At 32.5% G+C, this 288,358-nt stretch overlaps 14 protein-coding genes and 3 non-coding genes across 26 annotated transcripts in view; 9 read left to right on the plus strand and 8 right to left on the minus strand.

Moving 5' to 3' along the window:
- The first annotated feature begins 349 nt into the window (after nucleotides 1-349).
- LOC144845736 (aspartate aminotransferase-like) lies at nucleotides 350-139,058 on the plus strand. Of its 3 annotated transcripts, none has more exons than XR_013612584.1 (13): nucleotides 350-474; nucleotides 2,946-3,176; nucleotides 4,161-4,298; nucleotides 4,682-4,809; nucleotides 5,753-5,819; nucleotides 6,388-6,427; nucleotides 6,641-6,797; nucleotides 7,316-7,429; nucleotides 8,516-8,598; nucleotides 10,508-10,661; nucleotides 11,350-11,523; nucleotides 12,789-13,453; nucleotides 13,652-13,970. XR_013612584.1 is itself a non-coding variant. In XM_078703178.1 (13 exons), the coding sequence occupies exons 2-12, from the start codon at nucleotides 2,948-2,950 to the stop codon at nucleotides 12,825-12,827; spliced, it is 1,323 nt and encodes a 440-aa protein (XP_078559304.1). In that variant the 5' UTR covers nucleotides 350-474; nucleotides 2,946-2,947; the 3' UTR covers nucleotides 12,828-12,829; nucleotides 139,049-139,058. The 3 variants fall into 3 exon arrangements, 2 of the variants coding, with proteins under 2 accessions (XP_078559304.1, XP_078559294.1); XM_078703178.1 differs by lacking the exon at nucleotides 13,652-13,970 and adding an exon at nucleotides 139,049-139,058 and having other exon boundaries at nucleotides 12,789-12,829; XM_078703168.1 differs by having other exon boundaries at nucleotides 12,789-13,970.
- On the plus strand, nucleotides 14,270-19,142 carry LOC144845940 (uncharacterized). Of its 3 annotated transcripts, none has more exons than XM_078703473.1 (3): nucleotides 14,270-14,406; nucleotides 18,212-18,513; nucleotides 18,895-19,142. In XM_078703473.1, the coding sequence occupies exons 2-3, from the start codon at nucleotides 18,236-18,238 to the stop codon at nucleotides 19,046-19,048; spliced, it is 432 nt and encodes a 143-aa protein (XP_078559599.1). In that variant the 5' UTR covers nucleotides 14,270-14,406; nucleotides 18,212-18,235; the 3' UTR covers nucleotides 19,049-19,142. The 3 variants fall into 3 exon arrangements, with proteins under 3 accessions (XP_078559599.1, XP_078559590.1, XP_078559607.1); XM_078703464.1 differs by lacking the exon at nucleotides 14,270-14,406 and adding an exon at nucleotides 14,992-15,288; XM_078703481.1 differs by lacking the exon at nucleotides 14,270-14,406 and adding an exon at nucleotides 14,992-15,242.
- Nucleotides 24,946-49,393, minus strand: LOC144845519 (zinc finger E-box-binding homeobox 1-like). The gene is made up of 5 exons (XM_078702913.1): nucleotides 49,278-49,393; nucleotides 32,678-32,989; nucleotides 29,408-31,804; nucleotides 28,760-28,942; nucleotides 24,946-27,640 (listed from the first exon to the last, which is right to left on the minus strand). The coding sequence occupies exons 1-5, from the start codon at nucleotides 49,333-49,335 to the stop codon at nucleotides 27,327-27,329; spliced, it is 3,264 nt and encodes a 1,087-aa protein (XP_078559039.1). The 5' UTR covers nucleotides 49,336-49,393; the 3' UTR covers nucleotides 24,946-27,326.
- Nucleotides 50,961-152,108, plus strand: LOC144845466 (uncharacterized). 3 transcript variants are annotated; one of them, XM_078702846.1, is made up of 6 exons: nucleotides 50,961-51,232; nucleotides 67,470-67,666; nucleotides 132,820-132,878; nucleotides 144,445-144,580; nucleotides 145,149-147,447; nucleotides 147,643-152,108. In XM_078702846.1, the coding sequence occupies exons 2-6, from the start codon at nucleotides 67,507-67,509 to the stop codon at nucleotides 149,804-149,806; spliced, it is 4,818 nt and encodes a 1,605-aa protein (XP_078558972.1). In that variant the 5' UTR covers nucleotides 50,961-51,232; nucleotides 67,470-67,506; the 3' UTR covers nucleotides 149,807-152,108. The 3 variants fall into 3 exon arrangements, with proteins under 3 accessions (XP_078558972.1, XP_078558980.1, XP_078558963.1); XM_078702854.1 differs by lacking the exon at nucleotides 50,961-51,232 and adding an exon at nucleotides 63,170-63,236; XM_078702837.1 differs by lacking the exons at nucleotides 50,961-51,232; nucleotides 67,470-67,666; nucleotides 132,820-132,878 and adding an exon at nucleotides 136,590-136,983.
- A 1,289-nt stretch (nucleotides 152,109-153,397) lies between these two features.
- Nucleotides 153,398-174,503, plus strand: LOC144845780 (prostatic acid phosphatase-like). Its single transcript, XM_078703217.1, has 11 exons — nucleotides 153,398-153,584; nucleotides 154,470-154,565; nucleotides 155,030-155,242; nucleotides 158,031-158,126; nucleotides 158,421-158,522; nucleotides 158,897-159,023; nucleotides 159,529-159,602; nucleotides 160,314-160,420; nucleotides 161,009-161,169; nucleotides 161,763-161,941; nucleotides 174,448-174,503. The coding sequence occupies exons 1-10, from the start codon at nucleotides 153,462-153,464 to the stop codon at nucleotides 161,909-161,911; spliced, it is 1,248 nt and encodes a 415-aa protein (XP_078559343.1). The 5' UTR covers nucleotides 153,398-153,461; the 3' UTR covers nucleotides 161,912-161,941; nucleotides 174,448-174,503.
- LOC144854299 (U5 spliceosomal RNA) lies at nucleotides 162,285-162,402 on the minus strand. Its single transcript, XR_013614560.1, has one exon. It is a non-coding gene; the product is annotated as a U5 spliceosomal RNA (small nuclear RNA).
- A 2,394-nt stretch (nucleotides 174,504-176,897) lies between the features above and the next one.
- Nucleotides 176,898-177,015, minus strand: LOC144854304 (U5 spliceosomal RNA). The gene has a single exon (XR_013614562.1). It is a non-coding gene; the product is annotated as a U5 spliceosomal RNA (small nuclear RNA).
- A 3,747-nt stretch (nucleotides 177,016-180,762) lies between these two features.
- On the plus strand, nucleotides 180,763-182,225 carry LOC144845828 (uncharacterized). The gene has a single exon (XM_078703279.1). It carries the CDS (start codon nucleotides 180,885-180,887, stop codon nucleotides 181,875-181,877), a length of 993 nt encoding a protein of 330 aa, XP_078559405.1. The 5' UTR covers nucleotides 180,763-180,884; the 3' UTR covers nucleotides 181,878-182,225.
- Nucleotides 182,226-183,156: 931 nt separating this feature from the next.
- On the minus strand, nucleotides 183,157-183,228 carry Trnaq-uug (transfer RNA glutamine (anticodon UUG)). Its single transcript has one exon. It is a non-coding gene; the product is annotated as a tRNA-Gln (tRNA).
- Nucleotides 183,229-183,536: 308 nt separating this feature from the next.
- On the plus strand, nucleotides 183,537-198,188 carry LOC144845545 (cullin-1-like). Its single transcript, XM_078702951.1, has 19 exons — nucleotides 183,537-183,614; nucleotides 184,527-184,886; nucleotides 185,982-186,147; nucleotides 186,764-186,931; nucleotides 187,056-187,106; nucleotides 187,631-187,721; nucleotides 188,518-188,681; nucleotides 189,053-189,215; nucleotides 189,830-189,960; nucleotides 190,577-190,684; nucleotides 190,981-191,136; nucleotides 191,471-191,602; nucleotides 192,267-192,458; nucleotides 192,827-193,051; nucleotides 193,292-193,339; nucleotides 193,930-193,997; nucleotides 194,314-194,419; nucleotides 194,941-195,054; nucleotides 195,714-198,188. The coding sequence occupies exons 2-19, from the start codon at nucleotides 184,738-184,740 to the stop codon at nucleotides 195,792-195,794; spliced, it is 2,313 nt and encodes a 770-aa protein (XP_078559077.1). The 5' UTR covers nucleotides 183,537-183,614; nucleotides 184,527-184,737; the 3' UTR covers nucleotides 195,795-198,188.
- Nucleotides 198,189-198,899: 711 nt separating this feature from the next.
- On the plus strand, nucleotides 198,900-216,862 carry LOC144845766 (myc box-dependent-interacting protein 1-like). Of its 2 annotated transcripts, none has more exons than XM_078703199.1 (11): nucleotides 198,900-198,996; nucleotides 203,961-204,096; nucleotides 206,217-206,311; nucleotides 207,111-207,206; nucleotides 207,562-207,663; nucleotides 208,531-208,616; nucleotides 208,879-209,031; nucleotides 210,119-210,305; nucleotides 211,840-211,971; nucleotides 212,288-212,389; nucleotides 213,374-216,862. In XM_078703199.1, the coding sequence occupies exons 1-11, from the start codon at nucleotides 198,913-198,915 to the stop codon at nucleotides 213,452-213,454; spliced, it is 1,254 nt and encodes a 417-aa protein (XP_078559325.1). In that variant the 5' UTR covers nucleotides 198,900-198,912; the 3' UTR covers nucleotides 213,455-216,862. The 2 variants fall into 2 exon arrangements, with proteins under 2 accessions (XP_078559325.1, XP_078559331.1); XM_078703205.1 differs by having other exon boundaries at nucleotides 210,119-210,296.
- A 611-nt stretch (nucleotides 216,863-217,473) lies between these two features.
- On the minus strand, nucleotides 217,474-228,191 carry LOC144845528 (kelch repeat and BTB domain-containing protein 8-like). 3 transcript variants are annotated; one of them, XM_078702938.1, is made up of 2 exons: nucleotides 228,067-228,191; nucleotides 217,474-221,284 (listed from the first exon to the last, which is right to left on the minus strand). In XM_078702938.1, exon 2 carries the CDS (start codon nucleotides 221,162-221,164, stop codon nucleotides 219,005-219,007), a length of 2,160 nt encoding a protein of 719 aa, XP_078559064.1. In that variant the 5' UTR covers nucleotides 221,165-221,284; nucleotides 228,067-228,191; the 3' UTR covers nucleotides 217,474-219,004. The 3 variants fall into 3 exon arrangements, with proteins under 3 accessions (XP_078559064.1, XP_078559048.1, XP_078559055.1); XM_078702922.1 differs by lacking the exon at nucleotides 228,067-228,191 and adding an exon at nucleotides 225,274-225,470; XM_078702929.1 differs by lacking the exon at nucleotides 228,067-228,191 and adding an exon at nucleotides 224,716-224,945.
- Nucleotides 228,192-229,246: 1,055 nt separating this feature from the next.
- On the plus strand, nucleotides 229,247-237,398 carry LOC144845789 (glycerol-3-phosphate dehydrogenase [NAD(+)], cytoplasmic-like). The gene is made up of 9 exons (XM_078703227.1): nucleotides 229,247-229,370; nucleotides 230,328-230,505; nucleotides 231,308-231,448; nucleotides 232,751-232,895; nucleotides 233,086-233,198; nucleotides 234,671-234,901; nucleotides 235,528-235,634; nucleotides 235,894-235,986; nucleotides 237,177-237,398. Exons 1-9 carry the CDS (start codon nucleotides 229,327-229,329, stop codon nucleotides 237,232-237,234), a joined length of 1,110 nt encoding a protein of 369 aa, XP_078559353.1. The 5' UTR covers nucleotides 229,247-229,326; the 3' UTR covers nucleotides 237,235-237,398.
- Nucleotides 237,399-242,239: 4,841 nt separating this feature from the next.
- LOC144849568 (ubiquitin-conjugating enzyme E2 Z-like) lies at nucleotides 242,240-248,664 on the minus strand. The gene is made up of 8 exons (XM_078706557.1): nucleotides 248,486-248,664; nucleotides 247,967-248,036; nucleotides 247,038-247,225; nucleotides 246,692-246,803; nucleotides 245,649-245,758; nucleotides 245,393-245,483; nucleotides 244,915-245,087; nucleotides 242,240-244,368 (listed from the first exon to the last, which is right to left on the minus strand). The coding sequence occupies exons 1-7, from the start codon at nucleotides 248,611-248,613 to the stop codon at nucleotides 244,929-244,931; spliced, it is 858 nt and encodes a 285-aa protein (XP_078562683.1). The 5' UTR covers nucleotides 248,614-248,664; the 3' UTR covers nucleotides 242,240-244,368; nucleotides 244,915-244,928.
- Nucleotides 248,665-260,326: 11,662 nt separating this feature from the next.
- LOC144853188 (DNA oxidative demethylase ALKBH2-like) lies at nucleotides 260,327-261,847 on the plus strand. Its single transcript, XM_078711109.1, has 3 exons — nucleotides 260,327-260,692; nucleotides 260,958-261,100; nucleotides 261,434-261,847. The coding sequence occupies exons 1-3, from the start codon at nucleotides 260,327-260,329 to the stop codon at nucleotides 261,729-261,731; spliced, it is 807 nt and encodes a 268-aa protein (XP_078567235.1). The 3' UTR covers nucleotides 261,732-261,847.
- Nucleotides 261,848-269,402: 7,555 nt separating this feature from the next.
- On the minus strand, nucleotides 269,403-270,923 carry LOC144853204 (DNA oxidative demethylase ALKBH2-like). The gene is made up of 3 exons (XM_078711110.1): nucleotides 270,558-270,923; nucleotides 270,150-270,292; nucleotides 269,403-269,816 (listed from the first exon to the last, which is right to left on the minus strand). Exons 1-3 carry the CDS (start codon nucleotides 270,921-270,923, stop codon nucleotides 269,519-269,521), a joined length of 807 nt encoding a protein of 268 aa, XP_078567236.1. The 3' UTR covers nucleotides 269,403-269,518.
- A 16,739-nt stretch (nucleotides 270,924-287,662) lies between these two features.
- Nucleotides 287,663-288,358, minus strand: part of LOC144853236 (E3 ubiquitin-protein ligase RNF31-like) — a 6,847-nt gene continuing 6,151 nt past the window's right edge. Inside the window, exons 7-9 of the mRNA XM_078711112.1 lie at nucleotides 288,353-288,358; nucleotides 288,032-288,200; nucleotides 287,663-287,692 (exon numbers count right to left, since the gene is read on the minus strand). The exon at nucleotides 288,353-288,358 is cut by the window's right edge and continues 131 nt beyond it. Coding sequence (XP_078567238.1) covers nucleotides 287,663-287,692; nucleotides 288,032-288,200; nucleotides 288,353-288,358 — 205 coding nt within the window. The remainder of the gene's footprint in view (nucleotides 287,693-288,031; nucleotides 288,201-288,352) is intronic.

The following is a 288,358-nucleotide window of genomic DNA, read 5'->3' on the forward strand; positions in this document are numbered from 1 at the left end:
AGACTAATGCTTAGACCACTGGGGCAAAAATAAATTGCAAAAACGGTCTTTCTATGCTGTGTACAGATTACAAACGTGTGCGCGCGCGTGTGTAACACAAAAAAATAGAGAATTTCGAAATGCTCAAAATGACCTGAAACGTGCATAAAGTTGATTTTTTTGCATTTTACTCGTGTGCACATAATTTTGTGTGCTACAGGTCATTTTTACTTCTACCCTTTTGCGGATAACCAACAATGCCAATACCTAGCCTTTATATAACTCCCTCCATATTTTTTTGTATTTTCTAATATATTATAGCGCCCTCTATAGTTTGAACAAATACAGAGAGAGATAGCGGCCGGGGGGCCGGGGAGAGAGAGAGTCGAGTAAACGCAAAATATATTCTTTTTGGTAAACAGCCGGCCACAGATTGCGTTAATTTAATCGGCATTATCGTCTCAAAAGTTATCTTTGTATGCCAAATACTGCAAAGTAAGTGTGTGTTTGTATGCAGCATTAGTAGACATCATACTAGCTAGGCCTGGTTTATTAGGCTATACAGTCAGTAGGCCCTATCTAGTAGGCTAGGCCTAGCCCAGTTAAGTTATGATCATGCTTGGCTTTCTTGAGGCATATAGGATGTAACCGGTCCCGATGTAACGGATAGCTAGTCAAGTCGCCCCATCGCAAAGTCGCCCTATGCCAAAGTCGCCACAACGCAAAGTCGCACTACAAGGCACCAGCTCAAGAAGGGAAAACCCCGCCGGAGTCACTCCGATTGTTACGATGATATCGGTCACGTTTAGTTTTGGTCGCGATAAACTGATGTTAGGATCTAGGTTAGCCTAGCTAGGCCGCTCTAATTCACTCTAGGTAGGGGTGTGTCGAAAGCGAAGACTTCGAAAGCGACCAAAAAGACCTTGTTTGAAAGCGAAGGCCCTACGAAATGGTAGTGTACACAAAATCCGACCAAAATCATACAAAATTGTTGATAACACATTGAATTTACAGATTCTAAAAAAAGATTTTGATTTTAATCGTTATGCTATCAAAAAACATGACTTCATCTAATTCTAGGCCTAGGCTATAAGCAATGGAGTTTAATTATGTGATATGGATTTACAAACAAACACATCGCGCTATTTGCAAGGTGACGGACACACAAGAAGGACAACCCACATAGCATTGAATTGAATGCAATATTAATTAATGTCACTTGTTCCGATAACTTTGTAGCACACGTCGCCTACAATTTAGGCCATAGCCAATTGTTTATAAGTATAGAAACATCCTGCCGCAACGTATCGTATTGACACGTGCAACAAAAGAAAATACTCTTCTATCTATTTTGCATCCCCTCTTACGATTAAGAATCATTATGCATGACGAACGTAAAGCAGAAACAGTGTTGAACACGTCTACTGCACCGTGCTTCCGTCGTCAGTTCCCACTTGTAATGACACGCAAGTTAGTTCTTAAGGCGCACTTTGCGTCGATCTAGAAACTAATTCTAGCTCTTAAAATATTTCCCGGGCCAAATTTGACAGAATATATTCAAATTATGATTTGACAAAGAGCTAAAAAGAATGAACGATAGGCATCAGCGTTCTGCAAATTTTTTTTATAAATCGATCGTTTCCTGTGACATATCATCTGTTTCACAGCTTCCATAATTCCGAATAACATTTATTCATGCCATTATATCAACGTTCAAAAAGACAAAAGCCATTCAAAACAAATATTGAAATACAAAATATTCGCTCTAAAATTACAAGTTGCCGATTTTGTTACGGTTGCAATGTGATTAGTAACGATGGTGTGTTGACGTTTAATTTATTTTTCAAGATTAAAACAGGTGTTTATTCATATCGGTATTATGTTTACCAACACTGTCAAAAGACATGTTTAATGAAGTTCCAATTCCGCCAACCACAATTGTCCTCATCAAAGTAAGAAAAAAGAAACTGACTTTTGTTTTCAAGCATTGGTTGGCCGTGGTGAATTCAAAAAGAGATACTCTATAAATCTTTATTAAGTGATGGTGATTTTTTATCGGGCTTAACGACTCTAACCCCCAACCTTCTATCTCACAGGCTTGTGGATGAGACGACTATTCAACAGTCTGCCGATTTTCAAAAAGTTGCCGACGTCCCGTTTCTAAATGTTTGCATATCCCTGCCATGAGTCTCCATTAACAAAAGAAAATAAAAAATAGTAAAAATTGAAGAAACAGGTTACCGGTTGTGTAATGACCATTTAAATATATAATTGACATTACACAAACAAATTACAGAATTATAATTAAATTAACAGGTTAACGATCCAGCAAAATGTTCAGAATACGGTGATGCCTATCGTTCGTTCTACAGTATTAGCCTTTTGTAAATCATAATTTGAATACAGTAATATTCTTGATTTTGACAATAAAAAGATATAAAACTAGAGGGTACTCCGAGAGTACAAACCTCCGCCTACTGTAAAATTCCCCTACATAAAATGTCTCCGGAAAATAAATATATTTTTTTTGCATTTTTTTTATTAGTTCTAAGTGTAAATAGGCTAAATGCACACTACAAAGTTGTGGATGAGAGTTTGGTGTAATGGTTATGTATCCAGCCTCTCACAGTTGAGATCGCTGGTTCAAGTTCCACTGAGTTTTTGTTTTTTTTATTATTTTTTTTTTCTTTTTTTTTTTGTGGACCTTGATCTTTGACCCTGACCCTTCAAAATTTAACCACAATTATATAATGAGTCATTGATCATTGTGAGAGGGGATGCAAATTAGATAGAAGAGTATTTTCTTATGTTGCGCGTCAATACGATACGTTGCGGCAGGATTTTTTTGTTTAGTGGTTCATGCGTTGGTTAATGAAATATTTATTTTCCTTTTTTCCTCTAGGCCATCCCAAATACAATTAGTAATGTGACATTTCAATATAATATTAATCAGTTTGTTAATTTAGAGATGGATTCATCACAAACAGGCGAACAGTGGCAGAACTTATTGCTACCACACCTAGCTGAGTACTCTCCTGCAACAAATCTTTCTCAAAATGAAGTCATCCGAAAACTGATTGCTGAGGGGCAGACTATTTACCATTTTGGTTTTGGTCAGTCTCCTTTTCCTGTGATGAAATCAGCTCAGAAAGCACTTGCAGAGCATACTGGAGAGAATGCATATTTACCTGTTGCAGGTATTCTAAGGAATATTTTACATAATTTAGTATAAAAATGTTAAAGTAAAAAATATTGGCTAGCTAGAAGAACCCAGGCTAGGCCTACAGTACCTCCCACCATGGAGAAATAACAACGTTAGTCCTCTAATGGTACGTAACATGATTTTGCCAAATAAAAAAAGAATAGTTTCAAACGTATCTGTGTACATGTTATAGAGACGTTATATTATGGGCACATCACATTTTTGTCACATATAGTTTGATAGTGTAGACAGAGCGGAATTTGGAGGCCTATCATGTTTTGCCTATCTCACCAACATGAAACACTTTGTACTCTGCTATTTTGATGGCTATGGTTGTAGTTAATAAATAGGAGAAATAACATAAAACAATCTGATAAATAGTAGACAAGTACAGTATTAAGTTTTTTGTTGTTATTTTATTATTGTGTATTTACCATGTTGACATAAATTTAACTAAGGATTGGGATTCCATTTACAATACAGTTTTTTTTATGAACTGTTGAACACTTTATACACTTATAGGCAGTGGACCAGACAAAATAAAAAACTTAAAGATTAGGCTAAATTGTATGAATTGAACTATATAAATAAGCTGCATTCAAGCATGAAGTACATTGTTATCAGCTAAATAATCTGATATTCATTGGTATAAATGTTATAATGTCATTGATAATAACAAGTACATCATTTTCCTTTACTTGAAATTCTCATGCTATAATTATTATGTTGATATAAAGTTTGCGGTACACCATGTATATTAGTGCTGAAAAGAACTGTTGAGTTTCTCAACAACAGTTCTTTTGAAAAAATATGCAACCAATCAGAATACAATCACTCGCTCGAGTATATTTGCTTATTACTGTATTGCTGCCACATGTCGCTCTGCATTTTGCCAGTCGCTCACATCCTGAGCGTTTAATTTATTTTTGTGTTGTTACTTTCTATCTACTTCTTATAAAGTTGTCTTGAAATTTCCTAGGTATAGCAGAGCTGTGTGCAAGCATCTGTGAATTCCATGCCAAGGAGGACAAACTAAGTCATTTTCATGCTGATGACGTCATTGTGGGACCTGGATCTAAAGAGCTTATTTTCTTGCTAATGTTGATTTTTAATGGAGGTAGGATAGGACATTAAGAACGTACATTTTCTGTGTTCAGACAATTAGGATTTATCTAATGAAACACAATCATGGTCTGGTAGTATACAGAATATAGAGAGAATTCAGCCAACTTTCTTGTACATTCCTCTTTTTAATGATAATTGATATTTAGTGATATTATCTGATATATAATATATTTTGTTTGTTTTACATAGCAAAGTTAATATACAACTTTGGTTATCCTATAAATGAATTACACACAAGGACACTTATAATCCACAAACATTACTACTCCTGAGCGCAACTCGGAGGTTATGTGTCAAGAGTTTTAGCTGCAAATGAGCCCCCAATTTGTATATAGTGTTATTATTATTTTATATAATAATATATTATATTTACAGATGTGATACTGCTATCACCAACTTGGACAACCTATAAACCTCAAATGTTATTGGCTCAGAAATCGACACATGTTATTTCTACAAGCTTTGAGAGCAACTGGAAATTAACTCCAGAGGCATTTCTACAGGTACTAGGTTATTCAGGTTAAATAATAGTCATAAAAAGACATACACGTGACATCACACGTCATATACTTAACCTGGAATTACCACCTAAGCAAACACAGCAATGTCACATGTTTTTCCACTTCAGTTTTTAGGGCATATAGTTATCTAGCTGGCTGAGTAATAAAAGGAGACTGTAGTAAAAATATCCCCCAAACAAGTCGCTAAAAATGGTGAAATTAAGATTCAAGATTAAAAAAATTGTATTAGTCAACTTTAAAATGGCATAATTAAGACAATAAAACAACAAAGAAAAATACATCAAATTGCAAATGGCAATGTTAAAATACTATTTGTATGTTAAAAAACTATTAAAAATGCAAATTGCAAAAATGCCATGGGATCTGTAAAATACTGTTAAAACGATTGCAATTTAAAATAAAAATTACAACAAAGACTAAAGAGTTATCGTCAAACGTTAGAATTGTACATATTAATGCTATTTACAACAAAGAACTTCATAGTTCTACATAGGTTGACTTTTAGGGGTCGTATTGTAATACCAGATCTATTAAAATTGTAACAATAGGATATTTCATAATATTTTCAACTTTCCTTAAGATACACTTCTCGTAAATCAGTGAACATGGTGTTAGACCTGCTTTAATGATAGACGTTGTGCAATTTTAAGTGCTAACCTTCCTATCGTTCACATACAGGAGGAGCAGTGCTGGCTGATTCATTGTGTGAATACCATATAAAAAAGCCAGCTTGATTCAATGTTTGAGTACCCAATAAAAAGTCCTGAGTGATTTAATGTTTGTATACCCAATATAAAGGCATGGTCCGATTTAAAGCAAACAAGATTTGAGGTTACACAGTAAATATGAATTGCACATTACTTATCGTAGAATAAATATTTATTTAGCAAAACATGTAATTCATAATCAAATTTTCCTTTTGCAGACTATTAAAGAAAACCAACTGGAAGACAAGAATAAATTACTTATCCTGTGTAACCCAGATAATCCAAGTTAGTATTCTTACTGAGAACAACAATTAAAAACCATGTCACACAGGTGACTTATTTCATACTCAAATTGTTACCAGTTGTACCTTATGAACCATTACAAATGTAACTACTATAGAATTATTCAGAATGAAATTTAATATAACCTACCCACCAGCATGTACTTTCAATTAGAGATGTACATTATTGAAACTTTTATCAAAACCTTGTCTAAATTTTGGTTTTGTCTATTTTGCACTCAAGTGGTTAAATTGTTAGCATTTGCATATCAGTGCCACAACCAAGCATTCTTTGCGAGTTGAAGTATTAACATGAAATTTAGTTCCAAATAAGATCTTCAGAGATTCTAGTTTGTTCCAGTTTATAAGTTTAAAACTGAAACATGTTAAATAATAAAATAATTAAATAAAATATTCAGTAATGTATTAGTAAGATACTTGTTCTCTTTATGATATATACAACCAACAAGCAAGTTTTGATGATTGAAAAGTAAATTAATTACAAGACTGAGATGGCAAAAATACAATAAAAAATATTAGATTTAATTAATTTTAGTTTTATTTATTCGCAGCTGGAACAAGTTATACAGAACAAGAATTGGAGTCTCTCAGGTAATGTTTTTATTGTAAATGAAAGCTTTTAGAGTGCAAAGTACCGACACTTAATTAACTTGGTGTTTATTCCTCAGATTTGCATACTCTGTATTACCTACATAATAAGACATGAACAACAAATAATAATAATAATAATAATATCTTTAAAACCACCACTGTTGGTCCTAGTTTGTATTCTCAACAACAACTTATTGTTTTTATAATAAACAGCAAGGTGTTCCGAGATCACAATATGATTGTTCTTAGTGATGAAATTTATGCTAAGCTGAGATTTGATGGTGGGCATGTCAGTATTGCCAAGTATTATCCAGAAGGTACGATACTCAGCAGTGGAATCTCAAAATGGGCCAGTGCTGGTGGATGGCGAGTAAGTGAACAAATACCATTTGCTATTGATTCTGAAACACATACAGAGAGTGATGGTGTAATGATAAGGCAATCAGACTAGCATGTGATAGGCATGGGTTCCAGCCTGTCTGTGCCATATTGATTGTAAGATACTTTACTCTGAATGCTTTCGTCCTGGTGGATAGGACTTAAAGTTGTGGGTCCTGTGTACATAAAGAAATTAGTATACTAATCGAAAAGAGCAGGGGATCGTCTCCCTATATTCTAATCTGGGTAGGCGCTGCACTGCTGGCTGTTATGGGTCTGCAGAGGGCATCATCCAAATTTATTTTACCTTTACTTACAGTACTAATGTGAATACTTAATAATTTAATCACAATTTGGGGACATCATAGGTGCCCAACATACACACATTTCGGAGTTGTTTTATATGAGGATTGTTTTTTAGTAGAATTAAATCAATAATGTACAGATGACATGCAAGGAAACAAATCTACTAGTTACGTTTATAAGTTGAATGACCAATTTTTCTTCTAGCTTGGATATAATATTTACCCTAAGAAGTTATCTGCCCTGAAGATAGCTGTCAAGAGTGCTGGTAGCCACACCTATTCCTGTGCGTCGGGACCAATCCAATATGCCTCTTTGATGGTAAGAATTAGTAATCCTCATCTACCACCAACTCTTAATTTTATTGTACTTTTTAATTTACCACTTGCTGAAATTGGTTTGACAGGTTATGTCTTTCATATGATACACAACCTTACTTTCATTACTATAACAGAGGAGATACATTTCCGTTAAATTGTAAAAGATTGGAACTTGAATTAAAGCTTTTGAACGTATTCATGATGTATATAATAGGTTTGTGGTCTAAAGAGGTTTGTAGTCTAAAACGCCATTCCGCAACCAGTGTTTGGGTCGCGAAAAAAAAATTGATGGGTCGCAAAAATTGTTTCCGATACTGAAACATTTTGTCAATTATACACTGATCTATATGTGAAATGTTCTCAGTTTTGTAGAATCTACAACACTGATTACATTTCACATCTACAGTTTTCCCTATGTTGACGCACGGCGAGTACCGTAGCGTACACACAATAGGGACTTTACGAAACACGACGAGAGTACCATTTCCAGACATCTAGGGGTGTCATTTAACAAAATTTGTGTTGCCACAGGGGGGGCTGTAAGCTTAAATACACAATGTTGGGTTGCGAGAATTCCCAAAATAGGATCATGGGGTCACGGTCAAAAAAGTTTGCGGAACGCTGGTCTAAAAGACCTTATGAAATAAGTCGGTAACCCATTTTTGTATGTTCATAATATGTCCCAAATTTGATGTAACTATTCCATTTACAACTATTATAATTTAGGCCTGAAATCGTATGTAAAGACTAATAATAATAATAGATTTATATATATGCAATATGTGGACAAAGTGTTACACTTTTCATCTCCCCTGGGGATATAAAGGTGCTCATTTTTATATGACGGGGACTGTCTGAAGTGAAACTAGTACACCAGAGATCTCCTACAAAAAATGTTCCACTTTTTTATAAAGCATACAGTTTATATATCTCGGCTATCCTAGCTACCACCAGAAACATATAGAGCGAGTCAAGCTCGAATCAGTGCCGATGAAGTGGCTATGATGCCCTACCTTTAAACCACTCATTGACTTGCTCTATTGTAAATGTTTCCACTTTCATAACATAATAAATTTTTCTATTTTAGATGTTCAATTTTGATGAAGAAAGTCAAAATTATGTGTTTCACTGTCGTCGGATTCTTTCTGCAGTTGCTGAATATTGTTACAGGTAACATATCTCCATTTATATAAAACATAAAATACAATCACGCTCATTTTCATAACTTAGCCCAGTGTTATTGGAGGTGGTTTGCTGCAACCCCATGTAGAGCATTTGGTTAGGCGGGACCCCAGGTGGAGGAGGTGGTGTGGTAAGATCTAAGTGGTGGAGGAGGTGGTGTGGTGTCACAATGAGAATCACAGATGAACAATTTGGATCGAAGGTCTAATGTCTGTCATATGCAACAAAAGGAGTCTTTTCAACCATAGATGAAGTGCAAAATCAGCTTTTATTCCTTCTAAGAAATATGACAATCTTTCTAAAAGCACAAACACAAAACAATACAAACACAAAAATGCTTAACTTAAAGCAAGTGGGTGACCCCCAAGTGGTCACTGTATCTAACCTTATGAACAATAACTTAGGTGTGACCGTCTCCAATACCCAGGGCACCTGTAGTAGTGTTATTGTTAATAAAACAATTTTATAACTCCGAATAATATGTTATGATGTAACTCGTCTCTTGTATTACTCTTAACAATAATTTTAATTATCCCCACAATGGGCCCACAGAGCAAGCAATAGCTTCAGTGTGGTACTTTACAATATAATTTGAGAGTTGAGAGATATTATTTGAGATAAGAGTTCCATACACGTTCAGCTGTGAGCCTTGTCGGGAGTTTCAATCCACGATACTACGCAGTCCGTCGGTTTGTAACTGAACTACAATAATACGAGCATTATGGTTTTACCAATATTTTAAAAGGCTTATACAGTTAGGTGCGTCCAATGCACACTGCGCCCTACGATAATTAAACTCTAAACACTCACTCCTAGATACCCCGCACAATTGGCTATAAAAAGTAAGTAAGTAATATCCAAGTGGAGGAGGTGGTGTGGTAATATCCAAGTGGAGGAGGTGGTGTGGTAATATCCAAGTGGAGGAGGTGGTGTGGTAAGATCCAAGTGGTGGAGATGGTGTGGTAAGATCCAATTGGAGGAGGTGGTGTGGTAAGATTGAAGTGGAGGAGGGGGTGTGGTAAGATCCAAGTGGTGGAGATGGTGTGGTAAGATCCAAGTGGTGGAGATGGTGTGGTAATATCCAAGTGGAGGAGGTGGTGTGGTATTATCCAAGTGGTGGAGGTGGTGTGGTAAAATCCAAGTGGAGGAGGTGGTGTGGTAAGATCCAAGTGGTGGAGATGGTGTGGTAAGATCCAAGTGGAGGAGGTGGTGTGGTAATATCCAAGTGGTGGAGATGGTGTGTTAATATCCAAGTGGAGGAGGTGGTGTGGTAATATCCAAGTGGAGGAGGTGGTGTGGTAAGAATAAGATCCAAGTGGAGGAGGTGGTGTGGTAAGATCCAAGTGGAGGAGGTGGTGTGGTAAGATCCAAGTGGTGAAGGTGGTGTGGTAAGTTCCAAGTGGAGGAGGTGGTGTGATAAGATCCAAGTGGAGGAGATGGTGTGGTAAGATCCAAGTGGAGGAGATGGTGTGGTAATATCCAAGATGTGGAGATGGTGTGGTAAGATCCAAGTGGTGGAGATGGTGTTGTAAGATCCAAGTGGAGGAGGTGGTGTGGTAAGATCCAAGTGGAGGAGGTGGTGTGGTAATATCCAAGTGGAGGAGGTGGTGTGGTAATATCCAAGTGGAGGAGGTGGTGTGGTAATATCCAAGTGGTGGAGGTGGTGCAGTGTTTCAGAAAATGTGTATGTGAGATTCTGTTGTGTACTTAATCACAAGATGACAGATGTGAGATTTGTTCATTGCTGTATTATTGTATTTTAGAATTGATTAAATTAGTTACATCATTTGGTTAAACATCACTAAATAATCATATGTCATATACAAAATCTAATTGATTATGGAAATTCCATGTTTAAATGTGCGTCCATTCCACAATTATTACTATTATCATTCAGAGAGTTAACAAGTGTCGGGATAAAGGTCAAGAGGTCAACTGGCGGTTACTACTTGATGCCGGACTTTGAAATCCTACGTCCTTATTTGGAAAGACGTGGAATATTTACCTGTTCGCAAATGTGTGAAGCTCTCTTTCAGGAAGCTAATGTCGCTGTATGATTGTTACATATTTTGTTTATAATACAGTATCCCCTGTTGTTGTAATCTTGAAGGCTATTTTACTTTACTATTCTGGATAATTTTTTTATAAAAAATAATGGTGTATGTATTATATATAGCCTATTTCTCTCTTTACACGTAATTCATAAATTAATAAAAACCATAAACAAACATGAATTATAGTTTCAGAAGGAGGAATGAGGAAAAACAAGATAAAACTTTTCTGATAATAATCATATTTTTACTTCATTTGAATCTTGTATGGTGAATTTTAATATGTTTTTGACACTCTAACTTTACTAATACTGAATAAATATACTACAAACAGTATTTGGTCATTTTCAAGTTAAACACAAAAAATTAACCAAAAATATAACATTATGACAGTACTTAGTGTTTGAGGAAATAAAAAGCTACTAAAATGAAGGACTTATATCAATATTTAATGTACCAATTTGTATTTTTATCAATGTTGTTAAATGTTTATTCTTATTCTTTTATTGGCAATCACAATCTACATTTCAATTCAGTAAAAAGTAAAAAAGCAAAGGCTGGAGTGATAGACAGACACAACTTTGAACTGAATCACTATAACAAGTCTATCAACCTTATAATCTTACAATAGACTTATATGTATAATTACTGTTCTCGATACTAACATTTTTGTTAAAATCCATTTCAGGTGATAAGTGCAGGTCCAGCATTTTTGCGGCCAATTGATGAACTCACTGTGCGATTCTGCTATGTGTCGTTTGACGGTGAATCCGCACTGAAAGCTAGTTCTCAAATCGATCAAAAAGATCTTCCAGAGGATTTTGTCGTCAGTAATTGTCAAAATATAGTAGATGGTGTTCAGGTCAGTATGAAGTACTTTTGAAGTATCTTTAAGATCCTTGTTTTAACGTTTAAAGCTCGTCAATCTTATATCATCCAACTTATCCATCAAATATGTTTCCAGCTTAGTTTTCCTTCTTTTATTCAGAATTTATTTAATTAACTTTTTTTCATAAATTGATACAGTCTTTACTTTTAATTCACCAAATCTCTGCATGTCCTGGATTTATTTAGGGACTAGGGTTGCGTGGTCTTCAAACTTGGTGGGTGAGTGCAGGGTGGTATAATATAATGTAATCAGGGTTAACAGCTTAATATCCCATCCAAAGGACAAGGCAATGCTTCTTGCCTAAGGCCAATTTACACAGACAAGCGGTAATTGTGAGCGGAAAACTGTGTGGCATGTCCAATTTACACAGTACGCGGAATTCGTGAGCGGTGTGGCGGAAATTAGGTGCTTGTAGGCCTCGAGGCTACATCATGTTGCAAGCACTGCTGGACTGGACTAGACTAATATGACTGACTGTCAGTAGGCCTAGAGCAGTAGCCTACTGTACCACACACAGGCTTTGGTTTTAGAGGGGCTTGTTGCCTAATAACGTCCTAAATGTATATTTTCTTTACACTAATCCTTATACAAACAATCAGTCACGTCGTAGTTGTACAGTATTTCTGAATAATAATAATAAGTTCCAAAACTAGGCCAAGCCTACTATGGTGCTCGTATTGTTATCTTGGACTTGACAGACTCATGCAAAAAAGTTGTTGCTAGATGACCTCACATCAATCATGTTGTTGATTGGCCAGAATCCACAACTACCATGTGGTATTTTCACAAAATCGGATTCCGCTCAACCGCCCGTCCGCTCCGGGTTCTGTATAAATGGTCATAATAAATAACATTGATTCTATTTTTCGTTTTCCGCTTACTGTTACCGTTTGTCTGTGTAAATTGGCCTTTAAGGATGTCTGTGGCACAGTGTGTTGGATGTTTGACTACTTATGCTTGTATCCTGAGGCAAAAAATCTCCACCTAGGTGTGCAAATGTGTACCTGGTAAGGTCAAACACAACTGCGATGAGGCTGTACCATTATGATTCAGATTACATTATGTTTTCATACATGTTTGATCCAATGACCAGGTTAATGTCAAGCGCTTAGAAGATCTGTGCATTAATCGCTATATAAGAATGACGTATTCTTACAAATTTCCCATTTCCGGCCAATTCATTGTACCATATCGATCTCGAGAAATGTTAAGGTTATTTTGTTTTAATCTTTTTACAGGCTATCAAGAAATGGGTGAATAGGCAGATGACCAACTAAGCCAATTACTGCGTTTTGTTCTACCTAAAGTATGAGACAGATAACAGCCATAGATTGTTAATTTTTACTTTTCAAAATTATATTGGAATTCAGAATAGTTTGTCAATAGTAATTCAGTAAAGCACATAATTCTGTGTACTACAACTGTAATTCATATAATTGTTTATAATGTTCTGTTTTTTACTATATAATACAATTAATACATATTTCTGTAATCTCCAAATCTTAAATGGTGCCTTTAATTCACTGTGACTTTCTCTCATTTGTTTGGGAGATACAAAAAAAAACGTATCTTTATTACTATGCCCCTTTTTGTTAACAAAAGGCAACAAATGTGTTTTTATTTTCCACATGTATCTTGGCATATGCCACGTGCCATGTTTTTAAACAAAATAAAGTACCCTTTTGAGCCGTGAAATGTGCAAAAAGTCACATTTGTACACACATGGCAGCCTCAAATCTGTAAGTTGTGTTATTCCTTCTGAAAAACCTGGGTTTCTTACTCTACAAAGTTTATCAAAAGAAAGAATGTTTTTTTTTTTTTAAGCAATATTTCCAAAACTATTCTGTTAACAGGAAAAAAGTAATCTGTCACTGGTCTTTTTATGTTTGCTGTGCTTTTTAATGTTTACCTAGGCCTTAGTATATAGTACAATATTATCTAAAATGTGTGCTTTATGTATTCGTTTGTTTATAAAAATGTTTAATAGATATATTTAAATTTAATAATGTCAATATTTCCAAAACTATTCTGTTAACAGGAAAAAAGTAATCTGTCACTGGTGGTTTTATGTTTGCTGTGCTTTTTAATGTTTACCTTTAAGACCTTAGTATATAGTACAATATTATCTAAAATGTGTGCTTTATGTATTCGTTTGTTTATAAAAATGTTTAATAGATATATTTAAAGTTAATAATGTTATTATTTATTCATATTAAGTAATTAATTAAAACCTTGTAGTACATGTTTTTTATTGGTGTTAATTTTTAAATTAACTTCAGCTCTACCTAAGAATTTAGACTCGACCCTTTTTATTTTGGACGGAGAGTAGAAAAAGGGCTGAGTGATTTTAGAATCGTTAATATTAATTATTGTACTTCTTTATATGGATATTAACAATAAATGTCATTATATATCATGAACTAATGATCTGTATTTTCCTTGTATAAATTGAGTGAACTGTATCAGTATAAGTTAGAGTTCAACAGTTTTAGTGAGGCCAGAGAAAGTGGAACATCGTACATTGTAACGATTTATTAGATCTCTTTATTGATCTATGATTTTTTAATCAAACAAATAGATTTAAGGGAAGTACATGTACCTCATAATATGTTAATGTATTGTATATTATTGAACCATGATTGATGCAGTTGCAAAAATAAATTGCAAACTATTTTATATCTCCATGGTTCAGTTCACTCATTTTTCATTTCCATTGTAATGTTAATTGTGGATCGAATAGTGTTTTGTTTACTTTAAAACTGAATTGATATATAACAGGAACATATCCATCAATGGCGATTGTTGATGTTCTTCATGTATTGTGAATGTTCTTGTTGTGTGAACCAACATAAGAAGGTATGTAACATTGTGCATTTTCTTAACCTTTTCTTTAAATGTTATTAAACTTTGTTTATTGAGGATGCCTCAAGGCAATGGCTGGCTTGCATGCTCAACATGGCACATGTGTGATTAGCCTGAGATTTTTTTTTATACTTTACAGTATTATAAAGTAGTACGAACAATTTAAGAATATGGCGCTTTACTGCATTAACTTATATTGAAATGTAACTTGTTTCAATACCACAACCACATGAATAGCAATATACTGCACACCCGTATAGGCAGAAAATAGAATTTAGAATACAGGGGCTAATTAGAGATGGTACAAGAAGTTGTATGTAGAATGGTATATTTGGCCATGTAATGTACAAAAAGTACATTGTGTTCGCCATCAAATGTGAAAAAAAAATGTGCATACAAAATGTGAAAATCTGTAAACATGCATTACTCATGTACAAACATGTGAAGAAGTTTTAGGTGATTTTAGAATGTAATTTTACTTAAAATGTACAAAATCATTTTCTTTAACATTCATATTCAGTGCAATTTATAACTTTGAATGGATAAAAAATATATTGTAGAATGTTGCACACTACTTATAAAAATTGTCTGATTTGTGATGGATTTCCCCAGGGATATATTGGGAAAATCCAATCCTTTTGGGTTTTTCTGATTGGTCCACTGTTAGATAGGGTTTGTCTGATTGGTAATGTATGAGGGGTTTTTGGGTAATCACTGGCAGGGGGAGAGTCTTGTCTGGAACTTTATTGGAAATAGATGTGGTTTTGTTTGTTCTTTCTGTGATGTGAGTGATATACATGAACTTAGGCTATTTGTAGACATTTTGACAGGTATGGTTTCTTAAATATAGTGGCATACGTTGAGAGTTAGATCTGGGTAGGTATAATTTTTGTTATGTATAAAATGTTGGGCCCCCACTCTTCCTGGAAATTGATTGTAGGCCCGAAATATAAAGTTTTAAATTAATTTGTCATAATATATAAATAAAAGCAGGATCTAAGTGCAAAGAAAATTATAGACGTTTTCATTGATTTCATTCATCATCATTCTAGACCTTTCTTACTTTTACTCCTTTCGTCTCTTAATTAAATGTACTGGTGACTCCTACTACTACTGATTTTGAAAGGGAATTCCCGGAACCGAGCAGCGAAAAACATGTGTAACTATCCGTAGTTCGACAGCAATCAGAGTGACAACGACATGTGTTACAACCGGTAATGTAGAAAACGCCAGCTAATGTCGAAACAACAGTTAATGTAGAACAATCCACCGCTAATGTACTAAAACCTCCAGCTAATGTAGAAACACCAACAGCTTATGTAGTAAATATAAATCAACACCAGTTATGTAGAAACGGTCAACAGCTTATGTAGTACGAAAATTGCCTCCCAGCTTATGTAGTTACTATCGCCAGCTAATGTAGAAAATGTTATATATTTTACAAAAATGTCTAAATCATGTACAGTACGTGCAAATGCATCGATCTTTACTTAGCTGTCAGTCTTTCCACCTCTTAATTGTAATCAAAACGACCACACAACCATCTCTTTTAAGGGACCGCTTCTCATAATCGACCACCTCTCGTAAGGGATCACCTCCTTTCATAAGGGACCGCTTCTCATAATCGACCACCTCTCGTAAGCGACCACCTCTTTTAACGACCACATCTCTCGTAAGTGACCACCTCTCGTAAGCGACCTCCTCTCTTAACGACCACACCTCTCGTCAGTGACGACTCTTTTAAAGGACCACCACCTCTATTAAGGGATTGCTTCTCATAATCGAGCGACCGCCTCTCTTAACGACCACAACTCTCATCAATGAAGACCTCTATTAAAGGACCGCTTGAATTCTCGACCACCTCTCGTATAGTAGGGGTTCTTAAAACGGTCGATGGTCACTTTTTGATAAAGGTACCAAATTTGGTAGACATGTCCTATCTATGACATGAAATAAAAAATGAAAGCGGTCCCTTAAGAGAGGTGTAGTCGTTAAGAGTGGTAGTCGTTAAGAGTGGTAGTCGATTATGAAAAGTGGTCCCTTAAGAGAGGAGGTGATCACTTCCCAGAGTTGATCGATTATGAGAAGTGGTCCTTTAATAGAGGTGGTGGTCCTTTAAAAGAGGTCGTCACTTACGATAGGTGTGGTCGTTAAGAGAGGTGATCCTATAAAAGAGTCGTCACTGACGAGAGGTGTGGTCTTTAAGAGAGGAGGTCGCTTACGAGATGTGGTCAATGATGGTGGTCGTTCAATAGAGGTGGTCACTTTCGAGAGGTCGTTGTGATGGAAGATGGTCGATTATGAGAAGCGGTCCTTTAAAAGAGAGAAAGAGGTCGTGGTTCCTAGAAAGAGGTGGTCACTTACGAGAGGTGGTCGATTATGAGAAGCGGTCCTTTAAACAGAGATGGTTGCTTACGATGTGTGGTCGTTTTAGAAAGTTGGTTAGAGGTGGAAAAACTGATAGCTAAGTAAAGATCGATGCATTTGCACATGATTTAGACATTTTTGTAAAATATATAACATTTTCTACATTAGCTGGCGATAGTAACTACATAAGCTGGGAGGCAATTTTCGTTACTACATAAGCTGTTGACCGTTTCTACATTAGCTGGTGTTGATTTTTATTTACTACATAAGCTGTTGGTGTTTCTACATTAGCTGGAGGTTTTACTACATTAGCGGTGGATTGTTCTACAACGTGCATGAGAGGGACATGCATGTTACAACCGCTAATGTAGAAAACGCCAGCTAATGTCGAAACAACCGCTAATGTAGTAAAACCTCCAGCTAATATAGAAACACCAACACCCTTATGTAGTAAATAAAAATCAACACCGGCTAATATAGAATGGTCAACAGCTAATGCAGTAACGAAAATTGCCTCCCAGCTAATGTAGTTACTATCGCCAGCTAATGACAAATATTATATATTTTACAAACCTATGTTTAAATCATGTGCAAATAAGCAAGTAAGCGACCACCTTTCTTAACGACCACAACTCTCGTTCTAGACAGAGAGGGTGGTCGTTCAATAGAGGTGGTCACTTACAAGAGGTCGTTGTTACGGGATGGTCGATTATGAGAAGCGGTCCCATAAGAGAGGCGGTGGTCCTTTAAAAGAGGTCGTCACTTACGAGAGGTGTGGTCGTTAAGAGAAGTGTCGCTTACCAGAGGTTGTCCCTTAGAGGTGGTCGTTACGGGAGGTTGTCGATTATGAGAAGCGGACTAGAACCTTAAGAGAGATGGTTGCTTACGATGTATGGTTGTTTTAGGGAGGTGGTCGCTTACGAGAGGTGGATAGATTGATTGATAAGTAAAGAGAGAGGTGGTGGTTCTTTAAAAGAGGTGGTCACTTACGAGAGGTGTGGCCGTTAAGAGAGGTGGTCGCTTACGAGAGGTGGTCGATTATGAGAAGCGGTACAGTTTTTAAAAACGAAATGAATTCATCTACAATAATACAGTCCCTCTATGTTCTAATGATTAATTTTATCGATAAACTTTGTTTTAAGGAATAGACATCATCCTTGATGGGTAAAATGTACCCGGCATCAACCACTTATAAACTAAGTAATATTATTCAGTTAGGCCTATTTAACATTGTTGATTTTTGCTCCGAAAAATATATATTTAGTTTGGGGGTGCAAGTAGGCCTAATATTTGCCTTTGATGTGTTTAATTGTTGTTAAATAAATATGTTTGGCCTACTATACGTAGAACCCACTCGATGTGTCAGCAAATGTAATATTGTTTGTAATTGTAATAATTAAATGATAATATAGTAGCCATTTTTATGTTTTAGATTGGTGGTTGATGTGTTTTTCACATGGCGAGAATAATTCGAGATTGTATGAAAAAACATGAGCTAGCTAGACAAGATGTTCAGAAAAAGTACAAAATTCAATCTGTTCACGGTCACGGTACCTATCAATGCAGAGGATGTGGGCACTCGTGGAGCAGCTATCATTCTTGTTTAACTTTGGATCTTCAGCAGCAAGGAATAGTAAGAAGATGGCGACAGAAGTGTGATAGATGTAAGAAACTTGAATCACCTTGGTTCCACCAGTATGTGTTAGAAAAGATGGTTGACTACGGAATTGGCAGGTAGGTTGGAGTAATTCTTCCAAAGTGAACATTTTAATGAAGGATTAAGCACATATTTTCATTTTAAAAATCACATAAAACAATACTTTGATCAAGGAATTTGTGACAGTGTTAAGTCTTTATTATTATATTATGTTTTGATGATTTAGACAGTTTTGTAGACTTTTTGAAATACTAAAAAACTATGGATTAGCTTCTTATACTATAGGCCTACAACTTGAATTGGAATAATACTGTAATTGAAAATTTAGAAATGTAATGTTATCGTACGGACAATCTTAATATTTATCTAAGTGAATGGTGAATACAGCCACGAATGTGAACGTATTTATTAGGACTTGCACAGATGCCGTGATAATTACTTTTTTTTTCTGATTGTAGATATTTTAAACTTGTGAATGGAACGTTAAACGGATCTGTTGCTATCAAACCTAAAGGCAAACCACCACATCGAAGTGACCTCTGTGAACGCTGTGGATTTGGAAAACGTAAATGTTGGCTACCTAGAAACAGTAGCTCTCACTCTGATCTCTAAATAATAGAGAACTCTGCCATTCAGACCACCATTGCCTCGTTAGCTTGTAGATTTTATCCACAGGCACGTAAATACTGCCATTGCAAATTAATAACATTTACATAAAGATATAGCCTATTGTCCCCCTGAAAAAAAATGTTGTTTGTTGAATGTCATTTTGATGTTCATAAGTGAAAGCATTATATTTGTTTCATTTTTTTTTTCGGAAGTCATTAGCTTGATTAAAACTGGCAAAAATGGCATATTCAAAATCTGATCTGGGGACATGTTTGTGTGCACGTGTGTATGAGCTGTATATGGATTGGTCCAAGTAAATTAAAGATGGTCGTGGGGGAGGAGGCGGGATTTGTGGTAGGAGGTCTTACTCCGTACGGAGGACTCTATCGTGGTTAGTATAAAGTTATGAGCATGTCCATTTATTACACTCTTAACTTTTTAGGTTAGGCTCTAGCTAGCTATGTCCCAAGAAGATATACTCATTAAGAAGCTTTTTCATAGCGGTAGCTATAGTAGGCCCAATCTAAGGCCGACAGTATTGTAAACTCGACCTATAATTTATAGATCCCAGCTGCTGGACCCAAAAAAACGTCTGGGAAAAGAGAGTCTATGAGGGCTCACGGTTGAACGATTTTGGATTCTCGCCCTTTGATTGGTTGACGCGAATCAACAGACTGAAGAATTTCTCACTTGTACCACCTTGAAGTCACGTTGTCTCTAGAGGGTATTCAGTTGCATGCCTACAGGTTGTTGAGGTCACACACACACAGCACATAAAGTTCAAAATTGACCATTTTTAAATGCCATTTTTTAATTAGTAGATTAAAATTTGTTGGCAAATATTACACTGTTGGAAAGGTACAAATGTCTTCTTTCAAATGCTGTTGAAAATTGATTTGTATGTATTTTTGCCATTAAAGGACATCTTTTTAATAATTAATCATAAATATATCTGAAGAAAGAACAATGATTAATTTTAAAATGTCGAGCGGCGTTTTTTGTAAGAAATATTTCTTGTTTAAATAGCGCTGATTTGACCATAGACCAATACAACACGTTGTCAGGATGGATGTTCAATAATAGACCCTGGAAATTGCCATCTTACTATTACTAATAATAGCGGTATTATACGATACGATACGTACCCTGTACTGGAATATGTTTGACTAGCGTTCAATGTCCGTAATCGAATAGGTCAAATGAGTAAAATTCTTTTATGTACCCCAATATAATCTTCTCGGAGTAGGACTGACTGCGAAAAGAAACTTCGTGAACATATAGAAGTACCTTGGAAGTTGTACAATAATGAGACTGATCAGGTGAGACCCGGTTACGTTACGTCTATGGCCTTCTTGGGGTGTTTTTGAATTTTTTCGATGCGTTTTGACGTATGAATTGCATTTTACACGTTACTTAAAAGTTTAATTTAATTTGTAAACATCACAAATTTGCACTGAAACATTAAAACTATTTACAACTTTTTATAGATGAAATTGAAAATGAATTAAATTCAGAATTCTAATTTCGAATTTTAATTCTGTTTCTTTTCATTTAAATACTTTGGTACACAATTCTTTTATCGACAAGCTCAATTTAATCAATAATTACAATAGGATACTAATTTCTATATTGAATGCAAGGTTTTTTTAAATTATTATTGTTATTGTATATTATTTATATATTTATATTATTATTTTATAGATAACTAAGCCTTTTAAACGATAAATTATTTAATATAGGCCTATACATTTTTTCATTCAAAAATGATTATATTATTGAAGAAGAATACAATTTTCATAAAGCATGTCTTTACGGTGTATGATGTTGGTTGAAATAGGCCCAATATTTACTTTTTATTTGTTTCTTTTTATTTATCTATATTGGGGCCTGGTTTATCAGTCATATATCTTTTTTCTTTTTGTATTATAAATAATTCTGCTGTAAATACAACTTGATTTCTTATACGACGATTTCTGTGTTCTATTCGTTGTTGGTTGTTGGTATAGCGCCCCCTATGGAATGATTCTATAAAACTTTCCAAAAGAGAGATAGACGTCGCAATCCATAATCTTGACTCCTTATCATTAGTTTCTCCGGAAGTTGTATTGTCCATGATTTTATATGACGATATAATCTAGAAACTGAATAGTATTGACTTCGCAAGGGTAAACTATAGTCAATAATACCTAAGTTGGGCACAACGAATTAAAGTATATACTGGTAGTTTAATGTGAAATAAAATATTATAATTCCTCAGATGGCAAACAAGTCGAAGAACATCATTTGACTGGGTTTTATCTATTATAATACTCTACCGTACGTAAGCATAGTATCAATATACCGGTATTCCGTAGAGTAGTCTGACGTGTACAAACTTACGTACGCATCTTGTCGCTTCGTGGTCGAGTCGTGGGTTGCTTCTGGTATACCGTACTATCGTTAAAAAGTAACAACTTTAAAGTGTAAGTGTAATGCACGTACATTGTTAATCAGATTCGTAATTAATTTCTGTTTACTCATTTCCCGTGTGGTCTCAGTTGGCATTTTGGATTAGATTAGCTGTGTAAACTATACTGGAATAATATGGTAATCCGCATTACTACATTAAATATAATTAATATAATATTGTGTACTAGACTAAAGTACCGTACACATTTAAAAACATAAGAAATATATAGGAAGCCTCAATGAACAATGATAATAATTTAACAATATTACGATTCAAATATCGACAGTAGGGTCTAATTATGCTACCGTCTAACAATAGGGGCGTTATGTTTATGCTTATTTTTTTTATATCTTCAACCCTATACATAAATAGTAGATATACACAATAATAACAGTCAAGAAACTCACATAGTACATTTGGGAATTGTAACAATCGAAATGTTTTAACTTTAGGAGCAAACCCAGGAGAAACCCCTATTAAAGGGATACTTTTTAAAAGTTAGTATAGGATTCCGTACTATATTTCACTTTAATTCTATATCATTATTAACATTATTAAACATGACTACTTGATAGTGGCGGGACTTCTGTTTTCTTCATCATAATTACAGTTACGTCAGCCTTTGTTCACAAAGGCTCCTCGAATAAAACAATCACAAGATGTGTTTGCTGGTGTTCTTTTCCAATAGGTGGTGAGATTTTGTATTGTTACTTCTGAAATATTAACGAATGAATTAATCTTCTCACAAGACCTATCCACCGTCAAGTCATGTGCGATCTTGCGGTCAATTTCTGTCAGCATCATTAATAGGAAATTTTAATTTTAAAATAAATTTCAAAAAGCAAATGAATAATGAAAACATGTATGAGATTTCAAAAAAAAATGTGTGAATGATATCAGGATGCTACTAAAACAAATACGTGCTCTCACTCATGACGTGTGGTAGTTGCTCAATATAATAAGTACTTAAAATCATATTAGTGGTTTGGTGAAGTATAAATGTCGCGAAATATTGTACCTATATGCAAGTGCATGAACACTAGAATGTTCAAACATATTATTGATTTTCACAAATTTGGAAGTCTGGTCACGTGGTTGCTAGTTAGTACTGGCAAAGAACATATGTAATATCTAGGTTCCTGAGCTGTCTGTGGAGAAGCTATTTATTATAACAATGTGTCGCGGGAATCAATCTGATTTTGAGTAAAAATTCCCCAACCGCGACTATAGGGGTAATTATTGGTAGGCCTATATTATCCCCTATCCTGTTGGTTCTACAAATGTTCTTAGGGGTTTCATGTGGGCGTGGTCACTTCACGGTGGTGGTGGTGGTAACACCAAAGAATAGGTTCTTTGGTAACACATCGTTTGCTCTAGTCGTTTCAATTAAACGCTTAACGCACAGGTAAGTTTATAACATAAATAATGTCACTTTGTCAGATGGGTTATTGTATAGACCTGGGCTCAGAGCTGGTAGGCATAATTTTTTTGCTCAACCTAGTCCCATCTATTCCTATACTACTGTTATAAAGAAATGGTTCAACATTGTGAAAATACACACCTCCTCCCTGTAAGAAATCTTGGTTGCAAACCTGTGATGACAACAAATTAAAAATTAATTATTAAATAATAGCATCAACATTTCAAAGACAGACCGTCCAGGAGGGCGCTAGGCAAACAAATGAGACGAACATTCATTAATATTTATTCAATTGTACGAATTTCAATTAAATTCTTGAATATTAGATTGATTTCTGTAAACATTTATGTCAAAAGAACAGACACAGTGGTGAAAGAAAGAGACGTGTTGAAAACAATGCAGTAAATATTAGCAAAATGACAAAACATTTAGAAACAAGGCCTAATATACAAATATATTTTACAAAATATTAAATCAAATGAAAGAAAGCACTGGATGTCATCGATTGTTATTGACATTTTTCTTCAGTTTGCTTGTTTTCTGTCCAGTACCAGATTTCTCAAATCTTTATTGTCAATATAAAAATAGGATTTGTGTGTGTATTGAACAGTCCACACTACAATTCTAGCACTAGGATGACCTATTCAACAAGAACATTTTTCCAATTATTTTTTCAGGGGACAATATAAAATTAAAATTAATTTTAAAACATTGTAAAGTAACTAGTTTAATATTAATTGAAAATTGAATAATTTAGCATCTAATCAAAATACAAGTGGAAGATTATTTGAATAATTTAGCATCTAATTAAGTGAGTTTGATAAAATGTTTTATAACATATTTAATACTTAATAATGCAGAAAATACCAATTTTAGTCTCATATTCATATATATTTCTTTTTCATGCATGTGATTGATTTTTGACATTTATTCACAGCAAATGTTATTTTCAATTTGTTTATTTTCTATTATGTTATGTTTGTCCAAAATAATACACAGACTCTCGCCTTTTGTTTTATACATTAGTGTGCAAACATGTCGTGGTCACTAAAAGAACACATTCAGATTAGATTGTCAAAAAAATAGAAAAAACTCATTTTTAGTGTAAGAAATAAAGGAAAAAACACTACAAGCATACACATTTGATAAAATGACAACAAAATATCGGTCAAAAACGATCAGGAAGTGTGTGGAAAGCGTTCTAGTTTTGTAAAAACCTGTCTAAACACACTAGGCATATTATTGTCTACCTACTAAAACAGTTAGTAATGACAGCCATATGCTTAGTACTGACATCAGGCCCCAACCTGTCTACCAAGCTAAATTTAGTAACCAATAACTGCTAACTTTTTTTTCTGAATATACACTGATTCTGACATGATAAAAATATGTTGACTGTGCATTAACAAAGCGAAATGGCAAATTAAATTTTCTAAAGCGTTTGCCTATTAAGTTCTTCATGGTGATGAAACTAAATGTTTGCTTGTGATCCTTACTCAGCAGCAGTGTTATTTACAGTTGTTTTAAAAGTGCAGGAATAAATAAATAACTGAATAGGATTAAGTGGAAATTTGAATGTACAATTATAGAAATAGTAAATGTTTATGAGTTGAATGGTCACCAGCCTTCCATTGCACACAATTCTGAACATTTTTACAAAAGCTGCTGTGTAATAGAATTATTGAACGGAACTTTTACCATTCAATAGTTCATAATAGAACTAATTAAACACACCTAAGTGTATTCTGCCATTTCATTGGTTAATTTTGCATTAACTCTTGAAAATATTCTGTCCCTTCAACTAGTAAAAAGTTATTATTTGTTACGGTATTATATCAGCATTGTTTCAGAAATGTGCTTCTAAAATTGAAAATAGTGGAAACGGTCACGATGTTCTAAATTATTATCTCCTTCCCCCGTCCTGAAACAAAAGCTCACTATTTAGAAGTGTCTCAGCATCCACAGTCCTAATCTTAAACATAATGTCAAAATTGAAAAATGACTTCAAAAATAAGCAAAATTGAAAACAGATAAATTTCTTTTCAAGTTTATTGAGTCATTAAAGACAGTTTAACATCAATACAAAACAAATTAAAAACATACATTACACCAATAATTAATTATATTAATAATTTGTGTTACTTTGTCCAACAAAATATACAAGTAGGCTTCTCAAATCTTTCGGACGAATTTATATAGCACACAAAACGTAAAGAACCAGTTTTGAGCTCGCTGATATTGAGTCCAATGTAGCACACTACTTTCAATCAGAGATTAATACATAAATATTCGCATTATGTTTGTTATTATATGGCATTAGTATACCAATTATTAAAGTAAAACTAAGAGTTGTTGTAATATTGACAAAACAATTTAACCAAATGTTATTAATACAATATAAACAAATATTATTAATTTAAAATAACTGTATTATAATCGATAAGTATGTAATTTAATGGAGCTGTAATATAAACTCCATGTTAGTAATTAACTTACAAAAACGTAATGAATGAATCCGTAAATTGTGTAGTATTTGATAGCTACAGTAATGCATAGTTGATCTATGTGGAAGACATTTGATAAGTTGCTTGTTGATTTAAATTTAATTAAAAGTAAAATTGAACCAACATAATTAATGTAATTGATAATATTTGCACAAAATTATGATTATTAATTTAGTTATACATAATGAGTAAATAAATGATATATAAATTGGAAATGTATTTAAAATTCAACTCCTAAATAGCCAATTGTCTGCTGCTCTTTCATTGCAAAAAGCACATTGTATAATAATACTAATTAAAATATTGTATTCTCAAAATTAATTTAATCCTTTTTTACTTAACAACACTTTGGTTTGTGAGTGTCAATTTTACAAATACTCAACACTTAAATCATCTTTGAATTTAGTGACTATTTCATATTATAAAATTGATCTTATCTCACAACCTTTACTTTGCTTTCAATACTCTACAGCAAGTGCAAGTATAAACACCCAGTCAGAAAAACAAATTTGAGATATAGAAAAACAAGCCAAAACTCCTTCAACCAAAAAGGTCATGTTTTATGACCCAGTAAACAAAATTAAAGTCACTAATTACTAGTGTTCCATAAGGTCATAACATTAGAGTTTTGTAGCTTTGTTTGTGTACGAGTCAGGTAAAAATTGCACTCATAAATGCCCGCCAGAATTTGGAAACTCGTAGAGACAGAATGGCACCAAGTAAAGACCATTCGGAGATCACAGGAAATGAATGTTTAACTCTGAAAAGGTCACGTTCGTATAAAGGAATAGTCCTCTTATTACTAACAAAATGCAATATATATTGCTTTTTATATGTGAATGTGTAATAGTTTATTAAACAAGATAAATTGCCAATTACAATGGAGCTGTTTTGTTATTGAGACAGGATTTGAGCCCAGGCCTTGGGATAACCTACCGAAGACCTGTAGAACTAAGCTAAAGTAATAACAATGAATGTGAAATATATTCACCAGTGGTTTAAAAATACATTAGCGTCTGAATATGTTATGGCTTTTAAACATGTTTCATCGGGTATAAGGTAAATAACTTTGATCTGATATCTCGGCCACAGTAGGTGTCTCCTGCGATTAATATAATGATCTCGCAAGATGGCAAAAATTGCAACTATATTTACAATAATATAAAAAGATTTTTAAAAAACATGGTATTCAACTTTAGCATGCTTTATCCTTTTTTAAGTTAATAAAATTAGCAATATTATTACATGGAATATTTATCCTTTGAAACTCAAGTCAAATATTTACAGGTTTTTGTTCAACTTTAAAACAAATTAATATAAACAAAATGCATTGCATTTAAACATTTAAAATTACTATGTACAATGAAAGGACATTAACTACAGTAAATAACATAACAATTTCAGCACTTTTAGTTACTAATGAAGTGAAAGAACATTGTGAATAACATAACTTAAAATGATAAATTAAAATAAATATTTGTTCATAATTTATAGAAAGCACACCAATATGTTCAGATGGATTTAGCTACCTTGGAAAAACAATATTTACATTCTACTTAACTCAACATTATATTTGAGATTATTAATATTATTATTATTATGATTTTTACACTTAATCAGAATATCATTTTGATTTTTTACAAAATGTATTTTCAGTTGTATACATCAGGAAGACTAGTTACTGCATATAGTTTGTTCAAAATTTTACTAATACTTTGTAATTATGATACTATAATATAATTACACATTTAATTACTGTTAACCAAAATATAGCTATTTCGGGCAAAGTATAACAGAAAAACGAGATGTTTCTATATTCTCAAAAGCCATACACCACTTCTGATCTGTTTTTGATTCGTACTAGTTTGATAATTGCCTAATTATGATAGGTGTGCTCGTTTTTATATTTTATACTTCAAGTTCATTCGTATTTGTACTTTTAACATCAGCTGTCAGGCCTTGTACATAGTCCTCTTTTGACATGATTTGTTTAATTGTAGCACCTTTTTTGCGACCAAAGCCAGCTCCTAAGTTATCCTCTCTTTTACAGTAGCTATAACGGTGGTTCATGTGCTGACTGTAAGATCCTGAATGTGAGAACTTCTTTAAACATTTATTGCACTGGTAAGGTTTCTCACCACTATGCAGACGAGAGTGTTCCATTAAATGGTGTTTGTGTTTAAACGCTTTTCCACATTCTTTGCACATGTGAGGACGTTTTCCTACAAAATAAAAAATATATTATTATTTAAGTATGAATTGAACTTCAGGCAATGATTATTACATTTATAAATCAACATCTGTTATTATCAGAATTTTTCAATCTGTTTATTAACTCTTAATTCCCCTAGTCGTTTATGTTTAAGTAACAGCGATAAGAAAGATTAAAAAACAACTGTTGACGACAAGCGGTCTTGGTCCTGCTGTGTATCTCTGTAATTTTTATCCGTGGCAAACCTTTTAGAACACTGTTAACGTGAGGAGTCAGAATACCTACGCGGGAAAGCCACCTGTTGGTTACCGTGAGCTCCCTCTCCAGTTTGTCTTGCTGTGAACATGTGCCTAAACACTTACGAGTTTCCTTTCATCACAAACTGGATCTCGAGGGAAGAGCCCAGAAGACCACCTGTTTCCTGTGGTCCAGCTGTTTTGTGGTTCTTCGGCAAAGGTCCCACGCCATTGCAATGTCATTATTGCCGGGCTATTGAAATGTCATTATTGTCATTAACTGAATGTCATTGAAGGTGAGCAACGGTCTGCTAAAAAGAAGGGTAATTTACTCACCCTTTACTACTACAGTACTAATAAATACATTTGTGGCTATTTTATATTGATTTGAGTTTCGTGTACATGGAATGATCCCATATTAGGATATATTGGGCTTAATATATCTGAACTACCGAATCCGAGTGTGAAGAGAAAAAAAAGATTTTAAATCAGATAGGATATTTGGGTAATTTTAAGACTAAAATTGTCTAAGGAGGATTTCCTGAATTTGCTGTTAACAATGCAACATTCCCGATTGTTGACTTAAAATGCGATACTAATAGGTATTCTATATCACCCCTTAATAGTGACCCCTGACCAACATATAATGGTAAAACAATTATTACTGTATTGCTAATAGTATATTTTTAGAAATTATATAGTACATTGAATATCTATATATTGAACATTTTATGTAATTAAGTTAAACCTTATAACATTTCAAAAGACAACTTGTTGTTTCATTTCAATGGACAAATTTAAGAATAGACGATTATTAAACATATTGTGGTGATGTACAAGTCAGTGGTTGACATAACTTGTGATATTGAAAGGAAAACTTGTAATTATCATACCTGAATGTTCATAAACGTGTCTCAAGAGAGAGCTATGCTTTTGAAATGTCTTCGGACATTGACTGCATGCGTACAGTCCTCCAATTACACTGCGTACAACCCGATCTCGCCTCCTCTGCTTACCAGGAGTATCATCAATGTAAATATCATCATACATGCTATCCATTCTTGATGAGTTCATGTCTATAAAAAATATTAAAATTAATGAATTAATCACTGATTAAAAAATTTAAACATGTAATTTGGATTGAATGCATTAGGAATACACTTTATTTAACTAAATCATTCCATCTGTTTGTTTTTTAGAAAAAGGAAATGCCACTAAGTTTACATTAATTAGATTCGACATAGATGTAAGGTAGAGATTATGATGGTCTATCGGCAGACTTACTGGAGTCGGTTAGTAGCCTTTGTTTCACTATTAAGAAGCATCATCAGAAAGTAATTATAGTAGGATATATTGATATTAAAGATTACAGTCAAGTCATTTGCATATGTAAAAATCACTATTAAAGCTTTGAACTTTATTATTATGTTTCTGTACAGTAGTTTGAAGTATGCTTGTTATGAAAACCCCTTTAAAATGCTTCTATTTGAATTCAATACAAAAATATAAATATTTATAAAAACCAGAAATTTAATAATTACCATGACTGTCTTCCGTGTAACTCTTAGGTGAGTGCACAGGATAAGGTGGCGAGTGGCTCAGTTCAATGGTTCCAGGTTTTCTTAGGACCGGTTCAGCTGTCATGATCTCTGGAATCTGTGGGTAGTCCATCGGTGCAACACTGATCCTTGGTCGTTTAGACTGGTACCCATTTGGTAATGGTAAATAGGCAATGTATGGTGATTCAGGGTATCTTCGTTTGTTAACTTGTGGTACTGGACTGTGTGCTTTAATAGTGTTCTCAAAATACATACTTGCTTGTGGATGGAGAGGGGGTCGCATTGGTAAACCTGAATAAAGTATGCTTCCCATTGCTGGCGAAAACAAGGATGGGTACTTGTAACGAAACATTAGGTTATTTCGGTCCATATGGTATTCTAGAGGTGGTGGAGACCGTTTAGGTACACTTAAATCAAGCGGAGCATCATTGTATATATTTGATGGTGATGATGTAACTATCGGTCTTGAATGGTAGCTTGAAGGACTTGTCTGTGGACTTGAAATCGGTGAAGTTGTTTGTATTGTCAGCGGTGTTGGACGAACTCTGGTAAGATCTACACCTCGACTTTCATCTACTTCTTGTCCAGTTGTTTGTTCTTCAGTTTGTTCTGATGGAGATGGACTGCTTTCAAACCTATCAGCTGATCCATTGATGGTAGCCTTTTCTGCATATTCAAGTCCTTTTAGTGATGGATCAGTACCATCTTTCTCTTGTTGCCAAGACTTCTCAAACCAATCAGATATGATTTTTACATTGAGGTTTAAAGCCTGAGAGATCTTGTTCAATCCATCTTCAGATGGTTGGGCTTGCAAGGCATAGAATGCCCTTAATGCTTGCTCTTGAACACTTGAGATTGCCTGAACTGCTTTTGGCTCCTCAGCTTCTTCCATTGGTTCTTCATTCTCTTCTTTCTCACTATTTTCTTCCTTATCACTCTCCATTTCAATAGTCTGATCATCGCTTAAAGCTGCCTTTTCTTCGTTTATCATGGAAACGTCTTCCACTTCTTCTATCTCTTTTTCAGTTACTTCCTTGTCATTTCTATTGTGGTGGTTAACAGGTACTAAAGCAGGGACATCATTGAGCATTTTTTGTCTACATACGTCTATGTTCATATCACAAAGGTATCGCTCATGTTGATGTTTTTCAATCGGACTGTCAAATGATTCTCCACATAACCGACAAAATTCTTTGCAATTGCTTTTAAGCGGAGGAGGTTGGTCCACACTGCTAACAGCCTCTTGAACTTCTTCATTCTTAGTACAAATGTATCTTTCATGTTGGTGCAACTCTATGGGGTTCTCAAAGAACTTGCCACAAAATTTACAAAAAACCTTTTCTAAGCTACCAGTATTATTCTTACGATGGGTTTCTAGGCAGCTGGCAACAGCTTTGGCTTCGTGAACCTTCTTTAAAGTGTAGTCAACTATGCTGTAATTGTCATCTTGAGGTGGATTAGGGGCACTGGCCGTTTTTACCAGCTTTGCAGAAACTATGGCTTTATCTTTAATTATTTCAGGAACTTGAACTTTTTCAGTTGTATTTACTTTTGGACTTATAATTTCAATATGTTCTTGAGTTGGGTTTACCGTCTTTTTTATCTTAGAAATGTCTGTATTTTGCCCTTCCTGTTGCTGCTTTGTAACAGTGGCACCAACAATTTCTAAAACTTTCTTTACTGCTTCATTTGGCGGAGATGATAGATGAAGTTGGTTTTGTTTATCAGCAAAGCTTTGATTCGGTGTTAGGCCATTTGGAGAAGGGATTTTAACATGCAATGGAGAAAAGAATGAGATATTATTTGATATTGACTGTCCATTGTTCTCTTTACCACTTCCTTCATTGCTATCTGGTAAAACATCTCCAGAAACTACTTTAACAGGAGCCGCCATTGCATCCTTTATGATAGGCGGTAAATGAACTGGAGAGCACTTTTTACTGCTGATATGTGAACTGTATGAACCAGAGTGAGAAAATCGCTTTCGGCAGATTGAGCATTCATAAGGCTTTTCTCCACTGTGAATTCTAAGGTGCTCCTTCAAGTGATGTTTATACTTAAATGCTTTACTGCACTCGCCACATTTAAATTTGCGATTTCCTGATGTATGTGTCAACATATGTCGTTGCAGTCTGTAAATGTTCACAAAAGCCTTGTTGCAAATTTCGCAAACTTGATTACGACCGGGCATGTGCGTTGCCATGTGACGTTCCAACTGAGATTTGTGCGCAAAACAATAATTGCATTTTGGACAAGAGAAACTGTTCAACCCTTTCTCGTGACGGTACTTAATATGCTCTTTAAGTGATGTTAATCTTTTGTAGGTACGATCACAATATGGGCAGTTCACTGGCTCCAAACCATTCTCGTCTTCGTCTCCTAAACACATTAAAAAGAAAATATAAAGTCAAGTTCCAAATAGTTTTAGTAGAAAAAAATACTCTCTGATCTGACATATGCAGTCAGTAGACACATTTAACAATGAATGTATGCTAATGAAGATACATTAAGAAGCTGATCTTAACCTGAACATGTGTGTAACACCTCATTTGTTTTAACACATACCTACTTAATGACCTAAAATGTGTGTGCATAATGATTATGATCACTGCATTTAAGAACACAGTCTACTTGTACACCAGTTTCGGAAACATTCAGTCAACATGTGTCAACATCCTCATTTAATTGCCAATATTTTTCTAAACCTTTAAATGTGTACATTTTAGACCATCTTCCTAACATCTGCAGGCCAAGGTTAATTTTCCAATGCAAATTGATTGTCATCTAACACATGGAACATAATGGTGAAGCGAATACCATTTTTTAGTTTTTTACTAAACGGTATTTGGTTTGTTATACAATGCAATATTATTGTATTTATGTATTACATTATAGTGTAAAACAAAAGTAAAGCTATGATTAATCCTGTTAAAAGTTTATTGACTTCACGTGTTCAAGGCAGGGTATGCATGCATTAAGTCACATGTTTGTTGTGCTCAATAAAATGAAAATAGTGCACATTAAAATTTGCAAGTTGGCATCATAATAACTGAAAACAAATTGTTTACTTATTAAATTACCATTGTTTAAATTTCACTAGATTTTTAATAAAGGTTGATTTGCCATAAGTATAACCACTTTTTTATATAATAACATCATGACATCCATGATAAAATAATATTGCAAAGTAGATGATGCTGTAGTTTAATTACGTCAAATACAATGGTTAACTAAATACTCTAAATATATTACCTTTATATTCACCACGTCTTTCCTCATCCACAGCTTCAGGATAAATAACCATAGTGTTACTTCTAGTCAAGTACTCTTCCAGATGGATTCCTGTATCTACTCCACTATCTCCGGAACCGCCACCATCTTGATTCTCATCTATATCTATTTCCTCCTCAGAACTTCCATGTTCAAAAGAGTCATCAGTACTGTTGGTATCGGATCGACTCATTGGGGAGCTAGGTGAATCTTCTACAATGGGGTCATTGGTAAGGTCAATTCCTCGATCCGATGTGCTACTGTTTGTTTCATTCTTGTCTAAAATATCATCAACTGTAATCAAATTAAAGAAAAACAATTAATAGATTTGAAGGGGTTGTTGAAACATCAACTGGTTTTTTTTAGCTACTGTACTACACAAAATGCCATTATGAAGTTCTTTGTTTGAACATTAAAAATGTCATTTGAGAACTTAATATTTCAAGGAAGTCAAAATGAAGGAAGTAAGGAAATTGCAAAGTATGCTACCTCAAGTAGGAAACTTCACAACTCAATAAGATACAAGGAAGACAATTGGATACCTACTTCAACCTAAACAATTCAACCTGAATAGGTAGATATAAGATCCAGGGGGAGGGGAGATATCCTCTGCAAGCCTCCCTGCCCCCAAGTACAAAGCTTGTTAAATTATAATTTATTCAAATCCGATATTCACATATATAAACATTCATACTTTTCAGAAAACCAGACATATTAGGCCAGCCCAATGGTGTCCAGTTAATTGAGTTAACTGATATGTTTTTATCTGAATCTGAATAACGCTTAGTGAAAACTTTTGAATTATTAAAAAAAATAACCAGTACTAAACTTTTCACTTTATGCAGTCAACTAGAGTTACTTTTTTCTTCCTTGAGAAAAATTAATAAAGTTTATTTTACTTTGGCATATTATAAATTGATAAGTATTTCCTTAACAGGATTATCGGTTTTTGAATTGGCTTTTAAATACTTTATAAGGCGGTGAATATTAAAGTAACACCACAAATAACTGACTAAGTAATTATACTGTTCACCAAGTGGTTCAATGAGGAACATATGTAGGAGAAAATATAACCCTAAATATAGCATCTTACAGGATAAATGAATCCACTTCAATCAAGATAAACACATCATTACTTTATGAAGTGAACGAATAGTGACAATTAATATGGTTTTAGCTGGCACAATTAAAATAAGGAAATAAGAGAAAAAAGAACAACATTTCCCCTTTTCTTTCTAATATCAGAACATCCTTATTTTATATCATATACCTAGTAACAGTATATATAATTAACACAATTTCAAAAATAGGATACAAAATGTTAGTGAAATATAATAAGAACATTAATTTGTTTTATACCTTGCTAAGTTGTACAATAGCAACTTTAACATTATACAACCTTATCATTATACAATACAAGTAGCAATGTGAAAGGTCTGCTAAACAAAAAGTATAAGTAAAACACTTTCCTATGTCATCATCAGTAAAGCATTGTAAATTTGAAAATATTAATTATATAATTTAACAAATAATTATTATAAATAACAAACAACCTTACCTTTTAAAAATATCTGGTCAGACAATAAAAACTTATCTATTTTTGCATACATTTTTATATCAAATGCATGCAAGCTGAAACTATTATTATGTGTTATTCCATAACGGAGGCAAGTAAGTGAATGAGATGGAGCTTGAACAGCAGAGATGACATACAAGTTACAGATTGAAAGACAAAGAATAACTAACACTCATATAGAACAAAACATGTTGTAAGAGAGCCTGAGGGATTGAGCCTGAGGAAACAAAGGAACACCTTTGATTTGGTGCCAGTCAGTCTGGCATGCTCTACCTGGGCTTTCAACACTCACAGCCTGCTTTATGATTCATTAACATAATTACCATAACACCTGATTATATTATTAAAACCCCAGGCAGGTGATACATTGGTTTATAATGGGGACATGTGGAATGGTTGGTTGAACATTGTAACAGGAGTGTTGCACACTTATTCAGTTGGTTTCTATAGAACGCGCACAAGGCAATCTGGCCACTCAGGTAAACTATACTTTACAATCAATTAGGATTGATTTATTCTCAATGGGGTTTTGTCAACATCAGCCCTCATCTGCTCAAAATTACAAAAGGCATTTCTACATCATGTAATTTAAGGGAAAAGCTAGATAACAAATCCCAATATTATAATAAAGAAAAAACATTTAATGAAAATCAATTTAATGAAAATTACAATTTATTTTTTCTAAGAGTGATTATCATGAGCAATTTGATGAGATCCTTTGTCTGTAAATCTTGTAAGGTACCTTACAGGTAATTATTCATTGATATTAGATCGGCACGCCAGTCATAAATTTGTTATTTAGCAGTTCTTTGTTAAGTTGTATTAAGTGCTAGAATAAATCTTGTACTGTAGTTGCTAACTTTGTAAAAATTATTTTTTAATTTGACTAGCTTAATAAATGTGAGGAAGATTAAGTTAAGATAATTATAATTATATAAACACTAATATTTACATAATATTATAGATCATTGTTCTCACTACTTTCTAATTTATTGTCAATTCAATAAATGTATTATATTATTGTTGAAAATGATGTTTACATTTAAAAGTGGGCCTATTTAAAATAGTTATTAATATCAAAATAAGATGTTTTTGTAATTTACAGTAACATATTTATATCTTATTAAATAACTTTTCTTTGTTATTCAAAGTTGTGGCCTGAATGCAGTACACTGTTACAGTTAATTATGTGGAGTGCATTTAGGGAAAACCTTTTATTAGACTCATTGTTCAGAGGTATCACTCACACACACACTTGGCATGCTTCTATTATTTAGAATCTTAAGTAGGTGTATGGTAGGTATAGCAGTGGTATTTTTGTGATATCATAGATAGCTAATTTAACTAAAATAGATTGTTAGTTAAACATTTCAATATAAATAGATTGTTAACATTTTTTTTTCTGATGAACTAACTTATAATATAAACCATTCAAACTCTCAGAAAAGTAATCAAATGACAAACTATGCAAATAGTCTTTAAGAAAAGCATTAATTTACTATTACCTGGTCAATTTTAATCTAGAAATTAAAAACCATTATATAATACTTACCTTATTTAAAAAATAAATAAGATTATATTTTTACCTCCAGTACATTACAAAAATTATTATTTTAAAATAAATTACTGTATAATATATTTAGCTTAAATGAATCACACATACCTGTATTACCGAAGCCCATTGTGTTAAAAATGGAAACAATTTATCCAGGAACGACTAAGATGAGTCATATATACAGGAAAAATTAACAATGAATATAATTTAGAAGTCAACTTGCTATATTAGTATAACCCAGATTATACTTTACAACACTATATTATAGAAACCTACCTTGAACCTACGAGGGACTTCCCCTTTAATGACATCATCATACACAGTATGAGGAGAGTCAGGTGATAGAGCAATGGTTGTCAGGTGTTTCTTCTTTAAATAAGGATTTAATGGATCACCCATCTCATTCACTATCATTTTTAACAACATCAAGGACAATAACACATCAGGTGACATTATTTGATTGTTATCATCACTGTCATATGATACATTTTTTTATTGTTTTAAAATACCGCATGACTTTTTCTCCAATCAAAATTGAACTTTTATTTTCAGTAAAATGGATTATTAGTTTACACATTTTACAATCTAAAGCAAACACCTTTTGGTACCTGTGCCATCTTGCTTGGAACAACTAACAACTTGAACTGATGTAACTAATGTACCAAGCAAACAAAAAAAAGAGGGTGCCCAAAAGGAAACTGGACAGCAACTGGAAGGTTGATTAAATTCATGAACATAAACACAAGTTATTTTAAGTCAGAGGAAATTTTGATAAATAACCACCTATTTCTATAATATGCAGATTAAAATCTTATTCTTCCTTTTTTGTAACTTCCTTTCTTTCATTCAGGATGAGATAACATAGGTATTGTTTTCTTGACATGGGTATATCATATGTTGTTTTTATTACTCATAGGATACAACTTTGAACTTGTAATCATACACAAATTTCGATCAGGATTTATGCTTCGTTAACTTCAATTAAAACTTTTTTTTTTTAACCCTTTACTTTTCTTATTATTATTTTTTTTGGTGAAATGTCAGAATTAACAAATTTCATTAGCAGACAATTATCTTAATGGACACTGCTTGTCAATCAACAGTTTTCTTGTTTCATAAACTATCGAAATAATATAAAGAATAGTTTATTGTGAGATATAGAAGTTATAATACCATACAGTATCCTGTGATGCAACTATTTTTAGAATTACAGTTGTTATTATTGGCAAAGATCATATATTAATATTGTTAGTACCTGGGTTCAATCTTCCCTGGTAGTACTGTATAGTAAATACTGTAGAGTACTGTAAGATAATTTGCATAGATGTTGAAGAATTTAAATGTTAATAATAGCACATGCTGTACTTTTATTCTGCTAGTGGTCATAACTGCATCCACATATGGAGGTAATATTTTTCCACAATCTACCTTAAGTCAGGAAAATGGTAGTTATGTATTTAGTAATAATGAGTTTTAAACAAGGTAGACAGATAAGTAAGGCTTACACACAGGAAAGAACAGTGGAAAAGGTATTAGGTTACAAAGATATGCCATGTCAATTGTGTAAAAACAATAAGTTCCTTATGATAAATCCCAGATGACATGAAGAAGTTTCAATGTTGGCATCCGTTCAGATTAGATATGATGCAATTCTGGTTGGGAAAAGCGAAAAACAAAGGTGTTTCACATAGACTAACAATGAAAACTTAATAAACCGTATTGAAGTACCATACAAACTAATTGAGTAAAATCAATTATAGAGACAACATGTTTGCTTAAAACAACTTTTTTTAAACTAAATATTACTGTACATCAATACAATTGATTGCAGTTGTATTGTACCTGCTTTAAAGATTGTGACCAGCAAAAAGCTTAAAATAATCCCAGTCTTAAATCAAGTTGTCAGGTAAAATTTAATATCTTGTGAAACCAGACTGTGGAAAAATTGATGTTATCAGTTACAATAAGGAGAGGACAAAAGATTGCTAATTTCCTTTGATCTAAGTACACAAAAGATCCATAAATTAACCACAAAATGGAGGTTAATAGGGACAAGATTGTTATTTCCTGTTAATTCTCCACCTGTGTGGTTTTAATCTTTATGCTTCTGTAATAATAACAAGAGAAAATTTACAAACTTGGCGCTAAATTAAAATGCTAAATTTGATCACCTCCCCCACTCTATCATGTGACACCTGTCTAAGAAATGATGTAAATGATTTAAACAGACACAACACTGCATTGAACAAAAGAAAGATTGAAATACTAATTGACGATATAAGCTAGGCACTTAATCCACTAGTAGTCCATAGGAAACCAGGTTTAGGATTTTGGAAATATACTACTTCCCTTGTAAGATTCAGGGACAATTAAGAATAGTCATTGAAGATTGTCCCTAGAGTATTCAAATAAGTCAAGTGTCTACAGTTGTAGGGAGGAGTGAAGAACTTCCCACAAATAGCATCCTTAAATACCATCTTCTCACCTATCACATTCCACTGAGACTGCATTCTCAAAACAATTCTGATTGAACAACTAAACTGCCCTGTTTCTTTTCATGCACAAACAATGTGTAGTATCCTACTTACTTTCAACCAATGAGAATGTCCCATGTGCAATTAATAGTTCTCACGCTAACTGCACAAGTTATATCAAGTAAAAGTAATGATTTTGACTCCTGTCGCTTAAACAAACTAACAAACTATTTCCACATTTTTACAAACTAAAAGAATAATCCAAAAATGTAATCATTTATATATTAAAATCAGAATTTTTTGGAAAACAATAAACAAGTGTAGAATTATAATGACATTTTTTTTAGTTTGTTTTAAATTACAATACATCAAACTCAAAGAGTGTAATTTTATTCTTCCCTGATGAAACTTATTTAACCTTTTAGTTTAATGACAAGAAAAAATGTATTACAACGTAAATGAATGCTACTGTATGTGTTATATACTCAAAAGGATTAGTTACACACTAAATTACAGTCAATGTACCATCATTTTTTAATGGGTTGGGCTTAATAACAAAGAAACAAAATAACAATGGAAGTTACAAACAAAGGAAACTTGATTACAAACAAAAAAACCTTTTTTAATCAATACATTTTGTACTAAAGGGTTAGGCCAGGAATGTTATAAACAATCCTAAAATGTAGTACCAGTATTTTTATAAGTGTTCTCTACTATATATCACTGTATATGATGTGTACAATGGGCAATTATTTAATTAAATGATTGAAGTTATTTTCTAATTCTTAATGTTAAGAAATTATAGCAATTGAGATTTAGAAATGTATAGTTACTAATAATAATTTGTTTGAGGAGGGAGTATAATAAGACAGATAATAAACAGATGGTCAATTCGTATCTTATTATATTAATGAATATGTTTCAATAATATTATATTTGTAATAGATTCTCATATAAAACCTTAGCATTTTGTTACTTTATTGTAGGAAACTGTAGTGAAATCTATTGATGATCAAAGAGGAATATATTCTGATTATGAGATCACAGATATAACATAAGTGTTCATGGAGACCATTAGACTAGACACCTAATCTAACTATCCTCCCCTATATTTTAAACAGACAACAAGTATCATGTATGTTGTCTATTACTGTATGCAAATTAGATTTACAGTTTAAGTCACATGTATGTAAATTAATAGTATACTAAAAGTTTGAGCTTTTTAAAAATTGCAATAATACACATAAAAAGAACATGAAATAAATAATTGATGCAATATAAAGTCATTAAAGGAACATCTGTACAAAAAAAAACCGCATACAAATTTCATAATTGTTACTTGTAGGTTTTGGTGTGACCTACATTTATTTACTATATTGTTTTGCTTAGTTTGAAAAACAAGGTCAAACGCTGTAACTACTAATGTTTAATGGATACATATTTGGTGTATTTCTTCATGTTGATTGAATCTTGAATCAAATCTTTCCATGAGGCCCAAGGGTGTTTTTAGCTAATTTAATTTGTTTATATCTAATTAAACTATTCATCAATCAAATTTATCATAATAATAATAGGATCAATTTAGTTGTTATTTCATACAGTGATATGTATTTAATAATAAATAATTTTGGGCTAAAAAAATGTATGTTTTTATCATAGAAACCTGCATTTGTTAAAACATTTAAACCCTTCCGACAATTGGGTTGTCTGTAAATAAGTACGTAGGATTGAGTGTCAAAAAACAAAACTAGGAAATGTTACCCAGACAATGGTTATTGCTTTAACCTATCGTATACTGTACAAAAACATTTGATACTCCTACACCGACACATCTTGAAACCGATTGTTAGCGTACTTAGGAAGTAGTTAGACTGTTACCTACTTACTATTGTTTCATATACCTAGAAATTTTGTTGAGGTAACCTAGTGAATATAGGGTCATTTCCTAGTAGAAATATTTGAAAAAAATATTTCAACAGTGTTTTTTACTGATTTTAAACAATCTTATAATTTGGTATTTGACGAACTTACAAACGCTTGTTTGCTGGCAACACTTTTTAAAACCAGCATCTAAGCCATATTTTATCATTTTATTGGCAATGTTTATGCCTTACCTAGCAGTACCTACATTTTATAGTTCTTTGTATGAAGGTAAATTCAGCTTAGAAATATAAAGTATAAAGATAGTGCCATATGTCATAAATCAGTCATAAAGTTTACTATCTTATTTGGAAAAAAATGATGGTAGGTGATCTAGGTAAAGCCGTATCACCTATTTTATCTTTGGCTTTCTTATAACTTTTTAAAATTCAAGTAAAATGTAGGCCTAAACATTAGTAATAGTAGAGTAACCATTTTATGGTACTACTGTATAAAAATGTGATATATGTCTTTTTTGTCATTTTCATACAGATCTTGTCTTACACTTAACAAAATAAAAGGTTAAGAATTGTTTATATGGATTTGATGGTAACAATAATTGAATATAATTTATACAGACCTAATTAAAGATCAAAACGTACTGTCATAAAGGCCAAATAAAGTTGAAGTTTACTTTTTATTAGTTTGATGGCAAATGTCTTATTTATTTCAGTATGCACTAAATCAAGTATGTTCTAGAATAATAATGTTACACTCAGTACTAATAAAAACAAATTATGGTAGAAAACAAGAGTATTTAACTGTTGTAGGCTATGAAGCTGAAATGGAGGAATTTACACTCAGGGAAACTAAAATATCTGCTTCCCTCTATAGAATTTCCATCATGTGTCAAGTGGTCTAATTTATTTCTGGTTATTTTGTAATTTTTGACAATTTCCTTACAATAAACTGTATTAATGCTCAAATTCTTGTTATTATTGAATTAGTAAAAAAATCAAAAGGTTACATAACAAGGGTGTCCCATAATAATGTCAAACATTGTGGCAAGAAAAGTACATTATCTTTTTATTTGGTTCTATTTTACTATTGAGTGTAATTTTATTTTAATAGAAATCCCATTTATCAATACTGTACTACAGGGTAATCTAATTAACTTTCTGTTCTATTGTTTTTTATTATGTGAAATGTTTAATATTAAAGAAATATGAATAGTGGAACCAAATATTTGTTAACTTGTAAAATGTATAGCGTAGTGTAATGTGGTCTATTTTTATACATATAGGCCTAGGCCCCTATTGTGATTTAATTTATAATTATATAATATTTAGGAAATGTATTACTAGTAAAACCTACAGCACTTACTGTACATTTTATAGTGTTCATGTGTTGTTAAACTTTTATGTTTACCGAAATATAATAATTATAAACACATATATCAAGCAATGTGTTATCATTAGGCATAGTAATAGTTTAATTAACTATCTTTAATTATTATAATTTATTTCACATTTTAATTCATTAATTAGTTTTTGCAAAAGCAGTGTACAGTAAGTAAATAAATAAAAAAAACCTTTCTACCTAGTTTAAATGAATTCAGGTGCAATATGTTAAAATTGTACTATTATTAGTTAATAGTAAAGTAATAAAATAATATTACAACAAAATAATATGAAATATAAATACCATTTTATAATAAGTAAATAAAATGTCATAATATTTAAATTTTGATTCATAAAACATATTCTCTATAAAGTCTAAGCTTGAAATAAATGGTCTGAGTTTAATTACTCACAATTGATAAAAACAAACAAGAAATTAATTAAATCAAACCAGCATCTAAAACATAATTAACATATGATTTACATATTAAATGCTACAAAAATGTTTACCTGTTGTGTATATTATGTCCATGACTTGAGCACACATCTGTACAGCACAAGCTCTGGTTGTAAAATGAACCCACACCAGGTATAACTAGTTCACAAGTCACCTCCCAAATTACGCATTGTTTATCTACAGAGCCAGTGTTACTGCAGACTCTTTTGTTTATGTCATAATAGGTGCTGTTTATTTACAACACCCTCTTTTATCTGATACCATCCTGTCTTTATAAACCACTTTATTTCCCTCCTGCCCATTAACTAAATTTATAACCAATAGAACACAATTTCTTCTTCAATTGTCATTACATGTAGTGAGTCCCAGACAAGGTGGCTAGCTAAATGCAAACATGATAATTAGTAACAGTAGTGGTAGTAAATAACCCACTACAGCATTCAAGCTGAGCGTTAACATCTGTTATATTCAATTTTTTGCATACACACCTGGTGAAATGAAACTAATGTTAACAGCTTATGAATAACATTCATAATTTTAAAAAATCATAATTTATATTTTTATAACATAACACAGTATATTATATTAAGTTATGATAAAAACATTTTTAATTGTTGAAAAAAACTCCTGTTTTATATAGTTATAATAATATAACCAGGCACTATCACTTTTAGTTTCACATAACATTGTAAGAGACATATGGTTACTGTTTATTTTAAATGTAATTTCATATTAAACAAATTAATAGTGCTTTTAAATAAGTTTTTAACCATAAAATCATAATATTCGCCATTATTATAAATCAATAATTTAAAATTTGAATTATAAATCCTATAAGGATTGTACATAAAAGTTTACCTGGATATTCAAACAAGAATTGTGACAAGCAGAGTGACAAGCGAGAGGCTAGGGACAAAATGTAAAGAAAACCTTGTTTATAATTATATACAAATTAAGAATAATCTTCTTTGCCAACTTTATGTGCCAGGTTTCCCATTAACAATACCATAATTTGGTCATATGACCTTGATTATAATGTAATTATCATACAGGAAAGTGCAAGGTAGGCTGCAATTGGAAGCCCTGTTCATATTGCTAGACAGTGAAGGGACCACCCTTTGGTCCATGGCAATTGGTTAAGGGTCCAGTATTTGAATGAATGCCTACCCAATACCCAGGTATGCAACCAGTTATATATCTGTGTGTGTGTGGTAGAGGCTATTAACTGGTGAAATGCAATCTCCCTGAGGAAATCTTGTTTCCTCTGATAAAGCACCTGACAGTGATGGAGCCTACAAACCTAGTGGTGATATTAAGTACAGATGGACGTTGGCGCCGGACTGTCTGCATGTTCAAACACCTTTTGTGCAGTGAAATGCAAGCCAGATTCCAGTACCTGTCCATAAGATGTCTAATGCTAAAGTATGTTACATGATGAGAAACAGCCTGAAACTAATGCTGACAATTGTTATTAAATCTGGAAAGGTTTTTTAAACATAATTATAGGTAATAATACAATGTAATTATAGGACGAACAAGGTAAAGCCTTTGAGGAAGAATTACACATTTTGTTTTTATAAGAACTTTGATTTTAAAATAGACAGTAAAAAATAAATAATAATGTACTGTACTGAAACAATAAACATTTAGATTAAAGAATAAATAAACAAAGTAAGATATTTTTAAAAAGTATTTTTAGATATTTATTTTTCATTAACATTGTTTTCCTCAAAAATAGAATCCTTTTTTTTATTACTGTAAACAGTTGGTAGTACACTATAAATAATTCAATTATCATACAGTACTAAAAACATATATTTACTGCAATACTCTATTGAAATTAATCTTATTATTAATACTACAAAAAAACTATTTTAATTAGCATTAATCATTATTGTAATTGAATAATTAGTCCCATTGGTTTTTTGTTGTTGCAATTCTATATTTTAAATTCAAACCACCTCAATAATGAATTAGTATAGGCCTACTGTACAACTACTGTGATTTTATTATTGCGTGAAACCTTATTAATTAATGTAAATTGTTCTTTTTTCTTAATCAAATGCATTTAGCTCCAGTTTGACAGATTTGAATATATTATATTATACATTCTTTGTGTTGATTTTTACATAAATACATTTACACTTTAATAATATGAAGAAGCTAACTAATGAACTAATCACCTATTATCATTCATGGTCAATCAAATTTTCAAATTGGCCCCAAGGCTGTTAATATAGTAAACAGCATAGCACTATGAAGAAAAATTGTTTGCCATAGTGGCTTTTAAACATGGAGAAATACTTGTAATATCTAGATTTATTTATTTGTTCTATCACCATGTAAACATTTGAGAATGAGCATACTTTTGCAAAGTCCAACTTTGAAAGAATTTAAAAAGATATGAATCGACACTGGAATAATTTAAAATCAAAATATTCTATATAATTATAGCAGTAATAAAAAACAAACAAATTGTACAGTATTTTATTACGGTAAGTTAAAAAAAAACCCCAAAACATATCCTTTTTCAACTTATTTTAAAAATGGTGTCAAATGCTATAAATATTGCTCATCTTAATTATGTCTAGATACAATTGCCAAACAATTACAAACAATACGTATAGAACTGCTTGTATTGTCTGTAGAATGCTTGGGATACACCCAGCTCACAGGGCTTTCATTATAAAATAAACAATCTATTGATTGCAATATTCTAGTTATGTAACACTTCCACCCTATCTTTCAAATTGATTCTATGTAAAAAAGTAAAAAGAAATCAAGAACTAAATTTTTTTCTAGGAATTTCCGAGACGATTATCCAAGAGATCTTGTGTAATATCTTCATTTATAAGTGTTTACTTTGTAAACATTCATTGTTACAGTTTCCATTCAACTCACCATAAAGAAAACTGTTATGTTAATTATGTATTTTTTGTGAATAAATAAAATAATGTAAGTTGAACTATGGTTGGTAGTGAAAAAAATTCCAAAACATTTTTATAAAGTAGATCTTGAATAAAAAAAAATCATTAAGTGATTTGTTGTATCAATATAATAACTAGAAATTGCAAATAAGTGCATATGTAGAACTACCATAAAATACAATACCGAATTTAACATTTAACTTAACCTCATCATGCAAAATTTATTGAAAGATTTATTAACAAAAGGCGGCAAATTTAATCTTGATAAAAGTTTCTTTAAATTTGTAAGTACAAAGCAAATCTAATTTTGGTCAAGGATATATTGATAGTGTCTGACGTAAATGCGGTTTAACTATCTACCTAAAACTAAGGTGTACTACAAAGTCAAAAAGTTCCAAACCAATTAAGATTACCATTAAAGCGTTTAGAATAGGAAGTCATTATTAAGTACGTGCTAAACAAATCATTTCATATAATCTAAATCCCTTTTATATCAACTATCATCCAGATAAATTAATCAACATATAAGACTGATGCGTCTGTTTATGCTTTTAAAAAAAAATGACAATGAGATCAAACAATAATAATCAAAAGTAAGTACTGCCTAAATTTAACATTTTTTATTTCAAACAATTTAAAAAAATCTATTGATATACGAAAAAACCCATGTACAGTATTTATCATAAAAATAATTACTGCTGTTACAGGATGATTATAGTAGTACTAGTAGTATTTGATACAGTATATTAATTAAGTACAGTACAAACAATATCAATTTATGATTAGTCTTCTGCCATCAATTAAATTTCATTAAACTAATAAAGCAGTTTTTAAAAATGATTAGATTTATGCCAAAAAATGAATTTGATGATAAGAATAAGAACAAAACAAACTTAATAAGGTAAGTTACATAAGTTAATAAATAGTTGAAATTAGAAAACACACATTTGAATATAATTTGGATTATTTGTTTATTTTATTTTAATGTAATTGACACAATGGTATCACAAGTGGACCAGAAGTGTACAGTATGAAAACAAAGGGATAAGTAGAGTACATGATAAAGTGAACAATAAACCTAATTATAAATAGCTCAGGTTATTATAAAAAACAACTTAAAAATGTTGATTTAAAAAAAAATGTTGAGCGAGAAATTGTACCTAATGACAATTTTTAATAATGAAATAGTTTACTCGATAACTTTAAGAAGCAATGGTACCTAGAAACGACTTTTTAACGCTTGTATTAATCTAAGTCAAGTATGCAACACTCAAAAATTAGTAATGATAACAGATTTGCCAAATCTAGCATTTGCAGTAATTGCAGGTTCGGTATTGTCATTTGTTCTCGCCTTGCTGACTCCAGTCAGACTAACCTGAGTGGTTCGAGTCTTAAAAAAGCTAACGATCACAGCCTTGCAGATACAGATCATCCTGCAGTATAGCTGGCACCAGTTAGATGCCTTGCTGACAGAACAACTAATAATGTTAATCGCTTCTCCTTTTTTTTTATTACGACAATTTCAGGTACTATTGGCCTGTCAGAATTATAATCCACTGAAATATGATTATAAAATAAAACACTTTTGGGGTTTTGCCTCACTGTTCTTATTACAATTTTTATATTAATTTATAGAAAATCGAATGCAACACATATTTTCCAATATTTGAAGGATAATGGATGGAAAAAATATCAAAAATTACACAGTACTGTATAATTAAAGAAATTGAATTGAATTGAATTGAATTACATTTTATATCTAGATTCAAAATTTACTTTAGTTTAAGTTTTCTTTAAAATATTTGCTTACTATTGGCTTATGAAATTTAGTTAATTGCTTTAAATAGAAAATAGTAAATACTATAGACATACTACTAATGAGGCTTACTAGAATATTTTTAGAGCGGATAAATCTAGTAAATAGTTTATGTACACAAAAATATTAAATGATAATTAATTTTTTTGTTATAAGTTTACATTAATGCAGAAAGGTAGAACACCTTTATTTACTAACAACACCTGGTGATTTATTAAACAATACAATGACATCTGGAACGAAAGCTATTCCATCTATTAACCAATACCCCTTTGTCCAATCTAATACATTTCCTATAGTTATTGCAAAACACCATGTTTGAATTCACAAACTACTAATGTTTATAAAATTACAGGAATCAGAATTTCAACAAAGAAACACACTATCACAATCAATAAATTGAAATCTTAATGATCGTCAGAAAAAGGGAATATTAAAAGATGAAAAATACTTTTTTTGTGCAATAGTTTGCCTGAAGGGTTCAACATCTTCTTTGTTTGCTCACTAAACAAAGGGTTTATTGAAGCAAGTATTGCTAACTAACAATAGCATAGGTATTATTGAAATTTTGGAGTTGAATTTCTAACTAGGCAAATATATACCTATATTAATATTACTTCACCTGGCTTTTGCACTTAAATTGGATGATGTAATTCTAAATAACAAAATTCAGATGTTCAATATTCAATCAGAAATTAAATCATAACAATAACCTATATTTTAAGTATTTCATAAACAATTTTATCAATTTTTAACTGAGATAATTATAATTTACATTGATATCAATTTCAACTTGTGCAATTTCTATATTACTGTAGTAATATTAGTAATTTAGTTTAAAAATATCATTATTATACTATCAATAACTAATATTATTATAAGTTTCTAGAAAAATTAAGATTAAGTCAGTTATAAATAATATAAATTATAATAAAGCATATTTCATCAATCATATATTGACTAATAATACAATATTTCAATATAAAAAACTGTTTACTTTAATAATTTATCTAAAAAATGTTTTTAAATAAATATTGATTTCTAAAATAGAAAGTATTTTTATATAAAAATAATAATGATAATCATTAATTAATGTTATTATTATTATTCAAACAATTATACTTTATAATTAAATATATTGAGTATTTATTACTCATTTATTTAATATTTAACTTGTAATTTAAAAAAATAATAATTTTATTCAATATTAATTATTATTATATTAATTTATTTATTGTCTAAATTATTTTGTATAAATATGCAATACAGCATACAACACATTTAATATTCAAGACATGTTTTCATTGTAAAGTCTAAAATATCACTATTTTAACCAAAAAAGTGACCAAAAGTGGATGTATGGTCCACTGAAGGTACTAATTGATAGCATAATAAAGGGAAGTGCAAAGGACATCAAATTGTCTGTATTTTGCATCACCTAGAACAAAAGAATACGAAAACTTGGCTACGAAAATAGTATGTCTCTATTCCACTTTTAAGTTGTCATTTTATTACAAAGTTGGTTTAAAAATTATTCCTAAGACTTAATCAATGTAAGTTAGTGAACAGACAAAGGAGTTTTTGATATGAACGTCTTTGTGTTTAACCTACGACACCTGCATCAAAGGTCTATGTAGCAGCTGCCGTTTGTACCTGGTCATTTTAAATATTAAATTATGGGATTAGTATGATTATTAAAATGATGATATTATTACTATTGCATTAATTAAGAATATTATGTTTTATTTACTTTTGTATTTACAGTATATACAAACATACAATATACATATATTTACTATAACAGTATTTAAAATATTGAAATAAACTAAGGGCTATATATAGATAGGGCAGGCCTGTAAAAATAAAATTAACAATGATTTAAAAATAATAATTTGTTGAATAATATTAATAATACTATATTTTTTTATAGACTAAACTGATACTGAATAAACATTTTAAATTAATTATCTGATTCTTTAGGGTGCAGTAAAAAAAAAAAACCTGATTTTAATTTTTTGAAAATACATACATATGCCTAGGTTGTATAGAGGTAGAGGACAGTTTTATGACATGATGAGTATGCATACAGTACAATAGTAGTACACTCTATGATATGATTAGAGAGGGCCTAATGAGGTTGTGGACACCCTTCTCATCAAATACATCATCGACTAATAGTAATGTAAACAGCAAGTGCGCGAAAAAAACCAATATCTTAAAACTTTATCGTTATGTTAGTGCATTTTGCATTATTCATCATAACCTTAACAAAGAACCATTGTAGACAAAATGATACCTGTTCTGAAGCTTGGCAGATGTCCTCTCTGGTTGGTAACGTCTGTCGATAAAACAAGTAATTCCTCTTTTTGTGTTCGTGTGAACACAAACGACAGAACAAGGTCCAAAGTAAATATTCGTAATTTTAATATTCGTAATTTAAAATTAAATCCAATGGCAAACCCTGCACATGCATACTAATTCCAAAGTAATAGAAATGTAATAGAAATAAAAACTCACGATTTTTTCGTTGAGGATTTGCCTGTTTTCTACGAGTATACCTAGATATCTCAGCCATAATCGATACACACGCTACGCAGCGCCAGTGAATTCCATGAATGAAGCTATCGAGTTCACTGTACACATTTTTCACACACAAATCAAGAAGCGTGTGTGGACGGCGGAAACATACGTCATTCTCTCTAACTCTTCTTGCTAGCTCTCAAAAACACGTGTGGGACTACGCTTTTGTTTATTTACGCACAATAAAATGAGTTCACCCTGAAATAGCAGCCGGCAAAGTTTCGAAATGAATACATTGTAAAAACTGTTTCACGCACAAATATGAAATTTGTATCTCAATTATAAATTGCCTGAGCAATCTGAGACGAATCATTTAGTGGTGTGTGATTATACTGCATTATAACCCCCTATTTTAAAGGGAACCTTTTTGACCAAAAACATTGGGGGTTTTGCGGGGAAAAAAATAAAAAAAATATACCGAAATGAAGACAGATCATCTGGACTCAAGAATTTTATTATGATATGCATTTTTGTGTATGCCTATTAATAACGACGTAAATGAATATAATTAGTTGGTCTTGTTTTTTTTTTTTTGAGTGGTACACTAAAATGTGGTTGAACCATCTGGCACACTAAAAAGTGTCCCTGTTTTAGGGGTGTCTCCCAAAAGAGGAGTTCTATTATATTAAACTGAATACGTCACACAAATTCGAGGTTCAACAACAACAAACATATGTTATTTATAATTTAAATTATGGGTTAATGGATAAATAATTGATGCAGTAGGTCTAATATAATCGACTTCCTAATTTATAATACGGGTTTCAAATAATATTTTTGTAGGCCTATAATAACAACATAATTATTTGATCAACAATGAATACCGTATTGTTACAATGATTAATGAACTGATCACCAGTATCATTATCACGCATTATCATCATCATCATTATCATCATCATCATCATCATCATCCACATTAAATCATCATCATCATTATCACCATCATCACCATCATCATTCCTCCTCCTCATCATCATCATCATCATCATCATCATCATCATTCACCGTCATCATCATCACCATCATCGTGACCACCATCATCACGCACCATCATTATCACCACGCATTTCTCATCATCATCACGCATCATCATTATAACCACGCATCATCATCATCATCACCATCATCATTATCACCATCATCACGTATCATCATTATCACCACGCATCATCTCATCATACAGCATTATCATCATTAATATCATGAAGCATCAATCGTCAACGAGTTGGCCGTCATCACTGTTTCCGCCACTGTTTGTTGTCTCGGGTTGTATATTGTGTAGTAGAGGCCTACTGATAAATGCCTCATCCTCTCACCGTCCCTTATCCGCTTCCTCTTAATTAACGGTTATCATTTATCATCATTATTTGTACGTATTTAGTATAGTAATTTAGTTTGAAATATAATTGAAAATGCAATTAAATTTGTGAATTCATGGACAAAGGAAAACAAAATTGTTTCATCTCTATCTTATAATTTTTGAGAAAAAAAAATTGGTTTGAAATAATATGTTTGACATCATGGTACTCAGCTCTTCATCCAAAAACCAAAATTGTAACAACAAATGATAATCTGATTCAACCACATACCTGACAGGTGGCGCTCTATTGCATGCTTTCAACAATTACTGTAATTTAACAAATAATCTAAATCTAAAATATCGTTCAACAGTATATTTTAAAAAAACTAATAGTTTAAACAATTGTAATATCTTTTGGAGTAATATAGAAAATGCGTGTATGCTTTTATTTATAATTTTTTTTATATTCAACACCTGGAATTGAACGCAAAGATATGCATAATAATGAGCAAGATGGCGGAGGTTGTGATATGGAACTAAATAATTATCGGAAGTTGGAAAATGAATGCATTTACAGATATTAATAAGGGTGAGTTTTATAAGGACATGTCGCTCCATATATAGAGTATATAATTAGGTGGTTCTAAAGTTGTATTCTTGTGTAGGAAGCAAAATATATGAAAATGTTTGGTCAGTCACACTAGCCTGATTAGAGTACATTTTGATGTGAGGCGTTTCAACGTTTATGTTGTGCTGCCACCTTGGCTGCTGATTGGCAAAATCTCGGAAACTATTATTCAGTGGCCTAGCAGTCGATCGTGTCGGTCTGGTACGACAAGATTTTTCGGCCTAATGTGTGTAGTAAAACAAGGATTATGTTTCTTTCTTAGTTATCGAAGATTGGTTTACTAATATTAATACTGGGATCAGGTGCCGTTTTCGGCCACCTCGACTTATATGGACTATACCATTATTATGATAGGGGTGTGGTGTATTATGTTTTATGTAGAGAAGGGTGTCTATTGAATGGGAAGACAATACAATTGTTCTGTTATGTAACCTACAGTAAAAACTACAAGGAACAATACAAAACATCAAAAACTAGCAATGCATGTACTTTTTATAAGGCATGTTATTATTAGGTACTGTGTTAGGGAATGCCAAGATTTTGTAACAATATTACTATATTAACTAAAGATATTTTAAATAAAACAAATTTTATAGACAAATTTAATGAAGAACCATCTACTAACTGGATAAAGCCATTTAGGAAAAATAATAAACAAGTTGATCATAACGAGTGGTTTTCGAGGCATCCGTTTTCGAAGGCCCAATGCAAAACAACGTTAACGGAATATACTATGTATAAAGGAACTCCAAACCTTGAACAATATTTGTTAGATAAAACTAATGTTAAGAGTATCAATTTAAAATTTAAAGCAAGATCAAACTCTCTAGATCTTGAGGGTCGTAGACAATCCTGATCAAATCATAACACAGGATTATGTAAGATGTGTAGTACTAACGAAAAAGAAACAGTAAACCATTTTTTATTTAAATGTCCTTCATTAAACTCTGTTAGACAATAATTAAGTATGTACTGGGATAATTTTTGTTGTATCTCAGGAATTAAAACACCATTTTATGCTAGACAATTTATTCACTGAAAATGAAACATTACGAACAATTAAAAACATTTTTAATGAAAGCATGGGGGACTAGATCTACAATTTTATCAGCATTACCTCTCTCAACTAATTGATTAATATAGTAAACAAGCTACAGACATCTCTATGAGGATGTATCTGTAAGTTTTATTTATTTATTAGGCCTATCCTGTATTTTTGTTGTTCTGTTTTTATTTTTGTAGTTATATATTGTACAATTTACGTATTATGTATTTTCATGGGTGGACATGTTGATCGTAGTTAAGAAGTTAAATACAAGGCTGTACTGCTTGAGGAAACTCGGTTCTTTGGGGTAAAGCAGGATATTTGTACTATAGAATGTTTATGTTTTACTAATCAGTGATGTTCTATTTGGGCATATTGTATATTGGGCTAGGAATATCAGTAAGGGAATGTAAAGGGGATAAAGACCGAATTGAGAAGGTGCTGGGTAGAGCGGGGAAAGTAATTGGTTTGTCTATGCAAATGCTTGACTCGTTCTACAGCGAACGGCTTGCCGATTATATTGGAAGACACCAATCATCCTCTTCATGGCGACATTATCAGCTCCGTTTTGCATTCGCTATTATAACGTTTTGATGCAAACGTTGTTCAATTAGAACATGTATTTCTACACAGAAACGTTTAAAAACGTGTTTAAAAAGTTTTAGAAAAACCAAACCTAAAAACACGCAATGTCAAACGCTGTGTTTTCTGGGAACAAAATGGTACAGATTCATTGACAAAATTATAATGTTTATTTGTTTTACTGATTACCTAATAATCAGTATGTGATAGATCTTATTAGTACTACTGTCATCTTTATTAAATGTACTACTGTGTTAATTAAATTATATTTTTTATTTGTAACTGGAATAAAAACTTTCTTTATATACTTTCTGTATCTATAAATCCGTAAAAATTATTCAATATCCACCTTAGGGAATCCACCTAATATATTAAGGAAGGATACCTAAAAATTATATAGAAATAAAGAGCCATAATATACTGTAGGCCTATTAACTTGAAAACTGAAATTAATTCTACAGCATGCAGGGCGTAGTTGTTTTCCCTTTGTTGCTGAAACATAATGCACTAAACAAAAGAACAAAAGCAGCAGTATTTTAACACATTAACACACTCAAATAATAAATGGGACACCCCTATTTTCCCATCTTTTTATAATGGTATAGTCCATACAAGTCGAGGTGGCCGAAAACGGCACCTGATCCTTAATACTGTTTGGAATAATCAATATTTCTCGCCGCAGTTTGCTTTTTTACTTTATACGCCTAGGCTAGTAGTAGAGGCCTACTAACTAGAGGCTTGTTATTGCTATGTTGGCCACCGACGGCCACACTCTTTAAACCATTATTAAACGTAGGCTACGTATGCAGACTAAGACGTTCGGGCCTAACTAGGTATTTAGGATTAATAATTGGGCCGGCTTTATATAGTCTATCAATATTAACAATTATAATTTTATTCATAAGAAAAGAGAGAAAGAAAAAACTATTGTACATTATTAATAATTATTTTATTGACAGTGAAAATGTTTGCATATATTGGAGCTGAACCATCCCCACCTAAAATCAGATCTGTCTAGTATTGCACCATTTTTACTATAATATTTAAAGGACAAAAGGTATAGGAGTATTCAATAATTTACCATGAATGCAATAAATATTTAAAAAATATTTTGTATAAGGTCCTATTATATTATTATTAAGTCAAGCTGTCTAAGATTATGTTTTTTTAAACAAAATAAATTGCTGTAGTATTGTAGATATTAAAATACTGTACATCATTTTGTTCTTATGAAATTGGCACCTTATGAGAATGTCAAATGAATTTTTCGAATGACTTGTTAAATATTTTGTTATACAATTTTTATAGTGGGATGGCACAATGGTGTAGTAAAACATTTACAAATTTTAAAAAGAACCCTTGATCTAGTTTTAGTGTAAAAATATACTGATGACATGACTGGGTAGTAAGTAGGGGTAAGTCTTGCTTGTGTGCTTATCTTCTTTTCTCTACAATATCTTAAAAAGAAAATCTTAGGCGAAGATTAATAAGGCCAAAATTATGATTATAATATTATGGATAAAAAACTTAAATTGAATGAGAGAAGATTGATTTAATAAAAGTTGACTTTGAAAAAGTAGGTGTGTTTAAATGTACTTTATACCTTAATGTTGAGTTTCATATTAATGTATTTGACATGTTTTAACGAATTTGACGTGTTTCAACAGATTTGACGTGTTTCAGCAAATTTGACATGTTTAACAAATTTAGTGCATTTTTATTCAATGGATAAAAAAAACAAAATACCTCACGCAATCAGCATTTCATTTTTTATACCAGAGGTGCGTCGCACATTCTATCATACAACTAATCAGATGTAATGTATATAACCTAAAAACAGAATTGAGATACTAAACATAGATTTGAAAAATATTTTTATCCAAAACCAACATTTTTGGAGCTTTCGTTAATTGGGAGATCAGTAGATTGGATGAAAATTCGAGAGGTTCCCGCAGAAATCGACAGGGTTTGGAACATCGTTGAATTGAGGCTAAACTTTCTAAATTACATTGTTTTTTCAACAGAACTGAATATAATGCATTTGGATACATACAACATGTTATTTGCTCCCCCTATCTGTAGTATTCCTTGTGTGCTCCGTAGCAATGGCAAGGTCAAGTATCAACAATTCAAATAGAGAACCGAATAAATTAAAAATTCATCCATCCAGCCATCCCTACAATAATTAATATGCTAAACAATAGTTCAATGAGCCAAAGCGATACAGAGCAATATTGCTGTACCTTTTAATTTGTTTTTATTACATATTTTTTATTGTTATGTTTAAGTAAATTGTACATTACTTTTGCAGCCGATTCTCGGTACTGTATCTAACGAAGTCACATAGGAATATTTGGTAATACAACATCACATGTGTTTCACATGTATCTAGTAGTAACCTAAACTTACATGATACAGCCACCACATGTGATATAAATGAGATGCTGTAAATTACAAAATATTCTTACGATACTTTAAATAGATAGTATGTGGAGATACATTTTGTAAATACAAAGTTTTTAGCCATGTAGCTCTTTTTGCAAGTTTTATACCTGAATAAATAATAATAATAAATAATGTATACAGTACAAAGGTTCATGTCTAGATTCAAAGGTAGGTAGTATCTCAAGCTCTTTTGTAACTTTATCATTAATTGTTTTCACACAGAAATAATCATTCTAACACCTTTGCAAAATTGATTGCTACAAAGCTTTGACTTTCTTAGGAACTAGGTTTGGTGTACTAGAAAGTTACAGAATGATGATAATTGATATCTGTGAAAATGCTTATTCATTGGCAAAGGACAGAGGAGGATGAGGAGGGCAGCCATTAGATTAGAAGATGATGTGACACAATTTTTTATCAAAACTACTGAAATTTATTATAACATATCCTGGATGAACCAATTGTTTCGGTAAATCTTGACAATTATCACCAGCAAATCAGATTTGATGGGGAAGGAGGGGCAATGTGAATACGTAACTAGCTATTTTTAAGTTATAGAAAATAAAAATAATATGTCCTTTAAAGGACAACTTGACCGAGGACCAAATTTTAACAATGTATTAGGGATGTACATATGATCAGAACCATCGCGAGATTAAGGATATCGCCACACATGCTCGCAGTACAGCCGTCACTGTAAATTGCTGTGATGTCACAGGTGCATCGCAAAATTTACATCATGAGTTTTCTGGCAAAGTCTGGTAAACACACTTTGTAAATAAATCGTAAAAAATATAAATGTTGATTTTTTTGTATTGTGCTCTCTGTTGGATGTGTATGATAAAAACATAAAAACAAATTTTAAAAAAAATGCGCAGATCGGTTTTGAAAGGTGAGGGGGAAAAATAAAAGATCAATTACTTTGGCTGCAGCCAAGTTAAATCTAAACAATTTTAGGTCGTTTCATTAGATTTACGAGCACATTTCAACTGTACTAAATTCGGCAGGATTGTCCTGCTTTTTGATGTTGTGTCTCGTTGTCTCGCATTCATGAACTGGCCCGCGTTTCAAATTTATTTATCATAAAAAAAAGTCAGCAAACAAAAAACTAACTTCATGTGAACCTTAGTAAATTTTCAGCTTACTGCATTAACTAACTGTTAGCATGTCTCGACTTTTAGTTGTACGATGATGCGCGTGTTTTAGAAGGGGAATTCCTGGGCTTCATCAGCAAAAACATGTACATCCGAAGGGAAGCTGAGGGAAATGTAGTCCAACCAAACTATTTAAACTATTCATACATAGTAGGCCTATACATAGCGCATTCCCAAATGCGCTATGTATGAATAGTTTTTTAAATAGTTTGGTTGAAAGTTTTATTGTACGTGGTGCCATGTGTACAACGTTTTCTTGTGATGATGTGGACTACTCTTCGTGAGTTTGAGATGACTTTTATTTATTTGATCGCAGACGCAAGTTCTCACTCGAAAATTACACAGTCAATATGAAACTCCTTGAGAACTTGTTGGATTTTATATGTTTAATAACGGGTTCACGGTAATTACACAGTCAATATCATCATCCACAGGGACATATAAGAATTACAATCAAAGCAAAGCTGGTCACACTCTTCAGGTGAATTACAAAACACAGTTTTATGTATTAGAGTGTGCATTTCAAGAATTGCAAAAAAACAATTTGGTTTTACTATGGTGATTATGATTTGTTTGTAGGCTGTTTGTTAGGTGTACCCAATAACAGTTGACCTTAGCAATGATTACATCATAAAAGGGAAATCCCCTCTAAGCTAAGGTGAATGCACTTTAAATCTACACTTCTGTGTATTGATGTTTGAAGATTGCACAATGTTTGCATATAAGAGTAAAATTTAAAAGCAAAATTAAAATGTACAGTACTTGTTGGATTTAAGTTGTTGTAAAACTGAACAATTACTATACTCATCATGTGTTGGTGTGTGGTGTATTAACTAGAATTATTAGTGGCGTCACCTGGTCTACCTTTCGCAGCCAACCAAACTGCCTGCTGGCTATGAACACTAACCACTGGCAAATGAAATCTGTCAAACACCTAGCAAGCTAATCGTTGCTAATTGAAAAGTGTGACAGCTATCCAGTGTCTGAGAGGGTGATGTTTGTAACCACAGTGAAACTAACTTTTTACCTGCTTTTTACACAGATTTCTTTCTTTTTCTATTATATTTTTCCTTGATAATAGATAAACAGTAGATAGTGAAACCATTTTCAAAATTCATTATGTTCTAATAACATTAATATATAATAAGAATTAACTTTAAATAAACCGAACATCACCAATTTTAAACACACTGCACAAAAAAAAAAAAAATCATGAATAAACTTGTAAAATAAACTAATTGGTTTAACAATTTTTCTGTAAATTGCGTGTTTCAAAAAAATTCACTTTGAAATGCGGGACCATCTTGCACAATGTCAGCCGGTTCGTAACATGATATTGATAGATGTAGTTGTATAGTTACAACTATAGATAGTTGTACAGTACATGTAACATTTTTTTGGCTGCAAACTACTACTTTTGATGAGCTGAAGATTTTAAAGTAATAGTCATACACGAGTCACGATATTATATTTAGCTTGAAATCTAATGTGATTTTGTTATTCTTTTTGATGATCAAGCATAGTATCCTGGATAGATGGCATTCCATTAGAGGTACAGTAGGTACCCTCTTATCTCCATCAAACAGTCATTTTAACCAAGGACATTTTGTACATTTTCCATGTTACCCGTTACTGGTACTGGTACTGGTTCAAATAACCGTCTCACAGAGACATCTGGTAGCCATTGACTTAAAGTTGGCATTTGGATGTGTTACTTTTAAATGTAGGCCTACAGTATGAGAGTGACTACTACCAAATTACACAGTCACAAAACAACTTATAAACAGTTCATATATACAGTTAAAACATTGCTGGGAATTATAAATTTCTGTTGAAGCAGGCTCTAATGAAGTTGCATCTAGTAAGTTGACTTTGTTGTACAACTCTATCAAGTATTGATGGTATCTTCCGACCTCTTCGTTTACTTTGGGTTGTGTGAAAAGTAAGAATTTTTGTAGGATCTTCATTTTCTTTTCTAATTACATGTCCGATCCAGTTGAATTGTTGCTTGTAGACATATTCTTCTAGCGGTTGACAGCCAGTAATTTTGTAGAGATCGTCATTATCAATAACGTAACGCCAGTCTATATAGTTTTCATCTGTTTCTTCATCTGAGGATATGTCTACATGGTTTGGTGGGCAGACTCTTTGAAAGCCATTCACTAGCATTCTTCTTAGGAAGGTTTTGTATGTTGTGCTAAGTTTGGACATTTCACTTCCTGTTGCCCTCCAAGCATGGCAACCATAGGTGAGTCTACTCCTAACTAGACCATTAAGAAACATCATTCTTGTTTGTAAGTGGATCGTTCTGTTGGTAAGCAATGCTCTATTCTCTGCAAATGCTCCTTTGGCTGAATTGATTCTGTATTTTACTTCTTGATCTCCAATATGAACATCATTGTAGGTAGCCCATACACCAAGGTATCTAAAGTGTGTTACGTTGTTAATGTGTACGCCGCCAATTTGTATGATGCATCTTGGGTATTCTTCAACTTCCTCTTTCCAGTTCCATATAATGGTTTCTGTTTTGGGGGCACTAATTCTTAGACCAAATTCCAGACAAACTTTATTCAAGATGTTCACAATGGTTTGCAGTTCTTCTTGTGACCAGGAGCTTACAGCAAAGTCATCAGCATAGCCACTTTCAAAGTCGTCATAGATGCCCCTTGATGGTGCTTTACGTCTTTGAGCACGATTTGTAGCTTCAATAGGAATTAGGTATTGTATCATTAGGCCATCCAAACTAGCATCTTTACAGCGTTGTTTGAACACTCTAATAACGTAATCAAAATATTGGTTAAACATGCTGGTACTCTCAATACCACCCTGTCGCACCCCAGAAGATGTTTCGAACTTATCATCACTCGGATCGTCGTCAGCAAGGTATGCTTTCGTTGAGCTGTACAGTGATTGTATAATGTCAATCATAGTAGTAGACTGGTTTAAGTGAAACCTATTACGAACGCTTAGGAAAAGAAGATTACGATTCACATGGTCGAATGCTGCTGTTAAATCGATGAAGCATGTATAGAGTTTGCGATTTGAGCGATACGCAATTTCCTGGATCTGCTTGATTACATATATAGCATCATTGCACCCTCTGTTGGACCTGAATCCAAACTGTGTGCGTAGAAGTTGACTTTCATAAAAGATGGAAAAACGTGAAAGAATGATAACCATAAGTATCTTTGAAAATGTAGACCCAATCGATATTCCTCTATACATTGATGGATCAAGTGGACTGCCTTTTTTTTTCCAAATGGTTGTTAATTTGGACAGTCCCCAATCACTTGGTACTTCTTTCGTTCTCCAAATTTCCTCAAACAGTCTATGTACATGGTCGACGAATACTGGGTTCTCTGTGGCGACTTGCAACATTTCAGAAGCGACATCTAGGGTAGCTTTGCGACCTTTTAGATGTCCGATTGCATCAATAATTTCTTTCTTGGACGGAGGTTCATTGTCTATCTCAAATTCTGGTTGTCTCAGGTTGATAATATATTCTGGAGGTGTGCAAATTTCATCTGGGATTTTAAGGCTAGATTGGTCTGGATTAAAGTGATCTTTAAAGTGTTCACGTAATCCAGGACATTTTATAGGCTTTGGTGCTTTGAGACCTTTCAAAGGAAGGGTAAATCAGTTGCAGTTGCAGTGCCTATTTTTGTTAATTTTCAAAATGTCTTAATTAAAAGTATATCTCTGTTTCCTTATTAGATTAATTGAAAAGATTAAAATTGTTTTGTTTATTTTGTAAAAAATGTGAGAAATATTAAATTAAGTTTTTTTGTATGGTCATTGAATGACTTAACAAACATTTGTTAATTGGCATGTTTGCAGTAATACTGTATATAATATACAATATTGTGTAGCTCTGTATTAAAAAAATGTATTTATAATTACTATAGACCTGGGGATAGATTTGTAGAACATTTACGTTCCATTCATCTTAATACACCCGGTCTTCCTGTGGCAGAACATTTTCATGATAACCATAATATTAATGATATACGGGTTACTGGCATAAACCAATGCAACTCATCCGAACGTGACCGTAGACGACTAGAAGAATGTATAATTTTTCAACTTGGAACTATCAAACCCAAATGGACTTATTATGTATCATTTAAGTACTATCTTGTCTGACATGAGTTATTATTATGTAATACCTTTTGTTTGTCAATGTTATTGTCAATTTGTTATTTGCTTGTTCATTGTTACGCCCATTATAGACTCTTTTGTTTTCTATGTACCCTTTCTTTATATGTATTCGTCTTTTACCAATATTCTATCAGTACCTGATATGACCTATGGTCGAAAGTACTAGTAGTAAGTACAATAAATATTTGAAGCAGAAACAATAACTTTGTTTTATTTTTATACATGATCCTGCCTATGCAGCACCTATTTCCTGATATATATAGACCTATCTGACTGGTCTAATTGTGAGATCTTGTTCCTCAGACTCTCATTCTAAACGAGGTAGTGTGCGAGTAGATCGTTTGGGATTAGTTTGAGTGAGGTACGTAAAATGACCAGTCGAATACATTATTTGTTTGCTCCCATGACAAGAGAGGTTCGACCCATACAACAGTTTACCAAGTACCGTAGTTACTTTAAGTATGAATATAACTTAAAATCCACATAATAATGTAATATGATGATACCACAATTACAGTACAATACTGTAATATGATACCACAATTATAGTACAATACTGTAATATGATACCACAATTACAGTACAATACTGTAATATGATACCACAATTACAGTACAATACTGTAATATGATAACACAATTACAGTACAATACTGTAATATGATAACACAATTACAGTACAATACTGTAATATGATAACACAATTACAGTACAATACTGTAATATGATACCACAATTACAGTACAATACTGTAATATGATAACACAATTACAGTACAATACTGTAATATGATAACACAATTACAGTACAATACTGTAATACTGTATATTATGATACTGCAACCACGGTAACGGGACGATTCGGCCCTGAGACGATTCGGCCCAGGACGATTCGGCCCTGGGACGATTCGGCCCGGGACTATTCGGCCCGGGACGATTCGGCCCTGAGACGATTCGGCACACTTACATTTATCGGCTTTGATAAGCATTTATAAGCATAAAATAAGCTTTTTTCCCCAAACTTTATTTTCAGAGAGACTATGGGGTAGCACTACTAGGGATAAAGATGCAATAAAGCAAACATTTTGAAAACATTGTCGAAAATAATCATTTTTTAGTCACGCGAACGATGTAAACAAGTTACGCCCTCTGTTGGCCGCTTGGCGAATGCACGAAATAAACAAGGTTTTCGAAGTAATAAATTGAATATAAAATTACGTTTTTTTAGTAATTTATTATATATATTATATCAACTTTGTCAATATCAATAAAATACGGATTGTTAAACACCTTTAAAAACTTGATAAATAAAAAAAAAATGAATATGAATTTGGTCTAAAGTGAGACGTTTCGGCCCACAAAGTGGGATGTTTCGGCCCAAAAGTGGGCCGAATCGTCCCACCAAAAGTGGGCCGAATAGTCCCGGGCCGAATCGTCTCAGGGCCGAATCGTCCCTGAACCCAATCACAACAAGTAAGAAATACATTCATTATTAAGTGTTTCTCAGTATTTCTCAATAGGGAGCTTTTGCAATGAAGGGTATGGTCATTAACAGAGTGTGACTGTTATTTCCAGACACAAGCGACGACTGTCGGCCCCAGCCTAGACATAGTCCGTAGATCTTGTAACATGCAGGCTTGGTGTATTTGAGAAATTTCTGTGTTAGCCATGCTAGGTCTTAGGCTTACCACTTGCAAACGCTTCGTACTGGCCATTTTTTATTTGTTGAAAAATACAGTTCCGATAATGAATGAGACAGTATAACATTACTAGGCTTGTACGCATGCGCAGATTAATATTTTGTATAAATTACCATTTCCTTTCGTCTACCGTCCCCTTCCATCTATTGTCCTGATGTGAAAGTGTTTCATAGCCTACAACAATTACTATTTTAAAAAATAAAGACAATTTAGTTTAGTTCACAAGTTACTGAAAAATATTTCCTGGTGTTTGATAAAAAAAATAATCATTTATTTAAAAAAAAATCAAACTTGATTATTATTATTATTGAACAAAATGATTGTATTGTAACTTTATTGCTGCTTTTCATCAAACTTTACTATTTGTTTTCAATTGGAAATGTTTGTTTATATTGTTTTATTTGTTGCTACCTGGAGTGGTGGGCAAAACGTTTTGTCATCTTTTTTTATCTCTTGACTTAATGGAATGTTTGCCTAATGGGCATTAGACTACCTGGCACCAGGTTGGTCAGCTTCTCACCTTACTATACATAGGTGTGTGTGGTTCCTATTAAAGGAACAGGTGAGTTAAGGAGGGAGGTCCCTTGTTTGATGTAAGAGCATTTGACATGAGCAATGAATAATTAAGCTTGTAATGCTGAGATCATGTCTTATGAGGCAGCTGTGAAATATGTTGAGTTATTGTGTCTAGACCTGTTGGCGCCACCACTTTAAGCCATGGTATAGGTGCTCTTATAAATGTACTAGTTGGTTCATAAAGGGCCTGCCTTAGCAGGGGTTGGTGCCAGGATTCTGCTGTTATGTTTTTCCATTGCAGGTTAGCACAGGTATACAGACAGATCTAGTTGATTTATTAACCAATGAATAAACAGAATGTAGTCAGGTATGTCATAAGATACAACACACCTTTGAAATGACATTTAAATAATTTCAATGATCATTTACACCTGAGGCACATTCCACAGTTTTTGAATAAAATTACATAGCAAGAGTATCAACAAATTGTGTAATATCTCAAGGGTAGTACTGTATATCTGTACATTTATAACAAGGGTAATATGGAACACCCGTAATTGCTACGGAAATTTGGCCCAATAGAGAGATACGGAAATGGAGATTAATACTATGGAATGCATTTTACGCAAATTATGATTTATATTAATAGTGGGAAATCAAGGACCCACACGCCACAAAAAGCTTCCTTCCATATGCTTTTCTGTGGTACAAGTTTCATAACACAGTATGGTTACCTTTCATTAATTCATGGAGCAAACTACACATTTATTAATCGGGAAATCATTCTGTGCTCGAAATAACTGAAAAAAAAACTACTGAAATTATATTTACTACGGAATTTTATTTTGATTAAAGTTGAAAGAAAAGTTGAGAACTCTTGTTATATTCACCTACAGTCATCATCGTCATCATCATCATCTGTCATCATCATCGTTGTTGTCGTCATCTTTCATCACCTTCATCATTAGTCATCTTTTATTAAAGTCTTGATTTTCTCCCTCTTCCAATGAGTTAGTGAATGTTCCATACTGGTTCTACCATCTCTTCACTTCTTCCTGTTTTGTGCATCATGTTCCCGATTTTCATGCATCACTTCTTTACCATACCATGTATCTTTCCAAGTCATAGTACTATTTTGATTTTTCTTAGAAAATTTACCGGAGGATAGTTAGGAATCATTTAGTAACGTTGAGGGAGAATTCAATTCAAGATATCCTTGTTTGTTTCCACCAATTTGCTGAAAATTTGTTTGATATAATGCAACTAAAAGGTCAAGGTAGAACTTTTATATTTTTGAATAAAAGTAGTTTGCATTTAGAAACTTTTTAAAACTGAAGGGTGTCAACAGAAATTTGTTGAAGCACTTTGATAATCATGAACTTGTAAAGTGGTAATATCCTGATGTTCCCTCTGGGTATTCTGGGACATTGATGACATTGGGGTAAACACAAGAGAAAGATGACAAAAGGCAACATTGTTCAATTTAGTATAATGTCGATATTAATGTTATTGCTTTCATAATCATTTACATACAGTTCTACTAATTTAAAAAATAATTTTTATAATCTAAAAATAACTTTTTCATTTTTTCCGTTTATTAACTAATATTTTTACTACCTGAAACGATTTAATGCAGTTTGGCGAAATAGCGAAGGACATGCTAAAATAAATCATAATGTTTTTTCAATATGTTGAGTTATTGTATTATTCAAGCTTAAATTATCATGTTTTATTAGCTAAATCTGATATTAAATGGTGAATTTATTAATAACAAATTACAATAATTTTAAAAGCTTGAATAGGGATAATATTTTTATATATTTTTAACTTTTAATTAATGTTAATGATTTTTAATTGAACTTCATTCAAATGATAAGATGCAATGAAAGAAGAAGTCAAACCAACCGACTGGAAACAAGGAACATACAGTAGCAAGTATATGTCAGAGGAACGAAGGCGATTAAACAGGATTAAGAAATTCAATCTTTGAACTAAAAATATCATTTGTGTATTGAATGAAATGAACAGTCAGTCTTTCAACAAAGATGTAGATGAAACATTCTACAAGTTGTTTTTTTTGGTTGATTATGCCATCTGTAGCTTCGCACCAAATTAAAAATGTGTAGTACTGTATTGAGTGTCACTGAGTAAACCCCTATTGGTTTTAGATCTCATCAATTAAATAAGTTTGAACTAGAACTATAGAATATATCTGGCAAGACCTGTTCAAATCATCTACACATTTGTTCTACCTAGACCTATATTCTATTAAATTAAAAATGTTGTAATGATTTATTTCTCTTGATGATTACTTGCTGTAATTTTCCAGTTCATTTCACCCAGTCATTTCCACAATTCCTTATTCTATCAATTTCTTCTGGTATCATCCTTCATAAACACTGCCCACTTGGAGAAGAGTATTACTGTATGTGCAGCAATACAGGCTAGAATATAACATTATATTTTCACTGTATGCATTTTTGTATAAAATAAAACCTGAAATGTGTGTATAAACAACATTTTTTACCATATTGTAGTTTGGAAAATGTCTTGCAGGATATTTTTACCCTAGTGACTGCCCATAACTGCATATTTGTCTGTCAATGTTTTACACCTGACAGAAGGTAGGCTCTCATCTGATCTCAATTTAAAGTGAGAGTGCTGGACAGATTGGCGCCAGCCAGGTATCTGTAGTACAAGCCAGCTTACCTTCAGGTCAATGTTTTATTACAGTAATACATGACCAATAAACAAGCTTAATGGCTCATCCATCAAATCGCACATTTATCATTCTCTAGAGTGTTGATACCTACTGACAAATGCAAAATAAATACTCTACTTCAATTCAAGCACCTATTGCTATTTATTTATTTTATAATACAATACTTAATAGTTCAACAATTAAAAGTGGTTTTCATAGAGCCCGTTTATACTGCAAAAAATCAGTCATTATATATACGATATTTGTTGCCAAATGTTTTAAAATTAATTTTTGATTCTCACGATATATGAAATAAATTATACATGATCAATCTGATGAGTTATTTTTGGCTGTTCCAGAATATGGTCATTTTCATTCATTAATAATTAATACTGATAATTGGTCCAATTCTTACAACCTATCTTGAATAGTTATATCAAGGATTACATCATCTGTAACCTTCTCCCTGTGGAGGTTAAACATTGGATTATGTATCCTGTGCGCAAAGTCATTGTAACTATGATTTTGAAAAGTACTTGGAGACATAAAGACTGAGAATAAATTGTGTACAGACAAATTTTCTAAGGACAAAATGTCAGGGGATGCATTTATTGAAGACAAATTTCTAGGTACAGACCTTCTGAGAATGCATTTTTTGAATGGAATTAGGATATCATGGGAATCTTGTACTTTCTTGTGCTGAATTTGTTTTTTTGTTGTTTCGTGATTTATTAATTAGACTTAAATGATTTTTAATATGGGTGTTGCCTGAATTTTTAATTTAAACAATATTAATCATACTGTAGTTACCAAATGCGTGACAGACTCTATCATTTGGTTGGTCGGTGGGGGTGGGGTTTTGTTGGACAATGTGGGACGTCTATGACCCCCTGTAGGTTTTTTTTAGAGTGTTTATTGACAATACCAGGTCTCACCATCATTTAGGACCGGTCGGTTGTGTACTGTGACAGCCATAGATGTGTGATGATATGACCACCGCGACAATGTAGGCCTACATATTTTTATGATTGATGTGTGTGATGATACGGTTTACTGCAAATAACATGCAAGACACATAATGGGAAGAAAATGGGGCACACACATTGTGTTTATGGGATTAGTTGTTTTCTTTTTACCTCCAATTTCTTCACCATGCATGGCCCAATGACGTTCCTCGCAATCAGATATTTGCGATAAACCTTTATAATGAACACTCGCATAACTGTGTATACTTTTATTAAGCCAATTAATTTGAATGGCCACACATAAACTTGTGGTAAATGCGTGACCAATGTGTGAGGATGCATGTGTTTGTGCAAAATGCGTGTTTCAATACAAATCACTCTGATGCGAGATGATCCTTGGTAACTATGAGATATTTAAAGTTGATATTTTTACTTACAAAAGGTGGCTGCTACACATAAAAAACAATTTAACTGATTTAAAGGACAAACTTAAAAAGAGGATAATGTATGTTATATTGTATAACCCATTATCATTTGTTAAACCATGCACTATTTGATTTATTTTTGCTTACTTGAAGAGTAAAGAATAAAACAAAATTTGACCTTCACTAAATAATTTTTATATATCGTCCCTCTTAAAAAATGGTTTTTGTTGAATAGTTTAATGTTATAAATTATTCACTTTCAATATTATATTGGAAAACAAATTAGTTACTTAATAAGGCCAGTTTAAATTATATATTTTTAATAGTGAAAAATGATATTAACAAAACCTTCATAAAGTTATAAATTTTATTCCTTATTTTTCATGTTTATCATATCTTTAAATGGTTAGTAGGCCTAACAGAACAAAATTTAACATTAAATTGAGAAATTAATTGAAATTGTTATAATTTATATTATTATATAATTTAATTTATTTTATTCTTATTAGATTTTATAATTTAAAGACTATGTGCCTGTGAAATAAAATGGAAAAACAAGAAAATCAACCAAATTCTGATGCTGGAGTAGAAATAGACACGAATAAGACGACTCATTATGGCTTACGACGCAAAAAAGTAAAGAAAGCATTTGAAGATAAGATGGCATCTCCGAGTAAGGACTCATCTTCCGGAGAATACAACCAAGGTATGATATATCTCAATAATTGGACGATTCCCCTTGAAACCTGCATGAAAAACATCATAATATAGGCCTACTTGAGAGTGAGCCGTTTTACACAGAAGAATATACTTTACTAGTACAGGGTTCTAATGTTTCAACAAAACAGGTTCGTATGATACTGTCAACTGTCCAAAAACTGGACTGTTGGGCTAATCTAAAGTATTCTTGTTTTGAATGCATTTGAAACAGTAAAAAGAATTAGTTTGGGATACTTTTTTTTTTGGAAGAGTTTCCAATTTTCACAGAATCTGGTTTCAGGGTGACTTTTGTAATATTATTAACAAAACTTTTAGCTTTACAGGGATCGATTAGCACTAGTCCTGTGTACAATAATAACAAATGATGAGGGCTAGCTCACTACTGCTTCATGTTGCCCACTGGTGTACGTGGTGAAAAGTAATACAGTATACAGTAATCAAACACATTTTGTTACCAGCACTAATGAAAGCTCACACTTTATGTTACAAAAAACTGGTGCTAATTCTAAATATTGGTAACAGCATAAAAATACTTGGTTAAAATAAAAAAGTTCGCTTTATAACAGTGATATTATGCCATAAACATTTGGTTTAATATACTTTTTATTGTCGTCTTCATTTCTTGTCATCATTAAAGGGAAATTTAACTACCGTGTTCAAAGTTATAAATGTATCAAATGTATAATTCATAAAGCTGAATGTGTGTGGGTAAAAGATTATTGTCCTTAAATTTTCCCCAAATGTCTCTTCATAACTTGAGCACTTGTTCTTGCTTTAAGTGTGTTTACTTCAAACTGGAAGGCATCCATGTGCTTAAGTTTCCTGCTTAGTCCCTTTGGGAGCTTCCATTCCCATTACCTATCAGTGCATTAAGTAAGAAAGAGACAGCGTATGATGCGTGCATCCGTAGATAAGCCTGGCACTTAATATCACCCTCTTTATAGGTGATTGAGTACCTGGTGTTGGGATGTAGTAATTGTATCTATTCAGTAATAAGTAAAATGTGAATGGCAGCTGAATCGTTGGCTGCTCCAGGGGGAATAATGATGTTAGCACAAGATAATACCAATTGACCATGAGTGAATGTAAAGTCATGGGGGATAGAGTATACTCCAGGGGTGTCCGGTGACGATTTACCCCCTTATTATCAAGGTTGGAAAATTATTGAAACTTAACCAAACATTTATCTGCGAATTCAAAGTATATCTAAATAATAAATCTAGCTTATTTCCTATGGTGGTACGAGGTTTCTTAAATGCTTTCATGCAATCACACGTACCATTCTGTCAGACCCTGTTTTTATCACTGATGAGAAAAACTGTTTAAAATCAAAGATTTAATTATAATGTCATATTCAAGGTATTGCAAACTATTTGTCGCCCGTGTTTCCTTTTCTGTACAAATCTGTAGATTGTTGATAATGTGCATATTAATTTCCAAAAAAATTCTGACAGCTTTCATGGTTTTAAGCCAGGATATTAAAAATGTTTACTTTAACTTGACTGCTTAAAAATTGCAACCGGTAATCCAATCAACCAATCATTTACTTCCAATATTTTTCAATAAGAAAGTTTCTAAATATTTTAGTTCACATTATAGGCCTACAGTATGTGTCAAATTAATAATTTTAATTGACTTTCATTATTTTGATAGAATGTTACTGTTCACAAATCACATCTTTTGTGAATTTAAAAAACTTTATTCCCAGCCCTTTTGTTCAAATCATATACTCTGTCCAAGGTTATTTACAGCTCCATAATGAACAAATCTTTTCATCATATTTAGTATAACATCACGCTAAAATGCCTTGAAAACTAGGCAGAAGCAGGTTGCCGTTACGTTAGTACACTGTAGCTAGGCCTAGCCAACGAGGTGACGATATGTACAATATGTGTGGTGAGGCATTTATGTTCGGTGTATAAGACGCACCCTTAATTTAGAGGTCAAATTTGCGTGTCAAAAGTGCGTCTTATAGACCGAAATATACGGTAATCGATCGCTTGTGTCTGTCTGTTTGTTTGTTAGCAGGATTACTCAAAAAGTTATTGCAAGATCTTTACCAAAATGAATACAGATAGATATGTGGTCAAGGACCACTCCATTAAATTTTGGAGGCAATCCGGACCAGGGTCCCAATTCTGGACCACTTTTAGTGTTATTTTCAGACCTGCTAGTGTTAAAAGATAGAGAATTTTCAAAAGCTGGCGAAAAGTCTTAAAGTAACAATTAAACTGAAATTTCATTTTCTCAAGAACTACTTGTCCAAAAAATCATTTTTGTACAAGAGGCAAGAGTTATAATTTGTGATTTGTAATTTTAAAATATAATTTGATTTAATGTACAGGTTTTTTGATACGAGTAGTTTTTTAAAAACCTATTTCTTTTCAAATTCACCCGTTTGTTTTTGGCGTTGCTGTCCTATTGTTAGTTAACTGAAACTGTTGTTTGTCGAAAGGCTAGTTACATAACCATTGCATCAAACTCACATACACAGGGTTGTATTGTAGTGAAATTAGACTAATCGCACACAGCATTAAGACACAAAATTTTTTTTTGGTGAAATATTACGAATTTTACAGAGAGTTCAGTTTGAAATTTATTTAGTTCATCAATTGGTTATTATATTTACTTGTGGCAGTTAGAAGCCCTTATATGTGTGTGATTAGTTCTATAATTGGTGATCAACACATTGTTTAATGTGTGCTGATAAAAACAGACAAAGGTCTAAATCTTCTTTTTATAATATTGACTTATTGTTGCTATTCTTAAAATAATTATATCCCACTAAATGAATTATTAAAATTTGAACAGGTGCTATAATTGCCCTTACTTTAAATCATTTACCAGTTATCAATATAAATACTTTTAGATGCATACCCTATAATTTTTTAAATCCAGAAAATGCAGATAAAGTGAGTGTGCCTTGTTTAACAATGGATGAGAGGTAAGGAGAATAAAGTTGTTTATTAAAGTGAAATGATTTTACCATATCACTGTTAATGAGACCCACTGTGTGTGAATATTCTGATACCAGTTGTGTTGTTGTTGCGCCACTTGAGTGAAATCTTGAACAAAGAAATTGACGTTCTTTGTTTCAATATTTATGTGACCTATTCCAAAAATGTAGAACAGAAGTTGAATATTTTATTTATGATTGTGTTTATTGAATGTTCCATATTTTATTAATAGATAATTTACAAATAATTATGAGATGTTGCAGAAAATTTATGAAGATCAAGGTACCGGTAGTCAAGCAGCAGTATCTTCGTTTTTGTAGCACTAAAATGATTTACATTTTTTAGATTTTGTAACATATAGCTACGAAAGTTGCATCGAGGAAGGGTTAGTGTTACCTGAAGTTTCTGCAAATTACTGGCTATTTTACTTTATTGTTTTGATTAATAACTTTTTGCTTATTTTATTCGAAAAAAAAAACTTGGCAACACTCTAGGCCTATAATAATACCTGTCACAATATATTTCAACAGTTATTTTTAGTCTACTCGTACTCTTTTTGAAACCAAAATAACGTCCGATCATTGGTTGATTTGAAATCCATATTTACATACCGCCCGTCTCATATAGCCAAATATGGTATGATAACCTATGTCATTCTTATCGGATGTTTGCGCTCTGCAAAGCGATTTCTATACGTGTATCACAAGTATGTATTTTCAGACAAAAATCGAAACGTTGACTGGTGGACTAACATAAAAAAGAAAATAAATACAGAATTTGGCCAAGTCTAGTACAGTAGTCACAAACTGTTGGAAGTTCTGACAAAGTAATTAGTGCAAATCCTTACTACGAACTTTGTGTGCGTAATGACTGAAATGGTTCTGGTATAGTACTTTTACCAGAATTCTTTTCCACTATAAAACAATACAATTACTCAATAATCAGCATTAGGGTTTTATAAACAATTTTGTAACTTGGGACTTTTCTTTTTTTTATTACGTAATATATCCAAAATTAAATTGGAAAAGTAGAACTTATTCTTTCTTTTGTAATCAAGAATTTACTATTTCCTTGTCTTATTCAATTACATCGAAATTGGTTAATATTCAATCAATCAATTCAACTTTATTTCAGACAAACTGTCCATATGAAACATATAAATACAATAAAAAATAATACAAAGCATTTTGTGACAACCGTCATGGAGAGAGGACTAATAATTATTTGTTGACATATAGTGCCTCTTAAAATACATGTGGATTATGTTTTGGGATTTATTGGATGTAGACTGTAGACATTATTATATTATTGATTACTATAGTTTACAAAACTATTGTGAGGGAAACCAACTGATAGCCTATGGACTAAATGGTCCAAACAAAAATGAACCAATCTTATATGGTTAAACGTCAATGTTCTCAAATGGATTGCTGTCTCGATCGCAATGAATCAGTTTCTGTTGCATGGATTTGAATGAGCTGAATTTGACCTAAGCTTGACCATCAGCAGTGCTAAATAATGTTAACTTGGTCAATTTTAATTTAGTAAGAATTAAGCATTTATTTAGGATTTTCAATAGGAACAGACTCGCAAATTTGTGATTGCAAAGATGTGAATGAAAAGAAAAAAAACCCATTATCTAAACTCCATGTAACAAGTTTGTTGAGTCACGCGCCATCTCGTTCCTACCTTTCTGACTTTTCAATACTTTTAGTTGGAAATGTTGTTTAATTTTAAAGTTTCTATATGACAGATGAATCCGTATTCGTTGAGGAAGTACAAAATGTCAAAATTGATTAGTGTTAAGAAAGATGTGAACAGTGTTGTAGAGTAATATGAGGAAGGCAATGTTTATTTAATAATTATGCAAAAGGAAATATCATTCCAACCAAAATTATGACCTGAAAATCAGTTTGACTTAACGTGTGCTCTAAATTCGAAATTTTCTGTGAGCAGTGTTTTCCTTTTTTTTGTTTGAATTGTGTCAGAGGCTTATTTTATTAGAACACCCATTCGAGCATTTTAACTCTCCGGTATAATTTTCTAAATTGTGTAAAAATGTTAATTATTGATATAAATTATAAATTTATCACATGATATGTGGGGATGGTTCCTCTAGATGGTGCTGTAGCGGACTATTCCATCGATAGGTAGGGCCGTACCATTAAGAATTCTGTGCGTATTTCCCCCCATTTGTTTGGAAAGTGCTGATGTCAGTTTTTCAGGTAAAGGCATAGACTACCAGTTTCTGGTTTTTGTAATTATTTTCTTATTTTATGTACTGTTGCGTCATATTCTACCCATAATAGGATAAAACAATTTGATATTGTACAGTAAGTTATGAGCATTGCGGTCGAATGCAGGAAACGCCTACAAAACAGAAGTATTGTTGTTGATCACATATCACAATGTATCAGACAGGTTGGGAATTTTTAGCCTGAACGGATATGAATAAGCTTTGGAATACATACCAGCCACCTGTTAGTGTTAACTATAACCATTGATGGTTTTTCCCAAGTTGATAACAAACAATCTGTTGTCTCAGTAAAGCAGACCCAATATAGGTATGGTATATGCCGAACGGCGATGGCACTATCGTTTGTATGTGAATTACATGCATGTCAATTTCCACGTATCTGGCATGAGGCTCGCGCTTTTTGGCCCATCCTATAATCATGTACCGAAAATCTCATGCTTTTTCACCTTTTCTCATTTTTTAAAAAAAACTATTTAAAAACATTTTAACATTTTTGTTTCTCATGCCTTGAATGATCTTAGACCAAAACAACATAAAAAAAATCAACTTTTTGGGAGTTGTAAATGAATTAGAGATGATTCAGACATGGATTGCTTCGTCCCAATTTAGGGCCAAAAAATAATTGGGGCCGGTGGTTGGGAGGGGAGGGACTTGGCAAGGTCATAATTGGAAAATCTCAAGCCAGCAGCAACCTCAAACTTAACATGTAAGAAATTACTTATCTGGTCTCATTTCATATTTACTTTAATATTACCAAGTCCAATTAATTAAAATTTTACATTAGGCCTATTCCTTGGTGACCATTTGCAGGGAGGTTGCTAACAAAAATGCCAAAGGTAATGCCAGGATAGTTTTAGGTGAACTCACCCACTTGAGGGCAGCACAACTAATGTACATCTATGTGTTTGCAATACAATATAATTCACAATTAAATTGACAATACATATTTAAATGGAAATGACCAAATGAAATACCATTTGTACTTTTTATTCTATTCCTGGTATCTTTATTTCAACATCTGTATATAAAAAACAAATGGAATAGGCAAATAAAAGTCCAAATCCAAAAGGCCGAATTAAGGATTTTTTTTACAAAAGGCTTTAACATCAATGCAATATACTAGTGAATAAAAATTAAATTTGTTTTTTTATGTCTTTAGGCGCATGGTCAAGGATTAATTGTATAGTAAATCATAGATATGGTGGCAATCCCCCTGACACAGGGCTATTTGGGTAACCCCTACTCACCTCGATTGATGAACTGCGATTTTTGAAGTGCACATGTGTACACTGGACCTATTCCCAATAAATCTGAGAAGACTTGTTCCAACACCATCACTAGGTGCGAGTCGGCATCGAACCCATGCCGATATTGTTGGCTCTTTAGTTACGGTAACTTAAAGTCCCATTCCCTACGTTTTTTAGATCTAATTTTCGGTCACAAATTACATTTAATGTAAAAATAAATACTATATGGTCCTATTGCGATAACTTTTTTTTGTCTTTGAACGGTTAAAAGTGTGAAAAATAAGTTGATTCGAATAATTTTAGCGGCCCGCTATAAATCCCAACATACATTGCTCGTGGATTGATATTTTAGTTTTTCTTCTGTGATTCACCTACTTTCGATCGATCGTGAAGGCCAAAATAAATGAAAGAATCGTAACTTTTCAGTGAAAATACCGGGTTTCCCCCAATCTGTATTAAGGATTCTGGCAAAAACAGAAAGACAATTAATGCAGCAACTAGACAATGTCTGGCTAGGCCTAATAGCTAGCGTACGATGTTCGTACGTTACTGTTGTTTACCAGCTAGGTCTAAAAAACCAAGCCTAGCTAGGCTAGGCCTAAAGACAGTAGGCCTACACGAGAGGACATTCACTGCGAGCTACTAGGTAGTGCATTGTTTCTCTTTTTTTTGATAAATTACCATAAATCATACATCTAAAACAAGGAATGACCTGATTTAATGTTTTTAAAATATAAAATATATATTATTTTTACAAAATGTCAACAATTGTAGGGAATGGGTCTTTGACTACTCAAACATTTGACTCACACACACACTCACTTTATAAAAGAAATTGTAAAAAAAGTCAAAAGTATATTACACATCATACAATATAAATGAAGCAGAAGCTATTGTCGAAGGCAACAGAAACGATTGGCAATGAGAAATATAGATGGCTGCAGTCGCTTGCTCAAGTTAGCGTTTACCGACCGAAGAAGATATGATTACAAGCGCGTGTATGCATGCGTTACATGCGCTACGCACGTAATTGTTTTGCCATATGATGATTTATGCCCTGAAATTTATGAGTACCAAATTTTATTTAATTGTGATTCATGCTTGTGAAGATATGATTACAAACGTGATTTCGTTAAATCGTGCGTAGACCGCGTAATTTTTGATTGCGGACTGTGAAAACATAACCACATCGATTCCTGGCCATAAGGAATATACTGTGAAAAATTGACCTAGCTAGATGAAACGGATATCAAGATAAGGCCATATACAAGTTAGTTACCGACCGACCGACAGACATAGTGAGTCTAGCGACTAAAAAGTAGTGAAAGTTGTGTACCTATTATTATTAAAAATGAAATTTGTTATTAGTAATAGTATTATTTAAATATACTTGAATTTGTTCACACATAATTATAAGGTCAATGTTTGACCTAAATAACCTTACATACCTTCATTTTGATAGTTACTGATGAATTCTGTAATTGGCAATATTGTTAATCACTTTATTTATACCCATCATATTGTTAAATAATTATTCAAATGTCATTCTGTGATTCAGCAATTGTAAGAATGTACAGTTTACTGTTAAACGATTTAAATGATTACACAACTCGTACGCAACTTCCGTAAACGTAAAAGAAATAAGAAAAAGACATTTCTGCTTATCATCTACCTTCATGACAGAAAATTACTAAGTATAGTAATGAAATTGTAAGTGAATCAAATCAAATCTAGATGTGTGTGGAATTTAGAAACAAGCTACTAATTCAATTTCAATTTTGTAATGAAATTTGATATTGTAAAAATCGCTGCATCTGTTTAGCAGCAAATCGTACTATTTAAAATAAAGATTACTCATACAAGAGCATATTTATTTATATTTTTTGTTCACTTTTACTACCTGATTCATTGGAGTCTTAAATTGTATAGATTTCAAATATTCAATATGTATTCCCAAGATTTTATTTTGAACAAATCTCAAAACACACATAACCATTACTTTTTGAAATATTTGATTTCAAAACTTCCTACAATTGTGAAAGAGAAGATGATGCAAATGATTAGTGAGCCCCAAAGGTAGTCATTTCTGCAGTGACAGTTTGCTGCATTTGTTGGGTTCAAGATTTAACTTTTTAGGTTAAAGGTTTATAGCTTTTTCTTAGTCAAAAGATTGGTAATTTGTTTGGGAGTGTAGTAAATTTTCATAAAATTTGTAATTAAAATTGTAGTTCCTTTTCGATTTGAAACAAAAAGAGGTAAATGGAGATGTGCAAACTTGTGCTTATTTCCTATATTTCTTCATTCTCAACTCGGATGTACAGTATCTGCTTACGAGAGGAGCTTGTCTGCTTAGAGAGATGTCTCTTTGCTTATGTACAAAGTTTATAATGTGTTTACTTACAAGTTACAAGAGGTGTCTGCTTGTATTAAAAAAGGCATCTTTCTTACTAGGAGAGGTATCTGTCTGTTTACGATAGTTATCTGTCTGCTTATGAGAGGTGTCTGTCTGCTTATGAGAGGTGTCTGTCTGCTTATGAGAGGTGTCTGTCTGCTTATGAGAGGTGACTGCTTAGGAGAGGTGTCGGTCTGCTAAGGAGAGTGTCTGTCTGCTTATGAGAGATGTCTGTCTGCCTATGAGAGGTGTCTGTTTGCTTTCAAGAGATGTCTGTCTGCTTATGAGAGGTGTCTGCTTATGAGAGGTGACTGCTTAGGAGAGTGTCTGTCTTTTTATGAGAAGTGTCGGTCTGCTAAGGAGAGGTGTCGGTCTGCTAAGGAGAGTGTCTGTCTGCTTATGAGAGGTGTCTGTCTGCCTATGAGAGGTGTCTGTTTGCTTACAAGAGATGTTCGTCTGCTTACGAGAGGTGTCTGTCTGCTTTTATGAGAGGTGTCTGTCTACTTATGAGAGGTGTCTGTCTGCTTATGAGAGGTGTCTGTCTGCTTTCGAAACGTGTGTCTGCTTTCGAGACGTGTATATGTGCTTTACAAGGGGTGTCTCTGCTTATAAGAGATGTCTGTCTGCTTATGAGAGGTATCTGTCTGCTTATAAGAGATGTCTGTCTGCTTATGAGAGGTATCTGTCTGCTTATGAGAGGTATCTGTCTGCTTATGAGAGGTTTTTGTCTGCTTACAAGAGGTGTCTGTGTGCTTACAAGAGGTGTGTGTCTACTTTATGAGAGATGTCTGTCTACTTAAATAAGCAGACACTTCTAATATTAGAAGTGTCTGTCTGTTTTCGAGAAGTGTGCTTATGAGAGGTGTCGGTCTGCTTATGAGAGGTGTCGGTCTGGTAATGAGAGGTGTCTATCTGCTTATGAGAGGTGTTTGTCTACTTATGAAAGGTGTTTGTCTAGGTGAGAGATGTCTAGTCTGCTTTCGAGAGGTGTATGTCTGCTTTACAAGGGTGTCTCTACTTACAAGAAGTGTCTTGTCTGCTTACGAGAAGTGTCTTGTCTGTTTTCAAGAGGTGCCTTTTCCGCTTACGAAAAGTGTCTTGTCTGTTTACGAGATGTGTCTTGTCTGTTTACGAGATGTGTCTTGTCTACAATTACGAGATGTGTCTTGTCTACAATTGTTTGTCTGCTTACACAAGGTGTGTGTCTACTTTATGAGAGGTGTGTGTTTGTTTATGAGAGATGTCTGTCTGCTTACGAGAGGTGTCTGTCTGCTTACGAGAGGTGTCTGTCTGCTTACGAGAGGTGTCTGTCTGCTTACAAGAGGTGTGTGTCTACTTTATGAGAGGTGTGTGTCTGCTTATGAGAGTTGTCTGTCTGCTTATGAGAGTTGTCTGTCTGCTTATGAGAGTTGTATGTCTGCTTATGAGAGATGTCTGTCTGCTTAGGAGAGATGTCTGTCTGCTTAGGAGAGATGCCTGTCTTATTTGTGGTGTCTGCCTTTATTTACATAACCCCCACCCCCTTGAGATTATTCCACTACTGAAGCTTAAGATTATTCCCTTTCCTCCCTCAGGTTAACTTTTCCCTCCCCAGATTAAGATTATTCCCCTCCCTAAGTTAAGATTATTCCACTAACCAAGGTTAACATTATTCCTCTCCCCAGGTTTAGATTATTCCACTAATCAAGGTTAAGATTATTCCCCTCCTCAGGTTAAGATTATTCCCTTTCCTCCCTCAGGTAAGCATTCCCCTCCCCAGGTTAACATGATTTCCCTGCCCAGGTTAAGGTTATTTCCTTCCTCAGGTTAAGATTATTCTCTTTCCCTCCCCAGGTTAAGATTATTTCCCTCCCCAGGTTAAGATTATTCCCCTCCCCAGGTTAAGATTATTGCCATTCTCTCACCCAGGTTTTCATTCGAATCATAGAATGAATTGAGTAAAAAAGTAATAAGTTGAGTTTAAACAATTTATTTAAAAGAAGATTCATATTTTATTATGTATTTTTACACAATAAATATTGCTTTTTATCACAAACAAATAAAATGTGTTTACTAGTCCCTTGAAATTGGCAATTCAATTTTTGATCGCAGAGTTCGAAGTTGAATTCATCTGAGAATCAACCAGAGCATCTCCAACATTTATAATTTCTGTCCTGAGTATTCACAATCCCTTTATCTGTCATTACTATAGGTATACACCTGTTGAATACGATAACAATTTTGATGTTTTTTTTTGTATGATAATCTTGATACAAAGACTGCGTGCAAAGTGAGTATTTGTAGGTTTATGACATTAGTTTAGGGTATGCATTAGTTTGCCGTCTAGGTGGCGCCAGTCTGGTAATTGCTTGGATGAAGTTGATAATATTGTACATTCACTCACCTGTTTCAATCCTTGTCCATAATTCTCATGTAATTACCCAATTGGCAGTTGCCTACAAAAGTACAGATCTACTGTATGTTCGTGTGCCAGGGAACTTCTATTCTTAAACTTCTTTTATGTTGTAGATAGTGGTTCAGAATTACTTTATTCAACTTGTACCTGATAAATATTTGATGGTTAGTATTTTTAGTTTCCTTAGTCTAATATTTGTGTATTAAACAAATATTATATTCCAAGGATTGTTTAGGAATACAAATTTGATTCAGAACTAAATTTAATTTTCTTTTAAAAACAACTACACATTTATAAATTAGATGATTAATGAGTTTATAGATTAAAATAATTCTTAGTTGTGGGTTTGTCATTTTTGTGTCTAGACTCAAAGAAATACCTTAGATTCAATTAAATAGCAGGAAATTACTTGCGTAAACTTCACAAGTTTTTTACATGCTTTTAATTTCAAATGCGTCAACGTTTTTTTTTCTGTTCATGATAAAAAACACCATGTGTAAAATGTTTAAATTTGCCAAAGAAAGAAGTTGTAAAACTAAAAAATAAAAAGGGAAATCAACGAGAGCTAGATAAGCTTAATAAAAGTGCTTTTGGAGAATGTAGCAGATTTCCTATTTTTTGGTATTTTCATATAACATTTTGAGAAAGTTATGTTTTCTCTTCATTGCCCTATGTCATGTGTCCATCTTTGTTTTTATCTTAATTATTTGTCATTTAAATTAGAATAAACACTATACATTTATTTCTTCAGTGAAGTTTAAAGTTGAATTTTAAATTCTGGAAAAAGAATTTGTTTTTATGTTTTATGACTTTATATATTGAACATTCATTCATACATGTTTCATTTATAAAGAATGTTTTAAAATATAATTCAATTCAATCAATTCAATTTCTTGATAACATTTATTAGCTTGTTAATAAACTAAATCCAAGATATTCAAACCCTAACAATTATACTAATCTCTATTTGAATACATTTGATATTGAAAGTATTTTCATGCCAAATAACTGCCAACATTTTAAACATGAAAAGAAAAAAAGGTTTGTGGAGATTACTAAAAATTGCCCACTTTCTACTAACTTTTAAACATAGGATGTAGTCTACATAAAAATGAAATCATCAAATTTAAAGGATGTTCTTTGGAACCTAATTAGTGTACCATCTTTTGAAAAAGCCCCAAGGGCCGAAACTTGAAAGCTTACGAGAGGAAAGAGTTGGCGACTGAATGGCTAGCTTGATCTTGTCCCTCTTTTCGTACACTACAAGTTTTTAGCATTAAGACTATTGGCCTATCGGTTCTGAAAGTGGGTTACACTAATCCAAGTGTTTGTCACACTTCTCAACGATTCAAAGATTATTACCGGAACATCCTTGTCAATTCTGTCAGACAATTAAGTTTGATGTAGGTAATTATGTTTATAAATAATGGATGATGAAAATCATTGTTTCTGTGTTTAAGATTTTTCTCATTACATCTTGAAACTCTGAACTGCTTATCTTTTGAACTGATTTAATTAAAAAAGAAAATTGATATAGAGATTGCTTAAAATTTAGTTTTTGAGATAAAACATTATAATTTATTATATTGACGAAAGAAAATGTTGAACATTAAAATGTATTATGTTAACAATAACAGGATAAAGCAATAAAGTTGTATTTATTGATAATTTAAAAAAAAAAGATTAGGTTCATTAATAAAGATTATCCATTTAAACCTGTACTGTTCATCAATATGGATTTACTGTACACCATAAACCATTCACAACTAATGTTATATGAAGTTACTGTAGTATTATCATTATGTTTTATCATTGCATTAAATAAGAACATTTCTTTAATTTGGCAGTTCAACCATCAGAATATTTTTATTGAATTTTTTAATACATCAAATGACGAGCAGCGTTTTTTACAAGAAATATTTCTTGATTATTTAACTAACCACTGGACTAGCACCATCATTTAGACTGGGTAAATCAAATATAATTATTTTTTCTTCTGCTAGCTATACGGACAACCTGGTACAGTAGGATGCAGTTGAATGATATTCCTTGTTTAAGCTAGTATTGCTAGAAAAATCTGCTTTTGAAAAAAAAAAATTGACTTATCTCCTGCACTGTAAGTAATATATTATATCTATAATATAGTAGCACTAAGCTAAAAGTTGTTCCTCTAACTCCTCTTAAACCGCAAGTCCGATATTAATGCCGTTCGACCTGGGGCACCTTTAATTTAATTCACCTTTTATGCATTAGTCTATATTAGAACAGAACATTTGTACGAAAAAGGTGTTTTTTAGACCAATTTCTTTGCAACTACCGAACCCTGAGATCGGTAATTTTAGTTCCCTAAATCGATTCGAGCATGCAAAACACAATAACAATTAAAGAGCGGCACTGGCAGCAGGTCATCGTCGCTTGAGTGGGATGATTCGGCCCAGGTGACAGGACGATCCGGCCCACTTTTAGGCCGATATAATCCCGGTAGGGTTTTATGATATGAAATATTGTAAAGTACACTATGCTAACATTATGTTTTGCTGCTGCATTACGTTTTATGTCATTTATTTTCAAGGGGTGTAGGCCTACAAGTACAAGGAGGTACAAACAAGGAGGATGAAGTTGCAATCATATTTACTTCTTTCTAATTAGGCCTACACCACCAGAAAACATACATTGTTGTTCATCTTAAAGACAAACCACCATTCTTACCACCACAAATAAAGACATTCACAACCAGATTTAACTAAGTCACTGTTCTTCAGTCGGAAATGATATTAACATACTTTTGAAGCTTTTACAAAACATGACAATTTACCAGACAAAACTATGAAATGCAGGATTATGTCCAATACCAAACATGAGGAGGGAAAAAACTGACATAATAATATTGATCAATAAAATAATAAACGTCTATTATTTTAATATATTTACACAAACAATACAAGAACAAGATACAGATGTATATTACAAATTATTATGTTAACAAGATTCTGTTTTTTTTTTGTGACTGCATGTTTCGCAAACATTCATTTTACAGTGAGCACTACTATTATTTGCGATGACTCTGTACATTTGTATTTAAAATTGCTTGCTTTTAGAATTAAAACAAAATAGACACACATTTATCTTTATCTTCCTTCTAATACAAATACAATGTACCTCTCGGCACTATACTGTACATCCATTTATAGATTTGTGTATACTGGATTGTACTATATTACTCTATTATTTGATTCCGAACCTAGCAATCATTATAAGAGGATACCTGCTAGTATATATATATATAATTGGATCTGCCTATTGGGAGAGGTTATTAGGGGTGCGGACATGAAATGTATAATTTACCGTAGTTATTCTTTTAACTAGAAACTTAAGAAAATTGGAATCCCCTCTTCATACCCAAGGTTACCCCAGTGTGGAGGCTAACCATGTTCAGCCTGAATTTATCCTCTACTGTTTTCCAGTACAAATATGAAAATATGCAGAAAACCATTAACTTGAAGTCCCATCTGCAGGACAAGACATTGGCAGTAAATCATCTTGCCTAATGACAAAAACAAGTTGGGAATTCTTCAGTCCAAGGCCCTGTTTCTGCTGCCAGTGCCAAATAAAAAAATACTGTATTTTATCCACAAATTTGGTGGGGAAAATACGGTATACAAAATACGGTATTTTTTTTATGAGCGCCGTTTCCGCTGCCGAAAAAATACCGTATATATACGGTAATAAAAAAATACCGTATTAAATACGGTATTTTTTGAATACCGTATATACTTAGGTATTTTGTGGATAAAATATGGTATTTCAAATTTATACCATATTTTCTGTAACCATTTCTGCTGCCAATAAAAAATACCATATTTTTTTTACCTGCGACATGAGATCAACATCGTGTTTTTATTTTCTGTCGCTGTCAGCTGTTTTACACACGTGTATAGATATATTCGGCGAAAATGTGGAGCGAAGACGTTATGGTTACTATATAAATCTGTGTGGGGAGGGAGGGGAAGCTAAAATGTCCGGCCAACTAAAAGGTAATAAAAGGGACAACCACATTTATAAAGACATTCTAAAAAAAAAAAACCAGGAGTATGGAATAGACTTCCTTGTCTCCAAAGCAAGTAAACTCAGCTGAAGAGCCGGCGAAAGCAGTACAACATTGCAAAAGACAATCACTTGTTGAGGGAACGAATTACTTGTCCCCATTACGTTGTTTTGGCCCGGATATTGGGAGGGCCATAGCTGTGCTCTCACAACATCTCTATCACTAGGGCTAGGCTGTTGCAAGTGAGGCGTAAAACTTCCTTTATTGTGACTTTTAATTATCGACCAAATAAATGAATGGCAATTTGGGTAAAAAGGATGTATATTAACACGACCACCCAAGAAGTATTGTTAGCAGAAATGGGGTATTAAAAATACGGTATAAAAAATACGGTCTAAAAAATACCATATTTTATACCGTATTTTGAATAGTTGCAGCAGAAAAAGGCCCCAATTCTTTTCCATTCCATAATCATAATTTGATGAGACGACCTCAAGTTTTTCACGAAAATATGTACATTACGTAAATATATATACTAAAATGTGATATGTTTACCATATGCTAACCTTTAATTTACAATTAAATATTTGAGAAGTATTTAACAAAATTGATAAAATCTATTTATCTGAAATGAACAGTTTTCCTGGCCTTGTTGCTTATTTTGTTTTTCAATTCAAATTATTTAAAGGGCTTTAGTAACTGTATTATTTCAAAAATGCACTAATTACAAATTAAAGATGACAGTTTCATGGACTTTAAGAGAGTATGGAAGTTGGTTTTTCACAATTCTTAAAAATAGCATTGTACCCGTCTACAAGTGATATATACCCTTGGAAGTTAGAGCATGGAGGTATATGGTTATAGTTTACAATTCATTAACCCATCTCATTATGACTAAAATAATTAGTAACAAAATTGTTATGTTACTACACTACTTCTAATACCACTTCTTAACTATAAATCGTGTCTATACCAAATTTAGGATAGAAAATTCAAGTCGTTCATACAGTACATTGACAGACGATGAAGTTTTTTAAACACATAAAATAAAGTTTGATTTTCATAGTATACAAAATACTGTGAATGTAATTATCGACTTTAGTATTATTTAGGCCTAGGGATGCCTACAGCTCCAACTTTTAAAAAAGGTTTGTTTTACGACATATTTTGAGCAGGCATATTTTTGCACTTAGATTTATAAGTTAATGGTGGGTTTATACCTGAGTGACTCAATTTGGTTGGAAAATGGTCAAAAGTAGATGGTCCGTTTATACTTAAGTCAATATTGCACTGTACTTGTGTAGGCAATTCATGTTGGTAGGACCGTACAATTATAATTATATTTCTAAACAATTTTTCCAGAAATTGCATCCCATTTCAAGGTATAGAATATGCAAACTTGTGTTTGAATTTTAATTCATCATTCGGTTTAAAAGCATTTGGGCAGATTTTTTATACCCGAGCATTACTACACTAAAGATGATTGACTGATACAATAAGTACATTGTAGTAATGCATAGTTCATGTTAACATGGTTCAAATCTATAGCCAGTCATATGTTAGCTTCCTTAATTTATAATTACTGTATCACCAATATCTCCTATAACCCACATAATTACTAAAAACTGTTGATTGATCTTTTATTGCATTTGATGTTTTAAACTGTCTATTGATTGATGGTTCTGTGTATAAGCATCTCTGCATAATTTCATTAAGATGTTGAAAGCGTTGTGTAGACTAACTACGCCCAGAATCTAAACCGTAAAATTGATGCCTTTCATCTTTCTCCAATACTACAGAATGAAATTAAGCAGGATCTTTTTCCCTAGGATGTACTGGGTTCTTTTACAATTTACAGAGTAGTGAAACATATATCCCAGACTTAATACAACACTGGTCAAACATTCAAAGGGAAAGTGTACAGTAGCATTGCTATGGTCTACCAAGAGATGTTGGTTTATGTTGCAGTTAACAATGTTAAAGCCTGGACTGGACCTACGTTTTTTCGACCTATTTTAAGGTCACACACTACATTTTATGTAAAAATAAATACTATAGGACCTACGATAATTTTGTCGTCTTTATTTAAACGGTTAAAAATGTGAAAAATAATTTGATTTTAATAATTTAAGTGGCCCGCTATAAATACCAGAATGCATCGTGCATGGATTGATATTTTCTTATTATTATGTACCCGTACTTTTGACTGATCGTAAAATGGTAAACAAATAAAAGAACTGTAACTTTTCTGCGAAAATACCAGGTCTTCCCCAATTTGTATTAATTGATTCTACCAAAAAAGGAAAGACAATTAATTCAGCAACGTAACAACCTATGTCCCTACATTACCGCTCTTTACCAGCTAGGCCTACAAAACTGACCATCCACGAGAGGACATTCGATGTGAGCTACTTACTGTAGGTAATTTCTCTCTTTTTATCATAATTAACCATAAAGCGTACATTTAAGACAAGAAATGACCTGGTTATAATGTTTTAAAGTAATATACTGTACAGTATTATGCATTATTTTTACAAAACGTCAACAATTGTAAATAGTGTCTTTAAATAAAGTATACATGCATAAAGAAATCAATAATAAGTACACTTTTCTATTTCTTTTCTACTGTTACATTTTTTTCAGTAAAATTATGATTGTCAAATTTATCTACAATCTTTGCATTTTGCTTTGTCATTATGGTTACACCACTATTATATAACTCGTTTATCTTTGGCAGTTAGAATAAACGATGGTCAATTATAGCATTATGCTTTAATTATATTGTTGTATGAGGTACAGGTAGATATGCAGCCAAATAAGTACCGCTAATCTACACTAGTCCCCACATATATCCCCACCCACCATATTTCAATGGCAAACCCATAAAATTAGTGGCAAACAGCACCTTTTTGTTGTTGGAAACCTTTTTTCCTAGTGTCCTTCATCCCCACCAACATTAAAAACCTGGATCAGCGCCCTTGCTTGATTTTGAGGCTCTTAGTCTTACTGTAGGTAGGCCTGGAGAAGATGAATCGTGTAAGATCTTTAACGTAGGCCAATCTTCCTCTGGTAGGCTTAGAAAGGTTGACCTAGTTTGATAATGATCATGTTTAATGCTGATAATACAAAGTGAATGTCTGCATTTTATTGTAAACTGTTTTGCTTTTTTATATTTAGAAACAATCTAAGAAGGAAACAAATGTCCATCTCAGGAGACATTTGAAACAGAAGTACTAAACAGAAAAAAAAAGTACTGTTCATGTACCCAGGCCTGTTTTTCTGCCAGAAATGCTGTGCGACATGTCATATTTTTCTTACTTTTTATACGAGTCAAAGGTCCTGTTAGTTGACAGTTTTAGTTTTATCTTCTTTTTGAATCTTGAATGTTTTTGATCACCCTTGGACTGCGTTATAGCGGCCCCAAGGAAGTTACCAAGGCCTGGTAAAAGGTAGTTGCGTGTGAGTGGGACAGGCTCCTGCAGGAAAAGCCTTCAATGGTTGTCAGAAGTATTTGAAGACAAGCTGAACCTATAGCCTTGAGTTACAGTACTATCATATCTCTCCCAGCCCTCAATATAGTTGGACACAGAATCATAACCTTACCCCCATCCATTTTTAAAGTGTCAGAATTAATTAAATACAACCTACTTATATATGTATGCTTTTTTACTGTATACATTTTTCATTAAATTTATATTTAACAATGTGGAAATTATCAAGATGAAATGACTTCTTATAAAAAATGCTATATTCTATGTTTAGTATTTGTGTAAGTGTAAAGTACATGTTATAGAAAAACCAATTTCATCGTTAACATTAATTGTATGCAATTGTGCCATTAATTGTAAATGTAATTGCCAATCTCATGAATTTATTGTTTTGGAATTACAGTACCGCTAACAACCAATTTGAATTGTGTGGTTCCAATTGCGTTGTAATTTGGAATCGCAGGTTTTAATGCGCTATGTTTTGTTGGAGACAACTGACTCTGTTCTTTCTGTCAGTATGGACTAGGTAATCGCTTATGACTCCTAACACATTCATAATGATTCATAACCAGGGGAACGATAACCACGAGGGATAAACGTGCCAGTAAAACACAGCAACCTGTCTCCATTTGATTTTTTAAAGGTACTATTAAATTATCAGACATGTTGCTAGTCAGTCCTCTTCAAAGTCCAGTTATTAAAGCATGTCAACTATATAGACATATCAAACAGTTATTTCCAGCGGACATTAAATTTATCTCTGAAAATATCTGTGAAATATAAAATGATGAAGCTGTGAGATCGCCGATTCAGCGTTTGTACACATTTAAGAAAACATTCTGTCGTCATTATAATGCGTTCACATTTGTGTAATCTGTTGATAAAATTGACAAATTTCACTGATTCATTTTTCAAATACTAAATTATTTTTATGTTTTTTAGAATTTCGTTCCATTCATTTTTACTGTTTCACAATAATTTACTATATTTACATGCCTAGCTATACCAGCTACTATGAATTTAAATTCATTTCATTCATGTAGAATTTTCACATTAGATGTTGCGCACGCAACATATGCTGCTCACATAAAAACAAATCATGGAATGCCTTGGGCTTAGAGACCAGGCGTACCTAGGCATGTTTAAACCTTCATATTGGGTGATAAATAGCATACAGATTGGGATGAACAATTCTTATTGTGGGGCTTAATTAAAAACACGTTTAAATTTACCTTTTTGAAAAAAAATTCCTTTTATGTCTCAATACTGTACCCTTCGGTTAACGTTTTTCATTGAAACTATTTTTCAGAAATAAGATTCTCGATGCACATAACTAAATTTTTGTGTAATACACGCTCACATCAATTTTTTCAAAGTGGGCGGAGCTTGCACGTTGCATGTTGGGAAATAGCGTTAACGTTTACATGCTCGTTTGAAGGCTCCCTGACAATGTTATAACAGTTTAACACTATGGCCAAACTCCTTATTCAAGGGACACAACTACACCAACAGTTTGGTCCTGAAAGTGTCGCCTTAGTTGGAGTTTTACTATATTTAAGTTTATGCATATAGCTTAGATGTTTTTTTTTTCTATATTTATCCATCACCTTGTTGCTTGCTAAGTGAATAGTTTGAGATGGGTTTAAGGTTGTGGGGTTTAAAAGTGAATAGCATTGGCTGCCTCTCTACTTTGCCCTTTTAATCATATAAAAATGATAATTGACATTTATCAGAAGAAACAAATATTAAAGCCTTAATCCTGAGAAATGACACATTTCTAAGAAATGGATGATTAAATGGATGATTAAATGAATGAAGTTTGTTGGCACTAGTTGTAGCATGCTCAAATATAATCCCATGCTTGATTATTACCCCACTCCCTAATATTTCAGAACCAAGATTTTAGTAAATCCATTGTTTATGCAATCCAAGTATAACCCACCTCTTAGTTTTGGTTTAATTTTGTATACTGTAGTGTATTTCTGTAAATTAATCAGGACAGTAAATTAAAAAGTAGACTATACTAAGCTTTTACAAGTACAAGATAGTGCAGTGCTCCCTAGTAAAAGAGTAGTGATGTCACCAATATGGTTTACTCTTGGATGTTTTTTTTTCTATATTTATCCATCACCTTGCTCCTTGCTAATTTGATCTACTTTAACAAAATGTTTGAATGATGACAAGGTGATAATTTGTGTGATTTCTAACACCTGATAAGTTTATCGATTTCGGGGATCTTCAAATTTCTGTCGGGAAATGACAAGCATATATTGTTGAATTTGTCTTCTTCCTCATCATGTGACTCATTTGGAGCAATCACGTGTCATGTTAAAGAATATAAACTTACCTCTTTAGATTTGCCATCCTCAATTGGTTAATTGAAACTGATATCGACCACTTGTAAAAATTGTAAATGACTTAATCAAATCATGTAATTGATAGCGCTTGTTAACGATAATGACTACCCCTTTTCCTGTATACACAAATATATTTTATAATTTATGCACATTTTTGTATAATATAAATTTACATGCATAGGGAAAAATATAAAAAAAATATTTTTTACTTGTTTATTATTATTCTTTTTCTTTGTTATTAAATCAGGTGTAAAAAGTGAGACTTCTGTATAATTTATTTAAAAGGTTTATGAAAATCTTCATAGGCTCTGATTTTTAGTCGAATGGAAACGCGACTCTACAGCTCACTATGTTGGTCGTTTGATCAGTCGGTCGATCAGTTGGTCGGTAAACACTAACTCAAATTTGAGCAAACGACTGCAGCCATGTATATGGCCTTGTTATTAAAAAATGTTATGCATATTTTGTGTTGTCTTATTTGTGTACAATTTATAGCACATGAATGTACAGTGCTTTACATTATTTATTATTTAATGTTTATTCTTTTTCGCACCAAAAATGTGTATGAAGTAAAAGAAATATTTCTTGTTTATTATAGACAGTTACCTAAAAAAGTTAGCCTGTATGAGATTAATACATGTGTGTATATCAGATAACTTTTAAAGGATAAAAAGAGTAAATGACAGGTTTATAGGTTTAATAAAATCTCCCCATAGGCCCAGTAATAGCACTCTGGGAACTTACTTAAATGTCATTTAAAATTGACAACATAAAGTGAAGGAATGTCCTAAATGGAATGATTACATTGTGTCCTACTTAAAGTATGTTCTCTTACAGTGTTTGCTTGTGGTCATTAAACATTAAGTTTAATTTGTATCATCATCATCTTCTGTAGTAATCTCAGAGATCTATACTAATTTAATATGGTATTATTGACGAATGGTTTCCATGGCTAACTTGTTCGTACTTTACCGCTGCTTACCAGCTAGACCTACAAAACTAAGCCTGAACAGGCCTGAGCTAGCTACTTAGGTAGTACGTTTTTCTCTTTTTATCAAAATTAACCATAGAACATAATTTAATACAAGGAATGATTTGGTTTTACAAATGAAATATCACATGAAAAGTATATATATATATTTTTATTATTATTTCATATGCATCCAATAGCGAGCACAAATTCGCCAATTGGACCTTGATTGGAAGGCAAGCAGGTTAACCACCAAGCTACATCTCCACTACAACATTTAAATAAAAGTTGAAAATTGATAATTTATGGTTGCAAAAGATGTTACAAGATTACACAGATATTCAGTAAGGTGAAGGCTATTAATGATAGAGGTAATTGTAGTGCATAGCTTTGGTACAAATTTTGTAAAAAGGAGTTTGCAAACTTGAAAAACTACCTTGAACAGGTTTAATTGAACTACTGAAAAATCAGTCGGTTAAACTAAAAGAAGAGAATTTAGGAAGTGGCGTACAGTTATTACAGTTATTAAAGGATGTGTTGATGAGTGTGAGAGTGTACATTATTAGTCATCAGATTAAAAAAAAAGTTGAAGATGTCCCAAATACCACCATCCAGTAACTATGGGTTGATTTCTACTGCAAAATAATCATCTAAGCTTGTGCTCCCAAAAAACCCTGTTTAATCCAGTGGTCTCAACTAAAATGTCATTATTTATAATGCTCAGGTGGTCAAATGGTCAAGATGCTATGTACGTTGACTCAAAATCAATGAAGGTCATTCAAATATCCAGTTGAATTTATTCACACTATTTAACCGGTTATATTTTTCACAACAGAAGCGGGTCTTGATCTACCCATTTTCCACTACAATATGAATAACTAGAGTTTTTATTTTGATTGTTATTTTGATTTGTTTTATTTGCATGAGGGCCCATGAGTCTCTGAGGCTGTGATTGGTTGTGCCAAGAACAGAACGATCTGTACTTTGTGGCACACAGAATAAAAAGTATAGTATAGAAATAACACTCATTGTCTAACCCATTACCAATGGCTGTGGAACCATGGATTTAAAATGACTCTTTATACCACTTTCTGTCTTTCCCTCTTATTATCCCCTAAAATATTGTGTCTTGCGACATTACGCTTTCAAATATTTTTCCATTTTTTTTGTAAGGGTAGTTTTTGAGGTAAATATTTATGTGTTTCGATCTTTCAATTGGTCTTTTTGTTTTCTTTCTTGATTGAGTTTTTAATGATGTATTGTCTTGTAATCATACTGTACACCCTTAGTTTTTATTCTTTAATCTTAATTATGAATGGTATGTCAGGGAAAAGTTTAGCAATAATTGCTAAACAAACTGAATTTTACTCTGAAGTTTTGTCTCGTATTTGTGTTATACAATGTTATAATGTGTAGCAGTAAGGTAGATTTGTATAGCTTGGTGAAATTATTCTGTATGTACATGTTTCTCTGTTTCTGTTACCATCTATGACCATTCTTGCTTAAAGTACAATAAATTTTCTTCACATCAATTCTCGCTATTATTTCAAGATCTTTTGAACAAACATGTTTTTACTGGTTTGGAAAGTAAGTGTCGATTTGTCCATAATCATGTACACATTTATGGAAATGTTGGAAATAGAATACTAATACATACAACAACTTTGATAATTTTTAAGGTGGAGTTCAAACAGTCCATGGCTAAGTAGGTCAATCTTTACTGAGTCAAGTTGGCAAGGGAGATGAATTATGGAAAACTACTGGGAAAGCCATTCAATCCCAATGGATACAGCATGATATTTTGCTATTGAAATTGTAGCTATTACTATTGTAAATTGCAAAGATGTCTTCAAACAATTTCATTAGTTTTCTAAATCTGCTTTGTTACTTTAGTGTATGTTCAATATTTCCAAGTCTCCTGAAAATTGTGGGAATCTTCTCATGTTGTGGAGTTGTATTGATTGATAATTTGCCAAACTTGGATTCTCTAAACACTGACAATTTTTATGTGTCTTGACACTTGATAGAAAAGTTTTTAAATTAAAGATTGTTTATATTTCATGAATGGTATCATTGGAAACGGTTTATTGAATGTTGGCTAATCGTTACGTTACCGGTACCTTTACACCTACGTCTAAATATAAGATGATTCAAGATAATTTTTGTCATTCAAAATTGTCATTTTTAATTTCTAATCATGCACCTACAAACTAATTTATAGGTCCATGTTCTAATCATGTACTATACAAAATATAATTACAGGATATGATAAATAACCATCATTTTGCAGTTCAACATGGTCAATCAAAACATTCAGTATTGACAACATCCCACCTCAGTTTTAATTACTTCCACGTCTTGTACTTTACTTTCATTACACACACAAACTTTGTGCTTTACTCCAACAATCACAGAAAAAAAATCTATTGCCTTGCTTTAATTCGTAAGTTGAAGCAAGTTGGCGAGCCATATAAAGTTGTTCCCACGCTACCGACACGACGGGTTCACATATAGTATATCACCTCATCTGCGGTGTGAAAGATCTGACCAACGTGTTCGATGGTCATGGGAATTGTGAAAAGTCGCAATCAATAAATGAGTTGTTCTTTAATATTAATGCACTAAATCCACTGGGTCTTGAGATCCTTATAAAAAGGATATGGGCTTCAGATGTGATTTAATGTTATTGAATAGTTGGGATATTACTACAGTTATTTGGCATTTTTTTAAGTTTGTAGAGAGAGGAAAAAGAGGGGAGGGATTATTATTTCTCTTGTTACTAACATTTTTACTGAGATTTATAGATATAAAGCAATCTAGGTTTATGAAAGTTTTCGAATTAGACTTTAATAAATATAAGAATGTACAATGCATTATCTAAAGTTTAACTGTTAAATATTGAATTTTCCCGATGACCAATGATTAAAAAACAAAATTAAATGTTGACATTGAATTAGTGGCTCCGAGTATAAACCCACCCTGAGATTAAAACCTACCGTACCATTTTTTATTGAAGATGGTCTATGTGGTTATATGGGGACTACCTATATTTTGTTTATATACGGCGAAAGATGATGATTTTTAATCTAATAATGAGCTAATATATCATTTGATTCAGTATGAAATAATTACATTACATACCACTAAATATTCTATATAATATTTACAAATAACACTTAAAGATGTAAATACATCTTGAGGTAGCTAGGTTCAATGACTCGACTCCATGCATGTTGATGATTTGCCAGTGTTGATTTAAGTTCCATTGGGATTCGACTGTGTACGTATTCCGCAGGGAAAGGAAATTAGCTTTAGACACAAGAGAGAAGGGGAAAATAATACAAGTGGATAGTTCTCATCCGCAGTACATAGAAGTAAGCCATCTGTTGACTGTTGTGTGTCCGCTTGGTTCCTTAGATAGCCAGTTACGTTTAATGACTCATATTGTAAAGTTAATTTCTGTTGAGATCTGTGTTTGCTATAAAAACACCGTCTTCCTTTACAAGTATGTTTTAAGTGATACCATAGATAAAGACTAAAATATTTTCTTGAAGGTACAAGTTTTCTCATCTATAAAATCATAATTAAACATGAATGTATAGTTAATTTAATAACATTGAATCAAACTATTTTCCTGTTTATTTCATTTCAATATTTTTTTCCCATGCTCTATTTAGAAATTGTTTAAATGTTATGCATTTAAACAAATTCATATTATTAATATTAAGTTTTAAGTCCCACTTTATTAATCTATTTTTCATATGGCGATAATATAGGTATAAGAATATCCATCTACAAAACGGAAAAAAAATTAAATTTCATATGCTAGGTGTATATATAAGTTTGGACAAAAGAAGATCAAAATAGAAGTCAAAATAGGAATATAAATTCTCAACCAGGGTAATACAAAACGACTTTTATTATTTAAAATAAAAATGTTAACTGCCAATCATGTGACAATCAAGTGAGAATATACAGCATAAGTTTGATTGATGGATAACAGCATAATTGATTAGTGTCAGTTATCAGTTAATTAGTTAATAATTAGTTAATTAATAGACAAATTATGTGAATTGGTATGGAGCACCTTCTGCTGAGAATTCACCAACTTGGTACAACTTTTTTCTGTTGAGTGTTTTCTACACATGGTCTTTTGGGAGAGTAGGTCTCAATTACCTTATTCCTGTAGGAAATAGAACCTTCTATACCCACTTATAGATGGCTCGGCATCAGTCTTTCTGGCTACAGAGGTTTAAGCATAACATCGGACAAATCACAATCTCGTTTGCTTTCCGTTATCTTGATTTTAAAAAAAAGATCCTTTTCGTCATGCATCTTTCATTTAATTTAATACATTTTTTGTTAGGTTTTTTGGGCTATTTGTGTACGAGTATCATTACTAAAGTGAAACTATATATTGTAATGCATTTTGAAATGTTATTTTGTTTTTGACTTTTTCCTGTTTGGTTGGTTGTTGGATTTTTAATGTATTTCTATATAATTTTGATCTATTGCAATAAAAATCAGCACCACTAGTAGTATACAAAAGTAAAATTGGTTTATGTTTATTATATTTTCATGCGTTTACTAAAAGATTGACTGTTCTTTTCAACATGATGTAGCAGAGTTCAGCGAATCTTTCAATGGAGAAAATAAAAATATCATTATCAACCAAATTACAGTCAAATTATTCACTAAATTAACAAATCATTTCTAAGTGGTATTATGTTCTTGATCGACAATTATGCTCGTACCTGTTTTTTTCATTATTGCATTCATTCCATCATTTTTCCATCTGTTCCGTCATCCATTTCTGAATGTTCCTACTGGTCATTTTGCTTTTTACAATATTTGAATATGGCAATACAGTACTTTGGTACATCATACTTATCATATTACCAGTGTTTTGGGGATGTTCTTAATTACATTCAAAGATAATAATATTTATGTCAATTGACAGATAGTGTCGCAGACAACTTAGTATGATTCGTGAGGTTTGCTAGCATTGTACAGTATGCCTTGTAAAATGATCTTTAAATTAATGCTGAACTTGTACCCAAGTTTTTTCATGAAAATTGAGTACAAGTATGGGAAGGGATTATGCCAGAACTATTTACCAACATCTGTACAGGACTTGCTGTACCTCTACTTGAATAAAATCTGTTCATATAAATATTTTTCCTGTTCTTATTGATGACTGACAGGTTCCTAGCCACAGTATTAACAGAAAACCAAAATGTTCTGCCCATGTTGTCATTGTCCACCAATGATGTGCTGATGTGTGGCTTAATTGACACTATAGCTACTGAATTTCAACCTACTTTAACTAGATGCATTTTGTTACATTCCCAAAATAAGACATCATTTGCACATCGTTTGTGGTAAAATGTAAACAGAAACATGTAGAGTGTACAAAAATCTAAAAAGTAATAAAATGTTCTATTGGCAATATATTAATTTAATTTGTTTGTTTTGTTATATATTTAGGCATCCTAGAAAAATGTAAGAAAAAAATGTTAGTGTACAAAATTATAAATTATTTGTTGACAACTTGGATCTATTTTTTAAACTGAATCTAAAATGAAAAGCACATTAAAATTGACGGAATTGGGAAACACACATTACGAGTGAAAACATAAGAATTAATTGAACAAGTATGTTCTTAAGTATTTTTCATTAGCACTCATTTTCAGTAATTCACTAATCTTCGAATAACAAGCAAAATTCATACATTTGAATTATTCTAATTTAATCTATGGTGACATAATCAAATCGACCAGTTGGGGTATGTTGATATTTGTCTTGTAGGATTAGGCAAGATGTTATGCAGATCCTAGGTAGGCGTCCGTTCACCTTGAAAAGTCATGTGATATAAAATATAAAGAGGAATACATGTCGGAAGAAGCTAAATTTTAAGACCTGTTGTAGCCCTCTGTGGGGATTCAGCTACCTGTAAGAAGGAGGGAAATGACAGTATGTTCTTTGAATTGCGGTTTGCAAGCAGAGCCCTGACACTAGGAAATGTTAACAGATATCAATACATATTTTTTAACATGTTTTCAGATGATGCATCAATTTGAGGCCAAAGGGTAAAAAAGATTGTGAGTTTTCAATGAAGAACTACATTTACATTTAGGCCTATGAAATTCATTTTTAATTTTAATTCTTTTTGTTAACTAACCAATAAAAATAATGGATTGTCTATTTTTACCCCGAGGTATTTAACATGCAAGGGTGGATTGATGGGGACTCAATTTCCAAAAATTACAATGCAAAAGATCTGACATTAAGGTTTAGTTCAGCATTTTTACACTAAAAAATCCAAAGCAACATAATCGGGAAATTTTCTGGACATTATCTGATGTATTTATATTTTAGTCCTTAGGACGTTTCCTCTCCCACAAACTTGTGTTCAGAGAGTGAAATTTCCGGTGAAGTTTTGTATGTATTTTCAGTAATATTATTTTTCCTTTACTATATGAAAGTCATAAAAAATAAATCAATTTGTGGAAAATTATTAAATGGGTGATTGGATCTTTTGTGGGTTGAATACATAATTGTTGTAAAGTGTTTCATAATTAATCATTTCTATAGTATTATATATTATGAATTATGAATATGAAAATTAAGTATTTTTAACATTGTTATTATTATAAGCTGATTCACTCGGAATGATATTGAGCGAAACATTTTCAACACATCTAATTAATCATATCCTTTCGTTCGTGCGAATGATGAGGGCGAGGGGGAAAATGCTTAATAGCAGGGGGAAAATGTCATGAATTGCAGAAAGCAAGTGAAGGTTAATATAACGTTGAGTGTGATTTAATTATGAAGATGCCGTCAACTTTACGTAATAATTCATTTGTATATCATGAAGGTTGTTAATTAAACTGTTGATAAACCATCACTGGTTTCTTTATAACTAGTATAAACCAATTTAATTATAGTTTGAAGTATCAAAATTGATATGAACGTAGCTACCTGTATAATGTTTACATGTACAAAAAATCACTGCCTTGAATGTTAAAAAGTGGCCTTTTCTTGTGTTTATTTTACTGGCAATCAAAAAATGTTTTTCCATTCATTTCTGACATACTTATACCACCATACCTGTTGATATGGATTGTTGTGTCTCGACCAAACAACATAGGCTAAGTAACTATAAAACTAAACACAGGATATAGAATATAAAAGTATGAAAAGTCATGAGGCAATAAATAGCTTTAAGGAAAAATATAAAGAGATAAATAAAAGAAATCTAAAAGGTTTTCACCATAGAACTATTAGGACCATCTATGCTTCCTTTGATCAAAATAACATTTTCACATGTCCAGTCAATGACGACATGATTAGTAAGAGCAATAATATCGTGACAATACAACAACTTAATTGTTCATTTGATTAGATTTTTTAAAATATCATTTTTATCGAAGACATCATAAATGGTTATTCTATAATTCTAGAATAAAAACTTTTCAAACTTCTTTTGTTACATGCAAGAAAAATGTAATTTTATAAATTTATCGTCAATCGGTATCGTCGTAGTATAAACAGGCCTTTACCCAATATCATCAGAAGATTTGATCATTGTTCGCACTTGGATATTTTCACGCAGTTAGTTTTACCGTAATTTTACCAAAACGTAACCATGGGGAAAACAAGAATAGAATCTGTTATTTCTTATGACCATTTACACAAAATGCGGTTTTTCCGCTTACTTTTATAGCTCGTTTGTGTAAATTAGCCTATTGGTATTTCCAAAATGCAACAGCATGCCCTGGCTCTCTTAAATAAATTAAACTGCACATATGTATTTTAAGTATTGGGTAAACCTTTTACTTTGAGAAACTTGTTTAAAACTGACACTTTAACCAAGTATCAATAAAAGCTGAATTTTAGAGAAAACAAAAATGATGAAATTTTGAGTTCTATTTTTATTTAAATCAAACAAGTTTTATACTTCATCAATATATTTATGCCATCATCCAAGGCGGTATAGGTCTCCGATCATAACTTTTCCTAAACGTGAACAACTGGTTTTTTATATGTAATACATGTATTCTTAAACTTAACAAATAATACGCAACTGTTGCAAAGGTACGATGTCAAACAGTTTATAGAATGATGACATCACCCGTTAATATTAAGGTTAAGGTCTTCAACTTTTTAGGCCTACTATTTATTTTTTATTTAGTGTTTTTACTCATGACTGCCAATAGCTAATTGTTATTATATATTAAAACCAATAACATTTCTGTATTCTGTATAAAAAACTTTTGCTACATTTTGTATTGGATTCTAGAACATATTTTTATGATTTCAATATAAAATTTAATGACAAAAAGAGAGATCGACGTTTCGGTACCATCATAGAACCATTTTCAAGATCAAGTGAATACAAAACAATAATAATTATGTGCACTAAGCACCAAAGTTGGTGACAGGAAATGCTAATTGAGGGCTAATTAAGTAATTAGCTCCTCCTACTGAGTTAGATAAACAATTTAGCTTTGATGGAATCCGATTGTTTATTGAGTGTAGGTTTTATCTCTTTGATCCACAACATCTCCTTAATTAGGCAATCAAACTTATTGTTACATTTAGATAAGACTCTAAAGTATTCCGAGATATCACCAGTTATGCCATGTTGTTTTAGGTGATCGCCTATAATATTTTTGTTATGTTCATTAATGCGTTTGTAAAGGTGTCGGCAAGTGTAACCGACATAGTTTGTATCACACAAACCACATTGAAATTTGTACACAACGCATTGTGAATTAATGATTCTGGGTTTCATTTCTTTAGGTTTTAAGGTGTCACCTATCTTACGACTAGTAAATACTGGTAAAATATCATTTTCAATCTTCGCACTAAGTTGTTTAAGTTGTTTAGTAACCGTGTTACAACAAGTTTGATCCTTGTACGGTAGTACAATCCTAATAGGCTGGGGAGATTCATCAGTTAGCATATCTTCATTAGTATTACTAGGAGTCACACAAGTATTAATGGATTGGTTGAAAGCCTTAACAATATTACTAATAAGATCTAAAGGATAATTCAACTTTTGAAAAATCTTTGTTACATTATCAACCTCTGATAGGAAAATGTCATGCGTAGATGACAATTTGTAGGCCCTATTAAGCATTGTGTGAATTAGATTACGTTTATGTTTGATATCCACATGGCTATCATAATGTAATAATAAGCCTTTATTAGTAGATTTCTTATATACTTTGGTTTCAAGAGATATATCGTTTTTTGAGATAGTCATACCTAAAAAATTTATTGAGTTATCTCTAGCAATTTCCATTGTAAAATCAACGGCATCGTGTGAATTGTTCAAAGTGTTCAAAAAATTCTGTGCTGAAACCTGGCTTGGCATGAATACGATTGTGTCATCAACGTAGCGACGATAGAACTGCGGCATTTTCCCTGTTGCTTGTAAGGTATCTTCAATGTAACACATTTGCCATCAGTGGTCCAAGCGGTGAACCCATGGCTACGCCATCAACCTGCTCGTATAGATCACCATCATATTGGAAAAGTTGATTTTTGGTCGCAATTGTAAGTAGGTCCTTAAGACCTTGTTTATCGATAGATAAACCGTGTTCAGAGTTAAACCAGTCATCTTTAAAGGCCTTATGAACAAGAATGTTAATGGTCTCATCAAGTGGAACATTGGTGAATAGAGAAACTACGTCGTAAGAGACCAGAACATCATCTGAACCAATTTCAGTAGAACGTAACTCTTTAGCAAAATCAAAAATGTCTGGTATAGAGTATTCGTTGCTGGCTAATGGTTTTAGCTTCTCATCTAACCATTGTGCTAATTTAAAATTGTAAGTGCCAGTGGCTGAGAGTATTGGCCTAATAGATAGATTTTCTTTGTGCGTCTTGGGAAGACCATACAGATGGGCTAACCTCGAGCCTTGTGATGTTAGTGTAGATGCTACTTCCTTCGGTAGTATATTACGAACAATATTAGATAGTTGCTTCTCCTTTTCTAAGAGAGGATGGAAATGCTTAATTGGTCTACCTCTAGACTTAGGTTGTGTCTTACTTACGGGTATAAACTTAGATGTGTTGTTTATAGACGATTGTCTAAGAAGTTGGTCATAATGATGTTTATCCATGATAACGACTCCGGAACCTTTGTCAGGTTTAGTAATGACAATGTCATCCCTTTTCTTCAATTGTCCCAATGCTCTTTTCAGGGACCTAGGTGGAGATTGGTCCTTGCGTTCGATGTAGTTTAGAGCAATCGACTTTAAAGTTGCTGATGTGAGCTCCTTCATATCCTCATTATTTAGTTTCTTCTCGACACGCCAGTAAGCCTTTTCAAAGTTGGCTAAAATTTCCCTACGTTGTGATTGATGTGGTAAGGCGAACTGTAAGCCACGACTAAGAACCAGTTTTTGGAAGAAGGAAAGCTGGTACGAAGATAAGTTGGTAATGTGTTCGTCTATGTCTCGATCCTTGTATAATAGGCGTGCGATCTTCTTGGAGTGATTCCGCAGTTCATAAAAATTCATATTTTTATGAATTTATTTTATAGGTATTTTTATTTAAGGCAAAAAAAGACAAATATCTTTTGAAAACATGTTGAGCTACCGGTAGTTACATAAAAATTCTTATGTTTTAGTACATATATCAAATGACTGTGATCATGATAATTATACCCCCTCCCCCAATTTGTTTTGCTTTACTATCATTCCTTTAATAAAATAGCAAATAGTAAAACAAGTCTTGATGCTCCAAATTTAATGAGGGAGAGATGTAAAAATAATTGTTTAAAAAAAATCCTAAAACTGAGAAATAATAATCTATCGTCTTCATCATTTTAATATCTCCATAAACAAAGGTCATTTTTTGCAGGCTATATAATCTCTGCATCAGAAACAACCCTCTAATACTTTACTTTCTTGAATAGTAAAATTATCTTAAACTACTTGTATCATGTGATTTTATAGTGAAAGTTTCACATTACCTTGTGACGTTTATATTAACATACCTCGACATTGTAGTAAAACATTTAATTTTTTTTTTATAACTCAAAGGAATTACTTAAAAGCAAACAGATTTATAGTAAATTTTTGTGATTTTTTGAATAATTACTTTACTATGTTTATTTCCACTATTTGGTTATCCGCAACTTAGAAGTTGCGGATAACCCTTGTGATTGTAAATATCTTTTTGGTTATCCGCACTTGGCGGATAACCCCTTGTTATTGTCAGGATCTTTTTTTTTTTTTTTTTTTTTTTTCTTTCTTATTCTTCTTTCTTTCCCAGAATTTTGTTGCGCGTGTATCTCTAAATCTTCTCAACATAACAGTGTATAACTTTATCAAAAGATTGACCTCTATCTGAAGATGTCGTAATAAGGTTTTCAGTCCCGTGCGAGTTGCGCAGCGTAAGTTACGCGCAATTTTATGAATTTCGCGTATTTAACATAGGTTAAAAACCAAAAGTCATTTTGTATTGACACTTGGTGAAAATTTAAGTCATATTAAGGGCAAACTTTCTATGGATTAAAAATTGCATGTCTCACACAAAGTTACGCGCGCACGCGCGTTTAAAATTTCAAAATGCGAAAAATCAATTTCTAATCAACTTTCTATGCGTTTCATGTCATTTTGAGCATGTACAAAATTCCCACGCGCGCGCAATTTTTTACGCGTGCGGTGCGCACGTAGCGTTAAAACATGCTTTTTTCGCGTGATTTATGTTTTTCCAGCCATTTCTAATAATTTTACCAACTTTTAAACAATTTCGACTTAAAATCACGTCATACGAGCACGTGGAATTAGATAATTTACGCGCGTTTTTGATGAAAAAGTTCAAAAATTCGTCAAAATTATGCCTTTTTTTAAACAGTCATAGATTCTAAACTACATGGTTAATTTTATTTTTTATTACATATTCTGAAAGTAGATGAGTTGTAGATATCGAATCATGCATCGATATGGCTAACCCGACATTTTGACGTCATTATATGGCCACTCGAATATAAAATAGAGGATTTTTGTCTCTTACGTCATAGCTCATCACATTTAATAGAGCGCATCTCCACTTATCGGTATTCCATTTCCCGTTATTTTTTTATATTGTCTAGGTCAATCAATTACCTTTCGCATGATTTACCATTTTTAAAATTTTGATGACCTCATCATGTTCAAAAGCGTCAATAACTTTGGTCACTTTTTTCATCTATTCTGCACTGAATGTAGTACGTATACAATATAGTGTTATTGGTTATCCGCACTTGGCGGATAACCCCTTGTTATTGTCAGGATCTTTTTTTTTTTTTTTTTTTTTTTTTTTTTTCTATGTTCTTCTTTCTTTCCACGAATTTTGTTGGTCGCATATCTCTAATTCTGGCCAACATAAGATTGTATAACTTTGTCATAAGATTGACCTAAAGCTGTAGATGTGCAGCCAAGCTTTTCGACGATTTCGGAGTTGCGCAGCGTAAGTTACGCGCGATTTTATGAATTTCAATGATTGATCATAAAATAAAAACCAAAAGTTATTTTGTATTGAAACTTGGTGAAAATTTAAGTCATATCAAGCGCAAACTTTCTATGGATTAAAAATGGCAGCTTGCGCAAAAAGTTACGCGCGCACGCGCGTTTAAAATTTCAAAATGCGAAAAATCAACTTCTAATCAATTTTCTACGCGTTTCATGTGATTTTGAGCATTTCAAAAATTCCCACGCATGCGCATTTTTTTACGCGCACGTGCGCACGTAGCGCAAAAACATTATTTTTTTGCTTGATTTTTGTTTTTCCTGTCTTTTTTAGTAAATTTACCAACTTTCAAACAATTTCGACTTAAAATCACGTCACACGAGCACGTAGAATTGAAAAATTTGAGAGCGTTTTTGATGAAAAAGTTAAAAAATTCGTGAAAATTATGCCTTTTTTAAAAAAGTCATAGATTCTAAACTACGTTGTGAACTTTTTTAAAATTACAGATTTTGGAAGTAGATGAGTTGTAGATATCGAATCATGCATGAATATGGCTAACCGGCGTTTGCGCTGCGGATAACCTAACTCGTACGTAGTGACGAGTTCAAATCTAGTTCTTAATATTTCTGTATTCTGTAGACATGACACAAAATAGAGAGCACACTAAAATTGTTCCAATGGCATAATCGTTTTTCTGTGCTCAATATTCTAACGTATGACGTGCACGTGCAGTTTGCGTGGCGGATAACCCGAATTCGTCAAAGTGACGAGTTCAAATCTAGTTGGTTATCCGCACTTTGCGGATAACCCCTTGTTATTGTCAGGATCTTTTTTTTTTTTTTTTTTTTTTTTTGGTTATCCGCACTTGGCGGATAACCCCTTGTTATTGTCAGGATCTTTTTTTTTTTTTTTTCTTTCTTATTCTTCTTTCTTTCCCAGAATTTTGTTGCGCGTGTATCTCTAAATCTTCTTAACATAACAGTGTATAACTTTATCAAAAGATTGACCTCTATCTGAAGATGTCGTAATAAGGTTTTCAGTCCTGTGCGAGTTGCGCAGCGTAAGTTACGCGCAATTTTATGAATTTCGCGTATTTAACATAGGTTAAAAACCAAAAGTCATTTTGTATTGACACTTGGTGAAAATTTAAGTCATATTAAGGGCAAACTTTCTATGGATTAAAAATTGGACGTCTCACACAAAGTTACGCGCGCACGCGCGTTTAAAATTTCAAAATGCAAAAAATCAATTTCTAATCAACTTTCTATGCGTTTCATGTCATTTTGAGCATGTAAAAAATTCCCACGCGTGCGCAAATTTTTACGCGCGCGGTGCGCACGTAGCGTTAAAACATGCTTTTTTCGCGTGATTTATGTTTTTCCAGCCATTTCTAATAATTTTACCAACTTTTAAACAATTTCGACTTAAAATCACGTCATACAAGCACGTGGAATTAGATAATTTACGCGCGTTTTTGATGAAAAAGTTCAAAAATTCGTCAAAATTATGCCTTTTTTTAAACAGTCATAGATTCTAAACTACATGGTTAATTTTATTTTTTATTACATATTCTGAAAGTAGATGAGTTGTAGATATCGAATCATGCATCGATATGGCTAACCCGACATTTTGACGTCATTGTATGGCCACTCGAATATAAAATAGAGGATTTTTGTCTCTTACGTCATAGCTCATCACATTTAATAGAGCGCATCTCCACTTATCGGTATTCCATTTCCCGTTATTTTTTTATATTGTCTAGGTCAATCAATTACCTTTCGCATGATTTACCATTTTTAAAATTTCGATGACCTCATCATGTTCAAAAGCGTCAATAACTTTGGTCACTTTTTTTCATCTATTCTGCACTGAATGTAGTACGTATACAATATAGTGTTATGCTTAATATTTCTGTATTCTGTAGACGTGACACAAAATAGAGAGCACACTAAAATTGTTCCAATGGCATAATCGTTTTTTCTGTGCACAATATTCTAACCTATGACGTGCAGTTTGCGTGGCGGATAACCCGAATTCGTCAAAGTGACGAGTTCAAATCTAGTTGGTTATCCGCACTTTGGCGGATAACCCCTTGTTATTGTCAGGATCTTTTTTTTTTTTTTTTTCTTTTTTTTCTTTTTTCTTCTTTCTTTCCCAGAATTTTGTTGCGCGTGTATCTCAAAATCTTCTTAACATAACATTGTATAACTTTATCAGAAGATTGACCTCTATCTGAAGATGTCGTAATAAGGTTTTCGGTCCAGTCCGAGTTGCGCAGCGTAAGTTACGCGCGATTTTATGAATTTCAATGATTGATCATAGATTAAAAACCAAAAGTAATTTTGTATTGACACTTGGTGAAAATTTAAGTCATATCATGCGCAAACTTTCTATGGATTAAAAATGGCAGGTTGCGCAGAAAGTTACGCGCGCACGCGCGTTTAAAATTTCAAAATGCAAAAAATCAACTTCTAATCAACTTTCTACGCGTTTCATGTCATTTTGAGCATTTCAAAAATTTCCACACGTGCGCAATTTTTTTACGCGCGCGTGCGTACGTAGCGCAAAAACATCATTTTTTTGCTTGATTTTTGTTTTTCCTGTCTTTTTTTAGTAGATTTACTAACTTTCAAACAATTTCGACTTAAAATCACGTCATACGAGCACGTAGAATTAAAAAATTTGCGCGCGTTTTTGATGAAAAAGTTCAAAAATTCGTGAAAATTATGCCTTTTTTAAAAAAGTCATAGATTATAAACTACGTGGTGAACTTTTTTTAAATTACAGATTCTGGAAGTAGATGAGTTGTAGATATCAAATCATCCATGAATATGGCTAACCGGACATTGTGACGTCATTGTATGGCCACTCGAATATAAAATATAGGATTTTTGTTTCTTTCGTCATAGCGCATCATATTTAATAGAGCGCATCTCTACTTATCCGTATTCCATTTCCACCATTTCTTTATATTATCTAGGTCAATCAATTATCTTTCACATGATTTACCATTTTTAAAATTGTGATGGCGTCATCATGGTCAAAAGCGTCATTAACTTTGGTCACTTAGTTTCACCTATTCTGAACTGTATGTAGTACGTATACAGTACATAGTGTTATACCGTATATATTTAGACGTGACACAAAATAGAGAGCGCACTAACATTTTTTCATTGGCATAATCGTTTTTCTGCACGCAATATTCTACGTATGACGTGCACGTGGCTTTTGCGCTGCGGATAACCTAACTCGTCCGTAGTGACGAGTTCAAATCTAGTTTTCTTTCTTATTCTTCTTTCTTTCCCAGAATTTTGTTGCGCGTGTATCTCTAAATCTTCTCAACATAACATTGTATAACTTAATCAGAAGATTGACCTCTATCTGAAGATGTCGTAATAAGGTTTTCGGTCCCGTCAGAGTTACGCAGCGTAAGTTACGCGCGATTTTATGAATTTCGCGTACTTAATTTAGAGAAAAAACCATTAAACTATTTAAATTGAAACTTGGCAAAAGTTTAATTTATATCATGCGCTAACTTTCTATGGAGAGAAAATGGCATGTTTTACAGAAAGTTACGCGCGCACGCGCGTTTAAAATTTTAAAATGCGAAAAATCAATTTCTAATCAACTTTCTATGCGTTTCATGTCATTTTGAGCATGCCAAAAATTCCCACGCGCGCGCATATTTGTATGCGCACGTGCGCACATAGCGTTAGAAACATACTTTTTTTGCGTGAGTTATGTTTTTCCAGCCTTTTCTAGTAATTTTACCAACTTTTAAACAATTTCGACTCAAAATCACGTCATACGAGCACGTGGAATTGGATAATTTGCGCGAGTTTTTGATGAAAATGTTCAAAAATTTGTGAAAATTATGCCTTTTTTTAAACAGTCATAGATTCTAAACTACAAGGTAAATTTTATTGTTTATTACATATTCTGAAAGTAGATGAGTTGTAGATATCGAATCATGCATTGATATGGCTAACCCAATATTGTGACGTCATCGTATGGCCACTCGAATATAAAATAGAGGATTTTTGTCTCTTTCGTCATAGCTCATCACATTTAATAGAGCGCATCTCCACTTATCCGTATTTCATTTTCCCCCATGTTTTTATATTGTCTAGGTCAATCAATTATCTTTCGCATGATTTACCATTTTTAAATTTGTTGTGACGTCATCATGTCCAAAAGCGTCAATAACTTTGGTCACTTATTTTCACCTATTCTGCACTGTATGTAGTACGTATACAGTATAGTGTTATACCGTATATACTTAGACGTGACACAAAATAGAGAGCGCACTAACATTTTTTCAATGGCATAATCGTTTTTCTGCGCGCAATATTCTAACGTATGACGTGCACGTGGCGTTTGCGCTGCGGATAACCTAACTCGTCCGTAGTGACGAGTTCAAATCTAGTTTTTTTTCATCTTCTTTGTTCTTCTTTCTTTCCCGGAATTTTGTTGCATGCATATCTCTCATCCTTGTCAACATAACATTGTATAACTTTGTCAAAAGATTGACCTGTAGCTGTAGATGTGCAAGAAACTTCGTTATATGACGTTAGAGTCGCGCAGCGTAAGTTACGCGCAATTTTATGAATTTCAATGATTGATCATAGATTATAAACCAAAAGTCATTTTGTATTGACACTTGGTGAAAATTTAAGTCATATCATGGGAAAACTTTCTATGGATTAAAAATAGCATGTTTCACAAGAAGTTACGCGCGCACGCGCATTTAAAATTTCAAAATGCGCAAAATTAATTTCTAATCAACTTTCTACGCTGATCATGACATTTTGAACATGTCAAAAATTCCCACGCGCGCGAAAAAAATTACGCGTAAGGTGCGCACGGAGCATGAAAATCATGTGTTTTTTTCTTGAATTATGATTTTACAGCCTTTCTTAGTCATTTTAAAAAAGATTTACATCATTTCAAATTAAAATGACGTCATACGAACACGTTGATTTAGACCATTTGCGCGCGTTTTAGTTGCAAAAGTGACAACATATTGTCAAAATTAAGCCTATTTTTAATCTATTATAGCTCCTCAGGATCATCCACGACCCCCAATTTTTTAAATTTAATATGAAAGCAGATATGTTGTAGATATGAATTCATGCAGAACCTTTACCACTCGGATGTTATGACGTCATCGTATGGCCACACGAATGTAAAATATAGGATTTTTTACTCTTTCGTTATTGCTCATCATATTAAATAGAGCGCATCTCACTTTTACGTGCCCAAAATTCTTCAAATTTGATTTAATGTAATTATTTAGATAATTATCTTCTAAAATTGTTATCTTTATATGTCAATTTGATGACGTCATCGTGTTAATAATTGGATTTAAAAGATGGGTCTCGTAATTTTGTCTATGCTACACTGTATATAACATATACAGTTTATTCTGTAAAATACTGTAATATGATGTATGCTACATAATAGGTACAATTCAGCACTGTAAACATATTTATTTCATGTCATAGGATGGCATAATAATTGTCGAGGTTCATATGGTTAAGTATGTGCATGTTGCGTTTGCGCGGATAACCCGAACTCGTCAAAGTGACGAGTTCAAATCTAGTATAGTATTGTCATTTTACTTTTACATAACTTATTATAGCTGTTATATTTGTGCGTTACCTCTATAAAATCTAGGGTACTTGGACCGACATTGACATAGACCAGTTAATTGTAGTTAATATATCTGACCACACAGAGGAAAACACGTCCTATGCTCACGTGCAATGTCTTTATGTCAGGTGAATGCAACCATATCGTAAGGTAAAGACTTCACTTATGAATTGAAAGTGGAAGACAACTTAAACGTATCTGGTGTTTGTCATTTATTCCTGGTCCGTGTCACCGTAGTAATGATGACAACATTGCAATACGTTACTTTCTAACCATGTTGCTGATTCATATGAAGTGGTTTCTTCCGTTACAAAGGTAAATTCTGATTTCCTCTGGATATGGTCCACGTGCCAAACCAAATCGAAACGGCTATAGCACTAACATCAGTTGAATGTTTTCAACATTTCAACTTAAATATAACTAAAGAGAAAGTGACAATAATATTCGTTCATTTTAAATGCTAATCAGTAAATTGTTTATAGATACACGTTACTTTCTTCATTTCTCTAAAACTAAAGTAAAAGTAGAAAGTTTATAATAAACAGACTTATTTCAAAAAGATTGAAATAACATGCTCTTTACCTATCTGGAGTTAAAGCAGGTAAAATATAATGTTATAATTTAATGTTACTACTGTATTTGTTTTAAGTGAAATTAATAATTATGATTCATTCAAAGATTTTGTTTTTAAAGGCAGTGTAACTTTAAAAGTTTATTTAGTTATAACATTCTCTTTATTTATTTTGGAGATCTAGAATAAGATAGTATGAAATTCAGATGCTAAGCTGGACCAGATGCGATTGCACCTACGTACCTAGGCTAAATTATTTTAAAAATCTATTTTCCAAACTACAAAATATTTTGGACCTTCTAAAAAACTATATTACTGGTACAATATTTAAAATAAGTGCAATTGTCAGGCTAGGCACCTCGTGTCCATATGAATATTATCAACCTATTTGCTGAGCATCATTCCCGTACGAACAACAACAAAATACTTTTTATATGAACCCAAAAACACTTTATTTCCATTTCCTCAGTCTTGTATGGGCATACTACTGTAGTTTTACATCTAACAAAGGTTTTGCTTTTTATGATTTTGTTGAATTTTCTCGTTCATGCTTGTAAAAGTTTATTTCTGCCTTTATTTGTTCGTAAAGTTGTCAGTGAATGCATATGTAAGATGTATTGTCATGGTTTTTACTAGGTTGGGTTTGTGGTGCAACACTTGCTGGCATAGCATATGTCTTTGAACCAATGTACAGGTACTTCAACAGGCTTGTAGGCCATCTGGAATGTAACCTATTCAAAGGGTGCTACCTCAATTGCTTACATGCCTAAGGCTCTAATGAAAGTGTTTTCATTTAGATAAAATATATTTTTATTTAAAGAAAGAGGTAAAGAGGTTCACAGTGTCACCATTTTTTGTGTAAAATGTTCTTCTCTATGAAACTACTACTATTGTTATAAATCTAGTATAGTAATTTGTTGTATGAAGCAATAGAATATTGTCAATTTTTGCAAATTTGAAAGTATTAAAGCCCCCTTCCCTATGTTTTTTAGATCTAATTTAAGATCACAAACTATATTTAATGTAAAAATAATAATATATGGTCCTATTGCGATAACTTTTTTCGTCTTTAAACGGTTAAAAATGTGAAAAATAAGTCGATTCTAATAATTATAGCGGCCCGCTATAAATCCCAAAATGCATTGCGCGTGGATTGATATTTTTGTTTTTCACCTGTAATTCGCCCACTTTTCGATGGATCGTGAGGCCAAAACAAATGGAAGACTCCTAACTTTTCAGCGAAAATACCGGGTTTTCCCCAATTTGTATCAACGGAGTCTGGCAAAAATAGAAAGACAATTAATGCAGCAACTATACAACGTCAGGCTAGGTATATAGCTAGCGTACGATGTTCGTACGTTACCGATGTTTACCAGCTAGGCTAGGCCTAAGACCGTCCACGAGAGGTCGATCGCCGCGAGCTACTTAGGTAGTGCATTGTTTCTCACTTTTTATCATAATTTACCATAAAACGTACATTTAAGACAAGGAATGACATGGTTTAATGTTTTTAAAGTGATATATATGTATTATTTTCCAAAAAACGTCCAAAATTGCAGGGAAGGGGTCTTTAACAAAAGAAGCATTTCACTGGTACCCATAGCTTTGACATTGTGAGCGGAAGTATAACATATTTTATGTAAAAACTAGTAGTAGAAAAGCTGAAAATTCTATCCACTTTTCTGTACTAAATGTTTATCACTTTTTAAGTTTTATGTTTTCTTGCAATCTTATCTTTATATAAATTTCTTACGTCATGTGCCTTTATTATAGTGAAAGTTCCATATTACCATGCGACTATGTAATTTTGTTTTAATTAATACACATTTGAAGAATCCTGGTATTTCTAGCTGCTTGACTATTCCTTTTTCTTTTTCATAAGGTGAAATTCCTAAATCAAAGTTTTGTTAAAATGTTTTTGTAATTATTGATTTTGATAAGGTGTTAAATAAAAATAATTTTATTCCAGCATAACCCCTCCTTTGAGACATCCCTATTCAGGTCACACTTTCTAGTGAAACAAAAATATTTTGTTTTCATATCAATAAACTTTATTTTACAATAAAATTGGATGGACACTGTTTTGGGTCCCAAAAGTGTCCCCCTAATAGGGGTTCAACTATATGTTATTTTTTTATGTTCTCTTTATATTGTCCTCGGTCTGCAATGTGATTTTTCTCTGTATCAAATTAAAATGGCAAGTACCGGTAACGAACATTTAAGATGGTGAAAGATAACTCCTCTAAATCAGGAAGTTCTATAAATAAACACTCATAACAAATGAAGCACCAATGTCAAGTGTTAACATTTTAATTAGATTAATAAGGTTATAGAATCTCAAAAACGGTAACATTTTAATGTGCCAATATATACATTTTTTCATCATGGCAATTAACATCTCAGTCACAGACAAATGAGCGCCGTTTAGTGATAGCTTAATAACACGAAGAGGCACTTAGTTGAGGTAAAAGTTGTTGTCTCCATTGTTCATACCTGTGTGTAACTCAGTAGGCTGTCAGTCACAGGTTTAATTCGCCTATATTTACATACAACATTTAGTAATGTCAGATTCTTTATTCGTCCCACGTGGGGCAATTTAAAAAACAGGACTGAATAATATAAAAGTTATAAAAACATGAAAATCAAATCAAAAAATATGTTTTTATTACTTACAATGAATTGAATATTGTTTTTAAACATCATTATTTATTTTGTATTTACGTATTAAGTGATTGTTGCCTGCTGTGTTCGAATATGACTAACCAAATCTGAATAAAATCTAAAAAAATGACTTGTTTTGTTCCATAATACAGAAGAAAAATCCATCCAAATGTGCTGTACCATCAAATTGATATTAAAACTAACTATTTAATTATTGACATTTATAATGACATTTAAAAGAAATGTAATTAAATTTATGGTTTTGACAATATAAACTTATTTGTCATGAATGAACTGTATATTAAAGTTACATATAAAAAATTATTATGATTGACTGCTATTCGATAGTCCATTGCTATTAGTACTGTAGCTAACTTGGAACTGGTTTAATGAGAAGTTGTTGTTAACTTCTTATTATCGGCAGATTTAAAACATGACATGCTAGGTACCCACCCAGATAATAATTCTAGGCCAGTTTGCCAAATCCCAATTTACCAAATCCAGTTTGCTGAATCCCAATTTACCAAACCCTGTTTGCTGAATCCCAATTTACCAAACCCTGTTTGCTGAATCCCAATTTACCAAACCCTGTTTGCTGAATCCCAATTTACCAAATCCAGTTTGCTGAATCCCAATTTACCAAACCCTGTTTCTGGAATCTCAATTTACCAAACCCTGTTTGCTGAATCCCAATTTACCAAACCCTGTTTGCTGAATCCCAATTTACCAAACCCTGTTTGCTGAATCCCAATTTACCAAACCCAGTTTGCTGAATCCCAATTTACCAAATCCAGTTTGCTGAATCCCAATTTACCAAACCCAGTTTGCTGAATCCCAATTTACCAAACCCAGTTTGCTGAATCCCAATTTACCAAACCCTGTTTGCTGAATCCCAATTTACCAAATCCAGTTTGCTGAATCCCAATTTACCAAACCCTGTTTGCTGAATCCCAATTTACCAAATCCAGTTTGCTGAATCCCAATTTACCAAACCCAGTTTGCTGAATCCCAATTTACCAAATCCAGTTTGCTGAATCCCAATTTACCAAACCCTGTTTCTGGAATCTCAATTTACTGAAACCCTGTTTGTTGAATTCCAATTTTCCAGTTTGCTAAATTCCAGCTTGCCGAATAACAATGAAAATGAGTATGACCATATCCAGGTTACTACTACTACTGTACGCTAGTTGTACTGATAAAAACATATTAAAATTAAACAGGCTTTCTGGTGATTGGTTGTTAGTTATGAGAAGTGAATTTTCAATTATATTTAAAATGTGCTTAGATTTAGAAATAAAGACAAACTTTATCATAACAAAGTTTTAACAGTTGAACATATTAAAATTAAACAGGCTTTCTGGTGATTGGTTGTTAGTTATGAGAAGTGAATTTTCAATTATATTTAAAATGTGCTTAGATTTAGAAATAAAGACAAACTTTATCATAACAAAGTTTTAACAGTTCTTTTAATAACAAACAAAACAAAACGTAAATTTTTTTTATAGGTAGCATAAAATGAGAGCAGATAGCAGATCACTAATCCTGTTTGGGTTTAGTCAGGAAAAACCAGCCTAGTTGAATTTTGTCCATAATTAAGTCTGTACATTTTGTCGCCACTTTAACACCTGTCAGAATAAAGGCGCCAGTAAGCGCCCAGTGGAGCATGACGTCTCCAGCTCATCAGGATATACTTAATTAAGGAAGGATGTTTTTAGCTATGTATTTGTTAAATAGCTCCAGTTTATACAGAATTAAATCATTAACACAACCAGACTGCTGTGGTGATCTTAGCACAAGGACAGACCTTCTTTGTTTCTTTCACATGACTTGTAATTTGTTTTTTTAACCTGAAGGTATTATACTATTATGTCACTTTATACTATTTCTTTATTAATTTAGTATTTCCTTTTGTTAGCTAAATTCAATATTCTTTGTAATTCATTAGAAAAAATATGAAATGGGCAAGTATAAATATTGATTAAAATCTAGTTTAATTTCACCAATCAATCAATCAATCAATCAACTCTTTAATTGAAATAATGAAGCTGTTCAGAATAAGTAATTTAAAAGTAATTGAGTAAATGCTACATTTAGAAAAAAAAAATGAAATAAAAAAACAAGACTAAACCACTTTAATGACAACTACCGCAAAATCTAGAAAAAAAAAAGCTAATTGTATTAATAAAAAATCCAAAATTATTGCACTCTCTCTTTCTTGTTCCTGCTCATATACAGAACTTGTGAGGAGGGCGAGGCCAGCATTTTTAATAAAGAAAAGTATGATTATACATTTTTGTAATTCTCCCCCTTTCGCCCTGGGGCAAAAAAACAAGCTATGCTAAATTTGAAAATATTAATTTAATGTGACCAATGTAAGGTTAAATTAACATAGATTAGGGAAACATTAGTTGGGTGTTAGAAAACAAAAGATGTTGAAAGTTAAAAACAACTGTGATCGCCTACAAACAAAGCTATCAAATATTATGCGTCGGAAAGAAGTTATCAAATTCAATTTTGATAACTGAATTCAATTGAAGATAGTTGATTGAATTCTGAATGTATCGCACAGAGGAAAGCAGTGATTCTCCTAATACCCTAGGGGCTTTATATAATGAGGCAAGTTTATTGTTAATTAATTGGGCCTTCTGTTTGTAGAAATCAAATTAGCCGCTTGTTGAAATCACCTACATTATTTCTACTGTCTTTTTCAGTGTACACTGGAGTATATCTGTTTTGTAGAGATTACATACTTCTTAATTGAATTCATTTGTTCTGGGCATGAGGTTTGACATTAGTTGCCAACCTTCTTCTTCCCAATAAATGTTCCCATCTTCTTAAACATGTTTGAGATTTGATCCTTAGGATATGGCAGCTTGTTTTCCCGTAGGAAGGACCATGAATGCATGTGTCAATTATGAATAAAACAAATTTGAGAGAAATGAATAAGTTGATTGAAGGTTTTGAGTTAAAATGCAAGGAATAAAGAGGTGATGAGATATGAATACTCCTGCGATTTATATCTAAATCAATTGTTCATGTCGCATTAATATTTTGATTAGTTGAGTGCACTGTCAATTGTTATGTCTTGAAGTAATTGTGTTTTACTTCAACTCGTTGTTCCAACCATCTTATTAAACTTATTAAGTTCAATTTCTTTCTTTCAGATCAAAAAATACATCAACTTTAAAAAAAAAAAAAAAAAGTTAATATCTTATTCAGAGAAACAATATTTATATTTATATTGTAGAGTATAAAATGAAGGCAAAAATTGTGTATAGCAAGCTTCTATAATATATCTACTTTATTTTATCCTAGTTTATCCTTTTTAATTTTTTTTTTTATTCCCCAATTTTATTACATTAGGTAACCCATGTTTCTTTCAGTTTGATCTTAACATCTACAAATATTCAAACAATCTATCTGAATATATTGTTTCTTTTGAAAGAAGACAAATGTTTAATTAAATGTGAATGGGCCAGAGGAAGCAAATGACGTCTAATAGTAATAAGTCACATGTCTAGCAAAGAAAGTAAACTAAACACATTTTTATGTTTAAACCTCAAACATTTTTTATTTGTATATTCAAATTATTAATTAGAAAAATGTATAATTATATTTTTTTTCCAAAAGGTTTATTATAAAATGTTATTATATTTAGAAAAAACTGTTCTTTAAAAGATTGTATACAATTCAGGGAACATTTTCGTCAGTGTAGCATAGCAAAAAGCTATACAAAACAACCTTATTGCTACACAATTTGAAAATTGTGTAGCAAAAAATTCAATACAAAACTATGTTTCTCGACTTAAAAATCAGATTGATTAGCAATATTGCTAAACAAAATTTTTAAATGAAATTTTCCCTGTATGCATATTTTTTGAGGAATTAATTAATGATTTTTAAAATTATTTTTTATTCTGCTTTAAATAGGTGGTTGATTACAGAAAAATGTAATAACTTTAAATTAAACATCTCCAATGCACAACTAAGTTAAACTTTTAAGTATCCCAACTAATTTTAGAATAACCTTATACACATTAAATATAACCTTGAGAATGTCGACATCAAATGTCATTTATGTTTCTTGTCATTTTTTGTGTCCGTTGGCAGGTAACCATGTATCGTCATTCATACCCATTTCATGATAGCCAAAGCCTCTGATTTTATCATATGTATTTCCGCAGGCTGTCTGATCTGACAATCGCAGTCCTACAACTTTTAGTATTGTATCAAATTATCATTAACTTAATTATAATATTGAGTTATTAACTTTGCCTTCCAAGTAAAACATCAAATTAATGGAAATATCAACATAGGCCTATCAATTAATCTTTTAATACTAAAGTGCATTAGATATTTTTACTATTTGTAAACATACAAATCGAGGTCATAAAAAAAAGAAGATAACATTATTTGTCAATTAGGCCTAAAATAAATAAAAAAAGTTAAAAAGTTGTCCAGACCTGGTCAACCTACATTTGAGAAAATGTAGGGTCGACATTTTCTCCCTTCTGACAGACTTCTGACCTCTGACCTCTGGCTAAAGACAGTGCTCGGATTTTAGCCATAGAGCAGAAACAGTCACCAGCCTTTCATTGAACATCATTCTAAAAATGTAGTTTAATGTTGAATCACATTTATTTGATATCATGTGACCCATGATCATCCAATCAAATGACAAAAATGAATCTACTTAGGTGTGTTATAGAATCATTTAATAACCATTAAATAGAACATTTACCATGCAATAGAATTGATACTGAATAGCAAATAATACAAAATCAAATGGCAAAGATACATTCAGCTGTATAAAGTAAATAATGTACATAATTTTAAAGTTTTTTAATAGGGTATATACCTTTCAATTTGCACCTACGTCCATGTTATGTTAAGTCACTGTGTACATGCAGGAATATTGGGATGCATTTACTTGTTCCCCACCTCAACACAGTTTGGATGGTTTCTAGGTCCAGGTGATGACAGACGACGCATCAATTGACCTGACCTAGAAGGTTGTCAGTCCCTGCAAATCTAAAGCTCTTTAAAATTACTGTCAGATTAAAACCACCAATGTACTAATTTATCTCTGATTCTATACTGAATCAGTTCATAAATAATCTTGTAAAACATTACAGAAATTTTAACTAATGGATAATTATTTGAACCTGAGATGTGATAATAATTAATCACTAAATCAAGGTTATTTAAGGACTGATACCGAATGATGTCTTGTACCAGATATGTAAAAAAACTACTGTTCATAATCTAAATTAAATATGACAGTTGAGACATGGATTCATAGAAATTTGACTGATGGGCTGATTTATTTTGGGAAAGTTTTATTCATATGTGCAATGCCAAGGTAAAAGGTTTGGATGATCGTGTAGGTGGGTGAATGGGGTGGTACGAAGGAAGTACATGTCAAATATGATGACTATACGGATGATCAACGTACTTGATTCATATTTTGTATATCGTCAATATGGTTTATACACTTGATGTTCAACATATGGTACCTTTATGCGACATTAACAAATTAATCAAAAAGCTCCCTCTATTTTTGTCCTCGCAGTTAATAGAGCACCAGATTCATTTAAAAAAAAGCTATCTGTGATTTTAGAAAATTTAGATTAGATTATTTACAACAATTAGTTATAAATGTTAGGTAATGTTAGGAAATCATCTTTAAAATTTTGATTTACAATTTTATCATTTATGGTAAAATGTGTTTTACAGATCATGCTTTGTTTGCATGTACCTTGATAAGAACAATATAACTTCATTTATAGTTTACAATTTTGCATAACATTTCAAATCTATTGTTACCTTTAAAAGGAAAATAAAAGTTTTCAGTTACCATAGTTTTCACAAATTGTCTTCTATAGATAACAGCACAACACAAGTTTTGATTGCGTTAAGCCAATACATTTACGTAGAAAAGCGGTATTCCGAAACGAATTCCGATAGTACTGTAGGAAAGAAGGGATTGGACAGATATTACACCGGTCCCAGCAAGTCTGATCCCAAAGAAAAAAAACATCATAGGAGAAAAGTATCATTTTGTACATGATGTGTTATGTATTAAAATGAAATCTCGTGGGGCAATCCAATAGAATCATATTGAGGTGAATTTAACGGGTTGGCACCAAGCAGACTGTATGTACCAAGGGCAACGCACTAGCAGGGGAAGTATGACATCTATCAAGGGAATAGACAGGATAAAACGGTTACCTAGGCCTAGTTGGACGTGTCCGATGCTGGCAAGCTCTAGTGGAAACTGTTACATTCAGGTGCTAATCGTAAAGAGGAATGTGCTATTTTTTGTTAGGTGCGTGGTATTATTATCTTATGCAATCTCCCTAGAGTGCCATTATGCAGATGTAGTAATGACCTGCTTAAACCAATAAAACATTACTGTAGCTAATGACTGACTGTTGCTGCATTATGGACAGTGTTTTTAAATATCAACTTGGATCGAGGACGCCATTTCATCAACAAATCTAGGAAGTTTGTTTATGAATTACAATCACAGTGACAAAATTGTAGCAAACACAAAAGTATAATCTATCGACCCACATGTTTGAGTTATTCTCTGAATTAAAAGTACAGTTTGGATATAACATGTATTGTTTTCTTATTAAAACCTATTTTGTTACTCAAACTGGGTATTATAACCTAGTCAGGTAATTGTAATTGACAAGACTACAGCGAAATATTTTTGACAAATCTATATATAGTTTAATTTGTATAAAGAGGCGTCTAGATTGCAAATAAATAAATTAATTTTCCAATTGTATAAATTGAGTTAATTTTTATGAGACTAACATTAACAATTGCGTTTACCTTTAAAGAAAATAGTTGAAATGATAGTGACACATCCTGGTGTCTTATAATCTCAGAAATATCACGTACACATTAATCATTTGAATGAAAATGAAACTGATCATTTACTAGTATAAATGATGACCACAATGTTTCTTTAACTTCTCTAATTAAAGTGACAACTTGTCTGAAAATGTCCAAGAATAGATATTTATAATTAATATATTGTTGGTATATAACTACTGGACTTTATTTATAGTTATTAAATTCCTTTAAAAAGTTGTATGTCTCCACACCATTCCATCCTTACAGTATACTTTTACATTTACAATTGGCTTTTGAAAAATTATGTCTGATTGACGATATTTAAACATGACAGACGTTTCAACGTCGCATCTGTTTCATCTGAGGCGATGCAGTTACCGGCTGACACACAGAATTAAGAAGAGGAAAGATAATAGTTTATGCGTTGAATGCTATGAATTCAGTTGGGTATACTCATAAGCAGCGATTAATTAGACATTAATTTCTTCTTGCCGTTCCGTATTGTTATTTAACTTGGACATGGCGACATCAGTTTAAACTGTGGAGTATCTTCTGGATTGTGCTGAGGTTGAGATGTATTGGAAGAAGCAGTCAAATCTCGGAGGAGTAATGATTGGCAGTCACCCTGAACACAAAATACTGAAACAATTAAAAACAACTTATCAGCACGTTTTTCTCATGTAATTAAAAATAGTTGATTTGCTTATTTATTGATTTGCTTAATGTTGTTTTTTCCAAATTTGATGACTATTTGTTAATTAAATTTCAGTATTTTTCCTCTAAAGGTAAATAAAAAGCAAAATATAGGATGAAATCGAGGTCACTGAGTTTAACACTGTCAGAGTGTATATACTGTTACTGTTTGAAATTCAAGATTTAACTTTTTATATAGAAATTGTGACAATATTACAGTAGCAAATCAGTGTTCTTATCCCTTCACACAGAAGGTTGGCCTAATATCGTGCATCATTTTACATTTATGTGTGAATAAGGTGTCACAACGTAAGGTGCATTATTGGCTTATTTTTAGAATAGAGGATGCAAATAAGTGCAACATTGGCCCGGTTTCTGCTGCAATCGGTTAGGCAGCCTGAAAATAATGGTTATAAAAACAACAATCGATTTGGTGCGCTATTTAACGGTTATTTGATTGACAGGCGCTGGCCTTATGTCAACTACACTGCAGTAACGTTTGATTCACTGCCATTGCATTTTAGGTACTGCTAACGATTTCCATCGACGACCACCCACCATTTAAACGTTTTTTTAGGAGCAAACATTGAGCAGAAATGCAGTCGATATAAAAATTATATTTTTAATCTATTTTAAAATAAACAGTTTATTCGGCGCTATGCAGCAGAAGCAGATCCTTAGTGATTGCTAAAAAATGTGTTCAAATGAATAAACCTTGAAACCTATACATTTTCAAGTGACATTCATGAAGATTTTTTTGTAAATCATATTTTACAAACCGGTTTTTTTTTCTTATAAAATTCTCTACTATTTTAACATCCAATCATGTAATGATTGCCAACAGGTGTGTTAACAGTTCTGTCGATTTACACGAGAGTTTTCGCGTGACAACTTCACGCATTATTCTATCGTTGGCCATATCCTTCTAAAATGATCTATGGGGAGTGAAAGACAAGACCTAGGATTAGTAAATTTAAAACGGAAAGCCTAAAACAGCCAGAGGCATATTTGGTTCTTTTAACTAATCTGAGTGGCGACGACATGGTGGAAAAATAAACTAGACAAATTCTCTTACCCCTCCTCTAGATACAGTCCCTGACCGCTAAACTGCGACAGTTGAATCTAAAGGGGATTGCTACCTGTAAGCCATTTGACATTGATGGCTCTTTTGTTCCATCTATCACTTTACAGACCTACCCCCAGGCTATACAACTTTGTTTTGAACCTACAATGCACTTTGATCAGTAGACGGGATGTCCTCACGAGTGCAGGCCTGTAATATTTGTTCAACTGTGTTTGTCACCTCCATTTCCTGCCCACAGGCATAATAATATGTATGATCAACATTGTAAATAAAAAAGAGCCCCATCATCCATCATAAAAACCTGGGGAACACTTCAACATATTATGTGATAACGCCCTCATTGGAAACCACTTCAAAAGCTTCAAATTAAAGATAGTGAAGTGTGTGTAGCCTTCTCATTGATAACAAAAATGATTTCACATATTGAAAATTAAATGGACTGTATGTCATAATTTATTGCTGTATGTACAAACTTTAGAAATTAATTTCTTTTTTTTCAAAAGAATTTGAAAGAATAAAACATTCCCACCAAAAAAAAATAAACAATTTAAATTTAACCAGTAATGTATGTACTCCTACAAAAAATCAGTAAAATTTAACTCTTCCCTAATGATTCATAATTGAAGTAGGAAAAAGTATTGAAATGAAAATAAATATCCATTTTTTTCTTTCCTTTCTTAATGTTTTAAATTGTTTTTCTTCTTTCTTTTCCTTTATTAACAAACATTAGAAACACAAAATATGATTTCGTATACAGATATATATAAAAATATCAACAATTTATCAACCAGCATGTAATAAGTTAAACATTATTAATGTTTAACTTATTACATTCTGGTTGATAAATTGTTGAAATATTCTATAATATTTGTACTTTTTGAGAAGTGCTTTTGTCAACTTTAAATGAAAAATCCAGGAATGATCATTTATTTGACGATTTAAATATAGATTAAATTTTGCTTATATATCTGATTTTTTTTTCAATGTCATGTGTCATTAGTACAGTATTTGAAAAGGTAGGAATTATTAGGAAGTGATACTGGCGCCAAATGTTTTTCACATTGTAGCTTATTAGGTCATCCTCATTTCGAATTCATAGAATAAAATATTCAATAGTAAGTGACTGTTCAACATTAAAAGGTACAATTTGTTTTTATAACACACCTGATTGTACTCTTGCAATTTGATTGGTCATTAGGCATCACTTGTCAGTGGAAAAAGTTATATCTAATGGTGATAATGAATGGTACTAATGCACGTTCAGCTTTCTGCAAACATTTTGTGAATTTTTGCCACTCAAGGTTGTTGACTGATCGCGATCGGAAAATCAACTACCGTATATTTCGGTGTATAAGATGCACCCCCTAACTGAGAGTAAAATATCGGTATTTTTTATATCGTCGATGTATAAGACGCACTTTATATTTCATCAAAACAATGTTTTTTTAAATTGTAATCAATATTATTGTAATAATATAATTTTGTTATATCTACAACTGCGTCCTTTATTTAGATTTTTTCTTACGTAGGCTCGGCCACGCCAAGCCTCAACAAGAAGGGAAGTCCCCCATTCCGTCAGTTCTTTCTAACTTGTTATTCATGAGTTTCGCACCCACAACATCGAGTGCATGACCGTGTGTAACACATGTGTGTGGGCTAGCCTTTTTCGAGAGGGCGCACGTTTTCACGGACAATCATCCGAGAAGTGTGTACGCTAGGTCCATATCTCGAAATTGTTAGTATCTTGTATCTTGCTATAATCAACTGGAGAATATATGTTTACAAATGATTTTATCGGAGCGCCTAAAACAGCTCCATAATGAACAAATCTTTTCATCATATTTAGTATAACATCACGCTAAAATGCCTTGAGAACTAGGCAGAAGCAGGTTGCCGTTACATTAGTACACTGTAGCTAGGCCTACGGTACTCTTAGTACTAGGCCTTACCTTAAAATCCCAGGCCTAGCCAACGAGGTGTCGATATGTACAATCTGTGTGATGAGGCATTTATGTTCGGTGTATAAGACCCACTCTGAATTTAGAGGTCAAATTTGCGTGTCAAAAGTGCGACTTATACACCGAAATATACGGTAGCAGGGCGCGCCATCTATACCTGTTCTACTCCGCATCTGAATTTGGAACACTGCCTTTTTTAATGGCCTAGCTTCCCGGCCTAGCATTTATCAATTAATCACAATGGATAACTTAAATAAAAGTAAGTGTGTTACAAAACAAATAATTCACATTTTTTGCCCAAACTGTAATTATTATAATTTTACTGGATATTCAGTAAATTAAGAACACTAGCCTTGTGATACCTCTAAACACCAAACATGCGATGACGGCTAGAGTTAGATTGAGTCCAAGGAAGCACTTTAGGTACTGCACCAACATTAAAAAACTCCCACGATTATCAGGAGACTTGAGAGGTCTGGATTTGTATAATTATTATACGAGCAAACTAGTTTATTTATACTTTTTTGTTGGTAAAATACATGAGCATACAGTTATTGAAACAGTGCTCACATTCGGAACATGATCTCATAATCGCGTTGAACATAGCTCATCGGCGAAAGTTCTGCATTTTTAGTTTTATGAAAAAATGTCATATAAAACTAAAATCATGGAACTTTCGCCAATGAGCTATGCTCGACTCGATTATGAGATCATGTTCCGAATATGAGAACTGTTTCAATAATTTGGCAGTATGATATATATATATATATAAATCCAAAGGCAAATTACTGAAAAAATGACAATGCTGTGGGTATCAGTGACTGGATCTCAATGGAGATACAAAAAAAAAAGCGAAAAGCTAAATCAAAACGATAAAGTAAAACGGCCAGAAAAGTTAGCAGAGCTTTCGGGCAACACTAGCCCTTCATCAGTGCAAGTGAACCGAGATTTGAACGCCGACCTTCTGCTTGATATGCAGATGTCCTAACCATTAGACATATGGACAGGACTGCTGCATGGGTTTTTCGTTATTGGTATGCTTAAAAAAAAGCAAATATGGTATTCTAGCATTCTGTCAATTGTTGTTGGTATAAAATATACAATATGGACAGGATTGCTGTATGAGTTCCTATTGCTATGCATAAAAAATAGTTAAATTTATTTAACAAACCAGAAGTGTTAGATCATCTGTTGTTAATTGTCTTCAACATTTGTCTCATTTGACATCCCATAAGGGAGTCAGACATAGATCCTGATTCATGCCTAATGACCAAAATAGGGCGACAATGATGACAACATTTGAACAGGGCAATGTCTAAACTAATTCCTGCACCAACGGTTTGCTACATATACAATGCTAGGTGACAAATGTTATTGTTAAAGGTTATAATACTTCTTAAAAGTTTGGCATTCATTCACATGAACGTAAAAGTAGTAAATATGATTAACAATTGATCTTATGAAGCTTGGTTCCACATGGATACAACACGACGTGACATGTGCAAGCGATGCAACACGACGCGTGTGCAAGCAATGCCAGTTAGTTTGACCAATCACAAATGATTGGTTTTGATGGTTAGTCAAATTACTCATGTTTTGTGGAAAAATTTTTTATATAAGATACTAACTCTTTTGGAACACTTATATACACAGTGGTGACGCACCTATAAGGGGACTTTTTCCTGTAAAATGAACAAGGGGATTAAATGTTACGATACTATGGGACACCCTTAATAAAGGATTGCAAAGGTTGGTACGTCCCAAAGATGTCCCGTTAATAAGGATTTCAGTCAAATCACATAATTATATCCAAAGCATTACATAAATCTACACCTGTAACATAAAAATTGATTTCATAAAAGCAAATTGATAATTTTATAAAAGCCATAAAAATGTATTGCCTAATATAGTGAAAATCTGATCACAATTTAAAGATTACAAGTTAAGAGAAAATGATATAAAATTTATGATATTCCATAAGAATTTTAGATTTATTGCATACACACGACAAAAGAAAAACAAAATTATGATTTCACTTATAGCCAATTCAATTGAAAATCTAAAACGTTCTTTGTTCAAATAAATCATCGGTAATTATGATTGTAATAAAACTATACATATACAATCACGAAAATATATGAATGCTCTTTCGTTGATTAGATTTTGTCACTTTATTGGCCATTTCCTACACCTGTGTGGTATATGGCGTGCAAAATTCACTGTCGCTTAGCACGGTAGTCTTTACGGCTCCAGTCTTACTATACTGGCTCCAAGCGTAATCACCCTTGGGAGAGCCTACAAATTGTCCAAGTCAGCAGAAGTCGGCCGTCTAGCAGATGGCTTCACAACTTTGGAGTTGTGATAAATACCTAGGCCTAATGCATGGTGGCGTAATATAGTAGGAATAAGGTACCTTAAGATTAATGTTTCTGACTTTGGATTTGACAGCTGTTGAAATTGCTACAAATCGCTTTTCAACTTCTTTTCCCTAGCCCTATTGTCCATTTTCCTTGTAAACATGTATACTATTAAATACTCTTATTCCTTTTTTACCTACTCTACTTACTTTCTTATATTACCTCAAATCTGATTTACACAGGTACTTTATTGACAATGAATATTTTGTGTTTTATAGCTGATTGTTCCAGGCTGTTAATACATAATATCAATTACTTATTTTACCATTAGGAATTCATTATTTTCCTAATCAAAAGTGATTATTAAGCTTAATTATTTTTGTGTGCAGGTTGCTTAGTACAGTATTTATTCAAATAATTGCCCCGCTTTGAATAAACTCCCCCTCGAATAGATGCACCCCCACCCCCCATACAACATCTTTTGGAATAAACGCCCGTCCCTCAAATACATGCCATGGCCGATTTTTTCGGCATATAAAAAAAATACTATATTAAAATACTAGTAGCACATTTCTATTTGTAGTAGAATTCATGACTACATTTTAATACCAATTTTATCACTTCTTTGTGTTGTGTTTTCATATCTGTTGGCTTTCTCAACATTTAAAAAACTATTTTAGATGTATTTGTATTTACTTAGCTAAGAAATAGTTATATTTCAGAGAATATGGTATCATATTTTTTTTTCTCTAATGGGCAGGACTTGCCTGTATTTAAATTTCTAAGAAATTCCCAGGGACTAGTTATGGAAAAAGAAAGTAAACTATTTTCTTATAGTACTGATTTGTGTAGAACAAATGGGAGATATGTATTACTTATTCTTTTTAAAAGAAGGGTGTTTTTTTTTTGTATTTCATATATTCTGATGAAATGACAATTCTATCAGAAGTAGAACTACAGCATGCCCAACAGGTAGCTGATTGCATAATATATAGTATTATTAGTAACAGTTAAACAATGATCTTAATCAGGAATTTGAAATGTTGCCTCATGGCCACCGTTTTAGGTGAAAAACTGTAAAAGAAATTCATTAATTTAAATACATTTTATATTATCTTAACTTAAAAATGTTATTTTATGCCTGTTCTGCTGCATATCCTCAAAATACGGTATAAAAAGCGCTATATTTTATACCGTAGTTTGAATACCCTGTTGCCAGAAGTACTATCGGGGACAAGTTATTCCTTCCTTGCCCGAATTAGAATTTGTTTTCTTTGGAGATGTTGTAGCGTCTGCTCTCACAGTCTATTTCTTATTGACTTGTTTCAACGACAAGTCCGCACCCCATACTCTCCTTTAATTATTGCTAAATTATCTTTCTAAATCTGACTGTCCTGTTTGTTCCCTTTTAATTTTCCCCAACAGATTAATTGCAAATGTTGTGATGTTGTTCCTTACTTTCATTGACTATAGTCTATCCATGTGTAAAAAGCTTACAGAAAACGATATTTTTTATTGTCAGCAGAAAAGGGTACTGTATACAAAATATGGTATAAATTTATACATAACCGTATTTTATCCACAAATTTAGTTGGGCAAAATAAGGTATATTTTATATGGTATATTTTTGTGAGCACCATTTCTGCTGCCAAAAATATACCGTATTTATTTGGCAGCAGAAACATGCATGACAACATGAGTTGTGATTGTTGTACTGTATTATTGTAAGCTGATGTAATCCATCTCCTTTTTAAATTTTCTCATGAGGCATGATAAAGATGCTGTATATTTTTTAATGTGATGATACATGTTGCATGTTCAGGAAATTTCTATTCCTAATTACGATATAAAGACTATGTAATAAAGTTTAAAAAAGTTTTAAAAAGTGCATTGTGTTTTTTGATTATCACTTTATTTTATAGTAGATAATAAGTACAGTAGGTCTATACAATCAATATTTCAAGCAGTGATACTCTGTATCAGGTATATCCAATTTACTTACTTCTGAACTGTCTAAAACCTGGACAAATACGCATATTCATCTCATTAACTCATTTGTTTCATCGCTTGATATCAAGACTATGATTTTCATCTTTCTATGCTTAACTGCAAAAATAGATTTTGAGAAGTGTTAAAATATGGGGCTTTATGCGGTGATTGTGCAGCAACGCCCTCTGCTGATTGGTCTATAATGGATTTGTAATCTTGTACCAATTGCAAGTTGTCAGGCACTAACAAGCTCCCATCTTGCGCTGGCTGCAGCACAGTATGGGAGGGGTAGACTGACCGGCTCCTAATCTTAGTACACACTCACTGCTTGCTGACTGATAACACTACTTCCCACCTTGAATTTATTGGAAACATACCTTTTATGTTGGTTATAATTAAATACAAAATATTAGAATTATTGTATATTAATTTATGATTATGTGGAGCTGTCCATATTTTATTGGTGTTGAGAGATTGGAATATAATATGCAGATAGTAAATAATATATTTTAGAGAATTTATGTTGGATTAATTTAATTGCAAAAGGATTTCCATAGTCAATATAATATCGTCTATTCATTAATCAGTTTATTATCATAAATCATTATTGTCATCGTCATCTCTAATATTAATCATTAAATTCTTATTTAATTGTGTATGATGTTAATTAAATTTAATGTATAAGTCATTAATATATTGGTATAACCACAGAGGGGCTTCAATATGGGCTTCTTTTCAAGCTTTTACGGTAGTACTTTTTTGTATGAGGTACAGTGATACAGTACCTCATATAAAAGCTTGAAAAGAAGCCATTGAAAAGGAGCCCATCTTGAAAAGAAGCCCCCTCTGTGGGGTATAGCTATATATTAATGACCTATACAACCCTAAATTATCTCAACAACCAAGCCTTGTATATTTATTTTACAATTTATTTCAATAAATTGAATCAAATGAATATTTTCTTCTTGTCTACTTCCAATGGCAAATATGTAAAATTGGCAGGGAATGCTAAAAAATCATATTATTGTAGTAGCAATTCACAAAATTTATAGCATATATTTCGAAAAGAAGCCTCCCTCTTTGGTTGGAAAAAAAACCCTTCTTCCAGCAGACCTTAAATTTCCTTTTCAGAATTAAATATCTTAACTTGATATGATATTGCCTTTATGTTAATTTGTCCTATTTCATAACTATAATGTATTTTTGCACAGTTATGTTAAAAACATTGTAAAGGGGAATCATGCGGCCTTTGAAACAGTTTAATGCATTGTACACACGTCTATATTGGCTGAAATATTTGACACGTAGCAGTAGTGTTATCGCTTTGATCCACATTTATTTTCTACAAAATCATGTGACGTGTGAACAAATATACTAACCAATTGCCATGTCTTATGTATTAATTCCCATTTCCCCTTGGGTACACATAGATGTTGGAAATATTAACTATTTTAGAACTATTTATTCCTATATGAAGTAGGGGTGTCATCTAGAGTCGAACACTCTGTCCATCAGCCTAGTCTGTCTTGACTTAATCAGTAGTGACTTTGTACTAACTTAGATTACGCTAAAAAGATGTTGTTCATTTACCCACTGGATCCTGGATTCAATATCCAGTCAAAACTCTATGCTTTATGTTATATTAAATAAAATTCTCATTTTAATTTTGTGGAACGTGATGATTGAGGATAACCCTACTAGCCCCTGTTTAGCTTTGTCTTTGTATTGCTTGTGGGAATCAATGCCTAGTCATATTTTGAGACCATTTCATATTTCTCTCGCATGTTTGGACCCATAACTACTCTTTTACTCAGTGTCACTTGTGCAATTGCCTATCATACCAGTTAATCAATATTTTTTTTAAAATGGCACCTGTCAACACATATACACTGCAATTAGCAACTATAACCCCATATACCGCAAATGGCACCTACTGTACAACCCCCATACACTGCAAATGGTAAGAGTGGTACATGAAACCCATAAACCTGAAATCCCTATACACCACAAGTGGCATCTGTAAGTCCTATATATAACAAGAGGTGCCTGTATACATCACAAGATACAGACACACCGATCAACATTCCAATACCTTAAAAGATCATGCATACATTCATGACAAACGCATTACAGTTTACATTGTAAAGTTGTTTTTTGTTTTTTTATTTATATAATGTTACCATATATACTGATATGTTCTTACTAATTGCAGAATTGCATTCTAATTCAACATAATTTCAAACATAATTATTACACGGACAATTATCTGATTAATGTATTTAATTTATGAAAATATCATATCACTGACGCCAACTGTAGGCCTACTGTTCTTTAATATTGAAAATCTGATAGTTTGATGTTCAGCCATCTCGCTGTACAGGTATGCTGTTGGTCTGCTAATTGTGGTCGTGTCTTTTTATTGGTGAAGGTTAAAATCACTGGTGCATCACTGGATTAGCGTTATTAAATCTACTCTCTCCTGCTAGGGTTATTAAGGCGCACTGGCGCGTCATAACAGCTCCCTAACGCTAATCTGCGGCCTAGTTCAGACACAAAAATATGTATGCCACTTACATAACGCTACCTTAACGCCGTGAGTCTGAACATACCCTGAAACAACTAAACACTGCAAGTGCCCTGAAAAAAAAGTAGTACCTGGAACCCCTGGGACATTTAAATTAAGTCGACCCTCCTGTAAATTAATCCATGGTCATGTCAAATGACGGTAAGGGTATGGTAAAATAAAAAAAATAATAATTGCGTTTTATTGGCAAAATAAAAACATCTATTGCAATTCTGATAAGCATATGATTTTTGGGTTTATTGTGGGAAGTGTAAATCATGTTTCACATGCTATTGATATGAATTGATTCTGTTTCCTATTACAACTTATTAAATCATTGTTTTTCTAATGTTAATCAGCATTGTCATAGGCAATATTCACAAGAAATATAAAATCATGAATTAAATTGATGCTGGCAAAACAAAGACGGATTCAGTTATTCCAGAAAGCCCTTGAGATCCCTTGCGCGTCCTAGAGACGACAGACTACGCAGGATATTGGTCAGCGTCAATTGAAGGTGGAGAAGGAAGAGAGTAAAGATTTCTGGAGACATATTGATCAATAAACTGATTGACTTGGAGTGAGAACGTGATAACTACACCTGAGACAATGTATCTTATTCTACATCTGTACGTTTGACGTCCGTTTGCCTAGACTAAAGCCTCCTGCAGTACAGATCACACATCGCTCATATCAACTCTACAGTTTTAAATGATTAAAATAACCGTGGCATTAAGCTCCCAAGTTTTTTTTAACCCATTTACTTTTTCACACGGGAATTTAACAGCAACATATGACGGTGTCTTGAAATGAATTTTTTATTTAATTGACATTTAAAGCGTTAAGTTGTTTGCAATTCATTTCCAAATTCATTGGAATTATCTTATCTTGTCTTTGTAAAATATCATTTAAATTTATAAGAAGTTCTTTATTCAAATCATTTAGAAAATAGGTTTGTTTATTAAATTCGTTACAATAACAATTGTAATTGAATCATATAGTTTTATTTATTTCGTATGGTATTATACCGGTTTCCTTCTTCTGTTTTCTACTCATATCATTAAAAACATTTTTTGTTTAGATGTGTGTAATGTTGATGAGAGAACGACAACTAGATTTCAGCACAGTAAAATACATGTGGCATATTGGTATGGTATACTTTGTCCATCGAGATTTGCTTATAAAAACTGCTTTGTTAAAGCAACAAGTTTCGCAGATGTTTCCTGGTTATGCAACTTGTGTTGATGTTGTTAAGTGCTTCCTGATGTGTTTTTATGGCTTGTTGTTGGCTCTCCCATTGCAGAAAATCTGCTCATAATTTACCATTTAATATAAACTCTGTTTATATTTATTGATTTGAAACTTTACATGTGTGTACTTTCAAACTGACATACATATTTTAATGTTTTTTCATTTCATATACATATATTATTATATATTTGCAAAAGATAAATATATTATTTTGCCAAATACAATGGGATTTGTTATCATGAAAAATAGAGATTATGGTTTTACAAATAATTGCTTTTTTCAAAAATTGACATAATATACTAATTACTATATAAATATCTATTGAAGAGTTAAAATAAATGTGTCTTTATTTTATTTGTTGTTGCTATTAATAATTGCGCTCCAGTAGTAATAATTTAACTTTTATATTGACATTCATTGAATTTTTAATTTAACAAATTTAGTAGGATGAATAAATTACTATATTTCTGAAAATAAATAAATTATTTGATAGTACATGATGTGGTTTTGAATTCTATTTTTAGAATCACAGGATGTACCATTGCGTAGAAAGTGAAAGGATAGAGGTAAAATAAGATGAACTCTTGATGATTAAAGACATCCAATCATTCACTTTTTAGCCGAAATACTGTTTTACAATCTTAAAAATGTTTTGAATGCCGCCCTCTACATTCCAAATTCCTTTAATCACAGATCTGAACATTGAAGAAGACAAACAATTTTATTTTGACTTTCAAGGAAATTACTAATTAATTACAAGGGTAAATTGGAAAAATATTCATTCCCTCTTCAAAAATGTAAATAATTTGAAGAGACCAATTTAGCGATTTTATTATTTTTAAATCAAAATGTATGATAGTAATACAACACAAATCGTTTCATTTTGATTGCATAAAAGACAACATTCTTCTTATAAAGTTATTGTAAAAAATGTTTGCACATGGAATAAACATTGCAGTCCTTGCTTTAATCGTCCTTCTTTTGTTTTAATCTTATTATGTTAAATATTTCTCATTTAGAAGAAAATTGATGTAAATGTAATAATTTAATCTGCCCTAAAATATGATTTTAAAATAATTAAAAATGAGATTGAAAATTGTCTAATACAGTATGGTAAAGTAATAGCAGTGGTTTAATTAGGTCTTGGGCATTTGCATCGAGTAGAAGGCCGCAGGTGGGCTCTTTTTTGGTAAATTTATCTTTCTCGCAGACGATTTTCTCATTTTTATGTTCCACAAATTCATTTCAGTGTTATTATTTTCCTTCCCATTTAAATTTAATTTAGAATGTGCACAATTTTTATGAATGTTTTTAAATATGACATACTTTTTTTTTAGACATAAACACATATAAATACCGTATAGTTAATATATTTACTTAGTACTACTTGGTACTAACTGTATTAGAATGGTTGTATATGACATACTTTTAGGCATAAATGCATATAAATATATAGTTTATACATTTACCTATTTTAATTCAAAGAACTTTGGGAACATCATTGAGTTTGTACATTAAAAAGAGCTACTGAAATTCGCACTAGGTTTGTGAGGTTTCCTGTTCTACTGATTGGTGAAATTAACAGTGGCGTCTGGCTGGCACGTGACTCGATTATTGTCTCTTTCTGGTAATCTGATCAGCATTTACACCAGCGACGACGATTCAACGTAGTCTGCCCACTAGGATTCCCATATCACATTAACATGTTGTTTATAATCTTAAATATTTTTAGCTGAATTGACTTTGTGAACTGGCATTTTATGTAATACGAGATTCTAATATTGTGTGTTAATTATTATTGTTCATATTTGTAGTTACCGCTGAATGCTAACAGACACATAAATGCACAATTAAGTGCATCAGAGCAGACTAAAGGACTGTTTTTGCTAATGTGTATTTTTGTTCTATATTACTTTGCAAATTATTATTGTTCTTATCAAAGCAAAAGCTAGATTATAAAGTTTTACTTAAAAACTATATTGTCAAAATTAATAGTGAATAGATTCTTCATTGTAGATGCCTCCCAATTTGGTTAATAACAAAAAATGTTTGTTTGCTTCTGAACTACAAATATGATTTAGATTTTCTTATCAATAAAAAATATTTAGTATGAAAATATACCAATAATAATAATAATAAGTTAACATATTGGATTTCATAGCAATCACTTTTGATTTAAAATTTCACAAGAGTAAAACAATAGGTTATTAGAGATGGGATATTTTATCATGAAATTTAAATTTTAATGGAACACTTAAAATACATTCAATATTGAACAATCCTGATTTACTTTTTTATTTGGTGGCGATTCGCGAGAATGTGGTGCCCAGTTAAACTTAAACTAAAGTAAAGTATATATTACTATGCTATACAAGTATACACACTGAATGCAACCGTTTTGGACAATAGAGGGCTCACTTTCATTTTAGTGTTATAAGAGGTTATAATTAAATTTAGAGGTTACTGTGTAATATTTGTGATGTTATTTTAAAAAATAAATTAGCAATTCACCTCCTATTTCCTTTTAACGGATCACAAAGTACCTCACGCAACCGGCATTTCAAATTTTACCAGAGGTGTGTCTTGTGCATTCTATAAACTAATCGAATGTAATTATGTAAATAAAAACAGAATTTGAAAAATATTTAAATCTAAAATTAAACTTACCGGAGATTTTGTTGATATTCGGGAGATCAGTGGAGAAATTGGGAGAGTTGAATGATTTATTCAAAAGGCCTTTATCAATACATCTTGCCATATTGTGTTCGAAATGCAAGTGTAAACATGCCGGATGTGGCAACAAATTTAATTTGGATCCAAAAAGTGTGAATATGGTCTTAATTAAGTTGTCTTCATATAAAATCTTCTATGTTCTTCTTCGTCTTATTGTATTTTTCTATATTACATCTTTCAGGTAATACTAAAAAACTACTAAACACGAAAGAAGATATTGGAAATACGACATCAAAAGAGGTAAGGAATATGAGTGAAGGATCCATTTTAATACCACACACCCATATACTCTACATTCTCATGTTAAAGGGAGTATCCCACATCCTCGTGTTAAGCGGTGTACCCTACATCCTCATGTTAAAGGGTATATTTCTCCCCTTCATGATTTTTCAGCGGTGTACCCTACATATCCTCATATTAAAGGTTGCATCTCACACACACCCTTATGTTAAGCGGTGTACCCTACATCTTCATGTTAAAGGGTGTATCTCACACCTTCATATTCAGCGGTGTACCCTACATATTTTTATGTTAAAGGGTATATCTCACACCTTCATATTCAGTGGTGTACAATACATCCTAATGTTAAGGAGTGTATCTTACCATCATGTTCAGCTGTGTACCCTACATCCTCATGTTAAAGGGTATATTTCTCCAATTTTCGGCGGTGTACCCTACATATTCTCATGTAAAAGGGTGTATCTCATACCTTCATGTTCAGCAGTGTACCCTACATCCTCATGTTAAAGGGTATATCTCACAGTGGCGGATCTAGCGGGGGGCGTATGGGGCGTACGCGCGCGCCCCCCCCCCCTATTTTTTTTTTTTTTTTTTTAAAAAGAAATAGATTTTAAAAACATGTACCATTTCGACGGTCATCAATCACCGATGGTTTGCACATTTTCATAGTGAAAATAGTACGTCGGAACACATCGTCAGTTTGATCGCATTCCACCAAGCATGTACGTCGACATCCTTTGTGTACTATCAATCTCTAGCGTTACCAACGATCATTCACAGTTAAGTGTAAAAGGACCAAGCCACGTGGTGAGCTTGGTCGCGTTCCACTAAGCAGGTCGGCATCCTTTGTGATCGTCACTCCCGTATTGTAGAGTAGAGGTACCTCCGACGATCAATCACAGTCAATGAATAGAGTTGATGAAGCCACATGGTCAGTGCTACTTATACTACGCGCCCATTCATTAAGTACAATAAAAACAAAGGCTAGGACTGTATAGTGCCTATGAAAATTATCCTGTTAGGCCTATATTTTATTAAAACGTATATTACTATTAAAATATTAACAATGCTGCAGTATTTCATGACCCTTGTTGTTTTATTTGCTTTTCCGTCGATGATTCTCATAAACAAATCACGATGACAAAAGAGGTGTTTTGTTTTTTTCAAATCACTAAATATAATGTAATGATGATCGAGCCGGACCGCTAATTTTTAAACGATCGTTTAAACCAGTTCGTTGAATATGTCGTGATTTTAATTGTCAAAAACATGATCGTCAGTCGATGGCTCGGAGTTTTGATAAATCTCGCGTCGCATGTGTTACGTGGTGGTGGAAAACACTCTCAGCAAGTTTGCTTCATTAGTATGCATGAGACTCTGTGACAACCCGTTTTAACGTGACATCATTTTACTTTAGCTGCATGCGAAGAAGTAGTCACTGCGATCGACCCGGCACGCGTGTAAGAAAATAATACCGGCCTAGGCTAGAATAAGTTTATGCTTATATAAAAGCTGAAAAACATTGTCGCGTTGTAAAAATTTAGATGTAAAGTACAGGCAAGTTGTTAGCTTGCTTTGGTACCCTAGGTAAGTATCAGCTGCATGTTCCACATGTCGTAATTTGCGAGCTTTAGAGTGTTTGGTAAATGACATTATGAGATGTTTGTAAATCGTTTTAAACGACTTACAATGCGCTAGAACGCCAAAATATCCTGGATCCGTCCCTGTCTCACACCTTCATATTCAGCGGTGTTCCCTACATCCTCATGTTAAGGAGTGTATCTCATACTCTCATGTTCAGCGGTATACCCTACATCCTCATGTTAAGGCGTGTATCTCATACTTTCATGTTAAGCAGTGTACCCTACATCCTCATGTTAAGGGTGTATCTCACACCTTCATGTTCAGCGGTATACCCTACATCCTCATGTTAAGGAGTGTATCTCATACTCTCATGTTCAGTGGTATACCTTACATCCTCATGTTAAGGAGTGTATCTCATACTTTCATGTTCAGCGGTATACCCTACATCCTCATGTTAAGGAGTGTATCTCATATTTTCATGTTAAGCAGTGTACCCTACATCCTCATGTTAAGGGTGTATCTCACACCTTCATGTTCAGCGGTGTACCATACATCCTCATGTTAAGGAGTGTATCTCAAACTCTCATGTTCAGTGGTATACCTTACATCCTCGCGTTAAAGTGTGTATCCCACACTATGTCAGTAGTATGTACTGATTTGTATTGCCTGAAAACCTGAAACTTTGCCTCACTATTGTTGTGGATGAGGTTTTTACATAGAGATTTGCATATCAAATAGTGGTAAGGTGGACATCTGTATTGGTTCCACCTGAGGTTCCACCAACCCCTGATTCAATAATCATAATTTTCTTGCAATCTTTATTGCCATGTTCTTTTTTGTGAACAATATCTTGCTGTTATCCTCATATTGGAGCTGAAATGACTCATGAAAGTTGGGTGAACCAGTTTCTGAACACTCCTGAGTATAAATCTAAATGAAATTGTTTGCCTATGAAATTTCCAGTCAACACGATATACAGATGTTTCTATAAATAACATGAATGACAAGTTTTCATTTGTCTTTATTTCATCCTCAATATTCACAGGTGTTAGATGAAACACCTGGCTTTTTACAAGTGACTCATTCTTTGTATTGGATTATATTTAGTAGAGTCATATTATACAAATTTGAATTTTGTTTGTTTTAATTTAATTTTTTAGGTTTGCTTAATGTTACATATAGTTTTGGTGTTGTTTGATAGGTCGTTGAGATAATAATGATTAATAATATAGAACATAATAAATTGTGGTCCTTTTTCAAATTAAAATATTTAGTGATTCATCACCAAATCTTGGAAACTATTTATTATTAGTAGTGCAAAAATGTGGCCTTTGCTTTCATACATGTCAACACTCCCGTTTTTAGGCTGGGAGACAAGTTTAAAATACAGGAGTCTCCCGGCCTAACATATTCTCCCGGTTTTTAACATTTTATCCCGATTTTTAACATTTTATCTCGGTTTTTAACATTTTATCTCTGATTAGAAAGATACGGTAACTGAATTTTAATGCACATATGTAGTTTTTATAATAATTATACACAAGCAAATTTACGATATTTAGGCCTAAGTCATTGTACTACCATATGCGGTCATAATTTATTGATGATAAATAGAGGGCGGTGTTCAGCTTCAGGACTTCAGGAAGACAAATATCGATTATAGAGTAGTAAAAGTTATTTAAATTTTATAGCTTAATTAATGAGTTTTTATAGACGAAAAGCGAAGTTATCCGATCCCCTCCCTTTCCTGTTATAACCTCTCATGTCTCTAGCTTGACACGTAGATATTCAGATTTATCGCTTTCACCTTTTATTTCACATACCTCTGCTATGGATGAATGAATTCAATATGTTAATGAGTCTATGACATCATGAATAATACACTGCTATTATTCTATTCGGGTCCAATACAATAACAATATAATACCTTTGTGCTAATTATAATATAATAATAAAAATAATTTATTTAAAAAAATCAAGATTTGTGTTAATTTCTTATTTTCTTATTACTGTGCTATTTGGTTTGTAAACACATAGATGCTAAAGGTTACTAAGAATAAATAATGATATGGTAATTAGCTTGTGACATCATGAGTGATACAGCCTACACTATTGTGCACACAATAAAGAACACTTGTACACAGGTTAATTCAAAGGCATTCATGCATGAATCATTCCACTCCACAAAGGCCTAGCCATGCCTTATTGTGTTGCATATGGCTGTAAAAGCAATTCTAAATTTGAAAAACATTTAGGATATTTTAGTTTTCCGAAAGAAGAGCATATAAGAAAATTATGGATACGTGGTGTGCGGAGAAAAAATTGGCAACCTACTATGCATAGCAAGTTATGTAGTGCCCATTTCTCAAAAGATTGTTACAGTAGGGATCCAGAGTTTTTACAGTCACTTGGATATTCTGAAAAACACAAACGAATGCTTAAATCGGATGCAGTGCCTACCTTATTTGAGTATGGAGAAATTGAGGAAGAGGACCACGCACTGGTTTCCAAGCCCAAGAAGGTGGGTTTGATATTGCTAGAAAGGCCATCAAGTTAGCCTTGCCTAATCAACCTAGCTTTGGGCTAGGCCTAGCTAGTAATAGTAATTAGGAACAAAGGGGTAGAAGTACTGTAGTTTCCCACCCTCTGCTGGAAGAACCTGAAAAATATTAAATTATTAAATTGATTAATGTCAATTTTTAGAGATGTGTACTACTGTTTTAGATTACAGTATTTTATAGCCTGGTTTTCACCTAAATCAGTCAAGCAAGTCATCTCAATTTGCATAATGGTGATAAAAGGCTGAACAAATATGCCAGCATATTTTAGATCACTTCCATACATGCCAAACTCCCATTTTGGCCTGGAGACTTCTGTATTTTAGGCTTACTGTAATATTGTGGTCTTGGCTGATCAAACAAAAACAAATTTGCGCTTTAATTAATTACTTATTTTTATGTGTCAACATGAAAAAGTCAAGTCATCCAAGATACTTAAACTTCGACGCAATTTTCATGTTGTCGTTTTTATATAGGTTTATGGTTCGGGCATATTGAACCCCCTTTAATCTACAGTGAACCCCTCTTAATCTACAGTGAACCCCTCTTATTACAGTGAACCCCCTTTTAATCTACAGTGAACCCCCTCTTAATCTACAGTGAACCCCTCTTAATCTACAGTGAACCCCTCTTAATCTACAGTGAACCCCCTTTTAATCTACAGTGAACCCCCTCTTAATCTACAGTGAACCCCTCTTAATCTACAGTGAACCCCTCTTAATCTACAGTGAACCCCCTCTTAATCTACAGTGAACCCCCTCTTAATCTACAGTGAACCCCTCTTAATCTACAGTGAACCCCCTTTTAATCTACAGTGAACCCCCTCTTAATCTACAGTGAACCCCTCTTAATCTACAGTAAACCCCCTCTTAATCTACAGTGAACCCCCTCTTAATCTACAGTGAACCCCCTTTTAATCTACAGTGAACCCCCTTTTAATCTACAGTGAACCCCCTTTTAATCTACAGTGAACCCCTCTTAATCTACAGTGAACCCCCTTTCAATCTACAGTGAACCCCCTTTTAATCTACAGTGAACCCCTCCTAATCTACAGTGAACTCCTTTTACATTGAATCCCGTTTTTATACAGTGAACCCCTACCCACATAGTTACCAACTGGCACCCTAGCCGGAAATTGTACTCTGTATATCAATTCATGTACAATTTGTACCTACAGGATGTTCTGACGTCACCATATGGCCACTCGAATTTAAAAAATAGAATTTTTTTCTCTTTTGTATTAGTTAATCTAATTTAATAGAGTGCATCGTGCTAATGCGCTCCCCATTTTCTCCTAGATTTTAATACGTTTTAATTTTTATTACGTCATCATATAACAATATTAGAATAATGCGAGTTACTTAATTTCATCTTTACAGTATATTTTAATCTGTTATAGCTCATCGGAATGAAAAGTGACCCACATGATTAAACCTTATTATGGAAGTTTTTGATTTATAGGTATGAATTCATATACAAATTTTGTCTATCTGATGTCATGACGTCATATGGCCAGTTGAATTCAAAAAGTCAGATTTCCATCTCTTTCATAAAAGTTCATCGCGTTTAAACGAGAGCGCATCTCACTTTTACAAGCCCATAATTCTTCAAATTTGTATTAATGTAATTATTTAGATTTTTATCTTCTAAAATAGTTATCTTTATATGTCAATTTGATGACGTCATAGTGTTAAAAATTGGATTTAAAAGATGGGTCTCAAAATTTCATCTATGCTACTGTACGCTGTATATACTGTACAGTATTTACGGAATACACTGTATATACTGTAGCATATACAGTGTATTCCGTAAATACTGTAATACAGTATGCTGTACATGATACAAAATAGGTACAATTCAGTACTGTACTTTAAACATATTTAATTCATGTCATAGGATGGCATGATAATTATCGGCGTTTTATTTTAACGTACTGTATGTGGTGCGTGAGTTCAAATCTAGTTTTATTTAAATTTCTTTTTTGGAGGGTCAAATTGAACTGATCCATTGACCAAATAAAAGGCAAGTAAATTCTGCGCAGTCCGGGATTTCCCCTTTTACTGTCACGCAACATCGCATGTCACTGTGTCGTGTCAGTCCACCGCCTGATTTTACATTTAGTAATCATGATTGTGACTAACACATGCTTGCTATCGGCCATCCTTCGTCAAGGTGAGCGACTATACGTAACGTATATACTTCTGCTAAATGTGTGACAAATATGTGGTCACGCATATGTTTGTTCAAAATGCGTGTTTCATTAAAAATCACTTTGAAAAGACTATGTACCCACCGCATGTCCACTACCCCCAAACAAACAGATAGTTAAGCTTCTTATAATTTGATGTATATGCCGTAAAGAATTGCTGTATTAAAATATCCAACTGGTCCGGTTACGGAATTACAGTTACAGAATTACCTCAGAATTGAATACGAAGAAAATGTACAATTTTTACCAAATTGAATATGGTTACAGAATACAGTTAATATTGATTATCCACAAAAAAACATTCATCCGGAGCCTACCTTACCTTTCTTTATACAGTAGTCCATTACTGGTGATGGAAGTATACAACTTTGAAGTCCAAACCAATTACGGTAGTCTCTAACAATGACAATTTTCCCTTTTTATCAAATTTGTATATGGGGCATTCCACAGTATTTGGTCCGATTTTGATGTAACTCTTGGCCATTTCTCAAAGTAGACATGTTGAAGTTTATTAAATTACATTTTTTTTATTTTTCTGATATTGATTTTTTAAGTTATTGAATATTAAATATGAAAAAGTCATATTTGGCGTTACGGACGGGACATTTTTAATCCTATTTATTTCATAAACTATGCATCTTATTACTGTTTTTTCAACAGATATAGCTACTTTATGTCTCAATAATACATAATCAAGTATTTAATTAAAATGTTGTTGTTTATTAATTTCATACATCCATTTCAAATTCATAAATGTCCCGTCCGCGACGTTTTAGGCGGTTTTTTTACATTTATTTTAAAAGTAATGATGCAAAAATCTTGATATTTCATTTTCTCCTCCTGAGGACTATATCTCATTATATTATGAACAAATTTTTTGAAAATTTTAGATTTTGATGAAAATATCATATTTCAAAAATATATTGTTACGGACGGGACATTTTTGTTACGGACGGGACATATCATTTAAATCCTAATTATTTCACAAACCATGCATCTTTTGAACATTTTTTTGCCAGATATAGTTAATCTATGTCCCTATTGTACATATTCAAGCATTTTATAACACATATTTTGTTTATTAAATTTCATATATACATTTCCAAATTCATAATTGTCCCATCCACGACATTTTAATAGTAGTTTTATGGTGTTTTTTACATTTCAGTTAAAAGTATTGATACCACAATTTAATATTTTGTTTTCTCCTTTTAAAACTATATATGCAATACATTATAAACAAATATTTTGAAACTTGGTGAAAATATCATATTCAAAAATATATTGATGACATTTTTCGTAGGCACGGGACAGACATTTTTGTTAAGGACGGGACATATCATTTAAATCCTTTTTATTTCATAATAAAACCATGCATCTTGTTAACATTTTTGCCCACATATATACTGCAGTTACTTTTTTTTCAAAGTAAAAGCTCCAGTTATTCATAATAAAGTATTTTATTAAAATTGTTTATTAATTTCATACTTGCATTTCAAAATTCATAATTGTTACTTCTGAGACATTTCGAGTAATGGCTTTAAAATTGTTATTTAATTCCTAATTTTAAATCTTAATTTTCAACTCCTAAGGATATTAAATTGCAATAGATTTAAACAAGTTTTTTAAAACTTGTATTTTTTTTATTAAAAAAACATTACTATCAAAATTTATTGAATGTTACGGATGGGACATTTTTTTATGGATGTGATGACAATATTGTAAGAATTAAAAAGTGTTTTTGTACTGTAGGCTGAGAAGTACTGTACAAAGGTGTTAACTGTTGTTTATTAATCACAAAACATTGTGGTCTGTATTTAAAGCTCAGATACAGGCATGAATTTTAAATATAATATCTGGTTATTTGTACATAAATCAAGATGAAAAAACATGAATTTCCCTTAATATGGTCAAATACAAAATTTGGAAAAATTCTGCTATAAAAACCAGGAAGACTTTTTTTCAGTAGTTAGGTAGTTTAACCTAATGTAATAACATGTCTGGTGACTCCCTAGAAGGTGAAAAAAGATGGTGGAAATACGGTGGATAATTTTTGCTATAGCATGAAAATAAAAATCTGAAGTTGAATAAAAATACCAGAAATGTAAAATTCAAGTTATATTACCTATATTTAGTCATCTGATAACATTTTTTACCACACCGTTTATTTTTCATAGCTTTTTAAAATGCCTCTCTATTTACAAAATCTGTGTACTAAAGAATAGAGATTTTACTGTGTAATTTGAACTATCCCCCCACTGATAAGAAAGTGCTTATTTTCAACAAGCTCGTGTAACACAAATAAAATCCCAAAAATTATGAAACATAGGGGAAACTATAGATCGATAATTATTGGAATGTATGATCAATAGAAATTTTTTGCCCGCACCTGGCCTTTAAAATAACAATCCACAAAAGAACAATACCTAAATCCAAAACAACATTACCAGTATGAATGGGAGTATTGGGTGCGGTCATCGCTTTGTAGATTTCATTCTTTGTGAATTTGCAACCAAGAACCTTTTATAAATCAGATACTAAATAATTAAGATTGAATTTTAATAGAAGTAGGCCTACAGTTATTAAATCCAAGCAAGGATAGAAGAAAATTTCAGATGCAACTTGGATCCACTAACAAATTTAGACGTCAAACACCAACGCCAATTTTTAAAGCTTCGCCTTAAATGTGTTAATATCTTGAAGTCTTGTTTAATATGCCAAGCATAACTTTTATATTAGTGTAAATAAATATTTTGATAACATTTTACAATATTGCTTACTTGTTATAACTCTTCGAATAATTAATTTTATAAATAATATTTCATATTTATGAATTTTAATATTTTCACTTGACATAAACTTTTAAACAGTGTTTCAAAGGTTGAATTATATTGTAATTTGTAAATAAAAAAACTTATTTTTAAATTTTTTTAATAGCAAAATTATACAATTTTTTAACGTGGACAAAGTTGTCCTGTCCGCGACGTTAGAAATGTCCCGTCCGTAACGACATATAAATCACATTTATTAATAAATTTGAAGTTCAATTTTTATAATTAACATTCAGTTATCTAAAACAACTATCTGGCAACATAATAATACAAAACAAATTTTAAAATCTCTTTTAAATGAGGAGAAATATTACAATACGTAAACCTTCTCAAAAGTCATGTCCATTTGCCGTCCCATCCGCGACGCATACAATTTTCATAATAACATATTTTTTGTACAGTCTTTTTTCTTTTTTTGACTTTCATAATAAACATTGGCCATATATGTATACATTTATTCTACTTTGAATCTTGTATTCTTTTTTATTTCTAAGATATGTCTAGTTATATTCTCAAAAATGTCCCGTCCGTAACAAAAAAATACTGTGGAATGCCCCTTATACAGTAATAAATAAATAATCGATTTTCTTGATTCTTTCTTTTGTATATTTGATTTGAGCAAATCTTCTTCCTGTGGATTTACTGATTCCTTTGTTACAACAGCTACTGATGTTGTTGTTGATCTTTACTTGAATCAATCATTAAAGTAAACTCTTAGAAAAGTATACTATAGGGCATACAGTACTGTAGTTCACATTGTGGAGTCCTGTAGGAGCTACATGGTGAGTGCTGTGTGTACAGTACTTGGGACGACTATCCATTTTGGCTTTATCTTTTTCAATCTCTCTAAAATCATAATGTAGATGATATTTACGCCTTTCATAGTTTCACTCGCAACTTTTTTTCTTTGAATGTACTGTACCATGCTCTTCACAAGACTACCTATGCAATCCACCACACCTTTATCATGCGATGTCGCAAAGAAATTTCATGTGCATGTGATTCTATAATCATCTTTAAAATGAGTTATATTTTCAAACAAATACCATCACTGTAAAATGCAGACTTGGTGATCCAAGTATTTGGAAACCTCTTAATTCCCATGATTGCTTCCAATTGGATATGAATGCACTTTCTCTCCAGCATGTATGCAGCAAGTGAAGATGGTAACCAGTTTATGATTCCAGTGGCCAATTTGTATTTCATTTTGATGCATTTTTGAAAAATTTTTAAAAAAATCAATTTTCAGCCACTACACTTGACAATTTCTTCTTGTGTGCTTCAAATGCTGCACTCTGTAGTCATTTCACAAAGGTATGAACCAGAAAGGCGAGGAACTTGTTGCCGAAGCAAATCAATATACTCTAAAAGTGTCCCAGAACCTTTTCTTCCACAGAAATCCACTGATGCCATAAAATAGTCTTCCATGTTTGATAATTAGAAAATTTGGTTGAATTTGGATTGAACAGCCATCAGCATGTAAGCTTTATTCTCTTGGTCACAAGTTATCAATCTATAAACTGCAACTAACTAAATTACAACTGATCACATTTGTCACACTTTGTTGTAGTTTTCACAACTTGCAAAAGAAAATTAACATTTTCATGGTAGGCTTACAAAGGCTGGTCTTAAAGTAGATATTTGAGACTCAGTAGATATTTGAGAGTGGCATTCTCTCAGTGACATCAGTAGAAATCTCTTTGGTATACATGCCTTTTCTCACTTTTACAACTTGGATTCTGACAAAACATGTTGTCTTTACGGTCTCCTCAACTTCTTTCCAATACCCAGAATATTCTTGTTTGCATGCCCAACTGCTTTACCAAGACTTTGCACAGAATATTTGGTTCTATCTTTCTTCTTTGAGCTTTGTGACATTTCATATTTTCTCGCTGGATACATTTCAATTTAGGTGTAAGAGAATCTCTCTTCACTTTTTCTGACGATATTTTTGTTAGTAGTTTTCATATTTTCCATTTTCTTTTAGACGCTCTCTATAACGCCTTACTTTTAAAGGTAGTAGGTGTGGTCATGAATAACCAAAACTCACATATTTGTGAACAGAAATGGGTGGTTCTGTGTGCCAACAAAACATTCTATTATAACATTCAAATGTAATCGGAATATGGCTTGTGTTGTTTCTTAATTGCAGTCTTCTCAAATTCAGAATATGAGTTTGCCGTCGATTGAAATGCAATTTGCATAGTAGAAGTATAGTAAAACAATGGGGAGTTTTTTTTATGTTAGTCAACACGTTGACACGTTAATGAACGTGTGTATGACCTTTGAAACCCATTTCGCCAGTTAATTGAAAGTGGAAAGAATTCAGAAATAACCTTACTGTTGTGTTTTATTGTTTACACATTTCATTATTTTTTTTACAGAAAAAGAAGAAAAAATCAAGAAAACGCAAATCAAAACACACTCACTCTAAACACCCAGAAACAAAGAAGGCAAATACAGGTTCAGAAGCGCTAGATGAATCAGAGGACAACATTCAAGATGAATCGGTTAATGGAGGTAAGAAAAACTCAAACAAATTTTACAATTATTGTTGGGTTTGTTGTATGTACTGTACAGTAAGGACTGTTTCTGCCAAAAAATTTCAAAAGAACGGTTTTCTGCGAAATTAGTTTTATAAAAAAGAAAATTGCCACACAGAAACAAGTTTTTAAAACTGGTATTTTATTGTGTTGGAAATTTTGGAAAAAGATGTGAATTTAAATTGGGTCATTTACCATTGGGTGGAACAGGTTGGACACAGATCGACCCAGAACCACAGACTAGCTTTTAATTTAATTTCTACTTTATTTTTAGTTTACAATAAGTAATACCTAACTTTTCAAAAGTGAAATCTGTACACAAAAGTACAAAACAACTACTTTGTAAACAGGCGAAAATGTGTAAACTGTTTTTCAAAGACCCAAACTTAGGTTGGCCATATACTGAAGAACTTACTCTGTGAACCATCATAACATTTCTTAAAATTTGGATGGAGATTAATCTGAAGAGGGCAGAAGATATACAATACTGTACTATGTATAAAGTGTAATCTGTAGTGTAATCTCTATTTTGTTTAATTTTTCAGAAATTCAAGACCACGATTTAATCAAAAGAAATCCAGGAGTTGTTTTAATTAATATCAAAGAGGAAGTGATAGATCCAGAATATGAACGTATTCTGCTGTATTCAGAAGCCAATTCAGTTGAAGATGACCCATCTGAACATGTGTCATTTCAAGAGGCAGATGAAGAAGATGAATTCTTTCCACAAACCGATGAAGATGAAGGCTCAGAATCTGCAATTGAAAGTGGGATTCAATTCAGTGATATGGGTGAGGAAATGCCATTGATTATGGAAGTAAAAGAGGAAGTTGATGATCAAGGATATGCTGTCGTCAATCAATGGAATGAGAATACACTCTTTCTGAAAGAGGGTCATCCAGAAGAACAAGAGACAATCATACTTGGTCCAGATGACATTAAAAAAGAAATCATTGAAGAAGATGAGGAATCAAGCAACATTTATGAGTACGCTCTCAAAGTACCATCCAATTTAGAGAAATTTTTATTACATAAAATTAATTTTTGGGTTTTTCATTGTCCATTGTGCAATTCCCAACAAGTTTTTCTACATAAATATTGGCTTCAGCAGCATTTTGACGAACCATTCCACAAGGAGAATGGGAAAATGATGCCAGATGCACAAGAACTTCTACAAGAATTGTTAATGTCAAATGAACAATATTGTCCTGTTGACACATGTCAAGCAGCTATCGAAGGAAGTATTGAAGATTTTTGTAAACACCTAATTAGCGAGCATACTGACACATTTTTATATATAAGAAAATTATGCCAAATTAATGTATTTTGTCAAGAGAATGAGACTAAAAAGGAGACTAGATACAGCCTAATAGTTCAGGTGAATGACAAGTGGCATAGTTTCTTTCGAACCAGAGACTCTCCAGAAATACAGACTTCAATCAAAGATAACAGGTTTGTAACTATCACCAAAAATGTTGATCCACCAAAAATGAAAATGACCGTAAAGGTTAACAGAAAACCTTCAATTCCTGTAACTACAATCATGGCTCAACCAGCGCTTGCAGCTCCAAGAGATTGTTCAAGTTTTTGCTTTGATGATATTACTTACTACAAATGCCCAATATGCCCATCACTTACTGTTTTCTTTGATGTACTTTCCCTAAAAACACACATGATTAAAAAAAGTCATCAACTGAGTTCTGTTTGTCGAGTTCTTAAGGCGATTGGCGTTCAGCATCCGACGCATACATGTCCAGTTGTCAACTGTAATGAAGATTTTGGTAAATCACAAAAGAAACAGCTTAAACATATATTGACTGACCATCCAGAGAAGTATGAAACTCTGAAAAGATTAATGGATAATAGTTATCAGAATTTCCAAAGTATTGCTGGAATTGAAGGTTGCATCGGGGGTATACAAGGTCTCGGAATACCCAACCCACAGACCATAAATGTTACATATAAGAAAGGTGGTAAACAACTACCAACACTGAAACCCAAGCCAGTACCAAGCACTTCTGCTTTTCAGAACCCACTTATTCTGGGTCAATTACCACAGCAATCTGTTTCTCAGCCACCACCAACTTCAAACACTGCTGTTTTTACCTCGGGTCAGTCTTCAATACTACCAAGATCTAGTATTCAAATGTTTCCAAGTTCACAGACGGTGCGTCAAATTTTGGACTCTAAGATGATTACGAAGCCAAGATTTACTGTTGATTCAGGTAGTGGCTCATCACAAAATGAGTCTACGAGTGAAATGAACTGTTCAAATGATTTTCGGAGTTTTACTGGCAAGAATGATTCAACAAGAGATGTTCGTAAATCACGGCCTGTTTGTTATAAATGTGGTGTCAATGTCCTAAGTAATATTGGCCTCATCAGTCATCTATTTAGTGATCATTCTAACTTAATCTGTAAAATCTGCTCTTTCACTGCTGAACCACTCAAAATTAGTAACAACATTGTGAACCACATGAAAGATATTCATAACATTGATTCTTGGGAACTTGAAGAGAATGTCTGTCAAAGTTTTCATGATATATGTAAAACCATTGGTGTTTCGCAGCTGGATGGCTTAAGCTGTATTACTCATGAGAAATTCATTTTAGATGATCTTGTTGTGCATTATGCTCTTGTAGATGCATTTTCTCATAAGGACAAATTTGAAGATGATCTTATTATAAGACAAGTGACCATGAAAGGTAATGAGATATGGATAGAGATCCTTTCTGGTCAAAAACATCTTGAAGAATCTGAAGCTCTTATGGTGATGTCTTCTCATGAAGATATTTTACCCAGAGGTAAAATTGCAGATGATGCCAGTGAAGAAGAAAACAACAGGTAGGTATATTTATTAGGGCACTTTTGATTTGCGATGAACTAGGACCTTTGGACATGTTTAATGTTATTATATTTTATGCGTTGTTTGACTATGGTTAAAATAAATTTAATTTTTTTTTAATAAACAACCCACAATCATTGCAATATTAACAATATGTGTGTCTTCAAGCTATTTAATATTTTTATTTTTTTTAGAAATGAATTAACATCATTAAAAACACAAGTGGAGAACAAAGAGATTATATCGGTTCAGAATGATATAACCAAACCACCCATGTCAAATCTCCTGTCTACAAACACAGTTAAATCCATGCATACAATTTCTCAATCAGCATCTGGAAAAGACCAGGACACTGTCTCAAGTTCAAAACTAAGCACATGCCAAAGTACATCAGGCCTGCAAGCAAACATAGACCAAGTGAGTCCTAAGTCTGGATACAACAGTCCGATTAGAAGATGGTTGATTCAAGAATCCATTAAAGAGATTCGACTAGAACGGTTACCTTTTGCCAATTCTCTCCATTGTCTTCGCTGTCATGTAACAGCCAGTACAAATAGAGGATTTTTATTGCATATATTTTCATGCCATAGTATAGATGTATGTAAACTGTGCTTTCATGATCTTTCAAAAACCAACATCAAACGAGTAAAAGATCACCTAGCAACACATCGTGAATACGATAGAAGTCAGCCTGTTGAAGATTTTTTGACATTGAGTTGTCCGGAGTTTATGCAATTTTTAGGCATTCCATCTTTAGACCAACTCTGCAATATTACACGAGATAGAATAATATTCACATTCAGGGTTGTGTGGTATAGAATGGCTCAAGTTCCATTTGACACTGATGGTAATAACATTATGCAGAAGAATCTGACAGTTAACTCATCTCCAAAAGCAGGTACTCCTGATATCATTCTTTTCTTTCGGAACAAACATGGTGCAATAATACAAGTGGATAAGGATAGTGACTCTGATGCAACGGATTCATCATTCCGCATAGAAAGAAATTCTCGCCAAGTAGGACTACAAAACACCAAGAAGGATTTCGCAAAACAAGCTTATGAAGAGAATGAGAATAATTCATCATCGTCATCAAGTAAGAATGAGAAAATAGTGGAACTTGAATCAACAAGACAATTTATAGAAGGTAAGGACTTTACTATCGTACTCCAAGGAAATGATCGTGTCTTTAAATGTCTGAAATGCACCAGAGCATACTGGAACAAATGCAAAATGCGAAGACATCTTAAGGTTCACTTAAATATTCGAAACTACCAGTGTCACCTTTGTCAGAAGTCTTTTCATTATAACTACCATTTAAAAGCTCATATGAACATACATAACAACTCGCGACCATACAAATGCAACAAGTGTTCTAAAAGTTACAATAATTCAGGATCCTTAAGCTGGCATGTGAGGCAGTGTCATGGATTATGCAATTTTGCAAAAAACAAAGTAGCCAAAATCCAATGTCAAGTATGTTTTATAGAAGTACGTCAAGAGCTTTATCATGAACATCTAAGAGAAAGACATGGCGTTTCTGTGGCATACCAGTACTCAAAATCTAAAGTAAATCATGAGGAACCAGAAGGAACAACTACAGAATCAGAGGTTGACAAAGCAAAAGATGGACAAGACACTGAGGATGACACTAGTCAAGATGAATTTCCATGGAGAGGAGAATTGATAGTTGATGAAGGCGATGGAGATGAGGAACCCGATAATTATGATCTGGCACCGACAACTGCTCAAAGTGTCTTCACACTCGATGATCAAGAAAAAAAGACTGTTCCTCATGAAAAGTACAAAAGGGAAGAGGTTTTCCAGTGTACGTTCTGTCATATAGTCTTCCCTAACCTCTCAAATCTATCAATGCATCCATGCTTAGAAAGACCTAAGAAAAACAGGCTCTCTGTATCAAAGAAAAAGAAGCTGCACTACAGTGAAACATACACCTGTTACAAATGCAAACGAACCTCACTTTCCCTAGAGACATTTCTTGATTCCTCACATCCATGTGCACTCAACAGTGTAAATGACTTCACCTGTGAAAAAACTTATACATGTAAACTTTGTCAGCTCATTTTCACAACGTTAGATGATGTTCACAAACATGGATGTGAAAATGCTGATAAACAAATAGAAGAATCTGAGGAGGAACAAGAAATGGAATCTGCAGTGCCTCAAACAGAGTCCATGTGTGATCTTTCAGCGGATTTAACATGCCCTGTATGCAATGGACTTTTTAGTATGACTGATCTACCATACCACCTTTCAAAAATACATCATTTGAATAAGAAAGTTGTCTATGAACTAATGAATCAAGACACACTGGCAAAAAAGGAAATGACACAATAAAATAAAAAAACTTTGTTGAAAATCAACTACTGTACATTAAACGTTAAAGAAATAGCCATGCAGAAAGAATTAAAAAAAACAAAAGAGTGTAAGATCAAGTATAGTAATTAAGGTCGTGTTTCTGCAACCATAACAAAAATTATGTTCCAATTTTTAACAAATAATTACTAAAAAATCAAGTGCGCATGATCAATCATTACCCGTAACACCAAGCGCTCAATCACAATGCAACAATTTGTCCTTCAGGTCAAATGTTAAAGATTATCTGATTTGAATGAGATAATTATCTGTGTATTTTTCTCGAGTGGAATCTGTTAAACCCTGTTTCCACAGAAACTTTATCAGGTTAATTATTGGTTGATTTTTGACTGGGGAAACATGGCCTAAAAAGGGACCAACAAAATAAAAGAAATAATGTAAATACAGTAGTGTTGAAGCTATTCTTGCAGATTACAGTAGGCCTATAGCAGTATAGAATTTGTGGCAAATGCTATTCCACTTTTCTTGGGTACTGTGTATATAATGCTATATTAATTTATATTTTTATATTGTCACATTTAGCTGGGTAACAATTTAATTTGGAACATTTAAAAATATTTAGAACATTTTTTTCTATAAAAGAAAGTTGGGTGAAAAGGATTCGAAACATTGTAATAGATAACAACTATAGTATCTCGGTTTGTATTGATTGAAGACTACATGAGCCGCGTTTCTGGGACCACATTCACCAATTTCATATACTTAAGAATGTACCTTAAGTGGTAGAATTTGTTAATGCTACGTGTCTCCATTTGCCGAAATGTGATGTGCGATTATGGCCACTCTTAAGACTGCTTCACACTATGATAATAACGATCAGCGATAAATAGATATATTTTTCTTACATAATCCAAAAGAGATTTTCATTATAGAACTATAAGGATAACCATTTATGCTTGGTTTGATGAAATTACTATTTATCAAAAAACAAATCAATGACGTCATGATCAATAAGAACAATAAAATCGTAACTTCACGATTGCAATGTTCTTACTAATCAAGACGTCATTTGATTGACGTGTGAAAATATTATTTTCAACAAAGACAGCATAGATGGTTATCCTATAGTTCTATAATGAATCTTTTCTCATTTCTTTTGTTTTATGTAAGAAAAATGTATGTTTATCTATTTATATTCGATCGTTATCGTCATAGTGTAAAAATGGACCTTCAGATATTGCATTGTTATGTATGGCAAATTCAATTGGTCAGTCAGTACTAGTTTCTCTGAACGCATTAAAAGACTGTGAGGATTGATATTGTGTAGATTAGTGAATGTGTTAAAATGGTAGTTATGGTAGTTAAAAACGTTAGCGCCACAAATGAAAAAAATGTCGTCTTAGCTATGTATTTAAAGGTGTTGCATTTTACTGGCATTCAGGAACAAATAGACATTAGGTAGTGGTCGTGTATCTTATTTTGCAACATTCCAAAATTTGAGTATATATTGTGTATATAATTGGTAGAATTTTACCCTTTGGTGTATTTTTGATATAAGTATGTATTTTATGTTATTAAAATCACAAAAGGGTTATTAAGAATGAATTGCATAATAGAATTAGTTACATCAAGCCAATCGAACATGGTTATATTGCCTTGGTTACATCACAGTGTTAAAATGAATTTTAGAATAGAGTTAGTTACATAGCCATTACACCATATTTAATTTAATTGAATTCAATATAGTATGTGTAGTTATTGAAGAGAGAATAACAAAAATATTGTCTTTTATCGTTTAGCTAAGGTCGACCGACCACAGACAATATGGAGCTTTCTGAAAGTCAACGTATACAATAGTAAGTATAGGTACGTCGAAAGTAGCCTACTCTATTTTATCCTAAATTCTAGGCACGCCTATTATGGGTTTGTTCCTGTTTTATGCTGGTAATCAATGATTAAATAACAACACTCAAAATAACACTATTAACAAGACTACCGGTATTTATTATTAGAACATCGCGATAAAATGCTAAAACCTGAATGAAATTTTCTGATTTCAAGCAACAAACAATCGTCAGCCGCGCCAGCTTTTGCGCATGTTGCATCCACGTATTCGCGTTCCAATGATATAGGATCTAAGTTTTAGTGTGCCATACTTTGGCTTATAGTCATTTAAGTATTGTATTAAGTAACTTTATTGTAGATTATTTAAGGCCATAAGCTACTAAATCATTTGTGTTTCAAACACTATTTTTCAATATTAAGCAAAATTAAATTTGTAAATTTTGTTTCAATAAGAACTGAATAAATATTCAACATGGTCCGACTTGTACTTTTAAGTAAAGTTAGTATGTGTTTTTTTCTTCAAGAAAGCCGCTCATTTGATTTTGAGACCTGTTGCAACGTTGTGTTCAAAGTATGTTGATCGCAAATTACCTAAAAACCTGCAAACTTTCATAATTTATTTCTGTGAAAATCTCTATTATTAGGCCTATGCCTAACTACGTGAAAAGATCTGGTGCAGATGCAGGATGTGGGGGTGTGAGAGAGTCTGCGCGATCCTACCACGTGAACATCTTCTAGGCCTATATCCACCAAAACTGCTGGTATTAATGTTAGCTAATGTTTGAAATGGCGCTGATCAACCGACAAAATTAAAAATGCTAAAGGCTGCTAAACCAAATTTGTATACTGTAATGGGAAATGATATTATAAATCACACATTTTATATTTATGATCATTACTGTTTTATTACAGATAGGACTACAAATAGAAAAAACAACGTGGTATACAGAAGAGTAAATTCTAAAAAGGGATGATACATCATAATTTTATAGCTGATGCATTAACTGTTACAGCCCATCATGCTGCTAATTCATGTGCGCGCAATTACTTCACAGATAACAAGCTGTGAGCAGACTTCACTTAGCCTATGTCACTTCAACTGGTGGTTGCAAAAGTGGCAATATTATTCCTCTCAGATAACATCAATAGAATTTTCTTCCTTTAATGATCTTGTTCATGTAGTTGACACATTTCTTGCCATTTTTGATCTAAGAGTAAGAGGACATCAGCGAAACCTCGCCGAAAGCGATGAATGGATTTTCATTCTTTTTGGATGATTTCAGATCTTAATTCATTTCTCTTTTCTTTTCTATAACTCTTCTACGAGGTCGTCCCTCTTATTTTCTCTCCTAGCATTTCACCCTTAAACTTTAAAATAATAATATAAACCATTTAACTCATATACCTTATCTCTTTATATACTAATAAAGAAATTATTAGGTATATAGACATAGGGCGTCGCATCGATAATATAATGTTAACTGTTTCATGTACAGTTTTTATTGTACGTTGGAAAATACATTATGATTTTGATGACATTTATGATGTGTTCTAGACTAGTAGAAGCGTTTTTAATAATGATTTGTTTAAACTATTACCTTTTTATGACGTGTACCATGGACAAATTTCCATACTCGGATTTTATCAATTGTTGCAGAACACAATGAAAAGTCAAGCAATAAAAAGACAGTATAAAACGGTAATGCATGAATAAATACTTTATATTTATACGGTACTACCTAATTTTATATTGCTTGTACAAGTTACAAAAAATTCTCCAGATCTACCCAGATTGTTTTTGTTAGAACGGTATATAGTGTATGCATTTCAAATGGACGGGTTTAGGATATATCTGAAAATTGTAATTTTGTTAAATCTACTATGTATGACTTTGGTAGAATCAGACGGTACCAACATAAACGAAGAGAACCTCACACTTCATATGGTTAATCTGGTAAGTAATTTATAGGTCTAGGCTTTGATTTCACACTCGCTAGAGTTAAGCATGCATAGAACGGATTTATACCATGGCGGAACTAAATAATTCGTTTCCGATCGCAGTTATCCAAAGTTCTCATGTGTGATCGGTTAATTCTCTACCTCCGTGTTTTTAGTCGCGTCTAACGCGACTCTACAGCTCACTATGTCGGCCGGTTGGTCGGCAAACACTAATTTCAGCACGCGACTGCAGCCATGTATATGGCCTTGTTTATTATAGCATTCAGAGGTAAATCCTGTATAATTTTGGACGTAGTACTGTATATAAAAACATAATGGTAGGCCTATAATAATTATAGCAGACTTAATAAAGAACACCATAGAGCTACAGTATAACATTAGCTTCTTGATCACACTATGGATTTTTCTCACCCTGCAATATTGAAGAAAGAGACCTTAACAATTATAAGGGAAAAGAAGTTGCTTTTTAATTACAGGTCTCCCTCCAATTAAAGACTCCTTCTAATTAGAGACCAAAGGCCACGATTTTGGTAGACCTACATAACAGAGAGAGCTGTCACAATGACAATAGGAAGTTATAGAGGAATCTAGTCTTATAAGTTCGGGAATGTCCCGGACTAAGTAACTAAACATTTTCTTTAAAATTAAACTTTTAAAATTAATGCATTGACCATTTGAAGAAGCACTGCACATGGATAGGAGGCCAGACAACTCAACCCGATTACATTTACCCTCACTCTTTTGGAGAAGAAAGAACCCCATTCTGACGTTTAATTTAAAGATCACTAAGTGCCGATCTTTAGGATTCTAAGTAGAGACCAAAGCTACTAAACACCGTACTAAAATATGTTCATTGTGCCTTTTGTTAATTTTGCTGAAGATATTCAGGCATGGTGAAAGAACACCAGTCAGACCATATCCCAGTGATGCCTACGGACCGGAAAAATGGAGTCAAGGTCTTGGACAGCTAACCCATGTAAGTATTGATGTTCATATTATTGTATTGATTGTATATAAGTATTGATGTTCATATATAATTAAATAGATTCTCAAAAAATAATTAAATAGATTCTTAAATATATATATGAGGATCATTTGTATCGAATGAACTTTGGCTGTCAAGATATGTACGGTAATTATTGTAAACTTTTGGAATAAACCATCAATTTAACTATAAAATAGAAAATATTAATGCTTAATGATTATATTTAGAGAGCGCGATACCAACTTCATATTAAAGAAAAATCAGAAATTCTTGCAATTCAACGAATACAAACATAGGCCTACATTATTTGCATTTTCGTGTTTTTGTTTTTAAGTATTTTTAATCTATAGGTTATTTTATGTCCTTCAAGGTTTTAATTTGTTTCACTTGACTAATACAGTTAATGCGTTTAAACAATGGTTTGTATTTTTATGCAAATAATATTTCTCTTTCAGAAAGGTCAACGTGAAATGTATAAATTGGGAACTTTTCTAAGAAATAAATACGATTTCTTTCTTGACCAAAGTTTCAATGAAAATCAAATATATGTTCGATCTACTAATTTTGAACGAACTATTGATTCAGCTAACTGGACATTGAAGGGCTTGTATCCAAACGAAACCAACCGATGGCTCAATGATATCTATGTACCAGAAGGAGACGACATTGTAAGTAGGAAAACTTGATTTATTTCTCAATATAATGGCAGTGTATAATGTGTATATTATTAGATATTGGTTATATATTATTCAAACCAACAAAAGTATATTTCTTTCAAAGTGTTTACAAATTAGAAAAATAGAGAGAAATGAAAACAGTTGGGCTAATGTAAAGAATCTTCTTTTTTTCAATGGCTTATGGTTATATATGGGTTGCACATGATAAATAGAGTTTTATAAATAAGTTTAAATTACCTTTAAGAGATATTGAAAGACAATAAAATTGGTTCATTTCTAGATTTAATGTTTTTTAAAAAAAAAGAATACATTTTAACAAGATATATTAAGAATTTAAAATAAAAACAAATTATAACTAAGTTTAGATTAGGTGTCATTGACCTCAAAATTGAAAAAAGACGATGGACAAGAAAAAAATAATAATTGAGTAGAAAACGAGTTATATATAAAATAATTTAAGAAAACAATTACTTCCATCTGTTTAATGTTTGTAATATTTATTGCTCTGTCATATGTCATTTCTCAAAAAATCTCAAAGCCACAAAAAACACAAACAATTTAATATTATATCAAAATAATACTTATAAAACCTATATTTTGCACTACAAAATTAAAATATATAAATGTACTATTTAAATACGATTAAATTGCAAAATTATTTTTATATATTTATAACATTGTCATCACTTACATACAAAAATATTATTTAATTACAAAATTTCCACACGGTTCCTTAAGTATTTTTTTTATTGCCTTTTAAAATGTTATGGTCGGAAATATTTTTTATATGACGTGGTAAACGATTCTAACAGTAAGTTGACAAATTTATTTTATTAATGTCAAGCAAACAAAAACCCGATATATTTTAATCTTTCTAAATTCATTTACGTTGCTTTAATCTTATAAAAAGAGAAAGAACTAGGCCTATTTAACACACACATTAGCTTATTTTATTGTAAATTATTTATATTATTGTATTCGAGCCAATGGCCTATGTATATAATAAATGTCCTAGGCAACGTCCCTAGAAAGAAAAAAGAAAACAGTATGAAGATAATGAATAAATAAATTAATTAGTAAGAAATTACTTTCATTTTAAATTATCAAACCCCGGTCTACACTACATAGTTTGCACACTCCGAGTTTGAAAAGACAAGTTGTCTAAAGTTTGTAACTCAGTTGAAAAACTTTGGAATAGAATACTAGTTTGCATACATTAGAGGCCGAAGTTCCTCTGTAAACTTGGCAAATCAGAGCTTAGTCATTTGAACCTTCAGATGAAAACAAGTCTTTATATAACATCAACTGGGTAGCCAGGAACTATAACATACCTTCAACAGTGGCAAACTCGGAGGTTGCAAGCAAAACGTTTTGCAAGATTTGTTGGTGTACACAGCCTTTTCATAATCTACACATTACCATATATGTATATTAAAAAAAATGTGTGACCATTTCAAATTTCATTATTACAAGCTCTTGGACTTCCTTTTAAAAATGTCTCTTTCATATTACCAGCTTCGCTTCCCCAACTTGAATTGAAGACAAAATATACATGTTGTGTGTGAACAGATGCTTATTTTGAGGTCACTGATTATAGCAAATCCTAAAGTGATTACAATATACTGCTAGTAAATGTATTATTGCGAATACTCTTCTTTCTGATGTATATCCTTTCCGAGGCCGAGAACAAAAATGAAGGGCCGAATCCCGTTAACCATGTCCGTCAATGCAAATTGCACGGTAGCAAACTTATGATTCTGTGCAATTTTGTTGACATTTCGATTTTTCGTTGCAGCTATTTCCAGTCGCCTATGTGTGCAGTTATTATAAGTCGTGGCCGTGGCCCGAACAAATAAAGAGGAGAAAACACTTGGTTTCTTTCCTTCAGTGCGATTTTATTAGTTTCGTATATATTGTACTTCAGCATCAAATCATTACATAGGCATAAGTCATTTCAGGTACAAGAATTCGAGATTCAAGATATAAGATTCAAGCCCTGCAAAATACGAATAACAAATAACAATTGCCACTGTATCTAACAGTCAATTATAACAATAAGTAATAATGTAATAACACTAATACAACAACGAACAATCACAATATAATAGTACCTCAAGTTATCAACACCAACGTATGTATGACACAGCATCAACTCGTGATAACAAGATAACAACTCCTGATTATTATACTTCCGACTGAGCAAAACTAAGATAAATATTGTAAATGCAAGTTTCATTAATTGTAAGCATGATTATAGTTAACATATGGTAAATCAGTTGCTTATACATATACAAGTTAAGCTTAGTACTTACAAAATAAGAACATATCAATAGCTTAAACAAACTCTCAACCAAAACTGTAGTAACATAGCGAGAGCCAACAAAACGAACAAAAGACCCGCTCTGCTTACGCACGGTCTTTTATCACACAGTGTCACCTGTATTCCAATTACAGAATGACTACGCAGCGCCCTCAATACTCAATTCATCACATTACCAGCTTCGCTTCCCCAACTTGAATTGAAGAAAAAATATACATGTTGTGTGTGAACAGATGCTTATTTTGAGGTCACTGATTATAGCAAATCCTAAAGTGATTACAATATACTGCTAGTAAATGTATTATTGCGAATACTCTTCTTTCTGATGTATATCCTTTCCGAGGCCGAGAACAAAAATGAAGGGCCGAATCCCGTTAACCATGTCCGTCAATGCAAATTGCACGGTAGCAAACTTATGATTCTGTGCAATTTTGTTGACATTTCGATTTTTCGTTGCAGCTAGTTCCAGACGCCTATGTGTGCAGTTATTATAAGAAACTGTTCGCAAAGGTTAAACAATCGTATGAATATAAACAGTTTATAATAGACAATCAAGTAAGTGTAGATTTCTTCTAAATTTATTTATTATCTGTATTTTCCATTTATTTATTTTGTAATTAGTACTAAGACTGGGTAGTAGTAACAAAAAATAAAATGGTCACATTTTTTTCATTTCTTTTACATTGATATAGGCCTACACTGTATTCATTCAATACAAACAAAATAAGCATTTTAAAACATTTTCTTCAAAAGTTATAGCGATATCCTCGCTCTCCCCTATAAGTAAATCAAAAGAGTTGTGAAAGGGGAAGAAAAGGAATTCAACAACTGTTTTCTTCTGTTTTGTAGGAGTTTTTGAAATACATAAACGAAGAAGCAGAATACAACTATAGCTCTTTAAGTCGTATGGCTGGTAAATGCTATGACTTTAATGATGGAATCACAATAGAGGTAAATATACTTTATCGAATGTATGCAAATTAAAAAATAGCATCTGGTGCGCTAATGAATGATTTATTAAAGACAAACACCTGGAAAATAATGATGGATTAATGATAAATGAATACAAAAATTGATACGGTAGTGAATATTTCTCATTATTATATAAAAAGGAAATCTACATAATAAGGCTGCCTAAATAATATAATACTTTATATAAAACATGAGCAAACCTGAGATGGTAAAAATGCAGATTGACATGATTATTGAAATAGGGCCTACAGTATAACAGAATATTTAGAATGTTGTTTAATTAATTTGAAACGTGATAATGAACAAATAGTGTTATTTTTATGATTAATGTACGCCTCTTTTGTAACATACAGATTTCGCATAACCTCACTCAACCTCAGTGGATAACCGATGAAATAGTTGCTAAATCCTCTGAAATTGCTGTGCATTATTTACACTTTTTATTTGATGGCAATATAGACATCTGTAGGTTGAAGGGTGGTAAGTTTATTTCTATATTAATATTCAACTCTAGCCGTTACGCGTCCAATAAGCATCTTCGTCGTATCCGCCAAATATTGGCATATAGCTACCTTTATCATATAATAGATGCCTTTAATTCTACAGGCTATAACCGTAAAATATATACGAGAATTAACGAATGTGGTCTAAAAAACAAATTTTGCCAAAAAAAAAATGCCGTACTTCTCTCATAGCCGAATGAAAGCGGAATTAAAAGGGTCACATTTCACGTTAGTACTGTCATAACATAGATTCATTAGTCCCTTTGTGTCACTTTATTTAAATGGTAATGTTATGTATACATTATGACAAACACGCTACTTCAAGTACAGGGCTCTGGACTGAAAACGATCCTGGCATTGTGTACCCAACATTTTAGTGAAAACCATATGCATAACAGTTTTTAAAATGTTTCTATACAACGCTATTTCGTTCATGGAGACATCATTGCATTTATTACCGGTACCTTTTTTTTGCTCATAAGGTCCTATTGTTCAGCTACTTTTAGGAAATATGGAGAAAAAACATTCCGCTCAACAATTTTACATGTATTCAGGAGTAAGTACAAATTATGTTTTTCTTCTAGAATGTTTACTCGGTGGTATATAAAGTTGGTTCGTACTTTCGGTACTGATTTTAACCACCTGATGTACTAATCAAATTGAGTTAGATAATTAGTTATTGACAATTAAAACGAATTTAGGTTCAACGATTTTCCCTAAATAGGGGTGTTTTCCGATCGTGGTATACACTGTCTAATGAATGTCCATCTTGAAAAATACCCGCACACAATAATACGAGGATGCTTCGCAATTACCTATGCCTTTACGATAATTGTTTTTAATAGCTGAAAACCTTGCCTTACAATAGGCGCGGCATATACTGTTTGTAACGTACAGTGTTGTGCAGGGCCGTACAGTAAAATTTGTACCGTAAAGTACTGTACGGTGCCATACTACGTTCTTGTCACAATCTCTTTTTAAACAAAAATAATATTGATCCGTCTCCGAGGAATGATGAATTGTCTTCTTCTTCTTCATCTTCTTCATATTTGGAGCCAACTTCATATGTGAAGACTCTGCTCCTCCAACTCTGTTTTGCTAGCTCTACTGTATTTGGTTGTGTATTATTATTCTATTTATAGTTATTCTTTTACAGAGAATTTCTATTTAGTTGTTTAGTCCATAAGCCGTCCATCTATCCATCCATCCATCCATCCATTGATTTTTATTTATGAGACATATCATTATACTTTGTATTTTTTCTCAGCATGATACAACTTTAGTTCCTTTAAGTATGGCCTTAGGAATATACGATGGCGCACCACCTCCAACCGCGACATGTTTAGGTGTTGAACTGTGGAATGATAGTCAAAAGTAAGTAGAACAACTACGTGAAACGGCACATGCGCAGCTAAGTGAAACCGTTCGTTTATTCATGTAGCTAAATAATATATACAGTAGTATTACAAAATTTGTTTTTGTAACATTATGGGAAACAAACATGATAGGCCTACTAGGATGATAGAGAGATTGTCTATTTGCTCTAATGTCATTACATGTCCTCCTATTTCATTTTTCTTATGCAACCGTAATTTAACCCAAGTTCAGTGGTTACATTTTGTTAGGTTAATAATTAAATTGGCGTGGTTAGGCCTAATGATTTGATTCATTTGGCTGATTTTTGTTATGTCAATGATTAATAAGACGTAACACAATGATTAATTTTCCCCCGGATGGTTTTAGAATGTTTCATTCTGAGTAACCAGTTCTGTAAAGCCTGCCTGTGGTTCAACAAGCACTTCTAAATAAATTATGTCATTTTATGTGCTCTTCACAATTTCATTTCATTACCGGTAATCTTTAAAAAAAATGAGTGATTAACTAGTAGAACACATATAAAAAAGGATTAAGATTATGGTGTTGACGTTAAATATATATTAAATAATTTACCAAATTTTATAGTGAGTACTACGTGAAGATATGGTACAGGAATGATAGCACGGTTGATCCTTATATCATGAGTTTACCTACTTGCACCGACTTGTGTCCATTAGATGAATTCAAACGAATATTAACCAATGTGTTACCTGGCGATATACGTGATGCTTGTAGGACACCGTTAGGTAAGATATAAAGAAATCATTTAAAATTCAAAAACAATTTTTTAAAAGATATATTGTCTCCCCGAAAAAATATTTTGTTTGAAAATGTTTTTCGTTGAATATGCCATTTTAAATGTCACATCATTATTAATAGTTATTCACTTTTACTAAAACTTGTAAGCAAAAAATAGTCAAATTGACTGGAAGTCAATGGGTTGTCCATGTTTAATTTAAATCTATAAACACCAATTGTGTTCGTTCATATGTTCTTTATGTATTGGTAGGCCTACCGTGTTTTAATGTAAGACCTATTTACGGTAACAATTTGTGTCTTTGGATAACCCACAAATATTTCAAGAACAGCCTCAATGATATTACTCTACTAACTACTGAAGTTTTCAATATCAATCGTTCGCCAGGCCCGCCCAAAGTACAACAACAACAAAATTATAATCTGGAACGTCTATGACTTTGAATGCTCGTTATATCCCCTCCCATTCAAAACATATCTCGATCCGCCAAATATGTCGAGGTGTACAAATGACCTAATCACGCAGTTATACACATTACTTTCTTTGTTTTATATAACAAATTGTCTTTGTTTTGTATTTCAGAAAATTATAGTTTGTTTGTGGCAATAATGGTAGCTTGCTTATTCTTCTGTTGTCTCATCGTTATGTATGTTATAACAAGAAAACCAAACCATAAATCAATCGATGAATCAACAGAATATCAAGAGTTGATACCAGCACAGGTGCCATAAAGGTTTTAAGCTAAATTTAACAAAAAAAAGGTATGCATGCATGCATGTTGAGTCAGTATAACATCGGTACCATTATTTTATACATCAGACTAACATTTATGAGGAATGATTGATAATCAAGTTATTTTCAACTGAACATTTTTGTTAGATAACATTGGCCATCATAACAATGATTGAATGAATCGGTTTCCTGCATTATGTTACACATACTTACATACTTTTCTAGATATGCCTACTTTTTATACTGTAGATATTTATTATTACCTCATTCTTGATATAGGGTAAACACGTTATACGTTACATATGTCTATCAAGGCCTTGCAGCTCCTAAGTAAGGTTAATCCTATTTGATCTGCTTTTAAATAATTATATTACCCTTGTAAATACAAGGGCTGAGAAAAATTGAGTATAAACTCAATGAATGTTCCCCTGCACGGAAATCTTTAGTAAAAGGCGAAAGATTTATGCGTGATGCAGAGAAACCAGAGTAACGATATGAGAATGCTTGGTACAATAAGTATATCAAAGGAACTCGCCAAATATTGGTGTCAATTTGTAATTTTCCATTTTCAGCATTTTTTATATATTTCTCTGTAAAATATTATTGTATATTTTGTGATTGAGGTTAAAATATTAAAAAAATTAATTAACAATTTATTTTTAAAAAAGGTCAAGTTTTATCTGATAATTATTATTAACTTAACTACCTCTAATGAATATTATTAGTTATCCGCTTGGTAGAGCGGATAACTCCTTGTTATTGTATGGGATCAATATTTTTTGGTTATCCGCAACTTAGTTGCGGATAACCCATGTGATTGTAAATATCTTTTTTAGTTATCCGCTTGGTATACCAAGCGGATAACTCCTTGTTATTGTATGAGATCAATATTTTTTTTCTGTATTATTAGTTATCCGCTTGGTATACCAAGCGGATAACTCCTTGTTATTGTATGAGATCAATATTTTTGGTTATCCGCAACTTAGAAGTTGCGGATAACCCTTGTGATTGTAAATATCTTTTTTTTTTTTCATCTTCTTTGTTCTTCTTTCTTTCCCGGAATTTTGTTGCATGCATATCTCTCATCCTTGTCAACATAACATTGTATAACTTTGTCAAAAGATTGACCTGTAGCTGTAGATGTGCAAGAAACTTCGTTATATGACGTTAGAGTCGCACAGCGTAAGTTACGCGCAATTTTATGAATTTCAATGATTGATCATAGATTATAAACCAAAAGTCATTTTGTATTGACACTTGGTGAAAATTTAAGTCATATCATGGGAAAACTTTCTATGGATTAAAAATAGCATGTTACACGAGAAGTTACGCGCGCACGCGCATTTAAAATTTCAAAATGCGCAAAATTAATTTCTAATCAACTTTCTACGCTGATCATGACATTTTGAACATGTCAAAAATTCCCACGCGCGCGAAAAAAACTACGCGTAAGGTGCGCACGGAGCATGAAAATCATGTGTTTTTTTCTTGAATTATGATTTTACAGCCTTTCTTAGTCATTTTAAAAAAGATTTACATCATTTCAAATTAAAATGACGTCATACAAACACGTTGATTTAGACCATTTGCGCGCGTTTTAGTTGCAAAAGTGACAACATATTGTCAAAATTAAGCCTATTTTTAATCTATTATAGCTCCTCAGGATCATCCACGACCCCCAATTTTTTAAATTTAATATGAAACCAGATATGTTGTAGATATGAATTCATGCAGAACCTTTACCACTCGGATGTTATGACGTCATCGTATGGCCACACGAATGTAAAATATAGGATTTTTTACTCTTTCGTTATTGCTCATCAAATTCAACAAAGCGCTTCTCGGTTATAGGTATTCCATTTCCCCCGAAATTTTAATATTGTCTACGTTAATCAACTATCTTTCGCATGAATTAAAAATATTTTAATTTTTATGACGTCATCATGTCTAAAAACGTAAATAACGTGGGTCACTTATTTTCATCTTTACAGTAAATTTCAATCTGTTATAGCTCGTCAGAATAAAAAGTGATAATCATGATTAAAACGTTTTCTGAAAGCTATTGGATTGTAGATACGAATTGATGTGAATATTTTGCCAATCAGATGTTGTGACGTCATCATATGGCCAGTTGAATTAAAAAAGTCATATTTTCATCTCCTGCGTAAAAGTTCATTGCGTTTAAACGAGAGCGCATCTCACTTTTACGTGCCCAACATTCTTCAAATTTATTTTAATGTAAATTTTTAGATAATTATCTTCTAAAATTGTTATCTTTATATGTCAATTTGATGACGTCATCGTGTTAAAAATTGGATTTAAAAGATGGGTCTCGTAATTTTGTCTATGCTACACTGTATATAACATATACAGTTTATTCTGTAAAATACTGTAATATGGTGTATGCTACATAATAGGTACAATTCAGCACTGTAAACATATTTATTTCATGTCATAGGATGCATAATAATTGTCGAGGTTCATATAGTTAAGTATGTGCATGTTGCGTTTGCGCGGATAACCCGAACTCGTCAAAGTGACGAGTTCAAATCTAGTTTTTCTGTATTATTCTTCTTTCCTTCCTTCCTTTTTGTGAGTCGTGTTTCTCTAAAATATGTAAACATAACATTTCATAACTTTGACAACATATGGGCATTTACGTGAAGTTGTGCACCTCCTATTTTTGAATGACGTCATAGTTGCGCAACGTGACTTACGCGCAATTTTATGAATTTCAATGATTGATTATAGATTAAAAGCCAAAAGTCATTTAGTATTGACACTTTGACAAAATTTAAGTCATATCAGGGGCAAACTTTCTACGGATTAAAAATGGCATGTTTCACAAGAAGTTACGCGCGCACGCGCATTTAAAATTTCAAAATGCGCAAAATTAATTTCTAATCAACTTTTTATGCGTTTCTTGTCATTTTGAGCATGTCAAAAATTCCCACGGGCGCGCAATTTTTTACGCACGCGGTGCGCACGTAGCGTTAAAAACATATTTTTTTCTCTTGAATTATATTTTTCAAGTCTTTCCTAGTAATTTTGAAAACAATTTAGACCTTTTCCAGTTTAAATAACGCCATACGAACACGTTGAATAAGACAATTCGTGCGCGTTTTTTATGAAAAAGCTTAAAAAATCGTCAAAATTATGTCTTTTTTTAAACAGTCATAGTTTCTAAAGTAAACCGTGAACCGTTTATTTTTATTACAAAATCTAGAAGTTGATGAGTTGTAGATATCGGATCATGCATCGATAAGGCTAAAAAAACATTGTGACGTCATCGTATGGCCACACGAATGTAAAATATAGGATTTTTGTCTCTTTCGTTATTGCTCATCACATTCAATAGAGCGCATCACGCTTATCTGTATTCCTTTTTCTCCTAAATTTATATATTGTGTAGGTCAATCAACTTTCTTTAGCATGAGATAAAAATATTTTAATTTTTATGACGTCATCATGCCTAAAAATTTTAATTACGTGGGTCATTAATTTCATCTTTACAGTAAATTTTAATCTGTAATAGCTCGTAAGAATAAAATGTGATAATCACGATTAAAACTTTTTCTGGAAGCTATTGGATTGTAGATACGAATTCATGTAAACATTTTGCCAATCGGATGTTGTGACGTCATCATATGGCCAGTTGAATAAAAAAAGTCGTATTTTCATATTTTGCGTAATAGTTCATCACATTTAAAAGGGTGCGCATCTATATTTTACGTATTCAAATTACTTCTACACGTTAATATGTTGTTCCTGAGATAATTTCCTTCAGAAATTGCTATTTAAGTGTTTCATTTTGATACCGTCGCCATGTTAAAAATTGGAATAAATGGCGGGTCCCGTAATTTCACCTATTCTACACTGTATGTAATATGTATACAGATTATACTGTTTGCATGTATATACTATATGACACAAATTGACAGAATTCAGCACTAACAGCATATCATATTCTTCAGTTCTTGTCATAATGCCATAATCTTTATCTGTGTGCAATATTCCAACGTATGACGTGCACGTGGCGTTTGTCGTTGTGCGGATAACTAACTCGTCAAAGTGACGAGTTTCATGTCTAGTTAGTTATCCGCTTGGTATACCAAGCGGATAACTCCTTGTAATTGTATGAGATCAATATTTTTTTTCTGTATTATTCTTCTTTCCTTCCTTCCTTTTTGTGAGTCGTGTTCCTCTAAAATGTGTAAACATAACATTTCATAACTTTGACAACATATGGGCATTTACGTGAAGTTGTGCACCTCCTATTTTTGAATGACGTCATAGTTGCGCAACGTGACTTATGCGCAATTTTATGAATTTCAATGATTGATCATAGATTAAAAACCAAAAGTCATTTAGTATTGACACTTTGACAAAATTTAAGTCATATCAGGGGCAAACTTTCTACGGATTAAAAATGGCATGTTTCACAAGAAGTTACGCGCGCACGCGCATTTAAAATTTCAAAATGCGCAAAATTAATTTCTGATCAACTTTTTACGCGTTTCTTGTCATTTTGAGCATGTCAAAAATTCCCACGGGCGCGCAATTTTTTATGCGCGCGGTGCGCACATAGCGTTAAAAACATATTTTTTTCTCTTGAATTATATTTTTCAAGCCTTTCCCAGTGATTTTGAAAACAATTTAGACCTTTTCCAGTTTAAATAACGCCATACGAACACGTTGAATTAGACAATTCGTGCGCGTTTTTTATGAAAAAGCTTAAAAAATCGTCAAAATTATGTCTTTTTTTAAACAGTCATAGTTTCTAAAGTAAACCGTTAACCGTTTATTTTTATTACAAAATCTAGAAGTTGATGAGTTGTAGATATCGGATCATGCATCAATAAGGCTAAAAAAACATTGTGACGTCATCGTATGGCCACACGAATGTAAAATATAGGATTTTTGTCTCTTTCGTTATTGCTCATCACATTCAATGGAGCGCATCGCGCTTATCTGTATTCCTTTTTCTCCTACATTTATATATTGTGTAGGTCAATCAACTTTCTTTAGCATGAGATAAAAATATTTTAATTTTTATGACGTCATCATGCCTAAAAATTTTAATTACGTGGGTCATTAATTTCATCTTTACAGTAAATTTTAATCTGTAATAGCTCGTAAGAATAAAATGTGATAATCACGATTAAAACGTTTTCTGGAAGCTATTGAATTGTAGATACGAATTCATGTAAACATTTTGCCAATCGGATGTTGTGACGTCATCATATGGCCAGTTGAATAAAAAAAGTCGTATTTTCATATTTTGCGTAATAGTTCATCACATTTAAAAGGGTGCGCATCTATATTTTACGTATTCAAATTTCTTCTACACGTTAATATGTTGTTCCTGAGATAATTTCCTTCTGAAATTGCTATCTAAGTGTTTCATTTTGATACCGTCGCCATGTTAAAAATTGGAATAAATGGCGGGTCCCGTAATTTCACCTATTCTACACTGTATGTAATATGTATATTATACTGTTTGCATGTATATACTATATGACACAAAATTCAGCACTAACAGCATGTCATATTCTTCAGTTCTTGTCATAATGCCATAATTTTTATCTGTGTGCAATATTCCAACGTATGACGTGCACGTGGCGTTTGTCGTGGTGCGGATAACTAACTCGTCAAAGTGACGAGTTTCATGTCTAGTTCTTCTTTCCTTCCTTCCTTTTTGTGAGTCGTGTTTCTCTAAAATGTGTAAACATAACATTTCATAACTTTGACAACATATGGGCATTTATGTGAAGTTGTGCACCTCCTATTTTTGAATGACGTCATAGTTGCGCAACGTGACTTACGCGCAATTTTATGAATTTCAATGATTGATCATAGATTAAAAACAAAAAGTCATTTAGTATTGACACTTTGACAAAATTTAAGTCATATCAGGGGCAAACTTTCTACGGATTTAAAATGGCATGTTTCACAAGAAGTTACGCGTGCACGCGCATTTAAAATTTCAAAATGCGCAAAATTAATTTCTAATCAACTTTTTACGCGTTTCTTGTCATTTTGAACATGTCAAAAATTCCCACGGGCGCGCAATTTTTTACGCGCGCGGTGCGCACGTAGCGTTAAAAACATATTTTTTTCTCTTGAATTATATTTTTCAAGCCTTTCCTAGTAATTTTGAAAACAATTTAGACCTTTTTCAGTTTAAATAACGCCATACGAACACGTTGAATTAGACAATTTGTGCGCGTTTTTTATGAAAAAGCTTAAAAAATCGTCAAAATTATGTCTTTTTTTAAACAGTCATAGTTTCTAAAGTAAACCGTTAACCGTTTATTTTTATTACAAAATCTAGAAGTTGATGAGTTGTAGATATCGGATCATGCATCAATAAGGCTAAAAAAACATTGTGACGTCATCGTATGGCCACACGAATGTAAAATATAGGATTTTTGTCTCTTTCGTTATTGCTCATCACATTCAATGGAGCGCATCACGCTTATCTGTATTCCTTTTTCTCCTACATTTATATATTGTGTAGGTCAATCAACTTTCTTTAGCATGAGATAAAAATATTTTAATTTTTATGACGTCATCATGCCTAAAAATTTTAATTACGTGGGTCATTAATTTCATCTTTACAGTAAATTTTAATCTGTAATAGCTCGTAAGAATAAAATGTGATAATCACGATTAAAACGTTTTCTGGAAGCTATTGGATTGTAGATACGAATTCATGTAAACATTTTGCCAATCGGATGTTGTGACGTCATCATATGGCCAGTTGAATAAAAAAAGTTGTATTTTCATATTTTGCGTAATAGTTCATCACATTTAAAAGGGTGCGCATCTATATTTTACGTATTCAAATTTCTTCTACACGTTAATATGTTGTTCCTGAGATAATTTCCTTCTGAAATTGCTATCTAAGTGTTTCATTTTGATACCGTCGCCATGTTAAAAATTGGAATAAATGGCGGGTCCCGTAATTTCACCTATTCTACACTGTATGTAATATGTATACAGCTTATACTGTTTGCATGTATATACTATATGACACAAAATTGACAGAATTCAGCACTAACAGCATATCATATTCTTCAGTTCTTGTCATAATGCCATAAACTTTATCTGTGTGCAATATTCCAACGTATGACGTGCACGTGGCGTTTGTCGTGGTGCGGATAACTAACTCGTCAAAGTGACGAGTTTCATGTCTAGTTTTCATCTTCTTCTTTGTTATTCTTCTTTCTTTCCCGGATTTTTGTGCGTCGCATATCCCCTATTGCTTGTGAACATAACTTTGTATAACTTTGTCATTATATGGACATTTACCTGAAGTTGTGCACCTCCATATTTTGAATGACGTCAGAGTTGCGCAAAGTGACTTACGCGCGATTTTATGAATTTCAATGATTGATCATAGGATAAAAAATAAAAGTCATTTTGTATTGACACTTGGTGAAAATTTAAGTCATATCAAGGGCAAACTTTCTATGGATTAAAAATGGCATGTTTTACAAGAAGTTACGCGCGCACGCGCATTTAAAGTTTCAAAATGCGAAAACATAATTTCTAATCAACTTTCTGCGCTGATCATGACATTTTAAGCATGTCAAAAATTCCCGCGCGCGCGAAAAATTTTACGCGTAAGGTGCGCACGGAGCATGAAAATCATGTGTTTTTTTCTTGAATTGTGATTTTCTAGCCTTTCCTAGTCATTTAAAAAAAGATTGACATCATTTCAAATTAAAATGACGTCATACGAACACGTTGATTTATACCATTTGCGCGCGTTTTAGTTGCAAAAGTGACAAAATATTGTCAAAATTTTGCCTATTTTTAATCTATTATAGCTCCTCAGGATCATCCACGACCCCCAATTTTTTTAATTTAATATGTAAGCAGATATGTTGTAGATATAAATTCATGCAGAATCTTTACCACTCGGATGTTACGACGTCATCGTATGGCCACACGAATGTAAAATATAGAATTTTGTACTCTTTCGTTATTGCTCATCACATTAAATAGAGCGCATCTCGCTTATACGTATTCCATTTCCTCAGATATTTTAATACTGTCTACGTCAATCAACTATCTTTCGCATGAATTAAAAATATTTTAATTTTTATGACGTCATCGTGCCTAAAAATGTAAATAACGTGGGTCACCTATTTTCATCTTTACAGTAAATTTCAATCTGTTATAGCTCGTCAGAATAAAAAGTGATAATCATGATTAAAATGTTTTCTGGAAGCTATTGGATTGTAGATACGAATTCATGTAAATATTTTGCCAATCAGATGTTGTGACGTCATCATATGGCCAGTTGAATTCAAAAAGTCACATTTACATCTCTTGCGTAAAAGTTCATTGCGTTTAAACGAGAGCGCATCTCACTTTTACGTGCCCAAAATTTTTCAAATTTGTATTAATGTAATTAATTAGATAATTATCTTCTAAAAAGTTATTTTATATGTCAATTTGATGACGTCATCGTGTTAATAATTGGATTAAAAAGATGGGTCTCGTAATTTCGTCTATGCTACACTGTATATAACATATACAGTGTATTCTGTAAACACTGTAATATGCTGTATGCTAAATATTAGGTACAATTCAGCACTGTAAACATATTTAATTCATGTCATAGGATGGCATAATAATTGTCGGCGTTCATATATTTTTAACGTATGTGCATGTTGCGTTTGCGCGGATAACCCGAACTCGTCAAAGTGACGAGTTCAAATCTAGTTTTCTGTATTATTCTTGGATCCTTCCTTCCTTTTTGTGAGTCGCGTTTCTCTAAAATGTGTAAACATAACATTTCATAACTTTGACAACATATGGGCATTTACGTGAAGTTGTGCACCTCCTATTTTTGAATGACGTCATAGTTGCGCAACGTGACTTACGCGCAATTTTATGAATTTCAATGATTGATTATAGATTAAAAACCAAAAGTCATTTAGTATTGACACTTTGACAAAATTTAAGTCATATCAGGGGCAAACTTTCTACGGATTAAAAATGGCATGTTTCACAAGAAGTTACGCGCGCACGCGCATTTAAAATTTCAAAATGCGCAAAATTAATTTCTAATCAACTTTTTATGCGTTTCTTGTCATTTTGAGCATGTCAAAAATTCCCACGGGCGCGCAATTTTTTACGCACGCGGTGCGCACGTAGCGTTAAAAACATATTTTTTTCTCTTGAATTATATTTTTCAAGTCTTTCCTAGTAATTTTGAAAACAATTTAGACCTTTTCCAGTTTAAATAACGCCATACGAACACGTTGAATTAGACAATTCGTGCGCGTTTTTTATGAAAAAGCTTAAAAAATCGTCAAAATTATGTCTTTTTTTAAACAGTCATAGTTTCTAAAGTAAACCGTGAACCGTTTATTTTTATTACAAAATCTAGAAGTTGATGAGTTGTAGATATCGGATCATGCATCCAGTGGGAAAGCCAGTCGACAAATCGTGTCAAATTTCGACTCGGAGAGGGCGCCCTACTTTTCTAATTTAGTTCAAAATTGCTAAATTTTAGGGTGTTGGAAAAACACAATATTTGTAAATTTAGCTGATTATCGGAAAAATATTGTTAGTGAAATAAATTCATAAATGGTTTTAATATATTGTCATGTAAAATTAAATGTATTTGAAGAAAACGATAATCTGTAATTTAACGGCAAAATCAACCAATGTCTATTTTCCGAAATTGTACCCTAGAAAATCGTTAAAATAAAATATTTAGAAAAATTGAACAGTCCTGAATTTAAAATCCCTGTTAGAAAAATTAATAATCTACAGAATACGATATTAAGATACAAAATTCGGTGGTTGGGATGCAGCTCCGACTATTCAAACTAAAGGTACCTCTATTTGTTCCATCGAAAACTAGCGAAACCGCCATTTTGTAAACACATCGTCATCGTATTTATGAATTTATTTATAGCGAACGATATACGCGATGTTTATAATTGTCCGCGTATAAGAATTCATATAAATAAATACATTCCAATACAACGTATATTATTACTTGTTTATTTATCACAATATACATTTTATTTGAGGAATATTTATCATAACTATTATAATAGCTTTTATACGAGTCCGAGGCCTAGCCCTATTTAGCGAGCGATTGTTCCAGGGGCGGAAAGTCACTTAGTGACGTTGTGATCGGGCGCGTCGAGCCTAGCTAATATTAATAATATGACCTGAAATAAGCGGCTAACAAGAACTGTTATATACTTGCTTACAATTGTTTTGTTATTGATGAACAAACAAGCAATTAGATTGAATAACAAATTATTTATTCATTTTTTTTGGTAAAAACATGTACAAACTAGCCTAGTACTAGACTGTATAATACAAACTAATAGTAATACAGTATTAATAAAATATAATATAGGCCTAACATACAATAAATATTTAATTTTTAAGGTCTACCACATGACAATAATAACATAATTTACAGAGTATAGTGTAGTAGGTTTGCATTCAACATAAAACATTTGTATTGTAATTCATCTAAATCCTCTGCAACATACATATATTTGTAATTCAACATTTTGTTTTAAATTATTAAATTATAGTTTGGGTAACTATGAGTGACAATGTCGGTAGGTACCGGTGTCATCTTTTTATCCACTTCACTCTCAATTTGAAGTCACAAAGACGAAGAACTCTGCATCATCAACGATTCCTGAAAGTGTCAGAAAAAATAATAAATATTATTAAATAAAAATGTTAATGTCTGGTTGTATATATAATTATTATATGATGGCCTAAAAAGTAAAATGGGGGCTGTATTTTATTATATTATTTAAATTACAGTATTTACTATTATTATTTATATAAATCTAGGCCTAGGCCTACTAGTAGCCTAGCTAGGCATCTATTGAGCCTAATAAATCAAATAATAAATGAAAAATAAAATAATAATATTAATACTGATTGAAAAAAAGTATTTTTGGTGGGGATCAGATCACCAGGCTAGGCCGGCCAGGACCAATGATACTCGTAATCAGTACAACTTAACGACTATAGAATCAGTATCAACACAGTACAACACACATCTCGCTATCGCCTATACTGACACACGTGTCTCGCGTTGCCGGAACCACGCTCACAGCTAGAAAATGTACCTACCTTTCGAGGCCTGAGAATACACCAACAAATTTTGAACAGGATAGAAATATATCATACTCGATTAAACTAATATTATTCTTGATAAAACAATTGATTATAATTTTTTTAATTTGTTGGGACGCACCTCCGACTATTCAGAAAATGAACAACAAAACAGTAGTCAAATCGTACCACATTTATAAATTTCACGAGTCCCGACTTCAGTCGCCGAATGTATTGTATTAGCTTCGGTTTTTTTAAAGGAAACCGATTGGTTATCCAATTATACTTATTAGGAAATGCTTTTACCATAATAGGTAATGTTGGGCGGTTCTTAAATATTCATGAGAGCTTAAAATAAAACAGCACTTATTTGCTAGGCGACGAAAAATCGTGGTTTCAGTTTTCAACGATAGGTGGCGCTTCAAAATCGTCAATGCGGAAGTAAGTCGATTTTACACGATTTAACGGTCAAAACGCGAAGTGGCTTTCCCACTGCATCGATAAGGCTAAAAAAACATTGTGACGTCATCGTATGGCCACACGAATGTAAAATATAGGATTTTTGTCTCTTTCGTTATTGCTCATCACATTCAATGGAGCGCATCACGCTTATCTGTATTCCTTTTTCTCCTAAATTTATATATTGTGTAGGTCAATCAACTTTCTTTAGCATGAGATAAAAATATTTTAATTTTTATGACGTCATCATGCCTAAAAATTTTAATTACGTGGGTCATTAATTTCATCTTTACAGTAAATTTTAATCTGTAATAGCTCGTAAGAATAAAATGTGATAATCACGATTAAAACGTTTTCTGGAAGCTATTGGATTGTAGATACGAATTCATGTAAACATTTTGCCAATCGGATGTTGTGACGTCATCATATGGCCAGTTGAATAAAAAAAGTCGTATTTTCATATTTTGCGTAATAGTTCATCACATTTAAAAGGGTGCGCATCTATATTTTACGTATTCAAATTTCTTCTACACGTTAATATGTTGTTCCTGAGATAATTTCCTCCAGAAATTGCTATTTAAGTGTTTCATTTTGATACCGTCGCCATGTTAAAAATTGGAATAAATGGCGGGTCCCGTAATTTCACCTATTCTACACTGTATGTAATATGTATACAGATTATACTCTTTGCATGTATATACTATATGACACAAATTGACAGAATTCAGCACTAACAGCATATCATATTCTTCAGTTCTTGTCATAATGCCATAATCTTTATCTGTGTGCAATATTCCAACGTATGACGTGCACGTGGCGTTTGTCGTTGTGCGGATAACTAACTCGTCAAAGTGACGAGTTTCATGTCTAGTTAAAAATGTCTATACACACCACACAAATTCACATTGGATTATTATTTCAGAGAATTTGAATAGCATGTATTATTGTTTGTTTTCAGAATTTATGTATTTGAACGTAAGGTTGGTAGCGATATTATAACTTACAGCAGTGAGGACGAAGACAAATCTAATCAGTTTGTACATGGCTGGTATACAGATGAATTCGTTAAAACTTCCAAGAGAGAACCCCACTTCTGATTTTTAGAAACATGCGTTGTAGTTTATTAGACCAATACATTTATTTTCGAATCATTACAAAGTGACCTTTCGTAAAATTGTATTGGTGACTAATGATTGTCATTATAATGTAGGTGTAGGCCTATTGAAAATCCAGTGAGATGTTGTATATAATTCTTTCTTAATTAGTTTAGTTTGGTAATGGTAAGATGTATGAATTTCAATTGCTTTTTACTTTATTTTTGACTGTAATTATAGTTATCATAAAGCCTATGTGTGTTTTTAATTTGCTTCTACACAGTTTTTAAAATTTATTTTAACACATTCTTGTCCCTATTGACCATTCATACTTGTTAAGGGAACTCCCTGAAATATTTATTGACTGAATTGTTTAGGTATCCGTATTAGATAATAGGCATAGCAAACTCCAAACCGACCAGTGATTTATCAATTCGAAAGAAAGGTATACGTCATTAATTCCATAATATTTGGAATAGGTTTGTTTTCAGATATCAAAAATCTCATTGAAAATGAATACTCATGTAATCAGCATACAGCTACAATGCAGTTTGAAATACGATTATTTATTTTATTTTGTGTTCATAAGCGACAAAAAAGTATTCAGGCCTATGTTGGAACTTAAACGTTTTTATGGATCTGTAATATCAGTTGGATCTGTTTTGATGTCTGCAAGAGAAATATTTCATTATATATAAGCCTGATATTTGCTCTCTTAATCAAAGAAACGAATTATTTAGCACATGCAGAAACAGAAGAAAATTCTTATTGAGATATAAAGGTTACTAATTAAAGACACCTATTGATAAATAGAACGGTTGAATATACAACTATTGTTTGTCTTTCTTTTTTTGTATAATGATGTTATGATGTATTTTTTAATGTGTAAATAGTTCTAATTCAAAAGATGATAATAATCTTATTTTACTCTATAATTAGCTTGGCAACAATTGATAATCTTTTTGAATGTAATTTCTGTATTAATGTCTGTTACATTACAACCTTTTGTTTAGACCTATACACTTTTAATGTATTTATCAACAGATGATACGTTTGATGATAATAAAATTGGGTTGATCCCACACAAAGACACATACACACATACAAAAAAATGAAAATTACTATAATGCGCAAACGTTTTCTGCTCTGATATATATTAATGAATGATACAGTATAAGAATGTGTAATATGTTAAAGTAATTAATATATCTTTCCTTTTGCATAATTTTATCAATTTCATTCACTTATTAATATCGCTAGTACCAATAGTCTATATATTCATGTTATATGCCGGTGATGGTTGTAATAAAAGGCGTGCATCGTCACGCAGTAACAGTATGTTATGTTTTCGAATAAAATTTGTTTGTCAGATGAAACAAGAAAATGTAGGCCTAACTTCACGGTTCTAAATTTGAAAATTCAATATTCGATCTATTTAATTTGAAAATTTCCTCTGATTCGATGGTGTAAAAATCATAGTAACAACCCAACTGTAAGCCTACAATTTGACAATAGTGTTTGATAAAGATGTTAGCCGGCATACAAAGGATGGGACATGACACCCCTTTTTGGTGTGAACCCGTTATAAGAAATTACCCCATCTAAGATTATCCAGCAAATAATACAATAAAATGGGGAATGTTCTTCATACGTTCTTAAAAAAAAGTAGAATTTAAAATTATTTTATCCTTATTTTTATACAAACCTCAACAGGACAAATTTTTATTTCTCCATCGTTGTGACGTGTACTAAGTTGCAAAGTTCTAAAATTACCGGTTAATCCGATTTTGTAATTAGTTTAAACAAAATATTCGTTATTGAGGCCGTGCTTTCGCATCCAACAATTAACCGATAAAATTAACCGATAAACTGGCTGTGGAAACTGGGTTTTAACCGATTCCACTTAAACTGATAAATTATCTCATTAAAATCGGATAATTGAATAACTGATCATGTGCACTTTATTGGTTAAGAAAATGGGGCATCTGGTTGTTTTGGTAATATCTGATGTGCACTTTATTGGATAAACAATTAACCGATGTTGTCGCTGCGGAAACACGGCCGTAGTGAACACAACATTCCACGTACAATTATTGGAATGTAGTTAAATTATTACATCAAAATAAGACATTAAAAAACAAGTTTGATAATGGAAAACAAAATAGGTACATGTACACGAATACAAAACAAACAAATAATAACATTCAAATTTTAATAAATAAAGAGAATCTATCACACTAATACATAACGAAATTAAAATGTCAATAAAAAGAATAATGTGCTTTGTTTATGAATCTTTCTTTTATAATAAATTACCCTTGTAAATACAAGGGCTGAGAAAAATTGAGTTTAAACTCAATGAGTGTTCCCCTGCACGGAAATCTTTAGTAAAAGGCGAAAGATTTATGCGTGATGCAGAGAAACCAGAGTAACGATCTGAGAATGCTTGGTACTATAGGTATATCAAAGGAACTCGCCAAATATTGGTGTCATTTTGGGATATAAAGTAAATAAACTTTTTCGAATGAACAAATCTTTGTAAAATAGTACTATTTATATGGTTAATAAATAAAAATATTCTAATACATTTTTATCTAAAAATATGTAAATTTACCCGTAATTAAAAGACCATTGATCGTATCGAATAATCATCATCTAATGAATAGTAACAATAGAAAATTAGATAGTTTTATAGAGGGCGCTAAGTATTTTATATTTCATTTTCCAAAAGTAAAATATTGGGGTTTTACTTAATTTCGATTTGAAAAGTATTACCAATGGGTTCATGATGTTCTGCAGAAAAGCCATGTCAAGATTCATATAATGTTTCTTTTCAAGAAGCAAAATAAAGTCCATTTTTGGTAATCATGGAACAGGTAATTGAGTTTCTATTGTTGAGTTGAGATAAGACGTAAAGTTCATGTGAACCAAGGCTGTCATCAAAAAACACCATATCATATTGTTTGATATCCTTGTACACATCATTTAATTGATAAAGACACCACTCGGAAAAGCTGGATAAACATCTGGCACAAACGGTGATGTCGAAGGAGGAATTGTTGGTCTGTATGTGAGTACAATAAATGCCGGTAGACCATTGGTCAATCCTGAAGTGGCTGAACGATAGCGAGTTTGCCGCTTACTATCAGTAGCGGCAGAGTAGTTTCTGCCTGATGGCGGCGCTGAGCGCGCACGTCGCTGGTATGTGCCACCAGATTCAATTGGAATTGTCTTGGTTGTTGATGTGCGTATTATTGGCAAGCTGTAAATGTCATCATAGCCTCTTAAACTAAGTGGCATTTGAAATTCTGATGTCGAAGCAGGGAATAATAAACGTGCCAGAATACGAAGTATACCTTCTTTGCCCAAATTAACAACAAATGCGACATTCAATCCGCCAATAAGTCCTCCTAAAAACACTCCTACTGGGCCACCACAAGCAGCAATCTCAGCTCCAAGTTGCCGTTCAACGCAGCGGCCAGATGCACCAAATCCAAGTGCAACTGCACGGCTAATATGATGGCACGTCGGCCGCAACGCGACACTGATATTATACATCAATATTCCAACTGTTAAAATGACAAATGTTACACCAAGTTTCCCAGACCATTTTCGAATTGATACAATAACCAGATTAGTTCGTAATGTCTGTCGAAGTATGGTAATAAAAATTCTCTCCTGCTGAGAAAAGCTCAACTCAATGTAATTTGTCCGAAACATCTTGTGCGCACACGATTGAATAAACTCTGGATATAACCCCCCAGATTTCTTTAACAATTTTGATACGGATCTACCAAACGAAGACGTCGTATCTTTCGAATACTCTGACATCTCATTTTTCAATCTCGTAGCTTCGTCAAGAGCTTCGTGCAAAATCGTAGACGACCGGCTTGGATATTTGTTACTATGTTCATCAACATATCGTAAAAATAATCGGCATAATTCTGCTGCTAGATTCACATACTCAAGTCGAATATAATGATGATTGATATTTTTTGCAGCGAATTGAACAGACGAAGATTTAAATTCTTCAAGCGTCTCGGTAATTCTCTGACGTAGTCGTAATCGTGTGGTACATCTAGGCGTCAAATTGGATGCTCCTGACCACTGACACTTCATTGTTCGTTCCATGTCTACTATATTCAGTATGTCTACGTCATCAGTTGGTTTCAAAATAATATCTTTCCTTGCGTAGTATCAAACGAACTGATTAATTTAACGTAGCATGACGTAATTCTTCATTTTAGTTTCCTCCTATATTGGTAAAAGGTTTTAAAAGAATTATTATTCACAATGATTCACTAGCCACCACTACCTGGTCTATCAATACATCATGTTGCTTGTCTTTATTGTTATTCAATCGTAAATATTGTACGATATGTCTTATCGTACTTCAAATATATATATCTCATATAGCTTCTAATTCGTTGTTTATTGTTTGTTTTAACGTCACATGCTTGACTTATGGTGGAATATTGTTCCTGTTAAATTTTATTGCCAGTATTAAGTAAAAGGTAAAGGTAAAGTCGAAACCTAAGCTAATGCTAACGGCCGTGGTGCCCATCTCCATTTCATTAGCGTTTGGGCCATGCCAGACTCCACTGAGTGTGTATGTTTGTGGGGGGTACGCCACTCCTCCCGCACAAACGAGTCTGATTTACCCCCAGTACTTTTTACATACCGGTACCCATTTCTATCACCTGGGTGGGGAGGAACAATGTGGATAAAGAATTTTGCTCAAGGACTCAACACTGCAGTGATCGGGCCGGGCATGAACCGGCAACCTCTTGATTGCAAGAATTAGTATTAAGTAATACTTTCTTCAAATAGGGCCTAAATAGAATATCTATGTTGTTCAAATTTCGCAAAAGAAAAATGAGTGATGCTGCTGCATGATAAACTCATCAACTTTTTTTTTACACAGTGGTTCCCAATTCATTCACCACAGATTGTTGTGTGGTAATAATGGTGTTTACAACTATATAAAAAAGTCTGTTAGTTATCCTACCTTGTATAGCAAATGTTATTCGGGGCTTCTTATCATGCCTTATCTCGCACCCGACTGACAATTTACTCAAAGGCGTACTGTCACTGTTGTTTTGGATGTTGTAGAAGCACATAATTTGCAATCCTAATTAACAACTGTCAATGCAACATAATGAAACTTTTGTTGAAGATAATACAAAAGTATGAAAAATCAATTGTGATGTCCTTAGAATAACAAAGTGAATCCACTAATTTGATTGGTGATCAATCTAAATCAATACTGCCATGGCTAACTCGTTATTAGTTTTTGACAATAGACTACTTTAACAATAACTGTTTTGTAAATAAAAGTCAATCAGTCATCAATTTATTGATCATCAACATGTCCCTGGTCCGGGTTGAATCATCCATGATCCTAATTGTCTCTAGTCCAAATCGTCCCTGGTCAGAATCGTCACTAGTCTGAATCGTCCCTGGCCCGAATCGTCACTGGTCCGAATAGTCTCTAGTCCGATCGTCCCTGGTCCGAATAGTCTCTAGTCTGAATCGTCCCTGGTCCGAATAGTCTCTAGTCTGAATCGTCCCTGGTCCGAATAGTCTCTAGTCTGAATCGTCCTTGGTCCGAATCGTCCCGCTGCTACTCTTGGCGACCAGGAAAGCGTGTTGTCTATTACATAGTACCATGGTCTTCTTTTAGAGATGGATTTCTTTTCGCGATTCAAAGCTTCCTTTCGAAATGGATGCTGTAAATTAGAATAGGATTTATTTAGACATTCCTGAGGCCCATACAGTACTATATAATATCTGTATAATATATAATAATGTATAATATTCATTTCATTATTCTAAGTTCGCGATCCAGAAATCATGAATTATTTATTCGTTGACATAGTTAATCCAGGATGTAAAGCCATTCGACTACCCGTTCAACCGACTTCAGATAAGTTCACAAAGGCTTTTATTATGAACAATGCAATTCTTGTATTTGCGTTTTTATGCCCCGTTTGAACACAGTGAAAATGAATGAATTGTTAAACTTTTTTACATTTTAATGTTTTTCCTTGTAAAAAAAACTCAAATTAGCATTTGTTGCATTGTTTGCATTTGAATATATAAAATCAGTTTATGCGCAATTTCCTCATGACGTCATAAGCTTTGATGAATACAGGTGTTTGGATTAAATTAAATGCATATGAGGCTTATGTTGGTTGGTGAACAATACAACACCTAAGCGTCGAGGCTGTAGCTCATACTCTGAACCAGTTTCAAGTTTGAGGTATAATAACCTTCAATTCAAAACAGCATATCTATAAGAATGGAAAAAGACAACTCGTTTAATTTACCGCATTCACCACAGTCTCTTAAAGAAAATATTCCGTTAGAGAGTGACTATTTAGGCATGCAAGGACTACACAATGAATCACAAGGTAGGCCCCAAGACAGCTATGCACAAATGATTGCAAAAGCTATAAAAACAAGCGGCAGCAACAGTGCCACATTGCAAGAAATCTATGACTTTATAACGAGTAGATATCCGTATTATTGCGAAAATAGAATGCATTGGAAGAACTCTGTGCGTCACAATTTAACCGTTCAAAAGGACTTATTCAGACGCATACCAACAATCGGTAACGAACCCGAAGCTCGTGGTTGTTCTAGGTGGACTTTGGTCGATGGATTTGAGGAACTACTAATAAAACGACAAAAAAGGCGAAACCCATGCTTGCGTACTCCTGGACAGAAACACACCGTTCGTTCAAGAGTGAAAAAGGTCGATTCTCAGCCTGTTGAGAAACAACTTATTATGCCAACTGTCATCAAGGTACTCAGTCCAATACAGCCGATCTCTCCCCCTGATTCGCCTGCATCTTTATCTTCATCGTTCTCACAAGAGAACCACGTTATGTTTAATGACCCATATTTTACAAATCTTACTCCTGCTTCATCAGTTTCACCCACGGATAGTGATTCATCAGTATTTTACCAAGATTTTCACACAAAAACTCACTTTGTATCAACGGACATAAATGGCTGTAGCTTACTGGATAGTTTAATATCAGGAGAGGTTTTACCAGGGGAATTGTCTCCTTATAAGGAAGATTTTTACCCCTCACCACCAAAAGCTGTGCCTGTATCGATTCATAAAAACGAAGCTGCATTTCGACTAAGCGAACTAACTCCACTAAGCAATCTTGATGTTTTCCAAATTCTTGGTAACGAGCGGAGTCTAGGCGTTTCACCGACATATGACAGACATGGTATTAAAGGCAATTTAAGATATTATTTTAACGGTACGCAAGCCAGTTGAACACGCCTGTTGTATAACCTCCTCTAGACCAAATAGTTCTTGTTGATACAAAATGTATTGCCATGTAGTGTTATAACACAACACATTTATGACACAGGACGTGCACATTAAAATTAACCCTGTCAAATACGTTTTAATTTAGTACGCGTATATAACTATACGTATACGTATTCAAATGAGTAATTAATTCGGATTTTAAACGTTTTGTTAATCAGTTGCATTGTTACTGTCTTAAAATCAGCCAGTTTGATTATTTTAATGTTTACATTATTATTATTATTTTTTTGTAAAACTATATGTATTCCATTCTTTTAATTTTGATAATAAACGTTATTTTCCGAAACTGTATTTAGTGTTTGTCTTTTATCAAAACTCCGCAAAACTAGGCCTAATGATTGTTTGGTACCGTTGCTACAGTACATAATTTACCGCGCTATAGGCCTCCATTGTTGAATCTATTCTACCAAGTAGGAATGACCAAACCACCCTTGGATCATCCGCCTATCTCTTCATTTATAAAATTTCCTCATAAACGCCCGGGGCCTTTATTTATTTCCTCGAATAAATGCCCCGCCACATGTATACACAATATTGTATTACAAAAAATGTATATTTGTAGTAGAATTCATGATTTACAATTTACCAAGCATTTTAAATAAATTGTTACTGTATCACCTCTCGATATTAATTGTGTTGTATATTTATTCATATCGAGTGGAGTATCTGTGACCAGCCCACGCACTGCGAATGCGTCGCATGCAATGTAACAAGCCAGATACGAATGAATTTAGCTGATCGTCAGTGTTTTTTGTAATAAATAAAATAGTGATTTTTTCTATAAATTTCAGGTGAATAAATTTTTTGACGATCCAATTTTTGGTCAAAAATAATTATGTGAAATTAAAAAGACATATTCAACAAGATTTTGTTTAAAGGGACAATTCTTTAATTGAAAAGTTTAAAAAGGATATTTAATACATATTTTAAAATATTGAAATGAAAATATGGTTTTGTTTATTTAATAAATAGGGTGGAGTCCTGAAATTAATAATAAACTTTTCAAATTCAAGCGACTTTGCTGACTTTGCGTTTGATAAATAAAGCCTTTTAACTACAGTAATAATTAAAATCTAAATTTGATTGATTATTATTATTGGATTATTTGCATAATTTCAACAGTTGGCATTTTTCTATGCTGAGATCTTCACATGTCAAAAAGATAAAAAATAAATTTATGTTTTAAGTAATAATTGTTTAGAAAAAAAAAGTTTGAAAAATGAGGTTCTACCGAGACTTGAACTCGGATCGCTGGATTCAAAGTCCAGAGTGCTAACCATTACACCATAGAACCAGCTTGCTGTAAGTTGTGAATCTATAACATATATACAATTGATAATGAGATTAATAAGAAAAATATTATCAAAATGTTAAAAATGTTAATCTGTTCACATATTTTGCCTCTTTAAATTACAATAAGTTATCCTTTGTTGCAATTTTCATTTTAAATATTATATCATTATTAATATTACACCATTATTTATGGCGTTTCTGCTATTTTAATATGATGTTTGTGTTGCTGCTGCTGGCTGAAATCCGTATGGGGGCGTTTCATTAAACTCGAGCGATATATTCGTACACAGGAAAAAGAAATGAAATGACTGAAAATACAAAACGTTGTCGTGCGTAGGCTGGCATAAAAAGTGGTTTGACAAAACACGAATATTTTATAATTAAAAGGTTTGTTGTTCAAATTATGTCTTAATTGTTTACACCTAACGTTTGTGGATGTTGTTGATTTTCATATTTAACTGACTATATGTATATTTTTAGTGAATAGGCTCCACAAATGTATTTCTTTTCGGATGTCTAAAAAAATCATCAATCAAAGCGGAAAGACTAGCGGCGGCGCGCAGTAGCCTACGTTTTTGGCCTAGCTAATAATAACCGTAGTCCAGCTACGCTAGCTAGCTCTTGTCACCGCTACCTCCAAAATGATGCTTAGCCTAGGCCTAGCTATAATATAGTGAGTCATTCATAGGCTAGGCCCATTGTTTGATTTCACATCACAGCAAGAGACAGACAGAAAAAAGAGGTTTTTACTTTTAGCTAGCTAGTAGAGGCCTTACTCCTCTAGTCTAGGTAGGCCATCCATGATAACTTAGACCTAGGCTAGCTAGGCATACATAGGGCCTAGCCTAAAATAAGACTAATTATATAGGCTAGACTAGCTAGCTATTCTATTTATTGTATGATCAATTTAGTATTTTATTTTATAATATAGTTGAACCTCTCGTTGCAATATTGGGTAGAATTCCTCTCTGTTTTAAAAAGGATAGGCCTAGAACAAAAATAAAACTTGACAAAATGATCCATAACCAGCTAGACAACTATTGTATTGTACAGTACTACTATAGCTAGTCTAGTTGTGCTATTTAATAGATGCGGATATTTTTCTTGAGCTCTGAAATTTTAGATAATTATGTAAAAAATGTTGATTTACATGTTGTTAACACTGGTATTCACACAACAGAAGTAATGTGATCCGTGATGGGCCTAAATTTAATTATGGTTATTATTAATTATATAGCATGTTCGACCCAATTGTGAATTTTTTTATTAATTTATACAAATTTTTCTTTCTTCTTTTAGATAATTTTTTTTTCAGATGGTGTTGCATATTTCTTGTCAATGTGAATCTGATTGCATCGATTGAAATACCAGTAGCAACTGCAGACTGTTTTTACTTGGAGAGTTGCAACAAAATGCTATGATATTGTGAAAAAGACATTATTAAAATTATGCAATAATATTCTGTTTGAACAAAATATAGTTTTGTAACAAATTTATTCCTCGAGTAGAAATGTCTAACCGACCTGGAGGTAGAGGGCAAAACCCTCATGGCCTCAAACTTACAAATTTAGATGACATCTGGGATGATCTCCGAGCCGGAATACAACATGTTTATAAACGGCAAAGTATGGCACGAAAACGATACATGGAGCTGTATACGTATCCTTTGAATACATTCTATTGTTTTTATGAATATTACATTACAAAATTTATATTCTAATCTATTTATGAATACTAGTGAATATAATTGAATTATAGCTCCAGTTTCAAAACAAAATGTTAATTTATTGCATAAACTTTTGCAATGACATTGATAATAATAACCCTACTTATTATTTTTCTACAGCGGTAAAGCTGAATGACAGAAATTTGAAACCAAGAACTGTAAACCTAAATTGTTTTTTGGGGAAAAATAATACTTTTAAGCCAAAAAATATATTGTTCAAAGGCTGATTACCTATTACAATTAAGAATAAAATATATAGCTTAAAAAAAATTTGTATTAACTGTTTAATAAAAAAGAAAAATCACCATATTTAAACTATATAGTTTTAAAGATTTAGTTTAAGTATTAAAATGATTTCATTTGTGCATAACTATTCAACCCATTCTAGAGAGGTAATCTTTTTCTATGTACTAGCATTAATTATCACCCTTTTGAATACATTGTACAGTTAATCATTGATGCTAAAGAAACAATATTCTCAATATAAAACATTAGGACATGTTTGCCTTGCAAACAATAGATTAAGTGTTATCTGTTTGCATCAGTAAAAAAATCAGTAATCGACTTAAAATATAAGAGTTTCTTCAGTTCTGAATACAAACCGTGAAATACAGTACATCATCAAATAATTCAATCATTTTGACCTTTAATTTTGTCATCGTCGATAATGGAATATGTCCGTAACATTCAAGGTTATAACTAAAACCACATGTTTAAAACAAACAATTAATCCTGAAGTATTGACCAATCATGAATGGACATATTTTATTCCTCATGATATCATAATTTAATAGCAAAATATTGAATCCCAATACATACTTTTTTGTATTTCATTGCTTGTATTTTATAGTCGCCTGCATTCTAAATTTATTCTATCATTATTTTTTCTCTTAAACATTTAGTTTTCTGTTGAACGTACAGTAGTTTGATGTCCTAACATTTTTATACAGTAAAGATTAAGTATTTCAAGTATTTTAGTATGAATTTGTTGATAATACTGTGTATTTATTCCTTTATCAAAATATCAGACATGTTTACAACTACTGTACAAACGTACACTCACTTCAGAACAGGTCATCGTCGTCTGCTAAAAGCAAGAAAGGATCTAACACGGGTGGAGCTCAATTTGTAGGCTTAGAACTGTACAAAAGATTAAAGGATTTCCTTAAAACATATTTAAGCAATTTACTTGAGGTACAGTACATACAGTGGTAATTACTACAATTGTAATGTAGAGGATTAACATCAATGAACATGGTTTTCTAGGACTACTATCAACCTGAATTATGTCCAGAAATATCTTATTGCCAGGTGGATTTAATGTATTCGGATGAATGTCCCCCTTGCCTAAGGGGATTGGTGTCCTTTTTATCCCTTTTTAAAAATTAATACCAAATGCTACCAGCTTTTTGAGTTTTTAAAGCAAGATTTTTTTAATGCCAGCTCTGGGTAGAAATTGTTAGTGCTGGGTGGGGCCGCAGTACATCTCTGAACTACCCACTTCAGACAACAAAAGAACCCATTAGGACAACTACCATAGGTTAATTGTGTGAGAGACTAGTTGTTTTATAGTAGGAGTTAGTTGTATGCCTTTGGACTAGTTGTCACAGCATAGATAATTATTAATATTAATGTACTTTACAGAATTCATATTTACATATTTTTAATCATTTTTATCTGAAAACTGATATTGTTAGTGTTTGTGAAAAAAATATAGGCATTTACTTTAATTTCTTTCGCATTGCCATTCCTAGTTTAGCTTAAAGCAAATGTAGTTATCTAATATTAATTATTCATTGACTTTTGATAGGATGGGGCAGATTTAATGGATGAGTCCGTTCTCAACTTCTACACTAAGCAATGGGAAGAGTATCAATTTTCCAGTCGTGTGCTAAATGGAGTTTGTGCCTACTTAAATCGCCATTGGGTACGACGTGAATGCGATGAAGGCCGTAAAGGCATCTTTGAAATATATTCTGTAAGTATGCTAATAAATATTGGTACAACAAGTAGCCTTTAAAAAAAAAGAAAAAAATTGAATGACCTTTTCGCTGCCAGGTTGTATACTCTATTTAACATGCACTAATCATTTGTTTTTATAGTTGGCGTTAGTAACCTGGAGAGACCAGTTATTCAAACCACTTCACAAACAGGTAAGAAATATCATAGTGAATTTCAAATTAACAATCAGGGTAATTAAAAACTGGACAAATCAAGGAATTTTAACACATTTCATAGAAAGTTGTGGAATGAACATACAAGATGTTTAAGATTGAACAACATATTTTGCTTTACTAACTGTGACATTCTAACATTCTGTTAGGTAAAACTGTCATGGAATTTTGGCTAGAAACCTAATGGAAAATGAGAAAGCATTTATTTGTTTTCAACTTACATATTGAGTACTCTTTTATTTTGTGCTTAGATAATTAGATTACATGTGTATAATGAACTACTATACCAATTTCACCATATTAAGTGAAATGAATTAACTAATCTAATTGTACATGGACACCCAATTAGTCTACAGTACAGTATATACCAAGAACAGGACCAAAGTTTGTGTTACAGAGATTTGTCTTCATTCTTGGAGGTTTTCACATTTGACCCTTTTACATTTAATATTTTTTTTTCAATATTGTTGATGTAAGGAAACTTGTTTTGTGTTGCTTTGTAGGTTACTAATGCAGTTCTAAAACTGATAGAAAGAGAAAGACAGGGTGAAACTATCAACACAAGCCTTATCAGTGGTGTAATTCAGTGCTATGGTAAAATGTTAACAAAATTATTTATCCTATAACCAACCACTCTTGGCCTGACACAAGTTGTCTTGTTCTCCCCAAGAGATTTTGGTGGTCAGGTAGTACTTCATACTGTAAGGAATATCGGAATAGCCTGTGAGAGGCATGAAAAAAGTAAATTGAAATTGATTAACATAAGGGTTGTGGTGTAATGTCAGCCAACCTTAAAACTTCCCCTCTAGTTTAGAAGGAAATTTTAAGCCTGTCCGTCCGATATTGCCTATCAGTAGTTAAGATGCTGTCATTGCCTCATCATTCAGTTGGGATCTTTAGTATGTGTGCAAAATAAAGAGTATGTTTTTGTTACACTATTCGAAAAGAGTATTGTATCATGTTGATCATGGTAGGTGGTGCACTGTGGTCATGTAGAAGGCCTAATCCTCTGTCTACAATATCAAACATATGACAAAATAATGTGATGTGCCCATATATGGACATGATGATGTCACATTACTACCATACTTAGGCATATCACCACTATATTTGGGCACATTTTTTTGTCAAACTAATTTAATAGTGTGGACAGAGCTTAAATACAAATTTCCTCAGTCTATGAAAAAGACTGTTAATAATAGATTATTGAAATAATTGATTGATCGATTATTGATGATATTAAATGTATTTAAACAAAATCAAAACTTGCTGATTTTAACCTAATCTGCATTATTTATTGTGGGTACACATTAAAAAAATTATGTTTGTTCAAACAGAGTTGTAAAATTAATATATTCATAACATGATTTCTCTAATTAATTATGTGTAGTTGAGCTTGGGTTAAATGAAGAAGAGCCAGCGAACCGTGGTCTTACTCTCAGTGTCTACAAGGATTCATTTGAGACACAATTTCTACAGGAAACGGAACGCTTCTACGGTTCAGAAAGTGCTGAATTTCTGCGACAAAATCCAGTGACAGAATATATGAAAAAGGTACAGTTGAAATGACTAGTTTCATGTCTATGTCTGTGCCATTTTGTGTTTAGCTTGATTTCTTGTGCTAATTTCGCCAAGATGTTTACTTTCATTGCCTTGTTCTTTTGGAAGGATAGCTGTTGGTTCGGTAGTTTTTGTAAAGATTTGTACAAATATCTGTACACTATAATGTGATGAACTCTCTGAATGCCTCCGGCCTGTAAAAGCCTAATTCTTCACAATTATCCTGTTATAATAATTGTAAATAAATATTATTCATTCATTCGGAGATCCTGCTTCGTGAATTAAAATAAGTTAATATTCAGTATATCACCGGGCGGTTTATAATTTGTTATGCGCCAGTTAATTTAAATATTAATTATTTTTAGGCTGATTCTCGTCTTATGGAAGAAAGAAGGCGTGTTCAAGTGTACCTTCATGAAAGTACACATGATGAGCTTGCCAAAAGGTGTGAACATGTACTCATAGAAAAACACCTTGAGATATTCCACTCAGAGTTTCAAAACTTATTGGATGATGACAAAAACCAAGGTAACAATGATTAACAATGAATTGTTTCCAATTTTTTTCTGAGAAGGTACCCAGTATGCTGAGTCTTCTTGTTAGGTGATCTGCTACTCCACAGCAGTTTATTTATTTATTTATTTCCCATCAAACTGAACTAAAGATTCACCACTTACAGGAGGGCAAAACAACAGTAGATATACTAAAAACAGTATTATTATGGCTTAAAGTGAGAATCATATAGTAGATTATTATTAAGTTATTATTGGAAACCTCTATACAACTTGGTTCTCACTTGGATGCATGAAAGTTGACCGAACATGAGTGACAGTTTGGTTACATCATGATTTGTTAAATAACTTGTGTTGTGCTTACTTCCTTGTGTTAGATCAGTTTGCAGATTTCTCTCTCACTTTTTTTAAAATGATGAGTTATATAGTGCCAAGGAAACAAATCAATGTCAATCAGCATGTTATATTAAACGTTTCATATATGAACAGACTTTCACAAGTTGTAGAACAAATATTAATATGAAAGAATGTCCTTTAAAGTTGAAACATTTTCAAGCGTATGCATGTGTACATAGATTGAAAAGAAAATGAATGAATGCATGATCATTTATTATTACTTAATTTTTTCAGATCTTGAACGTATGTATAGACTAGTATCTCGTATACATGAAGGTTTGGGAGAATTGAAGAATCTATTGGAACAACATATATACAACCAAGGCCTAACAGCTATAGAAAAATGTGGAGACACTGCTCTTAATGTAAGGACACAAATTAACTCGTTAACTAGTTTACTTTTATTAGTTGTTAACATTTTTGAGCCATATTCATTGATTTGTGGCAGTTTATATGCTACTTGGTTGTGGTGAAACAGACAACATTATCCATCACTATTAATTTACTTATGACGTATGTATTCATTAGGCCAGTGACATATGTATTCGCTAGGCCAGAGGCTTTTTAGTTTAAATAATCTTGCTATGCAATGGGAGAGAAAAAAGATAAAACAACCTTTATAATTAAGGACTTTCAATTATGTGTAGTACATCTTTTGAGAAAAATAGTGTGTTACCCTGATATTCCCAATGGATAGAGAATTTGCATCTCTTTATGGTTTCCAGGTTATGATATACTACTATAGGCTGGATGTATGTACAAGTAGATTTAAAATTGCCTACATTAGCCTACTAAGACATTGATTGGGACAAATTTACTACATCCTATTTTGACCCTTACCCTGAAATATTTACCTTTTTAAAATGTTGAGAGATGTATTGGTTTTTTTTTTAAAAAAAGGCTCCAAATGTTCCAAAATGTTTAAAACTTTAGATTTTGCTGCTATTCAGTATCTCATGTAATGTTATTCTTTTTTTCTAGGAGCCAAAACAGTATGTTCAGACAATTTTAGATGTGCATCGAAAGTACAACGCTCTTGTTTTGTCATCCTTCAATAATGATGCTGGGTTTGTTGCGGCTTTAGACAAGGTAATGTGAATGTAAATAAAGAAATATGTGCAACATTACTTTTTTTGTTCACAAATAATTATTAATTATAGCGAGTATTATGTCAAGTCTTTCAGTAAAGCATAAAGCTCCGTCTAGACTATAAAAAAAAAGTGTTACAAAAAAGTGTGATGTGCCCAAATATGGTAGTGATATGACATCATTGTGTCTATATATGGACACATCTTGAAGAGTGGTGATATGCCTTGAATAGAGGCGATATGCAAAATCCTTTTAGTAATATGTTTTCATTAATTGTAAGTATATTTTTTGTGCAGGCCTGTGGTCGATTCATCAATAGTAATGCTGTTACTAAGATGGCAAACAGTTCCAGCAAATCACCCGAGTTACTGGCCAGGTACTGTGATTCACTCTTACGCAAAAGCTCCAAGAATCCAGAGGAAGCCGAGTTAGAAGACACCCTCAATCAAGTAGTAAGTAGAATAATAATCCGTGTTGTCGCAATCCTGAATCTCTACCTAGGTAACCTGTCAAAAGAGCAGGAACCACTGTTAATTTTCTGGCTAAACCAGCTACTAAAATAGCCTATCTGCTGCTGAAGTTTTAATTCAGTGTTTACAGGTCTGTAGCCAGGGGGTTTAAGAGTTTGAATAAAATCCCTTTTCCACACTAGATATCATCAGCAGAAGTGATGGTAGATAGGCCTAACTAACCCAGCTGATTTTGGCCCTTTTGTGGAAAAAAACGCTCAATGCAAAACTAAACCACTAAACTAAACACATGAAATGTTATTATATTCAATATTAGATGGTTGTTTTCAAGTACATCGATGACAAGGATGTTTTCCAGAAGTTTTACTCAAAGATGTTGGCTAAGAGGCTAGTGCAACATAATTCAGCAAGTGATGATGCTGAGGCTAGCATGATCTCAAAACTCAAGGTACTAATATTTTTATTTGAGTGTGGCACTTTCTTGAAGGTGACAAAAGCAACACTAATTTATGATACATTTATAATAAGGTATATTTATAACAAAAGTAAAATCATACAATGAAGGTTAAAATTGAAAAAACAATAAATTATATGCTTAATTATCATCATTGTACAAGGAAACCAAAGGCAGAATTAGTAAACAAATAAAATATACATTAAGCATTCATAACCATGTTATAGTAGGACTGTTGCTATCAAACATTTTGGATCTTTAGGTAATGAATGTTTTATAACAGTTTTCTATCGTAAATATAACATTATGTTATGATCCTTTCAACATGTGCTTATTCAAAATTATCAAAATAATATCTCTAATATCTTTTTTTGTATTTCCACTGAATACATCATAGTATGTAATAATATAAATTGTAATTTTTCAAGGGCGACTGTTACCAAATTGATTATTGCTGGATTTGTCATATCATTTAATTTTATTATTAATGTTTGATATTTCTTGTTTTGTGTTAATTGGGTTAAACTTGACATGTATTCTTTTTTAAACCTCCTATTGCCATTCTATTAGTTGATGTTATCTATTTTGCTTGTTTAATTGTCATCACAATAAAAGTGAATAAATGAATATCATTATTGCTTTTTTATATATTTTGCAGCAAGCATGTGGATTTGAATATACTTCTAAGCTTCAACGTATGTTCCAAGATATAGGATTAAGTAAAGACCTAAATGAACGCTTCAAAGGTCATTTACAAACCAATCCATTGGATATAGACTTTTCCATTCAAGTGCTAAGTTCAGGTTCTTGGCCGTTCCAGCAAGGCTTTGCCTTCAATCTACCCAGCGAGGTAAGTCGGTTTGTGAATTTTCAAAATTTTGTTCATTATAATGATTGTATTTGCTCTTTTTTTGTATCTACCATGCAAAAAAAAAGCCTTGTAAAATTATGCTGGAGTACTACATAGGTCTGCAGGTAATAAGCAGTAATATGAATATAAGTATTCATTATATCTTTTTTATCTGATAGGCTGATATTTTTACTAAAAACTTTATTGAGTATAGTATACTTCATTCTAAAACCACACTAAGTTGATAATGCCACATTGTAACCAAATATATGTCATTTCCAATTTTGATATTTAATATTTTCTTTTTAACAATTTTTTTGTCACCCTGTGTTATTTTTTGTGACTAAAAAGGCTTTAATTCTTGATAGTTGGAGAAAAGTTTTCAGCGTTTCACCACATTCTATGCAAGTCAGCATTCAGGCCGTAAGTTGATGTGGCTGTTCCATATGTCCAAGGGTGAACTGGTCACTAACTGTTTTAAGAATAGATACACCCTACAAGCATCGACATTTCAAATGGCGGTTTTACTGCAGTTCAACTCAGTTAAAGGATATACGGTGCAACAATTACAAGAAAACACACAGATCAAAATGGTAATTTGTTTTGCCTTAAATTAATCACAAAATGTTTGAAACTTAAGCTTGGTTCCCACTAGGGATGCAAGGACGTAAGCTCAACGCAGTCGATTTGACCAATGAAAAAGGACAGTTCGTATAATCATTTGTGATGGATTCGGTTTAAAACTCTTTTCAAAGTTTATTTTTCTTATCCAACATAACGTATCTGTTTGACATGAAATAAAAACTAAAATAATAATATTTTTCATTTCTTAGGACATTGTGATGCAAGTTTTGCAGATTCTAGTAAAATCAAAACTTCTGGTGAGTATTGAAATTGATATCGATAAAACATTATAAACTAAAAATTGGCTTGTACAGTGTACAAGTAGACTGTGCCCTCTGTGTGTTTGGCTTGTACAGTGTACAAGTAGACTGTGCCCTCTGTGTGTTTGGCTTGTACAGTGTACAAGTAGACTGTGCCCTCTGTGTGTTTGGCTTGTACAGTGTACAAGTAGACTGTGCCCTCTGTGTGTTTGGCTTGTGCAGTGTACAAGTAGACTGTGCCCTCTGTGTGTTTGGCTTGTACAGTGTACAAGTAGAATGTGCCCTCTGTGTGTTTGGCTTGTGCAGTGTACAAGTAGACTGCCCTCTGTGTGTTTGGCTTGTACAGTGTACAAGTAGACTGTGCCCTCTGTGTGTTTGGCTTGTACAGTGTACAAGTAGACTGTGCCCTCTGTGTGTTTGGCACAAAAGCATATTTATAGTCCTATTATTCATCAATACATGCATAATAATAATGAGTGAGTTTCGTAATGGATTCCTAATTAAAATCTTATTGTAATATATTTATATAAAAACAATAGAATTGATTTTTGTTGTTGTATTATTTTTTTTTTCTTTAATTCATCCAGGAATGTGATAATTCAGATGAAGAATTAAAACCAACTACAGAAGTGAAACTTTTCGAGGCATACAAAAAGTATGTGGGTGTACCATAAATCAGAAAAATGATTCATTTATGAAAGTCATTAGTGTTCACATTAAGTGTTCACATTAAGTATATGTTAAACTTGCTGAAAAGGATGTTAGATTTATATTTACAAACATGGTTCTGTGATGAATAAATTTAAACAGTTTCTATATTTTGCAATGTGAAAAGCGGGAGCCAATCAGAACTCAAGGAAATGCGTTCATGGGTACAGACACTGCTCAATAAACTCATTTAGTTTTTGTTAAAGTAACTTTCACCCAGTTGGTATTTACATTTAATAATGTGTTTGTTTTGTGTTTATCAGCAAAAAACTTCGAGTGAACATCAATGTGCCAATGAAAGCTGAACAAAAACAAGAACAGGAGAGTACACACAAACATATTGAAGAAGATCGCAAGCTCCTTATTCAGGTAATGTCTTGTACAAAACAAAATGAATATTCAATTGCTATAATTCAGATGAAATGAAGTTCATAGTGTGATTAGAACCAAAGCTAGAGAATCAATATGTGGGACTACATTTACAATTTCATCCTTGATTTATTTAGTATAATCTAATTGTTGACATAAAAGCTTTTTATTTGGCTTTTTATCAAATAATTTATATTATCATATAGTGACGTTACACCTTTTCAACAACATTCTTCTCCCTTAAGGGTGACCGACTGCCAACTATGGCAACTATTACATCTGTCCATGATAGTGGCTATGTGAGCTAGTATACCGGAGTAACCTCCTACTCGTCTCAAATGATGTAATTGCACACAAGCATTATTTGTGTACACTGGACCTACAGTTTTCTACCACCAGTACCATGGAGACTCGAGCCCTTGTCATTAGGCAATAGATTACGATTCCATTGTCTTAACCGCTTAGTCACTCACTCAAGATCAAATATTTTTTACATAGATTCTTATCCCACTTTTTAATAGGCTGCCATTGTTCGAATCATGAAAATGCGCAAGGTTCTGAAGCACCAGCAGCTGTTGAGTGAGGTTCTAACCCAGTTATCAAGCCGCTTTAAACCCAGAGTACCAGTTATCAAGGTAAGCCTCCTGCTGTCTATGATGATATGTCTGCAGGGATGAGATATCTCTTTGGATCCATGAATTTTTGCGTTTTTGAGCACTTTTCATTAACCTCTCAATATCATTTCAATGGAAAGGTGATGTACAAGAGTTAACCATCTAGAGGTGTTATTTAACAAAATGGGACTGTAGCTCAAGTACTTTGTGTCTCGGATTATTTCACAATTTTTGATTTTCCTGTCTCATCCCTGGTCTGTCAAACCATATATGGAGTTCGTCAAAAGCACTTAATGATTTGGATTTGTGGGGTGCGCATAAGTTGAGTTATAGATGGGAAATTATTAAAAAAAATTTGGACTATCAGATGTTAATTAATTAATTATAATTTGATTTTTACCTCTTTGATATTATTCATTAGAGCATATATCCCAAATATCAGTATGTTTTTTGCTGTGACAAACCTCTTTCACACACCTTCATTTTTGTTGTTGTTGATTTCATGGTTATAAATATAACGTAAATGCATCTATGAGAGATTTTTTGATTAGACTCAAACTTCTGATCTTGCGATCAGAAGTCTAACTTTCAAAACACTGCGATGCACGCTCTCACCAACATAACTTGTTTATTGGATTTTGCAGGTATTATAATTTTATATTACACATTTTTTCCAACAGAAATGCATCGATATACTGATAGAAAAGGAATATTTAGAAAGAGTCGATGGTGAGAAAGATACATACAGTTACCTTGCTTAAAGCCTAAATGTTATCCCAGCTCAACATTTCATCTTTAAGCTGTGAGCCAGGAAGTTTTATATATTTTATTTTTATTTAAAGTAGTTTCCGTACCAAAAATAACTTTTTGGTGGTTTAACGGTGTGAGAAGGTAATTGTTTTCATCATAGAGTTATATATATATTATATGATTGGGCCCATGTAGCATGCTTGTGCTCTCTCTGGCATGCTTGAGTCCTGCCTAATATGCACGACCCTACCTAGCTGGCTTTAACACTACCTAACATGCTTGGGTCTTATCCAAGGGTTCCTTGGCACTATCTTACATGCTTGGGCTCTATCTAGTATGCACAGCGCTATCTAGTGTCCATGGTCCCCATCTAGTGTGCCTCGACCATATCTTGTCTGCTCAGACTCTACTTAGCATGCTCTGGTTCTTGGTTGGGCCCTATGTAGCATTCTCTAGCCCTATACAGGGAGCAACAGCTATATGTTTTATACAGTGTATATTTAACTCTATGGCTCTACTAAATCTAATCTATACTTGGAACATGGTTGTATGAAAAAGTACAATTACTAATCAACGCGCATATGGTTTAAAGAATAATTTGATAATCTATTGTGTACAGTAAGTAGTCATATAAACATATTTTAGGTTTTTTATGAAACTGTATAGTCAGTTTAAATGAAATTATATTGATCTTGTAATTGTGGGTGGGGGAAAGAGAAATTCATTTTACCAATAACATTAATATGAATCAAAATAGATGTGTAGATATGTGAATATGATTTAGAAAATACAAAAAAGTTAATATAAATTTGATCACATTCGATAACGTATTCCAAAATGGTAAAACGGCAAGAACACAGTTTTACAATGTCATTTTAACATTAAGTATAGCACAGTATAGTTTTTTAATTTTGACCCCTAAATGCTGTAAATAAGTGCGCCTTTTAATTTAATAATTTTGTGATATAATGATCTCACTAGAATATGATTTCATAGCTGTTTAGGGAGTCTTATCGCCTGTTCACACCTACAGACAGTACAGAAGTTTGTGTTCATGATAAAAAATGCATGCATCAACGATTATGACTTAATTACTAGCCGAATGGAACAACAGCTAACATTCATTTCTATGAGTTAGTTATTGTATTTGCTATTACTGAGTCTAAACACTGTTGGTGTAACATAGCTGATTAAAATGTTATGATATGGAATCTTAAAACTGTAGTGTGAACTAACCCTTTGATCAATGGCTCTTGCTTGTGCCCCGTTTGTAAACCAATTTGGTTAGTAGCACATCTTGAAAACATTATTCCATTGAATTTAATTCAATGGAATGGTCAAATTGGCATTTGCTTATAAACCACACTTCATGTTCATATTTTGGATTAGAAAATTCTTTATAATAAATAATAATAATAAATAAAATTCATGAATATAGGTATGCTTGCTTAATAAAACAAACATGTGTTTAAAAACCAAAAGATTTGTTTCTATCTAATTTGTAAAAAATGATATTAAATATTGCATTAGAATATTTTTACAACTAAAGTTGACTCTCAATACTGGAAACTCTCGTAAAACAGACATTTCTTGAGGTTCCAAAGGTCCTAAATTTTTTTTACCATTAAAAGCACATTCAGAACATGTAACAGAATTTGTGGATAAACTTGGCCAGCCCAAGGTTGTCTGGTATTAGGAGAGTTGTCTGTATATCTATAGATGTATGAAGTTACTGTAAAATGTAAAACATTTTTAATTGTAACCCACTTGCCTTTGTCATCTTTGGTTATATAGTTGAAAATCAGCACCATCACAATTGAACTTGAAGGTTATTGAAACAATGTGCTATATAAGCATACGTTGCATGTTTATGTTGTATACACTATACATTTGCATTTCTGTACATGACAAATCTTACTTAAATTGCCAAGCACCTTTTAGTAATAAAAAAGAAGCAGCAATGTAGTTTGGCTATTTAGTATAATTTCTATTGTGAAGCAGTTTAATACTGAGTGTATATCAACCTTAATTTTAACAATACTGTATATTAAATTATTAAGTTTGTAACGAATGGTGTTGCCTCTTGCAAAATGGATATGTTCACCCCTCTAATTAGAAACCACTTTTCTGTTACCTATCTGTTTTAAGTGTAAGAAGACTTCTGTTTAGTATGCACTATTTCATAACCTTTATTGTAAGTAATTCTAAAATTGAGTTTAACAAACATGACAACAGATGCTATGGTATAAGAATGGAATCTGTATTTTTATTTTGTATTAGAAATGTGTATGAATAAACTGAAATAAAAGAAACTGTAGATGCCAGGCACAAAACCAAGGAATAACTACTATTAATAAAATATGATGTTATTAAAATCCTTCTCGACAGTATGTATTAACGAGGTATTTTACTGGTTTTGTTTTTGACACTTCACCTTATGTTTGTAATTTGTCTACAGGGTAGAAGAGGTGCCCAAGTCTTTTGAAGTGACAAGGGCGTCTTTTAATTTGCCTAAAGTTCCACTTTCTCCCTTTTCCTTAAACAACCACTTTTTCCAGCGCTTTCATTGTGCTCCATTATGAAAGCTACCGAACATTATGTGAGGAGTGCGAGTCTTCTGGTTCAGGTCGTTTTCAACATCTAATCAGGGACCACAGATCTGGCGAACTTAAAATAGGACAAGTTTCTTCTTGCTCTTCACTCCCATGACCAGGAGATTGTCGCTCCATAAAATGAGCAAGCCTATGTTCTTGGTACATATATAGTTCAAAATTAATTACTGTGCCAACAAAATTGTGTACATTTTACTAAAAAGTGCATTTGTGTGAGTGTGTCGATAATTGCAAAACTCCCTGATGAGTTCATAAGGAAGTTATCCAGAGAAAGGAAAAGATATGTTTTATCATGGTTTTATGGCCATTAATTTCCTTCACCCTTATTTCCTCATTTATTTTCTATTGTCCCCTCTTTATTCCGGATTTTAATCCATCTTGCCTAGTATGTAGTAAGTAAACACTAAGCTGTACTGTTTAGTACACCCATTGTTTTTTTGTTTTACAACTTTAGTCATCAGAGTTCTGCGCCTGCGCAATTTTACATTTCAGCAGAACAACTCCACCTACTAGAAAGATGGCTGACGGAGGGAGTGCTCGTTCAAGATCTGGCAAAGCAGGGAGTATTTTCTCCAAAAATGTCAACAGGTTTCAGGCAAAGGTAATAATATTAATAAGTACCATATCATAGGGCATATAATTATGCTTTGCTAAAATATATTTATGAAAGTTAAGTTGGTAATTCTAGGCTAAGAATGTAGGCCTCGCTCGGGCTAGGCCTACCCAGGCTAAGAAAGTTAGGACCAGTCGAATGCAGCCGGCCTCTACTACTCACAGTCACAGGTAGTAGTTAGATCGGCAGCAAGCCCCTCTGCCTCTGACCGTAGGAGTCCAGCCTAGCTAGGATAGAGTATGTTTAGGCTTATTCGTAGCATAGGCTTTGTATGCAAGTATACATACTCCATAGACTAGGCTAGTTCAGTATCAACCACTGCACTGGTATTACTATTAGTATTAGAGGAGTATATTAGGCTAGTTGCTGTTGTCAATTTTGTTACCTGTGCCACACTGTGCTGAATGAACATTCATTTACATAGCCGTCCTTCCTTGAAAATAATCACAATGCAGTAGGCAGCTAGTACTCTAGTAGTAGTAGGTGCAAAAGTGCACCTCGTCTCTTTAGTCTTCTTACTGTAGTTTTTACAAGCCTCGAGAGTTAGGCCAGCTCTACCAACTATTTTCTTTACTTACTACTTTCTTTATGATACTCCATACAACATTTAATACCTCTTGATAAAACGTGACCAATTTTAAAAAATTTATAAAAGAAGGAAAAGGCTACTCTAATAATAAATAAAGTTTATGTCTGATTACATACTATTAGAGGAAGAAAACAATTCTTGCTTATACAATTAATTAACAAAATTACAATAAACTAAAGGTATATTGAATTATTGTAACAATAACATGCTCCAGTAGCCTTAACCCAAGTCATCCAAATAAGGCAATCCTGTATTGTTGTATATACTTAGTAACTTCCTTTTCTATCATCTTGGGATGATATCGGATAGAAGCTTTAAAAGTTGAATCAAACAAACACATAGACCATTGCTTGGTGCCATGTTAAGGTCATCCATTTCCATTCAATATATCCTGTAAGAGATAAACTTTGAGGCTTTTTAATCGAATCAATGAGTTACAGTAGTAGGATAATAATGACAATGTGTTTATTTATAGTGCAATTTCTATATTGTATGTTCAAATGATGCTTTCACATTATTGCCCCAGTTATTTTGATTATTAAAACAAGTATGGAAAAACATATTTCCATAATGTTGCAGCTGTAATCAGCGAAGTTAGTGCTTTGACCTAACCAGGTACCCATTTGTACACCTGGGTGGAGAGGCAAATGTAAGTAAAGTATCCAGGACTCATAGGCAATGCAACAAACCCCCTATCTCGCAACACACTACACCACACGCTCTCAGTCTATACAGCATTGACATGTATTCCCAGGCAGTTTCCCATTCAGAACCTAACCGGGCCCAACGATACTTTATTTATTTATTTTATTTTTATTTGAACAATATTTAATGAGGGTGATCCATCCAGCATAAGCTGATCATTAGGGACGCTCAAACAATACAAACAGTAAATACAAAATAAACTATAAAAATACAAAATTAACAAAGATATAAAAAATAAATATATATATATAAATAATACTTTGGTGATCTGACGAGAACCGGTGTTTCAACGCAGTATGGATTCCATTAAAAAATTTGTTGACAACCTTGTATGAAACTATTGGTAAACCTAATATGGAATTGGGTGCTGATTCAAATAAATTGTTAGCTAACAGACTTACTGTATTTCTACAGTATCTGCTCATTATTATGCATGAAATTTCACTCTTCCCTGGTAATGCAATTTATATATTCTTTAAAAGAAAAGGAAAACTATGTACTGTATTTACAATAGTAACCGCCATCCATAATGTTAAAAGTGTTTACATTTTAGGTAGATTTATAAATGTGCAAGTAATAATTCTTATCAATTGACATATTCAGTGTATATTGAACAATAATAATTTGTTTTCACACTTTCCTGCTCAATATATTTCCTGGTTAATGATTGTTTATAAAAAAACTACAAATTAATTAATATAATTTTGGAAACAAAATGTTACAGTACATAAATTTTGTCATTACAGTATGATTGAGCAATTTTCCAATTTCTTTGCCCTTTTAATTTGTTTCAAAATGGTAATTAGTATATTATTATGTTGTATACTGTAATTGACAGTAGTTATACCTACATTTTATTTGTTACATCAGAAAACACAGACAGCCTTCATTGGGTATTTGGATAACTTCCTAGGATTTAAATACAATTTCTACTACTTCCCCCTATTCCTTACTGATTTTATGGGTGTTACACCTATACTTTCCTAAGCTGTAAAATGACGCTAGAGTACTATGGTTTACAGGTAATAGTAATAAGTAGTTAACATACAATACCCATAGAACTGAAAGTATTTAAATATTTTTGTTAAGCTGATATTTTTACTGTCATACCAAAAAACAGTGTTTTTGTGTCCAAAACCACTAACTCCCTAACTAATTAACTAAAGTTCTAATTAAAGTTCTAACTAAAGTTTTAACTAAACTACTGTAGTGTAACTGGTATTAATATCAAACTAAATTGATAATGCCACAAATGACATTGTAACCAAATTATTCCAATTTTGATATTAATAATTTCAATATATACAATATTTAAAGCATTTCATTTTGTAAACATTAACAAATAAAGTGCTTTTTATACTTCATTAACACAGTTGATATTTAACCCATATGATGCCCATAAATCAAAGAGATAGTTTACAGAAAATGCAAATTGACTTCTAAACTACAGTTAACTGCCAATGCTAATTGCATTCTCGTAAATTCTGATAGCTTTAAATTTAATTATCACACATATACAAAGGGCTACCGATAAACTTGTTTTGAAAAGCCATTTACAGTAATTGTACCATGGACCTATATTTATATGTCCATGATTGTACTTTACTATGTGATAGGATAATTGTACTATATGAAGGCATACTCAAAGTTTGACATGCCCCATTTACACATAATAATATCACCAAAGAATTTATCCTAGTAACAATCTTAGTTTAAGATTTATTTTTGAATATCTGTACTTCAATAATAAAAATGAGAACATCTGTTTGCATTCATTTTGACACTAGTGTTTAAACAGTAACAATTTCATTATATTAAGTCCATTGTCTTGTTTTTATTAGTTTACAAAATTGCTTATTATTGATTACAAAATAAATAGTTTTAGTATAATTGGAACCAATATTGATATTTCAATACCACTTCTGCATTGTTGTTTAAATTGATGAAATGGTACTTTGAATTGATTTTCCCTTCAAAATAAAAAACAAACTGATTTTGAATATTGATACTCAAAAGCTTCTAATACAGTGTAGTGTAAATCTACTAAGTAATCTATTACTAAACTCCTCTTCTATTAATGAGTGTAAGCCCTTGCTATTAATAAACGTTTACAGTATCTATATAGTAATTTACCCGATGCCATACATAAAAGTAATTTTTTTGTGTTGTGATCTTTATAAGTTTAATCTGTACATAATTAGTTCTTTGAATTATTTTTATTACATTTTATTTACTTTTGTATATTTATTGTCATTTTTATTATAAAGTTTTGATTTGTTCTTCTTGGACGCACCGTTTGACACGTGTGCCACGATATAAAGGTGTCGTTTCCAATAAAGATTTATTTATATACTAGGCCTATACTAATAGATAACCCAAGGCATTGCTAATAAAAAAAACAAAAAAACCAATATGAATTTCAAATCCGATGGAAGGACAAGGTACAGTTGAATTGTTATGTCCATACAGTAATTATCAGATCATTGTTGCAAATTTAATTTAGGATAGTTCATTGACCAATATTTTTTCGACCTTCCTTCGACGACGTGCAGCTACAAAACAACCAGGAACCATGAGTCAATGTTTACGTAGTATTATCCTCATTACTTCCATATTGATATTTCTGACACAGTTTTAGATATCCAGCAAGTATTCTTTTGACAATTCAAATGACACTTGATTTCTTTTGTCCACAGTGACAGAATTTGTGTCATACAAAAGTACCCTTTTCTTTAAATTCTTCTACAGTACACTAGCAAACTTGGAGTTTGCTCAAGTTTGCAAACTAAAGTGTAGACCTCTGCACATTTGTTCTGTCTTAAGTATGTATAATACTAGCTTCAAGGCGAGTAAAGTGGCCGAGCAGTTAAGGCAGGGGTGCTGTTTACCGTATCTAAAGAGCCAACAATATCCGCATGGGTCAGAGCCCGACTTGCTCCTAGTTCTGGTGGTGGAAAGAGTCTTCTCAGATAAGGACTATAACCCGTAGGTCCAGAGGACAGTTTTAACCCAGTTATTCATTTGAGACAAGTGGGTGGTTACCCTTGGTGAACTGGTTCACAAAAGAGCCCCATGTATCAGGTGGATTACCTATCTGATAGGATAGTGATTCATTTACTAATGGTAATCCTTGGCCACATGTGCCTATAGTTTGATCAAATTTTGCAAACAAAAGTTTCGCTGTGGCCATTTGTGTCCAACTGGTGTGCACTGATGTTGCAAAATAATTATTAAAAGCTTTTATATCCTCTAATAGAAATCCACATAATACATACTCATACATAGATTAGAAAAGAAAAGTTTTATATAGGACTCGTTTAATAATATAAGGAAATATTCCCACTCCTTGATGAACATAGAGGACAATGGTAGTTACTATAATGTACAACCAAATTGGAGGGAGTCATAAACAAATCATTAAATAAAATAATATAACATTAGGTTAGCATTAATTTTAAACCCTTGCTTTCTCCTCCCCTTTATTTCAAAATCTTGAAACCGCCAGACTGAAATTTAATTATGATTTACCCTTTTACCAAGTAGGCCTAATGACCTAAAACGGTTATCTACAATACAATATTGGATAAAACAAAATACCTGATCTACAGTATTTGATTTAGATGAATTATTAATTCAATAATTGTTGTTGTCTTTACAGGTGTTGCAGAAACTTGGTAAGGCCGACGAAACCAAGGATCAAATGTTTGAATTATATGTACATAACTTTAATAACCAGGTGTTGTCAGCTAACAGATTACAAAAGGAATTGAAAAGATATATTGACTGTGTTAAATGTAAGTAAATTAAGGCTTTTTAAACTACTTGAAATAAATTCTAGGTGACCACTCACATTATCCATTAAATCATGAATTTAGCCTACAGTACAGAAAGAAAGTACTGCAACTTTACCTACGAAGTAGCTTCGTAGATAGAACGTAGGCTACGTTGTTGGCTTCGTAGGTTCCATTGTTTGGCTTCGTAACCTCAATAAACAACTTTCAATGAGCTACGTTCTGAACTTCGTAGGGAGTTCGTAACCTATATAAACAACCCTGCGATGTTCTTAGTGAAGTAATTAAGAAGGTGTGAAATTAATGTGTTAAATTTAACTGGCGGAGGACCAAGTTGTAAATTACTAAAAAATAAATAATATTTTTTAACCGTAATCTTTTCCTTGGTGCGTGTTTACCTACTCAACGGCGAATATAAATTTCCCACGATGTAAACGTAGAGACACGATCCAACACAGGTGAACCACAACGAACAGGCCAACTAATAATAATATAGGGAACGTCCAGTCCATCCAGAAACGATGCCGAGAAAAAAAAGATCGTAAACAATTCATTCTAAATATAGTATCCGAACGTTCAATCGGTCGCTCAAAAAGACTGCCGACAGAAGACCGTAATTAATACAGACCTAGTTTTTTTGGTCACATGGCATGAAACGCGATACTATACTCTCTGCTTTACCGCAATCGTTCACGTGTTTTTTTTAAAACTTAGTACAAGAGGGTGGCTGCCGGTCTGACGACAATTAATAAGATCGTGTACCTGGATTTTGTGTCACATGACATGAAACATAATACTCTCTCTCTGAAACTGCTCACATGTTTTTTCCACTCCAAATTCTGTTCGGGCTTTTTTCTTTACACATGTCGTAATCATTTTAAAAGGCCTAAGCCAGGCCTATGTTAAATCTTAATATGGAATATATATTTATTTTGCATATATTTTGTTGGGTTAGGTGTCGTTGTTTTTATAATTCGTAGGTATTCCAAGGTAGGATTAAATAATTTTTAGTGTAGGCCGCCGAAACAGGCTAGCCTCGACTCTCTCTACGTGATCTGAGGTCCACCGGCCCGATGTCGTTTCGTCGGCGGATTTCCGTTCAAATTAGGATAACCGATACGTAGGGCGGCTACAAAAATTGACGTCTACTATCTTTAGATAGGATTTTAATTAGCAAACAATACATTGTTTGTCTGCATTGTCAATGCTTCTAAAGGCGATAACAATGGTGTTTACTAGCCCTACGTAGGCGCGCCTAGATAATTATCATAACAATACATCGTAGGCTACAAACAATACATCGTAGGAGAGAACAATACATCGTAGGAGAGAACAATACATCGTAGGCTACGAACAATACATCGTAGGCTACAAACAATACATCGTAGGTTACAAACAATACATCGTAGGCTACGAACAATACATCGTAGGAGAGAACAATGACCTACGATCTACCTACGCGTAGGCTACGAAAGGCTACGCGTAGATACGAAGCAGTAATTTCTTTCTGTACTGTATGCAGATCATTCTGGTTGACTGCTCCCTAAAAAAGTAAAACAATTAGCTATGCAGGAAACCCTTTGTATAACTGCGCCTACAGTACCTTTTAAATTAAAAATATAATTAGATAATAAAAAGATAATTAGAATTTGTTTATACTACTTTGTGCAATAATCGTTATTTTTAAAAATTTATATCTGTTGTAATTCACTATATAAGTTTTGTGTACTACCTCAAATTCCATCTATACCTCAGTTGTAAACGTGACTACAGTATAGTTTATCTTATTTGATCTAAACTAACTCCTACTACTATGTCAGCAAAGTATCATGTCTTGAAATTGCTGTATGGGGTGAATGCAAAATACTGTACCCTTTCCATGATTCGTGCAGAAAATTGATAACATTCCAATTGCAAAATTATCAAAGGTGCAGTGAACAATCAATTAACTCAATTAAAGTGATTTACAAAATGATTAGTTTTAAGAGATAATAGATTGAAAGGGTAATGTGCCTGAACAGAAAATGGTTGACTACCATGTAGTTTCTGTACTACTAGACTAATACTTTATGTAATAGTAAATTATATAATGTAGTTGTATAAAAAGTTCTTTTTTATTTTAGCTATGAGTGCAGCTACAAGATCACTGCATGAAGCTTTAGAGTCAATATATGAACCAGATTGGAATGGACATGAAAGCGTTGGCACAATGCGACAGGTGAGGAGCCTAAGAACATTTAGAAATTGTGTCTGCGATTTAAAAATACTTCCAAGGTTACCCGGAAATGAAACCGACTTCAAACCTAAAATATTTTCGAGTTAATATTAACCTTTATAGTAATAGTACAGGTTTGAAATAATCAATAGAAGATCTTTCTATCTGCCCCAGGCTTAGACATGATCAAACACATTGTAATATACTTTATGATTTTTTTTATACCTTCTGGTAGTTTGCTGGCTGATAGTTGCTAGAAATGATTAAGTGTGTTAGGTAATAGGCTTTCTAGATTGTTGATAGACTGGCTCTGGAAACGTCTAAAAATACTAGAAACATGGGTGAATCTACTAATTAATTATGGGGAATCCTGTAATTATAGGAGAATCTCCTAATAATGGAGGAATCCCCAAATCTTGGGGGAAATCCCTAAAAATTGGGAATCTCTAGTCATGGGGGGGAAGTCTCCTAATCATTGAAAAAAAATGGGTAAAGTCTTAAATCTTAATGCAAAGAATATCTCTTACACTACCAGAAACATGCCAGGTCTCAACCCACAGCAAATTTTGTGATTTGTAGTGTTCTTACCCACTTGCCCTAGTTTTTTATGAAGACCTACAGAAAAGAGCAAAATTTGGATAATGTATATTTTACTTTCTTAAAAGTTTTAAATTAAATTCCTTTGGATCTACAGAGATTGAGTAAAACCCATTGTTTTGTTCTAATACAATGATGTATCAGTATCTTGATTAGATCATTGACTTTTCTTTGTCCTATTAATCCATGGTTTTTTTTTCCACAGACTTCTGATTTGCTATGGGAGGATTATCAGAATCGGCTAGTGGAACAAGTTTTCAATCCGCTATTATCATATCAATCAAAATTCCCTGAAGTCAAGGTATGCATTTATTTCTACAGGCAACTCCCCAAAACCAGATGGCCAAAAATTCAGAAATCCCTGACAAAGCCCGACTACAAGTAGCCAATCACATTTTAGTACACTCTACATTATACTTTCTGTGGTGACGTCACTAACCCTATTTCAACACCTCAACATTCTGGACTTTTAAAATAATTGTTGATACACTAATGCCAATTTAATATGGCCATAAAGTATAATGTATTCCTTTGTGGCTGACCCAATAAATTCTTTGATAATGAGGCGTTCATCACAATAGCGTAGGTGAAGTGAAAGTTGGCTGTTGGCACAGAAATGTGGCTGTCCTAATGAATGAATTTTGTTGCGTTTATAGAGACGTATTGAAAAAAGAGGGCGAAAAATGATAGATTATGATAGTGCACGCCATGCTGTAGAAGCAAGCAAAAATAAGAAGGATGAAAGCAGGGTAGCAAAGGTATGTGATTTTAATTAACATGCACTGGGTTATTTTTAAGTAAGCTTATACTGAGAAGCCCCTCCAGAACTGTGGTTGGGAAGTACCTTATGACTATGGTTTGCCGAGTCTTTTCCCCTTTGCCACTATTTACCCCTTATGCACTGTATAGTCATCAAAACTAAAACCTTATTTCACTAGACTTTTTTCAGTACAGGTCGACCAAAGGTTTTTTTGCACCTTTGCGTCCAATGCAAAAAATCGTCACAAATCATTGAATTTATAAAATATATTAATTTAAAGTAGTAAATTATTAAATTAGTGATATATTTATTTATCATATATTCTGTATCAAATATTAATAACCCAAGATAGACATCTATGAAGTTGTTATCTCCCACGTAAAGTTTTTGTAAGCTTTGTCCATAAACAGTAATTACTAGGTCATGTTAGGTCACAAAACAGAGTCTGTAGCATCTCAAGAAGGATGAAAATATGGAAGGCAATTACTGCCAAATGATACAAATATAGACAATTAATCTATTATAAATTTACGGTCAAATTACAGTAAATCATGCTTAACTTGTAGAATCTTTACTCAATTGAATAGAAAGTTCGTACATACTTTCAGTATTGATTTTTACCACCCAATGAAATCCAGTATAATGATAATAAATTGAGTAAACTAATTAAATGTTACTTTTCTTTTTCAAATCATTGTTTTTATATGTATGGTTCATGTGAATAAAGTGATTGGTCAAATTGGTTATTGGTGATTAAAACAAATTTAGGCTAAACCATTTGGCATGAATAGGGGTGTTTTCCGAATGTGATACAATGTAATGTGTTTTATCTGTTTTTGTGGCATTCTTAATTTAATCCTTACAGGCTCAGGAGCAATTTGATTTGGCTAGAACAAGTTATGAAGATATTAACAATGAACTTTTAGATGAACTACCAAATCTCTATGACAGGTTTGTATTTGAATTTAATCATTGTACTTATTATTTTAAATTGTAGGTTTCGAAAAGAAATTTTTAATTAATTGAAAATTAACCGATCTCTGTTTATATTGACCAAAAAAAAAATGTAGTGCAAACGACTATCATGAGTTGAAAAGCCATATGAAATGTTGCTTGGGACAAAATAAAGTTAGTTTTACAGAGATGTAAAGTCCAGTTACTGAATAACATGGGTTGCCTAAATCTTTGATTAATGTTTTTTTTTTCTTCTCAGCCGCATTCCATTTTATGCATCAACATTTCAATTGATCAGTTCAACTGAGGGAACATTCCATTCTGAAATAGGTAAAACAAGTTTACAGCTAAACTCAGTTATGGATAAACTGTTTGAGGAGGGAAGCAAAGGCACATACAATGTTACAAGAAGGTAGAGATTTCTTTAAAATTCATTCACCCCTGCCCTTCACGAATTCAGGTTTAAGTGGTAAATTCATTTAAGGACCAGAGTGAAATGGCGTGCATACACTGATACTAATATCATACATGGAACATTAACATTCAACTTTTGTGTAGGGATTATGTGTGATTTAGTACAGTAATTAATGCCAATGCTTTACGCTATTTGACATTTACTCATGCAAGGTAGCTCAGGTAAAACTACATTAGCAGGATTCAATTTATTCGAGGGATAGGAGTAGGTATGAATTATATTCCAACCACAAGCATACAGGAATAAATACTTAACAATAAATGTTATCATTCAAGATACATTTTCACACAGATACAAGATACATTTTTCATTCACAATTTTGTAATGTTATATGTCATATTTCACCTAGTAGAATCCCATGCTCATAATCTAAACCCCCACCTTTTTTTAGCATTGAAAATCCATTTTGAATGCATGTATAATTTTACACCCTAGTTTCCCCTGGACTCCTTAGTCAAATACTGTACTATGTCTAAAGTGTATGTAAGAATAAATAAGAATCACAAATACAGTTTATACTGGTACACAAACATATAAAATTTAGTACTACTATATTAGTTTATATAAAAACAAACAAAATACTAAATATAGATAAAAATGGTCGTAATGTTACTCACTTTTTAAAAATGATAAAAAAAAAAATCATAATTTATAAATGTATTATGTTTAAGAAGAAAGTTATTGTTAATCAATTCATGAAATGAAAATTGTAAACTCTTACAAAATATTGTAACTGATTTGAATAAAGTTAATTTTACTCATGAGTTTGAATCCAACTCTCTCTGCATTGCTTGTATCCGGAGGCAAGACATGTTACTCACGTTTGCCTCTCGCCTCTCAGGTGTATAAATGGCTACCCGGTTAGATCAAGACACAATTTGTGCTGATTACTAGCTGTATTATGGGATTTTGTTTCCATATGTATTTGGTGTAATAATGTGAAGCACTTAAAAGCAACAAGAACAAATATTATTATTATTATTGTTATTATTTATGATACTTATTTGTAATTGTTCTTTTTCAGTAATTCAGAAGCAGGACTACATCCAATAAGCCCAACAAGTCCATCAAGTATAGGAGGTGGAGACAATAATAGTATGTTCTCCATCTCGTCCACAAGAACAATGGATATTCCTAAACCAGATCCACCACAGTTTACAAATGAAGACAATGAGGATGACAGTGAAGATCACAATTATCAGGTGCCTACAGTGTGTATAATCCAAATATTTAACACAAAATTGCATGTTTATTTTTAAGTAATCAAGTTTAGTTCAATTCAATTCAATTCAATTCAAAGTAACATTTATCTTCTTCAAATTAAAACAGTATACAAAATAGTGTAAAGAAAGGTAATATGATTGAAGAAGGCATGTTCAAAAAAGCAAAAAGCTTGTGACAGACATGCCCAAACAAAGACTAGTTATTAACCTTGTAATAGCTTTGTAATATTTACCTGTAAAGATTACTGAGATATTTCTTGGATGATAGCACACAGAAATTGTGGTAGTGTTGCGATCAGCAAAATATGGAGTTTTTGGCGGAAGATGTAACTGTAACGGATCATTCTATTCATTTTCATGACAGCATACTTACGTTGTGTTTTCATTCAGAAGCATTGAAATCAATCAATATATGTATAGCGCACACACAACATGCTGGTATTTAAAAAGATACGAAGGAAGGTATATCTAAGTCTGGCCTTTTACTCGCATTTACATTTTGTTTCTGCATGCACAGATCAATTTGTTTACAAATTGGTTGGAGCTTGTGATTTGCATATTGGGATATAAAGTTAACATTTAAGGTTTACTAATTCTGCTGAAAACTCCCTATTTTCTGCCTAGATCCCTTTAAACATAAGATATAACACACCTGATTGTATTTTTGCAATTTGATTGGTTAATTACGCATAACGTGTCATTTGAAATTAGCCCTACCCAGAAAAGTGTTATCTAATGGTGATAAATAATGCGCTCTAATGCATGTTAATATTTCTGTAAAAATTGTGAGAATTTTTGCCAATCAATGTTGTGCGCGCCATATATAACTGATATACTCTGTGTCTAAAGTTGGAGCACTGTCTTTTTGAATGGCAGCTTCCAGTCCTAGCATCATTCCTCAATTATTTACAATGGATAAATTGAATAAAAGTATAGAACAAATAATGAATGTTTCGTATTCGAATGGAGAGAATATTTCATTCAATGAAAAATTGACTGCTCTATTTTCCAATCGATTCTGCCTGTAAAAACAGAGCAGTCAATTTTTCAATCATAGACCTTCATTATTTGTATAATATGTTTTACAGAATAGAAATAGAGGGCAAGAAAAATTGTTGACTGGATGTTTCAAACTTTAACCCTTATTTGGTTGCATAAGTTGCCATATTTTCACACAGATCAGACCATAATGACCATAATGTTAAAAGATATGACTTGGTCCAGATGCAGTCATCTAATGAAAGCAACCCTTTCACACATAGGCCGGCATATTGCAATAATATTATCATTACACATCTCTGTGTGAAAGGGACTAATGAATATTGCTACCTGTCACATGTTATTCATTTCTTATGCCATCTTTCAAATTCGTACACATGTAATTGCATGGAAAGACAGATAATATTCATGTGGTGTCCTGGTAACAGTTATTGTTGCATTTTATTTTACATTACATTTATATTGTAAAGTTAGTTTAGTATTATTGTGTTTCAATAATGATTTAATAATTTTTTATTTTTAGGCAATACCTGAAGATTTGAATGATGATGATCATGAATACCAGCATCCTCCCCCTGCAAGGCCTGCTAATATCCCCTCAAGCCCCCCTGCCACTCAAAATGGAGACGACTTACCCTCAGGTGTTTTATACAAGGTACATCTTGTTGTAATTCTCTGTAAATTGTGAGAAATGATTTCCAGTTAGCTACTTACACATTCCTTTCTCTATCAGAGTTAGTTAATTTTCCGGTTTAGCTTACATGCTAAAACATTTAAAAATCCAATATACCCCTGTTGCAATGAGATGGGAAGGTGTTTCATTTTCATTTTTCTAATGTTACATTATGAAACCCTTCGTAGATGTAATGTACCTCTATAATAAACTTTATTCTATGCACGCTTAACTCTGTGTGTGTGTGTGAACAAAGTTTGTTTATTCAATTGAGTTGATTTTTTCTGTTGGTCATTAGGTTCAAGCTATTCATGATTATGAAAGGAAGGACGATGATGAGTTAACATTTAAGAAAGGTGATGTGATTTTTGTGATTAACTATGATGACCCAGATGACGAGGTATGATTTTCTTTTACTTGTGTTAAAAAATAAGCACATCCCCATTCATTTCAAGTAAAAAATTACACCACTAAAACACCCACTAATAGGCCTAGGCTAGGCAGCCTGTTATTTATGTCACAGTACTGACGCTTGTCCAGTATTGGAACTGGAACAACTCGTTGAGGCGTTTTCACTTTGCTCTGTTGAGTCAGGGTGGAACCGGTCTTAATAGTGTTCACTAAGCTAGTAATGAAATGATAGCCAAACTATCTAAATGGTTTATATCTTGGTAACCATTAGTGAATACAGTGTTTATTTTGTCACATTGCGTAGAATGTTTCAGTCACATTTGTCTTAATATAGTTGACACTCAGTGTTTTTGATTCAAGTGAGTTTCTCAAATTGTAAACAGCACCCTCCGTTTCCTTCGTGGGAAGAAAACATACATACATAAAAATAAACCATACAGGAGTTTGAAATTCATGTTTATGACATTTAACCATAAAAATCTGTGCACACTCAACACATAGTTGACACTCAGTGTTTTTGATTCAAGTGAGTTTCTCAAATTGTAAACAGCACCCTCCGTTTCCTTTGTGGGAAAGATGCTATACTTTTAGAAATAAACCATACAGGAGTTTGAAATTTATGTTTATGACATTTAACCATAAAAATCTGTGGACACTCAACACATTGGAAAAGAGTACTATGTTATTGTGACAAAAGTAGCCTTTTATTCATTTTAACTATAATAAATGAGCTTTATGTGACATTTGACAAAAGTTACACAATTGTGCAACTGTTTGAAACATTGCCAGAAAGAAACAGTAAAGAATGTAAGATCAGAACCTAGTCTGTGTGCCACTGTTTGGCTAATAATTAAAGACACTATCACGGCAATTTCTAATGATTTGTAAAAATCTTTAAAACATTAACTAGTGTCTTGTAAAAATATACACATTTTAAGATAAAAACTAAATGCCAATATGCTTATGTTTGCAGGAGGATGGATGGCTTATGGGTAGGATAGAGAACTCAGATGTTAAAGGCATTTTTCCAGAAAACTTTACATCCAGGTTATAATCAATAATAATGTTTTTGAAAATGTTGTTACTATTCCACTTGAGACTGTATAGAATGATGTAGTTGTACAGTATAACAGCATTGGGGTTCCATTTCATAATGTGTTCAAGACAAATGGTGCTCCTTATTTAATATGTTTTTAGAGCTGGTTTAGTTTTTATTTTATTTTTCTATCGTGTGTGGCTGAATAAGAAGTGAATTAATTTTTTACTAATAATATGAAAAACGTTGTGAAAGATTAATAAACACAAAATTATATTCAAATTCATAATCAAACAACAATGTATTGGGCAAAGCCTGTTCATTAAAGAACAGAATTCCAAAATAATTTTTAATTCCTAAACAGTAATAATAATACATGATACCATTCACTGCAATATTACACATATATTAGGGCCTACTGTTAAATTATTCTATAGATAATTCAACAGTTATTTTAATATAAAAAGTAAATGTTTTTTGCTGCATATTATCTTTCATTTATAACTTCAATTATTTGTAATTAGTTAGTTGCTCTTGTTGCATTCTTTACATTTAGTACACTTTGGTTATGTAATCTGAAATAGATGATTGTCATATCAATTTTCAATGTGTTATTATATCATTATCAAAATCAACAGTTCTAAGATTAAGGTATATCCCACAGCTGCAAGATTCTAGTCATTGGATAGTTAACAACTATTGACAGGGGCACTGTTCAAATGATAGCCAAAGGGATATACAGGTTACCATATACAGTATATCAATATCGTAGTCTCAATGACGAGGACTAGAAATTGAAGCATGTTTCTGTAAAACACAGTCTGGATTTGTTTATATGGCATACTACATACTAATATTCATAAACCATAATATGTTAATTGTTCCTTTGTGTTTCGTATATCTGGCCACTTCAAACAAGCTTAAAACAGGTATTTCACCAAACATCAAATCTGATATTTAACCAGGCCTGATATTCTACATAGCTATTAACCAATTAAAAAAATTAAATATTGTATATTATCATGTTACTTGATTTAGGCTGGTTGAAGTTTATGGCCAGGTACAATACGAAGAAAAGATTAACATGCTATGTGGTATATAAACATATCTAGATTGCTGTAATGACGTACATTGAATATACCCTAAACAATACACTTGGCTCCAAAACTATCTGGCTATTAACCAATCAGATGGTGAGAATTTGAATATAGTATATTACGAATATGAATCTACTATTATGCACAAATCCACTCATTTCAAGCATCTCTATGACCTTTGATCTAAATTAAACAGGTCAAGAAGGCTGGGATAGAATCTTTTCTGTTCTCAATGATTGATGCAACCTTTTCTGTCGAGAGACTATCACTATCAGAAAAATGCCAATTGTAGATCAAAATGATTTAAAATTACTTATTTTATAATTTAGCAACAGAAATGATCAGTATAAAATGTGCTTAAAAATATTTTGTTAACACCAGAGGCTACATTTGAAATCTTTTAGCAGTTAAACAATTCAACCTTTATTTTGTTACTGTACTTTGGTATTTTTCATAGAATAGATTTTTATCTTTTAATATATTTAATATTATATGAACAATTCGTAAATAGTACCTATAAATTGTAAATGGTATCTTATTACTTCGATATCACTGTTATTTTTAATATTAAACTTCACAATTTCAGTTTATAAATGTCCAGTAGAAATATTGGATCACCCATGAACCCAATCTTCTTGCACCATTCCATTCCCCCATTACATGCAGCCATCCCTTGCCCCCATTACATGCAGCCATCCCTTGCCCCCATTACATGCAGCCATCCCTTTCCCCCATTACATGCAGCCATCCCTTTCCCCCATTACATGCAGCCATCCCTTTCCCCCATTACATGCAGCCATCCCTTTCCCCATTACATGCAGCCACCCCTTTCCCCCATTACATAAAAACAGCCATCCATTGCACCCATTTCATACAGATATTCCTTGCACCCATTTTGTCCAACCCTCTTTACTATTCAACTATGTGCATCTATTCTATCCATTCATTCCATGTACCCATCCCTTGCACCCATTCCATGCACCCATCCCTTGCACCCATTCCATGCACCCATCCCTTGCACCCATTCCATGCACCCATTCCATGCACCCATTATATGCATCCATTAGATGTGCCCATCTTTTACTATTCAACTATCTGCACCTATTCCATGCAGCCATCCTTTACACACATTACATTCACGTTTAAAAATATTGTATTCCATTTTATTTTACAAAATCACTCATTCAATGCATTATTGTAACTAATGGGTATGGATATTTACCATACAATTTGCACGAACTTAAAATAGTACTAAATATTTCACTGCCATATTAGTGTTAAGTGAATATTTTGTATGTATTTCTATTTAGGTCTAACCACAGATAGTTCATCATACACATTAAGGTCTACCCAGTACTATTTTTGTCTAACTGACAGGCAAATCATGAGCCTGGGAAAGGCAGTTCTGCAAATCTGTATAACAAATAGATGGCAATATATTATTAATTTACTTATGTAACAGATAGTGCTTCTATTCATATAAGTTGCTTTTCCTATATCTGCCAGAAGATTGACTAGTTCAATAAGGGATGAAATGTATAGTGTCAATCGCTTTCTCCTCTGTCATCGTCATCAAGTGTCCTTCTTCTTATCATGGCTACCATAGTTATAAATAAATAGTATTTATATTTGAGAGTATAGTTAGTAATATTTAGTTTAGTATTCGTACACCATTTGCACAGAAAGTAATATTTGTTTCCATTGTGTAATTATTATATATATCTACAGTATAAGAAAATGTATATAGATAGACATTCAAATAAATTAGTATTAGGGGTGATAGATTTATGTTCCTAATGTTTATATTATTTATACTGTATAAAACGTTTCATTCCCAACATTGTATACCTGTAATATCAATTTTTCTTCCATGTTATGCTAAGTATTTTTTAGACTTAGATTATTATTTATACTGTAATATACACATTTTTATAAGGCGTATTTTTTTTTAATATTACCGTAATTATAATCGATATTGAAATACTCTTGTTGACAAATTCCACACAATACATATTTCCTGTAGAAGAATGTTCGCAATTAATTAAACAACCCAAATAAATACCATGTCTACTACCCCTATTTGAAGAATAAGCCCTGCGTACTTTGCAATATTCATAGGGATTTTAAATATGTAAATAGTTTTTTTGTATTAAATATGGTCCTTAGATTATGGTGGGTTAATACTTATGATTATATATAACCTCATTTTGCTTATTGTTTTCTTTCCAACATGCACAATGCTGATTTATTTGTGATCAGTTTGTCTGGAATACAAAAGATGTAATATTGTTACACTTAAAATAAAAGGTACATAAGGAACAATTGTGATTTTATTTATTTTTTAATGGATGATTAACATGTTGAACAGACCGAGACGAGCAAAGTAAGCCGAAATTAATAATTTACCTACTGTCTGGTTATTTTTATCGTTGATTAGTAAAAATGTGATTTTTGTATTAATCGACTTTGAGCTGATTTTTACCATGTGTGTAAATATGTTTCTGTAAACCTTTAATGATTAATTTCCGCAGTAGTATACGCTTTAATCCCTGTTATATAAAAGCCAACACTCATATTAGTCCTTGCCTTTAATTTCACGCGTGCATTATTTTATCATATTTAACGATTGCTCTGAGGGTCAAATGTTTACTTGGCTTCTACTTCGACATTCGATTCAGTATGGAAGTGGTTGATTTTATTCAGTAACTCAACTAACATTAGGTATAAAAAAGGAATGTTTTATATTCGAATGGGAATAATATTGTCATTTAATGAAAACCCGAGTGTCCTTTCAACATCGTTGAATAGAAAGTCAATGTTTTCTCCAATCCGCTCACAAACATTCATTTAACAATCATTATTTGTAATACTGTTTGTGAGTGATTTTAAAAAGACATTTGAGAGAGTTTTGTTTCTCACTCTTTACAAAACATCTTCACATTATTTTTGTACGACAGTACACAATTTGCTGTTTATTAACCATTAGTTTTACATTTTCGTAGATCCAAAGTCATTTCTGATGCTCTCCTTTTTGGAACATTATCCTAAAAGGCTTTATTACATTAATTGTAACTAAGCATTGACATAACAGTATTATGTAGTTAAATCTATGTTAACAAAAATGTACTAATCTAAGTGACTCAAATAATTGTATGTGTACATTTTGTATTGTTACAATCACCACGAGTCGATGAGAAATTTGACAAAACTAACATCTTATAGATGTCGTTTCTAGGTATCTGATTGATACCACCAAAACTGTTGGAACTGAAACGACAACACACACTTATCCGTTGCAAATCAATTGTTTCCAAACCATTAATTTTCTTCTCATAATTAAATAGAGATTCTTTTCTTTAAAAACGCATCATGAAATCTGATTTAAATTACGCTATTCAGAGATCAAAGGCAAAGAATTCCACTTGTTTTCCAATTTTTACCAAAGATGTCCTCAGTTCTCACAGAATGGTGGTTGTCAAGATATAGACTAATATAACGTATTATAAATGTATTAAAATGCTATTTTAAATGTGTTATTTGTTACAACTTTCTGAAACATTTGTCAATACCAAAAACAGCTTCGGTTCACATACAAAAGAAAGTTTAAATCCGTGCAAAGAATTGAAACAAACATATTGTTATTTAGGTGCAGTTTACACTCTAATAGGATTTATCAAACATTATGAAAATATATTTATAATAAAAGTCGGGTTGCGCTGTTTTCTTATATTACATATTTAGAATATCTATTAAAATATTGAAGCTTTCTATGTAAAGTATATATACGATGTTAATGTGCACAGTTTATTATATTCTAGCATTTTGTAATATTCCCGTTTAAGTCTATTAACAATCATACAGTGTCCTGGGTAGTGTCTGATTCACATTAAATATCAATGTTTACCCCGTTGGCGACAATAGCGAGCTTTCGCTTCGACGGTAGACAAATGGGACGGTAATTTTATACACATTGCGCATGCGTATAAGCCCAGAATCCATCGTTCAGTTAATTATTGGGACGTTATTTTGGCGATTAACGTTCTTCGTTAATCGTCCCGATAAAACGGTATACTGTTGCTTTATGTACAACGTTACCCATTGTTTTGAAGGAAAAGGCATTTCATGATCTACGTAATTTCCACTGAAAAATCCTACGATTCTAAGTTAACTCTGCTGATGACTGTTACTAATAGTTTGGTCAGTCTAAGCACAATGCATAATATTGCACGCTTCAGTTACCATCAAATAAAATACATTTCTGCAAATTATATCAAACTTCCAAGATACATCATTTTAAACGAGTCGTTTACAGTCCATAACTACATAATTTAAAAAGCGTTCAATAGCCGATATCCAACAATAATTATATTCAACAAATTTAACAGAATTATGAACTAGGCAACTGATATAAAGAGCAATTAGTATTTTCTTGTCTAATATTGGCATCTATGACAGCTGAAATAAAATTTTGCTAAAATTCAGGTTGTTCTTTCGACATAGTTGCTGCCACACAGTAATAGGGAAGTTGTATGATTGGCCATCCTGCTTTATCTTGTCTCCAACCAAATCGACCGGTATCCAGTCGCCAAACTTTACCGTCAACAGATTCATCATCGGTTTCTCCGCCAAATACGAAGAGGCTCCCATTGTAGGTCAAAATACTGTAGTTAAACCTTCCCTCTGGTAGTTCAGGACCAAATCTCCAGTCGTTCCGTTCTGGATTGTAGATTTCAACCGATTTTAGCATGTTCTCTGCTGTTTTGTCTCCAGCTGCAACACTGCCTCCAACAACGTAAATCTCACGTGCAAATACTGCTGCTGATGCCCCGGTCCTTGGTAGGATCATGCTAGAGACTTGATTCCAGTTGTTGTATCTTGGATTATACCGTTGCACTGCATCAGTGATAGTATCACCACTTTCACCACCGATGCAGTACAAGGCACCACCAACCACGGCCACGCTGTGATTTTTTACTGGTACAATCAAAGGAGCAGCAATTCTCCATTGGTTATAATGTGGCTGATAAAACTCACAAATATCCCCTTGGCCTTCTGCAGTAGTACCACCAACACTGTAAATCATGCCGTCCAAGACGGCTAATCGAAAATGAGATCTTGGCTGGGTCATTGCTGTTCGCGGAAGCCATTTACGATCGAAGTGGTCATACTGGAAGAGACCTCCACGTCTGTGTGAATATACGCGACGAGAACCAAATTCAGACATCTGACGACCGGCGACATATATATTATTTTCTCCTGTGACTACGCATTCTGCGTATTCTACGATATCAGGCAAAGCTTTGATGCGATATGTGTCCGCCTCGATGATGTCAGGAATATCTTCACTGTGATGTGTCAAAAACACTACCATTTCTTTTACTGGCATCCCCTTTCTTGTGTTGGTGTTAAGCTTTGTGAGATCAAGGTCTTGTCTTCTGTCACGAAGCATATGATACTGTAGTGAGGATTCAATCAACTGCATACATGCCTTATTGCAGTACACGATGCGTTCTCTTTCTATGACATCGTGAATGTAGTATGGACTGATTAATGCAAACCTGACATTGCTCAAAATATCATAAAGATCAGCTCGTCGATTTTCCAAGTCATGTTTTACCCAAGCAATAGCTGACTCATAGACTATCTCTTCTCGATCAATGTTCAGTTCATCTCTCATAATGAGGTCTATGACCTTATCCTTTGACAAAGAAAGATACTCCTCCTCTCGGCATACGTCACCAAAGTTTTCACAGATTAGTGCTTTTGCAAGTTCCTGCAACTTCTTGCAATCAAGTGAACTTGCGTAGAAATATATACCAATGCAGTTTGATAAATCAACGTGTTTCTCCATGTAGCATGCGCATGCATCTCGTAAGTTGTACATTTGAAACATATTGGCGGCAACCAGTAATGCCTGAACGTTGTCGGCTGTGATATCTATTTTAGAGGTGTAGCAGTACTTGATAATTACTCGCATTGCTTCTGATTCCACACCTCCTATTGAGATCCTTTCTTGTCTGCTTTCAAGTAGATCATTTGTAAACATGGCAAGAAAGTATGGACTGCTGGATGCCATGACGCATCGATGGCATGGGAAGTCAGTACCTTCAATACAAATGATGACGTCGGTTAGTAACCTTTGCTCGTAGAGGGATGTAATTCCTGATACAAGCTCATGAACCCTACTCCTATCTTTGAAGTTGTATACTTCTGGTATACCATCCAATCCCTCGTCTGTTGATGTTTGTTTAACTAAAGCAGTTTCTGTGGGGATGAAGGGTGTGTTTGGAACTCCATGTTTTGTTTGTTGAGTCGACAGCGTCAAGGAGGAGGTGGTTGATGATGATGAAGACGGATTTGGTGGAATTGGTGATGCACTGCGGGCGGATGAATATCGTTCATGATGTGTTGTCATTTGACCAGAATTGCCAACTGACAAGGAGTAACTACTTCCAGTCGTGTTTGAACTTAATGGTGGTGATGCAGATGGTAAATTAGCTGCAGATATACCAATCGTATTCCGACGTTCATTTCTTTCTCTACGGCGCTCTGCACGTGACTGTGCTAGCGTGAACGTGTCGTCTGCATAATGTAGAGATGATGCAGACGACGTCGGTGGTGTATGATCCATTGAGGATGCGTGACGTAAAGGATTCCGTGGTGACTGAGGCGGCACTAAATGATCAAATGATTTTAGCCTTCTGCCAGATTCCGATTGTTCCAGGTTATTTTGACGATGGTGTCTAGATTCCTGGAAAACAAAATCACAAAATGCAATTGATTAATTCATTAATTACACACACGTCATATCCATCATCAATCAATCGTGTCCTACAGTACATCGAACATACTTAGACAATTACAAACTGTAAAGATAGTTTGTTTATTGATTATACATATTTTCTTAGTTTGATCATAAGATACAAAGTTTATTTCAACATCCTGCGTGGTATATTGGAATTCGATAAGCTATCAATTTTTAGTTATGTGTCTCTGCGTTTAAAATTCACTGGCGTTGGTCCAGATGCTTCATGGGCCAACATTAATGCAGAAATGTTCGCAACGTTGATCCACTTACTTCACCCAAACACGATCTACGAATTTCAGATTCCAAATTAATTTGTAGCAATTGGACATTGATTGAATTATTCGTGGTGTAAATTGTCTATAACCTCGTAACAGGTATTATCTAGTTTCAATGTGTTTACTTTCTATTCCTAGTGGTATTCTAATTTCTAAGTTCGTCACTAAATGTCATCAGCTGTCAGTTTGATCGTCATCTAACGACAAACACATCACTACGGAAAATTTCAGAAATTCCTGACACGGTACTGAAATCGGAAAATCAATTATTACTCATCAATATCGTCACAGGAAAGTTGTTATTAGAAACAACTTCGTTGCGATTACCATTATTCCGGATTTTCGAATAATAGACCAAAATAGTAAATGAATCTTGCGTTAAAGTTATATTGTCCCCCTGAACATTTTTTAATATGCCATTTTAATGTTACGTAATAATAGTCCAAACATTGGATTGAAAAGATTTACCTGAAAAAGCTGTAATTTAAGAAAATATATAGTAAAATTGGCTGCCAGTCAAATGGTTTTGGTATAACCGTTTATTATTTCTTTGTAAAGTGAAATTTTGTATCTACTTTTTCTCAACTGAAGTGATTAAAGCTATTCAAACTACAAACTTTCCATTCAAAATATGATTTTCATTTCTCATATTTTTAGGAGACAATACATTAAATTATTTACATAAAAATAGTCATGCATTGGACGTTTTTAACACGAAATAAGTGTTTGACTAAACAATGTATTGAAAGTTTTTAAAACGAAACAAAGGTTTTTTTTTTGGACTAAAATGGTAATGTGTTGGAAGTTTTAAAAATGAAACAAGGTTAATTTGTTTGACTAAACCTAGTAATGTGTTAGTAGTTTTTAATATGAAAGAAGGTTAATTATTTTGATTAAAGCTGTAATGAATTGAAAGTTGTTAACATGAAACAAGGTTAATTTGTTTTACTAAATTCAAGTAATGTATTGAAACAAGGGCATGTTAGACTAAAGCTAAGTAATCTATTGGAAAAACATGAAACAAGTTTAATTCGTTTGATTACAACTAGTAAAGTATTGAAAATTAGGCCTATCAATGTGAAACAAGGTAAAAGCTAAACATTCTTTTTTCTAATAATTTTGCTTATTTACTTCTGTTAATCTTTTAGCCGTACATCACATCGGCAAAAATAACATTATTGATAATTCGTTGAGCTCCCCATATAATATTATTGTTCTTATAATTAGATATACTAGATGGTAGACTTCAACATTATGACACTGTACTCGAGCTGTTCAACCAGTTTTCAGCCATTAAAAACAATTATCGTAGGAGGAGATAGGAAAATGCGAATCATCCTCGTATTATTGTATGCGGGTATTTTTCAAGATGGACATGCATTAGACAGTGTATACCACGATCGGAAAACACCCCTATTTGGGGAAAATCGTTGAACCTAAATTTGTTTTAATTGCCAATAACTAATTATCTAACTCAATTTAATTAGTAAACATGGTTACATCATAAAATCAGTATCGAAAGTACGGACCAACTTCATATACCATCGAGTAAACATTCTAGAAATAACGCGCATTTACCGAATTTTGCCCTTACGTAAATTTATATATAGATAAAAGTGTTGTTTCATAGAACCGTAATTGCCATGTGCAAAATTGAAACTCGATTTTTTAGGAATAAACAGTAATCACATATAATTTAATTATGTTAAAACAAATTTATGAATTGAAATTTGTATTTGTTTAATAATTAACATTTTCTTTATTTGGTCGAAAAAACGAATATTGATAGCAAGAAGATTTTTTTTAAAGAGTCAGTGACTTCATAGAATAATATCATTCATATTTATCACTGATGTGGAATCTTATGAATTTGTGTGGGCTTAAGGTGAAATAATAGATAACGTGTGCACATTATAATAACTTAGTGTTTTAAGTATTTACCTCTACAAGGTTTTAAATTTACCAAGAGATTGGTCAACAACGTTAATTAGATGTATCGCACAACATACTAAATCGTTGTTTCAAAGATGTTATTGTGCAAATTGTTAGCTAGGAGCAAAATAATCATATGTTGACTTGGAAGTTTGACAGGAAATGTCACACGAAGAGATACGTACCGTTCGTCCATATTAGGGTGCGTGGCATGCACGGCAAGACATATTTAATCAGACTGTCTTGATCATAGGTTCATATTAAGTTCAATGGGCCTATAGCGTATCATTTAATATTAGACGTAGTTAAAAGTTCGTTCGCCCAATTATAAATTCAAATTCTATGATTACAAATAACATTAAGGCATCGAGTGTACCCTCTAGTCTATTAATAAATAAAGTTATACGGTGGAGTTATTTCTATACTTTCTACTCTCTCAAAATACCTGTTTATATACTACTTCCTAACTATTGACTAGAGTCACTTCAAAACATATATCTTGGCCAATTTAATTTGATTTTTCATGTTTATCCAGAACGCATAGGCTATCAAGTATTTATGTTCGGATCTTTTACTAATAATAATACTGACATAATGTAAATGTTCTCATGAACCATTGGGTATTGAATAGGTTCAACGATGCCTATATTTTCTGCGTAGCCTTACTTTGAAGATAACACTGTATTCCATTATTCTTCTCTTCCGTTACTGAAATCATTCTCACTTTTAGTACCGTATGGTTTACAGGGGCTACATGTAAGCTAAGTTGGAACTTAAATTAAGTTCAAGTTCAGTTCAAATTAATCTTTTTTTTAGTTAATAGAAGAAATACTCATCCCATTCCTTACACAATGTTTTAAGGTTCGATGTAGCGGTAGACGTTTCCGCAGTAGTTTCTTAAACTTACTGCTAAGGGGGATAATTATAATGATGCGACTTTTTGCACTGTTTTTGTCTCAGGGCAGCACAATTGTCATACTATTGAATATGCACATGGTTGTGGAGACACAATACTTTATATGTGTATATAAGATCTGTAAAGAGGCGGTATAGTTGCAAATACAGATGAATTGACGAAAATGATATGAACATTTTGCTCACTGTGACGTAATGTTGACATTAGAATCTTTCTAAAATAAAAGTTAAAAAATATATCAGAGTACTCACATTTGAAGAAAATGAAGCCATGGCAAACTATAAATCCAAATTAGCAAATTCTCAAAGAAACGTTTGATGTAATTATATTCCTTTGTATAATGTTTAAATCGATAAAAAGAAATGACACCAAAAGATACAGTTACGGAAATTTTAAAAACATCTTTCAATTCTGAGAAGTTTTATCGAATATGAAAAGTAATAATAATACCCAACGCACAACTTGTACTATAGCATCCAGAAAATAGATTTGTCACTGGTCAGAGAAAACAGTGGATAGGTCGCTCTGAAAAGTAATGCGCGCGACGATAAGCACACGTGACCAAAAAGACATACCGAGACAAAATTAGAATGGAATTTATTTGTCGTGACTAACAGTTTATCACTGCTTATGATAATACGAGATAGAAAATAATTCAGATATATTTCGAAATTAATTCGTCAACACCAACCTACACAATGATTGATTCAAAATAGATAATTATTTAATTATCCAATGCTAATTAATGGTCGTTTTGACGTCATTGGTAACATACCAAAGGCCTCGACAAACTAGCACTGATTTCTTACTTTCTCTTTTTCTCGTTGTTTTTCCTCTTCCTTCTTCTGATTTTCCCACATCCGTTTTCTTCGATTTACAAAACTTGATTGTTTAACTAACATATTATTTCCTCCAGTCATTTCTGTCTTCTTGAAAAACCTTTTCTACAGACCTAACGTTCCTCCCCTTGCCTCTTCTTGCGTACATATGTGAGTCTTCTCAAACCGTTACATATTTATAGACTATGATATCATAATGCTTTGATTATGAACGCCGTACTAAGACGCAAAACAGATGGTCCCTAATTAATTTAATTGTCATCAAGTTTACCAATAAATAAATAATATACCCTTATCAAATATGTATTCGTATTTAATCTTAATTTTTTAAGCAATTGATTTTAAATAATTAGGCCGGTTGACATATTTAGATAATGTTTTATAATCGTGTAGGACGATGCCCACGAGTTGTTTTTCTCTCCCGCGGGCACATCACATTCCATAGAGTACATATGCAATACGTATACTTTATCAACTCCAAACACAATTGAATCAATACTTTTGTGGTATCCCGGTTAAATACAAAATTAAAAGTTCCTGATAAAGCGATATTGTTAAGATGATGATAACGTTTTTCGTTTTTATCGTGTTGAGGGCCTCATGCATATCAGCCTCGGCTGTTTTGAGTCACCCTCATTAAACAAAGTTTAATAATAAAAAAAAATAAAATAAAACAATGATGATGTTGATTATGAGTATAATAATGATGATGATGATCATGTAAAGTTTCTTATGGAATGATCAAGAATATTAATTTGTGTGCTGGTTAATTAATGATTTGTAAAAATGCAATTACATAACTCTGATGACAATTATGATGATGGTTATAATAAGATTATATTTTTGACAATCGCATTCTATCAATTCATTCCAATAAAGATGGAAATGTATTCCGTGTAGTTTCAATGAACAATATTTATTTGCAGTAATTGATAAATTGTTTTTTTTAGTTTAGAAACCAAAAACGATATTGAAATGGAAACAATAACGGTGGGCTTTAAGTTAACACTCGAATGCTTGTCAGTATACCGTACGAGAGTGATGTGACACTTTGTAGTTGTTTTTGTATTCAGAGCAAACATAATTTCTATGTATTTTGATATGCAAATGACAATAAATAGAAGTAATTTTCCACTGATGAATAAATGAATGAATGATGAATGAATAATCGTATAATGAAAGAGATTATTTACCTGGACTATTTTAATGGTTTATATATCCTGTGAACTTTTACCATGGACTTATCCAATTTATAGGTCCATGTTTTTACCATTTAAACAAAGAAACACAAAATACTCTATAGAAACCCGTATTTAAGTTATTAATTCATTAATGTCGTAATTAATAAAAACAAAAAGCTAAGCAAAAAAAAGGGATGGAAAAATAATATTTAATTGACAATAAGTGACCAATCGGCCAACTGTTAGAAGTTAGATGAATAGTAAAGTTCAATTTAAATATAAATCTTGTTTATTATAAATATTTGTATGTTAAATTGGAAGCCCTCTGGTTAATAAATTATCACCATTATACCAAATGGCGTTCATCATTGATGCAATTAGTAGGTATATACACTAGAATGTATGAGGTTAAAATATGACCTATTGTTTTTAATATCGTAAATAATGATAAATATCTTTCATAAGTAAATCACACCTTTATTACTTAAACAAAATTAAATGCTGGACAGTTATAAGTAAAAACAGATGAAACAATCTGATTTATTTACGCGTCGAAATATTGAAGTACTTGACCTACAAGGTTTATTCCAAAGACACAGCTGAAAACCTTTATTTTGCAAAAATTTCCAGTTTGACTTCAATTTTTGTACAGTGCATTGAGAGCCTGGCATACGCGTTATATAAGAATTCACTAAAAAATTACATTTTGAATAGAGGTTTTCTGGGTTTACATTTTCTTATTATGCTATGTTTATACAATTAATTTATGCTCCAAAAACTTTAATTGACCAATAAAGCTTGGTTCCAACTAGAACGCAACAAAAATAATGACGTAAGCGCAACGCAAGTACTTTTATTTTGACTTACGTCCTTGCGTTGCGTCCTATGGGAACCAAGCTTCAGCCTCCTATAAATAGTAGTGTCAATTTGCTAGCAAATTGTTATTTTCGTCAATGTTCTTATATATACATTTTTTTAGTATCACATTTTAAGATTATTTCTGGATATTTTAAATGTTAATTAATTTTTATTCAGAAATTAAAAAATAAAGTTATAGTTTTTTTATCACACAAGATGAAAAACAGTTATTTAGTTTCAATTTTTTTAATTTTTTATATTTTCAAAGGTGAAATAAAAAAGAGATTTAACTGTAATACCGGTACTACTTTAAATCAAAAATGATTGTTGTCGATTTATTTTGTTATTGATTACCGAATTAAATAAGTTATACCGTATTTATTAACTAAGCATAGTACCGTCTTCATCACTTTGATTCTTCTTTTGAATATTATACTTTTAAACATTTCGACATTTGCACATGATGTGACGATAACCGTTTCCTTGACTACTGCATCATGATAATATTGTGACAGGCATTGTGAATTTCAGGAATCTTCTGCTCGTGACTTGGGTCATGTATAAATATTAATATGAAATTATAAGTAAGTGACAACACGAATTATGACAAATAATAGGTAAAGAAACTACAGACGACACTTTATCACAGTTTATATAGCGTAAAACCCAACAACAAACAGAATGTCCAATTAATGTAACTTCTCAATCAACTTAATGAACTTACCCTTATTTATAATAATCAGCTTCCAGGAAAAGCAATAAGAAATATTCGGGATGATTATAAAGGTCATGAAAACGTCGTCTCATAAATAGTAAATATTTCATCCGTGGTCCCAGTGGATTGGTATATAGTCGATAATTAACTTGCGCAAGATGTCCAAGTCACTATGGTACCAGTGATGTAGAGAGATGATGATGAGGAGAAGAGTCGTGCGCTGACTGCAGCTGTTCTGGCCATATAAGGCATATAGGCCCAACTAGGTTAAGTCGTTATGGAATCTTATTATAACATTGACCTATGACATTGTGACATTGAAGAGACACATCTGTATGTGGTGATGATGTGTGAACTAATGATTAACAGTTTATGGGTCGTGTTAATTGAATTGAGGCGTAATAACAGAAATATATTGAATGGCGTAATATTATAGATCAACAAAATATAAAATAATTATATATGACCGCAATTACCATGCAGGTGGGCCTATTAAACTTTACAGATATGCAATGGTTATTCTTGGTTTTTGTTTTTTATTTTTATAGGATATTTTCCTCGATTTTTTAGTCGTGATGTGACAAGCAAAGCCTATGTCAAAAATATCAATAACATTATTAAAATAAACTTTTTAATAAAGTTACACGAAGGAAAAATTAAAATGAATGTGAAACATCAATAGTTGAAGAAAGCCATTTATTGTATAACCGGTACGAAAGCCTATAATCCTGCCACATGAATGGAAATAATATAGCTGTCGAAATTTAGACATAGCGTGATTAAAAATTGATCATTATCGACAATGTTTTCAAAATGTTAGCTTTATTGCATCTTTATCCCTAGTAGTACTACCAGATAGTCTCTCTGAAAATAAAGTTTGTGGAAAAAAGCTTATTTTATGCTTATAAAATGCATATCAAAGCCGATAAATAATTTAAGTGCGCGAATCACTGCTCAGGGCCGAATGGTCCCGGGCCGCATTTTCCTTAGCCTAGTTTATAATAATATTAATTATGAATGTTATTATGAATTTTCCTGTCACAGATTTTGAGTTGAAAACATTAGCATAGCCTAATTATGTAGCCTACAAAGATCTTTTATTTTATGCAAAGTAGGCCTCAGCATGGGTGCTGAAAGGAAAAGAAATTCGGAAGAAAAAGAAATTCACGAGCGCCCTCTACAGTGTACTAAATCGGTCTTTAATTTCTCGTTTCTCTCGCGCCGGTTCTTTTAATTCTGAAGGAGGCAGATTTAGTCTAAAATTTCATTATGGGGGAAAAAGCTAAAGTTTGTATCATTGGATCAGGGAATTGGTAAGAATGTTATACATCCCTTGGAAATCGCATAAATGCATTTATTTAACCACTAGAGCTTATATAAAGAATTAAACACAGCAGTATGCTAGGCCAGGACAGGTTTGGTTAAACAAGAAATATGAAAACTGCAGCAGGCAGGGACCGTACCCGGTGACACTAAGAAAAAACACTGGCACTTGCCTAGGCTAGCTAGAGCTATCCAATTTGAAACGACTACCAGCATTTTGCAGAAATAAATTATAGTAACCATTACTTTCTTTATGACCAGTCAACAGTACATATTATTATTATTATAACCTAGCATAATTTTATAAATGCCAAACAAAAATGTACAGTTGTGCCAAGTATCCTCTTGACACTGTGATATTCATGTTTGCATAGGGTTGATAATGACAATTGGGTGGGTTAAAGTTCAGAAATCTAAAGATTATTTGAATATTCAATTTATTAAAGTCCTCCTGACCTAGATATATCATTGATTGTATGTTCAATATGAATGTCTCTTCAGATTCTTCTGATCAGATAGATAATTTGATTGATTAAAGAAATATTTTAAAGGAAAATAAAATGTGTCTTGCTTTTTACCAATCTTAACCGTATCAACGCAACTTTACCATATTTTTTCGAGGGAGATGCTTATTTTCCCAAGTTTAAAATGTCAATACTGTACTAATATAATATTCAAATTGATAAAATACATTACAGTTTGTATCAAAATGCTTTGTAATTTGTAGTACTGTAGATCATGGTCAGTCAATAAGTGTGTATAATTGTTAATACAGTTTTGTATGTATTGTGAATGTGGATGGCGTTTATTTGTTAAATCAAAGAGGGAATTTATTCCTGACGATGTTCTACTGTATGAGGGAGTTTATTCAAATAAATAAGGTACATAGAATATCAATTTTTTGGCACTATTATATCACTATTATTATTTGTTTTCTATTTATTCAGGGGCTCTGCGATTGCACGGATCGTTGGTGAAAATGCAAAGAAGTATGATGAGTTTGAGACCATTGTCAATATGTGGGTGTATGAGGAGATGATTGACGGTCAAAAGCTTACAGAGATTATTAACACAACACATGAAAATGTTAAATATCTAAAAGGCTACAAACTGCCTGAAAATGTGGTAAGCCTTATTTCAAATTTATATCGGCCCCAGAGTGGGTATTCTTTCTCACTCTAATCCATTACACTCCCCAACTTACTTTCTGTTGGTGATTCAGATGTAAACCTTCTTTTTTTTCTGGTCTGTTATTTTGATATCTGATCGCCCAAGCTACTGTATCTCTTCACACGCCCACAACTAAATAGTTTCTATTATTATCTTTTTTTTTTATCATGATAAAGTAAGAATAGAGATTTATACTTGGAAATCTGAATTTCAAAATCAGGAAATGATTTGAACAGAGGTTTTATAAAATTTAAAAAACAATGTTAATACTATTTATATAAACTCTCTACAAAACTCTAGCAGTTGTGGATGGCCTCCTTCATATGCAGGTTTTAGTAGAGGTGACTACTGTGTAGCCTACCTTTTCAGAAAAAGAAAACATCCCATGTCATAGACAGTCACCTTTATAAACAATGAAACACTTTGACATCTTTAACATTGATATATTATAAGAAAGACAAATTGTTGAAATATTGACTAGTTTATTTAACATGACCATCCCACCTTATTACATAAAGAGAACAGTTGACTAGTTTATTTAACATGACCATCCCACCTTATTACATAAATAGAACAGTTGACTAGTTTATTTAACATGACCATCCCACCTTATTACATAAATAGGACAGTTGACTAGTTTATTTAACATGACCATCCCACCTTATTACATAATAGAACAGTTTGTCTTTTAACTCATGAAATATTTTCACCATTGAACTCATAAACATTCAATATTTGTATATATTTCTTTGTTTAGGTTGCAGTGCCAGATGTTGTTGAGGCTGCCAAAGGTGCTACAATTCTAGTATTTGTACTACCTCATCAATTTGTTCCTGGCATCTGTAAGAAACTCAAAGGCACCATTGAACGTGGTACTTATGGAATCTCGCTTATTAAGGTAATGACCACATTGAAAGGAGATGATGAGACATTTATGTGTACTTATCTTAACCCATGATGAGACATTTTGGCCGAGAGTTTGATTTGACTGTAGTAGGGTTTGCAGAGCTTTGGAAAATTTTAACTATTTGGTTATTAGTAAACTAGTGCAGTAGCATTGACAAATCTAGTTAGGAGGAGACATGTAGTGGCCTTCATAATGTATACTACAGTACATCTTCCTTCCTCTTTCCTGAAAGATTTTGATTGAAGTTATGGAAACTACAGTAATTAGAGATCCAGTCATTTCCTGTTTCATTTAATCCTGAAATCATGTTTTTAATCCTACCACCATATTTAATTTGTAAAGTACACTAGTATTAGGATTGTCACCACTCTGCTCTTTAACTGAACATTCAACAATGATGACATAAATCATGTTTTGAATCCTACCACCATATTTAATTTGTAAAGTACACTAGTATAGGATTGTCACCACTCTGCTCTTTAACTAAACATTCAACAATGATGATAAAAATCATGTTTTGAATCCTACCACCATATTTAATTTGTAAAGTACACTAGTATTAGGATTGTCACCACTCTGCTCTTTAACTGAACATTCAACAATGATGATATAAATCATGTTTTGAATCCTACTACCATATTTAATTTGTACAGTACACTAGTATTAGGATTGTCACCACTCTGCTCTTTAACTAAACATTCAACAATGATGATAAAAATCATGTTTTGAATCCTACCACCATATTTAATTTGTAAAGTACACTAGTATTAGGATTGTCACCACTCTGCTCTTTAACTAAACATTCAACAATGATGATAAAAATCATGTTTTGAATCCTACCACCATATTTAATTTGTACAGTACACTAGTATTAGGATTGTCACCACTCTGCTCTTTAACTGAACATTCAACAATGATGATATAAATCATGTTTTTAATCCTACCACCATATTTGGATTGTCACTTTTAACTAAACATTCAACAATGATAATAACAAATTTACAGTTATAATATACTAAGTATACTGAGACTACACTTATGACTAATATTTGCCAAATATTTGGCAAAATTAGGGGCTAGGATTATAATGGGGTTACAATAACAATGGACCAAGTTTTGTGTATAGCTAAAATGTGGGACTATTGTACTCTAGCATGAGATTATACTAGATATTGCACTACTGTAGTCTGGCAAACAACACAGGTTGACAGCTATATCAATATACAGTACTGTGCTCAGCTCAATAATAAATCTACCAGTCATTGTCATTATTGTTTATTTAATTTTGTTTAGGGACTTATGAACTCTGAAGGGCAGGCTGGTATTGAACTTATCTCCAAGTATATAAACAGAGAGCTAGATATTCCTGTGAGTGTGCTCATGGGTGCCAACTTGGCTCCAGAGGTTGCAGCTGGAAACTTCTGTGAAACCACCATTGGTCAGTTAACTTATAAATCAGTTGAAAAATCACCAATCAAAATTAAGTTAATAAATTCATTTGAGAACATTGTATTACTTTTGCAGGGTTTGCATGATTTTTAAATATTAAACTTTAGTTTCTCCATAATTACAACTATATGCATCTTTTTAAAATGTTGAACTTTTTTTTGTTGTTGTTGAATTTTTAGGCTGTATTGACAAGATACAAGGACCTGCTTTAAAGAGTCTCTTCCAGTCAGATAGCTTCCGTGTTGTAGTGGTTAATGATTCTACAGCTGTTGAGCTATGTGGTGCCTTAAAGGTAGGTATATATATTAACAATGGCAACTGGAAATTTTTTTCATTTTTATTTATTTTTTTTTAAAACCTTAAACATTCAATAATACAGTATTTATATGCTTGAATAAAGTTTGAATATATTTGGGTTTAAATTGCATAACTAGTACAAATTGTACATAACTTTTATGTTAAAGATGTATTGTCCCTTGAAACACAAAAAATGAAGGTAAAAATATTCTAAATTTAAATTGGCCATATCAAAGTAATATTAAAGTTATTCACTTTAAGTCAAAAACTCGAGCCAAAAGTTTACGTAATTAACAGGTAAATTAATTTTATTACATTTTGTCTGGGAAATCGTCGTGAGCGAAAGTAAACAAAGATTTCAAACCACGAGTATGCATGCATGATATGCTAATTAGGATTGTTTACAACTCGTCACGGTTGAGAAGGTGTTTTCACACAGATCGCAAGGAAGTTTTATGATTATGCATACAGAGTAGCCACACAAGCGCGTTGCATTATGGGATATGTTTTGATTGAAAACTTTGACTGGAAGTCAAAGTTATTTTTTGAAAAAAAAAACGTCTGTATTTCAGTTAAATTTTTTTTTTTTCGCCTAATTTTTGGTGAAAGTTAATAACTATTATGATACTTCAAAATGACACACTTTTTTTAAAAATCTTTTTTTTTAAATTTTTTTGGAATTAGTCAAAGGGACAATACATCTTTAAAGAAAGGTAAAACCATGCGTAATGGAAAGTACATTTATTGTAAAACGTAACTCCAAGTAACACTGAAAAATTACATAGGCTAAAGGCCAATTTACATAGACGAGCGGTAACGGCAAGTGGTAACAGTAAGCAGATAATAATGTAATTTCTTATGACCATTTACACAGAACGTGGAGCGGATGGGCGGTTGAGCGGAAATCCGCTCAGGATAGAAACAGATTGAATTGTAAAAATACAGCGCGGTAATTGTGGATTCTGGCCAATCAATGACATGATTGATGTGACAACATGATTGATGTGATGTCATCTATCCGTCGAGTCCAAGATGAAAATAAATATGAGTGCCGTAGTTGGTTTCGGAACTTCTTATTATTCAGAAATACACACAACTACGACATGATTGTTTGTATAAAGATAGTGTAAAAAAGATAAATTTGGGACGTTGTTAGGCAACAAGTCCCTCTAAAACCAGGACTAGGCATGTGATAGGCTACTGCTCTAGGCCATATGACAGTCAGTCATAACACATCTAGTCTAGGCCATCAGTGTCATGATTGCATGCATGCATACATTAGCCTCGAGGCCTACAAGCACCTACTTTCCACCACACCACTCCCGAACTCCGAGCGCTGTGTAAATGGGACAAGATGCGCGGTTTTCTGCTTACCATTACCGCTTACTGTTGCCGCGCTTCTGTGTAAATTGCCCTTAAGGCTAATTGTGATGAATGTAATGTATTTCTCAATATTCTTTGTTGTAGAATATCGTAGCAGTAGGTGCTGGTATTGTAGATGGCTTGGGTCTTGGAGACAACACAAAAGCTGCCGTCATTCGACTAGGCCTAATGGAGATGATGTCATTTGCAAAGAAATTCTATGATGGTATTCAAACAGAAACATTTTTAGAGAGTTGTGGCGTGGCAGATCTTGTCACAACGTGTTATGGTGGACGAAACAGGCGCGTGGCTGAAGCCTTTGTAAAAACTGGCAAAGTGAGTAGCAAAGTCAATTTTTCGTTGGTGATGAATGAATGAATGCATTGTCGTTTTAATGTAAAGCAATACATTTCAATATTAGCTGCTGATTTCTAAATTTTATACCGTAATTATTAAATAAATAAAGTATTCCCACATGCATGAGGGATCTTCCACGGTTGTAGCCTCTTCCTAACTTGAGCCTAGCTATTCTAGGACTAAAAAGTTAGGCTATAGGCCAACAGTATTATCATTTCCCAGCTAGTATTAGACCCAAATGTACAGCTAACTGCCTTTTCGATCTTGTGAATTGAATTAAATTTGTAACAACAAATGTTTAATTGGTTAATGGCAAATTTAGCCAAATATTTTCTTCGTTTTGTAATCCTTGCATTGTTTTACAAAGCAACAACTGCTTAATTTTTGTCCTAAGCTTTTATCTGAGTCATCAAAATTGTGTCCTCACAACAAAATGTGCCTTTTATCTTTTAAACATTTAAATGTCTAACACTCAACTCTCCAGTCTGTGTCTATATGTTCTGTGTGCATTTTTTGGAGAACAATATTTTTCCTCCAGAAATCTTTCTTCTAATAATAACCTTTTTGGGAAGTGAATTTTAAAATTTATTTTCCCTTTAATTTAGAGCATTGAGGAACTTGAAAAAGAACTGTTAAATGGGCAGAAGTTACAAGGACCACAGACAGCTCATGAGGTTCATGTGATGCTAAAAGATAAAGGAATTGAAAACAGGTAATACATTTTTTCTATGCCATGTATATTTCAATTGTCTGGCCAGAACTTGTCTTATATTAGTTGTTGAGAGTTCAATTGTTTCCTTAAACTCTCCATCAACATGCTTTACTGGTTTCCGTGGCTTTTTACAATATGCATAGGCCAACCATTTTAGGCCAGTTTGACTGCAGTTAAATGGATGCTACATGCATGACCTATTAATTTTAACCTCCTGTATTTTTTGAATAAATAATAATAGTCTCTTTATTTTTTATAGTTTTCCATTACTGACAGCAGTGTATAGAATTTGTTATGAAGATAAACCAGCCAGTCAGTTGATATCGTGCCTACACGACCACCCTGAGCATATGTAAGCTGTCTTTCCAATCATGTCTTTGCTGTGTGAACCGCCTTTAAAATATATAATATTATAATTCATTAATAGTAATAAACTATTGTACTACAGTATTCACTTTTTCATCTAAATTTTATTTTCATATCAATAGTAACTTGTATTTACATGTTGGGTAATAGTCTACCTCTCTGTCTCTCTAATTGTGTATGCTGTTCAAACTGCTCATGATCAAGGTTCGACACAAATGAGTAAAGCTTTGTCCACACTATTAAACTTAATGTTACAAACAAATGTAATGTGCCCATATATGGACAAGATGACATCATATCACTACCATATTTGGGCACATCACACTTTTTTCTTGTCAAACTGGTTTGATAGTGTAGACATTTTTCATAAAAGCTGTGTTCAAGCAGGCTATACAAGATTTTTAAAATGTTTAAAAGTATTTCGTGACTTGTAATACTTGAACATGCAAGAAATGGGAAATGAACCACCGAGAAAACCACAAATGAGATGAACATGCATTACGAGTTATTAACTGGGATACATACATTAACTTCACAAGTTTTATTGAACACAGCTTACCATTATTGTCAGTCATATATGAACTTCTGATGCAAGTAACAAATTCAAATTTGTCATTGTACGTAGGGGTTTAAATTCTGAATGAAATAATAATTACTATAATGCCTTGAGTAAGTTATAATATTTATGTTCAGACGCACATTTTAAAATTTAATCTATGTGTTTTCATTTGAGTTCACACACACTTTCACATCTAATACTTATGGACTATGCATTTCTTAAAAGATAGGCATCATGGAAAAGATTAAATAAATAATAATAAATCATTTCCATTACAGTTTGCAAAAACACTAATAAATAAGTAATAATTATAATATATCTGGATTATCAAATTAAAAATTTAAGGTTAAAGCAATTTACAAAAAGAGAAAATGTTATTAAAATAGATATGTTTGTTGAATATGTGAATCACATGAGATGTGTTTTTAGAAATTTGGTCAATATATTATTGATAAAATTGTGCACAAGAGTAATTGCCATAATAATGTGGACAGTTGACTTGACTCTTACTGTGTTTGTACTTGAGAAAACATTATGGAATTAAATACATTTGCAGTGGACATATTATGAGTAAGGGTGTGTAATGACACTACTTAAATGTTTTATTATGTGTCTAGGGATATCAAGGATTTTGGCAATCTAGTTTGTACATCAGAACCAACATCTCATCTGTAAGAGCTTTCGTTGTCTAGTTTCTCTGTTATCTTGCATCCTGTACGATTCCATGGAACCAACTTTGAGATGTAAGCAGGTCAAAATATTAAATCCATTAGACCAGAACCATTTTGGCCCTTATATTTCAAGAAGACAATGTTATAAGATGATAATATTAAATGCATTATATAGCAATAATATTAATAGCATATAATTTAATTCTGGAAAACTCCATTATACTTTTTTTTGTGATTTTACACTCTTCTATATTTTAATACGCCTTTTTCACGAAACGGAAGAAATCTTTGATCGATGACGAACAATGCTGTGCAGGGAAGCGTAACCAACAGAAATAACATTGTTTTCAGGGGATTTCAGGACACCATGTTCAATAAAAAATGTAACTTAACGGAGGGTCGTTTGAGAAAAAAAAAATGTTGATCGCCTAAAATCCAATAGAAAAAAAGTGTCCACACCGTTTTATTTCGGTGCCTATGTTTATACACTGTGATTTACTTATCTTTTTTCCATTGAAAACAGAACAGTTTTTTTTAAACATACAGTGCTAATCTTTTAGGAACATTTTAGAGTACAAATTTTGTCTATAAATCTGTCCGTTAAAAAATTACAAATTTTAAAGTATTGTCTTCCGAAAATAGGATCGCCTCAAAAATTTCCCAGTGCCAGTACAAGGATTAAATAAAAAAGAACAAAATATCCGCTTAATGAGGTAACATAAGCAGAACAGATTATGTGATTCTGCGCATGTAAATTTGTTGAAATTTTCCCTGTGCTATTGTACAGTGATTTTTTTGAAAAACTTCCAAAATATTGGCTTATTGAATTATGTATTGAAGTAACACTCGCAGAACAGATTATTTAATTCTATACAATTTTTTGACATTTTCCCTGTGCTATTTGTACAGTGATTTTTTTGTTGTTGAAAAATGACCAAATTACTTGAGGTAACATGCAGAACAGATTAGTATGAGATTCTGTGCAATTCAATTTTTTCGAAAATTTCTCTGTGCCAAAATATCAGCTTACTTGCAAACAGTAAAAGAATAAAAGGCTTGAATTTCGAAATTTCCAAAATATCAGTTTAAGATTCAATTATGTGATAATATTTTTATAAATGCACATATTGCGTTAATATCATCTTTTAGAGCCATAGTAACCTGTTATTAATATAATAATAATAATAAATATTATTGCATAATACTTGAAAAGTTGATATTTTTGCCAATTTTCGACCATATGAATCCATAAGCTTTTGTAATACAACCCCAATAATTGATTTTTGAAACTTTCTCAACAAAATCCCTGTATAGAATTTTTTTAAAAATATGAATATTTTTAAATAAAACATATCAAAAATATAAGATGCTAATCTAAAACAATGGCATATACTCTATAATCTCAGAATAAATAAATTTTGAAAATTTATATTTTGCCCACCAGTCAATCGAAAAAAATAATAAAATTTTGAAAAATCCATATTTGAGAATTTGTTAAAAGACAAATTGACTCCCTTACTCAATTTGCTTGTTTTGGTTCTACCACAACATAGGTGGGACAATGGCAGTGCCATAGCCACGAGAAATAAAGTGGTGAGGTGATCGCTAGAAAAGGGAACAATGTCTGTACAGGTCAAAGTCCTATTAATGAGGTTGAAACCTTACCAACCGTACTGGTAGATGGTAACACAATACACAGGCACATGTGACACCATAAATGAATACTCATAAGGTTTTAATAACATAACTTCTTCTAATTTTAAAGTGATTCTTTATCAACCTTTCTACTCATAAATAAGGCACAAATTCATACTCATTTGAAAAACGTTAATAAAATAAAATATATAAATTGTTCAAATAATATCTGCAATAATATGATCTGAAGTTTATAGTTTTTGAGTTGTAGAATTTTGCAATCTTGCAAAGTAATTTAATGAAAGCATTTGAGGTTTAATGGGAGATAAGGGAGAATTGGAAAACAACTTTATTAACACCATCACAAATTACATTTGCGATTAGAGGACATATGTCAACAGAGTTCTGATTGGTCGGTTAAAAATGCTGTACTGGATAACGTCAAAACTAAAAGATGAATCTTTACCAAATGTAAATCACATAGATATGTGGTCGCAGAAGACAACCAGGATCCCAATTTTAGGTTGTGGGATGGTGGCCAAATTGTCTACATCATTTTAATCTAACAATAAACATAATATATTACATTAGACAACTCCTTGTTTGGCCTACAATTCAGTTCAGTATTTTTAACAATATAAATAAAAAAACAGGGCTTAATCATTTTCAAATTTGGAGGTCTGCCCTTGGCTGAGATATGTAATCTCTGATATTGCTCTTGTTTGTATAATGGTTTTGTAATTTGGATCTTTGGGTGCACTTAGTACAAATTTCATACCAATATTTGTTTGGTGAAAAAGAATGCTATGACTTGTAAAACTGAGGTTTGCAAGTTTGATTCTGAGATATGGAGAGGGTTAGACTGTCAAAAATATGAATTAGTATGTATAAAAATCTATTAGGTGCATCAGAAATTGCGAAACCGAAGTAACAAAAAATATTATGTTTTGCAATCAGTACAATAAAATGCCTAAAACAAATAATATGAATATTTTCATGAATCAAATTAAAGTTTTATATTGCTTTACAATATAACTTAACATTGTAATACTAAACTAGACATGAAACTCGTCACTTTGACGAGTTAGTTATCCGCACCACGACAAACGCCACGTGCACGTCATACGTTGGAATATTGCACACAGATAAAGATTATGGCATTATGACAAGAACTGAAGAATATGACATGCTGTTAGTGCTGAATTTTGTGTCATATAGTATATACATGCAAACAGTATAAGATACATTATTACATACAGTGTAGAATAGGTGAAATTACGGGACCCGCCATTTATTCCAATTTTTAACATGGCGACGGTATCAAAATGAAACACTTAGATAGCAATTTCAGAAGGAAATTATCTCAGGAACAACATATTAACGTGTAGAAGAAATTTGAATACGTAAAATATAGATGCGCACCCTTTTAAATGTGATGAACTATTACGCAAAATATGAAAATACGACTTTTTTTATTCAACTGGCCATATGATGACGTCACAACATCCGATTGGCAAAATGTTTACATGAATTCGTATCTACAATCCAATAGCTTCCAGAAAACGTTTTAATCGTGATTATCACATTTTATTCTTACGAGCTATTACAGATTAAAATTTACTGTAAAGATGAAATTAATGACCCACGTAATTAAAATTTTTAGGCATGATGACGTCATAAAAATTAAAATATTTTTATCTCATGCTAAAGAAAGTTGATTGACCTACACAATATATAAATGTAGGAGAAAAAGGAATACAGATAAGCGCGATGCGCTCCATTGAATGTGATGAGCAATAACGAAAGAGACAAAAATCCTATATTTTACATTCGTGTGGCCATACGATGACGTCACAATGTTTTTTTAGCCTTATTGATGCATGATCCGATATCTACAACTCATCAACTTCTAGATTTTGTAATAAAAATAAACGGTTAACGGTTTACTTTAGAAACTATGACTGTTTAAAAAAAGACATAATTTTGACGATTTTTTAAGCTTTTTCATAAAAAACGCGCACGAATTGTCTAATTCAACGTGTTCGTATGGCGTTATTTAAACTGGAAAAGGTCTAAATTGTTTTCAAAATCACTGGGAAAGACTTGAAAAATATAATTCAAGAGAAAAAAATATGTTTTTAACGCTATGTGCGCACCGCGCGCATAAAAAATTGCGCGCCCGTGGGAATTTTTGACATGCTCAAAATGACAAGAAACGCGTAAAAAGTTGATCAGAAATTAATTTTGCGCATTTTGAAATTTTAAATGCGCGTGCGCGCGTAACTTCTTGTGAAACATGCCATTTTTAATCCGTAGAAAGTTTGCCCCTGATATGACTTAAATTTTGTCAAAGTGTCAATACTAAATGACTTTTGGTTTTTAATCTATGATCAATCATTGAAATTCATAAAATTGCGCATAAGTCACGTTGCGCAACTATGACGTCATTCAAAAATAGGAGGTGCACAACTTCACGTAAATGCCCATATGTTGTCAAAGTTATGAAATGTTATGTTTACACATTTTAGAGGAACACGACTCACAAAAAGGAAGGAAGGAAAGAAGAATAATACAGAAAAACTAGATTTGAACTCGTCACTTTGACGAGTTCGGGTTATCCGTGCAAACGCAACATGCACATACGTTTAAAATATATGAACGCCGAAAATTATTATGCCATCCTATGACATGAATTATGTTTACAGTGCTGAATTGTACCTATTTTGTAGCATACAGCATATTACAGTATTTACAGAATACACTGTATATGTTATATACAGTGGTAGCATAGACGAAATTACGAGACCCATCTTTTAAAGCCAATTATTAACACGATGACGTCATCAAATTGACTTATAAAGATAACTATTTTAGAAGATAATTATCTAAATAATTACATTAATACAAATTTGAATAATTTTGGGCACGTGAAAGTGAGATGCGCTCTCGTTTAAACGCAATGAACTTTTACGCAAGAGATGAAAATACGACTTTTTTTATTCAACTGGCTATATGATGACGTCACAACATCTGATTTGAAAAATGTTCACATGAATTCGTATCTACAATCCAATAGCTTCCAGAAAACCTTTTAATTATGATTATCACTTTTTATTCTGACGAGCTATAACAGATTGAAATTTACTGTAAAGATGAAAATAGGTGACCCACGTTATTTACATTTTTAGACATGATGACGTCATAAAAATTAAAATATATTTAACTCATGCGAAAGATAGTTAATTGACCTAGACAGTATTAAAATATCGGGTGAAATGGAATACGTATAAGCGAGATTCGCTCTATTTAATGTGATGAGCAATAACGAAACAGTAAAAAATCCTATATTTTACATTCGTGTGGCCATACGATGACGTCATAACATCCGAGAGGTAAAAATTCTGCATGAATTCATATCTACAATTTATCTTCTTGCATAATAAGTTAAAAAAATTGGGGGTCACCTTTGATCCTGAAGAGCTATAATAGATTCAAAATAGGCATATATTTGACAATATTTTTTAACTTTTTCAACTAAAACGCGCGCAAATGTTATAAATCAACGTGTTCGTATGACGTCATTTTAATTTGAAATGATGTCAATCTTTTTTTAAATGACTAGGAAAGTCTGGAAAATCACAATTCAAGAGAAAAAACATGATTTTCATACTCCGTGCGCATCTTACGCGCAAAATTGTTCGCGCGCGCGGGAATTTTTGACATGCTCAAAATGTCATGATCAGCGCAGAAAGTTGATTAGAAATTAATTTTGCGCATTTTGAAACTTTAAATGCGCGTGCGCGCGTAACTTCTTGTAAAACATGCCATTTTTAATCCATAGAAAGTTTGCCTTTGATATGACTTAAATATTCACCAAATGTCAATACAAAATGACTTTTATTTTTTATCCTATGATCAATCATTGAAATTCATAAAATCGCGCGTAAGTCACGTTGCGCAACTCTGACGTCATTCAAAATATGGAGGTGCACAACTTCAGGTAAATGTCCATATAATGACAAAGTTATACAAAAGATATATTCACAAGCAATAGGGGATATGCGACGCACAAAAATCCGGGAAAGAAAGAAGAATAACAAAGAAGATGAAAAAAAAGATATTTACAATCACATGGGTTATCCTGCAACTAAGTTGCGGATAACCAAAAATATTGATCTCATACAATTACAAGGAGTTATCCGCTTGGTATACCAAGCGGATAACTAATAATAATAAACTTGTTTACACATATACAATCTATATATAAAATATAAATAAATCATTTACACTCATAATTGCAATAAACATCATTATGTTTATAACATCACTGGTTACACATCTAATTCAAATAGGATTATACTAGGTACACTTGTAACACATATTAAGGAGACAGCTTCAGGAAACAACAAAGTGTTACTACTACAGCATACTGTATCCCTTAGTTTCACAGAAAAGATGTAACGTTTTCCCAAAGAAGATGTTCTATTGTAGTATTCTTACACATAGTATGCAAGTCTGTTTACAATTTAACTCTTTAATCTTTTGATTCAAAATCATAATATATAATATAACTTAAATAACAAATTACATTAGAACCCCTACTAAGGCTACACCATTGGGACACAGCAAAGTGCCCCCATTAGTGTCAGCATGTGATCCAAAGGTTAAATGTCTACCTGATTGCTCCAACATTGTGCAATTCCTTACCAATATCAAACAGTGTGCTACTTTGAACTCCTTAAAGACCCACCTGAAGATTTTTCTTTAACAATATATTCATTTATCTAACTTTATTTTAAACTACAATACAGTGCATCAACAGCCTGCTTATAATACTGTATATTATTACTATCAGTATTATATTGTGCATCTTGCAATATAGCCCATTGGTTGGTACTACTGTACTAAGAATTGTAATCACATACAATAGATAAACATTTTAAAACAAAAAATTTTTTTTGGCAATTATTAAACAAATAGAAACATTCTTAACTCTCTTAAGTCTATAAAAAAATGGGCCACCAACAATTTTAATAGTTATTTTATCTATTTCTGTCTTTCTTAAGCTTTTGTAAGACTACTACTACATGTATATGTATGGACGCGTGCAATAGCAAGAACTCGCATAACTAAGCAAATGTACAAATGCTCTCTCTTATATAGATTAAAATATTATAATCTTCCTATATGTAAAAATTAAACATGTATGTTTAATATTAAAATTTAAATTAAGAAATTGTTGCACTTTAAAAATAAACGGTTTTGCTCTGTCTATAAAGTATATAATGTAGAAATAATAATGTCTTCATTTCCCTGTTTTACGTTACATTATAGGTTTAAGATAACTATAAAAATTCAGTGCCACTGTAGTTTGGCGGTTAACATGCTTGCTTACCAATCTTTAGGTTCTTGGTTCGTTTCAAACCACTATCACTCACAATACTAGGATATGGCAACCATGTAGTAGGTGAGATTGTACAGAAATTGGTGAGTCTTGCACTTGCTGTTAAATGCATGCATGCAAATAAAAAAAGAAAGTTAGAATTCCTAATACCATATTTCACCACATACTTTTAAAGGATTTTGAAGATCACATTAGTTTCCTAAAATCTAACGGCATAATCTACAACTGCTTTGTGGTGGTGTCCGGAGTTGCCAAACAGAGTGGTTGCATGCCCTGACAGCTCTGACGAAAACAAATAACAGTACAGTGTCATTGCATTAAAATAATGTATCAATAAATTATGTTTGTGGTACTAAAATTCCTAACCCCTTCTCTCCACCCCCATCTCAAATGTGGAGAAATTGTTAACAAGCATTCTAGTGGCCCACACTACAAAAACAAATCAACAATCCCTTCCCATGTGTGCCCCAAACATGTGTGTTTGGCCTTCATACATCAGTTAAATTAACGCTCTTCCTGCTAACGTGATATTCAATATCACGATACGAAAGTACAATAAAATCTTATGTAAACGTGCCTTTCATGGTCATATAAATTATTATTACACTACAGTAAACAATGATGAATATGTTGCCTACAACCCACATGTTTTAAAGAAATCAACTGTTAGGAATCCCATCATGTTCCATGTCTGATGAGCTACTACTTGTTTCAATATCTGCAGTGGCAGCTTTCTCTTCTAGTTGCTTCTTAATGGCATTCAATTGCTTTTCTAAGGACAAATATGAGAATGATCCTCTCCTTTCACCAAATGGATCCTATATGTGACACAAAACATTTATAAGTTATGATAAATTAGTATGAAAAATATGTAAATACAGCATTATCAAACTCAATCAAAGCACTTTTCCTTAACAATTTTTGTTAAGGAAAAGTTTGGAAGGATGTTTATGAGTTGAATATGCACTGATGATGATTACTGTAAAGGTTGAAGGTCTTCACATTGTTCTGGTGCTTGGTCTCAGTTGCAGACTATAACTTATGATACAGTAGGCTCAGTTTGAAATAACCCTACCCTATCAACACATTCAGTAAAATATTAAAATTAGAATGTGTACCTTACCTGCATTATAATTCCTGATAGATGGGTTTTCTTCATTGCCGTTGACTTGTAATAATCATAAAAATCTGGAAAGGACGTTTCCATTACTTTTCTATATAATAAAAATTAAAAAATAATGTTTATAATTGAATTGAAAGATTGACAAAGTAAAACAGTTATAGACAGCGTACAGCACCATTGTCATTCTTGTGTATTTGAAAATATAAATATTTATAGTGTATACATAGCTTGCTTACACTGTAAAACTTAAACATACCTCAGGGGTCCTGGAAGTGTACTGTGTTTAATCATATCACACACAGCAACTCTTATCGTCTCATGGCGAATACATTCGTTGTACTTTTCACAATCACCGGAATGACGTTCCTAACAAAAGAAATTTATCACGATTACATTATATAATACTAAACACAATATCACTGATAATAATTCCATATAAAAAGATTGCTTAGAAACATAGTGCTCATGGGTGTATGCAAATGTTTTTTTGAATTGAAAGAATATACTTGTGAATTATTAATAATAATCATAATTAATAATATAATCTGCAGCTCTGTGAGTATATATGTATTTCTTCATGGATTACTGATTTTGACTAAACAATAAAACTTTTCAAGAGCAAATTCGAAGAGTCACCGATGACCAATGAGCTTAAGTTCATTACTGACGACTTGGCTACTAGAGATTACAAGGTATAGGTCCACTTAATCTAAACGTTCATATATCTATCTATCTATATACGGGAAATAATGATATGATGTGATATTTAATGGTCATACAGTAATTAACACACCAAGGCCGTAGTGAGAAGTTAAAAACAGACGAGACAAAGATGCTTTAAATATTATTATTAATATAAAATATGACGATCTGTGCTGGGAAATTAGGGTGGGTGGTGAAAGTTGATCATTTCTGTCTCATGCTGGCTACGGCCCTGCACACTCTATGCATCTTCAGATTTCTGTAAACATTTTGAGAATTTTTGCCATGCGATGTTGTTGACTGATCATTTCAAAAATCAACTTCTTCTTCTTGTGTGCACCATATATAACTGTCTAATTCGCATTTAAATTTGGAGCACTGCCTTTTAATGACCTAGCTAGCATTGATTTACGATGGATAAATTGAATAAAAAGTATGTTTGTTATAAAACAAATAATTAATATTTTGTTAAATGTAGAGATTTCATTTCAATTTCTTCATTTCTATTTTCAACTTGGCTCTCCTCCTTGTTAAATATAGAGCAGTATGAAATATTCTCACCATCCAACACATTAATTATTTGTATACTATTCGTACCTGTTCAAATCCGGGTTCATTATGATATGGCTTGTCATTCAATAGAGACTGAATAGATATTAATACACTCATTAGGCTCTGAGCAGGGCTCCATGATGGACCAGGCCATGTTCTAAAGATTTTAACAAAAACAAGAAAATAAAAACCTCATTAATTATTATATTTTAATTTGAAGTACTGTACAAAAGTGTGAATTTTATTAATCATACTAGTATCAAGAGGACCCAACACAGATGTCCCCTTAATATGTGTCTAAATTAGGGTGTCCAAAATAGTACTACCATGGATTTCGTCATTATTTTATTTAAGTTTTTATAGAGAGTAAAAAACATGCAAGAATTCTTACCCGATAGTACTCAAACATACTTTTCCACTTTTATATAAGTTAGGGTTGAACCTAACTTGGCCACCACCAGTTGTAAGTAGCTTTACTCTGGGTGGATGTATTGGGTAGTTTGGTGGAAAACGAATAAAAAAGTGGAAAAATCCTCCTTCATAAGGTGTGTCAAATGGACCAGTAATAAGTGCATGGACCTATAAAATAAATCAATAATATAATTATTACTTGATTTTATTGATTTTGGATGATTTGATATGTACAGTAATTAGGATCAATTGGCAATAAGAACAAACAATAAGAATTTATTTATCAGCCAATATGCAAGTTTAAACATGCCTAGCTAGTCTCTAGGCCCAAGGCATTCCATGATTTGTTTTTTATGCAAAAGGCATACTGTATGTTGTGTGCACAACACATGTGCTGTGTTTTATACTTCCCGTCCCGAATTTAAAACGAACAAGTATGCAAAGTCCTGTTCACTGAATTATACTGTTATACAAATGAGTAGAATGTTGACATGCTCGTGCGAAAGCTCCCTAGTAACAACAAACAGAGCACTAGACTGGTGAAATGGAAGCACAAGACAATAAGAAACTGTATAGCCTATTCTATAACTATATTTTCTTACATTATTAGAAGAGAATCGTTTTAGAATACATGGAAAATCCAGACAGAAATACTTTGTATGGTGCCAGCATACAGTAGTGTAGTACATGACCAGCTAGGAGGGGGATTTAAACTGGTGTAATATGGACTAATTTTTAGAAGCCCGGTAGAGTGGATAGAGACATTGCCATATATAGGTGGGAATCCATATAGGCTAGGACTAAATCACTAGTGGATATCAACTTTTTAATTTTATGGGAGTTTACCAATAATAGCCAAGCCTACAGTAGTTTTAGTTTTATCAATTAGGCCTAGGCTAGTTAGCTTACCTTTGTTATATCTTCCTCAGGAACTATACACATACCTGGTGCAGGATCATTATAAATGCTAATAATATCACTGAAAAAAATAGAGTAATATTTAATAATATAACACATCAATCAACAATTATCCCTACTCATAATTAAACTCAAGAATAAAGATGCTGGAATTGGGAATGGGTCGGTTAGTTATGCCTAGGGCTAGGCTTAAGTCATGTTCACAACGAGACCATATTTTATCCGGTTGCCTATAGGGATGTATTTTATTTTTATTTATTTTATGTCTTTAGGCAATGTGGCCAAGGATTACCAATAGTGAATTAATCACTGTCCTATCAGATAGGTGGTAATCCCCCTGATGTAGATAGGGTTTCATACAGTTGTTTGGTGTGGTAGGTAGGCTAGTAGGCCCCAGCCCTAGCAGCAGTCCAGTGGCAAGCTGGCCTGGTCTAAAGAAGGTATGCCTACCCTAGGCCTAGCTAGTTAACCAGCTAGGAGAGGCGATCAAAATTAATTACACTTACTTACCGTTTAATCCGCATAATACATTGCGATGACACTGGCTCATTATCCCAATCCTTACTTGCAGAAGGATCCCAAGGGCGAGAAACGTGTTTTTGAGCCGTGCTTAGCGTTTCCAATGGAGCCTCAGCCATGTCTGTTTATGTTTTTATTTGCCAGATTTTATGCGGAACAAGCACACTGCTTCCCGCATCAACACCAATTCATCCATGCATCACACATTGATGCTGCTGCGTCTAATAAACTTTTTCCTTATGGAGCGCCCTCAAACATTTTCAATTTGGCAACTTTTATAACCAACCAACAATTAAAAAGTAATATAAAAAGAGCTTGCTTTTATAGACTACACATTATGGAAGACAATAGGTGTGGCCACATTTATTACGTGAAAACGTATGGAGGTTAGATTTTCAACAAGATGGAAATGAATTCAACATGTTAAATTAATGTTAGAAAAGTGTATGTGTATTAAATCAGAGGCAGATTATCTTGAAACATGGTTATTACAAGTAGCAATTGATACTGAATTGATTGAGGAACGAAAGATTTGTTATACCGTTTAGTACGACTACGAGGTTATTAGATGAGAGGAAAGTGAATTTCTTTTAAAAGGTATTACTTAAATCAACATACAGTCTTTCGTGGGAGTAGCCTACCTATATCCTCTTTTTTCTCCTTTATTCATACATTAGGCCTAATTGTCGTTAAGCAACATAAAGTGAAGTCACGATGTACTGAGGACTGCATGTTAAACACACGGGAAAATAATGTATTGAAATTCTTTGAATTAGGTTAAATAAACACTCTTTTTTATTTATTAAACAAGTAATATCATATTTGATTGAATTTTAAAATGTTGATATCCAAAATATATCACTAAAGCTGAGTATGTTTTTACTCATAAATAAGATTATCTTTATTTTAAAACACATTTACATTTATATTATACAATTATTTTTTCATTTGTTTTTGTTTGTAGATAATTAGGTCATCTGATTTTGGTCTACCACATTATGACTTCATGAATAAAAAAATGTATTTTTGTATTTTGTATTTTTTACCATAATAATTTTAAAAATAGCATTATTCGGCTAGTCATGACCCATTTACAATTCAACAGTTATGTTTCAAAAATAAAAAAATAACAATGTACAGTATAAATGTATTCATCTAGAATGAAAGTTCATTCGAAAGATATATTTTGCTTTTGAAAAAAATATTTTATTATTTATTATTTTGTCTTGTTATAAGTGAATTTTTTTTTCTACGGAAATGAACAACTAGATTAAAACTGCGAAATGGCCTATTCAAAGTCTTTTTTTTTATTAATCTTCATTTTTCATGTTTTTCTCGAGGAGAATACATCTTTAAAAGAATGTTTACAAATAGGTTGTGTGACGGGTTGTAACTCGAATCACAATTACTATGTAGTGAACAGTGAGCATACATAAGTTTTATACAAAATTATTACGAAAATATAACGATAATATATATATCGATAACGCCAACCACATTGAAACAGATATACCCATCTGGTAAGCGAACCTTCCATAACCGGAAATTCACGACAACTTGGTACGGCAACCACAATATCATAAAAGTACCAATGACAACTGCAAACACAAAGGCTGATTTGATCTTGGGTCTTATCATATTTGTCGAATTCGATGCGACTTTTGTAACATTCTGAATACGATTTAGTTGCTGGAAAGTTAACTTACCAATGTGGTAATATGATTTGACTGTTAATGAAACTGGAATGAACATACACAAAGCAGACATAGAAATTGCAAGAATAATGTTCCCTTCCAATTTGAGTGCACAAATAAATGAATAAGGATCATATCTGTTCTTCCCCAAACGTATGATGACAAATATAAAAGGTTTATCCACGTCCAACACAACAAAATGATAACATTCCGTTTGCTCATTTTTAAATCGTAAAGTAAAGGGTTGATTATAGAATGGTATCTTTCCACTGATATTGCACATAGAGTAGCAATGCTTGTTAGGTAACACTGTCCAATCATAGAAGAAGAAAACTCGCAGATCCAGTCTTGTAGAAATGGCCATCCATCACATATAGAAGCAGTAAGAACAATAGGCATTACGAATAGTCCGACTGAAAGATCTGCGATTGCTAGATTTGCTACAAAGACATACGTTTTTGTGTGAAGTGATTCGACTGTGTAAATTACAGCAAGAGTTAAAGAATTACCAATAATTGCAAAAAGCATAATGATGACAAAAATGACTGTTCTGAATATTATTGTCACTGTGGTTGATGATTCTATTTCGGTAGAATTCATTGTCAACAATGTCAAACGAAAAGTTTACTGTCAGCGTAAAAACAACTTCCAATTCTGTGTGTGTATACGGGAAATATAATATGAAATATGTTTAATCTGACTTCTTCAGCATTGTTTCCGCTGATTGGATGGATGTGCACCAAATTCAACCTATGGGGCGTGATATTGTAAGAAGATGATCATAAAACGTGAGACGGATTCAATATCGTGTACGATATAAATAATTACATCTGAAACAAGGTAAATATTACCAGGTTAGATAGATGGTTCATGATAAAATACTTTTTGTTCGTAATAAGGGAGAAAAGAACAAAAATATAAAAGATTAAACAATTGATGAATATTAATCAATATAATTTGTAATAACATAATTGTCTTTGACACTAAGTTATATGAGGATAAACTGGTTACTTAACGTTACTCTAACCAATATAAAATATAATTGTAGGCGCTTCCATTAAACGAATACAATTTGTTTCAGTCTGCAACATAGATGGAGATGCAACAATACAGGCCATAATCAGCTAATATAAGACAGTAAAGCAGATTGGACTGCAGAGAACCTTGAACAGATAGATCTCATTGGTTAAAATAGTTTATTCACACCTTTCTATAAATCAGGTGTGACCTTAAAAAGGGAAATCTAATAGTACACAAATTAAAACACGTTCCTATGATACAGTGAGTTAAATAGAATACCCAAATGCGGTCGTATCAAACAGTAGAATTGTCAGAAAAATCAGAATGAAATATCAGATGTCTTAAAAAAAAGAAATACAAGGAATGCTACCTGCAGATTTGTTAAGAACGTCGAACCAAAACTATAACTTGAGAAAATCATGAAGAAGAGAGTGCGTGCAGAAAGTGCACAGAAGCAAATTATAGTGACAGTGATTTAATAATACATGTTGTATTGATACTTTCAAAAGCTTTCTTATGTAATTTCCATGGAAGAGTGCAACTAAAATATGCTTATTTTAGTTTAGTTTATATAACATCTATTTTTTCATTGTATTTTTACAAAGGTTATCAATATGTACCTTCCATAACAAAATGCTTATCCAATAATACACCTCCAAATGACGCCTCATCAACCTCATTAATTAAACTTGTCTATTTACAGAGAAATATCCTAATTTGTTAATTATCTTACTTCTATTATGAAATGAAATATAATTGGATTTACTAGAATTTATAGTTAACGTATTTGTATTACACCATTCATACCTTGTTTAGCTGTTCATTAGCTTCATTTAGATTAATTGTATTGCATGGAAAAGAATGAAATAAATTAGTCATACAAATAAACGAATGTCAAAATATTTAGATAAATTTATTTCAACAATATAATCATTATAATTCATCGTATTGTAAATAGTTGATCTGTTTAAAAAAATCTAAATACTATTTTGCGTTATTGTTTGTCTGGAGTTGGAGAGACATTCTCTTTGACGACAGTGCCATTTGCAGGTCTTGTCTGTCCTTAGTGTTCCATTATTATAATTGAAATAAATAAATATAATATTTATATTTTTTTTTGTTTTGTCGTAGGCTGGTTAAGCACATCCCAGTTTTGTCTTGTGCTTTTGTGCACGCTTGTCTCTCATATATTTGCATTTTTGAAAAATGAGCATTAGCATGTAGACTGTTTAGGCGAACATCATGGAACATTTGTCAAGTAATTTTGTTAATAACGCAATTATTTTCAATCACACATAATAAATACACAGGATTCAAAACTTTGGACTGGAGTAAAATGTTAAAAATATAACAGAATACTCAACACAAAAGGAACGAGGGAATATTGAGCGAGATTAGGAAGAGACAAATCATATTAATAAGAATGGTGGAGCAGCAAACACAGTTGATAGAATATAGAATTCGAGGACTGTTGAAAATTGTGAAGAAGAGGAAGGAAAAGGATAGATGAAAGATTACAAACCGTAATACAATATTCTGAACTAAAAGAAGAATAATAGAGAGCTTTGCAAGAAGACCTACCAAATGGCAGATTACAAGGTAGACATGAGTGTGGTTGCTATACATACTGTAGTATTATGTACAGTACCTTTAATGACTTATACGGTGAAACAGTTTAGCAATATTTCAAATGTTGCATATTAATATCGCCTGATTCAGAATATCAATTTGTACAATTTTTTTAAAGTATTCTCTCATTAGTAACATTTATCGTAACAAGCCAACATCATAAAAAATTGTACTATGTGCTGTACATTGTAAATAATAATATTCTTTACAATACATGGCCTATTGTAGGGCCTAAATTATAGAGAACTATGAAAGAGGATCTACGAAATGGCAGATTACAAGGTAGACATGAGGGTGGGTTGGTAGACATACTGTAGTATACAGTACTTTCATTAAGGACTTCGTCCTACGGTGAAACAGTGTAACAATATTTCAAATGTTGTATAATAATATCGCCAGATTCAGAATACAGTATCAATTTTTACAATTTTGAGTAAGTATTCTCTCATCGTAACACGCCAATATCATAAACAAATTGTACTATGCTGTACATTGTAAATCATATTCTTTACAATGCATGGCCTTTATTGTAAATGTACTTATTTTAGTAGATTTTCATTGCCATCTTTTATCATTCCTCAATCTTTACTTCAATTATTTTAATGTATTTCAATTCTCTTGTATGTACTTCAATTCCCTCTTTATGTATTTCAAGTATCTCTTAATATGTATTTCTAAATTCTGTCTTATTAAAAAAACATATCAAGTCGTTGTTTTGTATTGTTCCTATAAACGTTTCTTTTTTGGACAATGGGAATTAACAGAACTTGAGAATAGTTATTTCACTAAATCTCCGGCACCGTGCCTACTGTACGTACGAAACACATGTTCTCGTGATCCTATCACATGCAAGACTTGATAAATAAAACGCTTATCTCTGAATTTGGAAAATATGTAGATATAGTAAAAAGGATCTAGACCTGATTTAAATATTTGCTGTACTGCAATTTCAATCAGCTTTTATATATTTTTATGTATACCTTTGTTTGTATATTTTATCAGGGAAGAGCGTAATTTCACTCTTCCCTGATTTCATGTAAGCCAAAGTTCTCAGCTATTGTTTGCTGGTTTGTACGGTATGTTATTTATACCATAATACATAAATACAATTATTAGAATTTAACATGATAGAGAGTTCGAGGAAGGGAGTCGGACATCATAAGGATGGACGTAGGGAATAAGTAGTTTGAAATGACCACAAGTTTATAAAACAAAGTATAGCTTTTCTAAATACATGCATTATTATTAAACACATTTTTAGCAGTATGATAAACGCATGAGAAAGAACCTACTAGAATAAAGAGAAACTATATTACTGTGGCAACAAAATGTGATGTTCCCCTATATTTCATTTCATTTCATTTAGACTATTCCTCTCAAAACAATAAAATGCACAAACATAATACATAACAGCAGAAAATGAGACAGGGCACTCCAAAAGTGAACTAAATCACTATCGGTGGGGACCCTTAATGAACACGATGATGTCATAATCACTACCATATTTGGGTATATCACTACCATATTTGGGCACATCACACTTTTTGGCCAAACTAGTTTGATAGTGTAGACAAAGCTTTATTGAATTAACATAAAATGCACAGCAAATTGTGACAGCCAATTATAGTAATGAAGTAGGCAATCAATTACAGTTAATATAACCATGGTCGATCGAAGATTTTGACGAATAATTGGTTAAGTCCGTGCCTAAATGTCCTATTCATCAGAGAGTAAATTACTGGGTTACATGACGAGGTAGATAACGCTAACCACATTGAAATAGTTTTAAACCCATCTGGTAAACGCACCTTCCATAACTGACAATTCACTACAACTTGGTACGGCAACCACAATATCATAAAAGTACCAATGACAAGTCCAAACACAAAGGCTGATTTGATCTTGGGTCTTATCGTATTTGTCGAATTCGATGCAAGTGTTGTAACATTCTGAATACGATTTAGTTGCTGGAAAGTTAACTTACCAATGTGGTAATATGATTTGACTGTTAATGAAACCGGAATGAACATACATAAAGCAGATATAGACATCGAAAACATAATGTTCTCTTCCCACTTGATCAGACAATTAAATGAATAAGGATCATATTTGTTCCTCCCCAATCCTATGATGACAAATATAAAAGGTTGAATCCACGTCCAGCCTAACAAAATGATAACATTCCGTTTGCTCATTTTTAAATCGTAAAGTAAAGGGTTGATTATAGAATGGTATCTTTCAACTGATATTGCACATAGAGTGGCAATGCTTGTTAGGTAACACTGTCCAGTCATAGAAGAAGAAAACTCGCAGATCCAGTCTTGTAGAAATGGCCATCCATCACATATAGAAGCAGTAAGAACAATAGGCATTACGAATAGTCCGACTGAAAGATCTGCGATTGCTAGATTTGCTACAAAGACATACGTTTTTGTGTGAAGTGATTCGACTGTGTAAATTACAGCAAGAGTTAAAGAATTACCAATAATTGCAAAAAGCATAATGATGACAAAAATGACTGTTCTGAATATTATTGTCACTGTGGTTGATGATTCTATTTCGGTAGAATTCATTGTCAACAATGTCAAACGAAAAGTTTACTGTCAGCGTAAAAACAACTTCCAATTCTGTGCGTGTATACGGGAAATATAGTATGAAATATGTTTAATCTGACTTCTTCAGCATTGTTTCCGCTGATTGGATGGATGTGCACGAAATTCAACTTATGGGGGCGTGATATTGTAAGAAGATGATCATAAAACGTGAGACAGAATTAATATCGTGTACGATATAAATATTTACATTTCAAACAAGGTAAATATTACCAGGTTAGATATAGAGGATTCATGATAAAATACTTTTTGGTGGTAATAAAGAACAAAAGAACAAAAATATAAAAGATTATACAAATTGATGAATATCAGTCAATATTATTTGTAATAACAAGTTATATGAGGATAAACTGGTTACTTAACGTTACTCTAACCGATATAAAATATAATTGTAAGCGCTTCCATCAAACGAATACAATTTGTTTCAGCCTGCAACATAGATGGAGATGCAACAATACAGGCCATAATCAGCTAATATAAGACAGTAAAGCAGATTGGACTGCAGAGAACCCTGGACAGATAGATCTCATTGGTTAAAATAGTTTATTCACACCTTCTATAAATCAGGTGTGACCTAAAAAAGGGAAATCTAATGGTGTACAAATTAAAGCACGTTCCTATGATACAGTGAGTTAAATAGAATACCCAAATGCTGTCGTATCAAACAGTAGAATTGTCAGAAAAATCAGAATGAAATATCGGATGTCTTAAAAAAAAAAGAAATACAAGGAATGCTACCTGCAGATTTGTTAAAAACGTCGAACCAAAACTATAACTTGAGAAAATCATGAAGAAGAGAGTGCGTGCAGAAAGTGCACAGAAGCAAATTATAGTGACAGTGATTTAATAATACATGTTGTATTGATACTGTCAAAAGCTTTCTTATGTAATTTCCATGGAAGAGTGCAACTAAAATATGCTTATTTTAGTTTAGTTTATATAACATCTATTTTTTCATTGTATTTTTACAAAGGTTATCAATATGTACCTTCCATAACAAAATGCTTATCCAATAATACACCTCCAAATGACGCCTCATCAACCTCATTAATTAAACTTGTCTATTTACAGAGAAATATCCTAATTTGTTAATTATCTTACTTCTATTATGAAATGAAATATAATTGGATTTACTAGAATTTATAGTTAACGTATTTGTATTACACCATTCATACCTTGTTTAGCTGTTCATTAGCTTCATTTAGATTTAATTGTATTGCATGGAAAAGAATGAAATAAGTTAGTCATACAAAATAAACGAATGTCAAAATAATTAGATAAATTTATTTCAACAATATAATCATTATAATTCATCGTATTGTAAATAGTTAATCTGTTTAAAAAAAATCTAAATACTATTTTGCGTTATTGTTTGTCTGGAGTTGGAGAGACATTCTCTTCGACGACAGTGCCATTGACAGGTCTTGTCTCTCCTTAGTGTTCCATTATTATAATTGAAATAAATAAATATAATATTTATATTTTTTTTGTTTTGTCGTAGGCTGGTTAACATCCCAGTCTTGTCTTGTGCTTTTGTGGACGCTTGTCTCTCATATATTTGCATTTTTGAAAAATGAGCATTAGCATGTAGACTGTTTAGGCGAACATCATGGAACAATTGTCAAGTAATTTTGTTAATAACGCAATTATTTTCAATCACACATAATAAATACACAGGAATAAAGACTTTGGACTGGAGTAAAATGTTACAAATATAACAGAATACTCAACACAAAAGGAACGAGGGCATATTGAGCGAGATTAGGAAGAGGCAAATCATATTAATAAGAATGGTGGAGCAGCAAACACAGTTGATAGAATATAGAATTCGAGGACTGTTGAAAATTGTGGAGAAGAGGAAGGAAAAGGATAGATGAAAGATTACAAACCGTAATACATTATTCTGAACTAAAAGAAGAATAATAAAGAACTTTGACCTACCAAATGGCAGATTACAAGGTAGACATGAGTGTGGTTGCTATACATACTGTAGTATTATGTACAGTACCTTTAATGACTTATACGGTGAAACAGTTTAGCAACATTTCAAATGTTGCATATTAATATCACTCATTCAGAATATCAATTTGTACAATTTTTTTAAAGTATTCTCTCATTAGTAACATTTATCGTAACAAGCCAACATCATAAAAAATTGTACTATGTGCTGTACATTGTAAATAATAATATTCTTTACAATACATGGCCTATTTTAGGGCCTAAATAACAGAGAACTATGAAAGAGGATCTACGAAATGGCAGATTACAAGGTAGACATGAGGGTGGGTTGGTAGACATACTGTAGTATACAGTACCTTCATTAAGGACTTCGTCCTACGGTGAAACAGTGTAACAATATTTCAAATGTATAATAATAATATCGCCAGATTCAGAATACAGTATCAATTTTTACAATTTTGAGTAAGTATTCTCTCATCGTAACACGCCAATATCATAAACAAATTGTACTATGCTGTACATTGTAAATAATATTCTTTATTCTTTCATGGCCTTTATTGTAAATGTACTTATTTTAGTAGATTTTCATTGCCATCTTTTATCATTCCTCAATCTTTACTTCAATTATTTTAATGTATTTCAATTCTCTTGTATGTACTTAAATTCCCTCTTTATGTATTTCAAGTATCTCCTAATGTATTTCTAAATTCTGTCTTATTAAAAAACACATCAAGTCGTTGTTTTGCATTGTTCCTATAAACGTTTCTTTCAGGACAATCGGAATTAACAGAACTTGAGAATAGTTATTTCACTCAATCTCCGGCACCGTGCCTACTGTACGTACGAAACACATATTCTCGTGATCCTATATCAGTTATTTTAAAGGTTAGAATGAAAACAGGGCAACATGCAAGACTTGATAATCAAAACATGTGACGCTTATCTCTGAATTTGGAAAATATGTAGATATAGTAAAAAGGATCTAGACCTGATTTAAATATTTGCTGTACTGCAATTTCAATCAGCTTTTATATATTTTTATGTATACCTTTGTTTGTATATTTTATCAGGGAAGAGCGTAATTTCACTCTTCCCTGATTTCATGTAAGCCAAAGTTCTCAGCTATTGTTTGCTGGTTTGTACGGTATGTTATTTATACCATAATACATAAATACAATTATTAGAATTTAACATGATAGAGAGTTCGAGGAAGGGAGTCGGACATCATAAGGATGGACGTAGGGAATAAGTAGTTTGAAATGACCACAAGTTTATAAAACAAAGTATAGCTTTTCTAAATACATGCATTATTATTAAACACATTTTTAGCAGTATGATAAACGCATGAGAAAGAACCTACTAGAATAAAGAGAAACTATATTACTGTGGCAACAAAATGTGATGTTCCCCTATATTTCATTTCATTTCATTTAGACTATTCCTCTCAAAACAATAAAATGCACAAACATAATACATAACAGCAGAAAATGAGACAGGGCCCTCCAAAAGTGAACTAAATCACTATCGGTGGGGACCCTTAATGAACACGATGATGTCATAATCACTACCATATTTGGGTATATCACTACCATATTTGGGCACATCACACTTTTTGGCCAAACTAGTTTGATAGTGTAGACAAAGCTTTATTGAATTAACATAAAATGCACAGCAAATTGTGACAGCCAATTATAGTAATGAAGTAGGCAATCAATTACAGTTAATATAACCATGGTCGATCGAAGATTTTGACGAATAATTGGTTAAGTCCGTGTCTAAATGTCCTATTCATCAGAGAGTAAATTACTGGGTTACATGACGAGAGTAGTAGATAAGGTACTTCAGACCCAAAATGAATTTTCCTGATTACGTAATATCCGCCGGGTGTTTTTATAACAATGGTTAACAATGGGGATAGTATAAGACAGAGTATATCATTTCACTATAATAATAATAATAATAATAATAATAATATTTATTCGGTCATCAATGTAAAAATAACCAGGAATGAGAATAGGCTAAAGCCCAAACAGATTCTGCACTCACTCCATACAATACAGTCAGTTAAAGATAAAACCATATACAAGAAAAATACAAATAAATTATACATTTCACTAGAATTGTTATATAGATAGAAGTGAGACAATATAATTTTTGTAAGATTTGATTGATGTATGCCGACATAATCCAAAGACATAAGTTATTTGATCCGGATATTATAACAATGACTAAAACAAAAAGATGAATGAAGTTAAATAATAAGTATGTCTTGATTGAACTATACCGACAAGTAATTAACCATCTTCCAGTCGGGAAAGGAATTTCACACCTTTTTGTCAAACTAGTCTGATATGTAGACAGAGTTTCATTTTAGGATAATACAGTCGTTTGGACAAAGTTAATGAAGTTAAATAATAAGTATGTCTTGATTGAACTTTACCGACAGGTAATTAATCATCTTCCGGATTTGTAGGGGTAGGAATTGAAAAGCAGTGACTCGGGGTGTTTGACATATTAAAGTTTAATGTGTGCCGTTATGATGTTACTTTCACTTTTTTGATGATTTTTGTTTTTCCAATGTTTAGGTTTATTCTCATTTAAATTGGTTACGTTTACGAAAAGATTTCTTTGTTTCCCTTTAAAATAAAACAAAAAGAATTGACATACTAAAGTTTAATGTGTAACGTCATGATGTTAGCAATAATTTACAGTGGCGGGTTTTTTAAAGTTAGGCCAAGGTGTCGCGGTATAGCCCGGTAAGGGTGTTCGAGGAAGTGATGTCATTTAATCCTAATTCAGTAAAATTAATAAAACAAAAACAAAAATTAAGTAGGGACGCTACTTACTATAAACTTAGTGTATATATACTGGAGTAAAACATCATTTTAATAATCAACCTGTACGAGTGATCTACCAGAATGAATGCCTATAAACCAACAGTTGGTTTCACTCATTCCAAAAGAAAATCCACAGAATGCAACGTACCTTCTGAAAAGGTAAAGGATGACTACACAAAGGAACCAACAGAGGCACGTAAAAGTAATGAAATAGATTTCACTCGGAAGCTAATCAAATCAGATAAGCAGCAGATGATTTCCCCATATTTTAAGTTTCCAGTGCACAAAATATCGAGAGAAAATTTAGATTGTGATTACATTCAACTTCTTGATAAAAGCTCAGCTGATACTTTGTATAAACAATGTGAGGAAGAGATTGAATATTTTACAGGTGATCTTGCAAAGGTGAAAGTGTTTGGTAGATGGTTTAATATACCTAGAAAACAGGTTAGTTTCTCTTTATTTTTTCTTCATGGTTTCATGACGTTAATGTAGGCTACATACTATTACGTTTAAAAAGATGCATTTTTACATTTTAATTACCGGCCTACCGCACTGTTTTCGTTTTATCCAACAGAATAACAGTTAACCAAGCCTACAGCACTGTTTTCGTTTTATGCAACAGAATATTAACAGTTAACCAGAATCCAACTGATTATAATTGTATATACATAAGAGAAACATTTTTAATAGTATGTTTCAACTCTGACAGGTTTCTTATGGTGATACGGGTTTAACATACACATATTCAGGCAATATAGTGCCAGCCTTGCCATGGCCACCGTTCCTGAAAGATCTTCGAGATTATTTGAAAGAAGTCACAGGGTTCTACTTCAATTTTGTTTTGGTTAACAGGTACATATTTATTATATATCTATATATGTTTATATTTGTTTTAATTAAATAATGCAAAGCTTCCTTATGGTTACATTGTTTATACATTTTGTACATTTGATTTATTCTCAATTTTACTCTCAAGATTGTATAATTGAACAATATCAGTAATCAGTCTTTTCGTCAACTATTAGAATCTCTCACTTTTTTTATCTGCACAAAACTGTGTTTAATTACGTTGTATGGTTTATTGTTTTTATACTAAAAAGTTAAGTGCAAAAAGGATATTTATTTTCTAGCGTAGGCCTATATTACAGTACAATTTTTTTATTTTAATTTTTGTTTCTTTACTAGATATGCAGACGGTAATGATTCTATTGGTGAACATAAAGACGATGAGAAAGATATCAACAAATTTAGTTCAATTGCGTCCATTTCATTAGGTCAAACACGATTGTTTAGATTTCGCCATGGTGCTACACGTGGAATGAGACACAAAAGAAGTATTGAACCAGTAAATGTTGATCTTAAACACGGTAGCTTACTATTGATGAATTATCCAACTAACGAGTATTGGTACCATTCGCTGCCTAAAAAACCATCCATCAAACTACCAAGAATAAATCTGACATTTAGAGATATTAAAAGATGAGAAAAGGTCAGGATTACTTTAGAACGCAAATCTTATTAGCAACAATTCATGAACAATTGTTCTAAATGTAATAGTTACATGTATTTGTGTTTTATCAAAATGTAATGGTTACCTAGCATACATTATTATTGGCGGCTGTCAAAAAACTATTTTTAACAATTCATTTCTTGTATCTTCCTTTTTTATTTATTGTAAAAAATTTTGAAATAATTAGTAGCATGGTACAAGGAATCGGCCCGGGAAAAAATAACAACAACTAATTTAATTCTTCTTTTTCTGTTGAATTATTATTATTATGTTTGTGATGTGTATTGCAATAGATTTGTTTAATGAAATAAGTTAATTATGTTTTGACTTAATTTATGTCAGTGTAAATTTGTAAAAGTAGTTTTCCTATTTTAATTCATGGTAAATTTATTTCTTGACTTAATTTAATTTGTTTTCTGTTCTGTTGAAGTATTATTATTATGTTTTGTAAAGTGTAGTGCAATAGAATGTGTATTGAAATAAATTTTGTTTTTTAACAGCAACAATAAAAATGAAATTTGATCTTTGCGTGTTATTTAACTCCTGTATGATGTTTTTCTAATTTATTTATACCAAAAAAAAAAAAAACAAGTTTTTGAATTTGTTAAATGTAATTGCAAAAACACAAATGAATGTGATTAAAAAATATTCTGTTTACTTTTTTTTTTTATTTGAAACAGCAGTATTTTTAACAGTAGTTATATTTTATATATAATAAGTGATATTACAAAAAATAAACATACAAAATGTATAAAGCATAGACTTATTAAATTTAAATACAATTTCTTTATTTCAAAATGAATTTCATTTTCTACGTGTTTTCAATTTTAAATCTTTTAAGAAAGACACAATACGTACTGCTAAAAAAAAAACGCACACAAAAGAAGACAAATTTGAGACGCACGGTATGTAACGACACTTTCAATAAGAAGGTATATTATAAATGTATTTTTACCAAATTTATAAAGTAAATGGTTATTATTAAGAAATATACATTTTAGATAAATGATAACACATCTAAAATTAATTAGAGAGATCAATACAATATTGTGTTCATGATAATTTGTTTTGATGACTAGAGGAAACATCTGAAGAAATTCAACGAAAAACAAGCGTTAACACCATACCAGTCACTAAGAATGCTACTACTCTGAAAAAAACATCTCCCTTCCTACACAGAAACAAATTCTGAACGAAAATAGAAAATAAAAAAAAAAAATAAAAATTAGTAAACGAAACACGCACATTATAAATAAAATGAATAATTTAAGAATATTAGTTAAACTACGCACGAACAAAAAACGAAACATACTAACCGATTCATCGTCATTACAAAGTTCAAATAACGAAAACTTTTCCTTGAAAAATCCACAGGAGACACGTTTTACATTTTCTAACTGCAATTCAGTGTCACATTGTGTCGCAACACATGTACATACAACGAGTCCTGTCACAAGTCTGCCGACATTTATTTTTCTATCGCTCATCATTTGTTCTAATACATAATACAGCGCTTCCGAAGAAATATCTTTACACAATTCTAACACATTAAAATTGTTTTCCAACTCTTTACAAGCACGAATAGTACTCTGGAGGATGGGTGAATTCAAAACAACTAACCCCGTCAATTTATATTCAATGTATGCTAAAACCACTTCCTCTAAATCAACCATAACGCTCGACAAACAATTGATAATGGATGTAATGGTCAAGAAAGTTACAACTTAAAACATTTATTTTTGTTTTTTAAAAAGAAGTTGTAACATAGAAACTAATTTTGTCAGGAAATGTATTTTTATCATTTATGTGGTTTATTTGTGTTTAGAAAGTTACAACATTAACATTTAATTTGGTCAAAAATGTGAATATACGGAGCCGATATTCAGTGTCACATTGTGTCGCAACACATGTACATACAACGAGTCCTGTCACAAGTCTGCCGACATTTATTTTTCTATCGCTCATCATTTGTTCTAATACATAATACAGCGCTTCCGAAGAAATATCTTTACACAATTCTAACACATTAAAATTGTTTTCCAACTCTTTACAAGCACGAATAGTACTCTGGAGGATGGGTGAATCCAAAACAACTTACCCCGTCAATTTATATTCAATGTATGCTAAAACCACTTTCTCTAAATCATCCATAACGCTCGACCAACAATTGATAATGGATGTAATGGTCAAGAAAGTTACAACTTAAAACATTTATTTTTGTTTTTTAAAAAGAAGTTGTAACATAGAAACTAATTTTGTCAGGAAATGTATTTTTATCATGTATGTGGTTTATTTGTGTTTAGAAAGTTACAACATTAACATTTAATTTGGTCAAAAATGTGAATATACGGAGCCGATTGTAATTTTTAATCCTTAGTATAGTGAGAGAATTTATAGACAAAAAAAGAGCGAACGGAAATTAATGATTGCAGATTAAACATATAGAAATGGATTGAAATTGGAAATCCACATGATCAAAGAAAAGAAACCCATTGTTTCGACAGAAGCTAATGACATTTACAAAGGATGACACAGTTTGAATAGAGTAATTACCGTATAACATAATTAAATTTTACACCACCAATACTACCGGGGTGTTTAGGATCGTAATATACTTTTCTTAAGTACTCATCCATACTCATTACCCTCAATCACCCAAATGAAAACTTAATAAATAAATCAAATACTTAAATAACACGCAAAGATCAAATTTCATTTTCGTTGTTGCTTTTAAAAGAAAAAACACAACCTTTATTTTAACACACATTCTATTTCAATATACTTTACAACCATAATAATAATAAACTTTACCGAAAAGAAATAAGAATTATAAAAATATATAACATTAATTTAAAAAAAAAAAGTGTTAAGATAATATTTAAATTTGTACAAATTACAATTGGTTAAGAATCTTATTAAAAAGTTCTGAATCATTTGTAATCAACTTTATGGCTTTATCGAACGCATCAACATTGATACAACGTAAATGAAAGTAGTTTAGCGCCCATTCAAAATGGGTAGAGCTATTGTCCACAAGTTTCAAATGATTGTGAAAAATATACATACGAATAAAACAGCTATATATATATATAAAAAAAAAAATAATGATTCAGTGTTATAATTTTATTTACCTGTCATTATGTTAAATAAAACATATTCTAAATTAAATTTATATCATGTTAGATATATTTTCAAGAACATTTGTTACATAAAAATTAAATTTGTAAAGAAATTTGTTACATAAGATAAATTTGTTAAGAAGTTTGTTTCATAAAAATATTTGTGTAGATAAATTTGTTACATGAAAATAAATTTTTCAAAATAATTGTTACATAAAAATAAATTTGTAAAGAAATTCGTTACATAAATTTATTTTTTACAAGAAGTTTGTAACAGAAAATTATTTTGCTAAGAATTAGTTGCATCAATTGATTTTATCAACCGTATGTAACATAAAGAATTATTTTGTTGAAAAAAATATTTTGTCATTCAATCCATTTGTTCAATAGGCCTAGTTCGTTTAAGTTTTTAAGAATTATTTGTGTAATATTCTTGTATATAAGAGAATTTATTTTTAACCTTTGTAATTATTTTGTAAATATCATTTATGCAATATTTTTGTGTGTAAATATTTGAATTTATTTATACTTTTTGTATGGAAATAATTATAAATACTGTTTGTGTTTACATGCGTGTCATAGTAGAGTCCGCAGAGACCTACAGATTTAAATTTAGAAATTCAAACAGAGTTAAAGATATGTCCATCAGGGAATGGCTGAATGAGCTCTCCCATTATTTAAAATGTTGGATGAAATAGGCTAATGTAAAAGAAGATCATTATTTATAACTTGATAAAATGCCTGCAGCATCATCTTCTTTTACATTAGCCTATTTCATCCAACATTTTAAATAATGGGAGAGCTCATTCAGCCATTCCCTGATGGACATATCTTTAACTCTGTTTGAATTTCTAAATTTAAATCTGTAGGTCTCTGCGGACTCTACTATGACACGCATGTAAACACAAACAGTATTTATAATTATTTCCATACAAAAAGTATAAATAAATTCAAATATTTACACACAAAAATATTGCATAAATGATATTTACAAAATAATTACAAAGGTTAAAAATAAATTCTCTTATATACAAGAATATTACACAAATAATTCTTAAAAACTTAAACGAACTAGGCCTATTGAACAAATGGACTGAATGACAAAATATTTTTTTCAACAAAATAATTCTTTATGTTACATACGGTTGATAAAATCAATTGATGCAACTAATTCTTAGCAAAATAATTTTCTGTTACAAACTTCTTGTAAAAAATAAATTTATGTAACGAATTTCTTTACAAATTTATTTTTATGTAACAATTATTTTGAAAAATTTATTTTCATGTAACAAATTTATCTACACAAATATTTTTATGAAACAAACTTCTTAACAAATTTATCTTATGTAACAAATTTCTTTACAAATTTAATTTTTATGTAACAAATGTTCTTGAAAATATATCTAACATGATATAAATTTAATTTAGAATATGTTTTATTTAACATAATGACAGGTAAATAAAATTATAACACTGAATCATTATTTTTTTTTTTATATATATATATAGCTGTTTTATTCGTATGTATATTTTTCACAATCATTTGAAACTTGTGGACAATAGCTCTACCCATTTTGAATGGGCGCTAAACTACTTTCATTTACGTTGTATCAATGTTGATGCGTTCGATAAAGCCATAAAGTTGATTACAAATGATTCAGAACTTTTTAATAAGATTCTTAACCAATTGTAATTTGTACAAATTTAAATATTATCTTAACACAGTACAAATTTAAATATTATCTTAACACTTTTTTTTTTTAAATTAATGTTATATATTTTTATAATTCTTATTTCTTTTCGGTAAAGTTTATTATTATTATGGTTGTAAAGTATATTGAAATAGAATGTGTGTTAAAATAAAGGTTGTGTTTTTTCTTTTAAAAGCAACAACGAAAATGAAATTTGATCTTTGCGTGTTATTTAAGTATTTGATTTATTTATTAAGTTTTCATTTGGGTGATTGAGGGTAATGAGTATGGATGAGTACTTAAGAAAAGTATATTACGATCCTAAACACCCCGGTAGTATTGGTGGTGTAAAATTTAATTATGTTATACGGTAATTACTCTATTCAAACTGTGTCATCCTTTGTAAATGTCATTAGCTTCTGTCGAAACAATGGGTTTCTTTTCTTTGATCATGTGGATTTCCAATTTCAATCCATTTCTATATGTTTAATCTGCAATCATTAATTTCCGTTCGCTCTTTTTTTGTCTATAAATTCTCTCACTATACTAAGGATTAAAAATTACAATCGGCTCCGTATATTCACATTTTTGACCAAATTAAATGTTAATGTTGTAACTTTCTAAACACAAATAAACCACATACATGATAAAAATACATTTCCTGACAAAATTAGTTTCTATGTTACAACTTCTTTTTAAAAAACAAAAATAAATGTTTTAAGTTGTAACTTTCTTGACCATTACATCCATTATCAATTGTTGGTCGAGCGTTATGGATGATTTAGAGAAAGTGGTTTTAGCATACATTGAATATAAATTGACGGGGTAAGTTGTTTTGGATTCACCCATCCTCCAGAGTACTATTCGTGCTTGTAAAGAGTTGGAAAACAATTTTAATGTGTTAGAATTGTGTAAAGATATTTCTTCGGAAGCGCTGTATTATGTATTAGAACAAATGATGAGCGATAGAAAAATAAATGTCGGCAGACTTGTGACAGGACTCGTTGTATGTACATGTGTTGCGACACAATGTGACACTGAATATCGGCTCCGTATATTCACATTTTTGACCAAATTAAATGTTAATGTTGTAACTTTCTAAACACAAATAAACCACATAAATGATAAAAATACATTTCCTGACAAAATTAGTTTCTATGTTACAACTTCTTTTTAAAAAACAAAAATAAATGTTTTAAGTTGTAACTTTCTTGACCATTACATCCATTATCAATTGTTTGTCGAGCGTTATGGTTGATTTAGAGGAAGTGGTTTTAGCATACATTGAATATAAATTGACGGGGTTAGTTGTTTTGAATTCACCCATCCTCCAGAGTACTATTCGTGCTTGTAAAGAGTTGGAAAACAATTTTAATGTGTTAGAATTGTGTAAAGATATTTCTTCGGAAGCGCTGTATTATGTATTAGAACAAATGATGAGCGATAGAAAAATAAATGTCGGCAGACTTGTGACAGGACTCGTTGTATGTACATGTGTTGCGACACAATGTGACACTGAATTGCAGTTAGAAAATGTAAAACGTGTCTCCTGTGGATTTTTCAAGGAAAAGTTTTCGTTATTTGAACTTTGTAATGACGATGAATCGGTTAGTATGTTTCGTTTTTTGTTCGTGCGTAGTTTAACTAATATTCTTAAATTATTCATTTTATTTATAATGTGCGTGTTTCGTTTACTAATTTTTATTTTTTTTTTTTATTTTCTATTTTCGTTCAGAATTTGTTTCTGTGTAGGAAGGGAGATGTTTTTTTCAGAGTAGTAGCATTCTTAGTGACTGGTATGGTGTTAACGCTTGTTTTTCGTTGAATTTCTTCAGATGTTTCCTCTAGTCATCAAAACAAATTATCATGAACACAATATTGTATTGATCTCTCTAATTAATTTTAGATGTGTTATCATTTATCTAAAATGTATATTTCTTAATAATAACCATTTACTTTATAAATTTGGTAAAAATACATTTATAATATACCTTCTTATTGAAAGTGTCGTTACATACCGTGCGTCTCAAATTTGTCTTCTTTTGTGTGCGTTTTTTTTTTAGCAGTACGTATTGTGTCTTTCTTAAAAGATTTAAAATTGAAAACACGTAGAAAATGAAATTCATTTTGAAATAAAGAAATTGTATTTAAATTTAATAAGTCTATGCTTTATACATTTTGTATGTTTATTTTTTGTAATATCACTTATTATATATAAAATATAACTACTGTTAAAAATACTGCTGTTTCAAATAAAAAAAAAAAGTAAACAGAATATTTTTTAATCACATTCATTTGTGTTTTTGCAATTACATTTAACAAATTCAAAAACTTGTTTTTTTTTTTTTTGGTATAAATAAATTAGAAAAACATCATACAGGAGTTAAATAACACGCAAAGATCAAATTTCATTTTTATTGTTGCTGTTAAAAAACAAAATTTATTTCAATACACATTCTATTGCACTACACTTTACAAAACATAATAATAATACTTCAACAGAACAGAAAACAAATTAAATTAAGTCAAGAAATAAATTTACCATGAATTAAAATAGGAAAACTACTTTTACAAATTTACACTGACATAAATTAAGTCAAAACATAATTAACTTATTTCATTAAACAAATCTATTGCAATACACATCACAAACATAATAATAATAATTCAACAGAAAAAGAAGAATTAAATTAGTTGTTGTTATTTTTTCCCGGGCCGATTCCTTGTACCATGCTACTAATTATTTCAAAATTTTTTACAATAAATAAAAAAGGAAGATACAAGAAATGAATTGTTAAAAATAGTTTTTTGACAGCCGCCAATAATAATGTATGCTAGGTAACCATTACATTTTGATAAAACACAAATACATGTAACTATTACATTTAGAACAATTGTTCATGAATTGTTGCTAATAAGATTTGCGTTCTAAAGTAATCCTGACCTTTTCTCATCTTTTAATATCTCTAAATGTCAGATTTATTCTTGGTAGTTTGATGGATGGTTTTTTAGGCAGCGAATGGTACCAATACTCGTTAGTTGGATAATTCATCAATAGTAAGCTACCGTGTTTAAGATCAACATTTACTGGTTCAATACTTCTTTTGTGTCTCATTCCACGTGTAGCACCATGGCGAAATCTAAACAATCGTGTTTGACCTAATGAAATGGACGCAATTGAACTAAATTTGTTGATATCTTTCTCATCGTCTTTATGTTCACCAATAGAATCATTACCGTCTGCATATCTAGTAAAGAAACAAAAATTAAAATAAAAAAATTGTACTGTAATATAGGCCTACGCTAGAAAATAAATATCCTTTTTGCACTTAACTTTTTAGTATAAAAACAATAAACCATACAACGTAATTAAACACAGTTTTGTGCAGATAAAAAAAGTGAGAGATTCTAATAGTTGACGAAAAGACTGATTACTGATATTGTTCAATTATACAATCTTGAGAGTAAAATTGAGAATAAATCAAATGTACAAAATGTATAAACAATGTAACCATAAGGAAGCTTTGCATTATTTAATTAAAACAAATATAAACATATATAGATATATAATAAATATGTACCTGTTAACCAAAACAAAATTGAAGTAGAACCCTGTGACTTCTTTCAAATAATCTCGAAGATCTTTCAGGAACGGTGGCCATGGCAAGGCTGGCACTATATTGCCTGAATATGTGTATGTTAAACCCGTATCACCATAAGAAACCTGTCAGAGTTGAAACATACTATTAAAAATGTTTCTCTTATGTATATACAATTATAATCAGTTGGATTCTGGTTAACTGTTAATATTCTGTTGCATAAAACGAAAACAGTGCTGTAGGCTTGGTTAACTGTTATTCTGTTGGATAAAACGAAAACAGTGCGGTAGGCCGGTAATTAAAATGTAAAAATGCATCTTTTTAAACGTAATAGTATGTAGCCTACATTAACGTCATGAAACCATGAAGAAAAAATAAAGAGAAACTAACCTGTTTTCTAGGTATATTAAACCATCTACCAAACACTTTCACCTTTGCAAGATCACCTGTAAAATATTCAATCTCTTCCTCACATTGTTTATACAAAGTATCAGCTGAGCTTTTATCAAGAAGTTGAATGTAATCACAATCTAAATTTTCTCTCGATATTTTGTGCACTGGAAACTTAAAATATGGGGAAATCATCTGCTGCTTATCTGATTTGATTAGCTTCCGAGTGAAATCTATTTCATTACTTTTACGTGCCTCTGTTGGTTCCTTTGTGTAGTCATCCTTTACCTTTTCAGAAGGTACGTTGCATTCTGTGGATTTTCTTTTGGAATGAGTGAAACCAACTGTTGGTTTATAGGCATTCATTCTGGTAGATCACTCGTACAGGTTGATTATTAAAATGATGTTTTACTCCAGTATATATACACTAAGTTTATAGTAAGTAGCGTCCCTACTTAATTTTTGTTTTTGTTTTATTAATTTTACTGAATTAGGATTAAATGACATCACTTCCTCGAACACCCTTACCGGGCTATACCGCGACACCTTGGCCTAACTTTAAAAAACCCGCCACTGTAAATTATTGCTAACATCATGACGTTACACATTAAACTTTAGTATGTCAATTCTTTTTGTTTTATTTTAAAGGGAAACAAAGAAATCTTTTCGTAAACGTAACCAATTTAAATGAGAATAAACCTAAACATTGGAAAAACAAAAATCATCAAAAAAGTGAAAGTAACATCATAACGGCACACATTAAACTTTAATATGTCAAACACCCCGAGTCACTGCTTTTCAATTCCTACCCCTACAAATCCGGAAGATGATTAATTACCTGTCGGTAAAGTTCAATCAAGACATACTTATTATTTAACTTCATTAACTTTGTCCAAACGACTGTATTATCCTAAAATGAAACTCTGTCTACATATCAGACTAGTTTGACAAAAAGGTGTGAAATTCCTTTCCCGACTGGAAGATGGTTAATTACTTGTCGGTATAGTTCAATCAAGACATACTTATTATTTAACTTCATTCATCTTTTTGTTTTAGTCATTGTTATAATATCCGGATCAAATAACTTATGTCTTTGGATTATGTCGGCATACATCAATCAAATCTTACAAAAATTATATTGTCTCACTTCTATCTATATAACAATTCTAGTGAAATGTATAATTTATTTGTATTTTTCTTGTATATGGTTTTATCTTTAACTGACTGTATTGTATGGAGTGAGTGCAGAATCTGTTTGGGCTTTAGCCTATTCTCATTCCTGGTTATTTTTACATTGATGACCGAATAAATATTATTATTATTATTATTATTATTATTATAGTGAAATGATATACTCTGTCTTATACTATCCCCATTGTTAACCATTGTTATAAAAACACCCGGCGGATATTACGTAATCAGGAAAATTCATTTTGGGTCTGAAGTACCTTATCTACTACTGACGAGGTAGATAACGCTAACCACATTGAAATAGTTTTAAACCCATCTGGTAAACGCACCTTCCATAACTGACAATTCACTACAACTTGGTACGGCAACCACAATATCATAAAAGTACCAATGACAAGTCCAAACACAAAGGCTGATTTGATCTTGGGTCTTATCGTATTTGTCGAATTCGATGCAAGTGTTGTAACATTCTGAATACGATTTAGTTGCTGGAAAGTTAACTTACCAATGTGGTAATATGATTTGACTGTTAATGAAACCGGAATGAACATACATAAAGCAGATATAGACATCGAAAACATAATGTTCTCTTCCCACTTGATCAGACAATTAAATGAATAAGGATCATATTTGTTCCTCCCCAATCCTATGATGACAAATATAAAAGGTTGAATCCACGTCCAGCCTAACAAAATGATAACATTCCGTTTGCTCATTTTTAAATCGTAAAGTAAAGGGTTGATTATAGAATGGTATCTTTCAACTGATATTGCACATAGAGTGGCAATGCTTGTTAGGTAACACTGTCCAGTCATAGAAGAAGAAAACTCGCAGATCCAGTCTTGTAGAAATGGCCATCCATCACATATAGAAGCAGTAAGAACAATAGGCATTACGAATAGTCCGACTGAAAGATCTGCGATTGCTAGATTTGCTACAAAGACATACGTTTTTGTGTGAAGTGATTCGACTGTGTAAATTACAGCAAGAGTTAAAGAATTACCAATAATTGCAAAAAGCATAATGATGACAAAAATGACTGTTCTGAATATTATTGTCACTGTGGTTGATGATTCTATTTCGGTAGAATTCATTGTCAACAATGTCAAACGAAAAGTTTACTGTCAGCGTAAAAACAACTTCCAATTCTGTGCGTGTATACGGGAAATATAGTATGAAATATGTTTAATCTGACTTCTTCAGCATTGTTTCCGCTGATTGGATGGATGTGCACCAAATTCAACCTATGGGGCGTGATATTGTAAGAAGATGATCATAAAACGTGAGACGGATTCAATATCGTGTACGATATAAATAATTACATTTGAAACAAGGTAAATATTACCAGGTTAGATAGATGGTTCATGATAAAATACTTTTTGTTCGTAATAAGGGAGAAAAGAACAAAAATATAAAAGATTAAACAATTGATGAATATTAATCAATATAATTTGTAATAACATAATTGTCTTTGACACTAAGTTATATGAGGATAAACTGGTTACTTAACGTTACTCTAACCAATATAAAATATAATTGTAGGCGCTTCCATTAAACGAATACAATTTGTTTCAGTCTGCAACATAGATGGAGATGCAACAATACAGGCCATAATCAGCTAATATAAGACAGTAAAGCAAATTGGACTGCAGAGAACCTTGAACAGATAGATCTCATTGGTTAAAATAGTTTATTCACACCTTTCTATAAATCAAGTTTGTGACCTTAAAAAGGGAAATCTAATAGTACACAAATTAAAACACGTTCCTATGATACAGTGAGTTAAATAGAATACCCAAATGCAGTCGTATCAAACAGTAGAATTGTCAGAAAAATCAGAATGAAATATCAGATGTCTTAAAAAAAAGAAATACAAGGAATGCTACCTGCAGATTTGTTAAGAACGTCGAACCAAAACTATAACTTGAGAAAATCATGAAGAAGAGAGTGCGTGCAGAAAGTGCACAGAAGCAAATTATAGTGACAGTGATTTAATAATACATGTTGTATTGATACTTTCAAAAGCTTTCTTATGTAATTTCCATGGAAGAGTGCAACTAAAATATGCTTATTTTAGTTTAGCTTATATAACATCTATTTTTTCATTGTATTTTTACAAAGGTTATCAATATGTACCTTCCATAACAAAATGCTTATCCAATAATACACCTCCAAATGACGCCTCATCAACCTCATTAATTAAACTTGTCTATTTACAGAGAAATATCCTAATTTGTTAATTATCTTACTTCTATTATGAAATGAAATATAATTGGATTTACTAGAATTTATAGTTAACGTATTTGTATTACACCATTCATACCTTGTTTAGCTGTTCATTAGCTTCATTTAGATTAATTGTATTGCATGGAAAAGAATGAAATAAATTAGTCATACAAATAAACGAATGTCAAAATATTTAGATAAATTTATTTCAACAATATAATCATTATAATTCATCGTATTGGGTATTGTAAATAGTTGATCTGTTTAAAAAAATCTAAATACTATTTTGCGTTATTGTTTGTCTGGAGTTGGAGAGACATTCTCTTTGACGACAGTGCCATTTGCAGGTCTTGTCTGTCCTTAGTGTTCCATTATTATAATTGAAATAAATAAATATAATATTTATATTTTTTTTTGTTTTGTCGTAAGCTGGTTAAGCACATCCCAGTTTTGTCTTGTGCTTTTGTGCACGCTTGTCTCTCATATATTTGCATTTTTGAAAAATGAGCATTAGCATGTAGACTGTTTAGGCGAACATCATGGAACATTTGTCAAGTAATTTTGTTAATAACGCAATTATTTTCAATCACACATAATAAATACACAGGATTCAAAACTTTGGACTGGAGTAAAATGTTAAAAATATAACAGAATACTCAACACAAAAGGAACGAGGGAATATTGAGCGAGATTAGGAAGAGACAAATCATATTAATAAGAATGGTGGAGCAGCAAACACAGTTGATAGAATATAGAATTCGAGGACTGTTGAAAATTGTGAAGAAGAGGAAGGAAAAGGATAGATGAAAGATTACAAACCGTAATACAATATTCTGAACTAAAAGAAGAATAATAGAGAGCTTTGAAAGAAGACCTACCAAATGGCAGATTACAAGGTAGACATGAGTGTGGTTGCTATACATACTGTAGTATTATGTACAGTACCTTTAATGACTTATACGGTGAAACAGTTTAGCAATATTTCAAATGTTGCATATTAATATCGCCTGATTCAGAATATCAATTTGTACAATTTTTTAAAAGTTATCTCTCATTAGTAACATTTATCGTAACAAGCCAACATCATAAAAAATTGTACTATGTGCTGTACATTGTAAATAATAATATTCTTTACAATACATGGCCTATTGTAGGGCCTAAATTATAGAGAACTATGAAAGAGGATCTACGAAATGGCAGATTACAAGGTAGACATGAGGGTGGGTTGGTAGACATACTGTAGTATACAGTACTTTCATTAAGGACTTCGTCCTACGGTGGAACAGTGTAACAATATTTCAAATGTTGTATAATAATATCGCCAGATTCAGAATACAGTATCAATTTTTACAATTTTGAGTAAGTATTCTCTCATCGTAACACGCCAATATCATAAACAAATTGTACTATGCTGTACATTGTAAATCATATTCTTTACAATGCATGGCCTTTATTGTAAATGTACTTATTTTAGTAGATTTTCATTGCCATCTTTTATCATTCCTCAATCTTTACTTCAATTATTTTAATGTATTTCAATTCTCTTGTATGTACTTCAATTCCCTCTTTATGTATTTCAAGTATCTCTTAATATTTATTTCTAAATTCTGTCTTATTAAAAAAACATATCAAGTCGTTGTTTTGTATTGTTCCTATAAACGTTTCTTTTTTGGACAATCGGAATTAACAGAACTTGAGAATAGTTATTTCACTAAATCTCCGGCACCGTGCCTACTGTACGTACGAAACACATGTTCTCGTGATCCTATCACATGCAAGACTTGATAAATAAAACGCTTATCTCTGAATTTGGAAAATATGTAGATATAGTAAAAAGGATCTAGACCTGATTTAAATATTTGCTGTACTGCAATTTCAATCAGCTTTTATATATTTTTATGTATACCTTTGTTTGTATATTTTATCAGGGAAGAGCGTAATTTCACTCTTCCCTGATTTCATGTAAGCCAAAGTTCTCAGCTATTGTTTGCTGGTTTGTACGGTATGTTATTTATACCATAATACATAAATACAATTATTAGAATTTAACATGATAGAGAGTTTGAGTAAGGGAGTCGGACATCATAAGGATGGACGTAGGGAATAAGTAGTTTGAAATGACCACAAGTTTATAAAACAAAGTATAGCTTTTCTAAATACATGCATTATTATTAAACACATTTTTAGCAGTACTACTTATACTACTACTAATAATACTACTAGGCCTATCTGCATTAAATAAAAATAAGAAAATGTCCCTTTTTTGTTAGACAACCAAATTAATAAAAACGGATGTACTCTATCTCTAGGCCTGGTGTATTCCTAATTAATAACTTGTTTAGGTAGAGAGTGTTATTTATTATGACTATTTCTAAAATAGGCATAAAAACTAGGCTACGCCTAGCCTAGGCCTACCTACTTTTATTTTTAATTGAAGGGGAGTTAGAGTTAGTTTTGTTGTTGGGAATCGGAAGACTCACGGCAACTTCCTTGCTTGCTTGAAATTGATAACCGCATGCAAAAATTGGCCGTTATCATCTTTCCTTTTTTCGCGTAAATTTTGTTGATATAAATTAATCATCTATCATTCATTGATTATAGCAGGTACCATGTAGCATTTGGAGACTATATAAAGTCAATTTGAAAACAGTAGGCAATAACTATGGAGGTATAAACTCCATGCAATAACAGTGCCTTGGTAAATTTGCATAATATGCTAGGAGGCCTAGGCCCAGGCCAGGCCTCCGAACCAAAGATTGTATAGCGGCGCTATACAATTTTTGTCCTAACTGTACGAAAATGATCGATATAATTTCGAAAAGCGTATCATGACAACCATAGAACATTCCGACCGTTCTTTTCACCGCGCGTAGAACAAAAAGATGCATTTCGAACGTGCACGCATACGCGCTACTTATCTATATAAGCAGCGCATCAGCCACCTAAAAATCGACAGCAACCTGAGATTTCTCTCTATCAGTTGTTTTAACGTGTGATGTGTATAGTATCAAAGAATATACATAACGTGTTACTAAGCAAAATTCGAATTCGAAAACTATTCTAAGATTCTGTTTTAACCAAGCAATGGCCACCAACAAATCGATTGAGCTTCAACAAGGCATCATGGACCAACCAAATGAAGAAGAGTAGGTCTAAGCCCATGCTTTTTTTTGGACTGTGAACAAATGTTTTGTTTGTTTTGTTCGGCCTAGGCCTACTAGGCTAGGCCTAGGCCTAATAGTACTAGGCCTACCTAGGACTAACCCAACTATTATAAAATGACAGGCCCTAGCATAGGCCTAGCGTAGGCTAGGAGGCCTAGGAAGTACCCTACTAGCCTAGTACTACTACTACTAGGCTAGCTAGGTTGGGTGTGTAGAAAGCGACGACCTCGAATTGGACGACCCCAACGACCCGGGCGACCTCGAATTGGACGACCTAGAATTGGACGACCCATAACACGAAACCGACGACCCCTATAGCCTAGCCTAGGCGTTAGGCTTAAGTGTGGTATAACATCCCGAAGCCGAACATAGCCAAAGATCTTTAAACCATACCTTATATAATACTCGCAAGCAAGCAATTGATTGAAAAAATACAGAAATATCGCCATTTGATACTGAATGTGTCGAAACGAACAAACGAACAGATATGGAACGCCAAGAGTGCATCATTAAAACTGCATTCGACTCGATTAGCACACGAAATATCATAAACATGGCAAACAAGGTAAAAACGGCCCCCTTTTCAGCGGCGGGTAAGGTTTGCTCAGTGGATTGGTCATTGGTATTTCGACAAACATATTAAAAAGAAATTCAAAAGAAATAAATATTATACATTACATGGTTAAACCATGGACGTATAATTACATCTTCTTCATATAACGAACACTATAGGCCTACCAAGCAGCGTGTTACGAACATGTGCATGGGGAGGGCCATAAGAAAGCTTTACATTTCACATATGCATTGTATACGGTCAAACCTTACCCGCCGCTGAAAAGGGGGCCGTTTTGACCTGGGTTGCCATGTTTATGATATTTCGTGTGCTAATCGAGTCGAATGCAGTTTTAATGATGCACTCTTGGCGTTCCATATCTGTTCGTTTGTTTGTGTCGACACATTCAGTATCAAATGGCGATATTTCTGTATTTTTTCAATCAATTGCTTGCTTGCGAGTATTAAATAAGGTATGGTTTAAAGATCTTTGGCTATTTTCGGCTTCGGGGCGGGATGTTATACCACGCTTAGGCCTAGGCTAGGCTATAGGGGTCGTCGGTTTCGTGTTATGGGTCGTCCAATTCTAGGTCGTTCAATTCGAGGTCGCCCGGGTCGTTGGGGTCGTCCAATTCGAGGTCGTCGCTTTCTACACACCCTAGCTAGGTTAGCCTATTCTATAACTAGGCTAGGCTAGCCTCTAGGCCTCGCTAGCTACCTACCTACCTAGGCCTCTTTAATTTAGTAGTACTACTAGCTAGTAGTAGGCCTAGGTAGTAGCCTACTAGAGAGTAGGCTAGTTCTGTAGTAGGCCTAGGGCCTAGGCCCTAGCTAGCCTAGGCCCTACTTGGTAGGCCTACTACGTAGGCCCTAGGCCAGGCCTAGTCTACCCGGAGTAAGGGTAGCTTTAATTAATAAATTGGTAATTTGTTATTTAAGGCAAAATCCTAGGTTAGGCCTAGGCCTATCTACTCTAAAGCCTAGTCGTAGACCAAATTAGCAGACTAGCCTCTAGGCCTATGCCATGTAGGCGTAATAAATAGTATTCTAGCTTATGCCTAGCTAGGACTAGGTCTAGTATACTAGCCTAGGCTAGGCTAGAGGCCTAGGCCTACACGCCTTCTTTCCTAATCCTAGTCTAGTCTAGTCTAGCTATCTAGGCCTAGAGGTCTGTGCGTAAAACTAAATATATAGCCTATCGCTAGTAGTAGGCCTAGGCTAGGCTAGGCCAAGTAGGATAAAGTACTAGGCTAGGTTAGGTAGTAGTAGTAGTAGTAGTAGTAGTTGTAGTAGTAGTAGTAGTAGTAGTATAGTTAGTACTAATTAAAAGGTAGCCTAGGTCTAGCCTCTATCTACTAGGCCAAACTGTAGGCTAGACTAGAGAGAGACTTTCAACATAGGTAGGGCCCTGAAGCAGGCCTATTAGTAATATACTAGATAGGTAGCCTAGCTAAACTAGGTCTAAGCTAACCTAGGCATAATTAATAGAAATCTTATTCTTAGGCTTAGGTAATTAGGCGCTATAACTAGCCTACCTAGTAGATTAAGTAGGCCACTAGCCTAGACCTATTCCTACTGCCTATATGTAATAATAATAAATAATAAATACAGCCATGGCCTAGACTAGGCCTAGTTCTTGGCTCTGCTGTAGTCAAGGTAGGCAGAAACGTGAGTGTAATTTGTATACTAGCTCCTGAACTTACTAATACTAGGATAGTTTTTGTATGGCATAGCCCTGATAACATGCCGAGTGTAGGCCTACAAAGCTGATCGCTATTCTTTAGTACTACTGGAACTTGGTCTACTATTGAAATTATTATCGAATAATCTAGTGTAACTGTTATGAATTAATTATGTTTTGTTTTGAATTAAGTAGATCTCAACAAGATGTACCCCAGAAAGCAAGAAGAAAGTCAATATTTAGAAGGATTTTGACAGCAGTAATTCATCTTTTTTGTATCAGAAGTGATGAATCAGCGGATAGCAACTTGAGTTCGTCATCGTCGTCGTCGTCGTCGTTGTCGTCGTCGTCGTCGTCGTCGTCGTCGTCGTCGTCGTCGTCGTCGTCGTCGTCGTCGTCGTCGTCGTCGTCGTCGTCATCATCATCATCATCATCACCACCTTCATCATCACAATCGTCTGTGAGGCCACGGTCATCGACATTCGCGCTTTCTCCTGGCCAAATACTTGCCATACCAGGTCTATCACCCGGAAAGATCAGTCTTCCAAGGCAACGTGATCGTAGTGCGGCGTCATCATCCTCGGCATCTATCGCTTCTCCATCCCGGTGTATTTTAAAAAAACCAACATCCGCGTTATCAACTGGTGAGCTTTCACAAAGGAAACGTTTGGGTAGTGTTCCATCATCTTCTTCATCGCAATGGCCATTGTCATCTGTAAGTAGCTTCGATAGTGCGTCGACAAGTAACACCACCACCTCACCAACATCCGTCCTTAACTCTAGAGATGCTACAGCAAAACTTTCGGAAATGCTGCCGCCTATGAGGTTGTTGGATAGCACATGCGTCTCTCACCTTTGTAATCCCGTACGTCTTGGGCAGGGAAGTTATGGACGTGTTGACTTGATGTCATCAAATCTTTTTCCAGGTCATCAACTCCTTGTCGCAGTCAAAACGGCCTTTTTGGATAGTTATAACAATCCTGATGAAGCATGGTACCAGATGGTTATGGAAGCGCGTGTTATGAAGTTTTTATACGATCTACCTTCTGTTCCTCAAGTCTTTGGCGTTTTTCGCCAAGGTCAAGTATGCTGTATGGTACAGGAGTTTATTGGCAACATTCGCAGCATGTGTAGTACAACATTTCTGCAGGTATTGCAAACAGGACAACCTTCATTAAGTGCGCTTGAATGTATGTCTATGGCAATAGAAGTGGTCACTGCTCTCAATACCATCCATCAAAGAGGACTGCTTCACAATGACGTAGCGCTTAGAAATATCTTAATCCACCACGATGGAACAACATATAGAGCGAAGATTACAGATTTCGGGATGGCATGCAGATTGCAATACCCAAGAGAACATAAGAAGTTAACCTTTTCATCGATGGACGAGGGCCTGAAGTTCCGACAAGATTATCCGGACTTGGCACCAGAAAAATATCTTAATGGTGCTTGCGATTCAGTTAAGGGTGACGTGTATTCCGTCGGTCATGCTTTGAAGATCATAGCACTAGCAATTGGAAGTAGGGAGATGATTGACCTTGGACAGGCTTGTACGGCATTCAATGCGGATGATCGACTATCTCTAGGTCTTGTAATCAACATCTTGAATACCATCCAAGAAAATGAAAAGATAATTCCAACATGCCGGGGTATTAACCAGCGTTTGATTTAAACATAATTTTTTATTATTCACATTCGTGGCGTTCAAATATTAAACGAATAATATAGTAGTAATATTGATAATATAAACATCAGTAATAATATAAAAAGCATATTCATCAATGTTTGTTTCTCTCTCTTTAAGTTTCTTATGTTCATACTTAAGTTTCAAAAATAAATATAATAATAGTATATGTAACAATAACAATATTAAAAACGAACCTGTTGCTATTGGTAAGTATTGTATCTAAGTAAGTATATACGATTTTGTATTAATTATTGTGTATAATTTCCAAAGTTAATAAATTAAAAATGTAATGTGTAAATAACTAGCTAGATTTGTCACTGTAATAATGTTAATATATAATTAATAATGCTAATGATTCTATATTGAGAAACATAAAGGCACCATCGCGTTCATTGTATCGCAAATATTTTCCTATATTAGTTATTATATTAGTTATTATAATGTGTTAATGCTATTGTATTTTTTTCTATCCTAGTTTGCCAACGAAACAGCAACTACGGTATACATGACGTTTATTCAGGACAATCCTTTAACACGTCATAGGTAAATTACTTACTGTATTGTATTTAAAATAATATTTTTTTTTTACTTTTAAGATTTAGCATACTTAAAAAAGTACTGTAGGCCTACAGTTAGTATAACTTTATAATTTGTTTTTTTTTTCATTTTCACGAAACCCTGCCACGACTGATATCTCGGATGAATACCGGTAAGAATATTCAATCGCAATTTTAATTAATTTCAATAAAAATAATATAATTATTAACTTAGTAGTTTGACACTTTTAAGTTAATTTTTATAACTCTGAATTATTTTCTTTCGATTTATATTTCTGTTCGAGGGCACTACTCTACAACCTACAAGGAAATCGACTTGGAGATGATGTTGTTCAAGCAAAAGTTATATATATTTCATGTAAAACAATCACATTCGTTATTAATTTACGGTTGAGTCTGGCTTAACCCAGTTGAATTAAGCGTTTACACACAAATATTGTTTCATAGCTTGGTATTTTTTCCCTAGATTTACGGCAACCACTACAACAACATGTCCCCGAAATGTTAGGTAAGTAATTAACCAATCATATATTTCGAGTCTAGCTTGTAACTGTTAAACCAAACGTTTTACTTATAAATATTTGTTTATAAATTTATATATTTTTTTCTTTTCATGTACGACGGGAACTACGACAACCAAGGAATTAATGCAAGATATTGTTCTCAACATTTTAGGTAAAAACAACAACTTCGAGTCTAACTTGCGAAATTTTAACCATACAAATATGTATGTTTATAACTTTTATACACTTTCTTTTCATGTACGACAACTACCACAACTCATCACCAAGGAATGAATGCAAGATGATGCTCTCAACATTTTAGGTAAAAACAACAAATCACATGCAGTAAAACAAGTCTAATTTTATCCATAAAAATATTTATTTTGTTTTTAACTTTGTATTATATTATGTTTTTTTTTTTTTTCATGAATACGGGAACCTTTTTTCATGTACTATAAAAATGGTTTTAATGAGCACTTCACGGGTACAGTATTTAATTTTTTTATTTTTTTTTGTCAACATAATTTGTTGCTTTAGGTCTACGTGTAACGGATTGAACAAAGTAGGCCTAAAGTATTCAGTATCGGGTAGTGCATTAGTAACAGAGTTGACCTAATAATAATTATTATGCCTAATAGATCAAACGATTAAGGAACTTCTTCTTTAATACAATACTGTTTGGTAGTTTAGAATACCATGCCACATAGTGGTGTACACGATCTAGCTCATTTATTAAGCTGCTTTCACACCGCGCTCGGATTCTTGAGGTACCATGAGAAAAGTATCATGGAAAATGGGTTCAGTTGTAAAACATACGAATCGTTCACACTGAATTCGTACGATTTGAGTACGTACATGATTCGGGTTTCAAATTCGTAGCGATGGATCAAGAAGCCATTTGTTTTCTGAAATCGTACGATGTTTTTCTTTCGTCCAATCAGCTTTGAGTATGAATGACTTTGCTTGACATCGGATATCAGATTTCTTGATCGATGTAAAAGCACGCCCAATGGTAGAAATATTTTTCTTAGGACGCCGGACCGAATCCGGGCGCGATGTGAAAGTGGCTTAAGGGGTTTTAGATTACTACGGATTTTGTAATTAGTAGTTTGTAATTACTACGGAAATTCGGCCTAATTTTACGGACGTAGAGAAATGAAAAAAAAATCCACTGACCGCCGTTAAATTGTGCGCGGTTAATTTTACGCTGCATTCAGTCAATTTACATATAGACTCTTCCAACACTGGACTTCTTTAACGGACGTTAATGGTTAATATATGCCTATGATGAAGTGGGATCTAAATTTTAATTTAGTGGCAGAAAAAAACATTTAGTATGAAATTAAGGTTGTTGCCCGGGCAACTGGGGCAACACCCCTGCGTCCGCCCCTGCTACTAGAATAAAGAGAAACTATTACTGTGGCAACAAAATGTGATGTTCCCCTATATTTCATTTTATTTCATTTATTCCTCTCAAAACAATAAAATGCACAAACATAATACATAACAGCAGAAAATGAGACAGGGCCCTCCAAAAGTGAACTAAATCACTATCGGTGGGGACCCTTAATGAACACGATGATGTCATAATCACTACCATATTTGGGCACATCACACTTTTTGGCCAAACTAGTTTGATAGTGTAGACAGAGCTTTATTGAATTAACACAAAATGCACAGCAAAGTGTGACAGTCAATTATAGAACTTTAATGAAGTAGGCAATCAATTACAGTTAATATAACCATGGTCGATCGAAGATTTTGACGAATAATTGGTTAAGTCCGTGTCTAAATGTCCTATTCATCAGAGAGTAAATTACTGGGTTACATGACGAGGTCGATAACGCTAACCACATTGAAATAGTTTTAAACCCATCTGGTAAACGCACCTTCCATAACTGACAATTCACTACAACACAAAGGCTGATTTGATCTTGGGTCTTATCATATTTGTCGAATTCGATGCAAGTGTTGTAACATTCTGAATACGATTTAGTTGCTGGAAAGTTAACTTACCAATGTGGTAATATGATTTGACTGTTAATGAAACCGGAATGAACATACATAAAGCAGATATAGACATCGAAAACATAATGTTCTCTTCCCACTTGATCAGACAATTAAATGAATAAGGGTCATATCTGTTCCTCCCCAATCCTATGATGACAAATACAAAAGGTTGAATCCACGTCCAGCCTAACAAAATGATAACATTCCGTTTGCTCATTTTTAAATCGTAAAGTAAAGGGTTGATTATAGAATGGTATCTTTCAATTGATATTGCACATAGAGTAGCAATGCTTGTTAAGTAGCACTGTCCAGTCATAGAAGAAGAAAACTCGCAGATCCAGTCTTGTACAAATGGCCATCCATCACATATAGAAGCAGTAAGAACAATAGGCATTACGAATAGTCCGACTGAAAGATCTGCGATTGCTAGATTTGCTACGAAGACATACGTTTTTGTGTGAAGGGATTCGACTGTGTAAATTACAGCAAGAGTTAAAGAATTACCAATAATTGCAAAAAGCATAATGATGACAAAAATGGCTGTTCTGAATATTATTGTCACTGTGGTTGATGATTCTATTTCGGTAGAATTCATTGTCAACAATAGGAAACGCAAGTGTTAGCCTACTGTTAAGCCGGAGGGAGTTATTCGTTTCCTATAGTATAAGCGAAAAACGTGTTCTGTGTGTATACGGGAATTATAATATGGAATGTTATAATCCGATTTCAATCCATCATTCTTTCCGTTGATTGGATGGATGTCTCAATAAAACTCAACTCATGGGGGCGTGATATCGTAAAACAAAGATCATAAAACGCGAGACGGATTTTTTTTAAACAACCAATATCGTGTACAATATAAATAATTACATATGAAACAAGGTAAATGTCACCAGGTTAGATATAGATGGTTCATAATAAAATACTATTTTTGTGGTAATAAAAATAAAAGAACGAAAATGTATAAGTTTGAACAATTGATTAGGCCTATTATCAGTAATTTATTTGTAATAACGCAAGTGTCTTTGACACTAATTTACTTAACTTGATTCTAATCTTTAACCAATATCATATGTATATTATTTTAAGCGTTTCCATTGATTGGATATAATTTGCATCATGCAACATAGACAGAGATGCAATAATTCAGGCCTCAGTCGGCTATGAAACAGTAAAGCAAATTAGACAGAGAACTATGTACAGAAATGGGTTACATTAGTTTATTCACACCTTTTATAAATCAGGTGTGACCTAAAAAAGAGAAATCTAATGGTATACAAATTAAAAGCACGTTAGATTCAGATTCGATTTATTAAGTCATTCATACATAGTACAATGATAATTGTTTTCTTGGCAGAAAAACATAAGCAAAACAATACAATACACACATACTATTTACATTCATGATCCACATGGAACTAACAACAACAACAACTGATCAAGCAATATAAAATACAAAAGACCCAATGGTCTATCTTTGGAACTCATTGTTGTGTAGTCAAATAGCGCTAGGTAAGAATGAAAATTTATGTATATTTGTTTTAACTGGAATTGTTGTTAATCTTTCATATCTGGTAACTTACTAACTGAGATTATGAGATTCATCAGCTAAAATACTATTTAATTTAGATATTATTTCATCATTACACATTTGTGTGATATCTTTAATCTCGACGTTACTATGATGAATTATTATAATACCAAAATGCTGTCTTTTCAAATAAAAGAACGTGTAAACAGAAACAGGAGAGTGAGTATAGTCATCATCACATATCCTTCTATTGGAAGCTGAAACAGTAGAATAGGCCTACAGTTAAATACTAATTAAATATTGGAGGTCTTAAATAATACAAGATTGCTGCCGAAACAAGACTTGATCTGGAACGGTGGGGTTATTTCAATATTCAATATTTGTGTATTAATCACAGCATTCCGGTATCTATCATAAGTGTGTCATATCATCTGTGTAATACAACATCTTACTCAAACCAAGTACCATGATTTATTTTACGGGCGCAGAGAGACAGCATAAAATACACATGGCCAGACAACAACAGTAGGGACTTTCAGATTTTCACGTCGACAGCTACCCTATAACGTCATGTTTTTGATCTGATCATGTACTAGGCGACTGACACATGGACTAGCACATTTGAGTCACGTCCACATGGGTCGTAGTCGACTGTTACTCGTCGACATATTCAGATTAAGTGGACATTTACGTTGACGTGCCAGTGAACGTATGACGTAATGACCTTGTATCTAGTACAATTGCGGTAATTTTGATACTCCATAGTGTAGATGCGCAGTAACAGACAAACGTACAAACTCTCTAATTTATAATATAGATACACACATCTCAACTCAATAGAGCGATATAATTGTCAAACATACTTATTACAATGTTGGACAATAATAACACAGTAGTGATGGAGACTTTCTCCTTTAGATTTGACGCAGAAGTATCTGACACTCCAATTCCAAGTGGTTTATATGCAAACTAACTATGAACCATAAAGAAGTTCAATAACTGCAATAAATGTGTTTCGTCTATACAATTACAGATTCGTTTTAAGCAACATTAATAAAAACATGACACAGTTATAATTTGCTTTATTTTAATCAGAAATGTAAAAATTCATATTTAGCTTTCCAACCTCAATTTCAATAACTAAGTAGCTTCGCTTCAGTGAGCTAAGTCAATTGGTCAGATTTTTGCATAGTTAAAAGCACATTTGAGAATTTGTGGGTTCTTATTCAATTGGGATAAAATTATATAATTAAAAAACCCGTTTTGTACAAATCCATGGGTTGTCTTAAATTTATGTAGTGCGTACATGAACCGATTCAATTTTTGATTTCTTTACCAATATTTACCATATCTAATCATAGTCTTTTTATTTACAAATATTGTCAAATTAAGTATATGTGAAAAAAGAAAAAGAAAACTCATAAATGTAAAATATCAAACAGAATACAGTATATGAATGAATGAATTTTACATAATTTTGTTGATGATATTGCACAAAAAAAAAGAAAAAAAAACCCCAATTTTTCAATAACACAAAGATTCCTTTCTGCCTCCTGCAATTTAAAAACGACTAGGTAGAATATTATAACTTATGAATTGTATTATAGTTTTTATTATTTTATGTTTTTATTTTCCTTATTTCAACTATTTATTGATATTTTAGCCTATATAATATTACACATTCATAATTAAAACAAGTTAGATTGGAATATAAAAATACAATAATCATTTTTACATTAAAAAGATTGTCACTAATAGAAGCTGAAGTCAATTATTTATTTTTTAATATCTATTTTTGAAAGTTGAAATATTAAATATTGTCGTTTATTATATATATATATTTTTTAAAGAAAAACAAAATCGGTTGTAAGGTTCTTCTTTTTTAGTACTCTTGGGCGAGATTACTTTTGCAGACAAAAAGGGGAGAGAGATTCTTTTCGAGATGGGCTCTTTTTCTGGGCTTCTTTTCGAGGTTTTCGTTATTCCTGTATCACTGCTTTTTAATTGATAGGAAACTTTGTCTGCACCATCTGGAAAGATGAATAATAACAGTAAAATATTTAAATAATACATCCGATATATATTCTTAAATTATAGCAGGCACCAATATAAATTGCGTAACATGAACCAGACACTTCTTGAGTTTGGCTGGCACAAAATAGTTTGGGCTTAAAGATGTACTGTATTGTCCCCTAAAAACATGAAAAATGAAGATTAATAAAATCATAATAAGAAAAAGAACCCCGAAAATGACAAAATAAATGGTTAAATTCTTAAAACCAAAAACCCTGACGTAATTAAAAAAAACATTTTTTTCAGGGGACAATATATCTTTAACAAAAAAGTAGTGATGTGTACGTGATACTCACTTGCACAAGACGTTTTCTGTAAACGTCTTCATGTTCCATTTGATGTATCTCAGGTACTTTCATGTCATGACGTTCGATACACATTCTCAACTGTTCAACAGTTAAAATTTCAGCTGGATCAATATTATTTTTATTAATCAAACTGACAAGATACTCCTTGTAATGCACTCTGAAAAACCCCAACAAACTAATTAAAATCTCTTTGATACTAATGGTACTATGCTTGATTAAAATAGTACACTTTCGATATTTGTTTTACAGAAAATTGAACATGCTGTACTTTTCTTGAATTAAAATGAAATATTGAACATTTACACATACTCGCAC

The sequence above is a fragment of the Antedon bifida genome, chromosome 1 (assembly GCF_963402885.1).
Source record: "Antedon bifida chromosome 1, ecAntBifi1.1, whole genome shotgun sequence".
NCBI classification, from domain to species: domain Eukaryota; kingdom Metazoa; phylum Echinodermata; class Crinoidea; order Comatulida; family Antedonidae; genus Antedon; species Antedon bifida.

Bases quoted from the DNA above. Each gene is read 5' to 3' on its own strand.
- LOC144845545 (XM_078702951.1), top strand. From the start codon at position 184,738: ATGTCTAACCGACCTGGAGGTAGAGGGCAAAACCCTCATGGCCTCAAA. The intron at 192,459-192,826 runs GTAAGTCGGTTT...AATTCTTGATAG, and splicing joins CCTTCAATCTACCCAGCGAG to TTGGAGAAAAGTTTTCAGCG. The intron at 195,055-195,713 runs GTAAGCCTCCTG...TTTTTCCAACAG, and splicing joins CCAGAGTACCAGTTATCAAG to AAATGCATCGATATACTGAT.
- LOC144845828 (XM_078703279.1), top strand. From the start codon at position 180,885: ATGGAAAAAGACAACTCGTTTAATTTACCGCATTCACCACAGTCTCTT.
- LOC144845780 (XM_078703217.1), top strand. From the start codon at position 153,462: ATGGACGGGTTTAGGATATATCTGAAAATTGTAATTTTGTTAAATCTA. The intron at 155,243-158,030 runs GTAAGTAGGAAA...TTTTCGTTGCAG, and splicing joins TACCAGAAGGAGACGACATT to CTAGTTCCAGACGCCTATGT. The intron at 159,024-159,528 runs GTAAGTTTATTT...TTTGCTCATAAG, and splicing joins CATCTGTAGGTTGAAGGGTG to GTCCTATTGTTCAGCTACTT.
- LOC144845766 (XM_078703199.1), top strand. From the start codon at position 198,913: ATGGCTGACGGAGGGAGTGCTCGTTCAAGATCTGGCAAAGCAGGGAGT. The intron at 204,097-206,216 runs GTAAGTAAATTA...TTTTTATTTTAG, and splicing joins ATATATTGACTGTGTTAAAT to CTATGAGTGCAGCTACAAGA. The intron at 208,617-208,878 runs GTTTGTATTTGA...TTTTCTTCTCAG, and splicing joins CTACCAAATCTCTATGACAG to CCGCATTCCATTTTATGCAT.
- LOC144853188 (XM_078711109.1), top strand. From the start codon at position 260,327: ATGAATGCCTATAAACCAACAGTTGGTTTCACTCATTCCAAAAGAAAA. The intron at 260,693-260,957 runs GTTAGTTTCTCT...CAACTCTGACAG, and splicing joins TTAATATACCTAGAAAACAG to GTTTCTTATGGTGATACGGG. The intron at 261,101-261,433 runs GTACATATTTAT...TTTCTTTACTAG, and splicing joins AATTTTGTTTTGGTTAACAG to ATATGCAGACGGTAATGATT.
- LOC144845736 (XM_078703178.1), top strand. From the start codon at position 2,948: ATGGATTCATCACAAACAGGCGAACAGTGGCAGAACTTATTGCTACCA. The intron at 3,177-4,160 runs GTATTCTAAGGA...GAAATTTCCTAG, and splicing joins TGCATATTTACCTGTTGCAG to GTATAGCAGAGCTGTGTGCA. The intron at 10,662-11,349 runs GTATGATTGTTA...AATCCATTTCAG, and splicing joins TTCAGGAAGCTAATGTCGCT to GTGATAAGTGCAGGTCCAGC.
- LOC144849568 (XM_078706557.1), bottom strand. From the start codon at position 248,613: ATGGCTGAGGCTCCATTGGAAACGCTAAGCACGGCTCAAAAACACGTT. The intron at 247,226-247,966 runs GTAAGCTAACTA...TTTATTTTATAG, and splicing joins CTGAGGAAGATATAACAAAG to GTCCATGCACTTATTACTGG. The intron at 246,804-247,037 runs GTAAGAATTCTT...TAAAATCTTTAG, and splicing joins GTATGTTTGAGTACTATCGG to AACATGGCCTGGTCCATCAT.
- LOC144853204 (XM_078711110.1), bottom strand. From the start codon at position 270,923: ATGAATGCCTATAAACCAACAGTTGGTTTCACTCATTCCAAAAGAAAA. The intron at 270,293-270,557 runs GTTAGTTTCTCT...CAACTCTGACAG, and splicing joins TTAATATACCTAGAAAACAG to GTTTCTTATGGTGATACGGG. The intron at 269,817-270,149 runs GTACATATTTAT...TTTCTTTACTAG, and splicing joins AATTTTGTTTTGGTTAACAG to ATATGCAGACGGTAATGATT.
- LOC144845940 (XM_078703473.1), top strand. From the start codon at position 18,236: ATGGCGAGAATAATTCGAGATTGTATGAAAAAACATGAGCTAGCTAGA. The intron at 18,514-18,894 runs GTAGGTTGGAGT...TTCTGATTGTAG, and splicing joins GTTGACTACGGAATTGGCAG to ATATTTTAAACTTGTGAATG.
- LOC144845519 (XM_078702913.1), bottom strand. From the start codon at position 49,335: ATGGCTGAGATATCTAGGTATACTCGTAGAAAACAGGCAAATCCTCAA. The intron at 28,943-29,407 runs GTAATTATTAAA...TATTTTTTATAG, and splicing joins TTACACGGAAGACAGTCATG to ACATGAACTCATCAAGAATG. The intron at 27,641-28,759 runs GTATGATAATTA...TTTATTTTGTAG, and splicing joins ACACGTTTATGAACATTCAG to GAAAACGTCCTCACATGTGC.
- LOC144845466 (XM_078702837.1), top strand. From the start codon at position 136,660: ATGCCTTATTGTGTTGCATATGGCTGTAAAAGCAATTCTAAATTTGAA. The intron at 136,984-144,444 runs GTGGGTTTGATA...TTTTTTTTACAG, and splicing joins TGGTTTCCAAGCCCAAGAAG to AAAAAGAAGAAAAAATCAAG. The intron at 147,448-147,642 runs GTAGGTATATTT...TATTTTTTTTAG, and splicing joins AGTGAAGAAGAAAACAACAG to AAATGAATTAACATCATTAA.
- LOC144845528 (XM_078702922.1), bottom strand. From the start codon at position 225,384: ATGACTGGAGGAAATAATATGTTAGTTAAACAATCAAGTTTTGTAAAT. The intron at 221,285-225,273 runs GTAAGAAATCAG...TTTGTTTTCCAG, and splicing joins AACAACGAGAAAAAGAGAAA to GAATCTAGACACCATCGTCA.
- LOC144845789 (XM_078703227.1), top strand. From the start codon at position 229,327: ATGGGGGAAAAAGCTAAAGTTTGTATCATTGGATCAGGGAATTG. The intron at 232,896-233,085 runs GTCAGTTAACTT...TTGAATTTTTAG, and splicing joins CTTCTGTGAAACCACCATTG to GCTGTATTGACAAGATACAA. The intron at 233,199-234,670 runs GTAGGTATATAT...TCTTTGTTGTAG, and splicing joins AGCTATGTGGTGCCTTAAAG to AATATCGTAGCAGTAGGTGC.